The following is a 288,358-nucleotide window of genomic DNA, read 5'->3' on the forward strand; positions in this document are numbered from 1 at the left end:
AGACATTGCTATCTTATATTGCAAATCAGATATGCAGAACATATGTCAAGTCCTGTACCTACAGCTGTCAGATGATTGCCTGTATTTTAACTTAATATGTGACCTTACAGATTGTTTAGAAATGGATGAGTAGAGTATGTAAATCTTTGCAGTGCAGGAAGTGACAAAAATATGTGTATTTGTTCTGTAATCTTCATGAAGGGTCATGATTAGAATTACATGATATACAAGAAATCAGCATCAAACTTCATCACATAAAGGCAGTTGTTTGTTAACTTTAAACTAATGCCTTTAGGTGTCTGCTAAACTACTGAGCTACATGCTAAAACATCCTACCTTTACTGGATTCATTAGCTAGGTAGATTTCCAGAAATTACAGATTAGTCAAATTGTGGCCATGTTGGAATCCCTGGAATGGCTCCTAATCATTGTAATTTTAATTGTTATAATGACTTTGTTAACTGCACAGACTGTTTTGTTGATAAAAATGAAATACTTACCAAAATGAGTAACAGTGATTGTGGAGTAATGGATAGGGTTAAAAATTAAAGGAAAATAAGAAGGAGACGCAGCTGCTGCTTCGTGGATGAAACATGGTCATGATGCCTCATAAAGGTTCCCTAAACACTGATTACACCTGTTATTGGAGGATGCACTGGAAAGAGGAATTATGTGAAAGCAATGTGTCCTCCCTCTGCAAACATCCTGCAGGAAGGGGAACATGGTGACGTTTTGGCCATACCTGTCCACATAGAAAGTTAGATGCCAAGGACAACTACCCAGGTACACGCTCATGACTAGAGTCAACAAACTCCACCTAAAGAAATCTAAAGAAATAGCATAAAAGGAAGTTGGAAATGGAGAAAAAAATCAGAGGAATCATAAAATCAACCGGTTGGAAATGATCTCTGAGATCATCAAGTCCAACCCTTGATCCCACACCACTGTGGTTACTAGACCATAGCACTAAGTGCCACATCCAGTCTCATCTTAAAAGCCTCCAGGGATGGTGAATCCATCACCTCCCTGGGCAGCCCATTCCAGTGTCTGATTACTCTCTCTGTAAAAAATTTCTTCCTAATATCCAACCTAAACCTCCCCTGGCACAGCTTAAGACCATGCCCTCTTGTCCTACTGCTGGTTGCCTGGGAGAAGAGACCAACCTCCACCTGGCTACAACCTCTTTTCAGGCAGTTGTAGAGAGTGATGAGGTCTCCCCTGAGCCTCCTCTTCTCCAGGCTAAACAAACCCAGCTCCCTCAGCCTCAAGATTTCCGCTGAAACTGCTGGATCAGCCAATGGGCTGAACCTGTTTTCCCTCCCTTTAGGGATGCCTGTTGGGTGAGAAACTTATGCTATGCATGCTGATTACTGCTTTAAGGACTAGAGCTTGTGTTTTCTCCACAATATATTTAGTAGATTGTTTTGTATTAGAGTTTATGCTTGTGTTTGCTTTATAGTATTATTAGATTGCTTTAAGTGTGTTTTTGCAGACAGACCTTCTCACCGACGACCACAAACCTTATTAACGTGTTACGATTTGTATTGATAAAAAGGGTTATTCCATGCTGACAGTTTACTGGCAATGGGATAACACATGGGAAGACCTGCTGAGGGATCTCCCTTAAGCTCTTACATGGCAGTCCCCATAAAGGGCAACTGAATTACCCTGATCTTGTGAATCTGTCTGGTGAAGAGTTCCCTATGGGATACTTGACAGACCATATCAGACTTATATGGTTTCATTTTCCCTGGGGCACTAACAGAAAAATACATCTCTGTGGGTCAAGAAAATCTCCCCTCTCTAAGGGTCGGGTGAATCACCCCTCTTTTCATGTCACAAGCTCTGAATTACAGGCCATTCACAGGTCTGTAACCATCATTATGAGTCAGGACCAGATAGGAAATAGCAGGTGACTCCTAAGAGTTCCTTTGCTTCGTCCTGTTTAGGAGGAGTTTTAGCTAGAAGGATGTTTGCAATATACTTTCTATTCTTGGGAGTGACATGTCTTACAGTTTGTAGACTACCAGAAGGGGAAGTTTTGGTTATCCTTAAAAACACCGTGTATGTAATGTTAGAAATAACACCTGCTATAGGATGGGGACAGTGAACCAGGTTTCATGGGCTCTCCCTGCAGTGGTTTCTCCTGGAGTCAGAGTACTAATCTGATCTGCCTTGCTTTTCAGAGCAGTAAGTTTGTGATGCAACAGGACAGATTTTGTAAAAATTTGCCTTCAAATGAAGAAAGATTATGGGGCCGAATTCCTGTGTACCAATATGGAAAGGCAGTGCTGGTAGGAAACAACACTACAAGGCATATAGTCAGAGAAATGGAAACAAAACTCCAGTGTCCCAGACCTCAGAACAGTCCAGATATCACCAGTGAAAGGACAAGATTGGCTCAGTGATGTGCATCCCAGAAAGATAGGACAAAAACCCTACTGTAGCTTATTTCTGTGAATACAGAGGACTAACACAGTAACAGCCTGTACCAGAAGGCAATAGTCATGTGTTAGTGGCTTACAGACAGTATTAAATCTTTCAGAACATAAATAAATACCCCTGAAAAGCAGGGTGATTTTGAAAAGTCTGCTAGTGAAGCATAAGGAAGCCTGACATGACAGTCTTCTCAGGAAGCTTGTTCAAAAACTATCTAGACAGTCCTCATCGTTATAAAGGTATGCAATACCTAAGACCAGTTTGTGGCAGCCACACAAGCCACCACAGACAGAAATGTTCATTTTTTGATGCAGGTCAACTGTCATGTGACTCTTCACTCAGTGCATCTATTACCCAGAATTATTCACACTATAGTTTCCAAGAGCCCAGTGTTCCCAAATTACCTTCAGCAGTCTTAGCATTTCTGTGTCAGGGCCTGACCTGTACTACAGGGCAAATAGTCTTCTCAATTGTAACAACATTTTAAAATTAATAAATTCTTCTGAATAATATGTTCATACATTTTAAATCTCCTGTACGCATTTTTCTTTCCTTGCCTTAACTTTCCATTTGTGGAGCTACAGTAATGTCAGCAGAGCTACAGCATTTATTATAGGATGAAGTGCAGAGTGTTTATAAGAAAAGACCAAATTGAATATATGGCAGTTCAGGCGAAACAGCAGCATTTTCAACGCTCCATACAGGGCTATAGTAAACTTACTCTCTTTTTCTGTGTTTGTTTGCAGGACATAACCATAGAGTCACAATATACTGCTTGTGCTTTATAATTGGATGTCTAGTTTTCCCAAAGCGTTGAGCAGATAATTTTGAAGTATTCATCAAACGTGCATTTTAAGCAAACAGAGCACCAAGCTGGATTTCAATTTTTGCTTAAATGTACAAGTCGAAAGAGCCAATGGTGAAACAGGGCTGCTTCTGACTTCCTTCTGTGCCTGGAGTAATCTTACACTAGAAGGATAAGCAGTTTATTTGATGATTCAATTTAAAGCCTTTTCTGAGCATAATGAAGTGACAGTATCCTTCTGTGGTAGGAGAGTTTGTTGTAGGAAATTTTAGTGAAAGGCTCTTTTGTTCTGCCTTTACTATTTTTAAAATCTGTCAATTTACTTCATGCACAGCCTGAGTTTTTTTACTAGAGATGAACCTAAGGTTCTGGTTTTTGAGTCTTTTTGAAGTATGATATGTTGGGTTTGTCCTTTTTACAGAGAAAATGATGAGTCAAGATAGCCAGTTCCAAAAGTGGATTTAGTCTTAAGGTCTAAATTCTATGACTTATCAAAAAACCTAGTGTTTTTGCCTTGGGTTTTAATAGTCTAATGTTTTTACTTCATTAATATTTGAGTATTTTTATTTTAGTGCCCTGATAATGTCATTTCGCTGTGTACATTCTGTCATTCTTTATATTCTAATATTTAATATGAAGACTTTCTACTTCCAATATCTTCTACTTTATGAAACTTAAGCTTAATATATTTAGACTTATTTCAGGCCTTACATAAGTGAATGTATCTCTCAGAAACTTGAAAGCTCTTATTTCTGTTTATGGAAACCTGAATTTGACCCACTGCTTGCTTTGTGAATAAGGAATAAATAATAACAGGGAGCTTAGGTTATTAGTAATGAACCATGTCATTAGTTATACAAAATTCATCGGACCCATTTCTTTGCTGACATTACATAAATACATCAAAGCCTTCACAACACCCCTTGTTTACTTAGCAATGCATCCTTTTTGTGTTGTGTTTTTTTTTTTTTTTAAGAAGACTCTCAAGTGCTTAGAGTTTTTACTGGATGAATGGTATTGAACCTCAGAGCCATAGATTGCCAGTCTGATTGTTGTCTCCAGTTTTATGGGTCTCCCATTAATCAGAACTGTGTATTCAAACTCCAGGTATGGATGAGAGCATAAAAAAGGTGAAAATAGTTGAACTTTGAAGGGTAGGAGAGATATGTTCACAGCATGCTCAAAAAATGCTCTGTGTATTCTCAGTGGGCCCTTCCAAGTCAAATTTTTTGATTCCTTCATTTTTGTTATAATTTATGCTTTTAAATGAATGTATCTGCTCTCCCCAGTTCATTTAGATAATTTTGGTACTTTCAAAGCTTCTTAGCACACTTCTTTTAAATATCATCCCCTGACTGTTTCCCTGCACTTTTATCTCTTTCTCAGGAGTAATCACAGTTGACTGAAGCTCCCAGCACACAGTGGTCATTCCCACCAAGTTAAGGAAATTGATTAATTAAAATATCAATGTCTTTTAATGTTACCCTTCTTTAATACCCAAACTATCTAACTTAAACATTTGACTGATGCTTCTTAGATTAGTCAAAGTAACACAAAAGAACTTATAAAAATTACTGAAAGAAAGATTTCTACCCAGTTTTTTAGATGTGGGGAGCAGGTTACTTAGTAAACACTGAAAAAGAAAGATCCTTGAGTATGTTTTTACTAGAAAAAAAGCTCACTAATTTTAAATCCTGAAAACTCCACAGCTAACAAACTTTGGAAAAGTGTGTATTCTGTGTAACGTTCAGTCTCATATAATGAAGGACATTTTTCTGTTTATACATCCTACTTGACTCTATGAGTGGATATTAAGATATGATGCTGAGATTATTATTGAATAAACAGTTTAAACAGGTTTTATAAGTGTTTTTGTAACTCTTAAGAATATTCTTATATGTAATGCTCACTTATACACTTATTTAATTATCTGTATAATTTTGTAATTGTTTTATATTTTATGAACAAATACTTTATGTATGTTAGAAATAAAAAGGTTTAACAAAAAGAGAATTGTGTGAGCAAAGAGAAGAAGACATCAGATTCATGAGAAATCATACATTGCAGTATATAAAAATATGCAACGCTTTTTAAAACATAATCTGTGGGATGATATGGAAAATAGTGTTGGCTATTAGGACATCAAGACAGTGTTCTGAAAAGTCCCACTACTTTTTTTTTTATTCTGAAAACCTGACATAGAGTAGAAATTTAGTTCTTATGCTTTCCTAATTTACTAAGTATTTGCTCAAGTAATAAAAACCACAAAGCATTTATTATGCCATATTGCACTGTCAGAGTCCCATTAGTGGGACAATAGCAGGTAAAATAGAAATGACAGAACTGAAAGTCACCAAAGACTTGAGAGATTTTAGCCACTGGTGACATGAAAGCACATTGATATCCAAGAGAAGAGAGGCAGCTGATTGATGAATGGTTAAAATGGCTTGGCTTGCTATGACCTAGACTGTTTCCTAAATAGTTCTGAGAAAAACTATAATTTTTTCCCCAGTGTTAATAAAAAGAAAGGAAAAAATGTCTGTGGCCTCAAAGAACAATCTGAAGAGTGCTCTTATCACCTGCTGGATACCTTGGGATGCTTCCTCATCAGACTGAGGTTACAGGGTGCAAGAAGAAAACATAGTTCTGGGTTTAATGTTGCAGGTTATGTCTCTGCCTCTACTGTGTGATGCCACATTGTTGAACTACTTACCAGCTGTGCTGTGTTTCTTTTTAGGGACCTAGACTGTCATGGAGAAGTCAACTTTTTTAAAGTCTCTAATAGTTACAGCAGCAGCTGAAGTCAGTGATGGTTTTCTTTTAAGTGTTAAGAAAGTGTTATAATACTAACTATCCTCAAAAATCAGTTTGCTGATATTTCAGATTGGCTCCTAAGACTGATGAAAACTTTTGATCCTATTTTTTTCTGTACACCACTGCCTCGTCTGTAAAATGAGGATAACATCAGGCTTCAGAGAGGCTTATGAATATATGCTAATGATTGCAAATTATTAATATTTCATTTTTATGAATGTGACAAATAAAGCATCCTGAGGAAATTGACAATTTAATCCTCCTAGTGGGGTTTGGGATGTCTTTTTGTACTTAAAAAAGTGGTTTATTGAAATGTACCGGTATCATGTAAATTAGATTGGTTTTAAAGTTTACCTTGAATACAAAATAAGAGGATTACATTTCCCTTGAAAGTAAATCAGCTGTAAATACAGATTATATACAAAGCTGGTCAGATGCTGATCTCCTTGTATAGATGAACATTAGTTGGACGGACTGGATATTGTTTGTTGGAGATGCCAGGAAAAGCAGGACAGAAGCTAACAGCAATGGAATTAATGCTAGTGTTGCTTGCAAAATGTAAGAAAAGAAAACTCTTCTCGTCTGACTCCTGCTGAGTTCAGCAAAATATCACTTCATGACTGTCCATCTTTATAAATGAAAGACATTACATTAGCAAAATGACTGGTTCCATCACAAGTCTCCACTTTTGAAAGGAAAACACACAAAATCTTGAATGTTGACTGATCTCACAAATCACCCTATTAACTCTGGTTTAATATAAAACAATGTAAACTCTACAGGAGACAGACATTTCCAGAACTGTAGAAGCCCTAACTATGAAAGCTCCCAAGCCTATTCCATCTCCTACGAGATAGCATGTGTCATCTCAATAAGATGTGTAACTGTGACTGAAATCAAGACGACTTTGGCATAAGTTTAAAGTTGTTGAACATATGATTGTTTACTGGCTCAGATAGATATTTACAGATAGATAAAGGCTGGACAACACATGGAGATCTTTTTTGTAATTCTAGAATCTAGACAAAAGTACCAAAACTTACCGAGAGCAATTAGGACAACACTGTCTGAAGAGGAAGAAATAAATTTTGGTCCTTTTATAAGGAATCATGTCCTAGATATAAACTTTTGCAAGGAATAATGTATTTTGTGGTTTTTTTTCCTCACATGCAGTGAGAAGAAATAATTCTTTGTTTAAAGAAAAAGAAAGAAGTCAGACAGTGAGCTAGTAAAGTGATCACCTATTTTAGTTACATTTAGATTACAAAGCAAAATTTAAAGGTCTCATCTCATGAAATCTGAATCTAAGGGAGCCAAGAAGAATAAAACCCCTGAGTTTACATTAATATGACTTACATCATAACATCAGAAGAAGATGTAAGTTTTGTCAGCTGAGGTTCTCCTTTAAGTTTAGTAGACTTTTTTAAATTATTGTAATTAAAATAAAAGCAAGAACTTCCTTCAGTTCACATAAGAACTGGCCAACATTCCAGTCCTGTAAAACGTCTGCCACAATGAATCTAAAATCTGTACTATAAATCTGTAAGCCAGCAATCACATTAGGCTTATATTATAATACATTTGTAATCATGGTAGTTACTTTGAAATAATACTAAATCTGGAGCATAATAGGCCTATGAATATTAGGACAAGATTAAATAATTTATGTTCAAAGAAGCCAAATATGGGACGTGTAAATGTTTGAATGATCAAATATCTATATCCATGGCAATCTATGGAAATTTTTGTAATGTACAATGGAATTTGAAGTATCAGCCCACAACAAGATAGTTTTAAGGACAAAATAATTCTCTGAACAGTTTAGTCATCAATCAGAATCTTTCATGAAGCTAGGCTTGCATGGGAGCAGTCATGCTAAAGGAAGGATTCAAAAAAATACTTGGCATATAATGAAAAGGACAGATTGAGGCTCCATAATCATCCATTAAAAACCCTGAAGGATGAACAATAACTAAAATTATGTGGAAAACAATCAACTACCGAAAAGGTTTTGTCAATCTTTGCAGTCCATGCAACATTCAGTCTTGTTCCCTGTTGTGGAGATTTGAATAGATGTCTTGAAATGAGGATATCCTTAAAGTAATCGTAATTTAGCGATTTCCTTTACCACGGGCTCTCTGGGGAATTAATGATTTTCTTGTGTATTTTCAGGCTTACTGTGTGTGAGAATGCCAAAAAGGATTATTAATGCAAATGAAATGAGGCTACTCTTTCTTAAACACCTGAAATCCTCATTCCCAGGGGAGAATTTTATATTATATTTACACAGTCATATATTAAGAAAATTAAAATGCAGACATTGGACCCTGTAAATTTTTCTCCTTCTGTAGCTGGTACAGGAAATTGTTCCAATCTGGGGCTTGCTTAGATGTCAGTTTGGTGCCTGATGACCATGCTTAAGCCTGCTGTAATATATGTTATTTTGAAACATCCATTCCAAGGATGTGCCAAGAATAATAAAGTGTCCCTTATCCTATACATCTTTTCTAAGTGTGGATTTGACAGGAAGAATTGCTGAGTGGTCACTTTTAGGGAAGCATTGTTGTAACAAAATGTTTATTCTTACATGACTTAGTTTAAGAACAAAGCATCCTAAAGGCAAGAATTCACTTAAAAGTCTTGTAAATAAGTAACGTCAAAAATTTAATTACATACAAATTTAATGGACCAGGACAGAATTAAAGCTTACCTGGTCTTTCTTACTTCATATCAAATCTTGACCACTTTTATAGTTTTCTAATAATTCTGTGAAAGATGAACTAGTGGGGAAAAATTCTCTGCTGTCAGCCAAACAACTTTTTTCATTCTAATTTTTAATTTGCTGATGAAGTTATGTGTGACCTTCAATAATCCACCTTCAAAGCCTGAGTATTGAAAGATTCTCTCTTTCCAGGTTGTGTCTTAGTAAGGGCTGCTCTTTAGCCAGCCTCCATAGCCACCATGGGAGCAGCTTTTCTTTGTGGACTTACAAGCATTTGTGAATAAAAGTTATTATTTCCAGTGCTCTTTTGTGCAGGCTGTCATGTTCATAAAATACTGACTGTATTGAGATTACCTTAATAAGCTTTCTGTCATGACAAGTTGCCTTGGAAGGCTTCTGTGACTGGAGGAACTATTCGTATATTATAATTTTCTCTACAGAGCAATCAACAGTATTAGAGTAAGGGTAGCAGAGGTTCCCATATTTGTAAGAGCATTTTCTTTCTCAAATTTCTGTCTAATTGACATTACAAGACTGTTTGACAAGCCCTAATTAATCTACAGTTAAATTCAGTGTTAATGAGTTCGTATCATTAGCACAGTAGGAGAGGTAAAAGGATTTCACATCCAGCCTATCTCTAAGGAACAAGCCATTGCCAGAAGTGAGGCACTGAACAATAGTCTCTCTCTTCTGAGCTCAGCTCATGCTTCCAAAGAAATTCTCTTTTGACCTGTGGTAACCCACACCTACCTCCTCCTAGCCAGCAGTTCACTCTCACTTCACTTTCACTCTCCATGGACTGTCTAGCTCTTCTGCTCCCCCAGCCAAGGCCAGTGCTTCTATGGGCTGGATCAGGGAGCCGAGCCAGGTGAAAATAAAGAGATTCTTTGGAGAGAGAGAGAGTGTGTGTGTGTGTGTGTATGTGTTTGGGATAGCTTCCAGATACACCAGTTCCTCTATTCAACTGCAAACAACTGACCACTGGCGAAAGGGAGGCAGGAAGGCTGGGTAAAGGGATGCCTCTCTCAGGGACAGCTCAGTTTTGGGTTGTTTTTAGCTGGCCACAAAACCATACCCATATCTTTGGAGAAAAGGAGCCTGCATGGATCCTATGGTTTAATAAATGACAGCCTAACCAGTACACAGCCAGTACAGATTAATCCAAGAAAAGACTTGCCAGCTGCTTTCAGTGAGGTCAAGCAAGTGGCATATTTGTTTATTGCACCACTAAACATTCATTTTTAAACTGCCAATCAGCAAATTCATAGCTATTGTATATCTAGAAAGCCCCCTTTTCTTTTCTTTCCCAAAAGAAAAAGGTTGGTTCAAAACATCACAATGTATACTTTTCACTGATAGGAGATTTCAGCACATACTGTTTACTGGGTTGTCTGTGAAGAGGCCCACTATGCATAAATCAGTCCAGAGAAATAGAGGATTGTTTTATTACACAATGAAGATTTCCAAAAAGGTCTTAATTCCTTGTTCAGGAAGTGGCACCACTGTTTACTTGAAACAGATACATTACGTGGCCTGGAGGAATTTTTTTTAAGGAGACAGACTTGCTGTCATTGTGAGTAAGAGTGTTGTATTGTTCTTGAAAATGACAATTAGGAATGTATTTTGATTTGAAGGTAATTAGCAAAAAGGGCAAAACGCTACTCCAAAGCTTGACAAATTTTCCAAATGAGGAAAACTAAAATGAGTCCAGCTCTTGGGATACATTTCAGATTATTCAAAAATATTGCTTAATATCAACAAGAAATCAGCTATGAAGAATTTCTGTAATTTCCATGGTATTAACTGCAATGCATTTCATATACAAATTAGCAGACCTGACAAGATGCTATGCCAACATCTTAAATCTCTCAAATTTTTTTACCCTGAGGTCAGATTATCAAGATGTTAATGTGTAGAAAGACTACTCTCTGTCCTTTTTCATATGAACTCCCCTGCTGAATCCTCTCAGTTGCTTTTTCTCAACCACAGTACCTATAGCCCTTCCACCTTCCAGCCTCCACTCACCTCCTCAAGACCTCTGTGGACACTTCTCACCTTCTTTCTTCCCGTTTACTTCCCTGAAATGCATCAGTCCACGGGCTGATGAACTTCCCATCAAACCTTCATGCCTTTCCCCGTTCTTAGTCCTGTGCTTTCACCTACTCGGGGACACATTATACTACAGGTGCAAAATGAAGTTCTGCCACTCCAAGGATAATTTCTTTTCCAATTACCTCTAATTCTGTGTAAACTGCTGAAAGGGCAAGTATAAGCCAATTTAAAAGGAGAAAGATAAAACCGAAAAAATTTACAATTATATTACAATACACAACACTCAAAACCTTTGTCTTGAAAGAGATCATGTTCTCATGCCTCAACCCCCCATGGAGCAGAACTGACCTGTTCTACCATAGCACATGTTGTCATATGGTAGCTCAGAATCTCTGCTGTATGCAGATTTTGCTGTTTGCAAGATGGGATGAGTGAGAGGCTTGTCAGACACGCAGTTGCTGTTCCAGAGTCCCCAGATAAATCAGTGTTTGTCTGGACAGCTCTAAACAATAGCAGCTGCTAACAGTCCCCCCGGGATCATCTTTTGATTTCAGATTACCAGACACAGCAGGGCATCCTTTCCTTCTTCTGGGATAGTCCTTGTGCTGGGATGGAGGGGAGAAGATTTATGAACCAAATATGCAAGCCTAAGCTGAGAATTGCCAGCGTGGTAGAGACAACTAATCTGTTGGTGAATGCTCGAGAGCTTTCTGGTGCTTTTGTGTTCTTTCTTGCAGGGAATCTACCTTTTGCCCTACTAATAGCAGCTCATTAATTGATCAGTGCAGGTATTATACACCAGAAAGGCTTCATTGCTGTTTATTCTGATGCTTCGTATAGTTGTTTATGCTTTCCAGGACTGTGTTGTCCTATTAGCTTCGTGTGTCTGTTGTAATTTGTACTGAATCCACTCCTCTGTTCCATCTCACTTGAGAAAGCCTTTATCTCATGTTTTTCCCACAGAGAAATCTGATTGTCAGATCCGTGATTGATTCTGTAACAATCTGATTGTTACATCCACTGATGTAAAAGAACAAGAAGCTGTTGTCTGCATACCTGGGACATGATTTCAGACAAGACAGCTTTAATAGCAGCAGTGATCCTTAAAAAACTTAATCCTTTTTGGTGATATCTTTGTATTTCTTGCCAAAAATATTCTGATGTTTCAGTTATAATGTAGTGCACTCATTTTTTTTTTACTAATCTTCAGAAAGTGCAGGAATCCTGTTTCAACAACGACAAAACAATTAAGATTTCAAATTCCATGACCGGCTCAGTGAATGGCTCTCCAAAGTCACAAAAGCTTCCACAAGATTCTTATGCTGCTGATACCTATTTCAAATGTGTCCGTAAAGTGTCAGTCTTACGGTGCTACCTAACTATTGCTTGAAGAATTGTTCGTACCTGTTGCTTGTGGTAGGAATTTCTGTACCTGTCACTAGAGGGCAACGCAGCTGCTCACATCATCACACCACTCGGATGAGTTCCCAAGAAGCTCCCTGCTGAGATCTGCCGGTGCGAAGTTCACGCAAAAATTTGCAATTTTTTCTCTACAAACCCCATGCTCGGGTGCTAACTTTGATAGTTACTTGTTGAATACTCTTGAATCGACGATCCAGAATGACACTGAGAGGAGACTGATGTTGCTTACAGCAAGAAACCTTGACTTCTCTGTTTATGCCACTTCCTCATAGGGATCATTGCCCGCTGCAGTGCTGAGAACAACTGCAATCAGTTTTTGACACGTAGTCCCTGATTTTGAACTTCTGATGCTAATGAAAGATTTATCACTGACTTGGTTTCAGGCAGGATTTGGTCTTTGGTACTGATTTTTACCCACAAATGCGTATACCAGGATATTATTGGTCCGTGTTTGCTTAAACTGACCTTCTGAAAAGTGATTCAAATGCAGTAGGTATCCGAGTTCCATATAGGCTGGGGAAAAAAAAAGAAAAAAAAAAAAGAAAAATTTTTATTCAGTCACATGTTACTCAAATATTGCCAAACAGGCGGACTTGCCTTAACTCGCATCACCTGAAATGGAAACAATCTATCATTTTGAACACTCCTAAATGCAATAATACTCTCATTTAACGATGACTATCCTGGCTACATTAAAGGGTGATGCAATTTCCAAATGAGATAACGCCGTGTGATTATATAGTATCAAAGGTGAATTTAGTCATTTCAGAGATAAAGATTTTACACTCCCTATGATTTTTGCTGTGTTGCCAACACCTACTCTGCCTTGGAGTCAGAGTTGTCTGATTTCATGTGATTATCTCGGGAAGGTTTCCAAGTACGTTTTTGTTGGATTACCACCTATTTTCTTCCCTGCTTATTCAAGTGGTGTCTCTCAGTCATCTTTCAAGGAGCATATAAATATGTATATTTAAGTCGAACAAATTCAAACATGAAGTTCACATATTGACTCCTTCCTCCTGCTTCTCAGCAGACACATTTGCAGTGTAACCCCACAGTTTTCCTCCCATTCCACATAGCAGGTAACTCTAACCAAAATAAACGATCAACATTTTTTTTTTTAATAAAGAAGGTAAAAGACATCCATATTTAGGTCTTTCAAGAATTTTCTTTAATGATAAGAGAGAGAAAGTCTTGTCAAATTATAAGAGTTAAAACATGGTGAAGTCAGTGCATGGGAGAAAGGCTCTAGATCTGTTCCCCTCCCCTAGAATACCATGCTAGAAGGCACATAGTTCAACAGAAATATAACATTATATATCTCTTTTAACCAAGTAGCCTTGTACTTTGCATACATCCCATGTCATATATGATATGTAAGTCCCTCCCATGAACTAAGAAGGGCCTGGATGTGGATATCTTCCATTTTCACATATGTTTCTCCTACATTGGGATACTACATATACTTGTATTAAAATATAGTTTCAAGATTTTTTTTCTTAAAGTTTTTGGGTAAAAAAAATGGTATTTTTTAATTTAATGGTAACTTTTTGTTTAATAAGAACTTTTATTAACACAGTGTCTTCTATTTGGAATGCAGGACTTGTTATTTGGGATTGGCTCATACCTTCCCTTCCTTCAACATCCTTTTCTGACATTGACCAGTATAGTAAACTTCAGAAGAAGGCAGATGAAATCCCACTGCTGGTTATAATTTTTTTTGTAATAAAAATTATACAGCATTTACAACAGTTACATTCTAACACTCAGCTATATCCACATTTATATTTTGAAATAAACATAAACACTGTCTTAGTTTTTGTTGCTGGAGGCCAGTTTCACTTTCTTTCTCTTAGCCCTTTTCAATCTTAAAGACAATAAAAGGTGATGAAAAAGTCTTTGTGGTGAATCCCAAGACTGAGATATCCCCAGGGCAATGTGGTTAGTGCAGAACGAAGAAAGGCATTTAATTCTGTAGATAGAATCCAGTCCTTTCAGTAAGTGAATACAACCCTATTAAAAACTCATCGTAAACCAAAACAATAACAAAACCCGCTAAGCACAGATTTTGTTGGATTTGCAGATAAATTCTCTCACGAGTCCCTATGCATGCAGAAGGTTTTGTCTGCTGCCGTCTGATCACACACCAGGAACATACAGGGGCTGAGGAGATTTATTTTAACAACCCTTCTTCTGAATCAAAACACGACCCAAAATCAGAATGTGAACTTTTGCGCCCCCGGACGGTTTTGAGTTTGGTTTGTTTACTTTTTTTTTTAGCCCTCTGGTAAGAAAAACGAGAAAAACCCATCAGGGATTGATCAATAGAGGACAACAGTGAGGGCTGCGCCGCCCGCCGCGGCGCTGGACGGAGTCGCTCCCCGCGCAGGTGAGAGCTTTTGGCGGGGCGGGAAGGAGGGAGGGGACAAGGAGAGGGATGTCTCCCTTCTCCCCGGCCCTGGGGCGGGTCGGGGGGACCTGAGTGGATGGGTCCCACGTCAGTCAGGGGCAGGGCGAGGCCGGCGGCGGGGGATGGCGTCCCCCGCCCGGTGCGGGGCTGCAGTCGTGGAGGAGCGGCGGCACCATGCGGGCGGCCGCCGGGGTAGGGCGGGAGGCACCTGCTCCCTGCGAGGGCAGGCGGGAGGGCTCCCTCCGCGGGACTGTCGCTATCTCGGCTTTGCTGCCGCTGCGACAGTCCCGCGGAGGGAGGCTCATCCAGCGCTGTTCGGTTCATCCCTTTCTTTCTAGGACGTGGTGGGCATCCTGTGCTTGGTTTCTGTGGCGGCCACGCTGGATTTCAAGTACCACCACGCCGAGGAGCTGGAGAAGTACCTGAAGGGGGTTCACGCCGAGTACCCCTCCCTCACCCACTTGCACAGCATCGGGCGATCGGTGGAAGGTAAGGCGGGGGGAGCGGAGAGGGGAGAGAAGGCTTTTTGTTTTAATTAAATTGGGACAGGTGAGGGTAAAGGTGGCTGCGGTGGCGTTTCGTGGGCGCTTGCTGGCGGCGGGGCTGCTCTAACAAATCTCTGTCAAGTTTCCTCTTCCTCTTCCTTAAGCGTGAATAACACACTCTGGCTGAAGAGTCTTCGTATGACGGGTATATCGGGGTAAAAGTTCTCCCAACACCTACATGTCTTTGAGAATTGGAAACCTCCTAAGTGGCAGTTTCAGAAAGAGGGCTGTCTTTAAGGAGTTTAAAATGTGTAGGACCCACTTGCCAAGTGCCTGTTCTACGTGGGACTGCAATGACACTGTGTTTTCTAACTTGTGGTTTTGTTAAAAATACCTTCTTTTTTGTTTGTTTGGATTTTAACTTTATCCATTATTCCAGTAAATCTGGACTGACTAGAAAAAGGATTTCAAATTCCGTACTGATACAAGGTTCTGTGCTTTAAATGAAGAATGGGACTTCAGTCTCAAACCCTACAGAAAAATGTACTGAAATCAATAATCACCTTTCTGGCCTTATATAAATATTTGATTTTGTCTCTCTATGACTGGTACTTTCTTACCATAAATTTATTGGAGGGGGAAGAATTTCTATTTTTTTTTAAAGATATTCGAAAGATTAGTGTTTTGTTAGCAAATAAAAACCACTTTAGTAGATTCCAGTTCAGGAAACTAAGTTACTTTGATAAGAGGTATAAAACTAGATAGAGAATTCCTTCTTTAGAAACATCATCTGTTCCTCTAATCCCATTTCATACCACTGGAAGGAGACAGTTGTAGCTTCTATTATCAAATCTGTGCTTGAGTTTAAAAAAAAATAAATCCGTATTCTACTTGGTAGATAATCATGATGAATGCTAGTATTTCCTTTTCCTGCTTACTTCTTTGTTTTACCATGTATATCATAGTAGACAAGGAATGTAAAGTTATTTAAACTGTGTTGGTATTGGTTTCATCAAAGGCAGAATTAGATTGGATTGTGTTATTCATGCACGCAAGAGAAGACTAGTTCCTGTGAGTATAGTTCCCTCCAGTACAAACTACCAATTACCCACATCCTCATTTTCCTACCTTAAGGGAACTTAGCTAACATTCTGATGATAGGAATAGATCCTGACTTTTCTGCCAGGAACTCTGCTGGCTTATCTTCATGCAGGTAGGAAAAAACCTTTCATCCAACCTGAGAAATTGAAACTCTGGCTTTTACATATCTAGATACGTTAAAGTTGATAACATGAAGTGTTCAACTTGTCTTTGTTCCATCAGGATGGAAACTGGAAATTCATCATCTCTTGCTTTTGACTGAGCAGTGCACTGAAACCTCATTCAGATTTTGATACATTGCCTTCTGCTTTGCCAAACTTAGTGAGAGGAGAATTGTGTGGGCTTTCCTTGTTCTGCCAACTACATGTCATGATTCATGACTCTGTGCCTGCAGTGTTTTCCTGAATGGAATAGGTGGGCAGTGGAAAGTTTTTCAGTGCCATGTAAAGCAGAATGGTAGTGAAAAATGTTCAGTGCTTCTCTTTTATCTCATTGTAAATGTTAAGAGATTTCTACCTGTGTTAAGAAATGTGCCTTCAGAGTCCCCTGGAATGTGGCAGAGGATGGTACTGAATTAGGGTCTAATTTCCTTTCATTTCTTTCAGTAAAAAAAAAAAAAAAAGTTTTATGACAACAGTGGTTATTTAATTTTGGTGAAAATGAAGTTTCTATTTTGGTCAATGGGCTGAAGTTCTATTCCTCTTTTCTCAGTTAAGCTGACACAAACAAGACTGTATGTGCATGCACTTACTTTACTAGTGTTGTCTCTGCCAATTAGCATTAAATCATGATAGCAAAATGTACTTATTTAAATTAATTTCCACTTCTCGTTATCAATAACATAAAACTGAGATCAATGCAATGTAGTAAATTGACATTCCTGATATGGAAATTCTTGATGATGAATACAAAATCCCATGGATCAAAGTAGTGTCTATAAAGCCAACAGACATAATTTTACTGTTATCATAAATGGCTACTGTTCCCATATTATTTGTTAATCTAGGGTTTACTACAATTTTATCTAATAATCTAGTATTTTATTCTACCATCTAGATTTGGATTATGAAGAATGTTTGACTACTCCGTGTGTAGACACAGAGCTCTGCCAGGGTGTAGAGTCTTCTTGCAGAATCCTACAGTTTAGGTCTGGGGCCCATCTAGTCTGAGCTCCTATTCAAAGCAAGGCCAATTTGAGAGTTAGATTATGATGCTCAGGGCCCTCTCCACTCAAGTTCTGAATATCTGCAAAGATGGAGATTCTAAAGGGTCTCTGAGTACCTGATCCAGTGGTCAACTACCTTTGTTGTGCAGATGTTTTCCTTTTTCTGATTAGGATTTCCCTTGCTATGAGTAATGTTAACTGTCCTTTTGCTGTGTGCCTCTAAAGGTTTGGCTCTGTCTCTCTGTAATGTCCCTTTATTTACTGGAAGATTGTAGTTGTATCCAGGCTAAATAAACTGACCTACCCCAGCCTCTCCTCAGACACAATGTGATCATCTCAGTGACACTCTGCTGGACTTCCTCTGATGTGATGTTGTCTCTCTTGTGTCCAAGAACTCATAGCAGGGCATGGTACTCCAGATGTAGCTTTAATAATGCTGAGTGGAGGGGAATATTAATTTCTCTCAAGATACTGGTTTCAGTTCTTGCTGATGCACCCACCCCAACACACAGACGTTTTTTTCTGCTGTGAGAACACATTAATGACTCACATTTATCTTGTCTACCTGGGCATTGATCCCACATCCTGCAGCCTCTAGGCTGCACAGCTGCCACCTAACCAATCTACAGCCTGTACAAGCATGGGGTTATTTTCTTGGGTTCATGATCCAAATGTGGTTCATTCCAGGTGCAGGGTTTTGCATTTACATTTGTCAGACTTAATGAACTTTCTTTTGAAAAGTTCCTACAACTTGCCAAGGCCCCTCTGAATGGTAGCCCTGGCCTTCCTGAAGATATTAAACAGTATCAGCTTTAGTATTGACTGTTGAGGAATGTTGCTAATGATTTGCTGTCTCTTGAACCACCAGCTGCTCAGTTCAGCCAGCCTGTGACCTTACTGTAGTCTACTCCTTTGTTCCGTATGTTCCCATCTTGTTTTCGAAGGTACTGTGAGGGTGACTAGGCACTGGAACAGGCTGCTCAGGGAAGTCATGAGGTCTCCATCCTTGGAGATATTCAGAAGCTGTCTAGACACAGTTCTGGGTGTAGCAGGCCCTGCTTGAGCAGGGGGGTTGGACCAGGTGACCTCTGAAGGTCCAATCCAACTGACCCTGTGATTCTGTTGAAAGCCTTGCTAAGGTCAAGACTAAAGAGATAGGGTGCTTTCCTCTTTCCCACTAAGTCAGTCATTTCTGCATAAAACCTAAGCAGTCAAGTATGATTTGTCATTGATAAATTTTAGGTGAAATTTACAAAGTGGATTTATTTGATGTATGTAGACAGCAATGTACGCAGAAAAAACAGTACCAAGATCCTCAATGGAACGCAAACTAAAAGAAGCTCAGTCTGTTTTGTGATGGTTTGCATCGCCATATAGAAATTCCCCTCTGACAGATTACTGGGAAGAATGTGTTTGAGACTGGCTATGGCCTGTTCAGTCTCCACGTTTGCACATTTGGAAGCTATGATATTTAATTATGCATCTTCTCTGCTAAGCTATTATCCTTAAGCAAGGGGGGAAAGGAGCTTAAAAAGATGTAGCCCATTGGCTGACAAAACTGAGTGTTATGTGTTTGATCTAATTTAGTGAGCATCCTCAAATCCTTCAAGACTCGTAGGCGATCTACATGTTTGTGAGGGACTTGATATGGTCTTAGCGGCCAGTAGGCAGAGATGTGTGATGGCCCAGAAAATATCTTAATTCTTTTATATTGTTTCAGGTGTGTTGTTGAATAAACTCATAAAAGATCTTTGGCAGGAGTTCTGTTTTCTAATACGTCCAACCTCAGAACGGCATGTGCTCTGTATAATAATAGAGGAAGCTGCAGAGCTACATCAATCTGGAGAATGTGACTTGATGTAATCATATTAACCTGTCCTGCCTAATGCCACGCCAGTGAAAAACAGACTGACTCTTCAGCAAGCAAATCTTAGAGTCCATTAGCAAAAAGAAAATATTTGATGTATGCATGTGATCTGTGGCTTTTCATTGTTCAAGATACAGTGCTCTTGTGATCCTTTGAAAAGAAAATGAAGGTGGTGGGAAGCAGACTTAAGGATTCTAACAGACCTGATGACCTTCTTAGGAGGACAAAGACAAGCAACTCTTGAAAGAGCCAAGTGACTTTCATAATAGATCCACACTCTTTAAAAACTCTTTTCAAATACTCTCTGGATTCAGATAAAGCCAATTATAGGTTGGTTTAGATCTAGATTTTCTGGAGGCCAGTCTGCATTTTTGGAATTCCAGTCAACTTGGAACAATTGTAAACATCCTTAGGCCAGATTCTCCTCACTGAGCAAAAAGTTATGTTTGGTTAAAGTACTTCTGTCTTTACCTAGTGAAGTTTCAAAGTTGGTTTCATAGATTGACATGTCTGGCAGATTCCATCATTGGAGAGTCAAAAACTAAAACAAACTGACCAGATTTAATTCTGGTTCCACCAGAAATTCTCAGAAATATCTTGCAAAAAACTGTCCTAAAGCTTATTTAGGTGAGAACTATGTGGTTTAGTCATCCTATTCTGATGCTTAGTATTCAATTGCTCTCTCTATTGCCCTTGGCCTGGCACATTCTGTCCATTAATCTTAAGCACTTTGCTAACTTTGATTTTTTTATTTTCTTTATTTTGTGAATTAGTGAATATTGCTTATTAGCATTCTGCTACCCCTGCTCTATAAGTGGAGAGGCTGAAACATGCAGGGGTGTGTGTGTATGGTTTGTGTGGGTTTTAAAGTTCCTGGAGGACTTGCCCATGGCTGAGTGCACAGATAATACTATGTACTACAGGGAGGGTGTTCTCAGTGGAGCTCCCAGCAGGCTAGATTTCCCAGTGACTCCAAAGAGGTGCCTTTGGAACTCATTATGTCTCCTTATGTCTCCTTCTTGCCTGCATTCATGGGTTTTCCTCTGTGGAAAACAGAAGGGAATGGCGCATGCCCTGGTTTCGATCTGATAAGCAGCTGTGACTTCAGCAAAAGGGCATGCTTGGGATTAGGACTCAGGCAGTGCTGGAGGAATCATGTGCCAGGTAATGCAGTTAGTAGAGAACCTAGGGAATTAACCTGTCCATGACATCATTCTGCACAAACATCAATGGAACGTGTCCCCAGGATGTGCCAGGGACCAATTTAAATCTCCTGACTCTTGTGTTACAGCATGATTGATACCTTTAGGGGTTTATGGGTGACTGTTGAACAGGGGAGTGCTAACTTCAGGTTCACTGCCCTCCAGGGAGAATATTTAATAATAGAAGACTAGGTATTGTATTTGTCTCATATATATATATTAATAGTCTGGGTATGTAGTGGAAAAATTATGTCTACCTGGGAAAAATTAGGAACTTATTTTACTTATTGTGACACAATATGGAAGAAGCCTGGGTTACTACCATCAGTAGTAAAGTGCATTGTAAATTTTATTGAATTTAAATTAAAGACACTTATATTCTGGATGTTTTTACTTTGTTTAAAATACTAGAAAACAAGTTTTATTGCTGGAGAAAACAAAGCTGAAATACGTATCCATAAAATGTTTGTATTCTATTGGAATTATTATCAGGTTAGTTTCAGGGATTCTGACACTCTGCAAAACAGAATGAGAAGGTTATATACATGCCAGTGTAGTTTGAGGTAAGTTTCTCAGCGTTACCTGTGATTAAATGTTTGTACAAACTAAATACTAGTACCAGTGTTTTTTAAAAGAATGAAATCAAATGCTATAGAGAGGATTCTTTTTGTCTGGAAAACAAACAAGTTGTTTAGAGAAAAATTCACAGGGAATGTGATGTCTTTAAAAACAATATTACAGTTATCTTTTTCCGTGGTTATGTGATGTGAGGTATATTTGTGTAGAAGTGTTACCTTCTTTTTGTTCCATTTGATTGCTGCAGATGGCTTTCCTCCTGTCTCCAATCCTTGATAATGTCTACTCTTCCCTTGCTTCCTCATCTCCCACCCCACAAATTTCCTTAGTACTGTGAATTAGGCTCATCATGCAAGCATGGTGTGTATAGATAATATAAGGTTTGAGGCTTTTCGATGCTTATTTTTAGAAACAAGAATGACTGAGACATTTTCCATTCCAAAGGCCTTGTGCAAATCATACTAAAGTCACTTGCCTCCAGTCCAGAGTTTCACGTAAAAATCATTTAAAACTTACCACGGTAGTTAAACTTTTACCCATGCTTGCCTGCTCCTCTTCTGAATTTTTTTTCCTCTAATGTACCACTTGCTCTTTTTGGTATCTTTCCTCACAACCATTTTTGTTAGTCTTTGGCAGTACTTGTGGCATATAAATGTATGTTAACAAGATTCTAGGTAGGTTTACATGTTCGTTTTATTATTGAAAAAGTTTGGCTTCGTGGATGGGCTTGATCTTAACAGCCTTGTAAACTCTATTTGCAGCATATTATGTGAGTCACTGTGATGGGAAGGGGAAAAAAAAAGAGGAGGAGTTCTGGCTCCTTCAGGGTTTGTCTAGTCAAAGCTAAATCATGACTTTAAAACCAAAAAGTATTAGCCTGGATTTTTAAAAGTTTTCAGCTATCAACTGAGCTTTGCTCTAAATCCTGTGTTTAAATAGAACTCACTGTTACTATATTAGCTTCAAATTCTAAGCTTATTTGTCCTAACTGAAGCTAAAAGTTCTTTAAAAGGTAAAATATTGTTTAATATATCATCTGACTGCATCCTCTAGCTCTTTGACTCAAGTAATGTGACACAGGTAGTTTGTGTGCAATCAGTCCTCCAATAGCCAAATACCAGTATTTTGTCTGATGATAACTAGATTAACATTGCTTTCCTGTCAGTATGACAATGCTTTTTACGCAAATAATTTATAAAAAATGTGTGGTTTGGTAAGCATCAGATGTTTAGAAAGTTGATAAGTTAAGATATTATTCTTGCAGGTGCAGTCACTGACTCTGAGCATATTTGTATTCTCTTGCAGTGGAAGCAGAATAATTTGCTTAAGTCTTCTTTATGCTTGCTGTGAATTGGTCAATCATTTTTTTCTCGCCTTCTATGTTCTCTGCTACTTAAATACACTTCTTGCAGAAAATTTTGTGGGAAAGATTTGATTTTGGTTGGTTGGGATTTTTTTAGTTTTGGTTTTTTTTCCTGGGAAATGTGGCATGTCAGACATTTCTGTCCCAGCCTAAATAAATAAATAAAGTCAAACAACTGCGTGAAGGGAACCTATCTGAGCAACATAGATCAAACATTTCTCATATATAAACTGTTATCTAGTAGTGAAATCTTTATGTTGCAACTTCAAAATGGAAAGATCTGATCTATTTAGAAATACTCCACTGTTTGTGTGAGCAGCATTTATTTAAAACCAGTCTTGCGAGGAAAAAAATCTGTCCTCCTCCTTATTTTCTACCCCTTTCTTTGTTGTTGTCTAGTTGCAGAATATATCTGTTAAGCTTTTCTTCAGAGATATAAAGATCTTAAGCCTGCAGCCATCCTGTTTCCCATCAGCAAGGCTTTACAGCTTTCCATGTTTGTTTAGAAGTAGAGAGAATTGACAACTGGATATTGTAATTCACACCAGTGAAGTTAGCAATGCTCTGGAGTTTGTGTGACAGAATCAGCGATTGCAGCTGGGGGATGCAGTTAGATTCTTGTCTGTTGCCATATCCTTTTCTGGTGTTGAGAAAGTAAGTATGTAAGAGATTCTGTGTTTGGGACATTTGATTGCTTGTTTTTAAACCAGCTAAAAGACAAATCTTAGGATACTAACAGTGATACACAATGGATGTAAATTAATGTTTTCCCCCCCTCACTCCTTGTAGGATTCTGTGTTTTGGAGCACAGTGCATAAATTTTTAGCCATGTAAATGAAGTATGATCGTGATCACAAACTTACTTATAGAAATTAAACTCTTATCCTATGCCTCGGTTTGACCCAGCTGGTGAATGTCTGCATTCTCCTTCTAGCTTGAGGAGAGTGCAGTAACACATCCCTCCTACCTCCCTTCAGAGGATGAGGCTTTCTAGTAGAATAGTGTTTCTAGTAGCTCTCTATTCACTTCCCACAAAAGGAGAAGAACATCCCTTCTGAATGGCGTTTCTGCCTAGGACCTCTGGCTCTAGATCCTTGGAGCTACCAGTGTTGCTTGTTCTCAGGGCTACCCAATTAATTTACTATGGTATGGCATATTGGGTTCAGCTAGTTCACATATGTACATGGAGACCTACTTATAATACATTAATTAGTTGATAGGCAAGATGTGCCTTCTTACCCTGAAGCGTTTGTTCATTAGACAATTGTTCTCTGCATGATTTTGCATGAGAGAGATTTTTCTTTGAATGAAATCTGGATGTGCATGTGACTTCTGAACTTTCCGAAAGTTCTGCTTCCTGAACTTTTTATTAATTAGAAGATTAATTTTATGAACTACAGAAGCAAATAATGCATAGGACTGGCTCTAGGTCTCTTCGCCTCCCAGCTGAGAGAATACCCTCCCTATAAACTGTTCCACTTCTGGTACAGTCACTCTTATAAGCTATGCACTGGCTCAGATGTGAGAAAGAGGTTAGAGGATGTTTCTAAGCAGATGATTCTGCAGTTTGAGATCTCGGACTTACTTGTTGTTATGGGAAAGGTCAGACCATGGCAGTTAGAGTTATTTAATTAAATGACTGTAGCTGCTATGTAGCATGCTGAGCTCACAGTGGATTTAGGACAGTTGAATTACATTTCCTCTTTGTCCCTAGTCAATGTTTTCTGCATCAATGGGTCTTGCAGTTACATGGGGCATTTAAACAGAGCTTGAGCACTTATCCTAAAGCTAAAATAAAAGTTTACTATGTTCTCAGTAAGAAATATAGTCCTACTGTATCAGTTTGAAAGTCTAGTCTGGTTCAGTATCCTTTTTTTCCAAAGAACAGCTAGAGAAAATTCTAGGAATAAGGCAGGCACTTCCCTGGTATGCACTTCTAGCAATGTGCAGCGTGGATGTTTCCAACAAAGCATATTTCCTGATTGAGGTACCTAAAATAGGTCAAAGTACAAAACGTACTTTGATACATAACTTCATTATACTGATCTCAAAATCCCAAGAAGAAATAAACACCATGAGAACATGCTTGTTCAAGAGACTAATGGTTGACTTCCTCTGTTTTTAGGTAGTAACACTACCTAAATTTAGTTGTTGCCTCGTGTCTTTGTTACTTTTTCTAAAAGCCAGTCACTAATATTTCTACAGAGACATTTTGCTATCTGTTTTGAGAGAGAAACGGAAAGCAACTGGTCAAGCTAATGTAGTTTGTTAGTTAACTAAGACAGAAATAGATGAATGTGACAGAGACTGGATAATTTTTAAAAAGTCTGTCCTCTGTTTTTTCCCCCTTCCAGCAGGTTGAAAAAAATTAGTGGGGAAGGGGGAAGCTACTCACTGTCTAAATATATAGGATTCTGCTTGCCAACGTTGAGATGCGCATTGTTTTGAGCTTCCTATTTGTGGGGCATAGCAAGTCTCTTAATGAGGCACTGCAATGCACTGAAACCCTCAAAGTGCTCTAGTAACTTCTCAACCATATATGAGCAACAACCTGTAGCTGGTTTTCTACTCCCTCTCTTGCCTTTACATGGCTGAAGTAGTTTTGACCTCCTCTGCCTCTGGTGGCAAAAGGGTAGACCAAAAAACCTCTTGAATTGGGATAAATCGCAATTGAAAACAAACGACCACCCTTCTTGTGCCTGGCTCGTGTTATAAGCAATCACTTTATTCATGATGGTCCAATGGTACAACTGTGAATGGGTAAGATTTATTTGTTTTATTATACAATAGCTTTCCTGAAAATTACTAGATGCCTACCAGTTTCACAGCTGTCTCAGAAAATAAAGTACACATTTTTAGAACTAGGTTTAAAAACCCTGTGGTAATGGAAACAAGAGCGAAAAGGAAAAATAATCTGTTTGGTTTCTGGGAGTAAATATGAAACCAGTCAGTGTAAACAGGGGGGAAAGCCTGTTCAGACTAATTCTATGTGTCTATTCTGTGTATCTGTGGTGTTCTCATCTTCTTTGTGAGCAATACTGGATAAGGTTAGTATATATTAATTTGAAAACAGTATTCCCTCTGTCTTGTTTTTGTTTGGCTTTTACAAATTTATTTTTATTTCTTCATTTTTGTTCAAATAATCTATAAGGTGCTATTGTAGAGACTGTTCTCTACATTAGCAATTTTTCATAGTTTTGTGTATAAAAATTTCATAATTTTGTGCTCAGCTTGATTATGAAAACTGGAAATGGTACAGTGATGAGTCATATGTACCTAGGACAGAAAGAGTTGCTGTTCTCATAAGATACAAGTCCTGTGAAAGTGTCCAAAGCAGCTATGGATGTCCTAATCAACAAAAGATTTGTAAACTTTTAGGAAGATAAGCAAGCATGTGAACCATGAACTCTTTTGACTCCCTTCCCTTCTCAAGTGCTTTGGATACAAATAAACAGTGTCTGGTGTTTTTTTAAAGAGTCCCTGGTTATTCCAACAGTTCTGCTTATAAGGAGCTGACTCTAAATTGGATTGGCTGGTATAATCTCTGGGAGTAGATAGGGGCTTATTGAACAGTGGGAAATTGTTACTTTTATTTACTTTTTGCCTTGGGAGAAAGAGCTTTATGTCTGTAATAATACTTCTGGTCTCTTCCCACGTATTCCTTAAGCAGTGGCTTAATGTTACCTTGAGTTCTTTTGGCTTTTTTCTGCTTATCTAAGCACCATGCTGAATATTGCCACATTTGCCTGGTTGACGTATGTGATGGATCTGTATCTTTTTAATCCTTTCAAATACCTTGAAAACTTTCTTATACTTAAAGTGTCCTAGCTCTTCTTGGGATATCAACTTTGTTCATTACTAATGTCAATGCTACTATAGGCCAAATCTTTAGATAATCCATTCTGTCTCAGTGGACCATGATAACATGGTACAGTGAAACTGAGGATAAATGCTCAAAAGAATCTGATGTACTACAGTTGTTCATATAGATGTTTGTCTGATCCCAGGTTCGAGTGTGTAGCTTATATTGAGAAGGCTTTGCTCAAAAATCTGGCTGGATTAAACTGACAAATAATGTACTGGTACCTCAAATTCTGTTCGAATCTGAAACAAACCATGTGTGCTGTTGGGCAGTCCCCTTGCAGAAAACAAGTTCCAAAATGGCTTTAGATTTTCTGTCCTGAATCGATGATGACAAATCAGTCTGCCTCAGGGCATGGATGCTGCTGGTACTTGCTTAGCAAAAGGGAATTACTCCTGAAGTCCTCCATTAGCTGTGCTAGCGTTTTGCTGGAAGACAGTGTTGCCCTGCTGTTATCAAGGAGAAGCAAACACTTTCTGTTGAAGCTTGGAAGTACAGGAGAATTTAATGTCTCTATTTCCATCTTCTTGCCTATGTGTGTGCACATAGGAAGCAATTGTATGCCTATGTTACATGTTGGCAGTACTGAGCTCTGCAGGGAACACAAGTACAGATCAGAAAAATTAAAAGGCAAATAATGGTTTTTGTTAGCAAGGGAAAAGATTTACTGTGATTGTGATTTAGAAGTTATAAGTGATAAAGCCGGGATTGATTTTTTTTTTTTTTCCCTCTTCCTGCAAGATAAGGAATTTTTGTTGTTTTAATGAACATAGTTTGACTTAATCTCAGAAAATAGATGTCAGATGCAACTGGGAAGATACTCTGATACAGTTCTGCAGCAAAAAGAAAACTGTAAAATGCCTTAGTATCTTGCATGGTAACAATGAACATAGATTTACACTAGTGTTACAGGTAGCAAGTGAGGGTGGAGTATCACAACACACAGCAGAATGTATTGCCAAATGCAGTTAGGGAAATGTTTTCAATATTAGTATGCATAGTTAAAGTGGATTAAAGAGTGTATGAGAGATTATGTGGGAATTGTGGTATATCTACAGAAGAATTTATCAAGGAGTGACTCTCATGCCATCCCATCTCCCCACGATATTTTTGCATAAGTAGTGCAGATTCTAGTTATTTGCATTGTTTCTCCTGTCAAACCATAATTATGTAGAGGTTGCTTTTGCAGTGGAAGCTGTTGTAAAAATCAGCTGGTGTGTTTTTATTTCACTGCTGTTACTTGGTGTTCTCATCATAGAATCTAGGCTGAAGCTCTTCTATTTATACTGGAATTGAGCAGGATTGACCCAAGCTATGCCTAAGGCATAGCCACCACCCTCTCATCTTCTCATTGAATAGAATCTTGTCTGTCTTATCCCCCCTTCTTATTTGCAGTGCTTTGGTGGTGTACTTTGGGGATCACAAACATTTTAAAAGTTTGTGTGAAGCACAATAGAATGAAGGCCTGATAGTGTGAGTTCTCAGGGCTGCTGAAATATCAATAGCCAGTGACAATCTGAAGAATAATGACAAAGCTTTTAAGTTCTTTGAACTTTTTATTTTACATCTTCTTTTCTTAATTCTAAAGTGACCTTCCCTACAGCTTAGGGTCCCGTCTTTCTGGATAGTATGCAGACCACCCTGATAATATGCCACTTGGCCTGTAGAGTTTGTTACCGAATGTGGCATAAGTAAGGGTAAAAATTAGTAAGTTTTAAGGAAGAGGATGTGAAATAGAAAGCAAAGTAAATTGTTGTGTCTTGTATGTAATCTGGAAAGTATGTTTTTTTGAGGTTGTTAGTTTGATTAGTTATAATGTCATGTTGTCTTTTTTTCATAATCTAGCTTTATGTACTTTTTGTAGGTAACACAGATGGATGCAAGTAGATTCATATCTGAGGCCTGGACCTAAACTCTAAACCCTCAATTTTCTAGCCACTATCAGAGCAATTTTTGTGTGAGCTATGTTCAGAACTATAGATCTAGAGCCAGAGTAAACTCTTTTTGACACTGTTTCGCACAGCCTTCTCCTGGACAAACTGGCAAGATTCAGGTTGGATAGGTGGCCTGTGAGATAGCTAGGAAACTGGTTAACAGACCAGAGTGATTGGTGGTTTTTACTCAGGCAGGTAGCCTGTCACAAATGGTGACTCACAGGGGTCATAGTGGACCCTACACTGTTTAATATCTTCATAAGTGATCTGGATGATGGAACTGAGCTGTCAACATGCTTGCTGATGACACCAATCTGGGTGGTGAGGTGGACAATTTAGAAGGGTAGAGAGACCTGGATAGGCTGGAAGGGTGGGCTATCAAGAACTTTATGAATATTAACAGTGACAAATGAAAAATCCTGCACCTGGGACAGAATACCAAAACATGCAGTACAAGTGAGATCTGCGTGGCCAGGGAGCAGCCTTGCTGGAAGGGACCTGGGGGCCTGATGAACAACAAGCTGAACATGAGTCAGCAGTGTGCTCCTGCAGTGATGAAGGTAAATCAGATACTGGGCTGCATCCACAGGGACATTACTAGCTGAGATGGAAATGTGATCATCCCACTCTGCTCAGTGCTTGTGAGGCTGCACTTGGAGTGCTGTGTCCAATTCTGGCCTCCACAATTCAAAAAAGATGTGGACAGACTGGAGAGGATCCAAAAGAAGACTACAAAGATGATCAAAGGGCTGGAGAATCTGCCCTGTGAGAAAGGATTGAAGGAGGCTCATCTTCCTGGAGAAGAAAATGCTTGGGGGGAACTTCATCATAGGATTCTAGTGTTTCAAGGGTGGTACAAAGAGGATGGAGCCTCTCTCTTCACAAGGAGCCATGTGGAAAAAAACGAGGGGCAACAGATACAAGTTGCACTGGAAGAGGTTTAATCTCAATATGAGAAAGAAATTTTTTAGAGCAAGAACAATCGTTCACTGGAACAACTTCCCCAGAGATGAGGTAGAGTCCTTATCACTGGAGGTTTTAAAGATGCAATTGAACAGTGCTCAATTGATTTTTATCTAGATTCCCTTTCCCATGTAAGGTTGGACCAGATGATCTTTTGAGGTCCCTTCCAACCTTGGCTGTTCAATAATTCTGAGATTGTTTCTACAAGTAAATTGTTTTGTGATCTTGCATTCTCATGAGTGTCAATCTCTCTTCCCCTCCTCTCTGTCCTGCTCCTTTCAAGGCAGGACTGCCTCAACATGGATCATCATTACTGCAGTTCCTTCCCATGAAGCCAGTGGCCAACACATGGCCAACCCAGGAGGACTGTAATGAGATTATTGTTTTTTCTTGGTCAAAGTGGTCCTCCCAGCAAACTTTTGAATCAGTAGCCTAGCCTGACTGGTACTGACAGTGGGTCGGGGGCACTTCATTTCCTACCCATGAATTTCTTTGAAATGACAAGTTTTTCATAAATGAAGCTGTAAAGAACCAAGTGAAGAAAAGTAGAAATAAAACTCAGAACACAATCCGAACTCCAACATCTACACGTTGATTTGGTTTCTTTTTCACTAGATCTGGAGATCAGTTTCACTTCCCCGTTTTAATTACTAGTTTTTGTAGGTCTCTTTAGAATACTGATACTATGCTGTGAACTGTGGCAATGCTAGGAAACATTTTGAAAAGTTAAAAAGACTGCTCATTCTACTAGAAACTGTGTGGTCTGGCTCTGTTCCAAAACAAATCTTGTTACTTGTCCTGAGACACACAGTTAGAAACATACGTTTGTCTTGATTACTCAAAATATAGTTTACTAATTAGTTGATGTCAGTTCTAGTTTGGCAATTTGGCAGTGAGGAATGGGTTTTTTTAATATGTTCAGTTGATTCAGAGCATGAGAGGAAGCTTAGTTGTTCACCTCAGGTACAAACCCAGAGTTATCTAGGCTTTACTGATTAAAGGAAACCATCCATATGCTGAATCTTTTTATATGTAGTTAATTACTACCATATGGAAAGAAATCTTACATCATTCCTCATAGGTACACTATCCAGTACTGCAGGCTGAGCAGACCTAGGAATTTATTTTAATTGTTAGTGGGAGGTTTAATACCTCTTACAAACTGGAAATGCCAGGAAATAATTGGTATCTCAGTTCATGGGAGTGTTTATCATTTAGATGGCCCTCACACACACTATAAACAGTCTAAATACTAATGCTGGAAAGACCAATTTACATTTAGTCTATACTTAGCTCTTCCTTGTGTTTCCCATGAGGGCAATTTCACAGTGAGAGCAGCAGGAATGAGCACTGCTCATGGCAAGCCATTAGAAGTACTTTTTTAAAATTTGAAAACAGAACAAAATATTATTTGTAAAAAGTCTCAAATGATGGAAACATCTAGAGCATTTTACTTGTACTTGGACTCTTATTGCTTGAGTGTGTACATAGTACTGAATTGGTGCTAGCACTGTTATGGGGAAGTGGCTATAAAATGTCACGCTGTCCTGCATTAGTTCACGAGCTACTCCAAGAAGTCTGTAGCAGTGGATGAGGATGTTGTCATTGCTGGTGGCTGGATTTGAAATAGCCTTTGTGATCTGCTTCCTTGCAAATAAAACCAGGGGCTAATCTTAACGTCTGGTTATTGGTGAGATAAGATGCTTTGTGTTCTAGAGACTACAACATTGCTGGGTTGCTGTGATCAATTGGTTATTTTATATATTATGATAATAATTATGTACAGAAAGGTAATATAAATGTAGTAAATATATTGGTTAATTTAGTGCAGGCTCAGGACATTAAATCATCTCACCTTCTAAGTCACTGCTTTTTGCTTGTGCAGGAAACTGTCAAGGATTTGAGGAAAGTAATGCTTTTAATTGGCACTTGCTCTGAAAAGTCTTTTTACGTGTAATTCACTAAACTTGTTGGCTCTGAGATATTTTGAAACCCTGTGTGCTTGATACTCATGCTGATAATGGGCAGTTTCAGACCTGAATGAATTTATAATCTTATTGAAGGCATAGGTTTCCTCTGTAGGAAACCTTGTGTGTTACAATTTAGCTGTAACACAATTTACAGTTTATCTGGGGGAGAACAGGGACCATCAGGTCTCCAATGTAAGTCCTTTGTTACATTAATCTGATAATTCCACTACTGACTTTTAGATGTTGGATGTGCTCTTGGGCACTGCAGCTCGGTCTGATGAACCCCTCACTAGGGAAGCTGCACATTTGGGTTCGCAGAAGTCAGCTCTAGGTTTGGAGTGTGGTGAGAAGGCTGCAGTCTCAACTGTAAGCAGGTTTGTTCTGCTTGGGGCAGCAGTCCACATGGCAACTGACATGCTGGAACCAAGGAGGGATGTCTGAAATTTCCTTCCAGTAGAGGGAATGGGAGCTGGGAGGAATGGCTTAGAGGGCATATGGACAAAGACTCATAGGAGCACTCTGGAAGGCCTTCCTTGGTAATTCTTTGCACGATACAACCATGGAGAGAAGGACACATTGCAGAGATGGAAATTAAATTGAGATTGTTGTCCATGCTTGATTATGACTAACAGTAGCATATGTTTTTCACAACTAGATTGTTTTCAGTTCCAAATATATACTACTGCAGCAAAACTTGTCATGTGTTTTCACAGAATTGCAGAATAGTTGAGGCTGGAGGGGACCTGTAGAGGTTTTGGAGGGGAGAAGGACTAGGGTGGTAGGGATTAGATGTTCTCTTGCTCTCCTTTTTGAAGCAGGATGTGCTTGAAAGATAGTATCTCTGGGTTCTCCACTCTGTAACTTGTCTAAGCTTACAGAAGTCAAGCTTTTGTCTTTTTTTTTTTTTTTTTTTTTTTTTTATGTAGCAGTGGCTCTGCATGCAACAAAGCCAAACAACTAGATTCCTTGCCAGATCACTTACCACAAAATTATTTTTAAAAATATGGATTGCTTTCTCACATTGTCCTTTAATGAAAGAGTCAGTAGCAGCACCTCACAGCTTCGTGCATAGCATATGGTTACAAGGGTTGAACACTAATGTCTTCTAGAGTAACCATAAAATCAGGGGATCCTGTGATCACTCCTTGTTGAATCTGTCAGCTCTCAGTGCTGTCTCCCAAGCTGAGACTGATTCAACCTGTTAAGTAAGAATTTAGTTTGGGAACCACTGTCTTCAGTTTTACCTCTTATAATTGTTTCTGTGCATCTTGCAGTGTTCTTTCAGTCCTCTGCAATTTTTTTCTCCCATTCCTGAAGCCATGACCCTTGTGGTATAACTGCTGTGAGTCACACAGCTGGAAAAGAAAACAAGAGTGCTGTGACATGTGCGTGACCATGGAGGTCGTGGGTTGAGGAATGGGAAATTTATATGCTCCAGAGCTTGTTTACTGCAGATTTGATGATCCACAAAGATTTACAAAGTAATGATTTTTATAGTACTGCCTATAGCAGCACCTATGTTCTTCTTTCTTGTAAGTAACAGTGATGGCTGGACTCAGACAGCTCACGGGTCCCAGCTAGCCCTGTGTGAGAGCTGGGGACAGGTAGCATGCATGAAAGCTCTGGGCATTAGCAATCTATAGGCTATGACTGCTATTATCAAAGAACTGGTCCAGTTTCATTGCTGCCATCTACTGCAACTTGAGTTTTCCACCTTAATGAACAGACCAGTGGGAAGCAGAGTTTTGCAGATGAGGTCTGAAATGCCACAGTATTGCTAAAAATAATAACAAAAATTGCCCCCCCCACTGAGGACTTCCAAAATGTATGTATGTTTGTTTATTTTTTTACTTAAAAGTTCAGCTTCCTGTGCAGCATTAGTGGTCTTAACTAATACTCTTTCTGTAGCTCTTAATTTCTTCCCTGCTGATATATTTGGAATATGTCTCTGATACAGCTCTTCCTGGTACCTCCTGTTTTCTGAGCAGTAATGCATGAATGTGTTTAGCTTTTTTGTGTTATCTTTAGTACAAAAACAGATATTCTTTCTTTGTGATAATGAAGACTGCTATATATACTTCAGAAAAGCCTTATAGTGTAATATTTTGGGGGGAAGAGTGATCTTGTTTGCTAAATTTGATTTGAAAAATGTTTATTACAAAAAAAAGCCTTCTTTTCTAGTACTGGCTAAATGCTGTAGAAATTGCAGTGTTCACTACATACTTGGTCAGAAGGCAAAGTGTATTTGTTCCTATAGCTAATATGGCATATATTCGTAGAATAAAAGCACTTCACAGTCTGCTTGGATATGTTATATGTAGGACTGACTGGGCACCAATGAAATATGAGAAATTGTATGGTGGCCTTAATGACCAATTCTTTTTATTCTTTTTCTTCTAAGGTTTGTATGATTTTATACTTGTTTAAAAAATGTCTTTTCCCCTTCCCCTCTTAAAGGTAGAGACCTGTGGGTTCTTGTTCTGGGAAGGTTTCCAACCCATCATAAGATTGGCATTCCAGAGTTCAAGTATGTTGCTAATATGCATGGGGATGAGGTACGTTTCCATTTTTGCAATGTCATTTATACCAAATACACTTATCAGGGGTTTAGAGTGAACTTTTCTCTGGCATGTGCTACTTATTATTGAGGTATGTCATAACTCAAAGAGGACATAATATGCGTGTATTTCTTGAGGAATTTTAGGAATAAAGTTCCCTTGTTTTGGTGGAAAGGCTTTAGCAGACCTGACATCATAGTGAAGAGTCCTACAATCCTACACCCAAGACATCTCTTAAGTAGAGAGCTTTGTCTTCTCCAAGTGATAAAACCCAGAGGCTTTAACTTTCCTGTCAGTGAGTCAGATTCAGTAGTTTGCTTGTACATTATTATTGCCTAGGCATGGAATAGGACTGATAGATCTCTTCAAATCCATCGTAAGATTAAATAATAATTACTGTGAAGCATCAAATTATTTATTTTAGGAAGAAAATTTATCTTGGAAACCTTAAGCTAGGAACACCTAAATTCACCTGAGCTAACACAGTGAATACAAAACAAAAAGCAATTCCAAAGCAAATAACTTGCTCTGGGAAGAATGCCCACTTAGTAATGATAAATAAGAGAATGGTGATTATCAGCATTCCTGTTGCAGTACATGAATCTGGATCAGAAAGAATCAAAGCTTCACTCTCCTCTATAGTACTTTCTTGCTTTCTACTTCCCTTATTCTTTAGCTTTACCTGCTTATATTAGTCATGTTCAGGATAAGTTTAAACTACTCAATATGTTTTTATGCAGTCTTCATGTGAGGGTTAAATAATTTAACAGGAGTGTGTGTGTATGTATGTGTATATGTATATATATATATATATACTAGTCTGTGAATTCCCAAAACTAGGAAAAATATGTGTAGTAGGAAGTGCATCCTGTGTAAAGGGCAATGTATTACAAGTTATTACTATTAACAATACTGTATGGGAGCACTCGCACGCCTACAGGCACTTATGATGTTTTGTGCCAAGAATTTTCCCCAAGTCAGACTAGTTTCACCTTGTTTGACAGTGGCTATGCTAAAAGTGCTGCTGGAAATTTGACTGATTTGGAATTTAACTCTGTGTGGGAAGAAGCTGATTCATGGTTTCAAACGTGTTGCTGGACAGGGTTTGCAGCTCCTGAAACCTGTTTTGTGTCAGCAGGGGAGTATATGGTGCCTAGGAACTGAGGGTCCATATGACAATCCCTGATGAAGGGAATGGCAAACCTATGGCTATAGATCACTTAGCTTTGATGGGAAGGAGGTGGAGAACAAGATATGATGTCATCCAGAACGGCATGACTGTCGTATCCAATGTTGCTGCACTGCAAAAGGCCACATATATTGAAGCCTCCACAGTGAAACACCCGTGCCATTATCACTGCCCAGCTGGATACACACAAGGAGCTCTGAACATAGGAACAAGCACCATTTGCGTGTGCATAGGGTTGAGAGTTGCTGCAGATTGGCAACTCAGATCACTGCCTAGGATCTAAGTGTTTTTATTGTCTTCATGAGGAAATGAGGCAAGATTTTGTTTTAAAGTCAGACACAGTGCCAGACAGTCTGAGCAGGGTTGATCCTTGAGATGCCTGGGTACCATATAGTATGTGGCATGCTACATTCTCTCTTGTTCACTAGACCAAGCATGTACCTAGGGAACATTCTGGAAATAGAGCTATTCTTCCTTTCAGGCCCTCATGACAATCTTTGCCTAATGGTTTTTTTTTTGTGTGTGTACATATAATGCACAGTTGGTGTTTGTTTTTTATCTGATTGTAAATGTATTTCAGATGTCAGGAAATGAATTCCTCATATAGAGAGGCATTGGAGAATTTGATTTTTTTTTTTCCCTAATCTAAGATTCTGCCGGATAGTCACTGAGGATAGATTCGACTACCCCCTCAATATACTAAGCAGATAAGTTTTGTATGACAATTGTATGACAAGCTTCAATTTGTGTGCCAGAGTCTTTCATAAATTCAAATTGTGGGATTGTGGCTTCATTGATCCAGTCAGATTTTTTTGTGCTTTAGTGACGCTTTCCAAAAATGATACAAAATGAGAAAAGTTCTGTTCTCGGGTGTTGTTTGGTCATGCTGCCCTTCTAACCTGTCATGGTCACACAAATGACACTTAACTTTGAGTTAGCTGGCCAGCTGCTCCTAAAACATAAAAGTTGGGAAGGATCCTGAATTGCATGTGTGTGGGCTGTTCACACATGCTTCTGAAAGAAAATCTAGGTTATTTGGAGAGCTGCCAAACAGGGAAGTTCTAATGAAATAATGTGAGTACACAATTCTAGGAAAAGAGTTGTTTTTTTCAGAACTGGCTGATTTTTTTCTTAATACTGTAGGGCATAACCAGACAAGATTTAAAAGAATTGCTTTTAGGTTCATCATTGCCAAATAGAGTGAACTTTTGCCCCAGATTGACAGAGAGACAACAAAAGACTTCTCCTGTTCTTTGTGTGACTGTATGAAGTTGGGCACCATCTTTAGTAGTACTTTTTGTTTAACCCAAGCCAGATTAAAACTAATTTAAAGTGATTCATCAAAATGACACCAATAGACTGCATAAGATGCATAAGCCTGTGAAATGTTAATAGAGTCTGCACTGGGGAAGGTGAGGGAGAGTTTGCCTCCTGCTCTGGGGTGGCTCCCATTCTGAATTAGGCAGCAGCTTCTCTTGTCCCAACCTCATACTCTTGCTTGAAAGATCTTCTCTTTCTCAGTCTGTACACTCACACATTCCTCCCTGGGGAAGAACTGATTCCACTTAACATTGACCACAACCAAACCCCTAAATACCCCGAAGTCATAAATGGAGTAGACCTATCACCTTTGGACCAACTGTGCCAGTGACTTGAGTCCATTCTATACAACTGAACCATAGGATCTAATTGGAAGGCTGTTCCTAAACCATGTATGTCACAGCAGGGAAATCCTTTAAGAAGCATGTCTGAACACCCGTGTGTTTCTGCTTGTTCCCTTTAATGTATATGGCTTTCTTAACCTTCTGCAGCTAGTGTTACTGGGCCATCACGAGATAACATCTTTCCCAGGATGGCAATGCTGATACCAATCCTTTTCTCCTAAAGCATCCGCTTCTGGTTGCTTTATTTTCTTGGTGTAATAGTATTTTGCCTCTTTCATTATGTGAAACTGAGCCTGGACTGATATGTCTGAGCTAACCTACATGAAATGATGTTTATTTTGCTGGCTTATCTTGTGAAATAAGTTAAAGCACCTGTATCCTATTTTCCTTGTCATCATAGACATATTCATATCCACAATAAGGTTTCCTGAGATATGGCATGACATAAGTTTTTTGAGATATTAGGGCTTAGGTGAGTAAGGACTGGAGTAGTTTTATTTGTAATCAGTATAACTGAGACTTAAAAAAACTTAAACAACAAACAAATGACAACACACTAGTTCTTGTATAGAATTTCTCACTCCTATTTCCAGGAAAATAAATGGAAGCTACATTTACACTATCAAGATACCACTATGGAAAAAAAGGCTGTTTTTTTATCACCCAGTTGCAAAAAACCAGTTGTGTCCACATACTACACAATCTGCTATTTTCAGCACATATTCCTATGTCCTTAGTACTCTGCAATATATTATGGAAGTGCTGTGCAGGGAAATAATATGTGCTCTAGAAAATAAAAATATATTTATTAAAAAAAATTGCACTGTGAACTATTTTCCACCTGGCTTCAGTATCAGCTGATGTAATGTTAAGAAGGTCAGAAGCACCAGAGGTTTCAAAATTCAAAGCAATCAAAAAAGCTGCGTGCTGCTGAGATCTGTTTCAACACAGTTCAACACTGCCTTGCCCCAGTTACCTTTTTCCTTATCTTTCTCACACTCTTCTGGGTGGGAAAAGAAAAAGCTATCCATTTGTCAGCCAGGTGAAGCCTTGTGCTGAGAAGTGTGTGGAATTTGTCCAGGCAGTAACAACTTACACCAGTTACTAGTTCAAAAGCAGGCTTTGTGTTGCCATTTCCTTCAGTGATAAACCAAGGAACTGCACTTCCCTGTCGTACATGTGCTATTCTCAGATTTTCATAGTGATTGCTGCTGTAGAAATAAATGTATGTGTGCCAAACTAATTGCATAAACAGTCACTTTAACACTGGTATATTTTAGTAAAGAAGGACAAATGCAGTGGAGTGTGTTGTAGCAGTGCATAATAATTATGTATATGTATAACACTGTACAAGTGTTAGAAATAACATCTTATAAGTGTGGCATTTAAGTGGGAAACCAAGATGGACTACTGGTTTCTCTGCTCTAACTCCACTTCCTTAGGTGAGGTTGTGCCTGGTATGCTGAACTAGGCCTATGGAGCAGCTGGAGCTCAAGCAAGGAAACTGGCAGGACTGTTGCCCTGAAACAGGTCCTACCTGATGGTTTGGATCTTTCTTTCGACATTGTTGAACTTAAAAATCAGGCCACATTTAAGGAAAGAATTTTAATAATAAAAATGGGCAGAGTCCATCCACCAGTAGTCCCCTGGTCTATAGTAGGTCTCTATCATGTGGTAACAACAATGTTCTAAAGCCAGGGGTGCTGCAGTAAAGTATTACAGTGCGGGTTCAATTGAAGCTAACCTTAATCTTCTAACTGGCTTCTTGAGTAAGCTCTCTGGTAGCTGAGCAGGGTGCTGACACAGCCATGCCAGAGGGGAGAGTCAGAAAGTTTAAGGGATATGTGTACAGAAACAGCAGTCACGCCCTTTTCTACAGTGCTGATCCGTGTCCTGACACACGCACACTTCTTCGTTCAAGAGTTCCCCTGAGGAACACTGATAGCCTTTCCTGCTGACTTTCTCCCTTTGGTGCACAGGAGGGAACTGACAGCTGAAAGTGCACAGAGAAACTTAATGTCTAATTGTATCTCTAGAGCTGGGAGAAAGGGCTTTCCTTTGCTTTTCTCTCAGCCTTCATGTGAACTGCAGCAGAACAAAACACCTGGGCATCACCCTTGGGATACTGCAATTGAAACCAAATGTTCATTATGTCTTCTCAAAGCTCCAGAGCTTATAAATGCTGTCCCCTGCTCTTCTCTCTAAGGTGTCTGTCCTTGACTTTACTGTCAGCAAACTACCTTCAGTGTATCCAGATCCATTATTTGAAGATCTAAAGTAAAACTAACTCATAACTTATCCACAGGTACAGCTGACCTCTGTAGTAACGGTAGAGATTGACTGAACAGCAGATGCTTTCCAAGGGCTTGATCAAAACTTGAGCTATAGGTTCCCAGAAACAAAGACTTTCTCTCTCCTTCAGACACCTCCAGATGTCCTTTCTCAAGAAATGCAGGGTACTCTGGACCCAAATGTCTCTGTTGCCCCACCCAAACAATGGTAATAAGTATATTCTTCCCTCAAGAGCAATGATAAAAGAACCAGTTCTCTTATGACAGAGATAATTTGAATTGTTTAATGTGCTGAGTACTTGGGTACAAAAATAGTTATACAAGGATTCCTATAAAATAGAGTCAGTTTTTAAAATACTGTATACATAACTAACTCTGGGGCTAACTTTTAAGGGCAAAGAATGTCATCTGTGAAAAACTGGTCACCTTTCATTCTTTGTAAATATTGTCCTTTTCTATCACCTTCTTTTTTTACTTTTCTTTATCTTTTTTCCCCTTTCTTTTCCTGCTTCTCTACCCTTTCTTTTGGTCAGACGCTGAAGAGAAGTACAGTAGGAGAAGAACCCTTTCCCATTTTCTCCAGACAACAGTGCAGTCTTGTCTGTAGTTTAGCTGTCTCTGCGGTAGGGCCATTCTTGCTGATTCTGAGTCTGTTAGCTTTATCTCTCATGCCCAGGGCCATGATTTGGCTGGTTTCTCTCCCTTCCTTTCTTCACCCACCCCTATATTCTTCCCAAGATGTCTATCACTCAGTTCAAGAGCTGCCTGTGCAAGACAGGTTCTATTGCATCTCTTCGTAAATGTCAGAGAGTATATTTATCAAACTTGCAGAGCAGTCTGTTTTCACCTACTGGGGTGCTGCTTTGAAAGCTACTGGAAATGGAGGAAATTAGGTACCTTCCCCCCCCTTTTTCAAAGCCCATTTTCTGTAGTGTCTACGAAAAGAACCACTTGGTTACTGGCATAGTATATGTGTTTAAGTTCCCCCAGCAAATTACTTGACGGTGGCTTGCAGGAGACCAGCAACAGGGGTAAAACCTAAGAACAAATCCCACCTGGGGGGCAAGGTGGGAAGAGAAGGGCTCTTCCTTTTTCCCTGTGCAAACAGCATGGCAGAATTGCTCGAGTACCAATTCAGAGACCACGGCTGCCTTCAGGTGTGACACTTAAAATGGTGTGATCTGCAACTTAGCCGAGTCAGGTTTGGCTCTGCCTTGTTTGTTTGTTTGTTTCTTCTGCAATAAGCAGCAATTGGCATCTAACTGGCAAGGCATGATTTGTTCCCAACCCGAACAGCAGCTACACCCAGTTCTCCTGCCCCATCATGTGTCCAGGCAGAGGTCCTACTGGATGGTGTCTGTGTTCCCATTTCCCTTAACACCAAAAGCAGAATTTGCCACTTAAAATGCACCAGTGTGAAAATTCAACAAGATAACGGGTGCAGCAAATAGCTGTGGAGAAATATTGCTTTCCCCTTGCTTGATTCTACCTACCTTTTACCTGAGATTAGCTCGGCTGGTTAGAACATGTTGCTAATAAACCAAGGTTGTGGGTTTGATCTGTGCAGGGGCCATTCACTTAAGAGTTGGACTCAATGATCCTTGCGGGTCCCTTCCAACTCAGAATGTTCTGTGCAATATCTGTGAAAAAATTATTAATGTAATCTTAAAGCAAGGAGATGTGTATCTGCAACATGAGGTTCATCTGGTAACGCCACTCCGTGTTCCTCACTTTGAAAAAAGAATTCTTTGCAATATTTCCACCTTAGTGGTGCAAGACTCATTCTAAAAGATACTGAGATGCTGTAGCTCTGAAATAGAGCCTGCAGTGATTTACTAAGCTTTGTTTTTGGAGATAAAGTAAAAATAAATTGTCTCTAGAGCACATCTAGTTACGCATCTTGGTTTATTCCCATTCCAGGCAGAGCCTAGGAACCTTATAGTGCCCTTGAAGCATGGGTCACAGTGCTATGGAAAGTGCCCCTGGAAAGCATAGTCCAGTAAACACTGCAACAGTGGTTCCTGGGGTAGAATAAGATTGATTGTTCATAACTCTGGGTCTAGAACTTGCCACTATTTTACCTGAAATCTGATAAAGGGAGATGTCCTGTCAGCTTTCACAACTTATACAAACTTATATGAACAAAAATATGTGTTAAGCTTTTTCTCTACCACTGCCTTTCCTTGATTAAAGTCTGCATCCAAATGTCCTTCCATGTCTTTTTCTAAGGTTTTATGTACACGTTTGGTTTCCCCAGTGCATGTGTTCACGCCGTTAAAATAAAGCAGTGTAGCAGGGAATGTAACAGAAGTGTCTATGGGGCCTCTTTGATCCTGTATTAAAGTTGACTTTCCATAAAAGAGGATCAATAAGAAAAGGCCTGCTCTGCAATTATGGTAGGCTTCTCCTTTCTTTCTTTTGAACTATCACTGCCAAGTGGTGATGTACAGCACTGACACTCCTACACAGGACGCAGGGTTCCTTGGGCATCAGAACAGACCTGTGACTGTAGTGGGGCTGAGAAAACAGAGTGGGGTGTTCCCAAGCCCACATGATCTTTATCAGGCAGTTTTAGTTTTTGATAAGGCTGTGCCTTATCCATGCAGATTTAAGCAGTCTAGCTGATACAGTCAGTTTCCCATTATACAAAAAGCTCTGGTTGATCTGGGTTTAAAACCTTTGTGAAAACCCTCCAGTGATTCCTTTCATCTATGAAATTGCTTAAAATGTATTTAGGGGAGAGCATAAAACAAACCAGTGTTGATTAGAATGCTCTTGTATGCCTTGTATGTCTGTGTAATCCAGTAAGAAAAACCTGGAAGTGCAAGGTGGTGGGTCTTTTTTTTTAGTTATTTTCTTCTTCTTTATCTTCCATAGCAGACTTAAAATAAAATCTTATGTTTTTTTATACAGACCGTTGGGAGAGAAATCCTGCTCCATTTGATAGACTTCCTGGTGACCAGCTATAGACATGACCCAGTTATTACCCGGTTACTCAATAATACCCGGATTCATATCATGCCAACAATGAATCCTGATGGATTTGAAGCTACAGAAGTGCCTGATTGTTATTACACACGAGGAAGGTAAAAGTGGCTTATGAGGGTGGAAGAAGCAAAGGAAATGGGTGGGGAGCAATAATCGCAGATAGCCAAGAGTCTGAATCATACTTGGTGGAGAGGATAGTCTAGGAAGATATGTTAGGGCTAATTTTTTCCAGTGCTGTTCTGAAGACGCACTTTAACAACATGGAGTTTGTGAAGACTGAGTCAGACTGGTGTTTATATGTGGTGCAGCCAGAGAAAATCGGTCAGAATGGCGTAATGACCTCACCTTTTAGGCAGGAGACCCAGATTGTTAATACAAGCACAATTCCCTATTTTGTAGCACCTTTAGGGTGCTACAAGAAAAGAAGGAAAACTCCACCCACAGGGATCTATTTTGGTTGGAGAACTTTGTAACCCTTCTTAATGAGAAAAGGTGTGTCTAAGCTTGTTGAGTGGACTTCTAGCAGTGTGTTTGAAGATTACGTTGAATGCAGATAAAGTAAGAGGGAGGAGTTACGCAGTGACAGCTGGCTATAATAGGTAATAGTTGTACCTATAGTAGCACTAATAGTAGTACTAGGAAAAAAAACTAACCCAAAAGAAAATGCAACCAACTTAGCATTGCATCCTGTGCTACTTTTGTTTTCTTTAATGTAACCATTGCAGAGACCAAAAGGGAATGAAAAGCTTAACAAGCTAGAATAGGGAAAGAGTGAGAGAATGGGAAGAATTGCCAAAGGGACAAAGTTGGAATGTGCAGGAAAACCAAACTCATGAGCTAGAATTTCTCTTGGATCACTGGCCATGGCAACATCAGAAACAAGTGAAAAGGTAGTTTAGGTAGTGTAGTTCTTTGGGTGACCAGTGTAGGCCATCCTTTTATCAGGAAAGAAGTTTATTTCTCAGCAAATAGATGGGACTTGTATGGAGGGGGGTATATTTAATCCCCTCACTGTCAAATAGAGTTTAACTAACGACTTTAAAAATTAACACAATTGACAGCAGATACCCTCTTTACTCCTGTCTGAGTGAAAAAGCAAGTAAGCTTTTGCACAGGCTGGACCGTCGGGTTCAGGGAGAAGAGAATACATTCTGTGTTTGACTCAAATTTTTCTCTCTGACCGGAGATATGGCAGTACAAGGGACACAGCCATTCAGTAGTTACCTTGGTCCTCTATGCAAGTGGGAAAAACACATACCGAAGGACAACGTCCTCCTGATCTGGCTCTGGTTTTTTTAATTCACATATATGTAGCTGTGTGCATGCTATATGCATGTTAAATATGCACTGTTTTCACTTGAGATACAACAGAAGAATTATTTTATTGTGTCCTATGAAAATTCCAGTGCTGCTAGAAATCAAACTGAAATCCATCATCTTAATGCTTCAGAAATAAGAAATGATCATCTTGTTTGTTTCCTGAAGACACTACCATGCCACAGATCTGGAGTACTTGGGAGGCTGGTGATGTGGAGGTGTCTATAGGCAAAACAGTAATGTGAATATCTTCTCTCCTCTCTAAGGTACAACAAGAATGGAGAAGATCTGAACAGAAATTTTCCTGATGCCTTTGAAAATAACAATGCTAGCATTCAGCCAGAGACTCAAGCAGTAATGAACTGGATAAAAAATGAAACGTTTGTTCTTTCAGCAAACTTGCATGGGGGTGCCCTGGTTGCCAGTTACACCTTTGATAATGGTAACTCAGGTAAGCTAATAACAAATTCTCTTCTTCACAGCTGATTTGGTTTAGGAACATTGGCTGTATCAAAGCAAAATTTATAAGGATTCCTACAAGGTTATTCTAGCTTTTGAGCTGGGATGGGCAGAATTTGGTAAACCCCATAAAAATTCACTGCCTAATGTAGCTATTTGGGAGACGTTTATCCTGTGTGTAAGCCAGCACTGTATGCTTTATCAGTAATGAGAGTTAAACAATTGTTGTCTTCATTCTGTAGTTACTGGCTCTTCGAAAGGCTATAGCAGATCTCCAGATGATGATGTCTTTATTCACCTGGCAAAAACCTATTCTTCCCACCATGCCAGCATGTACAAAGGAATTGGGTGTGACAAGAGACAAACCTTTCCAGAAGGCATTACCAATGGATACTCTTGGTACCAGTTGGAAGGTAAGAATCTCAGTGATATTTTATTCAGCTGCTTCTGATATGTCTCACTTTCTCCTGCCATCTTTGATGATGAAAGGACAGTGATTTTACCCAGAGTAGAGGGCTGATGAGGGGAGTAAACCAACTCATTTCATGCAGATTCTCTGAGCAGGACCTGGGTGTTTGCAGTCTCTCCCAGCTAGCAATTACAAGTGAATGAGGCAGTCACTGCTGTTTGGCTGCCTCCGTGCTCTTGCTTAAGGCCTGCAATAGCTATATAGATTATACACACGTGCACACACTCCTTGGCACCAAGATCTTGTCCTCTGAGAAAGAAAACCAATCTTCTGTTCATATATCATCCTTTTGAATTGTTTGATCACTGAAATAAATGTTTTCATTACTGTTTATGTGTAGCCAAATAGAATATGGGCCCTGTGTGCTGTGGCATTGTGTATTGCTTTCACCATCTGAATTCAAAGACATATAAAAGGCTCTTGGAATGGCTTTGGCAAACCGATGAATTTATCTGCCACAATTTAGTTGGAAATGCTTGAATGAATTGTAGTCAAAGATCCATCCTTTCTCAGCCAGAATTGTCATCATTCCCAAAATGCTACTGTGCTTTAGAAAACACCACTCTATGTGTAACTAGAGTAATAAAGTCTGTTTTCCACAGGAGGCAGTAAATACAAGTGTGGCATTGAGGAATAATTTACCTGATTTACTTATTTTACTGGTAGGATGCAAGGATCAACATTTTAATTCTTCTATTTGTCTTTTACTTGGAACTTAGTGCTTCTTTGTAGCTGAACACTCTCTTATTTCACTTTTAAGGTGGAATGCAAGATTACAACTATGTCTGGGGACAGTGTTTTGAAATTACATTGGAGCTGTCATGCTGTAAATATCCTCCAGCAGACCAGCTGGAAAAGTTCTGGAGAGACAACAAAGTTGCTCTGATTGAATATATAAAACAAGTACACCTAGGTGGGTATGTGAATGGGGATGGGAGGTGAAGCTGAGGCTGGGTTAGCAGGAACTCTTCAGCAGCCTGGGTCAGTGTCACAGCTCACAGCAGGAGGAGCTCTGGTGTGAACTTGGGAGCTTCTGAACATGAAGTGCTACAAGGCCAGGGATGGGTAAAGGAGGAGAACTCAGGCCTGTCAGGTGAGGGGCAATGGGTGCTACTACAGTAGTGCAAGGGGCTTAAAATGTGCTGGGGCAGGAGCAAGGGACAGGCCCCAGGCGCTGTCTGACCATACATCTCCTCACAGACTCTGCTTTCCTGAGCAGCCTTGGGGCAGTCATTTATTTTAGAGGTGTATGTGTGCCTGCGCACAAGTTTTGTGGGTCTTTTGCTACTTGGATTTTGTATTTTTAAAAGACTTTTCTAGGTGTGACCTGACTTCACAGTTGAAAGAGAGCTGCTGCTTAGTGAAGCAGTGCTGCTTTATAATGAGTTGAAGGCTTGCACAAATCTGTTGCCTATCTTGCATTTTATTGCCCAAAATATTTGTTTTATCTCTGCCTAATGCCAGTGCTGCCTTAAAGACGGTGTGTAAGAATTAAGGGAAAGTACTTCATAATCAGACATTGTTGCTATTCTGCCTTTGGGAAGTACTAGAGAACAAGCTGACTTATTTTAAATTACAAAAAGAGAAGGAAGGGGTGTGTACAAAAAAATGCCAAAGCAGTACTGAAGATTTAAGCCCTTCAGTAAAATACACATACAGTAAGTGTATATGATGCCTTCAGCAAATGAGATTTAGGAGATTATATTGCTGCTTTCTAACTTAACATGAGGGTAAACTATTAAAAACAACAACCAGGCACATTCTGTTTTAATTCCTTTCAGTGAGACAGAAGTGACTACTGATACTATTAGATGTGCTCAAACTCAGTGAAACAGCCTTTGAGTGCACCCAGCAAGAGAACAGTCTTTCTTGGAGGAGGCAGCTCACTACAGTTACAGATCGTGATCTCTCTCCTCTCTCTTTTTCATAGGTGTCAAGGGTCAAGTTACTGATAAGAATGGGAATCCTATTCCCAATGCCATTGTGGAAGCCAAGGGAAGGCCTCATATCTGCCCCTACAGAACAAATGAACAAGGGGAGTACTATCTTCTCCTTTTGCCTGGGACGTATGTGATCAATGTAAGTGTGCAGCCTTACTAAATTATTGTTTCTAATTGCCTTGAATTCCTGAGCACAGTGAGAAGGCATCCTTAGACAGGAGTGAGCTGAACTGCTCGAGTCACATATAGGATCTGTAAAGACCCTTTAGCAGATTTAAAAGAAAATGGTACCTTTAAATGTGAGTCAGCAGAAAGGAAATTTTTTGATATAGTAACATCTCAAGTCCTCAATGTCCAGAAATAAGCACCCATCTGACCTTGATGGTGGAGCCAGTGGGGATGAGCGTCTGGAGCACAACAACTTGAGCTTGAGGTGTTTGAAACAAAGCACAGAGCTCTCAGGGTGAGGAGGTGGATCAGGGCAGCACCGGGCTGACACCACCACTGGTGACAGTTATTTCCTTGTGTCAAAAGGGTTTCTCCACAGAAGTGTTAGAGAACATCCATGCAGTGTAGGCTCTGCCTGCTGTCATCTGAGGGCTTACACTGAGCATCACTGCAGGATGCCCTCTCCTGTACAAAAGGTCTTATTGCTATAACGTGGAAACTTTACCCTTTTTTCATCCCATGTTTCCAAACGTGTATTTAGAACATTTTTTCTTGTACATTTAAAGTGTAAACAAGCACATTAGACTCTGGTTGTTTCACAGCTGAACTCAGATGTTTCAAAACCAAGTAAGAACACTTTTGTGTTTGCTCCTAGGCTACTGTACCAGGATTTAAATCGATGCTGAAGACAGTGGAAATACCTGACAACACTGGTAACTTCAGTGCTTTAAAACAGGACTTCTCTTTCTCAGAGGTCTCTATCAGACCAAGAGTTGCTTCATGTCCCAAAATTCCCCTGTACCAAGAGCTCACACGGGCTTCAGCTGCAGTAAAACCAACCCTACATGTCTTGGTTTTAATGACTGCTCTGCTTGTGATTTTAAAATAAAGTCAGGAATGAGATGTTATGGCCAGGCAAAATCCACCTGCACAAATGTGGCTTTGTATATGCAAAAGAATGTCTGTTTTTATAAACCAAATTCTCAGATTCACAATCACGTTCACTGTATTTTGTAAAATACTGGGTTGACAATCAAATGTTTGACTATATTTTTAATTGTAATAGACTATCATATTTTTCTATGTAAGTATTTTACTCTGAAGAAATTTTGTACAGCTGATGGAGATAACTGTAGAATTTCAATGCAGAAAGTACAAATACATTCTCAAGACTTTGCCTGAATTCAAAAAAAAGTTGAGGATTGTACTGCAAATGTTTTATGCAAGCTCAGGTTCCTCTCTGAACCAACAGCTAAGGTGCCACACAACTGTAAGTGAACAGATCAATCCTATTTTCTCATAATAAAGCCATTGCTATAAATGAGGAATGGCATTTTAAAATATGTTTTTTCTTACCTGGACAGATGAGACTGCTTAGGGCTCAAATGAGGTAAGACCAGTAACACAGACAGGTTTTAAGACAAAAAGATGGAAATGAAGTGTAAGTATGTGCTGAAGGGCCACGCTCCTGGAAACTGGATTATAATCTGCACCATCAGGGAAAAGGGAGGAATTTGTGTCTCTGAAAACTGTGTTCTCCTACAGCAGAGTTGCTGAAAACAATGTGGAAACAGTCACTGACAGCTTTATACCTTGTCCATTTTTAACTGAATTTCGTGTGGAACAATCACAGATAATTCAGATTCTTTGAATAGCTTTAGCAGCACCTTTATATTGCTTAAGTAGTTTCAGAGCCCTGCTGCTACACATGCTGGCAGGCATACTCAGCAAGGCACAAACCAGATCCAGTTACAAAGGCTGGTTTCAGCACTCCCCTGGCTGGGCTGAGATGTTGCAGGCAGGATTAGCAGATTCCTTTTGCCTGGCCAGTTTCGAATCATCCTCCGGGCCCTTTGAAGCTGTCCAATAAACACAAAATTTATCAAGAAAAGCCAGTTAGTACCATCTCCTGTGTTTATTTTAAAACTTTATCTGCCAGTAATTTTCTTACGCAATTTCAAAAGCAAAGCAGAAGAGATTATCTTTGGAAACATCAATCTTTACCTGTATACAGTAAATAAAAAATGCAGGAATGCAGTTAATCCTTTTTAAATCTTTCCTGAGGCACTGCTGTCTGTCACACCAGGACCCACCAGCTGGGCTGTGGAGCTTGGGCATCAGCCACTTACCTGTCTGCCAGCCAGCTGCATTCAGTGTGTGAATGCACTTCAGAACATGAAACAGCATTGCTTATTGGGAATGAGGGCTGCATGTGCAAGATACTATTTTTTAATGTCTTCATCATATCCATTTCAATTTTCTATATTTTCTCACTCTGATCTGCTGTGGGTTGTTTATCGGTCAGAGAAGTGATTAATTATCCACTAAGTCCCACCACTGATAGTTGTTTCTGATCCTGTCACTTATAGCAGAAAGAACTAGAGATGCCTTGAGTGTAAAACCCCCAAAACCCAAGAAATCTGAGAGAAGTCAACAGTTCAGCAGGTGAGTGAGGGCAGAAAGAGTCTGCATGCTGGCTTACAGGGACAAGAATCGGTATGAAAACCAAGTACCAGAACTTCCAGCAATCAAGTCATTGACATGAAAAAAGAAAGAGCACCAAAGAGTATATAAAGAAATCTTTATTTAAAGCTTTTATATGGAACACAGTACTCAGTTTCCCTAGAAAAGGAACAACTGAAAACCAAAAGATAAATGCAACACACTGAAAGTTTTTATAAAGGGATCTATGCACTGTGCAAGTGGAGTGGATACTTGTATTTTAATGGTTACTGACTGTGGTTGTACTTGCACTGGGTAGCCAAAAGGTACACACCATTACAAGCTCTTGAAAGCACGTTCATCTAGGAGTAGTGGCAAAATTGCATAGTTATTTCAATTCACTATGAACTACTCTGTTTAACAGTCATTCCAGCTATGTGTAGTCAGACAACAAAGATTCCGGTTTTAGAAAAGCTATTGGTATTTTAGGTGTTAAGTAATCATCATGTAGACAGCCAATAATTTGGCTCACAACCAAGAACTGTCCTTTAAAATCAGGCTGTTAAGCTAAAGCAACATTTACTCAAAAGGTGAGACAACACCTTTTTAAGAATCACTGACAAATTTTACATGTAGAATATAGATACAGATACACTAGAGAGGCATTCACTTGAAGCTTTCAGTGCATCTGTGCTAAAAATAAAAAAAAAAGCACACACTTTAGTTAAAAGCAACAATTTTTCACGTTCATTAAGTGCAAGTTTTTAAAAGACACCTTAGGCCTCAGTTTTGTTTTGCTTGTGCAACCTTTAAACAACAAGTAACTCAAGATAAGCCTTTGACTCAGGTATGGAGTGCCACATTGTTAGAACAGATGTAATGCTTTTCACCAATTAACAGTTTGAAGCACTTTTATCCTTTCTAGATCAACCTGCTCCTGGGAGTGGCACAGCACAGCACAGCACACGTGGCACACATTTCTGCCATGTGCTCCTTAGGAACACCAACACAAGACTCAAGGGGTGCTGCTCAACAAAGAGCATCACCTTGCAGTGTGAATGTTCAGTACAATCACCTACCCAACTACTTCGGTTTCAGCCTTAAGTACCTCACTTTGCACTTCACTTCCTTGGGTCAAGAGTTGAATTTCAATACTAACAAATAAGTACATACAATAAGTAGGTTTATCATACTTTATTAAAAAGAATAAATGAGAGTTCTTGCACCGTTTACACATTACTGTTGTCTATCTGAAGGAAGATAGACAATGGGCAAGAAGTAAGAGACTAAGACAATTAATTACTGAAAATTGTGTAGTTGCATCCTGTCAGCATCCGGCCTTCCCTGCAACCTTCCTGGTCAAATGTCAAAAAGCAAAAGCCATTACCACCCGTTGCAAATTAACCTTGAAATCTCTCATCGCTGTCCTGCATCTTCCAGACCATCACCCCTGATGTTACCAGCACCAGAAGCAGCCAGTCAGCTCCTTGGCTGTACTCAGGGATACAAAAGCATTCCAAAGGAAAACGAACACCACCAAAATATTCTCACTGTGCTCATGTTGCACCAGCTCCATCTCTAATAAATGTTCAAGTGCAACGCAGAAGTTGTTTTAAGGGACGGAAAAAAGGAAACAAAGCCATAAATCTTTCTGTGCCTTTCTTAAATCTGAATATAATCCGAATATTTCTCTGTATTTTAATGCTACATTTCTTAAATATTTTTTCTTGTTATCTACTTAAGTAAGCACACTTATATGACTACACATATGCCAGTAGGCTAATTCAATAAATTAGAGCTCAAAACATTAACTGTGAGCACAAGAATATTTACAAATGGCAATAAATTAAAGATTAAAATGTGTGTGATATTAAATAAGGATCTCAAACACCAAGTAACAACAACTGTCAACAACAACTTTTGTACCAAAATTTTACTGACTTTTGTGCCTCTGCCCAAGGCCAGCAATGTGCTTACAGGCCAGAATGAACAAGGGGGTCGCTGCTCGTGCCCACGCGATGAGGGGGAGGCAGAGCCAAAGGCTCCAGCCTGGGGTCAGGGCCACAGCACTGGGGTCCGTGTGTCACGTACACACCCCTGGGCCCCAGGCACGCGCCTGCCTGCTCCGTCCCTGGTTGGAACTGGAACAGACACCAATACTCATCACTCCCCGATTTGTAGGGCATACACCCAAACCAAGCAAATTCTAGTTGCACTAGAGGTCATTAAGAATAATATTAAGCCAGAAAAATCTTAACTCGAAGTAAAAAGATTTGACACAGTGATTTGCAGATGCAGAAATCAAAATTCCACATTTCCTCACCATTGTATGGATTGGAGGGTATTTCCAGGGCTATTCTCAACAACAGAAGACATGTAAGGGAAGTAAAATTTTAAAGCATAAAAGGGAAAATTCATTATGCTGTATGGTCTCAGTCTATCTTTTGCCAAAACAGAAAGTGTTACTGGGAAATTGCTTTAGAAGAATAAACCTAAAGGTGAGTGATTGTGAACAGCAAGGATCACCACTCTGGCCATACCTCCCTTTCTGAGAGATGAAATATTTTTTTTTAAGTATGGAGATCACTTAAAGGGATTGACTGTAATAGAATAACAAGAGTGGGATGGTACAATTTGTCCCAGTAGGAACGGGGTAAGGGCAGCTGCTCCCCCTGCATGGCAGTTACACAGCCATGGTAGTGACTGCAGAGAAGGGATCACGCTGAAAAACCTTAGACATGGGAGACAGTGTAATGGACAAAGCTTTTTATAGATGAGGCTTTTTAAGTACAGTCCCCATGTTATTGAGCCTTCTGCATATACATGCCTACAGTTTTCTCTCAGCTGCAGATCCCTGACCACAACAAGACCACTGTTTGGTCTCACCTGCAGATGCAACGAAGAGCCTCTGAAAGCCTCAATGCAGCTAAATAAATAAAATCAAAAATTAAGAAAAATTAATAGGAAGTGTAAATTAAGGCCCTCTATTAGCACCCCTACTTGAAAAAATTAAATATCTACCCAAAAGCCTTCTCCATCTCAGGCTGAAGGATTATCAAATCCCATAAAACCCATGAAGGGTTTCTGCTGACCAAAAATCTTCCAAGAACTTCCAGATACCTGCTGTTGCTTTACAAATTGCAAGGGGCAAGAAACTTGCAATTAAGAATTTGACAAAATGTATACACCTGGGGGTTGTATTTGTTTAGTTAAAATGAACTGCTAGAACTTCAGACACACCAGGATCTTTTAGTGGTATTTAAAAAAAAAAAAAGCTCAAATGTACGAACAAAATGTGACTGATCCCAATAATTCAGACTTTACCTATGAAGGTATTTCTCTGCAGGCAAGTCACAACCAAGGATTTACCAAGTCTCTCCTGGACATCTTTATGTCCTTTTCCTAGGCACTTCAGGCATTACCTGGAGGCAATGATAGCAGTAAAAGTCTTTGCGCCAGCACACAGGCATCAGCAATTCTATACTGGTGGCATTGGAAAGCTGTTGAACCTTGGCCTGCAGGATAGTAACACAATGCAATTTCTTCATTTAGGCTACATCTCCATTCTTGGAACTCCCCTGACTGCTTATTTGCCATTCCTGTTGGGCAGATGATTAGCAACTACCTGTAAAAATAAAAGGTGCTAAAATCATACAGTTCCTCTTGTAATCTAGTTTTCCAAAGGAATAAACATCACTCACTGGTACAGAAACTCTCCATGTGAAATAGAGCCGAATGATTTTTACCGTATCCCACAGGAAGATACCAGAGCTTACACACGCTCCAGAGAACTATCTTGGACACCCCCCAGAACCCAGTCAGTCAGCAGACCCCTTGAGAACAGAACTGGTAAGTTTCACCAAGTTTTTGACAAAGTACAGTGAAGGGACAAGAACTACAAGCAGTAAAGGACAGATCCAATGAGACCAATTTTGAGTTCACCTAACACCCCACAATGGATTTTCAGAATTCTTGTGATACAGAAAAGAACAGTTTGACTTGGAAAGACTACTGAATTTAAAGAATGTCTGTGTGAACTAGAACTGCACAGCTTATTTGTTTCTGCAGATGAAGATGGAATTTTTTCTATTTTTATTCCAGTCAATGTTCTGCTGAAGCCAAAAACAACTGCAGAAAATTATTCCCCTAATATTGCCTGATGAGACTCCTCCTTCATTTATCTTGCCTGTTCAAGTCTTCTCTCATGCTCCTAAATTAATAATAAGCATACCTGGGATAGTACAGACCTCCAAACTCACAAAGCATTTAAAATGTCAGTTTCTTAAGACATTTAAGAGAGAACTGTGTGACTGAACTTGGAACAATGACTTCTTAGGGGGACACACAGCCCTGAAGTTTACAATGCACACTAAAAATAAAAGACATACAATACCCTTCTCTTTTTCCAAAGCCTTAAATTATCTTCTATTACATTTTTCTCCACTTCCTGGTAAGATCTCCCCCATAATTTGCCTACTTGGAGGAATTTAAGACAAGACTATTTATTTTATTGACTTATTCAGTATGGTCTGATTGAGCCTGTTGTCTTCACCAGGCAACAAATACTGGAACCTGGAGAATCTTCTACTTTTTTAAGATGAGGAACTCACATAAGTGAATGCTTCAACATGTGTCTCCTCTCACAATCATTGAACTGAGGTTTTTAATGTGTGTATTTAATACAGTAAAAGAAACGTCACTAACTTGCATGGAACATTAAACACCTGGAGAGGGAGGTGATTTACAGAACTTGGTTATTTCTACTGACAAGGATTGAAAATCTCCAAGTTTGAAAATCCAAGTTGATTTATGACTATTGGGCAAACCTCTGAACAACGCCAGTGCATTTATGTCAGCAATTGTTTTTCATACCAAATGTAAAGAGACCCAAAATACTAATTTTCCAATAAGCATACAAAAATAGTTTCTCTTGCAGCTTTCCAGTCAACATCCACCTAACTAAAATAAGTTAGTACAATCATTTGTATGGGTTGCCTGCACACTGGGCAGGGCTTGTTCCTCTTCTTAAGCTTTTTTGCACACGTGAAACATGACATGAGGTGTCCCGTTTTGCCGTGTACTATGCAGCCATTTTTAGGTCTGCTCTGACATATGACACAGGGCTCTATGCTGGTAACAGGCAGACTGGATTCCAGGTTTTCCTCTTTGTCTTGCATTTCTCTCTTCTCAGGTTCCTTATAGTCCTCCTGACTGCTACAGAACATGCTGCTTGATGTTGATGGCTGGGAATAATCTTCACTTTCCTGGGACTCGGAAATTTGTACTACTTTCTCCTCATTCTCATCCACAGCTGGTTCTTTATCTTCAGTCATTTTTGTTTTCTTGCAGTCAGGAACATCAAAACCTTCTTCAGACTCTGCAGGGAAGGAACCTTCTGATTTGCTCTTTTCCAATTTCTCACTCTTTTCATCTGGAAGCCAATCCTCGCGTAGGGCCCAGCATCTGTGGCAATGTCGTGGGAGCGGAGGATTCATTTCGCTACATTCAGGACACTTCCAATAATCCTTTAGTGAATTAAAGGTTGGAACAGCTTAAGCTACTTGGAACACTTACAACTGAAGTATTCAGAGACTGTAAACAATTTACTACTGTCAAAATAATAATTACGTTGAGCTATTGACTTGTTTATAATTTTAAAATGCCATTCAGTGTTTGGCCCCATTTTACAGTTCTAGATTACAATAGTTATTTTAAAACAACTCTTGATTTTCTTTCTTTTTGCAGTAGGTTTGTGACTAGAACAATAACAATTTATTATTTCTTATGTAAAACTGCAGAAGCCAGACCACAAAAATCTTCAGAGAACCTCACAAAAAACTTCTAATAAAATGGTCACCGTTCCTCTTCTTTTTGAGAATGGACTTCTGAAATGGGAACTACTCAGGACTGAAGGGACCTTTCTTTCCCCTGTAGGATGTTAAGCTGTTGGTGTGCAAAATGGCCATGTGAGGGCACTCTGACACAGAGGTACAAGAGAAAACACCAGCCAATAAAAAAACAGAAGTGAAAAAAGCGGGGGGAAAAAAAAAATCTTGCATCACCATCTCAGCGGATACTCTATAGACTACACTGAAAATAAGCCACTATATCTTGTTAAAAATACATTTAATTCTTGGAAGTAATGCAAGCCTAGGGGGAATCAAAACATAAAAATCACCCAAAAATTATTTAGATGAGTCCTGAATAACATCAGTAACATCAAAAGCTTAAAAGACCTATTCTAAATCCTAAAAATAACATACAGGCCTCTTTTACCACACACAAGTACTGCTATGTTTTCAGAAGGTGGCCAGCCCTGTCTTTCACAAACAGAATAACGTCCCTCAGTCCTACACAACATCAAGGGACTGGAACACTTCAGACAGTTCTGGAAAACAACTTTATTTAAGGTTCAACTGTGAAAAGCAAATATAAATGAGGTACCCTGCATTTTAATTCTACTGTGTGCTTCAAGACCCTAAGTTTCTTCCCAAACTTCAAAAATGGTCTCACAGAATATAGAAAAAGCCTCTCTTAATTTTATATTACTGTTCTGAAAAAAGGTTTGCCTTCACATCTGTATGTCAGAGATACCTTCATTCAGGATGGACAGTAAAACTAGGTATTCTGATTTATAGGAAAAGTTTTTAAATGTACATGACCAAGATTTTTTCATTTTGTGCAGAAAGTCAGATTTAGGCTTCAAATAATTTCCTTTGGAAATTATTTCCTTTAGGAAGCTTTCTAGTTATAAAAAAATCAAGGTTAATAATTACATGTTCGATAATTAAAATATTGCATTGGAACCTTCAAGCATATAAGAAAAAGTTAATTTGATTCTTAAAAAAAAATTCACTGGTAGCAATAGAATTCATCTATACTTGATCTCTATTCTGTCAGTTCATCCAATTTATGATGTTTTACTTGACAAGTTTTTACTCACAGCTAGAGAAATCTCTGGATCTTCATCAAATGAATCACCATCACTATCTTCATCCTGGTAAATAGTCAGCTGATAAACCTGGTTTAAATGGAAAAAAAATAATGATGTAACTGTTTTCTGGCATTCAATAAAAACCCAAAATATTTTTAACCTTATAGATTTTCAGACAGGGAGCTACTGGAGAGTCTCCAGTGATGGGCCACTAAGATTATTAAACAGATTAGAGGAGCTCCAGAGGAGCCTGGAGAAGGCTCAGGGTAGATGGTGTCTTATCAACGTAAATAAATAGCTGAAAGGAGGGTATACGAAGAGGGAGACAGGCTCTTTTCAGTGGTGGCCAGTGACAGGAATAAGAGGCAACTGGCACAAATTAAAACACAGGAGGTTCCCTCTGAGTGTCAGCAGACACTTTTTACTTGTGGGTGACCGAGCACTGGCACAGTTGCCCTGATCATCTCTGAAAGACTCTATCCTTGGAGATATTCAAAACACATCTGGACATGCACCTGGGCAATCAGCTCTGCCTTAGCCGGGGCTGGGGGATAAGATGATCTTCAGAGGCCCCTTCCAATCTCAGTCATTCTGCAATTCTCAAAACTACTGCTGGGAGCAGCAGCACACCCCAATCCTTTCTTTCTCCAAATTACTGTCTTATCTCGGGGTGCAGCTCTGCAGCGCTACACTACAAGTCGGTGTACATCAGTACAGTCAGTCCATTCAGCCTCTCAAGTACCACAGTCATGTATGTCCCTGGTGAATTCTGCCTCTGGTACTTACCCAATCGTGCCATGAGCTGATGAACCTCTCTAAAGTAACAGAAAACTAACCCAGAAAAAAAACTCCACATAAATTCTCACTTAATTCCTGACGTTCCATGTATCTAGATCTCTTGAAAATTATGGTAATCACAGTTTTACTGTCTTCTTCCTACTAATGAAAATTTCTAAAACTGTGGCTCAGCATCAATATGAAACATTTGTATTCACAGACGCAGATGACTTGGAAGCATCCCTTTGCAAAGAGTTACTAGGTAAGTTTTCATTCAATATCAAGTAATGTCAAAGTCAACACATACTTCTATAACTAAAAATAAAGAAAGACTCAAGTATGCATACTGCCTTTGACTCTAACAGCTAGTGAGTGAAGTTAAACACAGACTTTTCCTACATAGCCTGTTTCAGAGCCTGCAGAAAGCCTCAGCACCGTCTCAGTTACTTCCTGGTGTGTGTATAATGGTGACCCAACTGCACTGACATGTAGTTGGATTTAAGGAACAACTGGGTGCAAATTTTCCCTCTCACCAACCCCCCAAGGTCGAAAAAACCCCCAAGCAAAATAAATACGTACCTCATCATCTTCATCTGTGAGCTCCTGCCCTTCTTCATTATGGCTATAATCTTCTGAATAAATGGACTCAACTTCAAACTCTACACTGAACTGGTCTGAAACAGACCTGTGGTCAAACCAATCAGAGTTTTCGCTTAATGAACTAGCATCAAGATCCTGGGAAAAAAGAGAAAGTACATATTCAACCTCACCAGTCCATATACATAACCATTACTGTTAAAGCAGCTCTTAAGATAAAACTGTGCTACTCAGTTTAGTTAGCTATGGAAGAAATAAGACCAGTGGCTGTTAGACAGTACATCTTCTATGAGATAAATTATAGGTAGGTAAAAATAAAGCTAGATCTGAAAGCCTTTTGTTGACTCTGTAATAAGAGGCTGCAGTCAGCCTATAGTCAGCTTGAAGACTGCAGTTACTGTTTCACATAGGCTCTCCTAAAAAGTGAAAGAACAGATACAGGAAGATGCTGTCTTTTGGCTGCATGTCATTAAATTCTCTGTTCTCATCAACTCTGCTAATCTTTTAATTTGAGACTGTGGCTAAACAGTCTTCCTATAAAATAGGAAGACTGAAGATACGGTATTAGTTCTGTCAATTCAGAATACAGTATGTGACCGGGAATACTGTTAGTTTAGCTCTTCACAGCTTAATCTCATCACAGGTAACTTGCCTTGGTGTTTGTTGAAAACAACAATATGAAACAGTAGAGGCTTGAAAAATGAATACAGTGTATCATCAACATACATGCTACTGAGTACAGTTACCCAGGCTGTACCAGAACTACCAACTAATTCTGAATTATGGAACATCTGTGACTGCTTTTCTTCTCTTAACACTTACTTTAAAACACAAAATATATCTGACAGTTTTTTCAACGCTGTGCCAAGCAGTAAGGGTCTTGGTTTTAAAGAAAACTCAAAGTTAATATTTAAAAAAATTTCCCTTCAGCTTTGTCAGCAGATCTATGAAAGACCCCACCCACCCACTATATTTTCTTTCATCCTCTTTTCCTTCCTCTCACAGCACTGGAGGCACTGCTGCTTTTAATTAAGATCATGATGTTTTCAGATGCATATTTGCACTTGTGGCATTTGCAAAATTTGTACCATAAAGATATGTTATATTTATACTTTGACTTACGGGAATGGAAAGAGAATCTGTTGAATCACTGCTATTGCTTCTTTCATGGCACAGACCACTGACTACACACCATGAGAGACTTTCATCAAACGTCAACGAAATGCTGTCTGACTTGTGTCGCTTTCTTCTGTCACTATGCAGATCATCTGAAGAATTTTCTTCTGGGCATATTCAAGAATTTTTATTACTCAAAAAACATCTATGCAATGTGCAGTTTTGAATATTCTTAACAGCAGTTTAAAATATAATTTACTTATAAAGAAATCTAATAAGATAACTCAGTATTATTTCTTGAGGAAAAAAGTAAAGGCACCAAAACTTATTCAAAAAGACACAATAACACTGATAAACATGTAAAGTGTGAAACATTCCTGAAGCCAGTATTTCAGGGGCTGGGTTTCCCCACTTGTCCCATCAGTACAGCTTGAGAATAGCAGTATCCACATGCAGGAAATAAAATGATCACAAATTTGGAAGAATTTTTACTCCACACATGACACATTATACCCCTCCTACTTTTATGAAATAGATCTTAATTGTCCTTGCTCCCTCTACAGTCAGTAGACAGAAGGGCACTTTCAGAGAGCTGCTGAGTCCATCCCAGAATTTGTAGGGAGACAGAGCAACTAGCTCCCAGGTCACAGGCATATGGAATTCCTTGTGCTAAGCAAGGTAAGTTCAGGTTCAAGTTTCAGACATCTGAACAAATTTACCAGTGATTAGTTCCACTATATGTAATTGTATTCACTCAACAAGATTTTTGCAATAATCTGTTATAACTTTCAACTCACACTAGCAAAAAAATCTTCAAGATATACTACGTAAAAATTGAACTCTGAGAGCATTGCTTTATGCTGTGCCTATTAAGTATGCTTGGTTTGAAGGCAAAAAGACAATGCTTTTTAAATACATCACATTTTGAAACAACCACCAGAAGCAGCATATAAGGAGTTGGAGTGCAGTATTTTAGGGATAGGTAAGTCAAAATTCAGTTCCACTGACTTTTAGAGTGTTTGGTAAGAAACAACTTTATTAAAAAATGTGCTGTAAACTCAGTATTTAAGTGCAGTGGAGTGAAAACCCCCCAAGATGCCTGAAAACTTGGTTTAACAGACCTCAGTATGAGGCTGCTGCCCCGCCACAGGTGCCTTTTGCACCCACCCTCTATTGCCCAGCCTCTCCCTTGCCTTGCAGAACACACTGTGACAATCCATGAGTCTTCAAGTCTTGAATCTTTCATTGTAAAAGAAAAGAGAACAAAACACTTGTACATACTTTGAGACTTCTCTTACTTTCCCTTGGTGCTTCTTGGCTCAGCCCCTCTCTTTTCTTTTTTCCGCCCTGAGAGCCCCACCAAACTTGGAGCCCCCAGGCCCAAGGGTTGCTCCTGTCCATCGTTGTCCTCATTTAGTTGTCATGGCTCCATGCCGTACTGATACTGTATCACCACAAGGTTTCTATACACTATATAAGGGGCTCCAAAGGAGCCGCTACTATCCCAATTTAACAAGAATAGTGGTTTAAAAGGAAGATTTCCTATAAATTAGAAAAAAAGTGTATAAAAACACTATATTAAAAGAAGTTTTAAAGTTGTAACAAACTAATAAATGGATGTAAAGACAAGAGTTAATAAACAGACCTACAATAAGTAAGCACAACACAGCACCTCATGTGCTCTGGGTCATGCCTAAATATTACAGGTTGTGCTATTTAACCGAGGCTTTCCATCCTTTCACTAGTTTTAGTTACAACATTAAAACGATCTTTTAATTTAGTGCAAACCGCTCAGCAACGCAGCACAGTTTTTGACTGACTGACATAACACTGGCCTACAAGGAACACAAAAAATACTACTCAAAAGCTGAGGAACTGAAAAATGTTCCCAAGCAACTGAAGATGTTCTATGCAGCGACAGGTTATCACTGCCCAGATAATTACTACCACCAAGTCGTGAGGTAAGACAAGTGATGGAACAAACTAATGTAAGAAATTCCACAAAATAGTATTTAAGTAGAACTGTAGAGAACACTTCCACTGAGAAACTTATTCAGGTTTATGCTGACTGGTTTGTTATTGCTAATTATAAAAAGAAACATTTCATATTTTGAAAATGTATTTGCCAGTGATTATTGAATAACCACAGCAAAGACAAAAAGGAGACAAATATGATGTTTAAGTTACCAGATGTTTTAATAAGTGCTTAATGAACAATCAGTTACCTAAACATATCCAAAGTCACTGTAACATGACACTGGAGCGATGCAAGGAATCGTGTTTTTCTTTTGAGGCTGAACATTTTGTTTTAGATAAGCAGAGAAACATGAATACTACTGTCTGTCAGCATCTTTCCAGTCATCAAGGCAACAGAATGTACTTTTTCCCCCAAGTGTTCATGCTACTGAAAGCTCTGCACCATAAATCTGCACATACCAGATTCACTGTGTGTCCTCCTCCTAGAAGATGTAGTTGGTCGGGAAGTCACGTTCGATGAAGTCTGCTTCTCTTCTAACTCTTGCATAGACTCCTGATTAACAGAAATAATGAGTAAGCCTGAGCAAACTAAACAGAATTTACAACTCAGAACATTTATTAAAATAAAATTAAAGTATCACCTTAAGAACATTTTCTTCTTCAAGCTGAGATCCGGCATCATCCTCAGGTGTGCCACCAAGTGTAGAGTCTGAAACCAAACCAAACCAAAACCCGTAAAACAACATAGCAGAAAAAATTAATTTCAGGTTCAAAAAGTAAATTCTATATAGAACTTAACCCCCAGACATTTTGGAACAATGGAAAAAACCACACTGCTCCTTTGCTTTTCAGGTGTGTGCAGCACCTTCCCTGTAACATTACTGAAGTGGGAACGTGGAGAGAAAGAAGAAATGTCAACCGAAAAGCAGCTCAGAATTTCATTATAAACGGCTTCAAATGAAGGCTGTGCATGAGCTGTGATTCTGCAGATATGAAAGAATACAGGCAGGAAATGCAATACACTTCTTCCTCTACAAAGTGCTTTCTCCTAGCTATCATGTTGTGGGAACACTGAATTAAGAAGACAATTAACAGAAGAAAAAATAGCTGTTGTTGATGGTATATGCTTACTACCAGACAGACCCTGAATTAATAAAGACTCTTAAAAAGAAATCTGAGAGATAAATTTTAGTCTGCAAGCATAACAATAAGGATAATAAAGAGAGCATGTTTCCCATCTTCAGTATTTGAACTTGCCTTTAGGAAGAATCAGAAACAAAGGGTGTCTTAATACAGATTTAGAAGCCAATTTACAAAATGGTTTCCATTGTTTAACTTCTGGTTCACACCCTGTCTGAGGCAAAAATTACAGCTATATTGAGCATTTTTATACTGCAGGACAGATGACTGTATATAACAATTCTTCATTCAAAGAGTGTCTATGCACAGTTATCACAAAGCTCTTTTAAAGTATACAGATCTTTTAAAACAAGACTCAGTGTAGCTGAGGATGACCAGTTCTAAATACATTCCACATTCAGTTTTGAAAATTAAAACAGAACTTTAACAGAAAAAAATGAACAGCACTGGCCCTGACTTTATTGCTGGCACAAGTTCAAGAAGCTAGTTTTTCGTATTAAAATTTTTTATGTTGTTGAGGACTTTAGCTGTAACAAACACAAGCAAATGACTAAGTTTTCAATTTAGTACTCTTTTTGTTCAGCTCTGATTGTGTTTGTTCTGGTTTTAGTCAACAAAATTACCCAAATTTCTCCCACAGAAGAAACAGTGTTTGCTTTGAGTCACTATTTATGACTGCTCTGGACAGCAGTGGGTAAAGCCAAATATCTAATAATGGACAGATCACCGTTATCTGATCACTACCTGCAAGATGCATTATATATTTTCCCTACTGCTGTTTCTCAAAACAAAATGGCCTCCTAAACTAGCTTACCTTGTTGATTGATTGCTATCAGATTTCTGGAAATCATCGAATATAGTCTCCTTAAATGGGAATAAAGAAAGAATCGTTGCAAGTTAGCTACATGGAACCATAGAAGAGAGCTTACCATCTTCAAAGATGCAAAGAGTTTAAAAAGGCCATACGCATTGTGTTCTTCATTATTTCCCAACCAGACTCTCAGAAAATAATCTCATTTTACCTGTGTTCTTTTACTGAAAAGCTTGTTACTCCAAATAAATCCCCCAGGAGATCATTTGCACAGTGTACAATATGCTGCTGTTTTTCATCATATAATTGTTTAGACATAATATATTGTCCAATATAGAATATTACCTGTAAAATAAATGAAATATACAGACATTAAACACCCAGGTTGTTGTTTCAAGATTAAGAGAACAAGCACATTAAATACACTGAAATTTGCTCTTCAAACTCTGAATGCCTAGAACTCCCTTTGAGCTGACAGATTTTCATCTATCATTCCCCAAGAACACTGCTATTCTAATCACCAGAAATTTTTGTTCACGTTTTTGAGAAACTAGCTAAATAACTAGTTACAGCAGGAGAATAAACACATCTTGTCTCAATAATTTCTAGATAAGCTATGAACTACACTGCCCCCCAGTCACCCAAAACAAAACTATGTATCTGTACTCACTGTAGTCTACCTTTAGTGATTAAAAGTTCTCACCTCCTTCATAGTAAAAGTATCCTTTTCTGCACCAGCTAACTTTAACAACTTCAACAATAGTGGCTTTGGTTTAACCTGTGTGGGCAAGTAGAAAAACAGCACCAATTATCCACCAAGAAAACATAACTTATACAGGTTACGTTCCTCCTTCTGTATTAATCTGACATGCAAACACACAACTACATGAAAACAAATTCACAATCAAATTTTTCACTTTGCAAAGTTAAAAAGCAAATAAGATGAACAAAATGATACTCAACTTTTCATACACCTTAGCTCAAACGTACATCTTATCTCAAACCCGTGTTTTGTTGTCTCCTAGTTTCAGCTGGGATAGTTAATTTTCCTCCTAGTAGCTGGTACAGTGCTGTGTTTTTTGATTTAGCAGGAGAATAATGTTGACTACACACTGATGTTTCTGTAGTTGCTAAGTAGCTACACTAAATCAGGGATTTTTCAGTGTCCCGTGCTCTACTAGTGAGAAGGTGCACAAGACACTGTGTGGGAGCATGGCCAGGAGAGCTGACCTGAACTGGCCAAAGTATGTTCAGCTGATCTGAACATACCACAAAATGTCATGGGGTGAGTTGGTCGTGAGGGACTGATTGATGCTTGGGGATTGGCTGGGCATCAGTAAGCAGGTGATGAGCAACTGTATTGTGCTTCACTTGTTTTTCTCGGATTTTACTACTCTCCCTTTTCTTTATTATTAATATACTTTATTTCAATTATTAAGCTGTTCATATCTTAACCCACAGGTTTTACCTTTTCTTCTGATTCTCTCCCCCATCCCACTGCATCCCAAGGTGGGGTGGGGAACAAGTAGCTCTGTGCTACTGAGTTGCTGGCTGCACTTAAACCTCAACATGTTGGTAAGTAGAGATTCCTTAATTTGAGCTACTGGATTTGTTTATTAGTTCCAAGTACAGGGCTGGGTCCTGGGGAATTCAGCTTCACTTCTTTAACCATTATATGACTCCCAAAGGGGAGGGAGGAAGGCAAAGCACCTTCATGACTGTCAGGTCCAGAGTGCAAGTCATAAAGCAATATACTGGTCCAGCTCTTTCTGTCTCTTTCTGTGACAGTTTCTGGGGTTTTGGTTTTACATTTGCCAACTGGGCTGCTTTATCTCCGAAGACCTCTCGTAGCTGGGACAAGCACACCCTGTCCTCCCCATCATACTTGACTCATGCCTACCTCCACAATGGCCTCCCACCCATCTGCTGTGCCAGCAGTTTTATCTGCAGCCAGGCTGTGACAATTTCTGAGGCAGAGGATGGAAAAGTTCAACGACAACAACAAAAAAATCACTTCCCCATACATACACCTTTTTTTTTTTCCTTCTGGCCAGAGCAGTGTCCTGATCCAGTTCACTGCACTGTTCCACACAGCTGTGCCAGCACCAGTGCAGCCCATGAGAACCAGATGCAGGGCTGCCATAACTTCAAAGTAAGTGCCTGTGGAACCACTGTGGAACCAGTGCAGTATATTGCAGGGTTGCCCCTTTAACAATGGCATAACCATTCTAGGAACAGGCTAATATTTAGCTATCCTGATATAGTCCATAAAATAAAATATACAAAAAAAAATACTGAATGTAAAAAAAAGAAAATACAGGGAAGTGTGAACAAAATATCACAAGACAAGGAATAAATGCTTAAGGGAAGGGCGGAGGAGGGGAACTTCCCTGCATTTCATTTTAAAGATCTGCTAAAACCAACATTAAGTGTTAGTGTATTAACAAGAGATTAGTTGCAAGAACTACACATAATAAAAACAATAATCAAGCTTATGGACAACATTAGATGTCTATTCACCCCTTCCTAAGGGTGGAATTATTTAGAACATGCGGAACATATTACAGTTTCATAAAGGAAGCAAACAGAAACTTATTAAAGCACTACTGACAGCTAAGCATAGGAAGACAGTTTCAGATCTCTGAATCCACAACTAAGCCCATTTCTACTCCCCAGCCTTCTCTTCCTGACTCCTCCAAGTATGAATTCTTTGGCCTCTCAGATATGACAGTGGACAGTAGCATCACGATATGATGATTTAACAAAAAAAAGGAAAAAAAGAACAAACAAAAAAAACCAACGGTTTTTGCTGTTCTGCTGTTTTGCTTTTTTGAAATTCTACTGTAAGTCTACCCTTTTAAGCTTTACCCTTCTACACAGGGCAGCCCCGTCCAAACATCATTGCACATGTGCTGTTTTTAACTCGTCTTTCAGGTATAACAGCCTTCCATTCTCAGGAAAACTTATGCACAAAATCAGGGCAGCAGAACTGCCACTGTATCATGGAAACTCTGGATATGTAAAGCCATAAAAACAAATAAAGACTCTTCTTACAACTTGCTTATGAATTCCAATAGAGGAGAAAGTAGAAAACCTTCAGATTATTTCACAAATAGTACAGTTCGCACAACGGAGATCTTCCACAACTCTTCAGTTATGATCTGTTAACAACTCCCACCATGAAATACTTACCACGATCAAATCGGATGATAAGATCCTTTTTATTAAAAGAAAGCAAAACCCATGGTAGATCTCCAGGAAACAGAGTCTAGACCTAAACCATCACCCTCAACTCTCAACCATGAATAACATTTGCTTCACAATTACAGGATCAGAGACATCACCTTCACCGGATTTCCTGGTTTTTCTGCAACCGGCGCTCGCTGCAAAAAGTGGTCCTTCTAAATTAGCTGCTAAAACTCTGTAAAAAGCATGAAAAAACTCACGCATCCAACAGAGCTACTGACCAGCGCCTCTTGCTCCGAACCGGTGACAGCGGAGGCATCCGTAAGGGAGGACATCTTGGTATTGCACATTTGCCTGCAATTGAGGGGAGAACCAGCTCAGAACGTGGCACACAGCGACACAACCCGGGCTGGCGGCAGCCGCCACACCGGCAGAGCCCACTCACCTCGGTATCCCGTACAGCCCGCGCTGGGCTCCAGCGGCGGTGTCTGGGTCGAGTCGGGCTGGGCCGGGCCTTATATAGCGCTGCCAGCAGGAGGCAAGTCAGGGCTTAGCTCCGCGCCGGCCCGGCCCGACATGCCTGAGCATGACCCGGAGCGCCGTCGCCGAGTCACCGCGGGGGGCGAACGGGCGGGACGGGCCCGGCGCTGACTCACCGCGGCCGCCGAACGCGGGGGGGCCGGCAGAGCACAGGGACAGCGGCGCGCGGAAACAGCGCCGGCCCCGCGCCCCTCGCCCGCCCCGCCCGGCGCCCCCCGCCGCAGCCCCTCCCCCAGCGCCGAGGCCGCACGAGCGACAAGCGAGAGCCCCCGGCCCCCCCCGGCCCCCGATCGAGCCGCGATCGATCCCCACGCACCGCCAGCCGCGCCCGCTCCGCAGCCTGGCCCGCGGCGGGCGGAGCGCCAGGACCCCGCAGGATCCTGCCCGCAGCCTCTACCGCGGCCCCGCCGCGCCGTGCGCGCCCCGCGCCGCCATGTTGGCCTCGCGGCCCGCGGGTGTCCCAGCGCCCCCTGACGGCGGCGCCCGCGCGGAGGGAGAACCGCGCTCGGGCCTGGCAGCGGCTGCGCGGCGGCCCCTTTGTTCCCGGGGCAGGAAAGGCAAAGGCTCCTGCGGTCGCTCTTAAATTCAGGGACACACGAGTACAAGTGCTGGTTGCCTGGCCAATAGGTAACCACGCCTTTGGATACCGTTTTGATTTGCAGTGGTCGTTTGTGTCTTCTAAGTTGTTTTGTCACTGATATTTAAGAGATGAAATGAGGAGAAAACTTTACACACAAAGAAAATTGGATGCTGTTGTCCTATATTCTTGTCATCTCTCATTCTATAATTTTGTGCATCTTTTAAATGTAGGGTATTTGGAAGTATGTTACTTTCATAGGGACTTAGTAGTTGCTACACTTCAAGCAGAACTAGTTAGTTTTTAATCTGGCTGCCTTTTCTAATTCTCAGGTTTTTTCTTTGTCCATAGTGAAATTTTAAAATTATTTTTGAAAAGTGAAAAGACTTGTTAGAGAACATAAGAGCTGTAGACAGTGTTTAAAGATACGCTAGAGCAGAGGGAGCGTAATGCTAGTTTTCCATGACAACTAACTTGTCCAAACAAGTAGTGGATAACTGCCTGGACTTGTCTGCTGGCCAAATACAGATTCTCAGCAACCATAGCACCTTGTAAAAATTCCAGCAACGGTTTAAATCTAGATATTTGTGTGATGATGGATTTTCAGGATGACTTTGTTATCGTTCTAGAGCATAAAGCTCAAGGTCTAGTGAGGGACAGCTGAGAAGCTGCCAGAATTTTGCAAAGCATGCTCACCTCCTGTTAGTACCGGGATTTCAAGGCAAACTTCTATTTGAAGTGGAATGTCCTTCATCAGGCAAAGTCAGATATCTTCTCCTTTCCACCCAGCATCCCATTTCCTGAGATCCTTAGCTAGCTAACTTCATCGGTAGGAGAAAATTCTGTCTACACAAAAATACAAGAGGATGGAATCAAATGGCTACATTCAATTGATATAATACTGAACAGCTGTATTACCAATGCTCAATCTTGTTCTCATGTAGCATGAGAACTATTTAATTCTTATGCAAAATGCATTTTACTGAACGGAAGCCAGAGAACAAATCCAGAGTGTTTACATAGTTATCACATTATTGTTCCTTGTCTTCAGCACATTGCAATTTTGCTAAGGCTGTGTGGAAAATTAAGGAGCTTTTTAAAATTAGGAATAAATTTTCTACAGTCCAAGACTTATCAAACTAGTATCTATGACTTTATTTTTCCACTTCTCTACCAGTGGGCATCTTGTGACCAATGACTTCAGATTAAATTGGAATTATTTAAATAATAACTTCCCTTACTGATTCATTAACTGCTAACTATAAGAAAATCCAACAATTTCTGCCTAGAATTTTTATCAGTCTTCAAGGACAATATTCTCTCTTTTCTCCAACAGATTAATCTCAAGTAAGGGGAGGCTGCAGGTAGGTAAAATATGCTGTCTGTGCTTGCTTGGGAAGAGAGGGGGATATTTTCTGACATGCAGTGCTGCAACACTTCTGTTTGCTACTCGTACAGCACATGCTGTGTCATCAACATGCATAATTATTTTCTTGTGCTTGATAATTCAGGACAAGTACTCGAAGGGCGAGTAATAAACGTGTATAGTTATGAGAGCTGACTTCCCCAATATTTGAAGTTGTAAAAAGAAAAGGAGAAATCACTACAGCAAGGCCCACCTGTGTATTTTACTTACAATGCCACAGAAAATATCTGGAGCAGATGCAGCCCAGCTGCCTTAACCGGAGATAATCACTTTACATTGTGGTTAACTAATGTGACACCCTTTTTAATATAAATTCAGATTCTAACTGTAGACATTTCACTGTTAAATGTTTGCAAGCTAAATTACTTTCTGAGATGGATCTGGTCTACCTATAGGGTCATATGCCAGAGGAAAGACCCACCCAAGAAGGGTCTCTGTGCTGCAGGGGTGCCCAACTCAGGTGAGTGGATGGACTGTTAAATATTTGATTTCAGATTCTTGTTCCTCACTGTAATTCTTTTTTTTTTTCCCCAACATGTCCTACTTACCCTTTACTGGCAGCTGTCTCTTAAGCATCCAGCACATACATGAAATGGTCCTTGCCAGATGCTGATCAGAGGCATACGTGGCCAGGGTTTGTCAGGTCTCATCTCCAAGCAGTTTGCTGCTCCTTGGCTATCAGATAGGTTAATCTCATGTGCTGTCTATGAACTGCTCCCAAACACATACACACAAAAAAAAAAAAAAAAAAATTCAAAGCAAGCCTCTGGGGCCTTACACTGTGTTGATGTATCCTTTCTGAAGCCTTAGACACAATCTCTATTAGTATGACATAAAGCTGTGATCAGTTATGTGCCACAGATTGTCAGGCACCTCAACATGAAAGGATGTAGGAACGAGGATGCTGAAACACAGCTGGGGCACGTGTGGCTTAATGGGACTTTCTGCCAGGCCTGCCTGCTGCAGCTGTGACCCCATGTGCCAGACAGTGGGCCAATACAATTCTGTCCAAATACAGGAGAGAGAATTTTGTTGTTTGCTTTCTGCTTTGTTGTGTAAGAAAAAGCACATTGATAAGAAATCCTCAGGACAGTAATCACAAATTCGATGCAGGGAAATTATAAGCTAATACCTATCCCAGTGGAGAGGTCTGTCAGTACCAGAAACTTCTTACTACAAATGCTACCCAAAATCTACTCAATGAAAAGGAATGCAGCCTTCCTGGGGGCAAATCTGAAGAGAGAGTAATGACAGGAATCAAGAGCAAAGCTCACAGCAGCAGTGGGAACCCAAAGACCACATGCGATGCTATTGCAGCTGTTTAACAGGGAACACCAAGCTCTACTTTGCTGTTCAACTTGTGTTTTTCTGCTGTGCAGGAGCCGTGTATTTGAGCTGCCCCTGGCTGCACTGCCCTTCCCAACAACCCCAGCGACTCTTCAGACTGGGTGGCACAGCAGGCGTTCTGCAGCTTCACCTGTGTGCACACCCTGGGCTCAACTACCTGCAGTGTTTCATCAAAGAATCACAGAATATTCTGAGTTGGAAGGGACCCAAAAGGATCATCAATGTCCAACTCCTGTCCCTGCACAGAACAGCCCCAAGAATCACACCATGTACCATGTGGGAGCTTTGCATATGAGATCGGCAGTTTCCTACATTTCCATAACTTCAGAGCAACCTTTTATTTTGAAAAATGTAAAATTACTTCAGGTGGACTGGAAAAGATGGTCTGAAACAAAATGTTTTTCTAGCAGCTGCTCATGAGCTCTTTCTTACCCTCCTCCCACAGGCACTCAGTTCAGGTGTGTCTACTCTTGAGCATGTTAACTACAGCTGCTTCAAAACCATCTGGAGCTAGAACAATCCCACATCAGAAGACAGCAGCTCTTCTGCCTTTGTTTAGTTGCCGTACTTATTCCTTCATCCACCTGGGAGACACTGGTAGTCTGCCCAAATCTGATTCCTATTTAGTAGCAGCTCAGTCAGCCACAAGCACAATTAAACAAAACAATAGCCTTCTGAAGGGAGGCCAACTAGCAAGAACATAAACCAATTATTTTGAATTTCTGCTTATTATCTAAAACAGAATGAAGTTTAGGTGTTTTTCCCCTCCTCTAGTTTTCTGTTTAGTCCTCACTTTTAAAGAAGCTTATGGAATGATTCTGAAGAACTGAAAGGGAAAAATCTCAGGAAAATACTTCTAACTCTCAAACAGGTTTTGTCAGGCATATCACTGAATGAAAAAGCATGCTTTTCTTGTTAGGCAGGGGTGAAATATGTCATTAGATTGTGACCATCTCCTGCTTTACTAAACTGTAGCTGTGAAAGTTAAATAATCCAGTGATATCTCCTTCCCTAGTACTTGATTGCATGTAACTAGATCAGAGAAAGACTCAGTATAACCATGCTCATCTGCCTTATTTAGCCAGACTACGATGATGCCAGTTCAGTTTAGAATTGTTCTTTTAATCCAGTGCTCATTTGTCATACAAATGTGCCGTTCAGTCCAGCACAAAACACATTTCTGTTTAAGGGAGTGGCCCAGAAGGGTGTGTGGGGTGTGCACAGGCTAACAGGACTCATGTGAAAGACTGAGGTATCTTTCAGTCTAAAACTGAAATGTATTCAGGGACAACCTAAATCTAGGAGAAGCTGAGAGCAAACATAGCATGCAGTTCAAATCCAGTCTGTTTGGAGTGCCATGTATGGACAGAACTGCAGCTGATGATGAGGTCAGGCCTGAGGAACTATTCAAGTCAGGCTGCAGTCTGGGTTAAAGCAAGGGAAGACAAAAAATTATTTTAACTGTCTGGCTGTTACTTGAACTGTTTGTTTCTAACAACAAAACCCAGAAGGGCATTTTATTGCACAAACAGCTTCTTAATTCAGTCCCATTCTGTGTACCTGATCATGTATCTCCCAGAATTGTCCCACCCTTGCTAGCCCATTTGCCCACATCTCCCCCACGTTTCCATAGTTGCTTTCTAGCTGCCTGTTATACAAGGAATATATGCTTTAGTTTGGATCACGAAGTCTCTACAACATCCTCCTTTGCACACCTTCTTGTTGCCTGCTCCACAATGTAAAGTTTGGTTGATGCAGCCTTAGTGACTGGTGTATGATTTTACTTGACACAGAATGAACCATCCATTCCTCAGAAAAGCCTCAGCACTCTCCTTTTGCTAATACAATTGATTTTACTGACGAATTATAAGTCACCTTTCTGCTGGCTCTTTTCTGTTTGAGAGCATAGCTTTGTCAGTAAAACTTTTAGCATACAACTTTAGCAGAACATGCAGTTAGACAACAATGCTAGTAGCTAGACAAATAGTTTGGAACATTTATTAGAGGCATTACTAGTGTCTGGGGTAGCCTGGACTTGAAACCATCAAGGTTGATTTGAGTAGTTTCCCTCCAAGAGTTCATTGCCATCACAAACACGGCTAAGTTATCAAAGTTGGGTGTATATTCTGAAGCCCACTTGGGAAGTGGGTTTGCTGAGAAGGGTCTCCTTGAGATTAAATCTCTCCCTAAAATCAGGCATGGATCCATATACTTCCTGAAATAAACTGATATACCTTGCTAAGTCATCCTGCTGAAGACCCTCACTGTCTTTTTTCCTTTATCCATATACCCTCCCTTGATTCAGATGGACCTTGATCATATGTCACCTCAGCACCCAACGGCTGACATGCAACTACTTGTTGCCAAGCAAGAGAAGTTTCTTACAGTGCCCAGTTGCCTGCCTGTAAATTAGTGCTTGTTTAAACACAAACATGAAACGTCATGTAAATAAGGAACACATTAGAGACACTAAAACAGAAACAGTTCTCTCTGTGGAGTGAGCGAATATTAACATCAGCACAATGTACAAGAGGGATGTTGGCGTAGAACTGGGTATTCTTGGGAGGAGTTTTGTGACCCACAGAGATACAGCATGCAGTTCTGCTGCAACAGAAGTGATGGTTAGTCTGCTTGTGCCAAGCTGGGTGCTAAGACCCTGGAACATGACAGGCACAGAAACCAAGGGAAAACGTCATGTTTTCCCCCGAGTCAAGGAAAAAGCTCTCACACATTTTCTGTTCTCACACCTGCAATAAGAAACACTAAGAAAGTGGAATTTTAGCATCCTGCAGTTCAGGTGCCAGACACTGGTTGGGATGACCAGCATTGTCTTGAGCTTCTTTTTTATATTCACCTCTGAATTTCTCCCCTTTGCCCCCTACAATGTTTTTTTCGCAGTACTTGCATATTCCTTGTTTTCTTCTCTCTTCCATGTCATTTCTGCTTTTCAGATGTTAATATTTCCACAGTATATTTTAATATATGTATATATATATACACTCTCTAGACATATAAAAAGTAGTTTTATACAAAGAGCCTGCAAACTATTCTGAAAATACTCTTCTGTGTCCTGATTTTTGGTAATTACATGTGAAAATGTTTGTAGAATTAGATCAATAAAGAAGTATATAGCACTTTTTTAAAGTGTTCTAATATTCATAAATTTCCCACTTTGCTTTTCTTTTTTAATTGTAGAGTTTTAGTTCTTCATAGTTTTCACCTGAAAGCGAGCTGTTAGTGTTTCTCCAGTATGTGGCATGTTTTAGCCTGAGGACTCTGATGGAGCCAGCTGAATTGGAGAGACTTGAACAAGTAACAGGTAGTTGTTGTCCAAGTCCACGGCTTGGTTTTGTTACCAGAATAACTTTTTTTTTTTTTTTTAACTAAATATGAAACGGGAACATTAAGGGAAATCCCCCACCCCAGCTGCTCTACAAATTGAAACCTCTTTCTAAGTACTGGCAGGCAATACCGATCAGGACAACATTCACAGTCTTTATTAGGAAGGCAATATTTGAAAAGAGGGAGAGGAAGTATTAAGCCAAATGCTCTAGGAATTTTTGAAGGCTGTCTGTGCCACTAAGCTTGTTTTTCTGCCACCTGCCCTGATTCCATTAGCTGATCTGACAGACATCACTGCAGTTTCCGAGCCTTGGAACTCAGACCCTGCTGGCCTCGGCAGGAGGTTTGTCAGGGGAGGTTCGCTGGTGGTTGCGCCATCTGGTGCAGAAAAGGGGGGTTTACATCTACAACACACAAAGAAAGGCGTTTGGAATTAATGCATAAAACTTGCACAAACCCATCGATGACACTGGAAAAGCAAGACAAACTAAGCTCTGACTGCCGATGACAAACCCATGCAAAATAGTGTTCTGTGCTTTGTTTGGTTCCATTGCGGTATTAATAGCTCAATCATCTCTTGCCTCCAGAAAAAGCATATACCTGGACTTTTTGGTATTCCTTGATTCAGCTGGGTTTGCAGGATCCATCTTAGCATCTTAGCTTAGATCACCCCGGTTGTTTCAAAAGAATTTTTTAGCTGTGGTAGCTTTGAGTCTGTGCATCTCTCTTGGAAATTTCTTCTGCATTTGTTTGTGTACCTGGAGAGATATGCAGGCACTGGGCTTTGACTTCTGACCCACCTTATTTATCTTAACAACATGTTGTTCAGGTATGAGCCAAGGCCAGAGGGAACACAGCATGGTAGAACACCTTGAGAGAAACACACCATGCAGTGCTACTCACAAGGGAAAAATCCCAAATCCACTGTTGTGGGACTGTAAGATATTGCTGCATTATGACTTGGCTGTCAGGAGACAGGCTGCAGTTTCCTCACATAAGCAAAATAAGCCTCACACAAACATACCCAGATATGCACTGCAGTGAGACATTTGAGAGTACAGATCTTCTGTCTTTACATGCCAAAATACAGTTTCAAGAAGATTCTCAAAACCACTTGTTTTCCCCCATATTTACTGAAGAGGGTCTGGTAGAATACAGACCATCGTTTTTGGCAGACAATTGCCAATCCTGATCTTTAACTCGTTCAATGCAGGGGATGCCACTGCATTGAATGAGTTAATTTCCTCTTTCTTACCAGATGGGATATAGGTAGAGTTGGGATATAGGTAGGACTTGGGCCTGTCTTACCCTCTCCCTGATCCTTAATCAGCCACATTACCTGCACTGCTCTAAGAAGCCTACCAGCTGTGGGGCTTACACAGCTGTACAGCCCCACTAAAATGGTTGTGTTTAATGGCAAGATAATGAAGACTCAGCATGCATTTCTTTGGTTGTTGGCATGTTACTTCAGAGAGATCCCATCCACCTCTTCAATCCTCTTGCTGCCTGTTCTGATACACTGGCACAGACAATTGTGCATCTATGGTAAAAAGTGGATAAAGTGATCTGGCACACCTGAGAAATAAGGCATTTTTTTTTTGCAGATCAGTTCCCTGAGGTAGTCTTGAGTAGCTACATAGCAGCTGGCCCAGGACATCACCAGAATGGCAGCAGACAGGTAGGCAGGGGAAATGTGTGGGATCTGCTTCAGCATTACTGAAGGTGAAGCTTGTATTTGGTTGATTTCAGAGCACATCACTGCAAGAGAGGTATTCAATTCTCCTCCTTGTCTCCTCACTGATGGCTGCAAGCTGATGGTGAGATAGACCTTTTTTGGAAGAACTGTGGTGCTGGATTGCCTCAGCCACCTTGCATGGTTTGGTGATGCAGCTGAGCTCATCAAATATCTCATGTAAAGAATGTACTGAGCCCATCTAATGCCCTATTCAAACAATGGCCTTGACAGGAGCTGTGCATTCCCAACCAAGTATTTCTTTGAACTGGCTTTGGCTCCTTTGACCACAGATTTAGCTGATTCAAGAGCAGGATATTTACTTGTATTTGCTGCTAGTATGTCACCTTGCTTTATCATGAACATGTGAGATGTAACAAAAAAGCAGCAGGAACACACAGCTGGAAGCAGAGAATTGGAGATGGCAATGGGGAAATAACTCCTGAAGGCAGAGAGCCATTCAGTGATCTTTTCCTTATCATCTAACCACACCTTGAATGTTACCTCTGGTATCAGTCACCTGGGTTGATAAGCCCCTGCAGTATCTCCTGTGATAAAACTGGGTCCAAATTCCCAGAAGTATCCCTCAGGTGTTACTTAGGGAGAAGTAGAGTGCATGTTAGCACTGATAATTAGTTTAGCTGGCCCAACCCAGCTTTTCCTGTGTTGCAAAGGAGCTGAAAGGTTTGCCAGAGGAGTTGTGTTGATTGTACCTATGAAGACACTCCTCATGGTAATTTGCAGGCCGCTGTGTTTTTATTGCACTGTACTTCAAGCTGAACACATTCTCTTCTGTGAAAGCTGATTTGGAAATGTACGTCTTGAAATCTGTAGAAAGCATGTGTCATCTGTGTATTGTGCATTCCACTTGTGCAGATATCAAGCACCTCTATCTAGCAAGCTGCTCCAGCTCAAAACATCACTCCCTTCTGCTGTTGATAGGACTTTCTTAGCAAAAGTTACTGCCTTTGCAACACAAGTTGGAGGGATCACAAAAAAAAAAATCAACCCACATCTCAGTTCTCAGTCTGTCATGTTAAACTGTTACTCCAAGGATTGTATCCAAGGGACACCACAGCATGGGCGTGCAATCCTCTGTGGTGACACAGACAGGAAAGGACAACTGTCTCTGGAAAAGCAGAAGCCTCAAATAGCTGGGGAGCAGTACTGTCATACATACTGGAAACGTGCACACAGACCAAGAGTCTTTCAGGTCCATGCAGCCATACAATTATTTTATGCAAGACCAAAATGATGACTGCAGTGAACTAAGGAAACTTTATAGTTTTATCTGTGTTTTATGTATGCATATCAATTTTCCATTTTTACTAGGTTTTGGTTCCAGTTTTCAATGCTAGCAATGCATCTCTAGAGCTCCGTGTCTCTGGGTTCTACTAAAATCCCATCCTGCCAAGCCATTTTTGCAGCAAAGCCTTTGCAGAGGTTTGATTCATTTCAATCATTCCTAGCCTGCAAATGTGAAATCCCATTAGACAATAAGGACATCACATCACAAAATAATTTCCTTAGACATCTTTGCATGCACTGATTTACATCCATTTTTAAAAGGAAACTGCAAACACGGGGGACTTGCATATCTTACTTTTACACTCAATAAAAACACTGAGAATACTCAACTACAAGATATTTAAATCCTGGCTTGCTTAGGAACAACTAAGTGATTAGAAAATTAACCAGCCTTTAAAAATAATTTCCCAATGATATGACACCCAGTGAATTACTATAGGCTATCAAACGAGTAAAGCTTCTTCATAGAAACAAAACCACCTGATGTAGCACAGACTGGTTCAGCTAAATACAGCACACTGAAAAATAGGACAAACACACAATATACTTTCCAAAGATCTTCCCTTAATACAGGGGACAAGGGAAATAGAGTTGCTAGTCCACAGGAGGCTGCAGAGGCAGGAAACAAGCTGCTGCAGCTCAGAGCAAGCCAGTCTCCCAGAGAATTCAAGACCACTTATAGGCACATAAATATGTTGTGGAGTGCTTGAGAAACTCCTTGAAGGCTTATGTCTGAGATGCTTTCTCACCATTTCGTTTGTGTGAAACCTTCTTCTTCAAAACCTGCCTTCTGACGCTGGGTGTGTGGACGTCACATGGGGACTATTGAAAGAGGCGCCTCCCGCCCTGCTCTGCTTCCCTCAGTCCCGTTCCGTGCGGTGTCACTATTCTCCGTTGTCCCAGCTCGAAAACTTGCCTGTTTTCGTCAACAGGAAGGCATCGACTTGCTCTATAGCCAGTTGTGGCTATTCTGTCCAGCAGAGGGTCATATGACTCTCACAGTTCAGACAGATCAGAGGCAGGAATGTGACATTCCACTGACACTGTCATCTCATATAATATGTGCTAAGAGCATGTCTTTCACTAAATCTGCTAGTTTCCCAAAGTTTCTGAATTTTAATTTCTGTCTTTGGCATCCAAGATGAGGTTTGAATGACACCCAAGTACAGCTGGTTCTGTAACATTGCATGTAGTTCTAGAAAACCAGCTTGGTGGGGGTGCTCAGTAATCCCAGCTCAGTGCCAGCCTCCCATGTGTCCATTCCCACTGCTGTCAGCTGGACCTCATGAGATTGTAGGTTTAGGGGTACAGAATAAAGGTTTACATGTGTCGTCCCCCCCCCCGATAGAGACACAGCTATCCATGAATTCAAACAGCCTTTTTGGGAAACCTTCGCTTGGGCTTTGTTTGGGAAACAAACCTACTACATCTCTATCCCTCTGTTTTTTCTACCTATACAACAAAGTCTGATGCAAACTGCACTGGTTATTGTCAGTCCTGATCAGAAGAACCACTTCACCACTCAGAAAAGTGAGATCATGTGTTTTCAGAAAGGTATCATAATTGCCTGAAGGGTGTATGACCACCACTATCAGTTTCTTCTCTCAACTGGATTAACAAGTAGGAATACAGTTTCTGACTAACCAGCACAAGAAATGCATTTAATAAGTAAACCATTTTTGATCCCAGAAGACCCTAACATTGCTTTCAACTCCTTGGAGAAAAGCACTCAATTTCACAACAGTTAATATAATAGGAGCTGGAGAGGCTTTTTCCACTCAGCTCGAAGACAGAAACCTGAATGGAATCAACATGCACACATGTAGATAAATTACATGATCTTAATCAAAGTATTTAATATGCAACTTTGGTGTATTGTAAAACAAAACCCCTTCAGTCACTCTTTAGTTCTGTAACAGAAAATAAAAGCGTGCAAATGTTTTCTTTTCCCCCAGAAAGTAAGGAGAATCAAAAACATTCTGGGCAGAGTAAGGAAGCAGAACAAGGACTGTTTCTTTGTTGAATAGCATACCAAATTTAGTTGAAGAAAAAAAAAAAGTCAAACTTGTCAACTATGCAGCTTCATTTCTGGAGATGCTGAGCCAATGCCATTCTCTATTAAGTACTATTGAAAGGGAAGAAGTTCACACTGACAAATCTGGCCCTGCTATATTCAGCTGCCTTATCGTGCAGTTAAGCATCTAAACTTATACATCTAGGGAAGTTTTAAAATATAAGGTCTGTGTGCTGTATACTCTTCTCAGTTGTTTCTTAACTCATTGTCTCACTTTTTTCTTTAATCACAACCACCTCTATCCCAATATCCATGATTACTCCATGTGCTTCACCCAATCACAACACATCTCCTTTAAACAAGTTTGCTTTTCAGCCTCTGCTTTGTAAGAAAGTAAAAAAATGCAACAGTTTTCTGTGCCAAGGTCATTAAAAATTACATTCTTATGCTGTGTTTCAACCAGAGATCTCCTCCCTGCACTTCCTGGATGAGACACAGCCGCCTGTGGTTCTAAAAATAATCCTGCTCTTTTCTGACACACTACTAGCCTGCATATGCATCCTGTATGTGCTAGTTACCCACACAGCCGTGCTAGACTTCTTGGAGCTCCTTAAATATAATCATGTGTCTTCAAATGTATGGTTTGTATTAATGTTCCAGTGAAGCCACAAACAGATTAGAAAATTATCTTTGCAATGTCAATCCTTAAGCAACCTTTGGATCGTTCCCAGTACTTGCTTCTAAATACATAATTTACTTCCATTATATTATGTTTAATCTACCCATGTCTGTTCCTGCCTTTCCATTATAAAGGCAGCATATTGTGCCTGCTAGGTACTGAGCTAGTGCAGCTGCGAAGGCAAATGCAACTCCTGATCTGGCAAATTACCTCTTAATCCACGTTAACCTGATTCCTGTATTTTAAGCAATTAATTTTTTCTGGAGTGGAAGGTAGGCAAGGCTCCCTAGGTAAAAACCAGCAACACTGGTTAGGTCAACATATTTATATAAGCACTAATACAATTTCTGTCTCAATTCTAGAATTCCCTAATTATAAAGGGCAGACTGAAACAGGAAAGGGAGATTTCTTATGCACTAACTAAAGGAAATGACAAAAACTAAAATGGGAAAGTATTAGAAACTGCCTTGCAACTAAAACAACAAAAAGGGATCACATTTCCCCTTTCTTTAGTCCTTGTTGTGCTGCAGGTTGTAACTATGCCCCTTTGGGCTGGACTGGATCCCTCACACCAGGGCTGACTGTTACATGAGGCGATGGAGTACATTGTACTCCCCAGGGTCATAGAATAGAATCATTAGGTCCATTGGAACTCTCAGGTCTTCTTACTCAAGGAAGACAGGAGAACGATCTAAGTCAGTCAGATGAAAGCAGGAACATTAACTTTAGCCAGACAAGCTCCATAGGGAGAGATGATATGTTTTCATTGGACCAACTGATACAGCTGAAGAAAAGCAAACCAGCTTTCAGGAACACAAGCCCTCCTTTACTAAGCCCAGCATCACTGGGCCAGGGGAGGTGGAACAATAGCTCCCTTCTCTCAGGAAGGTTAACCATAGCTGTGGGACAAGCCTGGCAAAGACTGTCTGAATCCAACTATTTTTTTTTGCATGGCATTTATATTTTCAATTTTTATATTATTAAAATCTATTTTATACTAAATGTGTCAACTACTACAGCACAACAAGAATTCAAACAACTCAGCTTTGCATTCTTTTGCAATACCTGCCTGGACACAAACACACACCCGTCCCCAGTGCTTAACACAGATTTATTTGGTTTATCTTGTTTATCCAAGATTATATCAGCTCCTGCTGATAGATTTTTTTCCTTCATGTTCTTAACCCTATGCAGCTGACATCCCAATCACCTTTGCAGCAACTGCGCTGTCAAATGGAAATCCGAGACTGCGATCAGAGAGAGCACACACAGAAATAGGGGGAATTTGTACGGAGCAGAAAGATGGTGCTTCTTTGCATCTGCCTGATTGTAATAGTAGAAAAACAAAGAGCTGCATCTTTAAAGTTAGAAGAATGAAATTCTTTTGCAAAACAAATCTTCACTCTATATAGTTGCCTTTAATTTATTAAAAATTATTTTTTTCTTATTAAATGAGGAAGTTGGGTTTTGAAGGCTAAAATAAAATTTTAAGAGGAAAAAACCGCAATAACACAAGCAAACACCTACAAGTCTTTAATCCAAACTCTTCTTCTTTTAAAAACTAGTTAAGACATAACTGGGAGCAAAACAGACATCTTGGGAGAAAAATCTTAATATGAAAGGTGAATTGAGGGACACTAAGATCTGCTCTCCAAATTCCCTTAACCTGCAGTCTGTTATTAAAAGCAGGAACATAAAATCCAGGAAGACAGAAAGCTCTCTCACCTATCAGAGTGAGCCTTCTTATTACTTTCTGAAGTAGGTTGGTGAATTTCAGGCCAGCTTTTAAGTCACTACTAAATACCTTAGCAGTGTGCAAGTGTTCACTAGCACAATATTGCTCAAGAGCAGGCCCTCCTAAGCAGCCCAACTATATAAATATATACAGCCAATTACAAAAGCCATCATTATCTTTTGACAGATTTTGCAGAAGATGTGACAAACTAGACATGGGTTAGCTGTACTCCAAAATGTTATAGAACACTCTTCGGAAACTCTTATATAATAAAACATTATAAAAAGGAGACTTTTACCTTACTATTTGACCAGCATTCACTACGACTAACATTTTAAAAAGAGTTTAATAAAAAACTCTGCATAGTCCAAACAAGGCTTTAATGTTGCTTTAGCCCTAGGCCATCGCTGGGCATTCATTTCATGAAATGAGACAGAGAGAGGATACAGTCCTGCTGAATTGCAGTTCTGTCTCGAAGGTAGACTTCCTGCAAGACAAACCTCCTTTTCATACGTGTAACAGCAGCAAACCACTTTACTTCAGACTCAAGCCTGAGAGAGTGACTGTTCACGCATCGACAGGAAAACTTCCCTGGCACAGTGCCCTGCACGGACACAGAACCTGCAAGAACTTAGCAAGTCATACAGAAACAGATGAAAAATCTGTCAAACACGTGCTGAGTTACCAAAGTTAAAGGTAACACAAAGCTTTGAACTGAGTATCTTTTAAGTGAAGGCATACTTCCTATTCCTTTGAGAAAAATGGGAAAACCTTGTGTATGTTGTTTTAAAGAGTTTTTGGGGACAAGGCTAGCAAAGATAACTTACCACCAGCTGCTCAGATTTTAAACAGAATCATCTACATATGCTCTCAGTTTTAAATGCCACCTTGGTATCTACACCAGCATTTCCACTGGAACATCATCAGTGGTAGCTTTTTAAAATAAAGAATGATAATATAAACAACAAAGCACTGGATGGCAAAGGAGCAAGGCCCATCCTGCTACCACAGTTTAGTGACATAGAGTATGAAAAATGAAAATCAGAAAGCAAACAAGAGGGTTTGTATGGTATGGCTCCAATTATAACAGCATACACAGGGTGATGACTACATATTGCTAAAGATTACAAGCCTCTGATTTCTCTTTCAGGAAAGTCAAAACTGATTGAAATACATATAATTAACAGGAAAACACATTCAATTGATGTAGTAAAAACTAGAAAAAGCAAGTTTCCCACCGTGTAAGTATCAGTGATTTTTATAAGATTCCAGTTTTTACCTCAGGATTTAAAATTTCCCTCATTTGTGCCACGAACTTCATGAAATATTCATACAGATGGAAATCCATGTGGCACCATTTTGTCTTAGACACCTAGACCTCCACAGTGTATGCAATTTGAAGATGAAAAAAGACAAGAACAACTTCTTTCTCCTGCAATAAGCAGGTATCAGTAAACTGATCAAAATTTATTCCCACCCCACATATATCCAAAGAAACAATACATACAAAGATCCATTTATCTCACAATTACACAAGCCTCCTGGATTTAATATTTCGAACCATATGACAAAGTTCAAGATACTTTATTTATTAGATACAACAGGGAAATCTCAAAGGAGAGATCTTGAAGGTATGAAAAAAATCACGTCACTTAAGCCCCACCCCCCCACACATTCCAACATCAGATTCTATTTATAATGTACTTTTTTAATGATACTGTTAATTTTCTCTTGCAGATCTGCTCCTCTTCTTAAGGAGTCTTTTGTATTTCCAGGCATGGCTGTTTTGTTCATTCTACCATTTTACATCAGTCTGATCTCAAATATTTGTCAAACAGGCATCTAATTCAGTTGTTTTCTAACTGTGTTTTGGCAGTCTATCTACATCTCAGAAGAACTTGTGCACAGCACAAATTAATGCAAATAGCTTTCTCAGTGTACATACTGAAGGATATGCATCCAGAGCTTGACTGCCTGAATACATCTTTCAGTAGTCCAGGCTGTATTTTTAAACTAATTATACAAATTTATAAAAATGTATAAAAAAATTATCCTTGGACCAGTACAATGTCCAAGAAACAGTTGGTAAAGATGTAAAATTATTCAGGTATTTCTAACTCTGAAATGATATAGAGTATTATGGTGTAAACTTAGGTTACACAGAGAAATAGCTTTTTCTTAAATCAAGAACAGAATAAATAATTTACAAGCTTGAGAAAAGCTGAATTATTTCCTACATAAAGACTTCTGATCTCTATTGTATAAAACTTAGAGGAACTAAATATTATTTCTGCTGGTGGCTGCAAAACTTAAATACTTGGTTTTGTTCACATAATTCCCCTCTTTAAATCTCCTAGAGGTAGATGAAGATAAAACAAACTCCAACAAGTAAGGATTAAGATACTGCAATTACATTCTAACCCTGCAAATCTAGCAAACATATGTTCTCACCAGATTTACTGAAAGCAGTTATTTTTTCTTTCCTTTTTCTAACTAGAACAGCGCTCCGGTTCTTCCGTCCACATTGTCAAAATCAGTGCCTGATACTGTCAGAAAATAATTTTCAAAGCATTTCTGAATTAGAGCAGAAGTAGGTCCCACCTCGCGCTCTTCAGTCACTGTGATACGTTTCCCAGGACTGTCTGTTGAGGAAACGCTGCCTTAACCAGCTCTGCCCAGACAGCCCTCCTGTGCCTCTCCCCTAAAACAGTGGCAGCAGACAAACCTGCAGATCCTACCCAAGGTAACTCTTGGGGAAAGATGTGGGAGTGAAGGAGGTGGGGCTGAAGGCAGGACAGAGAAATGGGCAATCTTCACGCCCATTAAAGACAATGACCTTTCTGAAGATTTCTCCAAAGTATTTTTTAGCATGGGTGTCTGTGTGCAAGGGCTGCAAAATAATTGGTTATTACCACAAAACCAGAGATTTTATTAGGATCACAATTATTTACAAGATCTCATGTAAAGTCTTGGTTTTGGCACAGAGAAAATTATAATGCAGTAACAAAATTTTCCAAAACATTAATTACTTCATGAATGTCCTGATAGACTAAAAGAAAAAATTAAGATGAACTGTTTAGATCTGATTTCCTATTTTTCTATAGCTTGGCCTATGGCTTCAAGTTTTCCACTCTCACCTCTAGTCTCCTTCCACCTGTAATTTTATCTACTTTTTTCAGCCAAAAAATCTATCCCTGTGTTGAAGCCAAACATAGATAAGAAAGCACACAAGAAATAGGAATGACTCTGGTGGCCTTTTTTAAAACAACTGGACAAAGTATGTTTTCCTCCTCATTGTTTACCAGACAAAAAGGAGAAAGCATTACTACATACCAGAACATCTGCATAAAAGTGCCTCCAAGTTTTTCTTCATGACAGCAATAATGGCATGATCACAGAGACAGGATTCCTTTTCTTTCTCTCTTTCTGTATTATAACAGTAGCCATCATGATCTCATTTGGTATGCAAAAAATATAATTACTTCAGTACAATTTCCACAGCAATTTGAAGTATGCCTTTTTCTCTTTTAAGTTACTGTTTTAATTTAATGAAAATGATAGGATGGACTGAGATGGCAAACCCCCAGCATTCTACATAATTCAGTTCTTTTGGTTTAGTTACAGAATAACAATCCTGGTAATTAAACTAAAACCATAGATCTAAATAATTGAGGCAATTTCGTGCATTCTAGAATCAATGCATATTTAAATCCTTGTTTTCCTTCACAACAGTATTCAGAAACTCTTGCTTTATGGACGCTGGACCAATTTACTCTTACTGCTTTCCTGCTCACTAAGCTTGAAATGTGTGTAGGCTAAAATGCCGAACAATGTGCACAGAATCCCAAGGCCTTGGTTAACAGATAGTGGATCCTTAAATAAGAGGCACCCTCCCAGAAGGGTGATGCAGAACTTGAAGTGTCCAAACATGTTATACCTAGACATCCATTAAGGATAACAGCAAATACCAGTATTATTTTTTGTAAAAAGAAACACTTGGAAATTTCATTAGTTACACCCAAAGCACACAATGGTATGGCCACGCTGACTCCAACTCATGCAATTTTCTTGCATCTCTGCAGCCTGTGAGTATTAACCTCCACCTAAAGCCTTTCACCCATCGTACACTTCAAACTGATTTGCATGCCAACACTTCCTCAAAGTAGCCAAAGTGTGGATTAATATTCTTTGCAGGTATGAAGGTCAGCAAGAGAACCACCATTACCTATACAAATCCCGAACAAAGAAACAAAATACACTAAAACATGAGCATGCTTTTCCAGCTTCATCATTTAAGATAAAGCAGGCAGGTTACAAACAATTTTGCCACAATAAATCAGCCCAAATGAATTCCAACACAATTCATCTGGAAACAGGAGAAATGACTAATGTTACAAAGGATACGTGACTGGTGACGTATTTCCAATGATCCAGTAAATGGACAAGTTTACCATAAAGGCTATTATTCCAGACAGCAGTACCATTATCTGTGGATTAATGGACACAGTCAGTAATCTGACCCGCTTTTGTAGATATATCTCAGGTTATTTATTTAGTTTCATTTACTTTCAAATGCAAAGTATCAGGCAAGAAAAACATACGAAGAACAAAAATAGAAACGGCTTCAAATCAGTACATACACTGGTGATCTGTATAAGCAGCTCAGGGTATGATCTCCATAAATATACACTGAGAGACCTACAAGTCCTTTTCTCCTTTACCCTTGGTGAACATTTAAGAGTGATTTGGAAAATCTAGCTGCTCATGCACACTGAGGCTGCGTTCTTTACCTTTGAGACAAAGTCTTATTTATGGTGACAATGAAAACTATTTAAGGAAAATGTCTGGTTTTATTATTGTGAATACTTGCTAACCCATTCATAAGCTGCAATGCTACAAGAAATGACCCACCACTGAGAAGCATGATCAGCATTGGTAAGAATATGCCACTGCCTCTTTTTTGGACAGGATACAGAGAGAAATTATAGTCTTCTTGGTGAAAATAAACTATTAATTCTAGCGAACAACCAATATTGACATCCTTCCGCAGAAGAAGAGTTGAGAATGTCAAAAGCGAGCACGCTTATCTCTTTCTCTGAGTGGACAGTAAGAGCTGGAACTAGAGCACTTACATTATTTTTAATTTAATACATTAGGGGAAGCTTGTGGATTTTCACAGATTTTCCTGTTGTTCAGATGCCCTCTAAACAGAAACAAGAATTAAGGACATAAATAAATTGACAGACTCGCTCCTCTCAGAGGAAGTGGGGCAGACTCAACAAAGGGCTTTTCTCCTGCACATGCCCCTCTCATCTCACCATAGCCAATGGCTGTACAAAAATCTGTTTCACATAGAAATATATCTTACTATCAAGTTTTACTACATCAGTGATAATTATTTAAATGAAGTCAATAAAAGCCTTACCACAGCAGAAAGCGTCCAGGGCCCAAATATTCCCCCTTCTCCGAAGACTGGTTCAAAGAAGGGTATGATGAACAACAACATAGCTGAGGACATTGGTGCCTGATAGTACAGCAACTGCATAGAGTTTACCTGCAACTCGTGCTGCTTAGCACCTACCCACTAAAACCAAAAGAGAAAACTGTTAAACATGAGAAAAAAACCCCACAAACTGAAAACCTGAGCAAAAGGAAACTGGCTACTAACACAGAGGGAATCTCACGTGGACAATATTACATAAACAGATTGTTGAGCACTACCTTCACCTAACTGGGGGCCCTGTGTGTTTGTCTCTTGCAAGCACAAAAGAGGAGAAAATAGTATGCAGGGACAGTGAAAAAGTCCTGAGTGCCTAAACCTCCCTTTTCCCATTGCCTGGGGGTAAAGTATTGCACCTGAGGAAGAACAAAAAAGTAGCAGAACTAGAAAGAAAATGCCGGCTCCCTTTTATGTTCAACACAAATTCCAGATCCTGTCTGTGATGGAGCTGAGTACCTTTGCCAAGGCAGAGATCTGCTTGTGCATCTTTCTGCTTATTTTCTTCCACATACAAGCTAACAAAATCAGTAAACATTCGTCTTTCTTTTGCCAGTTTATTCCAAATTTAATGGATTTCATTTCAATATTGATTATAATTGACTCTAACTTGTAACTTCAATTTTCAAGGTAGCATGCTTTAAGAAGTATTATTTATCTATGGCTATGAAGATAGATGTTACAGCCAAAAAGATGCGACTTTATATCATGCTTAAGAATGATGTTTAATACTTCATAAATCACATTAACTGGTAACATGAATTCCAGCATATGAATTTGCTAAGGTTTTTTTTTTAACATTACAGAATAATTTCACCCAAGTACTATCATTTCTCCAGTACACACACCATCACTTAAAATTATTATATAGCATGTCTCTCCTCCTCCTGCCCCAAAACAGGACAAGAGACCAGACCATTATTTATCATCTTACACACTACAGATCAAAGAGCCTCGCTTCTTTAGGAGGTACAGTATACCTGTTGCAAAGAAATTCACACTTAAATGGATGACTATCACATCAACGTAACAGAGGATGCTCATTTGGGAGACTTTTACAGTCGTGGCCAGTAATGAGCTGGTTGAGATATTAGTAAATGTTAAAGCAGAAAGGGCTAAGACAGTCCTTGGACATATCTATTTTTTCAACCATAATCATCCAGAAAGGTTGTATTGTGTGTATATCGTGCATATGTATTAATTCACCCTCTACAAAAACACCTGAGATTATGTATAGTCGAAATTGAAAAAGGATGCTGACAAAATGTAAATAGCTCAAGTAAACCACGGGATTAACTGAAGGACTGGAAAACGTCCTTTCTAGGGAAAGGCTCAAATGCAAGACACTTACTTCAGCAAGAACATCAGTTCTCTAGAAAAAAAGGAGTTTTACCGCTTTTCACCCCTTGAAAATACACTCACGTTAAAGATGACCCCAATTTTTAGCAGCAAGGATGATCAATTCGTCAATTTATCAGGGGTTATGATGGACTATCAAAATTTGGTGGGTTTTTTAAAAACAAAACACGGAGCACGGAGGGTTTCTTGGAAGGCTGGATGCTACTGAATGGCGATCAAAACAAGGGGCCGTGTCGTGAAGACCAACCACCACAACGCTCCCCACCCCCGCCAATACCCACCACTTGGTAGAGGGAGGTCACCAGGACGCCCAAGGTGGCGAATGCTATCCCCAGGACATTGAACTTCACGTCGTAGTAGGAGTTGAGAAAGACGCCCAGCGTGATGGGGACCTGCGGAGGTGGAGAGGGGGGCTTTAGGCGGGGTTGTTGCCCTCGGCGTCGCCCTTCCCCGCTCCCCTCAGCCCCGCCGCCTCCTCACCAGGGTCAGCTTGATCCGCAGGGGGAAGGTCTTGCCGTAAGCCACGCTCTGGATGACCACGATGACCGGCGTGGTCATGGCCTTGGCCAGCTGGTAGGTGCCGATGGTGTTGCTCTGCAGGGAGAGGTTGGTGAAGACGACGAAGCCGCAGAAGCTGAGGGCCAGCGGCATCACCTGCGCGGGCTGGAGGCTCTTGGGGGAGAAGGCGCCGAGCGCCTGGCACAGGTAGAGGCCGAGCCAGGTAATGGCGAAGTGGACCAGGGTGAGGCTGAGGTTGGGGAAGCCCAGCCGCACGTACAGCCACTTGTTCAGGAAGACGATGCAGATGGAGGCGGCCAGGTTCACCAGCAGCCCCGCCGCCAGCCGGCCCTGCGCCGGCAGCCAACCCATGGCTGAGGGTGCCCGGCGGCCGCCAGCGAACCGGCCGGGCCCGCCGCCCCCGCCCCGCGGGACACGTGGGCTCGCGCCTTCCGGTGGCCCCGCCCTCCCCGCGCGGCTCCGCCCGCCCTGCGCGGGGCCAGCGCCGGCACCGCCCCCGGAACGCAGCGGGGACGGTGTGGGTGGGTGGGTGGCCGTCCGTCTGTGCGGCTGTGTCCGTCTGTTCGGCTGTGGGTACGGCCACTCCCTCCCCCAGTACACCACCCAGCTCTGCCCAGCAGCCCAGCGATGGGCAGAAACGCTCCGCCCCTCCAAGGTACCTCTCCACAACCGGACTGGGTACTTCCGGCAATACACACACGAAAATGCAGGTAGACAGGTACAGGTACAGGTACAGCACAAACGAAGTTCTTTGTCAGGTGTCAGAAGACACCGACTGGGTGAAGGAGCCAGAGCCCTTGCCTAACTCCACTACAGTCGTGTCCTCTGCACTCTCGCGTTAAGGGAAAGGCAGCTATATCATATGAGTTTCAACATATGATCATCCTTGCTTTGGTTCAGCAGCATTTTAGCAATTCCACGACGTACAGTAGAACAGCACAAGCTCTGAAGCAAGGCTGCCTTCTCTTCTGAAGGGCTGGATGTAGCCCCTCACTTTTGCTTTTTGGTGTTCCCTTCCTCCAGCCTCAAGTGTTTGCTTTCTTCTCCCCTACTTTCCATGTACACGTTCCTGCAGTCTCACTTTTCTCCTCACTGTACCCATGCACATTCTTTTCCTGCCGAGTAATGTTTCCGGTCTACGGGCGGCTCTTTTTGGCACATAGCAAAGAGGTTCATACAATCACCGTATTTATATAATGACATTTTAGATTAGAACAAACAAACATTTTCTCTTTTTGAAGCACTTTTATTAGGAAAAAAAATTATGAAAAAGGTTGTTTAACAAATAACATCTCTGAAGTTGGTCAGAATTTTTCAAGTTTACAGTGAAATCTGAGAGTTGGAGGTTCCCCCCAAAAAAATCAGAACAATTTGTCCAAGTAATGGTTTTGTTGGTTTGTTTTTTTAATGTAACCAGAATGTCCGTGCTCACAAGTTTTTGTAGGTATCTGACGAAAACCTATGACTGAATTTCATATCCCAAAGGATCAAGATCCTGGTCCAGAAGTATCAGAGAAGATTCCCTCAGCTTCTGCAGAAGCTTTCTGAGTTCTTCTTTTGAAAATACCTAAGAATAAATAATAAAACCCCAAACATAATACAGTTATATTTATTTGCCATGAATATAACTGATATTAAAGCAATGGTGGTTAATTAAGTTACTATTTTTTTCCCTTTTATTTCTTTCTATTCAAGATAGTGTGAGCATCAGGCACTTCCGAATGACCTTTAGTAAGGCACAGGAAGCTAGTAGCAGCATCCAAAACCTGAAGGTAGGCTCAAGATAGCTCTGTCTCATTTTGAGGTTTTTTCCAGGCTTTAGGAGGGAAAGAAGGTTAGGGGCAAACAAGTGCAAACCTGCTTATACATTTCTGAAATGAAATGTAATTGCAAAATCAATTACAATTCCGCAGCTCAACTCAGAATCATAGATTTGTTTAGGTTGGTAAAGACCTTTAAGATCACAGAGTCCAACCTTTAAACTCCCATCCAAAAATTAGTAACTGCAGTATTCAGAAGAACTGCTTGTCAAAACACTGGCCATCATCCTCAGTGTTCCTTAAGTCAGAATACAAGGAAACCCTTTACTACTTGCCGTTGATAGGAAGCAATAAAGAAACTTATGATGTTAAGGAACATATGGCATCTTCCTCTCTATATAGAAGCTTCTTACACAGCCAACCCACGGAGCCTTTAAATGAAAGCTGAGCTGCCTGCAGCCCTCACTAACTCACCGTGTAAAGCTTGTGCCGCTCAGAAGCGACCATGTCCGCCAGGCGCAGGCACTCCTGGTACTGCCCTGTGCTGTGCAGCACTGTGTGCAGTAAGAAGCACATCATCGGCAGGCACAGCTTACGCAGCAAAATCATCTGCTGAGTTCGTTCGGGGTCGTCCTCGGCATCCTTACCAGAGTAATACAGCATATTAGTATTATGAAAACCTACTTTTAAAAGGCAACTCAGCATAACCACATAATCAGTAGTATCAGAGGCAGAAAACTGGACTAACCAGCCTAGACTGGACTGTCAGATATGATTTGTATGGTAACTGAAGGGGAAGCAAGCTGTAACTGGTCACAGCAGGGCCAGAGCAAATTAAACAGGAACACATCAAACTAAAGGTGACAAGGGTACAACTGGGTACAATCTGTGCTTTGTGGTCTGTGTTGTGATATAAAAATTTATTTTACCTCTCTAACATCAACCATCCATCCTCCATCAACAAACAGCAACACATTATACATTTTCTCCTTAACATCAGCTGTAAGAGCATCCAAGAGGCCTTTCCAAATGCCATAATCCATCTGGCAAAGAAACAAAAAATAAACTGCTGCAGAACAGGATGATTTCCAAGGCTATTTTAAAACAGACTCTTCACCAGCATGCAACAGTCAGCGCAGCTCCAATTCAAATTAGAATCTTCAGCCAGTGGCTAAAACTTAAAACCTGCTGCTAACAGCTATTTCCATCCTTGCTTAGTTCCCTATCCAGAGAGTCAGACAAGTTGTTCAGAAGTAAAGCCTCTCAAGGCACATAATTTTAAACAACTTATTCTGCCATGCTTATAAAACAAACATTTGTATTAACTGAAAACAGTACATTCATACTGGTCAGGCATGCAAAAGAACTTTTGGCAAAACAAAACTGCTGCATCTTTTAGAAAACAAAAGGTGATAAATACAAGAATAAAGAGTTAATAGCAAAATCAAGTGCTCAGATTTATTAATAACACTGACAAACAACAGATTATAATGAATATTTACTACTACATTACAGTATCTTATGTAAAGCTAAGTCATATTAAAAAAGCAGAATTTATTGTGCAGTGCCATTATTATTCTATTGTCTTATACTACTCCCTTCAACCTAAAAATAGAATCATTTATAATAGAGTTCTTAAGCAATATGACATAGCAGTCTTCTACTCTGTTTCACTGAACTAAGACTAAACCATAAAAGTTTGCAGTAAATAACTTGGACTTCTACTTACCTCATACTTCTTTTCTTTATGTTCATGGGCCACTTTTTCAGTGAAACTTGCTTGTGGTAACAAAGATGGCTTCTGTGGAGCTGAGTTCATGTGTTTAAACCATTCGTTAAAGGTTTCATGGGCTTCCTGGATTGCATTGGAAACAGTGTTTGGACATTTTTGTCTCATATAATAACCAGAATGTCATTACATGCACAGCTATAATGCATCCAAAAATCAGAAGTTAAGTTAAATGGACAAAGCTAGTCTTTAACCACCAAGGTAAACCCACGGTTATTTCTAAGTAATAACTTGGAATACTGTATATTTGAAACTCACCAAATAGGCACGAATACATAAATGTTCCCGTATAGCATTGTCATCTTCAGCTGGAAGTGGAGTATCCATTCCCTGTTCTTCCCATTGGTTATATATTTCTGCTATAGAATCTTGGGGAATCTTCACAAACACATCTTTTGCAGCTTCATGTTTCTTGGATGCTATGAGAATGTGAACTGGGTATCAACAGCTTTGCAATTTCCATGCCTTATTTTCAGAAGCTGGCAAAGCCATGCTTTTAATAGACTACATTCAAAATTACGTCAAATGTAGTGCCAAGAGCCAAAGAGAACAAAACCAACATTCAAAAAGTCTACAATATTTGTGAAGCTTAGTACCCAAGAACTTCCTCATGATTGCATTGCTTTGCTTAAGTGCTTCTGCCCTCTGTGCAGGATCAAATACGAGCCAGTCAATCACATCTATTTTCAGCTGATCTGCCTGTAAAAACCAATATAGAGATTCACTACCATCTCAAAAATACAGCTGATGTTACACACATTAAATCTGGTCAATGAAATACACAAGTTTGGAAAGCATTACGACATGGTAAGAAGGATCGCTCTATTCAAAAGCTTAGAAAACAATATCTGCAATATGGAATAATAAAAAAATTAATTTCTAAGTGTTCCCAAGATACTGAGCATCATCTCTCAAAATTTTTTATGGATTACAATGCATTTTCATCAAAATTTAATATGAATACACTGTACAAATATGGTTTATGGAGCCCTTGCTATAATCTTCAGAGGTGCCATCAGCTTGCACCTCCTGTGTTAGATAAACTACCTTTTTGGCTTAGACAGCTTAAACTTTGTACTGAACAGCAAAAAAATTGCCAAAAATTTGCAAACAATCAGTGGCTTTCTAAGCAGCACTTTGAATACAGGCTATTAACAGTACCTCACTGTCCCTAAAGTACTGAGTTGGATCCAGCCAACGCTCAATAGTGGTGAAAGGAAACTGTCAGTAAAGGCAGCATCTGCTGTATCTAGAAATATCACTTGAGCATGTTAAAAGGTACATCTGAGATCCACAGTATTAATCCTCGCAATTCATAGAAGCTACAAGAACATCCTACTCTCAGCTATGAGGTAGTTTGCTGCAGTCATTTCATGGGCTTTATCTTCACTTGATGTCTGCATACAGACACGGCTGCTGACCGACACACACACAAGGATCAAGGAGAAGCAGAAACAGAAGTTACGGATTTGTGCAATATCCTCACTCGGTCACATGGAAAGTACATTTCCCCAACAGGCTTTTTCAAGGCAATTTTCACCATTGTTGAAAGACAGATATGGATCATACATCGTCGAAGACTCCACAGTTGATTGCAAACTGGAATATCTGCTCTGCGAAGTGTACTCACCTCTGTTGTGCCTGTATCTAGCATTTGGTCATGGTGGCTGAATTCACCAGCATCCTTCTTGCGGATGTTTTCAACAACAGTTTTTGTTATGGTTGCAACATCCAGACCTGGGTTAAGAAAGAACTGTGTAAGAACTACCATGAACTCAAACTTGACAAAAAATGAATTTCAGACTCCAACTGCTGATCTTATTCCTTACTACTGGTAATTCTTATCAGTCTGTTCACACACATATTGTCAGAAAAAATTTTAAGCCTTTCAGCTGTGTAATTTATTGCAGATATTTTACAAGAATGATATTTGATATGAGAGAATATAAAATATGAGAAAAATAACAAGACAACTAACAAGTTTTTCAGTCTGTGCTGAGGACCAGCATATAGATATATTTGCTAAGACCACTGATTCCTACAGTTCTGAAGCAAGACCATGATTTGACAGGAATGTACCAGAAGAAGCTCAGAATAGCTCTTTTACAGATGCTTAAGCAGGATGTTTTATTTTTGTAAGCCTTAGCCCAGTTTAAAGGAAAATGACTGAAAAATGATTGAATAGAAGTTACAACACTGAAATCTCCAGTAAATCTATTTCTTTGTGAATTTTGAGTGGCACAGAGGAATTGTCAAGCAATGGACAGTATCCTCCTTTGTTGTAGTCCCTTTTGGTTTGATGTATAGGCCTGGTAGGAAGATCACCATTAATGCAAGCAACCCACCATAGCTAAGAAAATGCACTATAAACAGAACAGAAGAATTAAGATACTCATAACCTTCCTAAATCCACAAACAGGTATATATTTTTAAAAATATTTCTCTGAAATAATATGATCACATCAACCTTCAGGACCTGTATTTGAAACAGGCAGCTGGCATTTAGTTCTTGTTGTGTTTGGACATAATCCAGCAGCCATTGATATTTAGTTTAATTCAGAAAATAACTTCAATTCCAACTTAGTTAAAACACATTATATACCTACTTGAAGAAGTGATCAGTAAATTAATTTTATTTAATTGAAAAACAGAGAGACACAGAAAGGAAAAAGCATCATTATTCGTAGCTAGGTCTTGGAGCAAAAACACAAAAGAACCTAGGATATAAAATGATAATAGGAATTTCAGGATCTTTCACCTGCATCTTTTGCCAACTCAAGGCAGTGGTGGCGTTGATCGCTTTCAGTAACATCTTCAAGGAATAAAGCATACTGAGCAACGGCGAGCTCTGGGGGCAGGTGGCTCACATAAAATGCTATTAAGTCTGTGTGCTTCTCAGATACCATCCGCTGCAGAATAAAAAGCAAATATACAGAACAAGAAGCAAATATACATGAAGCAAATATATAGAAGATATCCATTACTGTATAAATGTATATATAATATATAAACATACTATATTCCTCTGTGTAAATGCGTGTGTTTACACTCAAGTAAAAACATGTATTAGGTAAAAATGTAAGTGTATAACAAACTTCTGATTATTTTATCCTGATATAGGAAAATTCCACTCAGCTTCTAAACAAGGCTCAATAAAACGGTCTCTTATCTAAGAACTGCTGACAGAAACTCTGTGTATTAGGCAAGCTTCCATGTATCTCTCCAGAAGAGAGCATTAGCTGCATCATATCTCTTTTCATCCTGTAACCTTAAGTTTCCTTTTCTTCCTCGCTTATGTCTAAATTACATTAGAGAAAGCAAACTGTATTTCTGAAAGCTTACCTCAATGTAGGTCTTTAGGACTTCAACAGAAACTTCCTCCTTATTGCAAACAAATATAAATTCAATTTTAAATCAGATAATGTGGAAAATAAAGTAAAAGATACTTTACAGGCTAACACTATTAAAACAGACACAAGGTTATTTCCTTATTCCTGCTTCAGTCATCTATACAAACAGGTTCAACTGGAAGAACTATTTCTCTTGGAGTGTAATTAAAAAGAAATAGATCTTCTAATTCAAAGATTTAGTCAAGGATTTTCTTTTTCAGCAACTGGATAATACAGTCTTTAGTCTAATTGGGACGTTACTTTTTAAATATTTTTTATTTCTTTCCATTTTACTGTATTTTTAAAATTAATAAGCAAAATGTCAGGCATACAGATTACTATTGCAGTGTACTACAGGCACTGTTTTATTATAGAAATTTATAATGTAATAGGGTATAAATATCACCTTCCTCATCTGTAATAGCCTATACTAAACAACCAAAGTATAGTCTGAGCACCTGGAACAGCTTTAGCCAAGACTCAAGTGTTTGCTGCTGTCAAGAATTATCATTTTATTTTTATATATGTAAATTAAAGACCTTCATCTAAACATATACTGATATGAATTGTATACAAACAACAAATAATGAACACTGTAAAAGTCTGCACATCTGCCTCTTCTCCCTGAAGTCTACTGAGGGTTGATCGAGTTGTCCAGTAAATTCACCTACTCAAAATTCTGGAGGCAGAATCAACAGTTATTCACAATCTCACAAGGAAATTGCCCCTTTTTTGTCCCCTCTGTTAAACACATGCTAATGGCTAGTTGTACTACACTTTAGCCTAAAGACCTGCTCTATCAAATTTTAAGTCTGGCTAAAAAATTAGTACGTATACATACATACATACATGCACATTCCTCTTATTTAGCTAAATGTTAACTGATTTCAAAATAAATTTCAACATGGGAATAAAACAATGATTGGAGGCATGAATAAACATAATAACTCAGAGCTGTGTTTAAATTGTCTAATGAAAAGACACATTTGCCATTTGTCAAAAGACGTTACATTCAGAAACTTATTTGTTACATAAGGGCTTCTAAATTTTAAAATAGTAGAAAAGGAGAGCTTGTAATTACTTGTGATTTCCTCAGAAAAGAGTAATTACAGATATGTGACCCATCTGCATATTTAGCATAAATAGGCTAGGTAGCTAGTAAGCTATACTTAGTTCATATTTTGAGATAATATGAAAGTTTCAGCTAGTACTAACTACCTCAAACAAAAACATATATAAGCTTACAGCAGCAATACATACAGTTCCAACAACTGTCTACAAGAACAGGCTATATTCAAAACATCTTGGCTGCTATGAATAAGCCTAACATTGAAGTCTGAGTCAGGACCTTCTCAATAAAGGGCTTATGAGTAAAATCCACCATCCTCAAAAAACAATTTTTAAGCTGAACTGGAGGAGAGGAGGATGCTCTTTTCTCATTTTGGCTGTTGTATTTGGGAGCCAAGATCAACAAATACACTATTTAAGCATACAGCTCCTCATCAGCCTGGAAGTAATTTACCATCCCTCTATGTTGTTTTGTCATTTGCACACAAGCACTTCTACTTCAAAGACTAGCTATTGCTGTGACAAAAATCAAATACAAGAGAACTGACCTTAGTCTGCATACCCAGAGTGCGGAAAAACAGAATAAGATGCGTCATGAAACGAAGGAGGTGTCCTGGGAGCACACTTCTGTCTTTGGAAAGCCACCTGCTGAATTCTTCCATCAAACCTATAGACACCAAGGAAATGTCTGTATTAGCCCTATCATGGGGAAAAAAAACAACCTTTAAAAATATTTCAAAATTACGCATTTATTCAATGCAATTTAGCCTCAAATGCAATTTAGCCTCAAAATTGCAATTTAGCAAAATGCAATTTAGCCTCAAAAGTCCAACAAAACAGAACAGCAATAATTTTGGAAAGACCTGGCTTAAATATCTACTGTATGTATTTTATCATTTCTCAGGAAAAGGCTTGCTATATCCTAACACATTTACATGGTTTCACAACTTCTTTGAAAACTACCTTATATGTCAAACTGCAGAAAGTCAAACTACACAAAGTCCCTACTGTTTTAGAGCTCAGCTTTAAGGCAGAGTTTGCCTACTGCATGCTTCTAATCCATTCACATTAAAGTTTCTGGAAAGGTCACTCAAAATAATGTAGTCAGTTGACAATTAAAAATCACTTAGAGAAAAGCTCACCATCCACATCTCCCAATATAATGAATTTCTGAATCACATGATAGTGTTCTTGATTCTCCTCTATAACCCTCTGGAGATAGAAAAAGAAATTTCAAACTTTGAATAAAATCTTATAGCCTAATGTATGAAGAAAACAAACTTATAAATAAAGCAAAAGTTCCTTGGGGGAAAAAAAAGCTATCCTATTTCAAAGGGTATTCTTCATAAAGACCAAGAGAAAAGGCACTTGCTATCTCCATGTCAAATTACAAGAATATCGACAAACTGAAAGAAAGAACCCGAATATAGATCTGTACAGTTAATACTTTCATGGAAGACATCCAAGACTAAGGGCTTTTTGCTCTGAAGAGGAGAATAAACAATGACATTACAGATAATAGATTCTACAAAGTCACATAAGAAGCAACAATGTGAATAAATCCCTAAGGAAAGGCCTGTGAAAGCTACTTGAGGAAGAAGATATTTTTTTCCCCCGCTATAGAGGAATTAATGCAAGAAATGCGATCCAAACACACCTGTAAATTTGCTATATGGTGAGGACTGCACTGTGTTGCAATGGCAAATGCGGCTGGGTGTATCTGTAGCTGACTGCATGTCTTTGTCTTAGCAATATGTGTCCATGCCATCAAATAAAAGTAAGTGTAGTTTCAATTTAATCATTGCAAAAGCAAACATGCTTTTGAATTTTGAGAGGTCTGTTCTGAAATATGCACACAAACCTCCTATAAAGAAAACGCAATGTAATCAATCTTCGAACATTCTGTCAGAGTTAAATAGTTGATTTACTCTTGTCTGCTTTGTATGTCCAAAACCACTTGACAGTCAGCTGTTTCTTTAGCACAAGCAGCTGGTTTGGCAGATACAGGGCAAGACAAAATCTGTATAATTTTCATCATTAAAAGGTGGCAATATACTTGAATTGAGAAATAACACATTATAGAGGTAGAAAATATAAAACGACTCATTGTGCATATTTGAGCATTTCATCAAATAGTACAGTAAAAACAGAACCCCGTGATTAGTTAAAAATGGTAAACAGGGAGGAGAAACACTACAATTATTACATACCTTTTTGTCTGTTGCCTGAAGTTCTTCAAAAACCTTTTCAGAAGTCCAGCTTCAAAGTAGGAGAGAAAAGACAAAAAACATTACCTTGAATATTCCAAACAGATCATACAGGATGCTTTGTTGAGTGTAGGAGCATAATTTTACTTGAAACTTACTTTGTTTCTAAATAGTCTCTAGGGAGTTCTTCCATCTCCTCTGCAGTTACCACGGAGGTTCGTATTTCCTGTTCAACTAGGGTGTCCACCATGACCCTGAAATATGCCCAAACAGTATCTTCCCAGGTATCACAAACTGGAAGAAGCTACAGATTAAAAAAACAGAGCAAAAATTATCAAGAGAGGGAGAACTATCTCCCAAACATAGCAACTATAATTTAGGATCAGATTTTTGGGCACCAAAGCAGACTAGTAACCATCACGAACAGCAGCCTTTCCTTCATCAAAGCAGGATGACTGAAAAGTCGGCAGGAATAATACTAAGAAAAGACTATCATATATTTAGTTAAGACACAGTCCTGCAAGGAGCAGCACTGTTCGCCATTGTCCTGTTTACTACATCTTTAAAAGTACAATAACCAGTAATTGCAATATTTCTGATGAAATTCTGATGATATCACTGTCATATATGAAAAAGAAAATGCACAAGTACCAAACAATCTAGGAGGCTTGACATACCTGTTTGAGGTTTCCACTCAGGGCTGCATAGATTGCTCTTTCATACCTATTAAACTGCTCCTGAAATAAACAGTAAAAATACCCAAACTTTTAATTACAAAGCATTTAAGTTTTCTAGTCACTTTACATTAGATTAATCCATTGGAAAATGTTCCATTTAACAGATAGAAAACCACAGGGGACACAAGGAGCCAAAACAAGAATAGCAAGTGACTTTCCCTTCACTAGTATCCCCTTGTAACTTATCTGAAAAATTTATATTGACCTGGAAAGAAAGTAATGTTTTTCCTTTCCCATTTAATTAAGTGTGGTGGTTGACCTTGGCCCCCCTTGCTGCTGCTAGGGAACTCATTTCCTGAAAAACTGCTGCTGATTATGTAGATTTCTCACTACAGTACAAAAATATGTTATTTCAGAAGTCCTCTTAGAAGCGTTAATTGTAAATCCTATAAGCAGCAAACACAGGGGGGGCAGGTTTACTTAAAATCATGTTTCAGAGTTCAGGAAAGTTCAAATGTATGTGTTAATATTAAGCAAATCAGCATTATCTTACCTCTTCAGCCATACGCCAACAACAAATTTTCCAAATGCACCTGTATGGATTGCCTTGAACAGGCTCCAGCTCTTTTCCTACATGCAAAGAATAATTAAAAAAAAAAGGGAGAGGGTGCGAGGAACAAAAGAAAAAAATGCTATTAAAAAAAGAGAACCCAGTAACAGGTAAAGCCTATTTTCTGTTATTAACCCAATTTCAATCGCTTTGAAACTCTTCCCAAAGCATTTTGATGCTTTTGACTGGGCCACAAGGTGGCCGTTCTGGGAAGTTTGGTAAATTTGTATCTATAAGTTACAGTATTTTTAAAGCTTGGTTGCTATCTAGCTTTGAAGAAAATTATTGTTTTGGCTATAGTGTATCTACAATGTCAACATTTGGAAAAACAACAAAGTTAAGGAAAAAAAAGGAATTTTTATATCTTAAGGAATCAAAACTTTTAAAAAATGTCACTGTTTCAGTGCTGCTATTTTGCATGCACCTGCATGAGGGCATTCAAACCCATATAACAGCAAGTTAGGTAGGTAGATTCAAAACAAGCCCAGGACACTGGTGTAGCATGCAGATAACAGTGACAGGTTATTGGAATTTGAAAAGTAGGAAAGCATTATGCCTTCCACTCCCACCTATAACCAACACTTAGACTTGTTCTTAAATTCCTTGCTAAATCCTGCAATGTCCTGAGCATAGAGAGAAGCAAGGCACTGTGTTATAAATGGGACCGTGTGCAAGGAACCTTAGTACCAAGGGAAAAGGTAGTTTAATAATTTTCAAGTATTTTAAAAGCCTCTCTATTTCCTGCACTTGCATTTGCTGAACTCTAGCCCTACTACACCTTTCTGAAGATATAGAGTCCAATTTGAGTTTGTAAGCAAAAAATGTGTACTAGATAGCACAAGTCAGATGTTAAGAAAATACAGACTGAAGTATTATATGGAGGTGGAGAAGATCTGTCTGGAACTCTGAGACGTCTGTTTCCTAGTGATTATGCCTGATTTTAAAAAAGAAAGTGACTTTAACATATTTAGATGAATTCAGTGAACTCATACTTTCAACTAAAGTGATTTCATATTAGTTTTTACACGTTAACAGACATGGGAAAATATTTTAGATACAAAAAGGCTCTCAAGAAACAGCTATTTCTCTTTGCCATCTGTCTCAAATGCACTTTGGAGCAGATACCTCCATTTATGTTTGGATCATGATACAATTTCCAGCCTTCCAAAGTTGCAGCTCTCCAGGCCTGACCACATCGTTTGCATAAGCGCTGTGCCTGAAAAATAATGGATTTTCTCAGCAACACACTTTAAGGTAGGAAAATCTCTAGCTTCTTTAAAAATGTGAACATTATTAAAATAGTTAATTTGTGTAGACTCTACTATGTGAGAAATAAGCACAGAGGATCTTAAACTCAAAACAACGGAAAGATTTCAAAGTAAATGTCATTCTTTTTTTTTTTACCAAACTTTTTAGTTTTTCAGTCAGTATTTATAGCAATGCGAGAAATGTGCTACAGCTTCATCTTTGTTAGCTTAAACAGCTACTACACATCCTTCTGATAAGTTTAAAGTGTTGTCCTCTTGCTTATATGTATAATCCATCTCTTCAGGCAGTCATCTACTTTTCCATTTGACTTAGAACCCCAAGTGAAGCTGTGAATTTATATTCATGTCCGTAATGCCCTGCAGCAATATGCTCACATTCCCATAACATCAGACAATGAATAGATGTGTGCTGTATTGGAACAGAATATGAGCAAATAACCATATTCCTAAGACTAAGGTCTTTGCAACAAGACTCTCAAGTCCTCTTTCTCTCCCTTTACTCAACTGCCATTATATACACATGCATGGTAATCCGCTGATGATTATAAACACAGTTAGGAAGTTCTTTGAAACATTCTGTGTGTTTTCTGGCAGTATTTAGTATCAAGCCACAAGAGTGAAAAAATATTGTTAAACAACCAAAAAACCCCAAAGTACATTTTTTCCGTAACATCTACTCTATTCCCAAAATTACTTAACTAAAAGCAAGATTTCATTAAAATGCTAATTTAGCACTCAATATTGACAACAAATTGAAAATCATCACAAGCCAAACTTAAACAGACATTTTAGTATACAGCTTTTCATTGGCTTTAACAGTAAGATATTTTAAATCTTACTTAATTAAAAGTTATGCTACCTCATCTGTCATTCCTGCTCTGATGAGAGTGAAGAGATACTTCAATAACCTTGCATCATCTTCTCGGTCCAAATCATCAAGTGGCAGTTTCTGTCGTATAGGAGCATCTGGATCCTGGGAGAAAAGAAGTCACCACTCATCCACACAATGTCTATATGTCTCTTCCATTAAATTCCTGCCCTGTTTTATAATTTGGAGTCATTTTTTCATGTTAGCACAACAATCTGTACAATGCATGTAATATCGAGCATGATATTTTTCAGTTTTTCCCCTCTCATTTCTTTTATTCCTCTTCTGTCACTGTTCCTATTGAAAGAAGCCAATGCAATTTATCTATTCCACTGCTTTGTTATTTGCCCTATACTTCTCATCTTCCAGGTCTCTTCTCACCTTCAAACATCCCCTTCCGTCTATCCATCTACCACTGTTTCTCCTCCTCCACCTTCTATCTGAGAAGGCTTTTTACAACAGCGGCACTCGATTCTATTGAATCCAAACAGATTTTCTTAAGCCACTCAATACCTCAGATCACTCCCCAATTTAATCAATCTTCTACGACTGCTTTGCTGTCACTGGGGCAGTTCATTACCTTGTTCTGCTGGACAGTACTTTCTTTTCTTGCCTTCTCTCCTATTAGCTCTTACTATAGTAGCTCTCAAAGAATTGCTTCAGGACTTGGTTTCATTGTACTAGTCACTACATAAAGACAGAATTCCCTTATTTGTAATGGCTCCAATGGCTCCCAAACATTTTTCTAAGCTTTTCTGGTTAGGAACATGAGTATCTTTCAGACATAAAAAGTCATAATAAAGCCCTTTACTTCACCAAATAGGCCACAAGTACTTGTGATGGGGGGTGGGGATATGGAAGTGACTCCTGAAAGAAAACAGAAAACCACAGTGATCCCAAAAAGAGCTTTTGAGGTGCCCTGCCTCACAATTTCTGTACTGATTTTTAGATAGCACAACTATCTAAGAATTGATGGAAAGCTGTGAAAATAGCTCTAACATATTTTGAAATCAAGCCTTATTTTTATCTAATACTTACCAACTCTGTCACCAGAGCTCGAGAACTTCCAATGTATGTACTTGACTGTCGCTGCTTCAGGGTATGCAGTGTGTTATCCCTGAAAGCAGTGGAATGTTTTACAGAATAATGTTTTTTTAGCAAGCATCTTTTAATAAGACACAAATATTGAAAGATATTTTTTCTTACATGGAATATGTTTACAGAACAGACACTTGGTTTGGTTGACTTACTATGGACTGTGCTACTGTTGTGAAAATGCAACATTTCACAAGAGGTACAACATTGGAATCAATACACATTTCTCTGATTCCTTTCAAAAGCATTGGAATCAATACACATATCTCTACTTCCTTTCAAAAGCATCCATTATTTCAATCATTCATGTATTTAACTATTAATTGATTTCTGCATAAGAAAAATTTCCCATTAGCATTCACTATAAATTCAGTCAAGGACAGAAATTCAGCTCAGGATAAACATGATTCCAAAAGCCTACATTCACTGGCCATTAAAAGCAGGTTTATAAAGGAAGTCTTTGGTCTTTTCCGCCAAATCCATCAGTGATAATAAAGATGACAATAATGGCTTCTAGTGAAGGGTCATAAAGGGACAACAAGTACTTAAACAAGCAAAAATTAAAGCCAGACAAAGAAGTGACCACCTGAGAAAGACATAAAAGTAATCCTCATCTATGTTAAGATTAATTTAAATTGGTTTGATGGTTTTTCCTTCCATCCTTGCCTCCCAAAATGCAGTAACTGACTTCTGAGAAGATATACTTCAGCAGACAGGTAAGAAATCTCAATTTTTACATCTCTGACTTTGAAGAAAAGAAGTGAATGCAATGAACAACTTAAAAAATCCACTTCTTTCCAAGAGTAATTCTGTGAATGTGAATCTTACACTTGATGGGAGCATGTATATAATTAAAGAAAGTCTGAACTCACCAATATACTGTTTTTGCATAAAACTCAATATTATCGGAGAAGTCCCCAATTTCATCCTTAGCAATGCTCTCTAGCCAATCTACCACCAGCTGGAATAAAATTAAATTGCATTTTTAAAGCAAATATGTAACAAATAATACTTTTATTGTCTTCCTCTCATTTCCGTATCTATTTGTTATCTACTCGGCAATCAAAAGGCATACAAATCCAGAAGACTATTTCACTTGCATTTTAAGTATCCAGTATGAAGTTTGTTGGCATTTAATCTCTATTTCTCATTGGATGCTGCAGTTTACTACAGTGCTATTGAACTGTTTATTAATCACAATCAACAGTAACAGATGCTGCAACTGGGAACAGCTCTCAGCCTTTCACTGTCCCCAAGCCAGACTGAAAAAACATCCTGACTGTTAGAAACTAGAGAGCATTATTTTCATGCATACAAGGAATACTGCACTTGAGTGAATATGAAAAAAAAGTATTAGAAACAACTTCAAAAAGTGCATAGAACATTAGTATTATAAACATTTAATCTATTTTCATTCTCATATTAAAAACTTTCCATCATACCTGACTTTGTCGAACAAGTGAATCTTTCTGAAACAAGTTGTCTACGTTTGTTTTTTCACTAGCAGTTAAAACCTGTTTAAGAAAAAGCTGATTATTACTTCATGGAAAAGAAAACTACTGCAAAAAAGGAATATCAAACTGAACACATAGTAATTCATAAACTTTCTACAAGTTCAGTATGCTATCTCTCCCCTCCCCCTTTTTAAAAAATAGATGACACTATCACTTGTTTTATTTGGATGATCTTTTACATCCAGTTACACTAAAAACTGTAATAATGAGATTCAGCATATAATTCACAAATTTATGACCACAGAAAGATTCTACACAGTAGATCCATGGATTCCACTGGCTGCACTCATATCATCCTAAATCCCATTTGTTACTATACATTAAAAAGATAAGATTTTCCAAGATCATGTGCACATTTAACATAAACAAGTGTGAAAAAAAACCAAAAAAATAAAACCAGAGCCCTGATCCTTCTATCTGATCTCCTGCACTAATTTAGCTTCCATTAGACTTGCAATAAAAAGAGAACAGGAGATGCATTTTTCTAAATTACACAGATAAGAGGAGACTGTTTTTTTTGGCACATCAGTGTTTAACAGTGACAACTTAGCACTGGGAATTCTAGAGTAAGCTATTTTATTTTCAAGAAGAAAGCAACTGTGATCACAAATTTTACAAAGGCAGAGTCTTTTTACTTATTGTTTTGTCTTCCTAAGCAATTCTGGCAGCAAAGACTGGAAGCACTGTATTGACATAGACAAGACGACTACAGTTGAAACAAGAACGCTAAAAAACCTGAATTTCTCTTGAAATAAATTGTAGTCAGAATTGCAAAGGCTAGACAGTTTGAGACCATATGTCCTTCTTTTAACCAAAGCAAAATTATCTCTGACCTATGGGAACATTACAGCTACTGATGCAGCTTTTAAAAATAAATAAATAGTTATTTCTAGTGAATTTAGGTTTGTCTTGTGCAGAGCCAGGGGTTGGATTCAATGATCCTCGTGGGTCCCTTCCAACTCATGATATTTTATGATTTTCCAAGTGTATGTGGAATATTTAGGGAAATAAAACAAACAATAGTTTAGAATATTTTTTTCACTAGCATTCTCTCTTTAGAACTGAATATTTAGATTTACTCTTCACAATATACGAAATAATTTAATATTTGTCTTGAAAAAAAATCAGTCTCATTTTTCACCTTTGAATTTTGAGATTCTAAAAGTACAATAAAAGCATTTAGCCTGTATTTTGCTTACTTAGCTTCTTATGACACTTAAAAAAAAACCAAAAAAAGTCCACACTCACTGTGATATCAAATGCAGTTTCATCTTCCAGTGCAGACTGTATTCTGTCTCTAGAAATAAAAGTGCAAAACGTTAATGATTAAAATAAAGTTGAGGAAATTTAACAGAATGCATGAGTAAAAATACTTAAAAAAATTTACAAAAATGTTTAAAAAAATACTAGAAGTTGCAAAGGTAATAAGAACAGTCCTCTTTAAAACTTTCATTTCTGTAAATAGATAATCAATAGACACATATATCAGAACCTAGTTCCATAAACAGCTTGCTAATAGGTACTTAATTGCTTCACTCCCTATGTATAAACTCATACAAAACATATCCAAGAAAGTCATCTCTGTACAAAAACATAACACACTTTTCAAAGGAATTACCTATAAAGTGAGGACAAGAGTCTCCAAGTTACCATCTCTTGCTTAAGAAGCCACAAGACACTGGCAGTTTTGGAAAACTTTTGCTGTCCAGGAGTTGCCCGATAAACTATTTTCCCCAGTATATTCACCTGAGGTAGATAAATTTATACATAGTTAACATTGCCCATCAGCGTATTTTTTTTCTAAATGCTTACAACAACTGAGTTTCATTACCATCTCTTCAAAATAGGTAGACAATACATTGTAAATTCTCTTAATTAGTAATAAAAAAACCCCATTAACACAGACTAGAGGATATAAACCAAGAGAGTGGTTGCAGCCACCAAAATCCCCAGCTTTTTTCCCATATACGTCAATATCAAACATTAAGTTAGCCCTAATGGTATTTGTGAGAACATTTATGCATTTATCCATGCCTGAAAGATACTTTTTCCTTTCTAGCTCTGCTAAATGAGGGAACCCAATCTGCTGGTTACCACATAATTTATAGTATCACCACAAAAAAATTCTACTATTTTTTCCTTTATTTACTATGAAGAAAACTACACAATGAAGTCTTTTCCATTGGTAGCTAGTTCCAGAGCTCCTACTACTTCCAAGAAGAGTCCCAGTCTCTTATATTTTAAGGGTATCCAATTCCTTGGGCATCAATATAGTCATTGGTTTTCAAGTGGGAGGTGAACAACAGATTTGGAGAAAAGGAATACGTGTACCAGTAAGATGTAAGAGGGGAGCACAGTCTTCTGTTCTCTTTTATTACCACCCTCCCTGAAAATATGAAGAGCTTATGGCTGCTGGGAACCACTGGGCTAATCTCAGGGTACAGCTGAGAAGCAGCACGATAGCTTAGGGCTGTCCCTCCACTCCCATGCCAAGCCCCACCAGCAACATCCAAGCTACACCTTAGAGCAGCATCTTTCACTGTACCCTTGTACATCCTTGGCAACATACAGTCAACTCCCCTCAGTTCCACATGGCTTAAAACACCCACTCTATTATTCCCTGACCTTGTAGATGTTATCCATATTCTCCAACAGGAGTTCCACTATCTCACAAAATAATCAAGTTCACATTTATTTTCCTCTTGTCTGCTTCCTACCTGAGCACTTGTACAATTGTGGTACATGCCTCATTAAAGACCTCAGCATTCTCTATCTCAGCCCCAGTAATAAATTTGCACAAAAGATGGCTAGCAACCCTCCATTAAGAACAAATTTTCTTAACACAGACATAGGTATGAAGTCTCCTAAAAAAGCTTAATCTGCACACCTCTCTTGTGATCAACACTTACTGACAGAAGCATCATAATTTCTTCCTTTCAGATTGTCAATCCCTGCTGATTCTGAACTGACAATCAAAGGACCAGTCAAATGAAGAACTGTGTCTAAAATCAGAGACACCTTAGAGCCAGTGCTGAGTCCTCTATGGCCAGCTTGTTAGTAACGCAGCAGAAAACTTAAAGCATCATAATACAATGATTTTATTTATTTATACCTGAGAAAAATAAGTACATTTTAATCCAGCTTATTGACATTAAGAAAAACATCTATTCATCTGCTACCGTGAGTTGCCACTTGACACTTGCAGTGGAGTGGCAGCCAGATGACATTTTTTAGTATTCAGCAAGCTACACCACGGGTATTTCTGTGCCAAAGTAGTGTATGAAGAAAGAGTGATGTTCATCATTGAGTGATACTCAATGCTAGCATGACTCGTAACACTGCAACCAGCTGGAAGATTTAAAGTATGTTAAGCACTGTGACTTCTCAGCAAAACTGCTTTGAGAAGGGCAAGTAAACTACTTACCTGACTGTTACAAATATTTTCATACTCATCCACAAGATCAAAAATGGTAGTTGATGTATGCTTCAGGAAGGAATGCAGAAAATCTGAGTACATGCTCATAGTAGCTAGGAGAGATTTCATAAGAAAGCCATATTAGTCAGATGCAACTTCATAAAAAAACTCCAACAGACTACAAAAAAATTCTTCTGATGACAAGGCATCTCATCTTTCGCAAATTTAAATGAGAACAATGATGATATCAACTATTTAGATCCGATAAAGTCATAAGAACTTATCAGCTAAGACAGCAAGACAGACAGAAGCTATGAACTAAGTAAAATAATTATAAAACTTTTGCTGTAGATATGTGATCTGCAAAAGTTTTAAAAGCAAACTCATTTGAGTATCTCCCCAGTCCACTAATCCAGTTGTGTCTGACAATACCAGAGCATCCCATTTTTTCCATCAGGTTCCCCAGAAGACACAAATTCGCAAAACTCCAATAAACTGGAACAGCTTAATTTTCTGAACTTTTTCAACTAGACTGTTTTTGACTAAGAAATAGCAGCAAAATAATAGAGAAAAAACCCCAAACATATAAATTTATATCCCACAAATAAGATTATTATGAAAACTCCAGATTGTCTCACCAGCTTCCCCAGGATCATCCTCACGCAACAGTACAGCACTCATAGTGACATCTTCTGTCATATTGGACAGGTCTGGATTTACAAACATTCCTGTCTGCTGAGGCGAGAGTGCCATTGTCCAGCTACTTTCATCCAACTAAAACCACAAGAACATAAAGAAAATAAATCCCAATCTCAGATATTACAAGCCTAGCTCCATGTTTTTTCTTCTATATGAACGGTATATAAACAGAGAATCCTAAAAAACTAATGTGAAATAACTGCATTTAGATAAGGTGCAACTATGCCTTTAACAAACAGCTCTGAAAAGATAAATTTTAATCTGGAAAAAGAAAAATCCCTTTTTCCCCCTGAAAATAACTAAAATGGAAAAGTTAATCTAGTAAACCTACCTACTTTAGAACATCAGGTATCACTTTTCATCATAAAACAAATAAATCACTCTAAACTTTCATATTCTATTATGCTAAATGCTTAGCTAGTCTTTCAAAGTAAAAAGAACACAATATTGATCAGGTTCTAAAGCAGCTGTGAAAAGTTAAGCAAAATAGCTAAAATTTGAATCAATCATTAACCTGTCTTTCAACCTTCTTGGTGAATTGCTCAAAACCATTTGATCAATCGCAGCAATATGTTTAAAATAATAGCAAGTATCAGAATATTAAAGGAGGAAATAAAGACATACCTATACTTTGGGGGGAGTATTTCAGGTGAGGTATTTCATAACATATCTGACACCAGAGCAGCAAAATGACCAAAACAGAAGACTGACTGTACATACACTGCACTGACAGGACAGCTTCCTAGAGGTGTTTCCATGCCAGCAATTGCCTTCTCAGCAGCAATTAATACTATACAAAGACTTAGAGATGTGCTGCTGGCTGATTCTTTTTCTGGACTCTTATTTCTACCCACAGTATTCCTCTTGCCTGATCTCTCTCTGCCATTAATCCCCTCTAGCCAACCAGAACAGAATGCTATAGTCCTCCCTCCACAGAGTAAAAATAACAAACACAGTTCCAGCAAGATCATATCAGGTCTCTGTGGGAAATACAAAAAGGGCTGATGAGTGTTCTTATCTACCAGCAAGTAAATTTCCACAAGTAAAAGTCCTTTTTCCTGTCACCCTCCTCTGAAATTTCCCCTACTAATCTAAACTGGATTCAAGTCAGAGCACTAAACATTAACCTAAAAACGCATTCCACTCACCAAACATTAGCTAAAAGAGGCTCTGAATCAGAGGAAAAGTACCAGTACTAAGAGCTGTATACATGTTGATCAACTAGGCCCTAGAAGGTGACAACTTATAAAGAAACAACTAAAAGGGAGAATTAATTAAAATGCATATACAGAAAGACATCTAAACTTCTTTTAAGTTAATTTAAAAATAAACAGATAAAATACTTCAGACATCCCTACTGATAACTTTTCCAATCAATGTTTTTCCAAAAACATTGAAGTAGAAGATAATCAATGTCCTCTAAAAAGTCATCAGAAGAGCTTGTTCTTTGAAGTCCAAACTTTAACACCTAAATGAAGCCTAATACTGGAGAGTGCTAAAATAAGAAAAATTCTCAAGTTTTAACTTGCTGACATAGAACAATTATCTTTGAAGAATTTGTAAACAAGCAATATTGGGATTTTTGTAGTCACAAGCTGATGTTATAAGGACCAGTTTAACACACATGGTGCGTTGGGAAAGTCCTTAAAACCTCCTATTATTCCTCACTGCATCTTCTCAAAGAACAATGCAGTAATAAATAACACCAGCAGCAAGCAGCAACAGTAGTACTAGGAAGCTTATACCACCCACAGTTTGTCCTTGGTGCAAACAACACAAACGCTGTAAACTTGTAGTTTCTCATGTTTCACAGGAACGAAAGAGAAAAAGATGCTCTAACCATCTTACCATGGACAGATTGCCGAAAAGCCCAGAAGTTGGTAGAATCAGAGGAGATTTCCCTCCTGTTCCCAGGATGGCAGACATATCTGATGGCTTCATGGAGCTCCGATGTAGTGCAGTACCTGAAAGAGAGAGGCTTATATGTGACACACCTTCAGTTACTAGAGTTCATTGGTAAACACATATGAACACAAAGAGCAGTGCATCTCCAGTCACTCTTTCTTGGAAATTAGTTTCCAAATCCTTAAAGCAAAAGGCAACCACAAATCTGCTCTACCAAGCATTACATCTGCTCCAGATACTTCTGCACATCAATCCAGTGCCTAGTGTTCCCAGGAATATCTAACTCATGTAAACACTGCTTTGCAAGATAATAAATACCACATCCTATGACAACAGGGATATCCAACACAACAGACCCTTCTACAAACCAAACATCACAGAATTTCCATCAAGACAACAGCTACTTTGGTCCCCTTATCAATCACAAACAGCTTCGAAAGCCATCTAAAAATACTGATTGCATCAAGACAGTGACAGACAGGAGCTGTGTCAATAGTGGCAGAGGGAATGACATTTTGGTAGTCAATTTGGGGAGAAGAGTGCTTGTACAACTTTCAGCAGCAGTTCCTGGTAATAAGACAGCTTCAGTCAGCATTGAGATCACTAATATTTCCTTTTGGCCTCCTGAAATCCAAGGCATCGAAAAATGCCCACAACAGCACATACAACCCCAAAATAAAGGGCATGTCCTGGGTCTCCATCAGACTCCATCCAGTTTAGATGCAAAAGATCAAATGTCTATGGCACTTTTCTTGGTTTTTTCCTCCAGTGCCTAAGGTAAACAGAACAGCAGAAGGTGCAGCCATCCTCTTGGAGCTTGATGGAAAACATACTGGCTAGATGATGACAAAAAAGAGGAATTCCCAATATGAATGCCTGAATGATAACAAAATAAAGAGACTGTGACAGGGAAAGGGGAGGTAAGCCCTGGTGATGACATGGAAATGTAAGGAAGGGGCACGTTTCTTTATTTCAGCCACAACTAGTGAGGGAGGCTCTAAGATTACAGACCTTTTCACAGTATGTTTAGCATCAAGTCAACACTAAGAACAACAATGCTGACACATAAGTAGCTTCTGCTCAAGAAGAAGGCTGATGCTAACAGTATTTATCTTTGCTGCTGGCTGCCAAAATAGAAGCCAATCGATGTTACAGTAAACAAGAACAAGCAGGGGCTACACAGAACTTTGCAGGAACCTTGTGAAATGAAGAATCAGTCTCTCTGGAGCTTCATATCTTTGCACAAGTGCCAGTTACGGAAGAATCCCCAAACATGCTCTTAATATGGGTCCACTGATGCAGGACTTGGGATGAGACTGGGAGGTTTCAGGGCAACCTGACCCTAGCCACCATGTGTGGTTCCACAGCCTTTCTGTAAGGTGTGTTAATTTCTTCTTCTGCTAGAGGAGAGGGAATAATTAACTGATCCAACCAATAAATAAATATGCAGAAAGTCAGCAACAAAATTAACCTGTCAGAAAAAGAACGATGGAAAAATATCTGAAGACACACTACAAAACAGACAATCTCGAAGAATCAGAAGCTACTGCAAAATCAAAAGAAGGTTGCAAAAAGAAGGAAACAACAAACTGCTCACTAAAGCAGACACTGAAATGATACCAGACACATTCTTGTGCCAAACAATGAAAATGAAGCTCAAACCCACTCTAAAAACTAAAGGGCAAAAATTCATTGTTAATCAGGAATAGCATAAGCGAATAACTTATGAACATAAATGCTGCCTGCTACTAGGTGTTTTTGTCCAATTTCAGAAATTTTGTCCATTTTTGTCCATTTGCAGTTTTGTTTAACTGTAAAATCACAGAATCCCCTTGTAGCTGAGTGTATTAGGTTTGCAAAGCTAGGTTTTGGTAGTGAGGGTGACTTCTGTCAGAAGCTGCCAGAAGCTTCCCCCATGTCCAGCAGAGCCAATGCCAGCCAGCCCCAAGATGGACCCGCCGCTGGCTAAGGCTGAGCACCTCAGCAGTAGTGGTAGCACCTCTGGGATAACAGATTTAAGAGGGGAAAAAACTGCTGAGGGAACAGCAGCAGCAGAAGGAGGAGTGAGAAAATGTGAGAGCAACAACTCTGTAGAAACCAGGTGAGCGCAGAAGGAGGGACGAGAGGTGCTTCAGGTGCTGGAGCAGAGATTCCCCTGCAGCCCATGGTGCAGCCCATGGTGAAACAGCTGCTGTCCCCCTGCAGCCTGTGGAGGTCAGCAGTGGAGGATTCACCTGCAGCCCGTGGAGGACCCCACACCAAAGCAGGTGGATGCCCAAAGGAGGCTGTGACCCCGTGGGAAACCTATGCTGAAACAGGGTCCTGTCAGGACCTGTAGCCTTGAGGAGAAAGGAGCCCATGCGGGACCAGGTTTGCTGGCAGGACTTGTGACCCTGCAGGGGACCCATGCTGGAGTGGAAGGGACCCACACTGGAGTACTTTGTAAAGAACTACAGCCCATGGGAAGGACTCACATTGGAGAAGTTCATGGAGGACTGTCTCCCGTGGGAGAAATCCCACAATGGAGCAGGAGAAGAGTGTGAGGAGTCCTCCTCCAGAGGAAGAAGGAGCAGCAGAGAGGATTTGTGATGAACCGATCACAACTCCCTTTCCCCAATCCTCTGCACCACGGGCAGGGGAGGAGGTATAAAACATGTGAGTAAAGTTAGGCCTCAGAAGAGGAAAGGTGTTTTTAAGTTTGGGGTTTATTTCTCATTATTCTACTCTGATATGTTTGTTAATCAACTAATTTCCCCAAGTTGAGTCTGTTTTGCCTGTGACAGTAATGGGTGAATGATCTCTCCCTGTCCTTATCTCTACCTGTGACTCTTTAATTACATTTTCTCCCCACCTTGTCCTGCCTGACATGGGGAATCATAGAGCAGTTTGGTGAGCAGCTGGCATCCAGCCAGGATCGACCCACTACACTGAGTTTGGAAGGGACCTCTGGAGATCATCTGCTCCAAGTCCCCTGCCCAAGGGTGTGTCAACTAGAAAAGGTTGCTCAGGACCTTGTCCAGTCAGCTTGGGTTATCTCCAAGGACAGAGACTCCACAGACCATCTGGGTAACCAGTTCTAGCATTCAACACCCATTACAGAAAAAAGGTTTTCTTATGTTTAAACAGAATTCCCTGTATATGCTCTTGTACCTATTGCCTCTTGTTTTTTCACTGGGCACAACCAAGAAGAGCCTGGCTCTCTTTTTACTCCCTGCCATCATTTATATACATTGACAAGATCCCCCAATCTCTTTCCCATAAACAATCCCAGCTCTTCTCAGTCTCTCCTGATATTTCAGATACTTCAATCCACTAATCAACTTCGTGGGCCTTCACTGGACCCATTACAGCATGTCCATGTCCTTCTTCTTATGAATTGCTCTTAATTATGAAGTACAAGTGCATAAGTACTTTAACTAAACAGTAAGAGAGCAAGCAGTCTTACCTGGCTGGTGAAGCAATGAATTAGGAGTTCGGGAAAGAAACTGGCTTCTGGGTGTCATGTTTCCAATAGTGTCATCCAGGGATGTGAGAACTGATTAACAAACAAGTTAAGAAACACTCTCCTAAACATGCTTTTGGCTCTATTCTAAATGATTGTGACTACTTGGAAAGGAAAAATGTTACAGAAATTACACCTCTTTCGGAGTAAATCAGAAAGTCCCATTCATAAACCTGAGCTAGGTCACAAAATGTTTCACCAGAACCTTAAGGCTGGAGGGCTAAAAGGGACACCACAAAGCAAAATTCAGAAATATGAACAGAACAGGTCTGGGACTCCTCACAACTGCTCAGAATAAAGAGAATCCTTATGCCCCATAAAGAGCTGCCTTATGCTATACATCAACCACAACACGAAAATCTGAGTTTAAATGAATTGTTTAAAAAAGTTCTCTCTTAGGTCAAGGTGCTCTGTTGCACTACTTTTCTTCTTCCTGTCAGCAACTAGGTTCAGTGCTCTAGGTATGATTTACTAAGAAGTAGTTGTACAAATGTTTCAGCAGCCTACATTATTAGTGTCCAGGAACATCTGGATTCCTAGGCACAATGTAATCAGGGCGAATATCTCACTAGCTTTATTTTACATGCAAAAACTAGAAAAAGCAGCAAATGTACTAGATTCTTTTGCTATTATAACCATAAAAATACCCTTATCTTAGTTGTCCAATTACATGGGGGGGGTTTCCTTATTGTAAAAAAGTATGGGGGGAAATTCTGTGGAAATTTAAATCTGTCTGTGCACTACTCTTGCTACAATGGATGGAAAGTTAAGATACGCTGAATCATCACTGGTAACACAATATCTGCAAAAGAGCATAGAGCCATAAAATTAAGCTATAAGGAAGAAAACTCCTTTTTCTTTTCCAAAAGCTCAGACATGGAATCAGCTATGGCTCACATAGTTCTCTGGGTGGACATCAACCTGAGTTCATATGCCCAAGAAAAACTATAAAACACCACACTATATAAACATTATGGCACAAGTTTAGCAGACAGGCAATGCAATATCCGTGCAATCACATTTAACCCACAGTCAAAATAATCCGTCTACATATAGGCAAGAACAATCTCTTACTTTCCCCAAAATCTTTTGAATAATCTGTTCTGAGCCATCACTACAACAGTTTTGACATGGTTTGAGACTACAATGTAAGAAAGAGAAGAGAGAGAGAAAATTCCATTCAGAGGAAATACTTTTGAGAAAAGGCAAAGAATTACATCTTTTGGCTTACTTCTAAGTTCTTCTGTAAAGGACAAGTAATGTATTATGTTGCTGAAAATGAAGTACTTTTCTAAATGAAACTCATCTAGATTTCCTAAGTCACAGTCATTAACATCCCTCCCTGCTAGTTTTTACATATTGCAATTACAGTTTTGTTTTTTAACTTTTCTCCTTCTTAATGCATGAAAATACCACACAGAAAACTGACTAGAATAGGGGAAAATATGAGATAGCTCAATAGCAGAATACCTCAAAAGTCAGGTAACAATTTCACATTACATTCTTCATTTTAAAGAGTTTACAGTAAGAGTTACTTACTGTATATTCGAAAACTATTCTCAACATGCTTAAAATCATAGCAGTAGTAAAAATATATACATCTGGTGAACACAGCAAGCAGCAGTTAAAGAGAAGACAAAAATTCTTTACAGAAAAAGGATACTAGAAACTCTTTTCTGAGAGCCTTGCTTACGTCCTGGTCTGACCATCTCCGCCTCGAGTGGTGATAACATGTCTTCAAAACCATTTCTAGAAAACAGCAACATAGACAGAAAGCAAGCAAGTGAATTCAAGCAGAAAATACAAGACGTTTTTGTTGCATCAAATTAACTCCACAACTAGGAAACTTAAAGTGTTAAGTTATCTCCAACTCTACTACTGATGTCCAGTTTCGTCTGCAGAACATCTAGCACTGCTTATCAGGTCAGGGAAACTACCTTTCCTGAAAACCCACACTTTGTTCCTTCTACACGACAAGAAACCTTTTTTATCACTATTAAAAAGGAAAAAAAAGAAGAAAAAGGCTAGTAAGAGATACAAGGTATGAAATTCAATTTGGAACTGAAAAATTAATTTGAAAGAACAGCATGATTTCACTGTTTGATTTTTTCTTCGGATACACGCAATCACTACAGATTGGAAATATTCACGTGTCTTGCAGAAGAGAAGGAATCCGCTCCCAGTTACTCAGACGCGGAGGAGCCACTCCCGGTGCGCTGTGAAGGCACCGCGGTGATGCCTCAGCAGGCCTGGCAAAGGCCTGGCCCTCCGATCCCCGAGCAATTCACGGCTCCTGGTTAATCCATAGATATACTCAAGAAGCAGCAACCACGCTCCAAGCTCCCGGGTGACACAAAAGCCCCCCGTCCCCTCAGCAGCTGCCCCCGCCCCGCTGCGTCTCGCAGCCCGCGCTGTGCGCTCCCGCTCCGCTGGGCCCGTGTCGCACACGGCACAGCCCCGGGACGGGGCACCGCCCGCCCCGCGCCCCTCACCTCTCCATGGCAGCGGCAGCGGCCCCGGCCCGGCTCAGCCCCGGCTCGGCTCAGCCCCGGCTCCAGCCTTCCGGGCTCCAGCCTTCCCGCCTCCGCCAGCGCGGCCCGCGCCCCGGAAGGACACGGCCGCCTTCCGCCCGCGCTGCCCGCGAGTCCCGCCGGCGTCGGGGACCGGGCACTGCCGACACCGAGCACCGCCGGCCCGGAGCCAGACAGGCCGTGGCGGGGGTGAGCAGTAGCGGCGAGACCTGCCCGCCCACCACTGCCCGGCCTAAGGCTGCTCTCCTCTGTCAGTCCCCGGCATCCCGTGTTAAGGGACAGAGCGTAAGAAAAACCCCGTATTTTAAGTGTCTGGTGCTATTTGCACCAGGGAAGGGCTCATCAGACGGGCAGAGTGTTTCATACATACGGCTAAAGCAGTCTGCGTCCCAGCCTTTGCAAAGACGAGTTTGTTTTCACCTACTTACAAACCCGTGTCCGTTTCTCTGCCGTTTCTCCCAGTGTAACTCAGACTGCTGGCACCAACTTTAAGGGGTGAAGTAACTACCACGCAGGACCACTCACACCCCACCTGCACGGACAAACTTACGAAACAAAGTTATGAAACTACCTCTCCCCTTCCTTCCCAAAATGAAGTTTGCCTACTTTTTAACTAGAGAAAAGCACTGTTACTACTCTATCAGTACAAACGACCGTGCTACTGACTGCAGTTCAGGAAAACCATCCAAACACACTTGGAAGTGCTTGGGTAAATTTAGGGCTACAGCTACAGTGGGGTACTTTAAGCAAATTATATGTTAACATTCCTCAGAAGGATACATCTGACAATGGCTGCAAAAGACAGCAGAACTGCAAGACGTGAAGTCCCACATCTTGCTTAAGATGCTGATAAAATGCCGTGGCACCCAAGCCTGGGGTCTCACTGAAGCTGGCAGAGAGCCTAACTTCAGGCAGTTTCACAAGAAGAAAGCTGATGAAGATATGCAGAAACACAAGCAAGCAGAAGACCTATAGAGTGGATTAGTCACTCAGGAAATGTGATTTTGGATTTAAAGAAAATAAATATATGAAGATGCCCTTCTATCTTGTAGACTACCATGAGAGCACAAGCGAAGGCAACAACCTTCATTATAACAGAAAACTAAAAGAGCATTAAAAGAACTATTCTAGCCTAATTCAGTACTACATATTTAATAGAATTTATCTCTCAACACATCCTCCTGAAACAGTGTAGCCTTATTGTCTCTGTAGTGCAGTGGCTAATTCAGAGTAATGCACAAATTACTATCTGGTTCAATTGTTTGCCAACAACTCACACTCTCAGGGTAGCCCTGCCTCAGGGCAGAGAAGCATAAACAAATGAGAAATGTAACCATGAAAGAGAAGATGCTTCCTTTGTGTGCTCTCTCAGGCTTACCCAAAGCAATGAGAGAATAAAGCAAAATATATATGGGTGAAGGGAAATTAAGAGGGCAGCATGCATGCTTTTAAAAAAACCCAAACCAAACAAACCTGTTAAAAGTATATAAAAGATTGGGGGCCTTGAGAGAACTTCTCTTAGTATGTACAGCCTCTCTAAGTACAGAATAGGGAAGCATCTTAGAGGCTCCAGTAAGGGGGCAATGGGGGGGGGAAAAACACCTGAAGGTGTGTTTTCAGGCAGTACTTTTTGACTGCCATCCTACTTCATATTTATCTACTGAAAGGGAAAGGAAAAAGGAGAAAAAAAAATAACTGACAGTTTCATGTAAGCATCTTATGCTTCCAAGAAGCAGAAGGGAATGCAAAATTTTTGGTCAGTGATATAAAGGACTCTGAATTCAAATTTATAATTAAAAATTACATCTCCATCTTAAGTTTCACATATTTGCATCAACGCTGATCTTAACTGCAGTTTTGTTACCAGAATATCAGGGGAGGTAGCAATGTTCCCTGCTTAGAGGCAGGACAACCAAAGCAAGCCCAGCAGCTAGCATCACTAACACAGGCACCTCGCACGTGTATCGTCAATCCCTAAGGTTCCTCTGCTCTCTACCAGTTTTCTATGAAGTTAACAGAGTCTACAGGATGTACTAGGTTAATTTTGACATAATATATCCTGAACTTTAAACAAGTAAAGTCAAAACTCCAGTTAACTTTCAACAAGATATGTTTTAAGACAGCTCATGAATCAAATAAATTGCTCCAATATATATGACATCTGCATGTATAAAATTGTAATCTTAACTCAGAACTACCAAAAGCAAGAGCTCAAAGTTCATGTGCAATGTGGGACAGCAGCACAACTGCATTCAGTACAAAGAAAACTATGGAACCTATGCAATACCCTGCCTTTTTGTAAGAGAAGGAAAAGAGTTCATGGTTTAGCCCATCTTTCCTTAGTTGAAACATGTTCCTGGAAGTGTGTAATTCTTCACTGTTTTTATTTAAAAGCAAGGAAGCCTTTTTTAAAACCAATCTCAAGCATTTAACTAAAGTGTTCATGTAATTGCTTAGTATTTAAATACCTGTGTTGAGACTCAAAATGTTCTCTCAGGGTCTTACCTAAACAAATTGATTCCCATGCCTGCTTCTATTGAGGCAGTTCAGCCAAACCCCCTTTTTATTGAAAAGGAAAGAGACAAATTTTTAACTTTCATTTTATTTGTGCCTGAAAATCATGACAGTACTGCCAAGGGTCTTTGTTGCTACTGGGTGTGTTACAAGCAGTAAACCCAGTTTATGAGAGCTGGGACTTCACATGTAGATTTTGTACTTCGTATGGGAGTGAAGCTACTGACTTCACCCTGCTAGATTTGGAAGTACTAGGTAAAAATGCCACATAGTATAAAAAGGTAAAGTATACTGATGAAAGAAGGAACTAACTTCCACTATAGTTTCACTCACTAACCAAGACTGCAGAAATGTCCCATCGCTTCCAGTTTATGGTAGTCAAAAGACATTTTGTGAATTAATTAGAAATGACAGTGTCTTTCAAAAGAAGTAGTTCACCCCAGCCACAACCTCAAAGAAAAAAAGCCATGGTAGTAGTGACCTTTCTTAAAACAATGAAGCTGTTGAGCTTGTTGTACAGCAGAATTAGTATCTCTTGAGACTGAAGTGAGGCCAGTGCAATTACAAAGACATTCTCCATTTGAAAATCTCTCCCTAAAGAGCAAATCTCTCCCTAAAGAACAACTCCTTGAAAACAGGAAGCCACGCTCTCCTTGATGATTCAAACTTCTGAAAATAAAAGGCTTTGGAAGGTATTTAAAAAAAAGCAAACAAACAACCCCCCAAAAAACACAAACACATAAAAAAAGCAGCAAAATCCACATTCATCTGTTGTTTGAAGCCCAGATATTGCAACACTGAGAACAAAATCAAGACTACAAAACAACTTTGTTTACGGTTCCACACTAAGAATGTAAAGTTTTCCACAAATATAAGCATCTTTCCAGAGTTTACTTCATAGAACAGAGAATGTAAATTAGGTTTTAGGAATCCTCAACTTGTTCATAAACTTTTCAAAGAAAAGCATAAGGTGCTTGAGATTCAAAGAAAGAACCTAATTTGATTAAGAGCTCTGCTACTCTAATGCTACCTTAGCAAACAGCTTACAACTGCATTTTGTTACATATTTGATCAACTTGTTATTTGCTTTCATTCTCCTTCCCATACACAGGCAAAATAAAAGCTATAAATTGAAGTATAGCCTGATGCCATTGGGACAGCAGCTTCAAATCGAACAAAAAGCTTTCTGTCTACACTGATGCTTGGCTGCATCATCAGATTACAATTCAAAAAGTGCTGCAGATGGCGGTACATTGACTATTTTTGACCATTCACATTTCTATTGTTTATATGTCTAAACTGAAGTCTACCTAGAACTAGTATAGTACTGTGGCCAAATCTCTCCCCCTTTAAGTTATTTCCAAAACTGGCAAAGATAAGAAAACTTCGGAAAAAACCCAAGCAGTTTGATTCCAAACTCCTCCCATCTCTCATTTCTGGCATCACAGTATCAGTACATCTTATGAACAAATGTAATATTTAACTCTACAATACTTCCCCAGAAGTTAAGTTCTCTTATGCAGGAGAGCAGTAGTAGTTTGAGCTTACAGGTAGTTCATTTGGACATGTGAAAGCATCTTCCAATGTCTCAAAATAGTCTTCTATTAGGCAAGTAACATTCACTTCACAGAATAATTTGAGAATGAAAAAGGGCACTAGGAACAAGGTGAGGTATAAGAGGAAATTTATACTGCAAGGAAAGAGTCCTAACATGAAGAGTGCAATTCCATTAATTCTTTTGTATTTCAAGACGTAAACATTACTTTTTCCATAAAAGGGTCAGACTTTAAATATTGACATATACCAGTTTCAGATTAGGGAGGAAATAAAGCAGTCACAACCTTTGTGTGCACTGTAAGTATAAGCTAACTTTACAAGCAGTAACACGTGTATTAACACCGAATTTTTTAAAAAATTACTGCGTTAGTTCTCTAAATGTGAATTATGCATATTTTCATCCAAAGCTTTATGAGAAGTGTTCTGTTTCTGTACAGGTAGTTCAAGCGTGAGCTTCTTAAGCATTGGTACACAAAACAATTAGCTTGAAGACATGTTAAAGTTCATTCAAGAATTTCAGCAGACAGGATTCTTTTCTAGAATTGGTAACTGCTTACATAGTTCCAATTCCTGTGGGGAACTGGATGTTCACTTCCTCAGTGGGAACAGCTTCTTATGCCGCACTTATTTAGATATGAAGAGAATTTCCATGTTTTACTTTACGCTTCATGTCCATCATTTCCTTAGCATCATTCTGTCATGTATCTTCCCTTTAACAACCAGGACACTGCTCCCTTGAAGCTTGCCTATGTTTTCAAGGAGAAAAATACTGGGGTTTAGGTATTACCTGTGTTATGATGTCCCAGCTTTCTAAATCTGACCTAAGTTCTAAATACAGGGGTTGTGAAGTAAGGGGGGGAACACATTTCACTTTTTTGAGCACAATCTTTAGATGTTAAAGCCCAGAGATTCTGAAAATTTTACTTCCTCAGGATTTGATCCAACTGAATACCTCTAATGCTGAGGAACAGAACAGCCAAGAATGTTTTGGTAAGAGCCTTTCAGGACAAAGCCTGATGTTCCCTGTAAATGGTGCTCTTTGGTCAGACACTTGAGACCAGACCAGGGCTCCCTCTCGGATATTCTCAAAGAATTTTCTCTCACTCCCGCTCAGTGCCATCTGTACAGCTTACTGGAAAAGAAACACATTAAAAAGACTGATAAAAAGACAACTGAGACATAAAAGTGTTACAAGACACGAATAAACAGAGGATGAAAATGAAGGGAGGAGAAACATTGATTAGCTCATCAAGGAAGAAGGTAGGTACCTAGTGAAAAAAGAACTAGAGCATCCAGTGCTCCGGTCTCATCTACTCTGGGGACCATGCAGGATGCCGAGTGCAACAGCGATATTTATGGGGATCATCACATCTTCTGGTTTCTAATGATAAGTGAAAAGGAATTTCAGTCTTAACTCTGGTTCTGCACAGGTGGAAGTGTGTTACCTCCATTAAACAATGGTGATAGACTGATGAAACTACTAGCCAAAAGGATCAGCTGGGCTCCTTAATTCACTTTAGGCAACGTAAACTATCTCAAAGCTTATTGGTATTAGCTAACCTAATCTGATTGAATTTGCAGGAATGGATTAGAACAAGCTCTGATAATTCTGTGCCAGAGTAACAGGAGGCACCAAGTATTTGGGTGTGACATAAATTTTCAGCAGCACAGTCAAAAATCAGGAAATCATCTACAGTCCCCACATTCCAGTTCTCAGTCCAACAATGTCAACAGATATTTCCAGTCTGCAAAATTCTACACTCAATACTGCAAGAATGCTCTTCTGCAGATTTCCTTGAAACCAAACAAATATGGTTTAATCATGCAGAAAAATCATATTGTCTCCCAAGATAATTTTTTTTTTGAGCTACACTAAGTAAGTTTTAACAATTCTGACAATTCTTCCTGGAAAGGAGAAAAATAGCAGGCAACATATTTTTAAGTTTCCAAAATAGCCACTGGTAGTCTAACCTCTAAAGACACGTATTTTTCTTTGTTACACCTTGGAATATTCCAAGTCAAGAACTAAGTAGGATTTAATTCAGTCAGAAATTCATCCACCCTGACATATGGGATACAAGAAATATCTATGGCAAGTATTTGTCAGAAGACAAAGTCATAAGGGTTCCTTTTCATTCTAAGATGTATGACTGCACTGTGTAAGAGATTTAAAAATCAGTATTTACTAGTTCTACTAAACCACAAAACATTCAAGTAGTATAACTGTAATGCAAGCCCTTGCATGGCAATCCAAATTTATTGAACTACTGATGCTAAGTCATACAAAATTGCACCACTTTTAATTAAGGCTTTTAGTTTACATTTGGCCACCTCAAAGCAGTTGTAACATTAGGTTGGTCAATTTAAATACTGTGGCTCCCTGTTGGATATACACACAATCTTTACACCCAAACGTTAATGCATACAAAGCAACAAGGCATTGTTAAATAAATCAGCAAAAGTTAATTACTGCAACTTAGGCCCTGTGACCAATTACACATGATTAAAATTACTTCCCACATTCACATCCACAGTACTCTTCCACCATTTAACATCTCAACCAAAACGTTACACATGTAAAACAATCACTAACAGGCAAAAGTACTAAACCTGTATATTTGGTATTGCAAATACACTTATGCATGAGCAAGCAAGGGAATCACAGTGAGAATCTACAGCTGCAGAAGCCCAAAAATGATTTACAAAAAATTGTTAAATCATTAAAAAATTGTTTTAAAATATACACTTCTTGTTGTAGACCCCCACTGTACACACAACTATAAACATTGTTCCCTATGTAAACAAGGAAAAGGAAACATACAATAAAAGGTTGAAAAGTCTGGACATTTCCTTCCCAACAGATATTAAAGGCCATGTCTTTAGTCAGACGCTATACTGAAAGGACTCTTAAAGACTAGGTCACTGTCTCCACAGGTTTTTCCTAAAATTAAAAAACTATATAGCTGTTGTGTTAATCAAAGCGCTTTTGTACAATACGATGATGATGATGATCCTGTATTTCTTTAAAAAAGTTACAATAAGCTACAAATACCGATGAAGCAAAGTTATCTGGAGTAGTCTATATAGGAGCTCTTTGGACTTTCTTTTATTATGCTAAAATAGTGGTGCTTTTAGGATTTACATTATTGTACTCTCCAATAGAAAGTGGGGATTGTTGAAGTATACAGTACACAGTTTTCATACATGTACAACATTGGTGGATGAACAATGTCTCTTATCAGTAATACTGGATGTAGGCTCTGGTTTTACCAGTTGCATACATAGAATATTTAGAAGTAAAAATCTCTCATGACACTGGAAAGTGATTAGAATGTGCAAACTGATGTAGCTTTCATCCATTTCTTAAAGGGTACCACCACAGGAAAGTCCATTTAAGATGTTGGTAGGTTTAATAAAGTTGGAATGCTGGCACTGTTGAATTGGGCAACAGTTCTTCAGACCTGTAACAACAAAACAAGGGGTTAGTATTAAGAACAACTATCCATCCTTGCTCCTTACAACCACAGCAGGAACTAGCAAAGTTCATAGCAAACACAGAAAACAACCTTATCACTTCTCCTCAACTAATGTAATTTCTACTGTACATATACAAATAACATACTATCTCAATTATTATCCTAACTGGATTAGGATACATGTAGTAATCCAAGCTGAATTGTGGAAGTAATATTTGACTGGGGACCCTAGTGTTGCTTCCTGTATGACAGTTCCCGTGGCTTTATAAACAGAAACACAACTGAAGGATCAAAGCCCCTGAATCAAAAGTCCTGTTACGTAAATGAAGCAACCATTTCTGCCACTCTCAGCTAATGTTTGGAACCCTCTCAGTTTTACATTGATCAAAGCTGTTCAAATTAAGGAATTTTTAATTTATCAAAAGGAATTAAACACAGCACTACCTGATAAGTAATAAAAGCCTGCAATTTCTGACAGTCAGATGTCCTACCAGGGTCCTCCAGTATCTCAAATAGCTCTATCAGATAACAAAATAATAGATCATAGTACTGAAGCAACTGAACCACCACATGTTCAATAAAACTGAAGGGAAGGGAGATAACAGGCAACTTGCACAATGTCAGGTCAATCAAGACAGACCATCAATCTGCCCATACAAAGGCTTGGAGATGAAAAGAGGAAAACAACCTGCCCAAGAACAAGTTGCAGAAAAAAATTCATGCCTGCTGACTAACTTCTGAAAAGGCTTGCTTAAAGAACAGGCTGGAGTTTCCTTGATCCTTCAGCAGCCTTCTTTGAGTACAGATTAAGTCATGTAGAACTTTAGCTAACTGAAAATGAGTACAAAGTTGATCTCGTAACCAATAGCGCCAGGTCAAATATTTGGAGTGTTACAATGCTCACTTCACCTCTCTCTTCCAAATGTACTAATTACAATGCACCCTCCAAAATACCCATACAGTCTCAAGAAAGGAAGCTAAATTCCTATGACACCACAGAAGCATATGCATGCAGGAGTTAAAAGCAGGAAGTGACACTTAAGCGTGCAAACTGCAATACTGAACCATGTGCATTCCTGATAATTGAGCTCTTGCAGCATATTCTACCAGGTTTCAAAAAATAAAACTGTTTCCAAAAGCTAAAACTTGAAAGTATCAAAACACTGTTAATTTGAGCTCTCCCAACACCTTAAAGTTTGAAAAAAATCTTGATACTAATGTGAACAGTGTATCTTGCACATATTTGTAGTTCTGACTTTGAAATGGCAAAATAAAGACCATAAACATTTCTGTGATAATGTAAATCAATAATTTTCAATGCTGTTCTGCATCAGCAGCTACCCCAGCTGTTTAGGGTTTTTTGTTTGTTGTTTTGTTTTTAATAGCCAACAGAAAATTTAAAATGTTTACCTGGCTCAGAGCTACAGTACAGTTATGTATTAAAGTAGCTGACATGATGACTTTTTGCGTGCTTTTCCAGGCACTGGAGTTTTTCTGTTAATTTGTCGCACAAGGTCATAAAAGATCTGAAAAGATAAAAATCAGTTTGGTTATTAAAATTAAAGAGGTTTCTCTTACAACCTTAAGCCTTGAATCTTCACACATAATGTACTCACATGCTCAAGAACCCCTCTAAATATTTAGTTATCACAAAGTTAGAAAGTTAAATTGTATACTTAATTAATAACTGTTTGGGGTTTTTTCTTGTTTAAGATAATTGTCTGCCAAGGGTTTTCCACTTTCAGTGAAGCAAATTGGAAAGGCATCTATAATCTGCAGCCATTTAATCTCTGGGTCACATTAATCTGAATTCACATGAAAAATGCCACAGTGATCAACTACTATATGGCATTATTTTGCAGTTCAGCACTAAGGTCAAGAAACAGATCACAGTTCTCTCCTAACTCAAATCACTCTAAGGATATTATTCCAGATACTTTAAAATACTGGTATCTAAGGAATCAATTCAGCATCCCTAGAACTACAGCATGACATAAAGCATAACATTTCTCAGAAAAGTAACTCATGTATGGGACTCTCACACTTGGGAGTTTCCTAGAATTCTAATGAGAACATCATTTTTTTGAAACATTATTTTAAGAAAAGTCAACATACTACAATTCAACAGCATCTGTTTCATCCATACTTGACGTTGTTCCAATTATTTCCATATTTCCTAAACTAAGAAAGTCCTTTTACTAATGCCATCCTAGTAGTTTCTTAAGCACTGCTGTAAAGCAGCAAAACGTTCCAACAAGGGCTTATAGTATTTGATGGAAGTTCTAGTATATTAAACATATGACTTTTATACAGTTAGGGTGATTAATTTATATTTAAGAAAGAGTGAATAGTTTCCAGAAGTTCCCAACTAATTAAACACACATTACTTATTTTAAAAATGGGCTGCACTGAAAACCGCCATACTCTTTTGATTACTTGCAAGTCTTGCACAGAGGCCCTTTCAACTCGACTGATGCTGCCAACGTTTTCCACACGACCTAATGAACTGTGGGGTGTATCATAAAATTCAAGCTATTCCAGAAATGTAAATACTAACACAGAAGTTTTAGAAAAAGAAGCTGTATCCCATTCTTTATGCTGGCACTTCCCCCAGATAAAAAGGCATGCGTTATGGCAAGTCCCCAAAATGCATGCATTTGATCAATCATCTAGCTCCTCTTAACAAGTAGGTACATTGTAGAGAGGCTTTTGCCTCCCTTTTTCTATAGAGCAGCTAATTTTAACAAAACCTTTAAGAGTTTTTGTTCTTGCCATCTCAAATAATTTAACACCAAATAACTTAAATCAAACTACTTTTAATGACTTAACTGTCTTAAAGGTCTTTAAAAAAATAGTTTAGCAATACAGTCTCAGTTGATAAAAATTATATCAACTAGGGAATAGATCATGAAAAAATTATTTATTCTAAATTCATATGAATATAATTTGAGAACTAATTATACTAAAATTAATATATTTGAAAAAATCCCAAGTCAAATCGTAACATAAACATATCCCTTAACATAAACATCTCACAATAGCAGGGTACAGTTTTGTCCATTATAGTGGATGTTATTCATGGTTTTTTTACTTTTTTCCTTGACAATGTAAATGTTTGGTTACCACAGTGTCCCATCCTTGCCTCCCTGCTACCCCTGTCTGACATAGGTAATGTGCCTTACCTCATTAACATTTATCTTTGATTTTGCAGAAGACTCTAAGAACGCACAGTTATTCCATTGCCTTGCTAGGTTCTGACCTTGTTCCTTTCCCACAACTCTTTCATCTTCCAAGTCACACTTATTGCCAACCAGAATCATAGGCACCTAAAAAACAATTTAATGCCAGCAAAGAAATAATTAAAATTTTAGGAAGGCATCATGTAAATGCACACCCAAACCCCTATCTGAATCCGTAGAGGATCCTGACTTTCAGACTAATCAAGCTCTGGTCTAACTGCAACTTAAGTTTACAGTTGTGTGACACTTTAATCCTCAAATGACTGTACTTTTTGCCTGCTTTTGACAGGGCAGTGGAGGGGAATGATTTGAGGATTCAGAATACAGCCAACTGAGCAAATTTCACGTTTTCTAGATGACTTGCTGAGATTTCACTTCTAGATGTTTAAGGCATCAAGAAGTCTACTGAAGAATTTGCTACAAAATTCTTACACGTTTAGAAATTCTGGAAACAGTGTACTGGAAACGCGCTACTGTACTGGCAGCGTGATGATGGATGCTAAAGCTCCTTTCACCATTCCTCTACTTTCAGCATATCAGCACACCTTTCCAGAGCAGTTTGTGCACACAGTTCTTATTAGCAAGGTAATGCATACAGAGAAGAAAAAACATGCTACCTTATCAAAATCACCAACTACAGAAAACACTGATTTGACCTTTGTGGCAAGAAAAGGCAATCATCCAAATTTTTTTTTCTTTTACTATTTTAAGGACATAGCTAAGTTCCTCACAGATTCAAGTGTCAAAAAAAGGTTTATAAAATTACAACTATTTTTTTTTAATTTTCCCCCACCAAGAAAGCAAGTCATGCCTAAGCTTTGGCACCCCAAAAAACTTTTTCTGTGAATTTTGATGAAAACTGAAGTTGCAACTTGAAGCTCATTATCCTTCTGCTTATACTAAGGAATGCCTTTTGAGACTGAGGGAGTGTTCTGAAATGAAATACAATTCCAAGGAAATACTACCAAAATACTACCAAAGAAAGCTATTATGCTAATCAGCATAAATATACTACGTAAAGTAAGATTTTAAATACAATCCCATTTATCTTGATTTTAGTGTACAAAACTAATTTCATGCTAAACAAGGCTATAACTTGGTAGGCTGTGGATGGGAAAGGCACATTCAACTTAAATACTAGCCTTTTGAGATACATTTGTGATAATGGGTAATAAGTGACTTCTAGAAGAAATCTGCTGAACATAGACAAGACCTGCAAACACTTATTGTCAAGAAAGTGCAGGGTTGTTTGTATTGCAGAAGTCATAATTCACTTCCCTGAAGCTGAAATGTTTAATACATTCTGTGTCTGCTGTCAGCAGACACATATGCAGATACATGCAGTAAGGAAAGCATCAAAGTTTGCATAAACAGTTTAAATGAGATGAGCACACTTAAAAACTGTTCATTGCTTAAATTCTTCTTCAAGAAGGAAGTTATTCTGCCTGAAAGCTATTAGCTACAAGGTGTTTCTGTTACGAATGCATTCTTACTGCTGTTTCACATTTGAAATACCTCTTTATTAGGGGACTGAGTATTCACTTCCTTCAACTGTTGTAAGGGATTTTTAATAATTTATAAAATGTAAGGTTTTAGCCTCACTTTATAGCTTTAATAATGCTAAGAGATGCATATAGAAATTGCATGGAAATAGGATGACCAAACAACTGCAAGCAGACAAAACATAAAAGCTGCATAACCTGTAAATTTAAAGCTTACAATACTGTCTTCTGTGAGAACTTAAAATTTTGTGCTTTTAGAATACCATAAACAGTAGGGATATTGAAGAGAAAAACTCTAGGTGTTTTTAAACCTTCATTGATAGGAATTAAGAGAACAATAGAGTTGCTTTAGAAATGCTTGCTGCAGTACTGGTGAATAAGGTTATATACAGTTTCAAATAAAGTATTTTAAAGGAAGAGATGAAGCAATTCTCTATATAACACATAACACATGATGAATTACAGTTTCTCTGGTTTACCTTACAAGTTGCATTTCTGCACTACACATCTATGGGTTGATCTTAATTTAAAGCTTGGAAGCCATCTGACCACAGTGTGTATACACTGCAACATCTATAATGAAAACTCTAAGTATTAAGAATTTTTAGAGATGCTTACATCATCAGTGTCTTTGACTCGAAGAATCTGTTCTCTTAGATCCTGTAAATCATTAAATGTGGACTGTGCTGTGATGGAATATACTAATGCAAAACCTTGTCCATTTTTCATGTATAGATCTCTCATTGCTGTAAACTGTTCCTGTAATTAAAAAAGATACAGATGTTGCATTCAATTTGTACTTTCCTTGCACAGACTGCTACAAACTTAATGTCACAAATGGATCACAAGTACAATGCATTTGTGCCCCTTCCCTTCCCTGTTAAACTGATCAATGTTTCACTGTTTGACTATAAAGCACTATAGTAAACAGAACTGCTTTTAAAGAAATCTGAAGTTTGGAACACTATCTGGGGTGGCTGAGCAACATCTATATATTGCCAACAACCATAACCTGGGAAGAAAAATCACAGAAACTAGAGTAATTTCATGGGAGAAAAGTACAGTAGAAGGTACAGTGTAATCTGTAGATTACAGACGTTACATTCCTCCCAAATATCTCCTTACATACCAAATTTTTCTCCATCTCCCAATAGTTCCTTAAAATGGATCTTAAAGTATATGCATCCCTTTTCAGTCTCCATTTTTTAGTCTAGGCACTTTTCTATTTTAAATTGCACTGTAATTTCCAAGGAGATGGACTAGAGGATGGAGACACTCAACAGAATTGTCACATTTTCTTAACTTCAGTGACAACTATGATTTTGCATATAAAGACTCACTGGTGCACTGCAGAGGAGCACCAGGACTTCTCCCTGTTTGAAAACTCTTACCAGTATGACTGTGGAATAGCATTTGCCTTTCTTGCTTTTGTGACTTGGCTATCTGGTGCCTGATCAGTCACTCTCTGTCCCTCCCTGTATGTCAGATAAAAAGTGTGATTTATTTCTAGAAAACAGCCACTCCATCCATCTGTATTTTTGCAGAGTATTCATCTAATATGGAATTTAAATAAGCCATTATTCAACCAGATTACTATTACAGTTCAGAGAACATATGTTAAACTCCAAGGGTTTTGAGCTTAAGCTCACTGGAATCAATGAAGGAAACAACTGGTTTCAAAAGTTCTGGAACTAGTCAGAGAAAAACCTGAGCAGTATGCAAAGGGTCAGCATAAACCTGGTGCTTTGAGCTCCTATAAGCTGACTAAAGCAATACTATTTTTATCTCAATGTCACAGTACATCTCACACACAAAACAAAAAGGAGATGAGAAAGACTGTATTCTCTACAGCAACAGAAATCAAACCTGAGTAGCCAGTGGGCCTAAATTTTCTCTGGGCAATATAAACTTAAAACAGGAGCAAAATCTCTTTCAAAATACTCAATCTCATGTTTCCCCTATTACAGAACATAAGTTCAAAGGAAATGCAATTTATTTTCTGCTACAATACTCAAGTATTTTTAAAATACTAATATGTTAAAGGACACCTTCTAATCCAGTGAATGCACTGACCACAGTTACTCTTTAGAAAATGGGGAAAGAAACTCATCACCATTTATATCCCTATAGGTTTTGATAGTTTTAACGCTGTACGTCAGTATTTAGGAAAGTTCCTTTTTACATACCGTTCCTGCAGTATCTAAGATTTCAAGCATACACTGTTGTGCATCTACTTCAACTTGCTGTTGAGAGAAAAAGATCAGTTGGTTAGAATTTTTCCTCTTGCAACTCTCCTCTCCAAAGACATCAGAAATTGCGTGATTTTTATAAGCAAATTCATAATGCATAAAGCAACATAATGGCTTAAGAAGTTTGAAAACAGCAGGAAGAAGCCTTTCAAAGAACCCCAGTGACATTTTCAAATGCAGCATCAGCAGCCAAGTGCCACTTTGCAAAGTGATTAGGGATTTTTGATTATTTAAAAGGAGGCTGCTAAATTTGTAATGATGGTTATCAGCAACCAGCACAACTAATTTCCACTTGTTTCTGCGATCATCACAGATTGAAAGAGAAGTACAACTGAAAGCTAGAAAGTTGAATTGTCATCTAATGCTCCAATAGTAATTTACATCAACAAGAGTACAAGTAGTTCATGGCAAACGGTTAAACAAGAACCACTAAGAGTGGTGTCACCAAAACAAGCCTTCAGGAACACTAATTAGAAAATTGACCCATCTTAGAAAAGTTTGCAATAAATAGGTTTAAGAAGGTGGATCAGTTTCTATACCAATTCCAGAGTTTCTTTATCTAGCTTTTACATCAAAGAAATGGCTGTGAGGCTAGCAAGGGACATGAAAGTGTCCTCAAGCTGTTTCAAGCAGGCTACCCACTTTTTTTTCTTCAAGCTGTTGGTACACTTTCCTTGTTTCCATTTACATGTCAAATTCCCGGTTGACAGATCAGCACTCAAAAGAACTTTGTGTCACCTATTCTCCATATATGCATTGTAACTTTTCTTCTGTAAATAGATTTGAGTTTAGGGGGTGGAAAAAAGGAGTATTTCCACTCCTCTTACACCTCCCAAATGTCCCCTATGGATGGCGATTCCTTAAAAATAACCACGATTTTAACATGTATTGCTGACACAGTTATCCAGCTAATTAAGAAGCATTTATTCACTTTATGAAGAAATATTTGGGGAGTAAACCAAAGCATCAAGTTTCAAGACTTCATGCTCAATTATTTAGTTCCAGACAAACAAGTCACATCCTCTCAACTTCAAATACTATAAAATTAGATTTAACATTAATAGCATAGAATTGCAGCTGCCGAATCAACACATTCAATTTTGAATTTACTCAAGTGAGAAGCAAGTTAGAATTGTAACTAACAGTGAGGGGGTAAAAATGACTGCATAAAGTGTTGTCCAGACTTCAACAATCTGGTTGACTTGAAATGAGCACCCAGAGGTATTACTAGTCATTTTAGGAACAAACCTGAAAAGAACATAATAAGATATTTACTAGCAACAGCAACAAAAAATGTAGTTAGCAAAAGGCAAAATTTCTTAAGATGGTTTTATTTTCCTAGGCTCTGTGGAAATAGTCTTTGGAAAAATTAACCCAGCAAACATCATGAATCTAGTAGGACCTGAAGGATGTAAATATATAAAAAAGGAAATATTTTGCTTTAGATCAGCCTGTGAATATTTTTTGAGTCATTTACTAGGCCTGACCCAGCAAAGGCCTGCACCAACCATTGGGATAGGATCCAAAATTCCTGCTTCTCTAATACAGAAAAACTGTATAGAATTTGGTTTTGCTGTTATCTCTTTAATAAGAGTTCTAGCTTTGGCTGGAAGCCCACATACTTAAGATAGACTAGGATTTTTCCAACATACAGTTTACATGAAGCCAAAGAAAAGAGGTGTGAATTCATCATTTTGCTCTCACTAGTTCCTCTTCTGTTCAGAAGAGATTCTGGTGACTATATGCTGCAACAGTTGTTAATACATCGTTTTTATTTCAATATAAATGTAGTCCAGTGCTGAAAGAGGAGGTCTTGCAATTTTTGCCCATTCCTATCTAGGGTTTGTGGATCTTGCCTCCCTTGTATAGACACTGGCATTTTTGTGGCCACATGATGAGCTACATCAGAATATCAATGCAACTGAAAAGTAACTCAGCTAGGAAAAAAACCAGACAGATAGATTAACCAACACAGCCAAAAACTTATCTACCAAATGGTTAATGGTAGCAGTTCAGATACAAACTATCTTAGTCTGGAATCTTAATCATGGTCTCAGGTGATACTGAACAGTGAGCAATATGGAGATTCAAGATGATGCAAGCAGAATCAAACCTTTCAGCCTGTCATGCTTGAAGATGGGAAGACAGAAACTAACAGGTCACTTGCTGTAAATGCTTGTTCATTTATGATAGGTTTGTGTTAACTTATTAATAAAACAACAACCCATCTAATGGAAGCATATTTATCTACCATTTAAATCATTATGAATACAGTATGATAGATGCCTCCAGTGTTCTAAAGGTTAGTGTGAAGTCGCTTGTAGCAATTTTCTTAATAACAAAGCAGCTTAGCACCTCCGAGTCCAAATCTACCTGCAGATACCAACACACAAACAAACTAATAATAAATATGATAAAACCAGGAAATGGTAGTGTATTTTGCTTTTTTTTAACTGATGTTCCCAATTCTGACAATGAAATTACCATTTCTTATTGACTAGCAGTAAGATATTATACTTAAACATCAAAAAGCCAGTCTTGAATTATTCCTCTTAAACAGACTTTAAGAGCACCTTTATATTTCAAACTTGCTAAGTTACCTGGTATTACCAGGCATACCCTTTTTCAAGCAATGACTCATATTTGACAATAGGTACTGCAGCTTTAAGTTTCTGTAACACTAGAGAGATCTTTTGCATATACCTTTCTGTAGGAGTCTTCTATCGTAGGATCGTATTTTTCAACAAATATTCCTTGAACAAATTGTACAGTCTGCAACACAAAAGTTCTTGTAAGATTCTCTTGCATAGTGACATTTTGTAAACATCATACACAAATTACTGTTCTAGGTGTATATTCAGTTATCCATTAAATTTTTAAGGCAAATTAAGTGATTGACATAACTATAAAATTATAAGAAACAACAGAAAGTTAGATGTGTATGCCTATTTAACTATTTAACTGTTAGATGAAGCAAGCTATGTTTTCTGTTTTCTTTATCTATCGTCACTTGGAGTGTAAGAATTAAAGCATGCATTTATTTAATGTTTGCCTAACTCTTAGAATCAGCATTAGTTTCTAGTTGACCAGGATACTATACAGCTGCATAGCTTTTACATTTGCATTGAGAACTACTGCATCTTCTGTCACTTATTGGTCAGCACAGGAATTAGTCAAAAAAGAACTGACAGCTTTTACTAGTCTTAACTAGACTCAGTAGGCTGTTCCTGTGTACCTAGCATGAAGGACGTTTTTAGCACAAGTCAGATGGAACTTTAAGACTCAATGGTCAAGTCAGAGCAGACAGATTCAAATTCAGAAATGCTGCAGTAAGATAAAGAACTCAGAGGTGAAGGAAGATGTTCTTTCACAATCTAGCATGATTTGTCATATAAGTTTTTCTTTAGGAACTGCTTTGTAAGAGAATATTTCTTACCCAAGAGTGGACCTCTGGATCTTATATTATGATAAGGTGCCCAATTAAACTGAAAGATTTTAAGTTTTTAGGTGGACTGCGAACATCATATTTTGTGAACTTTTTCAGTTCTAGTCTAGGTCAGACTAAACTGTTCTGTAATCATGTAATTAAAATGCACGAGCTCTTGGATTTACAATCTGCCACAGCTATGCACCTACTTGCATGGAAAGATGTAGAAAACATGCTAAACTTCCTACAAATATGCAAATATGTATTTCTATTTGCATTAAAAAATATTAGTGCTTTAGAGACAGCTATCAAACATTAAGCACCCTGATGACCTGTCCAGAGACAGGACTTACAAAGGCCAGACACAGGCAAGATATTTCATTGTGTGAGATTCACAAAGCACCTTGATCTCCCACAGACTGGTGGCTGGGCTACCTACTGAAGCCAGAGAATCTCACAATGCTGTGGCTCTGCACCTCACTGTCTCAGACTGATCAACCACCATCAACCAACCACATATAAAAACAGAAGCATGTGAGAATGCACCAATGGATGGAGATGCACCTACTAAAGGATCTACCTATTCTAACCATGAAGCCTCAGCAGTCATTACTAACATTTATATTTATTTGTCCACAATTAGAGAAATACACTTTAGTAGAGAGTATATTAGAGAAAAACTAGAATAAGTTTTCCCTCGAAAAAAACCCCATACTTAAACTGCCTCATAGAGTACTTACCAGAGCAGACTTTCCAACACCTCCAGAACCAAGAACCACTAGCTTGTATTCACGCATGATGCAAGAGATAAATCACCCTCAATACCTAAAACACAAAAAGCCACCAGTCTGATTAAAGTTTGATCTATAACAGAGAGTACAAACATGACACCACAATCTAGTTCATTAAGCAGGGTTCAATAAAAACTCCTTTTAACTTTTTTTTAATACAACAGATGTTTTCAAACTAACAACTCTTAATGCAGCTACAATAAAATGCTGCAAACCATCAGATACAGTATTTCCTCTACCTCATTACTGTTCTCCCATAAAGAATGTCAAATAAACTCTACTATACTGAAGCTAACAGTTACTATTAATAAGAAACAATTATCCAAGAGGAGGTAGCATGCATTTTTTCACTTTGAAACACTTAAATGCTAAACGAAGAATCACACAGAGAGAGATTTGTATAAGAAAATTAAAATCTCCTCTTCCCAGCAAACAAGCATTTCTTAAAAAGAACAGCAGGATCCCAGAAATAATTAAAAAAAAAAAAATAAAACAATCCTTCCTAAGACTGGAAGTTGATTAATGTTTTGCTAGATATCTAACTGCAGTTATAATGACTGATGTTTCATGAGTAAGTGGAGGCAACTAAAATATTCTTTTGAGACTATTCCCCTTCTACAAGCTAGATCTGTTCCCCTGTTCCACACTAGCTAGTGTGACTGCCTACAGCAATCTGACAGATCTGCTCGCTCATCTTTGTTGAAAACTGACCCAGCAAAACCAAAACAAGGTCACAGATTTTGGGACATGTCTTTGGGTCATACTGCTCAAAAACCCACACCTGTTACAGTTCCACTACCAACTGAGCTACTAACAGGACTCTTACTGTTGCCCTGAGAGGAAGGTCTCATTTCTTTTCCTGTGGGGAGTCTAGCACTTACCAGATTGAATTACCCGTTTCTCCCCTCTCCACCCCTGCAGAAAGATGAAACCCTCCCCAACTAATGAATAATCTGGGGGCTGGGGAAAAGTGGAAGTGCAGGGATCCAACACAGGTGCTTGTAAAAGGTAAGCAGCAAGGAAAGTAAAGTAAGAAAGACCTTTCTCATCAGCAGTAATCTCACAGCATCTCTGAAATCACACCATCTGTTAGGTGCTTAGCACAAAATGCTAAGATGACTTACACAGAAATTAAACCACCCCCACGATAGCGTCCTGTCTTTGCCATCACTGATCAACTCCACATCGTCAGAAGACTGAGAAATTGAGAGGCTGGGTCCTATTTCTTCTTGGAAACGCATAATCTTTCAACTTATCTAAACTGTTTCTTACAAAAGAAATGCAAAGAGAAAGCCTTAAGGAAATAATTGACCTAATGTCCAGCAAAGCAGGTGTCTCCACAGGCTTCTGTTACCAATAAATTTTGAGACTCTTCAGTGATTTTCACATCTAATAGGACATCGTTTCACTCCTGACTTTAAAAACTGTTTCCTTCCCTACACAATTCTTTGCAAATGAAGACCATGAGAATCATTCACACCACAGGTTTTTATCTGTTTGGATCCACAAATCTGTAAATTGTTCAGCCTTTCTAGAAACAGCATTGTCTCTAACTGTAAAGAAAAGCACCTTTCAAACTCATGACAAGTTAAGCCTTTAACTACATTACCCTTCACTTGTTTAAAACAAACATGCAGTTACTCCTTTATTTTTAGAAAGGTGTCCCTAGAATGATATAAATGTAGCGGGTGTAGGGGAAATCCCAATACAGTAATCTTGGTGAACTGCAGCAATTTCAGTGTCTTTTAAAGGACAGTTTAAACTGAATTTTTCAGTCTTCAGTCTGAAGTTAGCAACTAAGTAAGGAGAGGTCAATAATGAAAGCTTACACTAGTTTAAAAGTAACAGAACTTAAACAGCAGCTACAATATATCTGTTTTAAGTAATTTGTGACTTTTCTTTTACCTAATGATCTACAATTCCATGGAAAATTCCAAATCCTGAAATAAACTAACAACTTTATTTTAGTGAGAGACTGGCAATTTCATTTTTGGCTCTCAAACAGCAATTCAGGAATTTAACACAAACCAAAGCCTCTTTCAGCATCCAGATTTGGAAGTTCAACCCTAAATATCCAACTGCTGTACAACGCTCTGGAGTCGATTTCCCTACTTTAAGTGGTGGTACATAATTAAAGCATATATATACAGCTTGGTTAGCCAGTCTTCTTAATCACTGAACACCTAAGCAAAAAGCTTTTTAAGATCTTGAAGACATGACAAAGCCAGACTGCAGCACACTCTAAGCATTTCTCTGACCTTCCCTCCAAGCTCGGGAAAGGACCAATGTAATTAGTACTAACTTCTTCCTCCATGACAATGCTTTTGTCATTTGTACAGTTAGTCTTTAACTCAGGAGAGCACACAGTAATCCTTTATATATGCACACACCCACACAGCACAGAGGTAGCTTGGCATCTCTGCACTGGTGTACTGTCAGGTAATCTGGCCATCATTATCTTGGAATGACACACGACCCAATGTATTCTCTAAAACTCTTTAAGAAAGCTAACTTGGACATCTGTAACACAGCATGCCACAAAAGCACCATCTATAGTCCACTGCCACTTAGATCTACCACCTCACTGGCTTTGGGCAACAGTACTGATGTCACTTCACTGCTCACTGTTTTCTAAATGAAAAGAAAAACCTCAATTCCTAGCTAAAAGAACTTTCCTAATAAAATTTTCCTGTTTACAGGTCTTTGCCTCCTTCTCAACTAAGAAGCCACTGGCTCATGAAGCTAGGAATTTCTTTAGGACACTACAGTCTGCCACACTAGTTGATGTAATTAAAACCTAGCACACACTTTTTCACTGACCCATATGCCTGATGGCTGCAAGCATGCCCCAGCTTGAGCTAGGGCTCTGATCCTGCCTGAACTTTTCAGCAATTCTCAGGTACCCTGACCCAGCTCTGCTCCAGCTCAAACCCATTTTTCCATATCAGATGTTATACAAACCGCTTGCATCCGAAATCTTGATCATGCTCTTACTTTATTTTTCAGCTGACACAATGCTTGACTCTGGAACTAGAATTGTATTTAGATTCATCCAATGCCAAAACTATTTCCTTTTGACTCATTAATGACAAATGAGCGGGGGCGAAAGAGGAAGACAACAAAGTATAAAAGAGGAGGTTTAAGCCATAAAGCACCACATCTAGCCAGCATTTCTAGAATAGGATATGGTTCAGTCCAACAACAATATCTGTCTGTAGTCCCCAGATCACCTCTGGGATGTAAAATGAACGTACTCAAAGAGGCACAACAGAAATGAAGAGACTAAGATATGTAAGCAACAGATAAACAAACGCCCCAGACTTATAAGACATTTGAGAAGTATTCACCTTATCGCCCAACAGTCAGATACAAATAAGTTTAAACTTATTCTTAGCAAAAAACCAAGTAACCTGTTTGAATCCCCCTCCTCATTTAGGGGAGTCTATTTTAAGAGAAAGGCTTTAAGAGAATTGCTTTAAAGGCTGTCTACCTTTAAGGTGACTGACCTGCAAGGAGTGAGAGCAATGCCAACTTCCTTTGCTTTTTCATTTTCCCGTTCCTCCATCTTTAGGCAGGAAAATACTGTCAACTACGGTCTTTATGCAGGCTCTAAAGAGCAAGAAGATAGGAAGCATGCAAAAAGTAAGACCTTTTTTTTCTCTTAACTGGAGCAGGTACTGGCTTTGAATAGCTGAGTCAAGTATTTATATGCACAAGTATTTGACATAACTGAACAGTAGAGATGTCTAATGCAAGATTTAGCTAGAAAAAACAAGGGAAGCTACTCTTTAAGAAACAGCATTATCACATAAACTGGATTCTAATGCTGTCTCAAGTATAGAATCTCTCAAAAGTACAGATTCAGACTGCCTCCATTTTAACTGCCAGTGATGCTTCAGTAACTGCCTTGCACGCTTCCCGAGACACAACCGTTCATAAAACCACCATGTCTGTGCAGCCTCTCTCACGAGTCCGTCCATATTACTTTTTGTCATTAATGTATTAGTGTGGCGTATTATTTTAACTGCTTGATTCTACTTCTTCACGGCACACTTAAAAATTAAAGTACTTGATAAACTAGAAGAGCAAGTGAGCACACTTTATAAGCACACAGACACTTTCCCAGTAAGGATTCTCTTTGAAGGATGAGCAGATTTTTGAATAAACCCATTTGAACAGAAGGAGGAAAGGTTAACCAGGACAAGTCACTGAAAACAAAGTATTTTAAAAGCTTCACATCTGACAAGGACTGTGAACATGGGACTTGCTTTCTGACTCTGTTCTTATCAGATAAACCACCGAAAATGTGCCTCCTGGATGTTTTCTTGAATAGTTTGTTGAAGCAGTCTCGAGCAAAACGCAAACCAAAGTGATGACACTACGAAAGTTGAGGAATAAGTTATACCTTAGTTTAGAGGTGAATGAAAAAATTGTACACTTATTGCTGGTAAAGCTTTCCTAAAAAGCAACCACACAATGAAGAATTCAAGGAAGTTCAAATACCATTGGTAATTTGCCTTAATGTGATAGTTATGAAAGTGGGGTGTGTGTGGGGGGGTTGGTGGGTTTTTTGGTGGTTTTGTTTTGTTTTATATTTAGTTTTCTTTCAATTCCTTCAGCTTCAAATTTTGGGTTCTGATTGAACTTTGTTATCTGTCTGAGGAATGGGAAAGCTAATAATCCAATATTTTCAAGTGATATTAAACCATATGAAGCTGTAACTGGAGCTCAGCCCCAGGCCAAAGACATGAACTAATACAGTCACTTACTTGAAGATATCCCCAAGGCTTGCTTATATGAACTAGTTGTTCAAGTACAAAATTAAACAAATTGTCCCTCCCAGAAGCCTTATCATTTTCAGAAGGGAAAATTATTCAGCACTTCACAGACACCACAATTCTTGTTCAGACACTGACATTCTGGTTGCATTGGGAAGTTGCAGTGTACTCAGTAAAATTTTCATAACACTTCTGCCCCAGCACATTTACCTCTCTGGAAAAGAGGCTTTGTTAGAACCACCTCGGGAATAGCACTCCTAAATTAATCTCAACTATTTGCATGAGAAAAAAAAACTTTCAAATACGAGATTGAGAGATGAAACAAATTAACTGACTGGTTCACCTGTTTACAAGCAGCAATGGAGGGGAGAAAAAGCCAAGGGAAAAACCCCATCCCTGCTCTCAGAAAGGGGATACCAGCCCTGAGATGGAACAAGATGATAATGGTCAGACAACATTTGGAAAAATAGCACTAGTTCAGTCACGGGACCAACCCAGGTCAGAGGATTATGCCTTTGCAGAAAAGGTTTTTCCCATTTCTGATACTGGAGCAGTCTCAGATGGGCAAACTTAAATCTTTCTCATTGTCTGTACCATCCAGATTCCACTAAGTTTTGAATCTCTTGGTTAAGAATCTCTTCTTCAGGTAAATGATTAATTAAGAGAAGATGTGTGCTGTTCTTAATATTGCCCAAATACTTGCATGTGGAGAAGTCTTAAATTCTTATCTCTCAACTCCAAGGAGGGTTTTTTCCAGAATAATTTCAGTGCATAAGTAGAACCTTGAAAACATAACCAGAAGTGGAAGTCTGTTCATTTTCACCAGCTTTTAGACGCTTTAGGAATAAATGCAATTGAGATAACCCTTTCTCAAGAGGGTAAGTGTACCTCTTATAAAAGAGAAATTAAAATACTCCAGAGCTGACTTTCATACATTTATAGAAAACATTACTCAGAAATCAATTCTGAAGACTAGATAGACCCGATCAGTTTTTCAGTGTAACTAAAGACTTTTACATTCAAGATTCCTGGAAGTAAAGTTATTTCATTACTAGTGCAGACTCTTTGGAGGAGAATCAACTGTTCAGTAAACAAAGCTAGCAGCAACTTTTATTTCTAATTTTCACCTGGTTTTGACAGCTTCTGGGTTGGACATATATGTACTTTGTCAGTTGAACAGCTAGTTCTTCTGGGCACTAATACAGTAATTTTTCTTGCACAAAAATATTTTTTCAATTATGTTCAAATATTTTAACTGATGTTAGAGAATCTACAGAGGATTTTTAAATAGCTGGGTGGTTAAGCTTATTCAGTGACATGAAGTCATACTAACCATCTGAGAAACAGCCAGAGAGATCTGAGAACAAGCTACTGCAGCACAAACATGGCACCAAGGTTTAAGCTGCTCCTTGAACTGCCCACAGGCACATTTGCACAACGACAGCTTAACCGAGTTTTCCTCCTTTCACTGAAAGGAGTTACCTTGATTAATACTGCACACAGGGACCATTTCCGCAAAGCACGTAACAGAAGCTGACCTTGTGAGACTAGTTCCACTGTCTATAATTAGTATAGCTGAATAAAATTGGTTTTAGTTTTTTTTCTTAAGTCAAAGTTAACTCTCAGTTAGATCTGCAATCTGAACACAAATCTGATGCATGTTGCCTGCTTGAAGCCACTGATATCTCAAGATGAAAGCTTCCTGATGTGAGAGACTAACAACCATGTGCAACTTGTAGTAGATTCATACAAAGTATAAAAAGGCTTCTCAAAGCAAGTGATGTAATGAACATTCTTATGCTACTAAGAATATGCTATCCTTCAACACTTACTGAGTTCAAGTTTCAACTTTGTACAAAAATTCCAATATGTCAATTCAAATTTGGAGTATGTTATAAAACCTATACTATAGAATCTACTTAAGCTTCAAATGGAATTTGCAACATTTATCAGATATATTCTTATTTTTGGTGACTATTTGCCATGGTTTTGCATTTTCTCCCTATTTCTGTAAAATAGTCACGATCCTCCAGAAAAGTTGTTTGTGAAGGTTCTACCAGTCAGACTTACAATGAAAATTATGACCTTGGAATTCCTGGAGAAGCTGAATTGCAAAGAAAATCCAGGCAGGTAATAAACAGAAATAAACTCAAATTTTTAAAAATACTACAAGTATATTAAATTCCGATAATGCATAATTACCGCTTGCTACGCATGAGCTAAGTATTCAACCATACAGCAAGTTCTGAGAACTGGGCCAGCAATTCACTGCCATGAATTTGGTTATCATTGCAGAGAAGGATCAGTATTTAGCTGTAAAACTTGTACAAGTCAATGGATTGCCTCTTCATAGTATACACAACATGCTTTCCCTGATATGCATACTTCTGATTAAAGGCAGATATAAGCATTTGTTTGTCCCCATAATTGTTACAGTAAATTTTATCTTTCAAGCTACAAAAAGAGGTCAAATCAGCAGGACTACAACTAAGACATGCAAGTTTTCAGAGTCAAGATACTTCTCCTGTAAAATGCACTTGTGTAATTTGGAAGTTAGTTCGAGAACAAGCTTGCCAGTTGGCTTAAGATACTCTTCTTTGGAAAAAGGGATCTTAATTTCTCTTGCAGAAGCAAGACCTGGACTCAAATTCCATGTGGTATCTGCTTAACATCTGGCAATCCTAGCTCTACCTTGATTGTGACACTGGCTGCTGAACCAGTAAAGCCTTGTATTGGGTTTCTTTCTACACACATAAGCCAATGCTCAGATCAACTAAAATTCCAGGATTACCTGAATTTTTGTGACTCCTGTTTATTTTTCTCCATAACCTACACAGCATATACACCCCTGGCAATGCCAGATCTTGCACGTCTTCACTATAAAAGGTTTGGTTTCAATTCAGGTTTGTTTAGATTACTAAGGTGGATATATATAGAAATTTCCATCATTATATGATCTTTTGTTACTGGCCATTTAAAACCAGCTAGTGTAGGCCCTTTACATACCAACCATCCTCCCACAGTACAATTTAGAGTATTCTATTACAAATCAGGTTGGTAGCCTGAGAGCAGTCTTACAAATTCCCATATGTCATTTTAATTAAGATTAGGAGTTTTATCTGTTGAAAAGACACTGATTCTATGCAAATTGAGAATACTCGTTACTAGCATTCATTAACAGGAATAAAATTAGCTCTTCCATGACAAATGAACCATACCAGCAATGTCCCAAGTAATTTTAACTCATGTCTTTTTTGACCTCTCAATCGATACTTCCCTAATAGAAACATGGTATTTGAACATGAGCAGCAAACGTCAAAGTCACCCAAAGTATATCTAACTTCACAAACAGTTCTTTTGTTAGAGCCTCAGACATCTGTCCCGAGGGTAAGCTGAAAAAGGCACACACCAATACCCAGCAACAACCATCATCTTCTGCCACACAGTTTTGCAAACTCTGCAGTAGAGAAGGTGCAACCTTAACTGCCTCTTTTCACAGTTACCTTCGTTAGCTGAATCCACTGACGGACAAGAGTTTGTAAAAGGTCTGAAGTGCCTAACTGAAGTGGGTGAAACTTGGGCAGAACATCCTGTTGTTTCTGGCAGTGAGGCAGTAGCATCTTGTACCTAGGGATGTTTGCTCCTCAGACAATGTCCAATTCACAAGCATACCTTAACTAGGAGATGACAACTGCAGTTGACCTTCACACCTCTGCCCACATGGAGATGCACAGACAACTTGGTTGTTCCTGAGGCAATTGCTAAATTGTCACAAGTTTCAGAAGAGCATATTTTAAAAAAAACCAAACCAAACCAAACACAAACCAACCAACCAAAAAACCTAAACCCCACAAAAAGCCCATCCACTAAAAATATCCCCCACCCCGGAGCCCCTGCCCCCCCACCAAAAAAAACCCAACCCAAAACCCAAACTAACAATCCACACTAAAACAAATGCCTGCTAATCTTAGTATGCAAAGCTGTGAACTGCCATAGCTCCACATCTGCTTTGTGAGCAGCTGATGCATCTTAGCCCTCCAGAAGCCTCATTTAATGGGTCAGGAATTTCCAAGAGAGGGGAAAAATCTGACAGTTAGGAGCATAAACTCAAAGGTAAAAAATTCACACTTGCAAGCCTGAGCTCATAGACATGAGGACACCTACACAAAAAAATGAATAATTTTAACCAAATGAATTTGAATCACAGTCATCCCCACACCCCTTTCTACTACATGGACTAGATCTTTAGTAGAGAGTTACTAAATTAATGAGAGTTAAACTTGTTTAATCAGGTCTCCACAAGATTCTATTTGAATCTTCTTAAGATCACTCTATTTCATGTTTAGACCATACTTTTTGATTCCTCTGCATCTTCAAAGCTTGCCATTTTCTGAAGAAACCTGTCATACCTTAAGACTCACTTTGTTTTAAGTCAAATTGTATTGGGCTTGCATGGCAAGGTTTGGGTAGCAGCATTGCTAATGGGTGGCTTCTGTGAGAAGCTACCAGAAGCATTCCCCATGTCTGGCAGCCAATGCCAGATGTCTCCAAGATGCACCTACTGCAGGTCCACAGTAAGGTCCCAGTGGTAGCACCTCTGGGATAACAGATTTAAGAGGGGAAAAAAACTGCTGGGGGAAGAGCAACAGCAGAGAGAGGAGCAAGAATATGCAAGAGCATATGTCTGCACTCTGCGGACACCAAGGTCAGTGAAGAAGGAGCAGGAGGAGGTGTTCCAGGTGCCAGAGCAGATTCCCCTGAAGCCCATGATGCAGACCATGGTGAGACACCTGTCTCCCTGCAGCCCATGGAGGTCCACGGTGAAGCAGAGATCCACCTGCAGCCAGGAGCGCTCCAGGCCAGAGTAGGCAGATACTCAAAGGAGGCTGTGACATTATGGAAATCAGGTGCTAGAGCACTCCGTTCCAGAAAGACTGCACCTCCAGAAGGGACTCACGTTGAAGAAGTTTGTGAAGGTCTGTCTCCCAGGGGAGGGACCCCATGCTGGAGCAGGGCAAGAGTGTGAGGAGTCCTCCCTCTGAAGAAGCAGCAGCAGCAGAGACAACAAGTGATGAACTGACCGTAGTCCTGATTCCCCATCCCCCTGCACCACTGGGGGAGAGGTGGTAGAAAATGTAGGAGTGAAGTTAAGCCTCAGAAGAGGGAGGAGTGAGTGGAAGGTGTTTTTAAGATTTGGTCTTATTTCTCATTATCCTACTCTGATATGATTGGCAATAAATTACATTGATTTCCCAAAGCTAAATCTGTTTTATCCTTTGACAATAACTGGCAAGTGATCCCTCCCTGTCCTTAACTTGATGCACAGGTCTTGCACTATATTAGAAAGCATCCAAAGGAGGGCAACAAGGATGGTTTCCCCTCGAGGGCCTTGAGAGGAAGCTGTGTGAGGAGCAGCTGAGGTCACTTGGTCTGTTCAGCCTGGAGGAGACTGAGGGGAGACCTCATTGCAGTCTACAACTTCGTTGTGAGGGGAAGAGGAGGGGCAGACACTGCTCTCTTCACTGTGGTGAACAATGACAGGACCCGAGGGAATGGCCTGAAGTTGCGTCAGAGGAAGTTCAGGTTGGATATCAGAAAAAGGTTCTTCACCCAGAGGGTGGCTGGGTGCTGGAACAGGCTCCCCAAGGAAGTGGTCAGAGCACCAAGCCTGGCAGAGTTAAAGAAGCATTTGGATGATTCTCTTGGGCAAATGGTGTGACTCTTGGGAATGGTCCTGTGCAGGGCTAAGAGCTGGATTCTAAGATCCTTGAGGATCCCTTCCAACTCAGCATATTCTGTGATATTTTTTTCTCCCTTGTCTAGTTGAGGAGGGGAGTGATAGAGCAGCTTTGGTGGGCACCTGCTGTCCAGTCAGGGTCAACCCACAACACAAATCAAACACACTGATAAGGTAACAGAAGATGTCCAAAGTATACTGAAATTTAAAATTGGCTCTAGAGGTTTGGATGGGAAGAACTTTCTAAATACAAATCAGCATGTCCGGTCTTTTAAGAATCACCAACTATTCAGGCTACGACAATCACCACAGCCTTTGAAAAAGCATTACCACTATATCCTTCAGCAAGTTAAATACATACATCTCAAAACAATCTATATTTTGGGCAAAGCCCAAGTAGAGGAATAACCTTTTAGTCTACATTGACTGTTCCAGTGAAGCAAGTTTATCCTTCAGGAAACCAGTCTTTTATTTTCACATTGCTTAGGGTGCTTGCAGTTTACCCAATGCACACTCTGTTTAGGTTCTTGTGATCTGTGACTTCAGCCTTCTGTTGGCAAGTCTGGGAACATTCCTTATTTTCACTTTTACTGTCACAGCAGATTCAGCATTTAGCTTGGAAAAGAGGCTTCAGTTTTCCTCTGTGAAACTTATAGCACCAAATTTCATTTAAAAAGTATCCTCACAATAAGATTAAGTAATGGAAGAATTGCATTACTTGTAAATACAAATATTTTCAAGCTGTCATATTTGCCTTTGAAAAACATTTTTGGAAACTGCATCTTAAGATTGTGCCTCTGGCTAGAACCAGGACTAGTTAGCAAGACTGCATATTGTTCAAAATATTGGTTACTGCAGTTAAACTAAGTTCAAACTAACATGCACTTAATGTTGCTTCCTCACTGTTTTCCTGGCTAAACAGGATTCAGATTTCTAGCAGAAAAGGAAGAGGTAGCATCAGTACTCTTTGTTCTTCAGGAATAAAACTGTACAACCTATTTGATCTTTTCATTCCAGGATTCATGTGAAATATTCTTATTTCTCACTCTAATTCCTACTCACATTGATACAGCACTTTTCTTCTGAGATTACTCTTCAGAGTCTGATGAAAAGCAACACACAGATCAAAAGGATGCCAAACACAAGCACACACAGTGGCCTAAAGCACTTAATCGTAAAACCTCCTTTTCAGCTACTCCGTCTTTGCAGAACTTCAGCTACCACACTTAAGTTTTCTATGCGAGATCTCTGGCTGAACCTCAACTTAGCTTTGGGCATTTCCTGAAATAAATGGTTTAGGGAGATCAGAAAAAACCCAAACCAAAACAAAAGAGGATCATTAAAAATATAAGCCATGGACTTGCTTAAATATAAAGAAAGGTGAAAAGGTAACAATAAAATAAGAACATACAATGAGCACAGGTATAACACAGCTATAATTCAGAAATGCTTGTTTCCCTTTCTAGTATTCAGATATAAAAAGCAAGTAGAAAATTGTACACTAAATGTAAGAATGTTTCAAGACCAAGCATCCAGTTAAAAAATTAGTTATGAATACCTGTTTATTATAGTATCACAGACTTCTCTAATGGCCTCCAAACTTACTCAATGCCCATGATGATTAAGTGCGAGTGTGTCTCATCTCTCATGAGATCTCATCTAATCTGCTACTAAGTGAAAAAAGATATATCAGAAAAATGGAAAAGTGATATCCTCCAGCATGATGGTCAGTTATTCTTGCCTCTTCCAGTGTTCCATCCTGATGCCAAAGGACTACTACAGTCTCTTAGATTCCACCAAGTCCTAAGATGACAATTTGGCACTTTCTAGAAGCATGGCACATTCTCAAATAACTAATGTCAGTTGAGGTTGGATTTTTGAACACAACATTTCACAGCCCACAAAGAGCACAAGTCCAAGGCATCTCAAACTATATATTTGTTATATATATAGTTTATATATATATAAAACTACCTTAGAAATTCATCTCTGGATTGGTATTATATTTGTGAGAATTCTGAAGGTGAGTTCACACTTGCTATGAACTCATTTCTGATGCTGTTCACCATAAAACCCATGAAAGGATATTGCATTTTCTGTACGCTTCTAACAACAAAAACAACAGACAGCAAACAACAAAAGGACCATTCCCTGAATGGCAGTAAAATCACCACACTGAAAGAATGTCTACTGCCCACCAAATCTCCATTTTAAACAAGTCAGAAGAATCACAGAAAGACAGTATGATACATATTTATATAGTCAGTACAAATAAGGATAACTCTAGAATTTAGAGTTAAGTGTAAGAGTCAGATTTTGCATGACATATTAATTTATACACTCGCCCTACCCAAAGAAAATCCTTCAGCAATATTAGATGCAAAAGTAAATCACATGAAGCCAAGTAGGCTATGTTTATGGGTCATCTTGTACATCAAGTTTTCAGAATGTTACCTTGTAAGTAGCTTCAGAGTGAAAGACCACAGGAGGGTTACTGACTGCATCTTACAACCCCTAACAATCTAACAAATTGCAAGACTAATAAAAGAGGTTCGTGCACACTATGCTGTTGGGCTGCCCCCAGGCAAGCCTGGACACACAGCCATACACACTGAAAGGCTTAGATTGGAAGGGACCTAAAAGATGATGTAGTTCCACTGGCCATGGGAAGGGCTACCACCCACTAGATCAGGTTGCTCAGGGCCCCATCTAGCCTGGCATTCACAACTCAGTCTCAACTGTAAATGTCACCTTATAAATAAATAAATAATTCTAGTCCTAAATACTGTATTGCAGAAAGTAAGATTTTTAGGTAACTTCCATTTAAGATATTACTTCCTTTCCACATTCCAGTTTACCCTTCTCCACATTCAGAAAAAATAAAATACTTTGCGACTTTCCTCTAGTCTTCTAACAAATCACTTTTTGGGGAAGTATTAGACCAGGTGTTCTAGAAGCTTGATTAACTGCAAGCACGGACTGTACAATTGCACAACTTACCTATCACTATCGTCTGGGTTCTGATGTAGTCCAGCTACTGTTCAGCTTCCTAGATTTATCTCCAAAAATACTGACCATACATGAAACCTCTAGAAAAATCCAAGTAGCTGGTGTGCAACTACCAAAACCACTTGTTTTTCAGTAGTGTTGAAGTGTCACTCACACACGGATCCTCCTTCTGTCTCCTGTACCTCTCCCCTCTGGAACTCCACACAGGTAACTCAGAAGTATCTGAAGTTCACTTTTAACACAGATGTGGTCATACTTTTTTTTTTTTCTTCTTCCTGATATACAAAGCATGTTTTTAAGAAACTTTACTTCAGACTCCACTGCAAACATAGAAAAAAAGTGAAGCACAACTGGTTAGGTTGCAGAAACAGAGACTGCGAGTGGAAAAAAATAGCAGAAGACCTCAAAAGCTAAGACAACTAATGCAGAGAAACAAAAACAGTTGCAGGGACTATCTGTGTTCACAAATTATTTCAGATTAACTGAAGACAAGGCTAGACAACATACATTATTTGGGCAATAAATAGTAAATTCATTTGAGAAAAAGTTTTCACCATCTAATGTCTCAAAAAGTTATGGAGTAAGCCACACTAATGGAAATATTGTTGAAATGCATCCTTTCCTTTAATCTGGATTACCTACCAAAATCAGGTACTAACTGACTTAATAATAAGTGCTATAATTAAAGCAAGTAAGAGTAACATTCACTTTGATGTCAACAAATCTTGATGCGAAGAGCACATTCTCTTTCTATGAAAAAGAATTTTAACTATGGATCCCTGCTTAAAGTTTGTCCTCAGTTATGAAAATAAACTGTTCTCCCGTTCCAGTTCAATGCTGTCTGAAAATTTAATGACATAAAGTTTCTCACAGCTCTACAATTAGAGTTACATTGAAAATTATTTCATGAGTGAGTAACAGTGGCATACAATATCCTTTTTACAGAAGACCCGGTCAAGTCATTCAGATTTAGCACATCTTCCTGTGTTGCAACAGCTGCAGGAATCATACCAAGTGATCTAAGAAAGTACAGATTTCCTGAAGAGAATCTCAAACTGGAGAGAAACATGAGATGCTGCTTGTCTGCCACAGGATGCAAACACCGATCCATTAGAAGGGCTAGGCTGTCCTACTCCTGCACTATGGTCTGGCCTTCCTCCCTTGGCCAGGAATGAACTAACCATGTGGGCTGAATTGGCAGTCTCTTTTTGTAGCTGCATAGCAGGGATTTACTTCAAATAACGTCAATTCCTTAGATTAATAACTGGGGAGCTGACTGGGACAGTGTACGAGATATTGCCAAATGTCTCTTCTTCTTCCTGGTTCACCTCTACAAAGTTCCTTTAACTCTGCAACACATGGTCCTCTAGGGTCTTATAGTGACTTTCACTCTACTGCTTCAGTAGTAAAAATCACTGTTAAAACACTATTCTTGAAAAAAGAGCATCCTGAATAGCTAGAGGGCCCCCAAATCATTTTATATTTCAAAAGTTGCTTCACAGGCAGATTTCTAACCTGGTGTTTACAGTCTTCCTCCCTTTCCTTGCTGCTAGAAGAGAGAACATGCAGTTGTCAGGAGTTCACAACAGCATGCATAGGCAGACACATAAAAATAAAAAAACCTTTATCACTTTTAGTTGTCCAGTGTTTCTTTAGGCATTCTAAAGTTTCACAGATGAGTTTCAAGAAAGAACCTACTGCTGCTTTTGAAGGTAACCTCATTCGACTGCTCCATGAAGAAACAGTTTGTACCAGCTGACAAGTCTTTGACTTTCTCCATATAGTGTTTGCCTACTACAAGCAAACTGCCATAGCTTCATCAAAGTATGGCTTCTACTACGCCTGTCTCACTCAGTTGACAGGCCCTAAGGAGAAAGCCATACATTAGATGCTCTGAGATACTAAAGCTCTACTACAGTCACCTGTTAAACAACTTTGAAAACTCAAGTCAACTTGAAAACAAATCTCCTATTAATGGCATTCGAGTACAAAAATACTTTTTTTCCCTGGTCTATGCAAGAAGAATGGAAACAGACCGTCTTAATGATATCTGAGCAGGAAAACAAAGTTTGCCTTCAAATATAAAGTTGTAGTTACTGCAGATACTGCTTTAATCTCTCTGAACAAGAAGGCTGTCTAAAATATCCCTCTACCTGACCTAGATGCTACAGAACACAGCAGAAGCCTGCCCCAACTCAGCAGGGATTCAGCACACTGACACCACACAGTGCACTTCGGTCTGCTTTTGGATTTGTTCTGAGGTAAAGGAATGGCAGCATTTGCAACCACAAGCTAAACATGAACTTCTGTTGCACAAGGTATGCTTAGTGATCTGTTTACTAAGAGAGCAATTTTGATTAAAACTCACAACAACTTGAGCCTAACCAGAAGAACACACAAATGCCAGTAAAGTATCTGAAAGTCATCTAAGCATTACTTAGACCAACCAATTCATAAAGGATCCACCTACCCTCTTAGCACACACCCAAGGTCAAGAGAGTGCCTGTTTTTATCTCTAAGATATTCTTATCCTTAAAAGCACCTCTCTATACCTAACCCCGAGCAGCCAGCAGAGCTCTGCAGATGACAGGATTGGCACTACAGCAGTAAGCATCAAGTACTCAAGTACTTCTGTGACTCTTGCACTTCCCACATCCCAGATGATAGGTGGACAACTGTTTATTTTAGTTCCCTGTCACATTTACTAACTGTTAGATCACAAGCTACAGTGGAGTCTTCAGCACACTTCATTCCTCACCATACGAGCAATTTCTTTCTCCTTTTGTAGGCCCTCACCTAGATTCCCATCTGTTTGCCTCTGCTCCAGAAAGGCTCTCAATTAAAAAGACAGTCAGTTTTACTGTGCAAAACTGGCACAGCACAAAAAGAACTGTCATGGCTCACTTCAGATTTATTTTTGATGAACTGTCCTACAGCAGAGCTTTGGAACAAAATAGCACAATTTTAATTCCACTCAGAAAGCTTATCTGGTGCAAGCATATAGTAATAGAAGCATGACGCACAGGTACAGAGAGTTAAAAAAAAAAAGACTACCGGGGTTTCTTGTCCCCCTATATACAAGTTCTGGTTTTACACTTATAGTCTTTCAACTCTGTTTTGCAGATTATTTCACCCCCAGGCAGACAGGTGCTCCAAGTATGATCATCTTTGCTGCAGAAAAGATACATGGCACTTACACTGCACAGTGCAACTCAAAACTCAGTTACATGGGTACAGATAGTAACAGAATTTTGCACTACAGTTCTAAGTTAAAACTGAAGCAGTTCACACCGCTACAAGAAGCATGCCTGAAAACATAAAGGTACCAAGGAAATAAAACACTGCATCTAATTAGTTAGAAAGTTTATTTTTGCAAAGCCTTCATTGTGAACAGACAAGGTAACCCCCACTACTCACTTAGCTCATTTTTATCTGGAATGAAGTCTACAGGATACACTTTCAGTGAGAGTAAAAAAAGGTGCAATGAATAAAGAAAGTGAAAATACTCGACTGCAGCAAGTTTGGTTGGTTTTTTCCTCACAAAAGCTTGTAACTTTAATACAGAGGAAAGTCATCCAAAAGGTAATAATTTGACTAATGTTTAAAGTTTTCCATAGAGGTGAAAAGAAACTCTTTCCAAAGGGAAATACATTTATTTTTGAATGGCTGCTCTTTAAGGCAATGCAATTGCTTTTTTCCTTTTAATTATAATTAATGAAAAAGAAGAGTGTTTCTTGTCTCCTTTTTTATAACAGTAATTTCAATGTACACTTTACGGTCAAACACTGTCTACACATCTCACACTTGGGTAAGATGTAGCTGTTATGTGCTGAAAATTACAAATTACACTAATCAAAACATGTAAATGCAAAAACCACACACGCGACCTGTGTGTTTTTCAAGCTGGGCATCTCTGACACACCCCTCTCTTGGAACTGTTTCACCGTACTACCATACCCCGAAACAGTACAGAAAAAGACTTTCTTTTTTTTGTTTCCTTTACCCTGAGCAGCACAACCCATCCCTTTAAGATGGAAATGGGAGTAAGAGCACACTGTTGTTTTTTCGCAGAAAACCTTGGTTTCTTATCCTCTTTTATAATCTGGGGCCAGTGCGAAAACAGTTGGATTTGATTTTATTTTCCTCTCCGCAAACTTTGGTTTCCTTCCACCGCTCCTTCACAAACGCGAACAGAAGGGTACAAGGATCTCAGGTCCATCTGACGGGTTTGGCGCAGGAAGTGTCAGTCAAATTCTTCCATTTGCTTTGACACGAGTGGTGGTGGGGTGCTTAGACGAGACAAACATCCCTGTCATCCCCTTTTCATTTTGTGATAAGCCAGAGGGAAGCTCGCTGGCCAGGGCGCTGCCCGCTTGTCCCGCTCCATGGCCACCCCCGGCACAATCCCTGCGGGCTGCCCGCCCGGCCCGACCCCCCCGCCCCGCCCGCACACACCGGCCGGAAAGAGCGAGCGGCTTCTCCCGGCGGCCGGACTAGGTGGGGCTCGGCTCGGACTTCCCGCTGACAACGCCGGCGGCCGCCGGGGACCGTCCCCTTCCCCGCCCGCGGCAGGGCCGAGCCGGGCGTCACCCGCCCCTCCCCGCGGCCGCCCGGGCCCCACGTCGCGGCCCCGACCCGCGGGGTTACAACTTTCCGCTTCCGCTCCAACTTCTGCTCTGGGGACCGGCGGGCGGGGGGCGGCGGCGAACGGCAGGGCCGGGCCCCGGGCCGGGCCGCGGCAGCTGCCCCTCGCCGCCCCGCAACCCCCACCCCCGCCGGGTCCCCCCGTGCCCGAGGCCGGACGCAGCGGCGGCTCCCGGTTCCTCCTCCGCCATGTTCCAGGCTGGTGCCCCTTCCCTCATAGCGCCGCTCCCCGCCGCCCCCCTCCCAGCGCCACCGCCGCCGCCCCCACCCCATCTAAACCCTCCCTTCCTCTCCCCTCCCCTCCCCGCCACCTGTACCAGAGGCGCGGCGCCGCTCCCCGCCACGGCGGCCCGGCCCGGCCCACCCGCGCTGCCCTCCGCGACCCACCGGACAGCGCCTCCGCTCCCCGCCGCCTCGCCGGCCGATGCCGCTGCGCCGCGCCCGCCGCGCCGCGCTGCGCTGAGCTCCGCTCGCCGCCTGTGCCGGGGCGCGGCTCGGGGCCGTCGCCGTGACGCCGCACGCCCAGCCTCGCTCTGGCGCGGCGGGGGCGGAGGGAGGGGCGGGCGGAGGGAGCGAGGGAGGGGTGACCCCGCCGCACCGCCCCCTGCGCAGGCGCGCGGCCGCCCCGCCCCCGGCCCTGTGGCGGCGCAGGAGGGGGCGAGGGGCGAGGCCCCGGGGCGTGAGGGGGGCGAGTGGAGTTGTGGTGACATCGCCCGTGTCCCCGCGTTCTTCGTCCTGGAGCTGTGGGTTAGTTACAGCTCAGAGGTGCGTCTAAAGCACGTTATGGTTGCTCTACGTTAATTAAGAACATAAAGAGCTGCGAGCGCAAATGCCAGTGCAGTTTTTCTCGCGTTTGTAAAAGGGTGCTGAGATCCACTGGTGAAGGGTGTTTCCGAAATGCCACATACTGCTGGATTTATGTGGATCATTACGCCTCTGGATGTGAACAGCCTATCATTAGCCTTGCTGATACAAAGCAGGATGCCCATTGCCTGCAAATAATTATGGTATTTCCTAGCCTTTCTCTTATTTCAGTCCTAAATAATGCAAGTCGCTCTTTTTTTCCCCCCGGAGTGTCACTAATATTTTCCAGTTACATAGAGTTAAGCCGATAAAGGTTAAAAATAAATGACCGCTTAAGTTTCTAGGAAACAGTAAGCAAATAGTTAACGTGGTACGTTCAGATAAAACTTGTGCTCAGAGGAAGTCCGCGGCAGAGTGTGTAAAACTGACAGGAAGTTGCAGTGAGGCTTCTGGCAAGGAGAGTGGGTGTAGAGGAAGCACACGCTCTCTGTAGGGCAGAGATAGGAAAGAGAGACCATGCAGCTTCCAGTGACTGTGTGGGAGACGCTGGAGCTCAGAGCACAGTCAAAGAATGACCGAAATGAGCTGAAACGCTGAAATGAGCTGCCCTTGGTAGGGGTAGCTTCATCCAGATTCAAGGCATCCAGAAAGTGACGCATTTAAAAAATATTTTTCTTTTACAGTGTTGCTCCCAAATCTCGAACGTCATAAAATCTCTTCCAAAGTCCAGACAAATCTCTTGGTGTTTTACGGCTTAAACCCTTGTGCAGTACTTCGATAATGAATCCCTGTAAATGACGGATAATGCAAGAGCGCTCTGGTTGTGAGAAATAAAGTCCATAGAAACCAGTCCTTTCTCAGCGGAGGATCCTATGCAGGGCAAAAATCATTAATGAGAGATGTCAAAATAGATAAAATACAGCTTCTCAAGTAAAAATTGTAAAATCGTCTCATGCTATTATTAGCTGGGTAGCATGTTTACTCACCAGATAAAAAAACCTTTGTGTCCTTAGTCTTTTCTGTCAGTAGATATTATTATCAGCACCCAGAAATATTCAGGGGAAAAGAACAAAGAAAAATATATCCTCTGCTCTCACAACTTTCTTCAGTGAACTAGGTTAGTCACAAATAACTAGCAGTGTTCCGGGAACAGATGTATGTCGTTGACGTAATAATATTTTACAGTGTGCCTTTAATTGTTCTGTTTTATAGGCACTGGGGCAAATCCTCTTCTTTGCTATACAGTGAGAAAACAGGAAGGGGCCTTTGGGAGTCTGAGTAAATCTCCCGTGAGCAGATCTTGGCATTCTGAGTTTCATACAGGGGTATCTGGAATGTAGTATTTTCAATGAAGTGTGTATCCATGTGTATACACATATGTTTTGCTTAATATAGACATGCTTGGAGATTGCTTACTGTAACTAGAAGAAATAGGCAATTAGGATCCATTCTAAGCAAGAGGCCGAGTGTTGCCTTTTCCCAACTCTCTCAGCCACATACGTTGAATGTAAATTGGGCCCTTAATTTTGGATTTTCCTGTGAATCATCTAGCTAATCCTCAGCACAATTCTTAAACCAGCTTTACTCATATCAGTGTGACTGGCAAATAGCAATTGGTGTGCTTGTTAAGCATACTCATCCAGTACTTTACAGGGCTTGTTCTGCTCAGCTTGCTAAGAGTTTCTGATGTGCCTAATCAGTGACGGTCACTCGAGCAGCTGAGCAAGTGTGGAGGTGCCTCTATGACAGAGCAACTCTGCAGAGAACCAGGGATACGGGTGAAATGGGGGAGATACGGCCACGGTGCTGTTGTGTTGAGTAGCAACAACACAGATGCACCAGCCTGTCTTAGTGGGCCTGCCTGTGCCCAGCATTGAGCTGGAATTTTTAAAAGAAGGACATCAAATACTCAACCACCTGCTTACTGAACAAAAACCAGAAAAGACCTTCTTATGCCCATAAACTTTTACATCAGAGACTTTCAAAGCACTGTAGCCCTTGTCCTTTGCGCTGTAACTTCTGTCTCCCAATTTACCAGTTGTCCGCCTGTACTTTAAAAACCTCTTATTTCAATGACCAGTGTTTAGCTGGAGGTAATTCAGCCTGCTCATCATTAACACAGTGAGTTGTCTGATAATATCGTGGCTCTTGTGAGGAACAAGGGAACAGAGAAGATTCCCTCTGATGGAAGATGAGGAGGAAAATACTGACAAAACTTGTTAAAAAGTTCTGTGGAATTAGTGGGGGAGTAAGGTGGGGGTTGATAGATTATTTGGGGAAAACAAAGTAATATTTTTTTAAAATGATTCTTTAATAAAAACTTGGCAGGGCTGCTTTTGGTCACCTTCATGTAATTTTTCTAACTTTACCTGCATTGTTTTCACTGGGGCTGCATGGGTGTCAGAGTGAATAATGTGGCACTATATGTATTGCAGTTTCATTACTGCTGAAATACAGCCACCTCTGGGACAGAATGCAGAGCTGGCTTGTGCCAGAAGACTCTGAAGTTAAATGGGTATGAGGTGCCAGGGAATATTGTGCTGACTGCATGCCAACTAGCTGTGAATTTTTCTAGAAATTTGTCCCAAAGGGAGCCACATGTCATTTGGTCAGCCTAGGAGGATGATTTGGTTTCAGAGAAGCAGCAAAGTTCTTGTCTTTTAAGGTGAGTGGGTTGAAAGGGGTTGATTTTTAGCTCGGAGACTTGGTTGTTCCAGCAAGAGAATGCTTACTAGATCAGAATGTGCTTTGGATCATGAAGCACAAAAGAAAACTTCAACACTAAAGAAAAACATCTGTTATTTTTGAGACATAGGTGTGTGAGATATTTTTATCATTCTTTGTGCTTCAACATGATTTTTATTTGGTATTTCTCCATACTCAGAAGAATTAGTCACACAGAGTGGGAATACCTGTCTATCTGAATAGTACCTTGAGATATTTCAGGGATGTGAAACTACAAACTCGATGCAATTTCTCTGTGTCTTCATATCTGTTGATACAGCTTCAGCCTGAGGTTTTTCAACAGATAATTATCAGTTCTACTAGTTCATCATCTTCGCTTCTAACATAGCTTCCATTATGCAGTTCTGTTTTTTAACCTCTCTTCATTGCATCTTCTTGATGTAGTGCCATTTGCTAATCAAAATTGTTTAAACAGTGAGTTAATCACAAGCTTGACTGAAACTTAACTTCAAGACTTTTTTCCCAACTCTTTCACTTTCCATTGTTGAGGAAAATTCTCAGTCACTCTGCTGTCTTCTTCCTCCAAACTATCTTGAATTAATTCTTTTTCTTATCTCTTGGGGATGTTCTATGACTCTTGAAATTCATCTGCCAAAATCTCTTACTGAGCTAACCCTTTTCCTTATCCTTGGCCAAAATCCCATTATTTGTTCATATAATATAGTCCTCCCTTTATATTGTGATTTGTCTCTCTCCCTACCCTGTGATAACTACTTTGAGGAGCAAAATTTGCCTTTGTTTTTCTAAGCTGGGGAAGAACAGGCAATGGACACTACTGCAATTTAAATTGTAAATGTCAGCATTTATTTACAGGGGTCTCATTTTTTAATCTATTTTCTTCTGTCTTTAAGAGATTATTATATTACTGCAGTTGCTTCAGATAAAGCAAGGAATAGCTGTTTCACAACATAGCTTTTGTGAAAGCACAGTACTCTGAATTGCTTATCAGATTAAGGAACAAGATTGTCACAGCAACATAAGTGTTTTAAAAGTGTAAATGAAGAATAGTGTATCCTCTTGGAACTAGTGAAGCAATGTAATTACCTGGAGAAGAATCTGTCTTGGGATATGGGTGAACACCTCTCTCAAAAAACCCCGAAAGTCACACACACATGTGTTTTCATGGTTTCAAAGCTTCAGAAGTTTTACTTCCCTACTTTTCCAGGAGAACACTTTTAGCACCACATGATGCAGAAAGATTACTACTTTCTGAATCACCAGCTCCTGCGATACCTGGATAGTTCTTCAGACTCTTCCTTAAAAGGACTGGGTGAAATGGCAGTTAACTGATGATGATGACTGATACATTCACAATTTATGTAATGTCAGTATAAAGTTGTAAACAAATAGTTTCTTCATTTATAATTCCGCACTATTCCTGAGAATGTCCTTCTTTACCCCACTGCCAGATATTTTAGAATAATGCATTGAGCAGAACAGAACAGCCTGAGCAAAGACAGCACTGAGTCCATAGTAGTAATGCCTACCAAGTACAGAGAAAGTGGGTACTTTTGACTCTGCTTTACAAGAACATGAAAGTACAGAATTTTTTGGGTAAAAGAGTGTTTTTACTTGGTAAAAGAGTGTTTATAATTATAATTGAATGTCAGTACCAACATTTTAACCGTTGTACCTTTCTTTTGTTATTTGATTTTTTTTCCTTTTTCATTGTTATTTTTTTTTAGAATACTCATTTATATTCAGATTCTGACTCTCTGCTGGAGAAGAAAGGTTCCTGTTGGTTTTAATGAGCTTTATACCAGGACTTAAATTCAGCCCTTGAGGGATGTGCAACATTTAGCAATACTTGCATTTAAAATATATATTCACTTCTGGTTCATGTCAATATTAAGACAGGAGCAAGTATATTTAACGATGATACGTCTAAAAATACTCAGTGTTTTTGTCCTGCTTCCCCTAGCAGCAGATTTATATCCCAACTAACATAGCAATTTACACTGACATAGTAGATGTGACTTTTCCTTTTTGTTTCTGTCCACTTCAGAATCAAGCCTTAATTAACACAATGGGCCAAAAGCATTCACAGGGGAAAAATTGTTTACATTAGCAGTTCATTAGTTTTGGTACTCAGTTTGGTTAGCACAAAATGTACAGCACAGAAAAGAGAATTTGTTTCGTAACTTTGTGAGATCATTTTCTTCTTAGCTTTCTTTGTAGATGTGGCCTTGTTCTGCTGTGTCTTTCCTCTGGTGATGGATGCTGTTGCTGAAGCTACAATCAAGAGAGAGGTCTTAATGAGGATGGTTAAAATCTACATCAAGGAATAAACATAGTCCTTGCCTTTTTAAGCTAGCCAAAAAGCAGGTTATTTTTTTTTTCCATTAATCTTTTTTTTCCCCAAAGGAATGCATTATGGGATTTTTTAGCTGATAAAAATTTCTTTGTTTTACTTCTTTCTTAAGAAGTCCATAAATGGCAAACCCCTCAAACAGTCATTTCATTACAGTGTTCACCAGTAATCCAACTGTACCTATTATAGTTAGAAGGTAATATTTTAGTGAAATTTTGTATCCTCTAAATAACCAATGTAAAACCAAAAAAATGTTGACAAGCAGGCTGATTTTGGATAAGTGCATATCTTCCAACCATCTCCCAGTGAGTTGTTACATCTGCCACAGGCTATGGCTCACAATCTGATCTGAAAAGGTTTTGATGTTTCTTCATGTCCAACGGGTGCAATGATAATCAGTGGCATTGGACCTGTGCAGAAACCAAGGCTGCCTCCTCTTGCTCCCTCTCATCACACTCTGCAGCTTTTTTGCCTCACTTTAGTCCATCTTTCAGGGTGCTTTATGAGCTAGTGGGCCTGCAACCTATTTACCCCTTTCTGCTGTCACCTTCAGAAGGACTCGGGTCAATTCCCTTCTTGCTCCTTAACTGTCCTGAGGGTCTGAATAGATTATTTGGGCAACAGATTTATTTTATGAATATTTCCATTCTACTACGCTGTACTATCCAGTTCTGAACTTCAAATTGAAGATTTCATAATATCCTATTCCCATGAGAGATCTGTGTTGTTATATTCAACTTTTGTCAATAAAAATACACATTTGAAATGAAAATGCTGTCCTTTCCAAACCTTTCCTAGAAACGTTTCAAGGTCCCAGGTCTTTTAACTGCCTCTGCACTACACAGAATCTTCTGTTAAAACCTCGAGCGGCATAAAATTTATTATAATTCGAACTTTAGACAGGATTTTAACATTCAGAGGAGGCTGGGTGAAGAGAAGCTCTGTGAATCACTACCAAAGACAGGGACAGAATGGAAGCTGTTGCCCTAGTATTGCATTTCCTTCCGTGAAGATGATACTCCTGTTGCCCTGGTGTTGTGTTTCACATGCTAAGGTGATACTTCACGGACTATGCTGTTTGTTCAGCCTGTTTGTGTGCACCCTGTGGCATTTCCAAATTCGAGTCAAATGAGAGAAGACATGGGGCCATGATTTTAATGATGTAACATAAAAACTCTGATTTATTTTAATGGTGTTGCTACTTGTTTTCCTTTATGCTTTTCCTAAATTTTAGGGTTTTTTCTACATTTTTCCTTTTCATTCCATTCTTCCTTAAAAAGTCATCAGATCATGTGAGTTTCAGACTCCAGTGAGGACACAGTGAATTGAAGTAATGGATTTCATGCTGTCTTTCTCTAACTCCTATAATTTTGTCCAAGATTTATTATATATAATCCCATTATTTTATAAAATAGCAACTTTCCCCTTTCCCCCTTCTCTTTATCTTTTATCTTCTCTCCCACTTTGCTTTAACAGGGTAGTTTAAAGATTGCAAGTTAGTTCTAGGGTGGAGTTGTGTGATATAATCAACTTCAAAATAGTATTTAAATTTCCTCTCATCCACTACTATGCTGAAATTTATGCTGAGAGATCAGCATTTACTTTTTATTTTATTTCTTTATGCTTCTGCAATGTTATAAAAAGAGAGGACTGTAGCTTTTTTCCCTCAAAACACTCCTAGATTAGCACTGTGTTATTTAACAATTCTGGTACATAACCATGGATTCAGAGAAAAAGCAGTGCCTTGGAGATAAGAGTCATTTTATAGCCAGTTCTTTTGAATAGCTTTTTATCATTTAAGTGATTTTTTTGTCTGTGTTTTGGCATTAAGTAATGGAGGAAAAGTCCTCAGGGGGTAATCCTTCCTTTTATAGAAGTTCTGAGGCACTTCAGGCTTTCCCAGGTTAGCCCATTTCCTGCTCTCCCTGTATCTGCCCTGTTCTAGGCATAATATTTTATTTTAGTTCCCAGAAACATTCTGTGCACAGTTCAGGCTTTTTGTGAAGGCTGGAAGTGCAGCACTTGAGCATATGGACTCCAGAAAGTGAACAGAACTGCCCACAGTATTTAATGTATGTAGAACACTGAGAGTCAACAAGTCACTGGGCCAGTAATTCGCAGCATTTTCCATACACAGAATTTCTGTACATCCAGCCAGAATGTGATTAGATGGCTCACTCAGATTAGAATGTAGGGAGGACAGTCAGTCATGACTCCTTTCCACATACATGACACCTGTGCTGAAAAGGTGAGCACGTACTTGTCCAAATTACACTGTGGAGATATATTTTTTAAATGGTCCGTAATGAGCTACCTATGCACAACAGAGTCATGAACCATTCTGTCATATAGATGCCTCTTAGCTTGTTACAGCTCATATCAGGATTGTTAGAATATGTCTGAGGCAGCTTGGTCCATAATTAGGACCCCTAAGTGCCACTAATAAATCTCAGCCCTATTTTCTTTCAGAGTATATCAGTGGCAAAAAGCTTGCCAGCTGAACCTCTTACGGAAACTGTAATTTCTCTAAAAGACAACTAAAACCATATATCCAGTGTCCTGTGATTTGGTACCGGTATCACATAAAACAGGTTCCATGTAGTTACGTGGAATTTGTAAGAAGGACAGATGGACCTTAGTTCTGCCCTTCTATATAAGCAATCGCATAATATATAAACAAACTACAAAATCAGTCAAAGAATATTGTTAAATACATCTCCAAAGTGAAATTGATTTGGTTATTTTCTTACCCACACACTGCATAAACATTTACATGTAGGCAAAAAACCAAATAGGCATTTTTGATACACCAGTTTCCTAATAATTTGTCCACAGTCTCATAGATTATAAGTGACAGCATTAATATTTGGAAAAATGCACTATACCTATATACAGGTAAACACACAGTTAGAATTACTCTGGCAATCCTATATTTGAATTTCTACACTTCTTTGCAATGAAATGTTTGACCTTCATGATGTTTTTTTAATTTAATATACTGATGAAATTGGGGCAGAGAATACAGATGACTGCCTCTGAGCCCTCAGGCTCCTGATTATCTCAGGATAACTGTGCCTTCCTGGAGTTGCTCAACTGCTGCATTAACAGTCTTTACTGTGAAGAAAGCAGCATTAGATAAACATCATTCAGAAGGGTATCTCTGATTGTTTGAACCTATAGAAATAATTTGCCCCAAGCATCAGCAGTAGATAGGTGTGGTTTTCAGATCATCAAGAAATATCTCTGGCTGGTATCAGTGCTGTGTCATCCTCTTGTTTTAAATGACACTGAGTGTATCACTAATGTATTTACAAATTTGATTAAGTCACAATAGTCAAATCTTAGTATATTCATAACAGCTTGATAGACTAGGGAGTTACCTGCCCTTTTTTTTGTGTTTGAACACCTCATGCAGAGCCAGTAAAAGACATTTATTCCTGAGTATTGGCTAGTGCCAGCAACAGCTGCCAGCAGCTGAGGGTGGCACTGTGAAGATGCAACACTCAACAGAGGCATCCCAGCAGATATCTTCACTCCGCAGTTAAGCAGCTTTTCAAAACAGGCCACCATCCTTGTGGTTGCAGTCATTACAGCCAACAGCTCCAGGGACTGAGGAGCTTCTAAGCCATACAGGGCCACCATGTGGATTCAAACTGGATGATAACTCCACTGGAGCAGGAGACTTCGTGGTTGTTGTCTCTGGGTGTTGTTGACAAGGAGTGTTTTGAAGACGACCTCCTTTACCTTTCAGCTTCACATCTTCAGTATGTGTTTGTTCCTGTTAGCACATCCACCAATTTTGTCCTTCTGCATATTTCATCCCAATCTTCATATAAATGTCCTGCAATTCCCCCTGCTCAAGTGCAGAGGCTGTGCACTCTTGTGTTGCTACACCTGAAGTTCATAGCTCATGTAACTGCCAGCACAGAAAATGATATAGATATACCCTATAGGAAGTTTGGTGCAGTAGAAGTGTTGGCACGCTTGGAAACTCCAACTGGAAGGTCTGTCCCACATAAATGAGGCCACTATTCCAGCAAATTACGTCTATTTCTGCTGTGTAAAACTAGGGAAAGTTTGGTTTCCTGGGACCTTGCTATCCTTCCAGATTAATTGCATCCAAATTAAATAGAAGGAACTGATATTATACTGGCAGTATCAGATGTTCCTGATTAATTTATTGATATACAAGTTCTGTTATATTTCCCCATGAATGACAAGGGGCCTGATGGTAGTTCCTGGATATGTTTGGATCTATTTGAATACAGTAAAAATCAAAGTCATTTTAAGGAGGAAAGAAAAGAAGGAAAGAAAAGAAAATATAGCTAGATTGTTGATTACTTTGGGGGGGGCAGTTTTACGTTAATCTGTTCTCAAATATAGTTTATTACTAACAATTTGGATATTGATAGAATATCTATGGCACTGGCTTGCCATCAGAATCTATGTTGAGGCTACTTTTTATACACTACTTTTGTTTAAAACTTCTCTCGTCTCCAGGGAATTTAGTTTGAACTACCACAGCTCCTTTTTTTATTTCTTAAATTTTTATTCATATGTGCCTCAAATTATTATACTCTATGTTAAAGTATCCATCACTGCCTTGGGCATATATGTATCAAATCACATAGATATACACTAATATTTGCCATTTTTTCATACAACACACATTGTTGTAACAACATCATACATACACTTACACATACCTATAACATATGCAATTATATAGAGATATGTTATAATAATAATTACAGTCATGTATAAATGTATGTGGCGAGAAAGATCATAAGAGGATTGTAACAACATGCTTGCTATTACTAGTGGTACTTATTTGCGAGGAGAAAATTAACCAAAATAACTTTAGTGGATTACGTGTGCCTGAAACAGTAGGTGCCCTGGAATTGGCATTGTAATTAAAATTCATACCTTACTTTAATCCAGAAAAATGTTATGAGGTACAGAAACCTCCTCTTTATTACTAAAAAGTTCCCTACAAGTTGCAAGATGCATGTCGTGAGCATGTATCTGCAGGCAGAAGTTACTGTACTTTTTACAAAGACAGAGCAGTGCCACAGAAAGGTGTTAACACTTCTGCTTTCTAAGACTGTGGTTTGTGAACACTGATGGCTTCTGAAGCCTCTCCTCTTTCCAGAGCAAACTCTCACAAATCTGCCACAGGAAGAGATAAATGGCTAGACTTCAATCCCAGCCTGCTTCCACTCCTCTGAACGGCTTATTCAGAAGCACTCGGCTTTACAGACATTTTATCCTGAGGCTTTTATCGCTGAAAGGAAGGGGGCACATGATTTCCTTGTTCCCACTGCCGGCTCCCCAGGTTGTGCATAGATCTCTTGCCACAATAGGCTGTAGTTTCAGCAGCAAGCACCAAACAGGCCATGGCTACAACCTCAGCTGTTCTCAAACTGAGATTCATGAAGTGCCACTGATATTTTGGTTGCAAGATGATATGAAAACTTCTTTGAATGATACAAAGTAATCCCTTATAATTATACTGATTAAAATGGAGGGGATGGCAGACCATGCACTTTTGCATCAAAGATACTGGCTGTGAAGTTTTAAGGTCTGAAAATCATTTGTTCTGTCTTAAAGAAAATGTTTCTGTCAGTGCAAAGTTTGCCAGTTTAATGATACCTGCATTCTGTGCAACACATAGTCCTCTGTTTAATCAATTCGAGGGTCTGATCACATATTTACAACTAAGCTATAACTTTCAGAGCTTAAAGTGCACAATTAGATTTTGGGAGGCTCAAATGTACAGCTCACAGCTGCCTTGAGTATCCCTTAACAACATATATTCCTAAGACTTCCTCCCAGCTCAGGTGGAGAGGAAAAGATATTAATTAATTGTGCTATGCGACTTCATACCAGCCAGAGATCCAACCCAATAGTTATAGTCCACAATAGAAAGAAGAATCTTGATGGTGTTCTCCAGGATACATATCCTAATTATCCTGAAGATAATTACTAGGTGCAATGGTAGGAGATGATGAGTACTCTTTACTCACACTGGAACCTGCGGGCCAAATATAAAATGGTGCCAGCTCTGTTCCTACTGTTGATAAAGTATGAACATGAGTCTCACAGATACCCAGCAATGCTAAGGAAAAAGCCCTATATGAAAATTGCATATATTAACCAGCAGCTATTTTGAGCAGAGCAGGAATTTTCATCTTTATATTGATAGCCAAAAGGGGTGCAAGAAACTGGCTGCTGGATTTTAAGTAATGAAAACTTTATCCCTTTCTTCTGCCCTGTCATAGTAATCTAGTAGCTATTTCTGTGTTTCTCCAGTCCATGTGTTCTATATTGTTCCCACAAGGTTTTTCCATGCAGTCAGTCTGAGATGTCGATCTGCTGAAAGGATTTCTGTGGACTGGAAGACAACTTGGCAATATGGCCCATTGTGGTCATCCTGCAAATCTTTTGCCTAAGTGTGACAGAAGCCCTCAGTACATTTTAGCATTAGTGCTACATGTTCATCATGCCTTGCTTGTAGAAAAGTAGTGCTCACTGGGAGATCAGGCTGTTGGGAGCCTTGCCCCTGCTGTTCTGATAGAGATCTGTCCCGGGTTGCACAAAAATTCTGGTATCCACCTTTTCTTTTCTCTTTTCTCCAAATATGCCTTTTGGCTGACTCTCCAACCATTCCTGACAGCTTTTCCAGGAGTGGGGAAGGTGAACCACGTGGAAGGGTGGCCATCTTGTCTCTGTGGCCATGTGTGTGTTTTTAACAGGTGGCAGAGGCTGGCCACCATCGGGTCTGGTGGGTGGGGCTTGGGAAGTTTCTCCTCATCGATTGGTTTAACCTAGTTTTATTAGTATTGTTTTTAGCATTTCTTCTTGGAAAAGAGTTATTTTTTCACTTATATCTGGGTGTATTTGGTCTCTCTCTCTCTCTGTATTGGAGAAACCAGGGATATTGAATCCAAGGGAGGAGACTTCTATCCGAGGTCTCTGCCCCTCCAAATTGTCTCAAACTGAGACAAGATCATACCAGGACCTCTTCAGGGAGGACCAGGGCAATGTGTGAGCTATGTGTCCAAAGACATTGCTGTGAGGTCCATCTGATTGCCTTCCTCAGTGCCCAGGGAAGCAAAAAGCATAGCGGAGAGTTTCCCAGGCTGGGACCCCAAAGCCAGACAAAAGGGTGCGAGCCAGCTCAGGTAGCCCAACTGGATCAGAGCCAGAAGCTACACTGTGCTGTGCCTGGCCTTCTGGTTGTGCTGCTCTGCTGCTGGGATATAGTCAGTAGTTTTAAAATTGCTTTAAAGCTCACTGTTAATGATCAGGAGAAGGGGGGGCACAGAGTTCTAACTTCAGTCCCCATCAGGTTTGCCGCTTAAGTAGAGTCTGGCCATATCTACGGGTTAATAGTCCTTCATAATGAATGTTCATGTAAATCAGAACCTTAATGTATTAACTGAGCTGCAGAAAACATATCTCCTTCTCTATCAAGCACATTTAAAGAGTTCTGGCAACAAATTAAATATCACCTCCAAAATAATTTCCATTCCACAGGGATCATACAGCACCTCCGAAGTCTGTCTTACTGTCATTCTCCCAGTCTGCTGTTGGACGGAGTTCATACCTAGGAACAGTTCTTCCAGAGTGCTACGTGTCACCTATAGGTCCTCCTGTTGTTCTGTTTGTCTTGAACTTAGTCCTCCAGGAACCTAAGCAGATTTGCCATAAAGAAGTAAAGAGTATAAGGTAGTATCAGTACAACTGGAGAAAAATTTTAAAATAAATAAATCTGCATTGTAAGAGAAATGAAGCTCTTAATTATTTAGAATTCATCACCTGCTTGGAACAGTAGACCTTTGTGGTTTATTAAAAGCTTAATTTTTATTTTGAAATTTGTTTCCAACTTTTACAGTTATATCAAGCTTCTCTATAGGCCTTTCAGCCCCAGAGTCTTCAAGCAACTCTGCCCTGCAGATGCAGTTTAGGGAAAGCCACAATCCTAGCTTATAAATAAGTTAGATGTTATTGAAAGATAAGGCTATAACTTGGGCAGTATTCTTCCCTAGCTTTGCTATGTGGAAAAAAATATGCAAATGGTCTCAACTTTTCAGTATTTCCTCCATGGCAGAGGGAAGTTAGACCTGAGTCCCTGTTTCCTTCCTAGTGAGGGAGCAGACCTTCATGCAGTAAAAAGAAATACTCCTTGTACAAGACCTTCCTTTAATTTTTTACTAGGGTATCATGGGAAGGTCAGATGAGATCTGGCCCTACAGCATTTAATCTGCCTTTTTTTTTTTAATGGTTTCTTTCATGTAAACAGTGCAGTAAAGCACTTTTCAGAACAAAGGAGTATTTGAGAGACCTGCTAAAGATGTTGAGTTCATTAGATTCACATAGGGCCAAATTCTGTCCATCAGGACACACCTTTTATTAGGAGCTAGATCATGCATCTGGGGAATGGAAATTATCCTTTAATGCAGTTATATCAAAGAGACTTCATTTGACAGTTTTCTCATTTCTTTCCACAATTAGAAATGCTAGCAAAAGCCCTAGAACAAGTTCATTTTTCCTTTGATTTATTCCATGTCTCAAGCTTGTTGCTTAATTTTTTAAAAATTCTGTATGACCATAGGAGAACCCTGTTTCTGTTGGCAAATTGCAAATGGCTAATTTTCCTCCCCTGCCTTTGCTCTTCCACATAAACCAGTGCTTCAGTTTCAAACTATTTCTTGGAAGAAGAAACATTGCAGAATGAGAAGAGAGATATTGTTTCAGGAAGGGACCCATAAGCTGGTGTTCACGGCCCAAGGTCAGTCTCTGAGCCAGCTGGGCCTTCCTTGCAAAGACACGGATGGAAAGTGGGAAGGCTTTATCACCTGTGTCACACAGGTGATATGGGAGGTTGGGAAGGTGGATGGTATCAGCAGGACAAAAGAGATGAGGCAAATTTGCAGATAAAATGTCAGTAAATGTGCTAACAGAACTAGGCAGCAACGTACCACAACAACAGTTCTGCTCACTGGGAGATGTAGAAGAATGGAATGCAGAAAATGTCTAGAGTCCCATGCTCTCCATGAACAACATCTTCCACTGAAGACATCTTCCACTGGAGACAGAATACTGAATGGGATGGATCGTTAATTTGATTTAGTGGGACATTTCTGCTGCTTTCAATTAGGACCTGATATTTGAAATTAATATTGTTTTTCAGTGAAATTTTCATAACATTTGGATTGTAATAACAATCAGGAATCAAATTAAATAACCAAAAGTCATGTTTGTCCTAGTTTTTATTGCCAGAGGATTTATTTCTGTCTTAGGTGTTCTTCTTTATTGTTCATTTGCAGCATGTCTTTTAACTATAGGAGCCCCAGTCTGTATTTCTGGGGGGAGGGTGCCTTTAAAAGCCACTGCCTGAAGGAGGAGGAGAAGGGAGAGTGAGAGAGCTGGAAACACATAGCGTACCAGATGTGGTGTTTTTGTAAAATCCAAAATTTCTTTTCCAATTTCTAAAAAAATCTATGGTTTTTTCCAGGTAGAAGATGATTGAGTCTGATTCAGTGTTTTTTCAGACTCATATTCTGTTATCAATTTGATTTACCTCACTTAATCCCTTTGGAAACTGTATCTGACCTAATTTTTTCAGCAGTGACTCTTACAGCAAGAAGAAATAATAGGGGTGACCCTGTGCATTCCTGCCATATCTCTTTCTCTGTAATGTGGATCATTCTAGTTTCAATTCACATTCATCTGTGAAAAGACAAAGTCAAAGATCAGTTCAAAACAGCTGATACATTCCTGCAAATTCACATTTGGCAGTACTATAAGGGGGTAAATATTGCCAACATGTATTGATTGCTTTTCTGCTTCAGCCAACACTCCCAAAGTTATCTGCCAAATATATTTTTTTATGTAAATAACACCTCATATTGCTTGATGTTACGTGAGCTGTATCAATTTAATGTGAACCTCACCTGCTCTGAGAGTGTTATTGACTCCGTGGGGTATTCTGGTCTTTTCAACAACAGATTTTGCGATTTCCCCTTTAATCCAGACTTAGCAGAGAAACAGACCACTAATGGTGAGACTTCCAGTTTTGTCTGTTTGCCACATTATAGGGAGCTGTCTGTCTCTGAATTTGCTGAGACACTGCAAGGTGGCAACATTATAAATTGCTTTTATCTCTCTTGGGCCACCAGTATTTCTCTGTGTGCGTGTGTGTGTACTTGTGTGTGTGTTTGTGCGAGTACTTGTGTGTGAGTGTGTAACCTGATAAGATGCCTTAAAGTCTATTCTGTTAATAGGCCTTCTGTGTTGCTCCTGCAGCCAGCAGCCAAGCTGCCCTCACTGCCTCTGGTGGGTGATGGAGAATGCTCAGAATTCAACAAGCTGGCTCAGCTGCTTTTTTTATCCCCTACAAAGGCAGTCCTGCAGTGGGGAGGAAAGTGTTCTGTGCTCCAAGCAGCAATATTCTAGGCTGTGGCTGGTGTTGAGGGAGAGGTTCTTTCTGATTCAATGACAGATGGAAAAAAAAAAGAAATGTTCTTCCAAAGTTCTTTCCCTTTGCCAGAAACAGATCTGTTTTATTAAAGAACTGTGGAGCTGGATGCTGTTGCATCATCTAGATATGGAAACTGAGACAAGAAAATATTTTTATATAGTTATATTGTATTTATAAGGATTATAAAATAATTGCTCCTTCTACTATGATGAGGTCTAATAGGTCCAATATCAAAGTCTTAGACATTACAGAAACATGGCAGAGACATACCCTGCTTTAAGAAGGACACAGGCTATTTCAAGAAGATGTGGAAATCCATTATTGCTGCTTTTGACATGACATTAGTGGTTATTGTGAAGATCTGTATGAATAAACAAAGTCACTAATGCAGCATGAATGCCTCCCTTTAGCAGCAACTGCTGTATGAAGTAGTTTGTTTCAGAAACCTTTGCCAGACTGGAAGGTATACAGTGACTTATAAATGCTTTCACTACTGTTCTTTTTCTGCCATGATCATTAATCACCTCAAACTCTCATTTAGCTTACTGTTATGAGGCAAATCATGCCTCTTATATTGCAGAGCTGCAATATGATGGGGAAACTTCAGACCCTTCTGCTTCTAACCAAACTCTTCCTCAGTGCCTCTGTGTAGTGGCAGCAAAGGAAATGAGCTTAAAAGCTCCTGGCCTAGAGAGTATTACCTCCATTAGTTGTTGGTACTGAGAATTGCCCATCTGGGATAGCAGCTGGAAAAGGCCCGAACACCATCCCTTCACCTCGTCTCACACTTTTTCTGTTCCCCATTCCCAAAATGTGTTGTTGAACTAGGAGCAATTGCACTCCATAATGACATTTCTATTGATTGGATCAGTCCCTCAAATACAAGCAGTATCATCTTAAATTTTGAAATATTTGTGGTGCTAAAACCCTGTTTTTAAATTTTTATTTTATTTTTAAATGAAGGGAAACTGAGACAGAAAGGAACAGTAGCGTGAGGGACAGAAGTTCAAGGCTTCAATAGAGTGGTCTTCCTCCCTTTTTATGCAGGGGGATATGGAGGTCCTCATATAGGGTCCTTGTCATAGGATGGATGGTGCAAGCTGCTGATTGACTGTTTTGAGCAGTCTTACAGCTCTGCAGTTGGAGGACTAATGGGTAAGGAATTATTACCTGCTCTTGGATCTCAATTATGCAATCTTTGGTCATCTGTGAAGCAAGAAAATTGAAGCAGAAATGAAATTTATTAGCTACATTATGAATGTGGTAAATGCTGATGTCTTAGTGCAAATGAGGTATTTGCTAAATAGAAATGCTTTTAAAACAGTATAATCCTTCACTGTCCCTTCAGGACAAACAACTGGAGAGCAGTGATTGCAGAAATCATTTAGGTCATGCAAATCAAGCTCTAGCAGCATTGTTTCATGCAGTGAGAAAGGAAAGCTAGACTGTCCTATTAAGAAGCCTTGTAATGATAAAATACGATTAAAATGACTTAGAAGAAATTACCAAGTGGGGGTCAAGAAGGGCTAAGAAGGGCAAGCTCATCATCGAAATGTGTTTTAAGATGGACTAATGACAAGGAAGTATGTTTATCATAGTCACACATAAATGGCTGAACAATAATCACATCAAAAAGATGCAAAAATCATAGCCCTTATAAGGTCTGAGGGTAGTTTAGTAGCTTTTTATATACAGAGCTGATTTACATCAAGTGACATAGGGGCCTAAAAGTCTCACGTAATGTTTTCACAAAAGATGACAATCGGCTTTCTTCTGGACTTAAATTTAAATGTCACTTGGAGGAATATCAAGTGACCCAATATTGTACAGTGCAAGCAGAATGTAACGAAAGGTACTGCAGCTAATGCTGCTGCAGTAGGCTGAATTGTGCAGGGGAGCCAGCTCTGTCATTTGCAGATCCTGCAGATGAATGTCCCTTACAGTGGTGCTGGCCTGCCAGTGCAGCTGAGTGAAGACCAGTGTAACTGTTTTCTTTAATGGGTCTAAATAACCTGGGATATTTTTAATGTGCGGCAGTACCTGGAGGAAATGTATCATCAACCAGACACACTGTTTGGTTTCAATAGGCTGTGCACAGATTCTTCGCAACTTGGAGAGCACTGACTCCTTGGTGTCACTGCACAACAGAGCTGAGAAGTACTTCTTTATAAGCTAATGGTTATAAACCAGGTTGAACAGCAAGATATCTCTTGGCAAACACTGAGGAGCATGTCTGTTCCTCCTCCTGCCTCCTTCCCAGCCGCCCCTTATTTCACTTCTCAGAATTATTTCTACTTCTATCTTTCAGAGGTTTTGGTGCTGAGGGCCCAAGGGCAGTTCTGGCACATGCAGCTCCCCAAAATCAGAGACACCACCCTGAAATCACATGCTCACACAAGTGGTGAAGCTTGGCTTCGGACTTTCCAGCTCCAAAATGAGTTTTGAGCAATGCAAATTCTTGATGAGCTACCGAAGCAGGAAGCCAGCTGGCTCTGAGGCTGCATCAGCTGCTTTCCAATCCTCCTCACCAAAGACGTGGATGATAAGGGAGAAGGGTTCAGGAGGACAGTAGTGACTGCTACCACGAAGGAGAAGGGACAACCAAGATTTTGTCTTTGGCCTGGCCATGGAGTTGTAGCAAGGAAACTGAGAGGCTAATTAGATCTCTACCCGACAGAATGATGAGAAGCATAGGAGCTAATTTCGTATGAGGTGTTACTGTGACAGCCCACAAGGCAGCAGCACACTGAAAACAAAGTACGGAAATGTAAAGCTGAAACCAGAGGAGGGAAAAAAGAGAAGATAAAAAACATGAAAGTAAGGGGAAAACAAATACAACAGAAGCAAGAGCAAATGAAAAGGTCAAAATACAATTTAAAAGGATGGGGACAAAAAAAATGTAGGTAGTGAGGGGACACCAAGAGAGATGCACGATCAGAAATGCAGTGTTTGATAGCCTGGTTAGCAAACAAGATACCAGGATGTGGTGTCTTCACACCAAAGACCCAGAGATGTTTTGGGTTGGGTTTTTTAGTCTGATTTTAACTGCTCAAAGTTAGATGTTCAGCCTGAGGAGGTTTCCTAGGCTCTGTCAGTAGTTGGCAGAGAGAAACAAGTACCAGGGGAGGTTCAGTCGTTCTGCAGTCAGTGTGGACATGGTGGCTCCACAGATGTTTCCTTTGCTGTCAGCTATGGCTTTAATTAAATTGCAGCTCCTTTTGTCTCCTTGCCTTCTCACTCCTTTGCACTGTTGTATGACTCGTGCTGGTGAAATTGTTTTTGAGAGATGCAGTGAATTGTGCTGGGAAATCAAAGAGAACTGTTCTTAGTCTATGTTGCTTGTTCAATCTGGTGGTTACAGAGAGGCCACACAGAGTTTCTCTGAACTGCTGAGAGAGTCTTGTGGAGCCACAAATGAGTGGTTAGCAGAAACTGTCATACCTGGTTAAGCCCTCACTGCCAGTGGAAAAGCTGCCCACTTGCTATAGCAGTGATGGTGAGTGATTGTTCATTGGAGGTGTCTCAGTAGGGAGAGCTCTGATGGCTAGCCTGGCCTGGCATTCTCACTCCTCCATGGCCTAGCTCTTTGCAACTAGCACTTCAGGTCAATTACTCATTGCAATAATGGAATATCTAGGCCGCTATATACATGGAGCAGAGTTAGCTTCATGGCAGAGGGGTCCAGGAGAGTGTGTAGGAGCTGATCCCAAGGAGTGTTGGTTTGTGGTGGACCATGGCTTTACGCGCCTGGGGGGTGTTGCACGCTGCATGATTGCCGTGTGGCTCTGAGGCTCTTTGCTACCTTGAATTGCATTTCACATTGCAGGAGTTCACTTCTGTGAGTCTTCCGTAGTCTTCATTTTCCTGCTGGGCTAATCACTTTGGCAGCACCAGTGCGAACAGCACCAGTGCCGGCTACCTTTCATATTTAAAAACTGCTCATATATACAATGCAGTAACTAATTACACAAAGGAAACTCTGGTGCAGCAGCTGTCAGAGGGCAATGAAAATTAATGGAAACCAGTTCAATAAAAGCCTTCATTTGGAACAGCTAAAATGCATGGTTGATTTAAGTATCTGACCAGGCTGGATTAAGTAATCTACGCTGGGCACAGACCTTCAGCAGTCACTGCACTGCTAATGAGTGAAACAATTCTCTTATTATAAAATCATTATCAGTCAATAAAATGAGCTCAAACCACAAAATGGGAGCAAAGTTCAGGGATCTGAGAATTCATAGTTTAGCCCCATCACTGAAAATGTCAGGAAATTAAAAGAAGCTCTATGTACGTCACCACACAGTGGAACCCAACACAAAAACAATCCCCAAGTGCCATGGCAACATTTATGGATTCTTGTGAAACAAACTGCTGTTTCTAAGGTGAAAGAATGGGACCTTAATCTTTGCTCCCAGTTCTCCATGCCCACCTTCATCCCATCAGTATGGTTCATGCAGCTGCTAACTATCTAGCAAAATGCAGGCAGGAAAGACAGAGGTGAACACTTGGCTTGAAAGAAAAAAAAAAAGAGCAGTACGGTTAAGTATCTAAATTATTGTTTAAAGACATAACATAAGAAAAAACTCTGAGCTAATATTATGCCTACATGTGGGCACAGTTCTCCCTGAAGGTCCCACGCTGCCTCTAGACCTAACCTGGGCTTGCACAGAGCTGCCTTAGGAGTTATCAAGAGCAGGATAGATAATGATAATTAGTGATGGCCAACTGACTCTTGCTGAAGTTGACAGTGAAAGTAACTTTTTCTCAACAAAGATTTTTCTCAACAGAGGTTATATCAGAGGAAGAGTTTATTACATATACCTCTCATTTAGTTAGGATCTGCTCCTCAGGACTTGGTTTGACTGATGTTTATTCAGCACATTCTTTCCCTTCAATTTTTTCAAAGGAAAGATGTCACTTTTGGGCAGCTTCAGCAGCTCTACACTCAGACTGGGCTAGTCCCAGCTTGCCAGCTAGTCCTTGGGCTGCCTGGTTCTTCCTCCTGCACACATGGCTGAGGAGCTGCAGACAGGATCTCTGACGTGCTACTTCCTTTCATGGGGATTGAAGGAGGAGTTGCTTTGTCCAATTAATTTACTCCTAGAGGGTCGATAACAGGACAGATTCAGAGAGGTCATGGCAGGGCAGAAAAAGAGAAGATGGAGAGCAGATGCTGGAGAAGGTGAAATATTTTATGTAAAAAGGCAGTGCATGTTTTTTCTTAAACAGATTTTATACCCTAGCCACTGAATCAGGGCATATGTGTGGTCACCTGGAATATGAACAGGCAGTTCATTGTGCTAAATTCAGACTATTTGCAGCCTCAGGAAGACATTACTGCACCAGTTGCTGATGCTGTCAAGTTTCAAGGTTACCTTTCTGACCATACAGGCGAGGAGCAGATATCAGGGCAATTCATGTTCTAAACCAGAGTCTCAAGAATGTGAATCCTTGCAAATTCTGGAGCATGATATAAGAAAATATTGAAAATACTTTCAAAAAGCACAAACCCTGTGAAAACTACTAAGAAAAAGATAAAACAAAATCTATGAATTATAGAATATATGTATATTGATTTAAGATACACCGGTACAGTGACTTAGGACAATAATACTTAGCTTTGTTTTACAACTTTTTTATTTATAGATCTTAAAATTCTTTATAGAAATGAAGGAAATATACTTTTGTTTTGCATATTGCAGCTATCAATGGGATTGAATCACAAAGGAGCCTAATGACTAACTCATGGAGAAACACTGGGTCTTTGTCTGTCTGGGTCTAGACCTTTTTGTATGCCTAAATTTATCTTAATCTGCAGGTTTTGTTGGAAACTGATGCATATCAGTCTCGTATAAGAAACCTTTGGGTCTCTGCTACATTGCCAAGGCTATAGTTTCAGACATACCATATTTAGGATACCTTATGAGTGGGCTAACCTTGTAATAGATACTTCCAAACTCTGTAACTAGGCAACTAAAAAAGAAAAAAAAACCTCTAAGGTGGTTATCAAATTTGTTTTAGGAAACCCTTGTCCTGCTGTGCAACTTAAACCAAGAGATGATGTTGCAACATAATTACATTTTATCTTAAATTATATTGTCTCATAATTCATGCAACTGTATTATCCGTGTTTTACTCAAAACCATCAATCTGCATCATATCTACCACATCAGAGAGGCAAAATGCTAATTTTTATAGGATTTTACCTCTTGTTATTAAATAACTCTGTTATCTAAGTAGTAAAGCATTCTAGTCTAAGTACACACATTTTATTTCATTGCACCTGACTTCTCTATTGTTAATGAATAAAAACTAAAAGAGGAAGTATAGCTCTGGGCTTTTTCTGTTTCTCTTTATGTATTGCAGTTTGTAGATCCCAGGAGTCATTTGGATTTAGTGTTTTGAATATCCATGGAAATACACAGATCACTTGTAGTGACTGCAGTCCTTGTCAGAAAGGTTCTGCAGATGAATCTTCGCTTGTCTCCACCTGCCAAGCTAACCCCTAGTTATTACTTGCTATGCTGAGTCCCAGTGAACTTCAAGAAGTTCACATGAAGCAGATGTTGTGATGCAATGCAGTGGATGAGCTCTCACAGAAAATTCAAGAAATCCGAAGCCAGATTTCTTACAGATCTTTGTAAACAAGCCCCAGCAAGACGCAAAGTATTAAGGTATCCCAATTAACACTATATATCCCAATATTAAGAAAGAATAACTATGTTGCTATCAGAATGATGACTTTGAAGACTGTACAAAAAAGTTATATCCAAAGTATAATTAAATACTCTGAACTGAGTTGAAGGTGATAAAGGCCATAAATACCACAGTTATCTGACACAGTAGATTATCAATTTTGATGATACCTATAAAGCTTTAAAAAAGAAGAGAATTCTTAATATAGGGTAAAAAACCCCTTCCCAAATATTGTAAAGAAATGCAGTAGCATTTACATAGACTCATCTGTTTCTGCAGAGGGTTGAATTGCCTCCTTGGGGAACAGCAATTCCTAGGCAGAAGTGCCAGTGTGAAACCCTCTGTCCGACTGGAGCCAGGAAGAAAAATCGGGCGTTTCATTCTGGATGTATATGAAGTAATCCATGAACAGTTCAGGAATCTATATGTCTTTTCAGAAGGAGATTAATGATGGCCTGTTTTCCAATCATTTGTTTGTAGCAGCCAGGCTGTGTGGAACAACTCTTGTGACTTGCATCCTGAAAAGTTTGCTATTTGCAAAACATTTTGCCATTTTCCACTTCAGAAGCATCTAAATTTAGTAATAGTGCATAGCTCTGTCTCCCTGGGGGCCTCCAGTTCAAAAGTCCAGCTCTGTTTTGAATGTAAGTTTAGAGCAAACAGCACAGCATGACATAGTAGTGGCTAAGGAACAACCTGTGTCTGTTCCTCAGTGCAAAATCTTTGTCCATGCAATCTGAGGGTGCAGGAGCCCAGGTGGGATACTTGGGGGTGAGGTAATTCAAGGTATTTTCTCTCCTTCTTTCAGTGTGGACTTCAGAGAGACATGGGTTGTTCTAGTTCTTCTCTGGATGTCTGTGAACCCGTGTCTGCTTGCACCTCCCACCTCATGTTGTCTTGCTGAGAAGCAGTCAGTCATCTGAACGACAGCCCTATGGTCTAGTCGGCCACTCTTCCTCTGCCAAATCCTGCTTGCTGGGTCACAGTAATGTATGGAGCCATTCTGTCTCCCTCCTGCTTATACCCATGCTGTTCACCGTCCCACTGCTTCTGGGGCCTTGGTGTTCCCAGAAGGAAACAGAAAGCAGATCTGAGCTCCCTTGAACTGCAAAATCAGAATCTATTAATCACTGCAGCAAACAGCAGTACACTGGAAAGATGGACTTTTGTAGAGGGGAAGATATTTGCACATATTAGTGCAAAGTCAAAAGTATGAGTCTTTGACCCTTTCATTTATTTTGGTTCTTGACCCAGATCTTCAGAGAAGCCATTTTGGAGTTTAAAAAGGATTTTGAATTGCTTCAAACCACTTTCTGTTCCTAGTTAGTCCCATTCTGGGTCATGTCCTACTGAATGTCTCCCATAATACTAATTTCTCGTTCTACTCCTCCCAGCTCCTCTTCTAACATTTTTTTGTTGAAGATCTTCGTTTCCCTCTTCCAGGTTTCTTTACAGATTCTATGGGAAAATTCTTCCCGGTCTTCCCTCCTTTCTGTCCACCTTTGACCCAACATAATCTCATCTACCTACACAAAAGCAGGTGACATCCCTGTGGATATCTTGGACTTCCACCTCTCTGCCAGAGCTTTCTGTCTAAATCTCAGCACCTCACTCTGTAGGAATTCCCAGATGATGTCAGGTCAAACTGGATACACCAGCAGAGTGCAGTGGCTATTGTTGGCTAGGCTGTCCAAAGTCATCTCAGTGCTTTAGGCTCTCTGTGTTAATATAGTACAGGACCCTAAATACTTTAGTAAAACATTTTTTCTTTTCGTCTTCTCAGTAGCATTAGTAACAACAGTAGAAAAATTTCCCTAGGAACAGATTCTTAAGTTATGAACTCTAGATTTAAACAAGGAGCATTTATATTGAGTGGAAAAGAGAAGGCCTTTGTTTGAACACAACAATCAGGCATGAAGAAAACACAGAAGTATGCTTGGCCAAATTTTTCAGCTTCATTTTCTGTCAAAAAGCTTGTGGTAACAGAATTTTTCTTGCTGAGCTTAAAGCTTGTGCTGTATTATTTTAGATATGCTCCATTACCTTATGGCACAAAGGATTTGTTTTTCTCAGTATACAATAGAATTCATGTTTCTGTTGTGAAATCATTTGAACATTATGAGAAATTGCACAGGGAACTATGTCCTTTGGCAAGAAGGAATGGTGGAAAGCAGAAGGTGCTGCTTATGAAACTCCATGGGAGTGAGTCTGTCTAGCCACACAGCAGCATAAATTCAGCTCAGTATTTATCGAAAAAGAATTAATCTGCACAGTCCCCCTATGCAGCCAAGTTCAGATTACTTCTTGATAACTTTTCTAATGGATTCAACTGTGCATGACGAAAAACTTGCACCTGAAATCAGACACAAGTACTTTCACTGTTTAAAAACACGTGCTACTGTTGTGCTTCGTTGTGGGTTTTTTTGTTAGAGGTACATTTGTCTCATCTTCTGAAGGGGAATCACACCTGTCTGCATCTCAAGGTCAGAGATCAACCTTCACTTGTCAATTCTTGAAATATTTCCTGAAATATCTTTTTCATATATTAAAGCTAGGAACCTTAAGAAAGAACACGGAGGAGAGAATGTTGAAGATGTTACCCCCCTCACCGCAAAATGCTGTAAATGAGTAAAATTAGTGTGGGTTCCAGAGTGACTAGACAACTTAATGAAAGATGAATCTGTTGGGGGCTATTAAATGCAAAATCACTGTGTCTGGTTCAGGAATCCTCTGAACCAAAAATTGCTGTGTGCTGGATAGATATTCTGGGAACAACATGATGCACTTGCTCTGTTCCTAATTCTTTTCTAGGCATTTACTGCTACCCACTGTTAGAGACTGGGCTGTGCTGATGTTCCTTGACTTGTGTCCCTGTTTCTATGTTTTGAAAGATTTCTGTGGATTATTTCACATTTCTTCATAGGAAAGGTGGGAAGAAGAGAGGAATCAAATGATAACGAAGAGAGGAAGGTGAATAGAGGTCACTGAGAGGGAAATTGAAAGAGAAGAAAGTTGTAAATATTGTCATATTTTCCCACTGTCCTATCATTACAAATTTATGATGTGGAGAGAGACTAAGCCCCCTTTGGATACATTATGTGTAACTTGATGAATTCTAGAAGAATGAAAAGCTTGGTGCAAGTTCTGATCTTCTTCCAGTCCAAACAGTCTGCCTCAGAGTCAAAAGAAAACAATGTGGTCAGTCTCTCTTGCTCTCTTCACATTCCCTACTGCTGCTAAATGGGTAATTTAAAAAGGCACATGTAATTCTAGCCTGCCATGCCTTACCTAATCAATTTAGGAATAGAGTACCTGTCCTCTGCTTTCCAACTTTCAAATAGCTTTCTTTTCTTGATCATTTTTGTGGTATGCCTGTGTGGTCATGAAAGCTGAATATTTTAGTCCCTGTTAACTCAGACCTGTTCTTTCTCCTCTTCGTCTGCTGAACAATAATTTTTGCAGTTTCTATTTCACAAGTTAAGAGTTCCTCACTCTGCTGTTCCTTGCAGTTGGGGAAAATAAGGACAGAAGCTCTAGCCTTGTTTTCACATAGTAGCCTGGACTAAGACCTAAAGTTTGGGAAACAGTTGAGCTATTTGGCAGCTGTTGACTACTTATTGACATGCAATGAGACTTTGATGTCTTATCTTTTTCTGTGTCTCAGATCTGTCTTTAAGGCAGCCCATTCTCAGTGATCTGTGGTTTCAGGCTAAATCATCAGATTACAGAGGCAGTTTGGATCTGGCCAGGCTCAGTAGTTCAGACAGTGTTACATAGATAGCTATAGCATATCTAAAGTAAGTTTGTCATTGAAGAAGCTCAGCCAATTTTGTACATTCTGTACACTGAACTGCTTAATCCCACCAGACTGAAGCTTGCTCTGAACAGGGCCAACTTAGGTGTCCAAACACCCCATGGCTCAAGGTGGCTTCACACAAAGCCGCTTCAGTTTAGCAAGTCTGGCTAACTCCTGCAGAGCCCTGGCTAACAACTGCACTGTGCTCCTCAGCCAGCTCTGGAGGTTCCTGCCATGTGGAGCATGAACAAAAGGCCGCAGCTGTGTGGTCCTGAAGGAATCATCATGCTCCAGAAGGGCGTATTAGCACTAATGTGGCACCAGCCATCCTGGCTGACTTCACAGCAAACCGTTCAAATGCCTTGGCACCAAGTTGCTCTGAACCATATTGCCTGCAATTTTCATTAGCTAGGTTATTTCAGACTTTTATTCCTGTTCTTCTCTCCCGTAGCTCTGGATAATGGCAAGTTGGCCACAGCATGAAAGCAATGATTTTGCCATAACTGTGTGTATTATAAGACCCTGTAACATTTATGGCTATTTAATGCAGTCTTTCAATTTTTGTCCACCCTTTTTTGGCTTGGCAGCCTGCATTTTGGGATCCTAGCCACAGAGCACAAAGAAATTACTGGTTAACTCATCCCTGTAATAAGCTGTACTTATGAGTCCTGTCTGTGGGATGGGCCAGAGAGCTGGAAATAGGTCTTCATTGCATACAAAGAACCACAACAACTAGCACAATGTTGCTGCTTAGACAGTTAAATTCTGTAGCATGCACAAAAAATAAAAAACAGAAGTCACCTGTCTTGATAAAGCTGGTTCCCACCAAAATATGCAGTGATTATCCATGTGGGTTTTTTTCAAAAAGGAATACTGAGGCCGAACATGTTCTTCAGATAAAAAAGGTAATTGTAAAGTATTACATTAAAAATAAAATCAGTGAAATGAGTAAAGAGGACTTTAAAAATTTGTCTTCCTTTGTCTACTCTCAATCAGATTTGAAAACTTTCTGGCACTATGTTCCTCCTTTTAGATGGTGCAGTACCTTGGCAGAATTTCCTGAAGGCTTTTCATGACCTCCTACTGTAATTGCTTTGAAACCTACAGCAATCTCTATAGAGTCTTCTTAAAAGAATATTACAAAAGTTAGTAATACAACTATTTTTCCGTAGACTTAAAAATAGAAGGATCGCATTTTCTGGTGTTTATAAGTGTCAGATATCTGCTTTGTAGATTTACCATAATTTTCCTCTTCTCTTTTTCTTTTTTTAAATTCTTTCTTAAAAATATAATTGCACCAAATTGCACAACTATATCAATATTTCAAAAGCTACCAAATCTTACACATGCAAAAAGGAAGCTTAACAATCTTTGCTAATCTCTAATGCAAGATGCATCCATTATTTATGAATATGGCAGACAAAGGGGAACTGCTCTTGAATGGAATCTTAAATACTACACAAGGGAAGCCCTGGGCAGCTACACAACACAAGATCCCTTGCTATAAAGCTACTGACCAGTGTCTCTGGAGATTAACTCTGAAAGTTAGTCTTCAGAAAACTTATACTAATTGTGTGTGAACTGGATTGATATTTATAAAAGATGGAAAGAATGGAGATAGGATCCTGCTATCCAAGCATCATTTTGTACCAACACTGATTGAGTTACAGCAGGTCAGCACTTTCTCCCTCTCATCTCAGATTTTCTGTGTCTCTTTTTTTCGTGTGTGAGGAAGGCAAATGACTTTTAGTAGTGGAACACTGGAGTGGAGGCCCTTACATGGCAGTTGGGGGAACATGTCTGGATCCAACAGCACCTATAACTTTTCTTCCCTCTATATGGGGGTCACTTATACTAGTGTATGTGGTACTAGCCTTAGTGCCTATTAATGCTTGAAAATGACACAGAGAGGCCAAATTGCAATTTCCTGAAAGCTGAGCTTAATAGACCTTTAAATACTGTTTATTTCTGCTGTGGCTGATGAAGATTTTCCATATTGCTATTCCATACTGAGTTGAAGAGGAAGGGTCTGATAAGGGTGGGATCTTCTCATCCATACAGAATCCATTTTTGGATATCCCACTTCAGAAAAGGAGAAACTAATGGCAGAGTTTCATGAGTCAAGCATGATCAGAGCTCAAGGAATAATCATGAGGGCACAGACTCTGAGGAAAGGCAGGAGGAACTGAGGTTATTTTCTGTGGAGAAATGAAGAGATAGGAGTGACATGATGTCAGCTCTCAAAAGTGTTTTATCAGACACATCGAGGCCTGCCAGGGAGAGGGCAGGAAATTGTCTGACCTCTGTGTTCATGTCGGATAAGACCAGAAAAAAAGTGCTAAGGGCGCAATGCAAGTGCAGCACAGAGTTTGGACATTAGTGAAGATTTTTAATGGTAAGGATAGTAAAGTACTGGAGTATATGTCCTGGTGAAGCATCTGTGAGAAGTGGCATAGGTATGGTCCATACTACTGTGGGTAATGGCATGAATTAGAGGACCTCCCAGGCTCCCTTCCTGCCTGCTATTTGTGAGTCTATTGCTATATACAAACACTTGCAGGATATTTCAGATGGAAATATATTAAAAAAAATTTGGGACATAACCGAAACTACTCTTCTTAGCTCTTGTTTGTGCTGAATCTTCTTCCATAATCCACACACAAGGTACAAAACACCTACAAAGCCCTGAAACACCTGAATGAGGGCCCAGTGTGAGGGCAGTATGAGGTATTGTGCCATACCACTGAAAATGGTGGGAAATCTTTCAAAACATTGTGAGAGGAGACTGGTGTCAGCCAACTCAAGAGCTCATTTATGGATCTGAATTAGCTCTTCCATTCCTTCCTGTGGTGCTACGTTCTGTAAAAACAATAAAAATTCAAAAATAACAAGAAGAAAAGCACAAATGTAATAGAAAATGCTTTCATCTCCCTAAGATTTCAAAATGTTCATATTTTTTAAGAACTGGGGAATAGTTTTCCTCAGGGACACTGTTTTTACCATTTCCCCCTTGTCTCATTTACTAAAAAAACCCAGTGCTTTGAACTTAAAAGGAATCACACAGAAATGACGGATTTATGAACATGACAAGGAGAACGGTGTCCGACATATTTTCTCTTTTAGAAGTATGTTCAGGTTTTCTCTTTGTGAATTTAGGCATGCTGAATTTTCCATTCTTTGTTTTAACCACATACAAAAACACCGCCTTTATAGTTTACATCAACATTAAGTATAAGCCTGTTCCTTGTAATCTGAGTGGAATGATTCTGTGTGTCAGTCTTACAAGGAGTTTGACTTCAGGGGAACAAGGTCTTAAAGGAGAACTATAAAGCACAGAGTGCTTTTGTGCCATGTAGTGAACTAAAGGGGGAAAGGTGGGATGTACTCTATATTCTGGGGGACACCTAAGAAGTCATGGGATAAATCTGTAAGACTTTGTTTCTTCCTTCCACATCCTCTACTCTTTTCTTCTCTTCCCCTCTATGCTTTTTCCTCATTTTGTGACACCCTGTGAAGAGTGTAACACTTGCTCTGTACAAGTGCTCTATAGTTGGGCTGAGATTCACCTTCAAACAATTCTTGAAAGTGAGTTTCAAATGGCCTTGAGCATTTTGGCTTGAAATTTAGAATGTATTTTGAAAAAATATGAGTATATTAGCTTTACTGCTAAACCCAATTATGTTTGCAAATACACTGGACTTTCCTTCAGGGTTATTTTTGTTGTTGTTTGTAATTTGCATATCTTTATCCTTACCTTTAGATTAGAAGACCAAAAATGCCACAGAGAGTTGTAACCATAAAGCAACTGAAGATGTTGGTTCGTATCTTTCCTTTTTTCTTTTCACCTTAAATTGACAGTACTACATCGACTTCATGTCTTACTTATTATTGTGTGAAAAATTCAAATTAAAGAAACCAGACACTTGTAAATTGCTGGCATATGTAGTAGTAAATTAAAGAGCAGTCATCAACAGAAATAAAAGCTTGAAATGAATTGGAGTTCTGAGGATGCACTGAGAAACTGAAGAAAGACATCAAAGCCAGCAGAAAAAAAAATTAACAACTTAGCAAGGAAAACTGGCTTTTAAGAAAAGACCTTGGATTCAGCAAAGTGATACTTGCCCATAGAGTATAAAAATAATGAAGAAGAACAACAGGGACTGCAATAAAAATGGTTGGAAATGAATACACCCTGGAAAGTAGTTGGTACAGTTTTTGCCAACAAAACTCATAGCAATTAAGCAATTATAAATGCTCAGGAAGTGTCTGAGGGTGAGATGATTTGCTATTTAATGTTGTTGTAATGTTGCTTACATGTCAGGGAACAACTGGCCTTTTAAGTTAGTCAGATCAGAAGATTCATGAACCAGCTTTAGAGCTAAATCACAAGGAATCCCCCAGTAGTTTTTAGTAGTTATATGGCAGCCTAGAGGGTCAGAAAAAAAGAGTGTAAGGCATTAGTAAAATTATGTCTTGGATTATCTTGTAACCGTTTACTTATGCTTTTAGTCTCATTACCATTATGGGTTGCAAGTATCAAGTGTGTGTTTGAGAGATCCTCGTACATTCTGTGCTAGGGCAAAACCTGTTTCCCAGGCTGTAGATAATTTTGCTGTATACACTTCCATGTGGATTTGGGCTTCTGTTCAATTCTGAGAATTGTTATTGTCACCATGATGGTGATGAGTTAGATGAGAGTTAACTCCAGAATACATGTATCACCAGCAGCACCTGTAACACCCTTGCACAAGTTTGCGAGCCCAATTCTGATCCCACTTAGCCTAGTTTTATGCCAGGGAACTTCAGCAAAGTGACTACTGCTTTGCTGCCATATAAGGGAGATCGAACCCAATATGACTCAGCTTGTCACTTGCCAGTCTATTCTAAGTAGAACTATAATAAGAACTTCCACAAAGGAAGCTAATATGCAAAAAAAATAAAAAAGAGTAGCAAAGTTGTGCCTTTATAGACATTCGTTCTACTTTTTTTGGGCTTTTGAACTGGATATGTCTACACAGACTATAAATATTTGCTCAAGGCAGATCTGGCATACTTATGAGCTACCTGTGTTAATTTTAATATACTTCCTGCAGTGGTAAAGATATGACAGCACAGGCTGGCAACTGGAGTACAAGCAGCCTGAGCACACATAATAGTCGCTTGCCCATGCCACCACTTTTTGTTACACTTGCTAACTAGCTTAGCACTAGTCTGGATGTCATAAAATCATTTTGCCTGAAGAGTAATATGGCACATAGAAACACTCCTGAAGAGAATGTCTAGTAGGAGGGATGCAATTGTCTGGTGCTTTGAGTCACTGAAAGCCAGTTGTTTCCTAATGGACCCCTAATCAGGAGAAAGAATGACTTTGTGCTTGAGGAAAGCACTACCAATGCATGATTAACCTCACATTATGCCTCAGAGAAACATTATTTTGTTACTCCAAATTTTATAGCAAAGACATAGTGTTTGTAGTATTTTATTCATAGAAAAGCTTAATAGTTCCATTGGAAAGACAGGTTATAAAACAACTTCCACGGTGGCTGCAGCTATGGGGCTCTATCCAGCAAATGCCTTAGGCATGCAGCTTTACCCACACGGGACAGGTTTGCTCATGTGACTGCTGATACTGCTTGCGTTTCACAGCAGTACACCCTGTTACCTCTACAAGGTCATGCTATTTGCATTGCATGCTGCTTTTAACACAAAAACACTTTTAATGTTAGAGGTGCTCAGCTATTCACGTAAGAAGTCATTCTGAAAGCAAGAGATTATCCTGTAGAATATAGATCTAGTTATATGTATGTATAGTTTCCTCATCTGAGAAGATTATTGCAGCTATTGCTGTAAGGAGTCACTAAGGCCACTGTTCCCTTTGCTCAAATTCCTCATTGAAATAAATGTATGTCTTTTAGGAGGCCAGTAAGAAGCCAGACTATGCATAATAGGCAAGTAAAAGAGATTTGGGGAATGCGTAGAGGACCAGCCATCAACATAAATCATAAGCTTATACTTTTCTTCCTCTATCGCTTCCCTTTTTGAGCTATGGGACTATGAGTAAAACATTGGTTTCCCTGAATAAAGAATTAAAAACAATTTTAAAACGATCTGGACAGTTTTAACTGGATCTTTGTGGTCAGCCATAGGAAAAATGGCAAATGCACCATGATAATTAGTTAAAACTTGGAGAAGAATGCCATGCACTTCTAGCCCCAGGCTGCCTAAACTCTAAGCCTTGGGTCAGACAAAGCGATGTGATGGATGGGAGATCTTCTGGAGAGCTGCTAAAGTGTGAGGAGTTCGTGAGGAAAGAGGAGTGACCCTGGAGGTTGGCAGTGAGTCTTTACTTGAAATCACCTCCCCCAGCTGATGGTGAAGCTCTTGGTGACCTTGAATGTGATATATGACATGATTAGCCAAGTTTATTGTCTAGCCATGTCTGGAAAGTGGTAATTGATATTTCACCAGTAGACTGGACAGAGGGATGCAGCAGAGTTGGACAAGGCCTCTCTGGGTCTGGCACTATTCAGTGTGTCGTTATCCACTGAGATAATGAAAGGGCTTAGACTTAAAAATAATTTTGAGATATTGGAGATACAGGAGAGGAATAAAAAATCCTTGTAAGAGTGTAAGTGTAAAGTATGTCAGTTTTACAAGAATAAATGGGCTTTGCAGCAAGAAGGATTTTTTTTTTAGCTATTTGAAAACATTCCTAATGGTGACACCCCTTCACATATGGCATAAAGAAGTTTTGCGGGCCAAAGGCCTAAAGAAACAGAGAGGAAGATTTGAGGAGCAGCATTGAAGCTACTGGCTTAGCCCTTTCATTTCTCAGGCCCTTCCTCTTTCCTCTGCACTCTTTTTGAGGATGCAGCCAGTGTCACAGCTGGTGTTAGTCACCAGCACCCCAGAGAGCCCTGCCCTGAGCCACATAGCCTTACTACATCCTAGAGAAAGGCTCAAAGAGGGAGAGAAACTCTCCTCTGTAATTACTGGTTTGAATTTGCCAAGCACAAAGGGTTTGACATCTAAGCAAATTCTAGGGACTATGCTTTAGGATTTTGTCCCTTCTTCCTGTCCTTGAGTTTAGCGGGTTTGGGAGTGACTGAGCTGTAGCTGACTATGCTCTACACAAACACCCCTGTAAGGAAGGTTTTGTAGATTTTGGGCTGTCTCCAAGGCCAGATGACAGTTTCTTTTCCCTCAAGCTTTCCCATTAAAAGATGGATTGCCGTGTATTATACTTACCAAGTGTGCTGTTTGAATAGTGTAAGCAAGTAGCTCTACATCTTGATTTGGGGGCTTATGTGCCAAGGTGTGGGGATGATATCTTACATGATGAGGCTGAAAAGTTTTAGGGTCTAATGCTCTTGGCACGGTGGCTAAAAAAAGGAAATAATTCTTTATATATCCAGGTCTGAGTGAAGACAGAAAAATAGAAACAATGTTTTTGGACTCTTCATGGCTACCACGAGTCATTTAATGACGCAGTAAAATCTTGCTCCCAGGTTCCTCTTCTGGGACATTACCACACATGTATACACACACACACATGCACACAGAGTGCACAGTGCAAGAAAGGTCTCTCTCATCCTGTCTGGCTTTTGCCATGTCCTTGGATGGCCTGATCCTGTTGTTCCTGGTTTAGCCTTAGGCACACACAGGATGGGAAGATGGAGGGGAGTCTAAAGGCCTTGCCAAAGTGCGCTGGCCCCTGGTAGACTGTAGGGAGGAGAAGCATTGCATTTATCTCCAGCTATTCCCAAACTAAATAAAAATAGCATTTGTGCCATCTAACACCCTGGTATTTATATTTCAGGAGACAGAGCTTAATTTCTTAATTAACCTGAGTAAATAATTAAAATAGTCCCAAACACTTCAAGGGAAAAAGCATTAAAAAATTATCTTAGCGTATGGGAATAAGATAATGCTAAAAAAAGAGGAAGCTACTCATGTACATTGCCATTTGTCTCTGTTGCTGCCTTGTCTGTCCCTTTGTAAGTGAAAGGAACATTTTCTGTTCTTCTATCTCATTTTATGTTTATTATATCTTGTCACCTTGTGGCACATCCAGCTAGATTTGCTAGAATTGGATGTTGATATTAATAATTACTTGTCTGAGCTAAATGAAAGTGCTAATGAAGTCAAGGCCCCTCTGGGGTTAAGGTCTGGGCTTCCATTTCTACGAAGGTATAGCTGGATTTTTGTGAAGAAAGCTAACATTATTTCCCCAAAAACACTTCTCTTGAGTGATAATACACCCTATCATCTCCCTTAGCAAATAGTAACAAGTGCTACACAGCAGCAAGCAATTTGTGAAATGTTGAGGAGGAAAAATAAAATTGCTGCAAACTACCCAAAGGCTACAGAGCTTAACTCAGCATGTGGCTGAACTGAAGACAGAGCTATTTTAAATAATTGATAGTGTTGTAAATGTACATGATGTGGTACGGGAAGAGGTCAGTGCCTAACACGTAATAAGCCCTTGCCCTGAAGGGTTTATGACCTGACAGTGCAAGTGGAGGAAAGCCTCATCAGAGGAAGGGGCTGCAGATGGTTGCATGGCCTTTGGAACATAGATGTCTGAAGGAGCCTGGGGGTGCAAATTCAGAGTTGAGGCCAGTAGCTAGAAATGAGCAAGGGGGACCAGCAGAAAGCCAGATGCAGCTTGGAGGAGGCAACCAGACAATTCAGAGCTGTGCCATTTTAAGCAGGCTGATTAAAACACATTGGTGATTCAGGAGCAATGCTGGTGTGCCAGCAGAGCTTTGGGAGCTTGTGTGAAACAAGATCACATACTCTGAACTCAAGGTCTGGTGTGATTGGTGCAAATAGGGAATCCTGTGACTAAGACCTCCTCAGCTCAGATGTAGGGTGGTTAAGGCAGTGGGTGGAGGCCTCTGAAGACGACACTAGTTATCTGAAGTATTAGAATGTAGGGAGGATTACACCACAGGTGTCAAAAAATTTGTTGATATTTCCTACCACATTACCCCTGGATGCAGTACAGTTTTACCTGTGTGACTTAGTTCAGAGGGAAATGGCCATGCCCAGAAAGCTTCTATAAAATAGTCTTGTGCTTCTAGAGCTATGTAGATGTGCTCCCCCACCCTCCCTGATCTCTCTTCTGTTGGCTCACACAGTGTGGGACACCTACTGAGTGTATCGAAGCCTCAGGGGGCAGGGAGAGCAGTGCCGGTGAGACAGCCGGTTGCCAGAACATTATTTACTCCTTACCCTGGAACATAAAAATAATAATGAAATGAATGTTACTTGAAACAGGGAGAAAACAGCAAGCAAACAAGATTTTTTTAGATCTGACAGGTTCAGCTCTAACACATTTGCATCTTAAACATCTGTCTATGTGTAAAGAATTTTCATGCATTTGGATGCACAGAATCAAATCCACTTTGGTGCCACAGTCAACAGCTGCCATAAGCATTTTCTGATACAACCAACTCAGTAGTATGTTAAGTAATTTACCAATATTTTAAGAAGAGGTACTTTTGATAAAAAAAACCTAAAACAACACCTTCTCCTTTTCCTCATTTAGCAGGGATTTTTTGAGGACAGCTTTTAACACCAGTTTTTAAACAGAATTCCCCGTTCCTCTCCATAGAATCCCAGTTCTGAAAAGTGTTGTGGTACTACCATATGTCCGCTTCTCAAAAATGGTGTATTTAACCAAGCAATGAAAAGCCAATTTTGTGACACAGAACAAATATAGAGACATATGGTGAGTAGACCTGCTGGGGGAACACCAAACTTTTTGGTTTACTGAACAAAAATGTCTCAGTATTTTTACTGTCTATTGCCTAGTCTGCTTGCAAGAGAGCCCGTAAAATCAAGACATTTGGGGCAGAATACATCTCACTTAACTTGAGTCATCTACAATTCAAACATCTGCATCAGAACTAGGCACCTTAGGCTATCTTTACTGTTATCAGATAGACAGGTACTTTAAAAAGTGCTTGATGTATCTCTATTTGAGATATCTGGTTTGGGATAAAATTAACCACTTTATTTTTAGAAGGGTTTTTTTCTCCCATTGGGATCGACTCTGCAGAAAGCTTAGGTCACTAATCCAGATGAAAACATCCCCAATGTCAACATGAATGTTCAGAAGAATCGCATCTATAGGTGAGATTTTTGGACCTAGAGGATGCTGAAAATGTCCAAAAGTGCAAATGAATGGTATGATTTTTCACGGAAGTTGGAAGATTTATTCTTGTGGGAAAAAAATGCCCAGCTCATCCAAAATATTTTCTGAAAAACTAATTTTGATTGAATCTTTGTTTTATCACACTTTTCTCTCTCTCTTAAAAAAACCACAAACAACCAACAACCAAGAACTAGGTGAAGTTGATGCATCTTTGCAGTGCTTGGTAGAATTTGGTCCTCTGATTGAATATAGGCCTCTGCATGTTTCTCTAACACACTGTGCTTTGCAATGTGAGGCCTCACTGCTTCAGAAACATTCATATTACTTCTCGAACTTTGCAAGATATCCTAATGACAATATGAAATATGTGGAGCACAAGCTGTCTTTGGGAAAGCTTGGAAAATGTATTTGCAAAGTATGTCTTTGCCAGTATAAGATTTTATGGCAGTTGCTACATTAGAAACCCTCTTTATTCTGTTAAAATGTCATAACAATTTCTATCCTTGAGCTTCATTCTTTGGAGCACACCCAGACATGCACATTGTTTTGCTGCTGTTCTTCTTATGATTGTGACCGAAGTCTAGCATTCTTGGTAAAGAGGAATGAAGGACTTGTCTGGAGCCAAAAATAACTAATGAGGAAGCAAGGGGGAGACTGATAATATCTTCCCCCTGTGGGGAACCCATACAGGCACTACAGTGGCTTAAGCTGGTGTCTTTTGCTTTATAAAACTGCTTAGCTCTACCAGCTCCCCTTGGCCTCTCTTCTTTAGGTCCACCAACATAGATTTTAGTTTTTTCAGACAGTGAGGGAACATTAGGTACTCTGTGCCTCCCTCCCCATGAGTGACCATGTGCTCTGCATTTCTGAAATTGTATTTCAGCAGATCAGGGAGGAAGAGGCCACAATATTGATTTGGAAAACTGCATTACATTAATGGCAGCTCCTCTCTTTTTGGTTTAATTATAAAAAGCAGCCATGAATACAGATCTGTTCTTGTGTCTGTGGAAAACTGAAACTTCACTGAAAGCAAAATTAAAGCCCTAATTGCTTAGGTGGTCAATGGAATATCCATTTACAACTACATTTCTTGTAGCAAGAGCAAGGAATTCTATAAAATAAATGCAAATACAAAACATTACACTTTCAAATAGGGTATGTATCAACAAATATTAATAGTCGAATGCAAAAGTTTCAAGGAAGGCAAAAGCATCTGCAGCTGGGAAAACAGAGCTGATGTGCTGAAGGCACAAAGATAAGGCCAACACCTGCTAGACTTCTTTGCACAGGAGTTTCCTGATGCCTCAGCAGGGTTTCAGCATGAGAACTGTGGGTGAGATGTCTAGACTGTGTGTGTTCCCTGGACTGCACTTTGTTGTAGGTAACTATATAAATGGATTATGCAGTTTAGTTTTCTGCTTTTGTGGGATCCCTGTGAGCATTGAGAAACTCACAACATCAAGAGTGTGTTGTATAATCATCTTACTTGGAGTCAGAAGTGTGAAATATCAGTAGAGTAGCCTATTTACAGTAACTTTAATATTCCCTTTTAAATTCTAGGTGAAACTTCAGAGTTTTGAAGTCAGGAAAAGAAGCCACAATCTATCTATGCATTGCATATACTACCACATAAACTAAACAAACATAAGGAAATGACAAAGGAGCAGCTCTTCAACGTATGGGCAGAATGATTAGTGAAGAGGTTATTTTTAAGTATAAACCCCCTTTATCTGTCCTTAAAGTTACCACTTGTTTAGAGGAACATTTTCTGATGCTGCTAACTTCCTTCTAAAGCTGTCTGTGCACTCTTCTGGATGATCCGTGTAACATTCAGAAATGTATACTCATGACTAATTAAGTTGCCTGCAAACTACTTCTGACACACACAATTGTTCAACATAATGAATTCAGCAATAAAAATATAGCAAAGCAAGTAAAAATCGCACAATGAACTCTTTAGCCCCAAATATGCATCTTTCAGATTTAGTTGGGAAAAGAGCGTGTTTGTTTCCCATGGGACCAACCACAAATAAAGCACAAATGTAAATAGTTGTCTGAAAAATGCTACCTCTGCTAGCAGCTAAGTCAAGGCACTGCCAAATGCAGGACAGATTTTTATCTCAATTTGCAACAAGACTATTGCTGAAGTCAGAAGGAATACTGCAGGGGGGAAAAAGGCCTTTCATTCTATTAAACAAATATTGTGTGTAAGGCTGCATCCCACTGAAGCTGGAGGGTGCAAAAGAGAACTTAAAAAATAGGAGCTTAGGCAAATTAAAAAAAATGTGAGGAGATCATCACCTACAAGAGAGGCCTAGATAAAGTCAGTGAGAGCCTACAGGATAACACTTTTGGGAGTGAAATATATTTTACAATTGGAAGTTATGATAACCCTCTCCAGACTGCCAACAGAGGAAAACTAGAAAACAAATGAAAGGACAATACTTGAACAAGCCCGGAGAAGAGCCTTGCACAAAGAGCTGTTCTTTGACCCACAGACAGTAGAATGGTGGCTTGTTTGGTGAATGCCTAGGTATAACAATCTGTCTTTTTAGGTGTTTGGAATTAAAGAGAGACTTAGCCTTTCCAAGGCTTCTTGTCAAATCAGCAAAGAAGACATCTAGCTCCAGGTAATGGCTCAGTTCAAGAAGTCATAAGAAGAATCAATCAGATCATTGCTTAATATTTCAGCGAAGATCGCCTCAGACCACATGGGCCAGCAATAATCCAATGCGTGATCAGAGCTCCTGTCATCCAGGTATCTAAACGACTTTCTTAGAAATGACATAAGCTTCTCAGCAGATGAGCACTATAATTTAAAGTCAGACATGCCTATGCGCATGTATGTTAAGAGAATTATACAATTAAACAGACACTTAAAGACAGAACCAGGTGTTTTTATGAAAACACTGGATGTGGCACTCAGTGCCATGGTCTAATTGACAAGGTGGTGTTAGGTCATAGGTTGGACTCGGTGATCTCAGAGGTCTTTTCCAACCTAGCTAATACTATGCTTCTGTGATTCTGTGACATAACCCAGCCTTCCTGACTCCCAGTCCCCTGTTGATATCAGTTGGATCATTTTCTTCCTTATCCTTGAAAAACAGATTATTCAGCTGTACATCAAAATTGTATAGCAGTGTTTTCCAAAATTTGCAGGTAAAATTCTGTGCTGGATCCCCAGGAGATGTGATACACAGGCCTGGGGGTACTCACCTTTTTGTACACCTTCAGTGGCATGTACAGGACTTTTCAAAGGTAATGCAACTTACAACCAAAACCCACCCTTGCTTTTCATTTTCTCCTGAGTCCTCTTCTAGCATTCCTTTAGGGCAGTATTGGCACAAGTGTCCAGGTTTTACTACTATCTTCAGCAGTACTTTAACCAAAGGAGTATTTGCTGCTCCCAGTTTTGTGGATTTCTCTTGTTGTGCTGTCAGTACTGCATAAAGGGACTGAAACGTGCTGAAGGATCTTGCCATCGCTTACTTTTGACTTTTTTTCTCCTTTCACAAATTTGTAGGTTATACATAAAGTATAGTTAATAGGTAAAAAAACTTGAAGTGACCAAGCTATTTTTAAATACTACCCTTTGAAATGTTCTTTCTCCTGTAGTTAAAACAATGTTAGCTAAATATAAGTACCTAGACATAGAATGATGAGAGTGGGCTTCTTTTTTAGCCCTTTTATGTACACTTCCCAGAAAGTTCATACAACCCACTAATGGTGAACTAATGGGATAGAGCTTGTAGCTTGTAGCTTGTAGCAAGCTAACCTCTTGACCTACTACACTGCCCTGCCTTCTGATGGCCACGTCACCACAATTATAGAACAGGAAATTATAGAACAGAAAAAAGGAACTGTGGTACTTTAATCTACATAATACAGTTTTTAGTAGAGGACAAATACACTGTTGATGTAGGTGACTTATTACAAATACTCACACTGCATGTGGTTGACCGAAATGGCACAGATTCAGATTCTGACTGAAATGTATTAAGCTGCATGTTTCTGGCCCATCATTATAGTTTACAATTGCTAAAAATATCCATGCACTGCACAGATTGTAGAGATCATTTAGTCCAAAAGAGTCGCAAAGAAACAGGTTTTAATGATAATTTGGGATTTCTTTGCCTGTATAGTCTTTAAGGCGATTATAACAAAGAGAAGAATTAAGAGAAAAAAAGGCTGGCAGTCTTTGTGTGGAAGGTAATGCTGTAGTCAGGACAGGTGTCAATTTTTTTTAGATCCATCTGTGCCTGAACTTCAAGAGAACTCTTTTCTTGACAGCATCGTGATTGAATCTCAGCCCTACACAGCACCACCTCAGAGTGAACAGACTTTGGCCGTGTCATGTAGAAGATTGCTTCTGTTTCTGGGAGAGAGGTGAAAATACTTATTGAGCGTGGTGTCCCTAGTATGACAAGGTAAGGTTGTCTCTTCCTTGCAACTCTAGTTCCTTCCTACTTGCACTTTCAGTGGCCTGGGCTGTGCTTTAACCTGGACATCTGGCAAAGACATGGATAACCAGGCTAGCAGGGTCAAATCCAGGTATCTACCTGGCCTGATTTTAGGGTTGTTTCTGGAGCTGGAAGAATTTGGAATAGTGATGACTATCCGAATAGGGCACAAGTTTTCCCCCATAAAGGACAATAGAGATAATAATCAGAACAATTATGCAAAACTCACCAAAACTTCCAGGAATTTACAAGTAGGTACTGATAAATATTCAAGTAGCAATTGGTGGGATTGCAAGTGCAAGTCCTTCTTTTCTAATCCAAACAAAGCAGAGAACAAACACCAAGAGACCATGAGAAAAGTAGCTACAGTGATATAAAAAAGTGCAACTGAAGTAAGAAGTGGTTGCTAAACGTTAGCAAATACAGTGTGGTAAGGAAAATCTATAAAAATAAGTACAAACAAACCAAAAGACAAGAGAGGGAACATAATTCTTAAATTGTAGATAACTCTACAAACATCAGAAGGTACCTCCGTTATCATCTTATTGAACTGTAAGCAGAGAAAAAGTTGCTTGAAAAACATTGAAAGACACTGTGTTTATACTGCTTTTATGAAATCCTTTTCCTCAGCACTTATCTGTCCATATGTTTCCATTTCAACTTTGAAAGTTACTTTTGACTCATGGCAGGTAAAAAAGAACAGGAGCTTTTTGGTTGTTGACACTGTTTATAATGCTTTGAGAGAGTGTCTCTGTGGGTACCTTCCCTCTGTGCCTGACTGGGGGTGGAGAGAGAAGCATGGCTTGTGCTCTTCCTACCTACCACCTCCTTCAGAGCTGAGAAGCCAATTTCTGTCTTTGACCAGCCCACTGTATCCAATGCCCATGGCCTCCTGCTAGCTTTTCAAACACATGCCTCCATGCTCTCATGCCACCCCAAACACTCAAGAGAATCTCTCCCAGAAACATCTGCATAGCTGCCTTGTAATTCCTCTTCAGTTCTCCCTTAAAACTCTGCTTTTGCCATATTGTCTTTGTGAGTTTGCATGAGACCTACTAGATTGACGAATATTTGTTTCATCACTTCCTTAGGCTTGTTCCCTTGTCTGCTTTTCTGTCTATCTGCTGCATCTTTTCCTAGCTTTAAACTGTAGGTTTTTGGGGGCCCAAACTGCCTTCTCATGTGCTACTTAAACCACGTCCTGTACAAAGACTGTCATTCCTGGCACAAACACCTCTTGTCTCTCTAGCACACCACAGATCAGCCGTGGTAGTTGTCAATATATTAAATTAATTTTTCTTCTGGATTTAGGTTTCTCCCTAGAAACATCCTTACAATCAATACCAAAGTCTTCAAAAGGGCTGCTGAGGCCTGAGAGAAGAGATGAACCATGGTTTGATGTGCTTGTAACAGACTGGATGATGCAGGAGGCATATCTGTCCTGCACAGAATCCTGCCCTTCACCTTCAAACCCAGTTTCAGGATTAATGAATTTACTGGCAAACCCATGCCATATGTCCCTGTGGGCAGGCCATCATCTGAGAAGTGTCTAAGGACTAGACCCTAAAGGGCATTTAGGCTCCTATTTAAGTGACCAATACACGCCAATTCCAATAGGAAGGGAGGTTTCCAAATATGAGTTATTTTTTAAAAACTGGTACTCCTTCATCACTCAGACATCATACAGTCAGATGGTAACTTGAGAACTTGTATAACTTTGATTTTCCTAAAAGACCAAGAAACTTCCTAGTTACATTACAGCCCTTGTGCTGAAAGGGCACACTTCCCTTTCTTCTCAGGGGTGCATTAAAAGATATCTGTGGAGGAAACCAAAATGATGACACTGTCATTGTCTTATCAGTTCTTCTGCAACCCAGTTTTGCATTCAGAAATAGATTTGAGTCAGAGAAAATCAATTGTTACAGAAACTGTGGTGCCTTGTGGGAAGGAGACAACACCGAAACAGAACTGTGGGTGAGGGTGGGTGGTAGATAGAAGCAGGATATGATCAGTGGAGAATGGACTCTCTGGGTCCTTACTAAGCACTGTGCAGGTTTTGGTGGATGGACCAGGTTACTTTCAACACCACAGGCCCTAATCTTATTGTCCACCCTGTTTATCAGATGCTGCGCACTAATACAGTATAACTGTCCTTAGATCAGACACAGATGAGCAGCTTTGCTAAAAAAAGAAAGGTCCAGCTGGAGCAGTTTCTTTCTGAGTTATGGCATAGTGGTGGTGAACAGCTTCAAACACTTTTAATAGGAAAAGTTGTGAATCTCTACCCTAGCAATCCATCTACGAACAAGGATATAATGGGTCCGTGAAACTACCCAATTAAAATACATCAGCTATATTTATTGATCTGCCTGATCAGGTCACTGGGATTTGCTTGAAAGGCACTGCACACACTGCTGCAGCTGTCAGCAGCACCTGCCACCCAGCCCTGCGGAGTATGAACCTGGGGATCAGATTTCCCAGGTAAAAACAAAGACATTCTGGATTACCAAACCCCCTGCAAAGCTGATATACTTTCTTTTTACGTGCACAAATTCACTGCTGAAACCTGATCCTTGAAATGTTATTATTTATTAGAACCTGAAGGGCTTGGTGCTAAGCAATGCAACTAAGACATATGTACCCAAGACTGCCTGGTCCCTGTTAATATTTTTCTGGATTGGGTTAAACTTTCTGAGCATATCAGCTGCTTTTCCTTCATGATAAACATAAAGAAAGCCACCAGATCATCTGGAAAGGGAGGGACTTCCACCCCTACTGAAGTCACAGTGGAACTGGAGTGGGAATGCCCAAGGGGATGCTGATGCAAGAGGACAGTTCAGGAGATAACCTTGGTTGTGCCTGTGTGCCTACGAGGAAAGCAATGCAGAGCACATGGCTCTGGTTTCACCAAGGTTCTGTGTGTGCGTGTGGAAAAGCATGCAAGAGGTACCTGTTTTGATGGGAGTCCTTATTCTTTGTCTCAAAATGTTCTGCCTTTGTACAGGCTCTCCCCTCAAAGGGATTTTCTCTTTTGCAATCTAATCCTTAGCTAGCAGCTTGGCATTGAAACCTCTCCAACCACACAACACAGGACTGCCGGGTGCAATGAATCTTTGTTATCAGTCTGTCCTTGCTGGAGAAGTAGAGACCCCCATCTCTTCAGCCTAATATGGCTTATCGTTGATTAACAGCTCCTGTTAATGAAGTATGGTCTTACATAGTATGAAACACAAATAGAGACCAATCTTGAGGCTGATCCCTCGCTGTCCCCCTTTCACAATTTGGTTAAATTAGCAAGAAGTCCTACCTCCTTTTCTTCACATTTTTTCTTTTTGAAGTTCATGGCACTTTGCAAAATGTTGGTAATTTTTTGTGTTATTTTGTAGAAAAAGGTAAGTTGTTTGTTTGTTTGTTTGTTTACAAATTGTCTCCTCTTTTTCTTTTTTTTTCCCCAGTTGGAAGGGACCTTTAAATTTTCATTACAAACTCCCACAGAGTCTTCACAGAGGGATTTCTTCGTGCTGGTAGTTACTGGTGCAAATTGCATTGGTTTCTTGATGTCTTCCCCTTACTATTTCATGTTTACTAAATGAACTTTTTAAAAATCATGTTATGGGTGTTTTAAAAAGCTGCTTAGAGCCAGGAAAAAAGAGTGGGTCAGCACTAAGGAGAAGTGGTGGAAATGACAATGCTTGTCCGTTGTATTGCCAGGCAATTCTCAGATACAACTGAGAGGATGTTAACAGCTGTTCCCAGGACACTTGGAGCCAAAGAAATTGAGAGGTGGAGGGACAGAGAGGTAGATGGTGAAAGAGATGCTTAGAGCTGTTCAGTCAATCCATAATAGAAGAGCAAAAGGAGGATGTTACCACTTCATTGCTGGTGTCTACAGCATTTCATATCCCCTAACATGGTGAATATAAGCACGAGGGAGCCTGCTGGACTCTGAGCTGCTGCTGAGCAGTTCATGAAAATTCTTTGGTGCACAATGTGTTGCCCTTAGCTGAATTAAGGCATTTAGACAAAGATCAGCATGGTGCAATTTTTGTCAGGGCAAATGGCCATAATTCTAAGTGAGAATTTTGTTTACTGCCTTAGGCTGGGCTTTGAAAGGTATTTAGGTGCTGAAAGATAGAGTTAGACTTCTGCTAAGACTTTCGGAAATATTGTCTGCTTCATAAAATCTTACTTACGTCTGATTTGTTTGCACTTAAATATCTCAGAAATCTGGCTCTGTGTGGCTAATAAATACAGAAAAATAATGGGAGTTCAGATTAAAAAATAGCAATGTTTTTTACAATATCAGGATTGGCATGCTGTTAAACTGTTAATACAACAGAGTAAGGATCTCTCACAAGCTGCATGGAACTAAAAAGTAAAAATAAAAAATGGCCACCCAAAAAAAAAGAGAATGAAGAGAGTGAAGAAAATGCAAAAAGTCTACTTTATAAAGACCCTGCCATGCCGATTCAGATTATTTACTTTTGGCTTTTTTTTTTTTAACACTTTCTCTAGGGAATCATTAGATGAATGTAGAATTGTAAATTGAGTATATAGATCTTTCTACACATTTGCAGAAAGAGAGATCTGAAATACCATAACCAACATTCTTAAAACTGGTAAGGACAGTTACTTGTTCAAGAAAGTTAAATATGTATTCTGTGATTCTGTAATATCCTGCAACACTGAGCTAATCAAACTGAGGTGTTCTAATCATGAGTATGAGCCTCCAGTTTGTTTTTTTTTTCTTTTTTTCTTTCTAAGGGTGAGAAATAGAATGGTTCTTGAATATGTAGATCAGTATAATTTAATTAGCTTTTATGACCAGCACTCCTCAGAGATAACCATAAAAGTCAATTAGACTGTATTAAAATGCAGCCATTTCCCTGAAGCTTCTGTGAAACAGCCCTTACTTATGCAGGAAAATGGTAAAAGTCTAGATATCTTATTATAATAAAGATATGCTATTTCTATGTCTATAGCCACATAGAAAGACATGACTGTTGTTGTTTTCAATATAACTGATTTCTTTCTTCACTTTCCCAGTGCCTGAAATGCATTGTAAGGTACAGGTTGGACCTTGAATTTATGCATTTACATGCAGTCCTGGTCAGGCAGTGTTACAGCATGATCTTGCAGTCTGTTTAAAACTGGATTTGAAGAAGATGGTTAGCAAAGTGTAGTGCCTCAGGGCAAAAGCTGATTATCTGCAGGAATCAGGAAAAGACTGTGTCCCAGCTGTACTCCCCCTCCCATTTCCAGATGTTACACACACACAGCTGGCTGAGCACACAGGAAGATGTGCAAATACCTAACCACACAGTCAGATGATCACATCTTAATTGATGCCTTCTTTCCTCACCCTTGCCCCTCTGCAATGTAATCAGATCTTCATCTACGCTATGTTTAAAAGCAGCTCTGAGGTAGCACTTGGTGGCCACCCAGCATTTACCTGCTTGGTCTGTCTCCACCTACCCTACCACACGGCCACAGTTAGTCTGCATAATGGCTCTCTGCCTTGAGATAAGGTTGCCCCCAATGGTCTTGGTCTTCAGCACACCTTGAACTTCAGGTTCCTGCTGAAGTGGACAGTTTTGAAAGCAGGAATCACAAATACATTTTTGGTATCTCTAATGAGCATTACAGACATATATGACTACATTACAGAATATTCAAGATTTAATTTTTAGGTTTGCTTATTTTCCTTGAAACAACATATTCTGGCCATTACAAAGAGCGTGATCCTACTTTTAATTGTCTTGATCAAGTACACACTCTCTTAAATATTAGTAAGCCTATTAGTGCTGGGAATGGATCATATTATTCCTTCAGGTATGGATTACCCAGAGCAGAGGTGGGGAGGGGGGGTCTATAGTATCTTGCCCACCAGCAGTTTGGTCTTGAGAGAAGGAGTGGCAAAGCAGCTCAGCAGCTTCCCCATCACCACCACATGCATCTGACCCTGAATTCCAGCACAGCCTTATTTATTTCAATTAGCTCATTAGACCTTTCAGGCCTCCATGCTTATCTCAAAAATAAATATTTGCTGTACAGCACGTCACACTACCCGGTATTATGTTCTCTGCGTAAAGAAAGTCCTTGCAAAACATACCACAAGGAGCTTGTAAATCTATTGTGAGAATCTTCACTCTGGCTTTGCCTGATTTTATAGGATTAAAGTCTCAGAGTTGATGCTGCATTAGTGTGGTGTTTCTGTGGAAATTATTGTATTTCATAATAAAGTGTGAAGCAAACAGAACTCATATCAAACTTGCAGCAGATAAGAACAAGCATTGTCTCAGAATCTCAAGTTTTTCTCCTCTTTTTTAAGGCATAAGGAGAAATATTTGAGAGTTAGCAACCATGACACTAAGGTGACATCCCTTGCATCGATGTAGTTAATCTGTCAGCAATTCCATCAGCAAACCTATTTTTCAGACCTGTTAACTGTGGTCTGAAAATCAATTTCAGACTTAATCATGGACAAAGGGGTGCATTCTGCTGTTCTGCATGCCAGTGATACACATATATCACTTGGAGAATAGACTCCAAAGGTCTCAGACCATGAGAAATTTAATGCTTACAATATTTATGACAGAATATCACCATCATGCTAAAGACCGCAGAAAACTGGACAGAATAGTTGATTCAAATGCAAAATAGTTTGAGCCTCTGTTGAAAATTCCTTGGCCTTTGGCCTTATTGTACAATCCAAGGCATGTAAAAATTGTGCTGGAATTTGCCTCTTGTCATATCTCATTGCTTAATTATTAAACATGTTTGGTATGGTACGGTTGCTCTATAATAAAAGTATGTCATTACCTGAGCAAACAAAATTCCTTGTGCTATTGTCCTCCTAGATAGTCAATACCTGATAAGGGCCAGGGCTGCAGCTCCTGGCTGAAGCAGGGCCACACAGCTCTCCACTGTGAAACGGTATCATCTTGGGGCAATGCTGGCACTCAGAGAGCAACCAGGCACTGCATTTTCAACTATTTATTGTTTTCTTTGTGAAGGAACAAATCCTGCACCCTTCTGTCCAGCTGGACAGACCAAGGGGAGAAGACATGATGGTGATCCTTTTGGCACTGGCAAATGCCAAAGCCTTTGGAGCAAGGGGCTGGAGATAAAACTGGCAGTGATATCACGTTAGGGCACCAAAATTACAAAGGTTGCTGCACTTCTCAGTACACAGAGGAGAGAGAGATGGGAGGCAGCATCTCTGTTTAGCACCTAAAAACTGAGACATGATACATCCAAGTTAATGCCTTTTCACTTCATTGGTTTTATGATTTCCTGTGCAAGTGCAAAACAGCCCCTTGAATTAGAAAGGGAGCGAAAGAGGTGTGAGGCTCAAATCATGGCTGGGCTTCACGAACGAAGATTTGAGAAGGACTTTACCCACGTTTGTTACAAGCACGTTGGTGGCTAAAAAGGCAAATAGAAGATAGACATGTCTGGTTGCAAAAGGCACAGCAAAAAGACTCCTTAGATGGTAAATTCTGCAAGGCACGATTCTTTCTGCGTTGTCTTTTCTCCTCAAGGGTGATCCTGCGTGCTTTCTCAAAAGCATCAGCAGCGTTATAGATGGTGTGTCTTCAGACCTCCCGACTGGAGGCCAGAGTAGACCAGTTATGTTGATCAATATGGCCAAGGCTGAGATGTTGTTTCAGGGAGTCCTTGTATCTTCTCTTCGGGGCTCCTCTCTTGCGGCAGCCAGTGGCAAGTTCGCCATAAAGCAAGATCTTAGGGAGGCGGTGGTCCTTCATCCTTGAGACGTGCCCTGCCCAGCACAGATGTGTTCTCAGCAACATGGCCTCAATACTTGTGACTGCTGCTTGTTCTAGAACAGATGTATTGGTCACATAATCTGACCAGTGGATGTTTAGGATTGTACGGGGGCAGCATTGATGGAAGCGTTCTAGGAGTCACAGGTGGTGGCAGTAGATGACCCATGATTCAGATCCGTATAAGAGAGTAGACAGCACTATGGCTCTGTAAACACTGATCTTGGTACTCTTCTTCAAGTGTTTATTTCTCCAAACTCTTTTCTGAAGCTTTCGCCTGACCCCCCCTCATCTGAGTGTGCAGCCCAGCACTGGGCCAGGCAGTGACTGAAGCAGCAAAAGGAAACACCACGAATACGTAGTGACCTCAGGTCCCTGCAGCATCTTTGCCAAGGTGCCTTTAGCTGCAGGGATAATGAACCCGTATGAGCTGTGCTATTGTGCAGCAAAGGACTTGACTCAGGGAGATGCTGAGCTCTGGCAGCACAACTGAGCTATTTATGAATTGCAGGGTTTCCCTAAACAGAAAATTGTAGTTGAGGGCTGCCTGGGAATGTCTGTAGCGTGCTTAGTTTTGGGTTTGTTCCTGAGTGAGTCTGGGGAACCAGGTAGACAGCATCCTGGAAAGGGCAGCAAAGTGTGCTGTGGGTACTGCTGTGGATGTGATGCTCCTAATTTATCTTCATCTGTGGTTCATGTTACATGCCAGCCTGCAAACTGGGGCAGGTGAGGTGCACGCAGACCCTTGCAGCCATGTGAGCAGTTCCCTACAGTACAGAACCGATGCTGGCAGCTGGGAGTGGTGACTGTGCCGGTGCCCCACCAGCCCTGCCATGCAGTGGGAGTCCTGCTCCTGGCTCAGTCCCCTTGATGCTTCTCCCACTCCCCGCAGCCACTGTGGGCACCAGGGTTGCTGTCAGCTGCAGTCATCATAGAGCGAGTGTCCCTCCCCGCCGTCTCAGCTCTGAGCACCACAGCGCAGGTATGGGTCTGTTCATCTGCTGCAGACATGGCAAATTTTGGCAGAGGGCAAGGCAGAAAGCTGGAGGGAGCTCTTAGGTTGGGTTCTTATTCATGGAGATACAGTTTTTCCAAGGCAGTCAAAAACCTTATACAGGAATTCTACAGTTCATATGTCATCTCTAGTGCAAGCTGTGCACAGCAATGCTATAGTTTTATAGCCATATAATCTAGCTGTATTTTCTAAAATAAAAGACCGAGGCTATTTTAAAAAAAATCTGGAAGTTAATTTCTTTTGAGGCCAAGTAACTCAGCACTTGCAAACCTAATAACTTTATAAAAAAAGAGCTCTATGCTGAACCATGGGCCATCCCACCTTATAAAGCTTTTCAATGAACTGGAAATGATTTCTCTTCAGTGTCTTTACCTCAGGGCTCAAAGGGGGATCTGGCAGCAGCCCCATACAAAAGCCCACATGGGAAACATTTCATTTCCTGAGATGCTACGCCCATGGTATACATGAAGAGGAATTGCTCCAGAGACTGCAAGGTAAGTTTTATGAATCATGAAACTCTGTAACAGTAGGGTGAAATACAAACAACCAAGCAATTAAATACATACATCTTCTCTCTCCTTTATCATGCACAGGTTGGAGGATAGAATGGACAAAAATAAAGGACCTATAGAAAGAAGCTGATATAAAAGCCTAGTTGAGAAAGTCCTTTAGTTTTATTGAAGAATCTCTTGTCCAAACAGTAAAGGTCTGTGTAAGGCCTGGCTGTGTTTGCTGTATACAGGAGTCCTCTGTTTGCAGGGGGAGAGGCTCTAATTTGATTCGCCTGGAGTGGGAGCACATACGCTGCTGCAGTCCACAGCCTGAGACACTCTCCTGCCTCCTGTGCAAATACATTACCTCTTGGATTCATCTGTGATGTTCTGTCTTTACCACTCAGGCTTTGCTTGTCCCTGTCCCAGGAGGAAACCTGGAGTTTTTCCCATTGTGAATTAAATTAATGAGAAAAGAATCTAGGGAAAATTGGCTATTCTTTGGCTGATTACCTTTAGTTATCCTACTAGCCGTGTTGGGGTTCAGCATTACTGAAAGAATGAACAATAATCTAATTAATATGCTTACTGTACTAGAAGAGAATATAAAGATGTATTCAGCTTGTCGCAGCATGCACTTTTGAATTTTTTACTCAGCAGTAACATTAAAACAGCCAGATTTTCAGCCCTGCAAACTGTGGATAATGAATTTCTTTCATCCCAAACAATTTACTCCCCTGTGTATTTAAACACTTAACCAGATCAGTTGTATTTGTACCGATGCATGCTCTGACGTGCAGAGCAATGGAAAAAATGTGCAATCAGTGTGCGGTAATGATTATTTTCTTGGTAAATGTTTTTTTTCTTAAAATGATAGAAAAAAAGTCACATATTTTTCAGTCACAAGTGAGCACTGTTTACACAACCAACATGAATAATGATAACAAGTATATTCCCTCCTGCCCTCACTCTCTTTGGATGCTATCCAGTGTTGACTGAAGTCAGGGAGAGCTCACTGTTGACTTCTCTGGAGCAAGACTGGATTTTCTGCCTGCAGTCGCATTCCCCTCAAATGAGCATAGCTCTGGAAATGCAGTGTGGATGGAAAAGTCCCATGGAGAAGGCAGAGTTCACTGTACTCAGGGTTAGTAGGGTTACCCTCCAGGGCCCAAAACAAGGTCAAAGATGGGAGGGAGGGGAAAAAAGAAGAGTTTTAAAATAAAGATTTGCATGCTTTTCCCCCGCCATTCTAGTTTCTGAGGCATTTAGCTATATTTGGTTGTATTTTTAGGCTCTGTTCCAGAGGCAGATTGAAGAACAAAAAACTTTGTGAAATGAAAGTTAGGATTTCCGCATGATCACTTCACTTGAAAAACTAATGTTCAGAAAGAAATACTCCACCCTGCCACACTTCTTAAAATACAAATATTTTGTACAAATGCAATATTAAGCTAGCCACATGAATCAGGTCTCAAGAATATAATTCTCTACTTTTTAAATTTGATATGTCAGCACAGAAATGATGCCATAAGGAGCCCATCCTTTAATCAGGGGTTGATTTCCATGTTCTTTTACAAACTTGTGTGGGACGAGACTTTTCACTTACAATGCACATAAACAATTTTTCAAAGCAACTCCCAGAAATGCAGTTAATGATTCCAGCAAAATGGAGTTTAGGGGAAAGCCTTCTGCCCTTCAGAGAACCAAAAAGGAGTCGGGCTTGGTCTGTGGGGATGGGATTCACCCTGGGTGAGGGGTGGTGTGGACTTGAAACAGGCCCAGGTCATCAGCATTTGACTGTAGTGGCAACTCTGCCTGAGCAAATAAGAGCTCACATGAACTTTTAATTTGTGCACCCGTAAGGGAAGAGATTTGGCTTTGACTGCCAGCTTCTTCAGTCCTTCTGGCTCTCTGGGGTGGTTCCTCTTGACTTCAAAGCGTATCAGCTGGGGCTATTCACGCAGTTGTAAAAACAATGTGGGTTGATGAGAGTCACTCCCACTAGGTGACCCCTGGAAAACCTGCTCAGTCAAGGGCAAGAATTTCTATCCCATTTTGGCTGGAGAGAGATTAAATCGTTAGACTTTTTCCCATCATCAGCATCCTCGCTGTGGAAACACGGCGGTCAATTTTTATTGTGGTTCGGCAAGGCTGCCCTCAGCACTGTGTATTTCCTGCTTGGCATCCACCTTCCTTGCTTTTAAAATTCATTGCGGGTAATTTGTTGTGAAAGAGACTATTGAGTCTGTATGTCTTGACCACCCAGGTCTATACATTCCTATTGTCAGATCTATATACTTCTGCCATAACAAAAGCACTGGAGAGCAGAGCATATGATAAAGTGCTCCTAAGGAGATCACTGAATCTTAATCTTTGCCTTACACCCTGTTTAGCACCATTTCTTCTGAAGCTGTGCAGATATCAGTGCAGCTGTATATTTTCAGCATATGCCACTGCAAAATAAATTATTCAGGATTGTTAGATTACTTATAAATGACACCAATCAATTAACACTACAGCTGGCAGTCTTTGGGGCTTTTGTCACAGGACAGTATGGTACAGCTCTTGACTCCACGTTTCCCAGTCTGAAGGATTATGGTAATGACATCTTATTTTTATTGAATTTTTAATTGATGAGTAAAATCACTGGACTTGCTGTGCTAACATTAGGTCTAGGGAGAATTAATCTCTTGAAGGAGAACATGATACAAGTAGAGCTGCCCTTCTGCAAACAAAACCCCCATCTACATGTGGTACCAGGCAACCACGTGAGTTTGCTGCTGCCAGTTGTCAGAGTCTTTCACAATCCCTTGCACTGAAGATTTGTCCTTTTTCTTTACATGGGCTGCACAGGCCTTTGTGGAGGCCACACATTGACATGCGCGCCAGTGCTGCCCTGTAACATGGTGAAAAAAGTAGGGTGGTTCCAGGTCATGCGAAACAAAGTGGGCAGCAGCCTGTATTGATCCCTGGGCCGAAGATCCCACGTTTCTGTTTGCAGGTTGGAAAAGCCTCAGGTCTCCCTTTTCTGCATCACTGATATCTCCAGTGTTTCCACTGGTGCTACCAGCAAGGCCACAGGATAGCAAAGTCTGCAACCCTCTTAGAAAGGAACAAACCCTACTGGTGGCTACCAAGCCACAGAGCCATGAAATCAAATACTTGTTTCCCTTTGTTGAAGCAAAAAAAGTAGGATCCCTTCTTCCTTCCAAAATACCCAGACCTTGAGCAGACTGTGCTGGTGCGTGCTCTTGGTGTGGATATAGGATAACCCACACAGAGAGCTGTGCCTAAATACTGGCAAAGAATAACGCAGCTGATCAATGTTTTCCATGTTGCTTTTAGGAGCAATAAAGTTACATGATGAGGGATAAATACTATTATCATGCATTAAATGTGTGGTTTAAGGACAGAGAGTAGTCTAATTCTAAGTTTTTCAATACAGGTCGAACATGTCATTGAACTGCTTGAGTGTTTTATATTTACATCTTCCTTGTAGCCCCATGAGCTAAAATCAGGCTGTTCAGAGTCCAGCTGAATTAACTTCATAAAGTCCCTGAGAATAGTTTAAAAACATATATATTGTGTGCTGACATGAATTGATTCATTAAAGGTGATGGTAGAATCTGAATTGGAAGGTGCAGTGAATACGATGATGAATTTTAATGTGGCCAGTGGCTACTGTTCAGCAGATATGAAATTGGAAATCAATGCTAGCTATTAAATACAAATGGATGCCTTACATCTGAAGCAGTCTTCCATTCCCAATCTTTCATCGTGCCAGGGGATGCTGAAATGAAGGAAGAAAGCCCAGCCTTGCAAGGAAGGGTCTGCCAGTGCTGCTGTCTGTACTTTCTGTTCATAGCTGGGGTACATCTCACCCTCTGTGAAATGGATCCACAGCAAATGCTCTCAACTCCCACATGCTTGATGTGGTGGCTCTGTTAGGTCTAAGCTCTGTCTGAGAGCTGCATGATTGCATCTGAACAGAAACTCATACATATTTCTAGACCTCATGGTCAGAAAGTCTTTGAAGGGTAATGAGTGTGTAACAGATGCAATGATGCCTGAGCTCACTGGCACCTGAAGATTAGCCCAAAGCAAATTAGAGTGCAAATCCTAAAAGGCATGAGTGACTGCACCACAGCTGGAAAGGGTTGCTGAAGGAGTATGGTATCTCAGGTTGCCCTATCCTGGCCCATGAAAATACTGTTGGATGGTCCTCTAGCTTCTAGTATGGTGCCAGGAATGGCTGGTAGGTAAGTCTCTGCCTGCCAGAGACGAAAACTCCCCTGTCAATGCACCATCATGTAGCAGTGGAGACACCATGTATTCTTGGGGGAGCAGAGAAAGCCTTGGGGAACTCTGTGTTGTATTTTGCCTAGGGCATCAATTTGCTATAATCCAGTTGTGCTCCCATATAATGCAGAGACAAGGTGTTTAAGCCTCCTAAGTAGTGTCTGTTGCTTTGCTTTCTACTGTCCCTCTTTTCAACACACGTGGATGACAGAAATCACTTCACTTTGTTTCTTTGTAATAAAATATTGAATGAAAAGATAGAGACCAAAATGTCTCCTTCACCAACAGCAAAGCAATGAGGAAATAAGCATCTCAATCTTATTTAAATATTTGCTGGCTCTGTTGACACTGGAATATAGAACTAAGTCCCTAATAAAATGAGAAAACAAAACAGAGCTAGTAAACAATTGGTTTTCAAACAGTGTATAACAAAATAAGTACCATACTCTAAATGTTCACCTTCTAGATCTCTTAAGCTGTAATAAGTGAAGTTTAACACATTATTTATGAAAAAAGGAGACAAGCCTTTCCTAGGATGTGGACAAGACGGATTTGTTGCACCTGTGCACTGGACACAAACACGAATTCTCCTGTGTGAGCATGATAGTCGTATTGGTGTAATTAGCCCATCTTAATTTCACAGACAAGTCTCAGTCAGCACAGCTGGTCCACAGACCTCGAATGGAGCAGTCCACAAAACATGAGCCCGAGTAAGGAGGGACAGAAACACATCAGCTGTGCTACTTTATTTTTTTCTCTGTTTCAGAACTTGTCTGACTCCTGAGAAGCATCTCCCGTTATGTATTTTAATTTTACCTAGCAATGGTTCCCATATGATAACATTATTTTTCTCATTTCCATGTTGTCCTTGACCTGCGTTGGCACCATGTACCTATCTCTCCTTGGCTAATGTGTATAAATTTAGCCAGTAAGGTTGAAGTATTAGTGATTTTCAGCCATTTTGGCTGACATTTTTATAATATTAAAGGAAAATTTCTGTTTGAAGTTTATTGGAGCTGGTGATCAAAAGGTGGGGGAGGGCAGAAGTGTTGCTAAAGCATCTCCAGGAAGCATCCATTTTATAAATGTCTGAGATTTTGGTTTAATTGATATTTGACATTTCAGCCAAGTCTGAAACCTCCAGGATTTAATTGCAGTAAAATCAATGGTACACCAGGAGTAATGAGGTGTGCCTGAATCATCCTGAAATGGATATAATTGCTGTATAACTCACCCAGCAGGTCCGAGTTTCCCCAGCCGCAGTCAGTATCTCATTGTTTTCCAAGAGAAAAGATGTCAGGAGCCAGTGGGATAGAGCTTCATCAGTCAGGTGCTCTTGTTGCCTGTTTCACTTTTGAATGCCATGTAGCAAACACTATTTGAGAAGAGGAAAGGGTGCTGGAAGAAGTGATGGCTTGCTGGCACCCTCAGGGCACTTCACACATGAATGGTGGGGAAGATGAGTGTGGAAGTATGATGCCAGGCTGGAGCAAGGAGTGGTGCAGAGGACTTTGTTCAGCTGGGAGGTCTGGGTAAATATTAATGGTGTTCTCATTAGAAATGAGTTTTGATTTTCACTGCTGTACTAAAAAATCCCTGCTACAGGCCAAGATAAAATGCTTCGTGAATTATCAGCTATCATCTACTGGAGTCACAGCTCTGAGCCATGGCACTTCATGGATATAAGGGACAACAAGGTACTTGGCCAGCAGAGCTATGAAAGCTACTGGGACTAAGGAGTCTGTCCTCCTGAGGGACTCTGTAGTACGTACATCCCTGCTCGGGATTTCTTGCTGTCTGATCTCTTCTTCCTTTCTTTCTCCTGAAGAGAAACATTCCTAAGATGTGATGAATCCAGGCTGGATGTCTTCTGCTGCCTGAGGATGCTTGACTCCACACATCCTCTGCTGGAGACCAGCAAGACACCAGATTTCAACTTATTTTATTGCACTGCCTCCTCTGCTGCAGGGGTTTCCTTATATGCAGAGTAACTGTGCCTTAATTAAGGGCACTCAGCTGGGAAGGCAGGATATGCAGCCTGAAGGTAGGATTTGATGTGGGTCTTGCTACTGCAGCCACCTTGGCCCCTCAGTGTTGTGTTAGATTGTGGATGAAACTTGTTTTTGAAAGAAAGACAATTTGATAATTTAAACTTTTTATTTATTTATTTATTTATTTTAAACAAATAGACCATTTACAAGCCCAGGGAGATGTAATGAGGATACACAGTCATCTGGACTTCTACTAAAAATAGTACAAGATAAATTTAGCTAATGAGTTCAGCGTATATATGTCTTAATAGCCTTCCCCTGCTAGTCTTATACTGGCTCCTATCGTACATCAATGCTTCTTTCAACACATGTAAATAATACAGAGTACAATTCAAATTCCCATAGAAAGCAACTTACATTTAGTTACAAACAGAAATAAGTGCAGCAGCAATAGCATAGATCCATTCAGGTAGTATATCAAAAGCTGGGCCAAATTCTGCACCTTTTGCTCACAAAAATAATCCCTACTGACTTCCTAATGTCACTGTGATAAACAGGGTTAGATTTTCTGAAAGATCTTTATGTTGCAATATATTTCATATTAGCTCCCAATGCCAAAGGCACTTTGTAAACCTTCCATATGTCTAGCTAAAGCATGGTGGATGGGTTCCTACATTAATAGAGAACATAACCAAACAATTAATATAAAGACTCTCTCTCTCCATAATCACCCATCTTAGTCATATATCATCTAACTCTAGTGCTAGAAATGCAAAACTTTTTAAATAGCCTATTTTGTCAACGAGGCAAAGATTTTAATGCAAGTACTCTGTATCTATCAGTATAGCTTACATGAACAGCTTGTCTAAAGTTCTCAACACTGGATAAAAATTTGAGATGCAAGTTTAACTATACAGTATGCCTCTGTGTGGTGAGCTGGGCCCCCTCTTTGGACTTGATTTAGTCTGGCCATTCCTATGTTGCTCAAAGAAGCAGAGCGCAGTGTGCTGCACAAGGCCATGTGCAATGTCTGCTCCTTGCAGTGGCCGTCTTGATTCACAAGTGTCATTGAGCACCAGCACGTAACAACAGTCCCCACTCCACAACAGTTACTGCTAATTTAAACCTAAGCTTATACTGTGGCCATGTTTGCAAGTTGCACTTGTAAAAATGTGTGAAGAAAATAATTTTCAGGTAGGCCTTCTTGAATATTGGTGTCCAAAATGACAAGAGTACCAATAATAGCATAAACCTTTGTTTCTGCCTTGAGATCTAAGTGATTGGACTGTGAGGTGTTTCCTTTCTTGACACAGGACCATTATTTTGTTTCACTCTGTTCTCTATTTCTATGATGATACCCCACTTCCTCATCAGAGAATCAATTAGGAATGAGCTCGTACGAGTAATGTGTGAAGGACAGGTGTTTGCTCTCTGATTCTTTGCAAGAGCATGGCTTCTTCTGAAGTATTTTTATCTGGACAAAGCACTATATGCAATTACACTACATAAAATACACTGGGGGAAAGGGTCTTTCAGTATGAAAGCATGAAGCAGAAGTGGTGTATGCCTCTCTCCTCCACTTTGGTCTTAATCTACATCTTCAAGGTTTGATCTTGTCCACATGAAGATGGTTCTGTTCACTTCAGTAGGATTAAGTATTAGAAATGTGCAGAGGGAATGATATAAGAAAGTACTTTATAGCTAGTCTGCATGGAATGAATTGGAAATACCAGGTGCAAGTTCAGAGAGAAGAAAGATGCAAATGTTGCATTTTCTTCATTTAGAAACAGGCTTCCAAAAATCAATATGCTTTATACATAGTCCTGAAATATGCTGCCTAAGGTGACTTGGACACCACAGTGATGTGTGTCCTCGAAATCAGATCAATACAAACACCTGCTCCAAAGGTCTACCTTAGCCATAACAAGTATAACACCTGACTCCTCAGGACGTGGGCAGCTCCTGCAGAAAGTAAGCACGGACATATCCTCCAATCAAGTGTGCTTATAGAGAGTAACATTTCAGGTACAGTTTGCCTGCTGACCCACTCATTGTAGGAAGTTCTGTGAAGATCAGACTTGCTTGTAAGAAGTAGAAAATATTTGCTTAATGCAGCGAACTTTGATGACAAACATATGCTATATTGCTTCATTCAAATGCGTATGCTTGTTCTTTTTCTCCTCAAAACCTAAATTTGTTGTTTGGGCATATATAATAAATATAAAAAAATAATAGAGTGTCTTTTCTAGTACCTCTTGTTTTCTAATATGACCTCACAAAATTTTCAAATTGAAAAATGAGGGGAAGCAGTGAGGCAGAGTTTTCAGATTAACTGTTATAAGAGCAATGGAAAATTTCTAAGGCATTCCCAAAAATGTTTCCATGTTCAAGTGGATGTTGCACCAGAACATTTACCATTTTATGACATTCTTACTTGTGTTCATCCAATCACCACTTTTCCTAGGAAACCCACTTAGGGCTAGATTTGCTATACCTGCAGAAATCATGGAGACTGAACCTATAGGAGGACACTCATGTGTTAAGCTTTTCTGGCCTCTTGTGTTTTGGGTGAGGTGGACTAATATAGATTCTCATCTTCCTTTGCCAAAGAAAGAAAAATATGCTAGAAATTCACATATGTGACACAATCATCAGAGAGAAGTAGAAAAAGAATTTCAAAATTCACCCCCAATCCCAACTGGAAGCACACAAATCCAAATTACTTCTATAGTACTGCATCCTTTTTAAAAACTATTTACATCTGAACTCAATTAAAACCAAATCTGATCAGAGCAATCAGTTCAAAGGCAAGATTACTTTACCATCAGTTATATTTATGGACACTGATTAGAAACGTACTGTGCATGCTAGGGATCTCTTTTCAGATAAATATTTGCTTTCTTTAATTCAGACATTTAATTCAAGGTATTTGCACTACCAACATGCTGTGCAGTGACATTCCTGCACCAGCAAACTCCAGGCCTCATTACTGGAGGGAATATCTGTTTAAAAGGAGACCATATCTGTTAAAAAGTATGTTTTTAGATGCTTGGGGTTTTTTGAGGGGGTGGTGAAACTGCATGTCCAAAAGCACCATTCAAATGCAGCGTGATGCATCAAAAAGATGGTATAGTTTGAAAGGAGTATCTGTTACCTTGAAGTGATTTTGCTCTCAGGAACTAAGGCAAATGCATTTGTTTTTCTAAAACAATCACCCTTAATAATCCTGCAAAGAAGCTATTTCTGAGAGGGGCATATTTGAGTGCAGCACTATTATTCCTAACAAACTGGTCATATTGCATCATCAACACAAAACAATGAAACTAAAGAGCCAGGACCATAATTTGCTCTCTTGCATACTGGTGTAACTCCACTGAGTCTGATCTTTGGGCACACCCGAGCTGAGCAGAGATGTCTTGGAAAAACCAGTTACACCCTGAAGGCTGCTCTGCTCTCCTGAGGAGTGGGTGTCCCACTGGACTGCACGACAGATGGATGGAGCACCACTGGCTTGGCCACCTCCCTCCCTGCCTTTCCTCTTCCGATGTGCCAAGGGGTACATGGCAGCTTGGTGCTGGACGGGAGCTCCCCAGGGAGAGGGCAACCAGCTCAGGAGACTGGCCGTTTCCCACCTCCCTCTGTATTGTGGGGCTGAGGCAATGCAGGGAAGCAAATATTGAATCAGATGGAATCACTCCCCTTTCCTGGCATAGAACAGTTGCCAAAGCCCATCGTTTCTTATGCCTGTTGAAAAATAAGAAAGAAATCAGTATAATTTGGTAGAGTTTGGAGAAAGATGCCTTTCTTCTCTGTTCAAATACTACAGTCTGTGTCCTCATTGACCTCTGCAGTATTAACATTTTTAAAACATATTTTTTAATTAAAATGGGCTGGAACAAATTTCCATTCTTGGTCCTGGATTGAGCACTCGGATTCAAACTGTGCACTCAGTGAGGTTTCCAGCAAAACATTTGACAAAGTGTGGAGATACTTCAGATTTCCATGCAGAGAATTAAGATCAAGATCTGCCCTTGACATTTGAGCCTTCCTCCAGTATAGATCAGGGGTTTTGACACTAAACCATCTTTAAGACTAGAATCTCATTCTATTTTTGCTATCAAAAATCCTCTCCTGTGCTCTCTTTAGCAACTCTGCAACTTTATGCTTGTGAATAAACTGTAGAGTAAAAAAGTAAAACTAGTAACTAAAATAGCAGGAATATGATTTACTAAGCATCATCATCATCTGAGCAGTTCCTTCCCTCATGTGCCACCTTGTTCTCAAGTATTAAATCACATCCTGAACTCTGCCCTAAAAGGAGCACCTGAGGAAAGCAGCTGTAGTACACTAGGGCCAGTCACATCCCTATGTGTGCATTCACAACCATGACAGATGAGAGTGAGAAAGCTACGGGGGCAGGGAAGTAATTGGAAGTAATCACAAAACAGGCTTGCATAAGTGAAATGATGCATACAAGTAGTCTTTGGAGATTAAAGATATTTGGGTTGGGAGAGGAGCTTTAATTGGAATTGACCTTGTAAAACATGTTCCCTTATGTTCAGGCTTATAATCGTGGGTGGGCCAGCTGATCTATTTAAAAATGCCTGGTTCACATTAACCACCCAGGTTTTAGAGACGGTTTTTAGATGCTTGGTAGTATCACAGAGAACAAATGACCATGTCTGAATATTGATCCAGCTTACTCGCAGTTAATGGAAACAAGTGCAGATGTTTGGTGTAGCACCTCAGCACTGTCATGCAATATTTTGACATAAGAAAACACTGGATAATATAAATAATATATATATATATAATATATATACTATATAAAATAGTAATAATCCAATTGCGTCTTCTAGTACTACAGATTTCCAGTTGCTGATCTCTAGACAGATTTTTAGCTGGAACAGATGTTAGAGAAAAAGACCTAGTAAGTCCAGAGATTGTCCCTGGAAGATTTGGTCAAAATGAGTTCCTTTGTAACACAGATCTAAATGTAATGGGACCAACACTAAGAAACAGACTATTTTGCTCAGGAAAGCTGTGCATAAAAGAAATGCTGTATCTTTTTGCATTCTGGGTGGGGGCATGTGAAGGATGGTGCTGGAAAGGGGCAAAGCTGATTTTTATGAGGAAGTCCTGGGCTGTACTTTGCAGGATCTAGCCACAACGAGTGCCCCTCTCTGACTTTCTTTTGACCTCTAAAATAGCACACAACAATTGTCTGTGAAACAGCCCAAATTTCCGCCTCTCTTAAAGGAAGAGTGTGAATACTGGATATTTTGAATTTGCAGAATTTTAATTATGCATCCCTGATGCAAGCTGGTAGGCTCTTTTTTTTAAAATTAATTTCTTTGGTAAATACTGAGTCCTAGTAATTCACTGTCTGCCGGTACTGTTTAAAGGTTTGCTCCCTGGGCTGTTCCCTCCCTCTGTTGTGCCCCTGTCACTACTGTGGGGTCCTGGGAGCCTGGTGCCTCACAAGGGGTAAGCACTGCCTATGGGAAATAGGGTGAGACCAAGCTCTGGCTCCACAGACAGGGAAATAGGATGGTGAAACACCACTGTCTGACCTGAAAGCTTGCTCCAAGCAAAGACCCTTGAGCAAAATCCTGCCCCTGTGCAAGCTTCAGGGCTTCTGTGGTTATTATCATGTGTTTTTAAATGTCCACATTAAATCTGTAGCTAAATTGCATAGAATTTGCAAGTGTAAAGAAACTGTAGTCCTTCTCAGGCAGGGTCCTTCTAGTGTGAGAATACATGAAATGCCTTAAACATGTTTGAGAATTGATGACTGAAACTTGTACTGATGAAAACTCAGGTTTTAGCAAAATGAAATTTTTCTCAGAAATAGTTTGCTTTCCTCTACGTTATATATGAAAAGGTATTCCCCCTGTTCTTATCTCATTGGCCAAAATTGAGAACTTACTTTGTTTTCTGCCAAAAACCAAGTTTCCTGTAAGGAAACTTTTTCTTACCCCGGCACACAGTTTCTGACTGGCTTTATGTGTATAACATTCGTCACTGTAGAGTCTGGGTGTAGCATCACACTTCCAGGAAACCAAACCAAATTCACATTTGACACAAATGACTCAGAAACTTATATCAAAGTAATATATTAAAGCATGCCGTCTGTGTAAGAAATGAGAATTGTTAAAAATATTTTTAAAGAAATAGTCTCTGATCTTTTTCTTCCTGCAGCCTCAGACTCCCTTAAAATCTTTTGACATGCCTCAATTTTTTTCCAAACAATCTTCTATTGCTAAGTTCTGCACAGGCTTTCAGAGTGGATGCTGTCCAGAAATCCTATTACAATAAATTTACTGTATTAAAAAATCTGAGGAGGAAATAAGATATGGTCATATTATTAAGTCTGACTGCTCACCACTGCCAGTTTTCATCCAGCCCTTTGTTTATTGTCATCTTATCTTGCACTTAATCTCATTTAAAGCATAGGTGCTTTAGTACAAAGACCTTCCCTTTTCTTTATTTTGAGTGCCTCTTGCATATATGATACCACATTTAAAGCACATATTCTATGTATTTAAAGTGCTTTCCACATCTGTGATGCTGTAGAAATAAATTGTTACAAAAGCTTAAGAGTTGTAAGCCTAACCAAAATGTATTTCTGTGGCTCTCAGTCTCCTTTGTCATAAATAGCAAGGCCAGACTTCCTGTATTTTAGGAGAGATCAAATACCATATTTGTCTAGAAATCCTGCTTAAAGGAATGGATTAGATACTAGCAAATCTGAATAAGAAATCAGCGGTATACTAGAGTACCTATCCCAAAAGAAATTTTAAGGATCACTTGTTTTAACTGGAATTATCTTGAGATCTCTAATATCTACTTGGAGGGCCCATCATTTGGAGTCTTCCAGGTTGACAGTCCACTCAGAGGACACACCATGAGAGGAGCTCTCCCCAGATCTGCAGTGCAGGGTCAGCGCTGACTTGGAGGCAAAGTGCTGCTGGGATACTTCAATTTACAGCCTTGAGGCCTAAACACAGGGTTGCACTGAGTGAGCTGTGCAGCCACAGCCAAAGGGAATGTGATCACCATGGCAGCCAGCTGGTCTCAATTTTTTGAGACAGTCCTAGCTGTCCACATCATTGCAGCTCCAAGGTGGGAAAAAAATGTGTGATTTAAATACCTGGCTGCAGAAATACAGAAAAAACATATTATTAGCAATGGATTTTCATTTTGCCTTTGGGGAAGGAGGCAACACAGAAGTTCTGTTCCAAACACATCCTCCTTTCCCTATTATCTAGAAGACTGTTGGGCAAACCAGAATGAAGTAGACTCTTCAAACGAGTCCTGTGCTGATGGCTAGTGTGGTGGTGGTGGTAGTAGTCTTTTCACTTACTGGATGGCAGCTATTCAGCAAACCATTAAGTGCTCCAGCATTTTTTGAGACGTGTTTTCTGCTGCATCAGGTTCGTGCCACCTAGTGGTGATAGTCCCACCGTGCCGAGTCCCATCAGCACACTATAAAGCAGTTTTCACATCTCTTCATGAAAAACAAAAATAACGAAAGTATACTTTCAAATAAAAAAGCACAAGGTCCTAAGTTATTAAGCAGTACGCTGGATGCTCTGTAAGTTTTGTTTTTCATCTCCAAACTGAACACTGGCCCTTAGAAGACTGCAGATGATATCCTGGACTTTGGTGAAAGAAAATGCCAAAAGCATGTGTTAACATCTGGAAATTTGCCTGCCCACTCTGGCTCTGACAGGGTCTTGAAGCCAGAGGCAATGCAGTAATAAAACAGAAGAATGGAGAAGTGCTTCACTCTGGCAGTTCTCACCATTGCCACTTCTTCAGCTGCCCAAGTCATCACGCAGTTGTCAACAGTCTGTGCATTGCCTAGAAGCCCTGAAAGGTATATCTGAGAAAATAAATGTTTCTAAGTAGCTTTATTTAACTGATCTTGTCTTTCACTTTGATTTATGATTATTGTCTAAACTTAACGTGGAATAGATTGGCTTAACAACCAGTTGTCAGCAAACCTGCAGTAAATTTTAAATTAATCCACATTGCCGAATTGGAGTTGTACCAGGAACGAATCTGGACCAGTAGATTTATTGACCAAAACACAACAGAAGAAACTTTTTACTTCAGTCTTTCTGCTGATCAAGTGACAGAACAGACTGCAGTTTTAATGAATAGGCTGCAGTGGAACATTTCTAGTATTGTGCATTCATGTATGGTTTAATGGATTTAGGCCAATACTGAAAAGAAAGTCAGCACTCAAGTCTTCAGAGAAACTGTCATGTCATAAAATCTGCATTGTTTCCACTCAGAGATCAAAGATTTGACTTGCCCTGGTGAGGAGGTAGGAAGAATTCTGAAATCCTAAGTTGCTTTACTTCCCAGGAACACAGGAAAATGTGGTGCTTCTGCCACTCTTTTCTGGAAACTGTTAGATTTAGCTTTAAATTAATAGTGAGAGCCTCAATGAATTCTAATGTTAGAAACTGTTGATAAAAGCTCCTGTTAATATGTAACTTTTACTCTGGTTCCTCAGTAGTTGTCTGTGTCCTCCTGCTGTCTGTGTGATGTGTGGTCCCTGGTCTTGTTCCCTGCCATACATCCTTCTTCCAACAAGTCTTTCTGCTATTGAAATTACCCAAAGTGCCCAGGAAGAAAATAAAACTTCTGAGTATAACAGAAACGCTACTATGCCAATAAAGGCTTTTAGGGATTTAATTGCTGTTCCTTAAATAACCCAGTTCAAAACACAATGAGAACTATGTCTGAGAGATGAGACATGGATCTCAATGAATGTAAAAAATGGATTAGAGAAGTGTCATTTGTTGAGGAATAAATATTTTATAGACAGTAGAATTGTGAGAAATATGGCTCCTTTAAGCTGTCTTAATACCATGCTATCAGTGTTTAATGAGCATCAGAGGTGGATGGAGCAAATGCAGATGTAAATTTGGAGGAAAATAATCTGGAAGAGCTGCTGCATTAGAGTTACATTTAAAATTTAAAATCAGGACAGATGCAGCGTGCTATGACAGAAACCAACAGAAGATCTTTAACAACAAATTGTTTATTTGAGGATGACTATGTCTGGGCGGGAGCAGAAAAAAAATTAAACATTAAATCTCAAATAATTTTTTAAGTTTGAAAAGGCAACAGACTTCACAGAGGCTGCCAGCATGGCCCACACTTAAAGGAGAGACCCAAAATGGAGAGAAAACAAAAAAATACCCATTTTATAAAGTAGAGAACAACATATTAGCTGTCACAATGCAATCAAACTGGATTAACTTCTTGGATCCTGTTGCTAGCGTTCAATTAACATGTCAAGTTAATTCTTCAATTAACAAGTCAAGATTTTCAAACTTCTTTCTGGTATTATTTTTATAAAGTCTAATTTCTGATAAGACCAGAGTAGACCTGTCTTTCAGCTGGAAAATTTAGGTGGGTTTATTTCATCAGGTGATCGCCTATGGAACATTAAATTTTCAAATATTTCCACATTATATTGTATTTACCACAGAAAATATTCTGTGGGAAGTTAATGCCCCACTGCAGACAATGTTTTGCCCTGGACCCTTTCTTCCAAATATAAGTTTTCTGCTGCAAATGGGTGTTAATTAGCCCATTTACTATGCTGCTACACTGGACACTGTGCAGTGTCAGGGAGGTATTTACCCATAAAAAAAAATTATGACCACTGGCATATTCTGAAAATGTTAACTTTTCTTTTTTGTATGTGCAAATCCAAATTCAAATGGAAACTTCCAGCATAAGTAAGCCACAAGAATGAGAGCTTTTCTACATACTTCCATTTTAAAATATATATTTTAAAATCTATGTACTACTCACATGGCTTCTTTCCTGAAACTTTACATCCTGGTGGGGATGAAGAACTGCTTTGTTCTGCTGAGAGCATTTTAACTTGGCTGTGCAAGTAGAAGTGGTGGAACACCTGCCTGAACTAACCTTTAAAAACAATTAAGAACTACCACTGTTGATTTTAATTCACCATGACATTGCTCTTTAGGTTAATGCTTTCACCATCCTTCTCTTCAGAACAGGATGTTCTTCCTTCTCTTGAGGTCATCAGGAATGTTCTTCCTTACATTAGCAGGACTTTCAGGACATGATAGTTACAACTTTCTCTCTTCACCCAATATTGTAATTAAGGGATGGATTTTGACAGCTCATGTCAACGAATGATGGTGAGACCTAGCACATCTGCAGGTGGGGGAGGTATATATTTCAATCACAAAACCTTTTGCTGCCATTCCAGATTAAAAAACAATGAAGTTTATTTAAATTTTATCTGGGACAGTCTATCTACTTGAGAAGAAGCTTCGCTAGAATTCATGACTACAGAATGAAGGAGTCCCATGAATGACATCAAACCACTGCTCTCATGGGCCAGGTTCAAGCCACTGGCTAGAACATAAAAGGTTATAATGCATACTCCTTTTTAGATCTCTGAGCAGAGATGATCAGCCAATGGCCCTATGTCTAGATTTGGCCTGCAAAGCAGTTAATCTAGTCTGTGGAAGAAAAAGAGCTACCTTTGGCAGACTGTACCTTTGAGGTTGCGCCCTTGATTTCAGTGGGAGACACTCATGAGAAGTACATTGTAGGATTTTGTTCCAAGTAGTGTCACAGAAAGAAAAACCCTAATGAAATTATCTTTGGAAGTGCACCACAGCAAGTCAGGTATTTTGAAATGGATCCAAAGTATCATATTTAATTGCATATATTTTCGAAAAGCTGCTAAGTACTGAAAGCTTTGGTTTATCTGAAGTTGAAAAGGCATCCAAGAGTTAATTAATTTGAAACTTGACTTTTTGGTACTGAGATTCAGCAGGTGTGATAAGGACCAGACTGCTGGTTAGGTGGCATTTTCATTTCCAACAGTATTTGTAACTTTAGATTTTGATACAGATTGAAAGAAAATACTAGAAAGCACCATGCACCATGTTTGTGCAGAGCAGCTGTAAAACCTGTGCCCATGTTATAAAGGTCCTGAGAGCCCCCCACAGCAGGAGGTCTGGCTGCCAGGGCTTAGGGACAATGCAGAGTCAGTGCAGCCAAGGCAGAGGTCCCCAGGCAGTGCCACAGGGAGGTTACAGCTGGGACCCAGCCCTGTCCTGGGGGAGCTGCTTCCAGTCCAGTCTTCACCTGAGAGACAGTGCCATGCCTGGCCTCAGCCCATCCCCATATGGTCATTTTCTTTTAGCTGGTAAAGTGTGGAGTCAGGAACAACTGCATGGGTCTTGCATTCAGCAAATCCCATTAGCAAGTCCACAAAGAGCAACAGGGACCACTGGGCCTCTCCCTGGAACCACCAGGGGTAGAGCCAGGCTCAGCCTGTAACTCCACACTTGCGTTCCCTGCAGCCAACACAAAGACTGATGCTGTCTTCAGACAGAGATGAATAAGGCACTCCAGGAACACCCTCAGCTTGTTCAGTTTCCCCGGTGGGCATTATGGAGGAGATAATTTTTTTAAGAAACTTGAGATATGTGTGTCACAGTGATGTCATATCTGCCATAGAAGGGACTTCCAGATTTTTGCCAACTGCTGTTTACACAAGATGCTATTAGAATGGTGTCCTGGAGGGCTGCAGATGGGGAAGGAGGTAGAAAACAGCTGTGCTGGTAAATATTGAGATTTCTTTGTGCTTGTATATATGTCAGATGCCGGTGAAGCTCAGACAATTATGAAATTTCAGCTTTAGTAAGGACATGCTGACAAGATTATTAAGATTTGATTTGTGCAGCACTGGATCATCTACCAGTCCAAATGAATGGGGCAGGAGCACATGATGGCACTTCTGGTGAATTATGCAGAGTACAGAGATCGTTATTTATACCGGCTTTATATTGTCTGCGGGAAACTGGCAATACCTAGTCAGGCATAAAACTGGCGTGGTATGGATAGAATATACTCAAACCAATAAAAACCGGAACACTTTTTTAGCACATTCAAATCACGTGCCTGCAGCACTTTGCACCATAAGGCTGCAGTGTTTTGGTGCACCATTTAGGGTCCTAAAATATTCTTGTGTATTGCCTAACATGATTCCAACTGTAGAGCTGAGCTGTGGTAACCAAAGGCTTATACAGGATGTTGAGAAGTTCTCATCCTCAGGAACAGCCAGAACCATGTGTCAGAACCAGGTACACACTCAGATTCCTTGCAACCTAAATACAGTTAAGAAATGTGTACACCAGCTGATGTGTGTGGACCTAGTGCAGACAAAGTCCAGGAGAACAAGGAGCTCATTCGGCAGGTGGCAGTCCAGGACTACAAGATCCTGCCTTCTTGCAGATTTGTATTTGGCTATCAACTAAGGGCAGCTAGAGCAGGGTGCACTCAGATGTCTTGCTTATCTATATTTACTGGCACTCTTTGAGGGGAGACAACTTTCTAAATTTGGCTTTCATAAACTTTTAAAGTCAGATACTGGCAGGGACACCAGTGGCAGCAGTGCTGGTGACAACAGGTCACATACCTGTCTGCAAATTATACATACTTGAGGGGAATGCAAGAACACAATTTGGGAACATCTGCTATGGTACTTCAATCAATGCCTTCAAGTCACCTTATTAGAAGGCATTGGATCTAGTCAAGTAATTGTGTACATCACATCTAGTTTTCCTATATATGATGTAGCTGGCACGGTAATATCTAACAGCTTTTGTAGTTTGTGGATAAAGGTAGGTTTGCATATGTAACTGCTGGAGCATTATTAATCCTATGGGCTGGTAGGATTCAGGAGGGAAGAGGCAAACATTGAAAAAGAAGAATCAAAGTCTGATCTGTGTTTAGTGCAGCTATATGAGCAAGCAGTACCACTAATGCTTGCCCTCCGCTGACACTTTACTTAACAAAAAAGGAAAACAAGAACAAGGAGACTTGCATCACAGTTAGTAGAGGATTAATGGATAAAATGACAGATAAAAAAGTTGATATGGTTCAGGATCTTGAGAACTACTGCCCCTTCATAAAAATAATTATGTGTCTCTGTGATAGAAAACCCTCACCATAAGCTGCTGCAGTGACCCAAGAAATGCATCCTACAGTGGAATATGTAACTTCTCCAGATGCCACCAGTAAGGTAAAGGGTGTAACAAGCTATCTGTGAGGAGCTAGCTACCCCTGCTATATACAGTGAATGAGTTCCTGATAAGGAGGGAGAATATATGATCTATGAAAATGCCACTGGCTTTTCCTGCAGCTGGGTGCCGAAGTTCTTTCTTCTTTGGTTATCTCCTTACCAGTCTGTCCTCAAGACTGTTATAGCTACTGGTACAGTGTATTTCAAGCTATGAATAATGTGTCTTTCAATTTTCTGTACTATAAACCACAGCAGTACATAATGTTACTCTATTGTATTACCATCTTTTTTGTAGAGAATAGATACAGATATCAGCACAAATGACAGACACTGTGGCAAATTGCACTGACAGACACTATTACCAAAGCAAGAACAATTTTTAGATGTTCCTTTACCACGGTGCTGCCAGATGAACTCTGTTGACCTAGACATACAAAACCTGAACTTGTTTGAACATTTTCATTCTGTCCTACAGGGCTGTGGAAATAGACTTCTGTCTGTCTACCTCCTGAAGGAGGCTGCCCAGAGCAGCAGGGAAGACGGAGAGCTGCTCACATCTGAATTCCAAAATGGAAAGGATAATCTCCTTCGGATAGTGTGGCTAATTCCCACTCCCTTAATACGTCTTCCCTTCTAAATGGCTATGAGTCAGCATCACGGAAGTGTAATTTCTTACTGATGTATGCATGTGTGATGACAGGTTACTGTTACAAATGGCATGTAGAGCAAAGTAAGAAATGAAAAGAGAAATGACACAAGTTTCATTCAACAGGAAGTTCAGCACATCTCTTACAAAATGTTTTCTTAATACATCATAGAGAGTTTTGGCTGTCTAGCAGATGGCTCTCTGCAGCGACTTCTAGCTTCTTTGCTTTCCCTTTTGAAGTTGAGCTGCATTACCTCACCAATCCAGCTGAGCCTGCCCACCAAATCCATGAGGTACTTGAGGCCCAGCTCCTGTTTCCATTGTTACGGTGCAGTTACCAGGGCATCAGACCATCCTGGGATTACACACACACATCTTGCCAACAGGAGTTACTCCCTGAGGGGTTGTCAGAACAGATTATTTATGCCAGCACTGCACAATTTTGCTATTGCACTGTGCAAATCTTATGCACCTTTAAAAACAGAAGGGAGATTATTTCTACAGTATGAACAGCCACTTGGACTGGTAATGACTGAGTGCATAGAACTGCACAGACATCACGAAGTAATGCCCTATGCTTCCTACAGAAACAGAGAGCACTGATTATATCTACGAGCTGGGTGCAAGCTTCTTTGCTAAAGAATGAGCAGCTGTGGTTTCACTGTGTTCTTCAGGCAAACGTTAGACCAGAATTACATCAAAATGACACATCCTCTCCTACTTTCCTTTTTCTTCTAATATAAAAAATGAAGTTAGCAACTGTTGCCCTTGCATCAGCTACACATATCTGACGTAGCAGAACACACACTGTTCTGCTTTTGAACCTGAACCACTTTTTAAAAATTACCTTGTGCTTTTATATAAAAAATAAGCTCATTATGAGGAGATACCAAACTATGGTTAGGAATCTCATTCTCACTTTAAAGAGGAAGGAATCACAGTCTAAGGATGCTGGTTTCAAAAGTGGTCTGATTTGAGACATTTTAGAGTTGCAAGATCACTCTGGGTTGCCATAGAGGTTGGCAGCCCTTGGTTATGGAAAGCCCTGCTGTATGTGTCTGGCCCTGAGGGTTAAAAATTAAGTTCTCAAAGGCAGCCATCACTTTTGGCAGTGTTTTGCCCTAAGAGATAGCATACTATGCACAAATAAGTAGATGCTGGATTGAGAGTTGGACCTGTCTATCCATATTTCATGTTCATTTTATGAGTTCTTTTACAGTTATAAAGAACAACTACATGGGCTTCTCTACAATTCAGAATGAAATTGTACCAGAGAGACAGACTAGTTTAGGATGATAAGAGTTTATACTTTTGCCAAGCTCGAGGACGTGAAGCCAAGATATCTTCAAATCCAGACCTCTGTAGGCAACAAAACACTGCCCTTTAATGACTGCTGCATCAGCTCAGTCACTTGAAAAAGGGATTAAAATGAGTTCTAAAATTAAAGTAGTTTTAACACTGCAGTTTCTAAATGAGTTGTAAAATAAGCTAGGACAAGTTTGCACAAGAAACATTTGCTATTAAGCGTAAAACCGTGGGACCTGTGCCAGGCCAGCTGTGCTACTGCTCCTCCTACTAGTGGGTGCCAGAGGCTACAGACTCTGGTGGTAGAAAACAAGTTTCATTGCTCTCATTTGCTTCCCTCAGGCTGACACATGGAGTGGAGTTGTCAGGCTTCACAGCAAGCTGCATCAAGTCTTCTTTGGCTGGAGGGAGAGTTGCTGATACATCATGCTCTGAGTTTTGGCAGGAGAGACCACCAATGTTAAATGAAAAGAAAAGAAAGAGACTTCAGGTTATCAACTCTTTAAGGCAGGGTTGCCTGTGGTATACGAGTTTATGAGCAGCAACACAAACAGGTCACAGGAAGGTCTCTCTCTAGTTAGATACACTAATTAGCTATCCACAAGCTGAAGTTCAGGTGAAAGCTGCTCAAGCACTTGAAGTCAGGACTCAAGAATGCTGGGGTCAAGAGCCAGAAAGGGTCAAAGATAAAGGTCTGGAAATGCAGCAAGATGTAGTGAAGCTAATGGGCAAACAAACAACATGAAAAGAAAAATTTATAGCTCACAAATTACTCATTTGAAATTATACATATAAAAAATCAAAAGAATTTTCATATGTGGTTTACCAAAAGAAACCACATCTCTTGATTCATTTGAAGAATAGCAACAGGAAGATCTAAATCTGGAGTAAGTATCAGCAAGGCAAATTAAAATACTTATATTTGCTTTATAGGAAATAAAGGAGGAAGATGGTCAACCTCTCAAGTGTTACAGAAATGTGAAGTGACTTGAACTCAAAACTACTTAGATGTGTTATGTAGCAACATAAGCTTTAAATGCTTGGTTTTTTTTAAAACAATGGGATCCAATAAATGATACAGACCAGTTACTCAGGGAGGCACATTTACATCAGTTGTAGCTAGTTCATTTTCCAGAAAGCTGGAAACAATCTTTTCTTTCTTTTCCAGACTGTGAGTTTGTGAATGCAATGTAACGTCTTCTACACATGGGTCCATTCTTATGCTTTCATTATTTATTCAACACTCATATGAAAATACTGTAACTGGCCTAAGCATCTTAGCATTCTTACATCATATTACCTTGAATAACTGAATATTCAGCAATGTATATACATTGAACCTGAAGTGGCTGGTGTATCAGCAGTGAGAAAGAACATGAGGTAAAGATGCAGATAGTTCAGTGGTTGACATATTTACCCGCATAAGCTGTTCCTATCTATTAGCTATAAGGAGAAGATTTAACATACAATTTAAATCAGTCGCTGCACAGAGAGGAATGTGAATTCCATTGTTTCAGGATAGCTTATTGTGTTTCATCTTGAAAAAAGAGAAAGATATTGTTAATACATATAATAATCCGCATTTCGGGATGTGTCCTACTATTATGTTTCTGCACTAAAGAATCAAATTAATCTCCAAATTCAGACAACCCCAAACCATCTATAAAAGCATTATTATAGCTTGGTAATTGAAAAACACCCTAAAACCATACTGAAATTATGTTTGGTCTGATTTCCATACATATCAAAGAGGAGAGATGATTTCTGGCAAACCTGGAATCTGTATTTTGAACAAGGTGTTTGCCAGCTGGCTCTTCACATTCTGTAGCAAGTCTGTGCATTACTTTAGCAAACGTACTGAACTAGACCCCCTTGAACATTACAAAATCCATCACTGTAATAACAAAACAAACTACTTTATTTGGTGGACCTAGCAGTTTCAAGTGTAATCAGGAAGTAAATTATAAAAAAAATATTGCCTTGATCTTGAAATTCATAAATAAAGATGTGTGAAACTTGGAAACACTATCAACACAACAAATTTCTTCCGTTCCTCCCCTACCGTTCACATCGCAGAAAAACATTCTACTTTGCTCGCAAGCGTTTCGTTACAGATTGGTGCTTTCTCCTGTCTCACATTGACAGTAAAAAATTGTTGCTCACCAGTTACAGAGAGTCCCACCGGACCTAAACTCTGCTTGAGTCAGTGGGACTGGCACTGTCTGGCAGGGTGCTTTGCAGAGATAGAAGTGACAAAGCCCTTGCTCAAAGAGCTTACGCAGCTCCAGAGGCATCAGCGACCAGCAGAGGCTCTGCTAACAGGGAGCGTAGGGGAGGGTCAGCAGCCAGGGGCAACGGGATATAAACAGACTGCCTGGACCGGTTTGGGTCAGTACGTCCATCCGAGCACTGTTTTACCGCCCTCTCACTTCTTTTTATTTTGATACAGTAAAGCCAGTCAGGATGGAGATTAGAAGGAGGAAGGCAGTCAAAAAAGGGACCCCTAAGGGAAGATCTGAACAAGAAGGTGGATTAGGATCTCCTGACCGGGTGGCGGGTCGGGTGAGGTGGCGAAGGCGGACGAGCCGCCGGCACGGCATCGCATAGGCTCCAGAAGGGTAAGAAGTCTTGTTTTATTCTTTCTCCAAAAGCTATTTTTGTACCAAAATACAGCTGCGTGCGTGGACACGTGATTTTCTTGTAACCAGCCGCTCAACATCCCCCCGGCCTTGCGCTGCGTTAGCACCAGGTGCCTCCCCGTCGCGCATCCCCACACACACGGCGCTGGCCGTACAGCGCCATTATCCTGCCACAGGCGGGGATCAGGCTTTTAATAAGGATACCACGGCCCCGAGGACTGCGGGGAGGGGAAGCGGCGGTGGCCGCCGGCCAACATGGCCTTGAGGGCAGGGCCGGGAAGGGAAGCGGCGCGGTCGCTGCTGCGCAGGCGCCCGGCGAGGGGAGGCGAAGAGACGCGAGGGGAGCCGGGCCCGGTGGGGCCGGGGCCGCGAACGGCGGGGCTGCGGGCGCGGCTTCGCCATGCCCGTGCGGTTCGGGGTGAGGCGGGAGGGGACACCGGGCCCAGGGGGCGGCAGGAATGGGAGTGCGGCCGATTCTGTGGGAAAGGGGAGACCCCTGCGCCGCGGGCACTGGCCAATAAAGATATAAACAGTTCGGTCGTGCAGGTGATAGCGGGTTCAGGCTGTGCTCGTTCCTGGAACTGTTCCCTTAAAGATATAAATAAGGGTTGAGGTTTTGTTCCTTTGTTCGTTTGTTTTGGTTTTGTGGTTTTGTTTTTATGTTTTATATTTTGGTGCGTGAAATGCAGTAGTTTTTGTTCTCCGATGGGGGTGGGTTTGGAAGCCGCCGAGCAGCCTGCCAGCTTAGCTCATCCCGCAGCAGCGTGTTGGTGTTTCTTCCACTCGGGGATCTGTGACTAACAGGAGCAGTGGAGCAGGATATGCACCGGTGGCTTGACAGACTCCTTTCTGTTTGCTGCAGGGACTGAGTGAATATAAGAGAAACTTCAAATGGAGAAGCCCAGAATTTTGTAGCCCAGAGAAATCCTTGTGGGCAGGACTTCGGTCGGACCAGTTTGGTAAGCGCCTCTGGAAGCTGTCCACCTTGACTGCAGCCAAAACCCAGAAAGGTTTGCCATGATGAGTGCATGGCCACAGTAACTGGTGGTATTTGCAGTTTATGCATTTTGTACAGTTAAAAGTATATTCTTGGGTCATCATTTAGTGTATGTTTTTGAACTCCATATTTTTTCTGGCTTCACTGAAACTTTCTTTTTTTTTAATTAGTGCTATTTTTATATACCCTGAAAAAAAGTAATTTCTGACTTTTAGTGGCATAAGCCAAGGCCCAAACAGATGCAGTGTAAACTCATACAGGGTGTGCAGAGAATGATAGTGGATTACCTGTGGTCTATGGAAACAGTAAGTAGAATTCCATATTTCAGATGAGACTAACTTGGGGCAAGGTTTGATACAACATAAAATTGCTCCAAAGACTAACAGGTACAGCTAACTGAAAGAAAAGGACAATCATTAAGTCTGGGATTTAAGGATTGCAGACATTGTCGTGGCAGGGAAATGTGGAGATAGACGGAGGAAATAGCATCTGGATTGAGAGGCCTGTAGGGAGTTGAGGAGTAGGAGTAAGCTGGACAGTGATGACAGCTGTGATGCTTTGAAAAGTAGTAGTAAAAGATAGTAATTATTCTAGTGGCACAAGGCAGATTAAAAAAAATAAATTGTGCAGTTCAGTGCAACTGCACTATGCAGTCTATGTAATTAAGAGTACAATGTATGGATTCCTACAATATGATAAGTACTATAAATTATTGCTTAGTAATTAAGAACCAAATACTGGGAGTAGGGTTTTTTTTAGTCAAGATGGTAGACATTTTAATAAATAATTTAATCTTGTTAAAGATTATTTATATTACTGCTTTCTTCCATTACTGCAAAATGTATCTTTCTTTAACCTTGCTTTCCCTAGCACACGAGTCTGTGTGTGGGTACCTGTATTGAGAACTGTAATTTTCATGAATTCTGAAATGCTTAAGCATACAAACACATTAACATCTTTTTAAAATTGCAATCTATGCCTATTTTCCAGTCAAACTAAACTGCAAATTTTACAAGACTTGCAATAAACCCATGAGTTAGCAATACAGCAGTTTCTCCTCTTTCTGATGTTGTAGTGGTGGTTTTGTGCATGCTTGGTTAGTTTTTCTATGTATTTATGTTAATTTTCTTTTCCCACCATTTAACCACCATATCTTTAAATGGCACTGTTGGCACCTCATAGGACTTGCAGATTGTTATTGATAATTTACTTATGGTTCTTCTTGGTGAAACACATAGTTGGCAGTTTTAGGAGTCACTTGGAACATCACTGCAGAAAGTTTACAGCTGCAGGTGCTCAGAGGTCCTTTCTGCTACTTTTCCAGTGTTTTGCCACTGGTATTATTTCCTATTCCCTGTATGTATAGTCAGACATCCAGACATTCTGTATATCTTTCACCATAGGTTGCTTCTTCGTGAGATAGGAGTGTCTCTCTCTCTCCTAGAAAGTATTTCTTTAAGGCGTAAGTGACTTTCACTTACTTTTCCATCACAGTTGAGCACTTTGAAGTGGATTCCTGCTTTGAATATGTTCAGTCATTCAATACTCTTCTTAAAATGGTGGGGTAACTTTATTTTCACCTGCCTGTGTAAAGGCCAGCAATTCTTAAAAATAACTTGATACCTGGTTTCCTTACAAAGTGTTTTTCTATTTTTGTAAATGTTTTTGTGTTCATACTGTAAAAAGGCACCAGGTATCTGAGATGGTGCTAAACTGCAAGGTGGGTGGGGATCTGTCACAGTCATTGAGAACCTGTTCAGCAAGGTATGTTGTGCACAAGTAATGAGAAGTGCTTCTAGCATAATTTATGGCTGCAGGTTGTTTGTTCTGTATCTGTGTTAGCCACATTCTTTTTGCTGGTTGTGTTAGTTTTCTTTTTGTTCAACTCCCAGAATCAACTCACACAAGATTGTCCTGTGGACAGTTTTACTTTATAGGGTTTTATCCAATATTGTCCTGAAGCACCATGTTCCTGTCTTTTTAGTGGAAAGTCATTTTCAGATAGGAAAGAACACAGAACTTCACAGCCATGCCCATAGTTCGTAATCTGTCATTGCTCAAAGATACTAAAACAGTGCTTTCTAATAATCAGTTATATGATAAACTTTCAGTTTATTATTGTAATAGCATGATATTATGTCTTCAGTAGAATGTTTTTGTTAAACCTAATGTGTTTTTTTTCAGGAATCACTAGAGAACCAAAATTCATTTCCAAGAGAAGGGTACCTTACTATGATCCACAGATTTCGAAGTCCTTTGAATGGACAGCAGATTGTGATTTGAATGACCCACTTGAACCTGAAGCTGCAGAGTTGCACACAGACCACAACAACGATGTGAATCAGGAAGAAATTGAAACAATAGAAGGACCCAGACTCCCCCCAAAAGTTCGGTCACATTTGGTAGATTCTAGCGGTGAAACAGCTCTTGCCCTTGCAGAGAACAACATGAAGAAATCACCCTATGAAGCTCCACCAAATCAAAATGAAGCATTTTCATCTCCGAAAAAGGAATTAGAAAAAATGGGTAATGGGGTAAGGGAATATTTTTTTTTAATTGACCAGTATAAAAATTGCTAACAGTGTTTTCATGCACATGCTCAGACTCTCTTGTCTAACTCTTTCTTTACTTGTGTATTTTGGTGCTCTGTGTTGTAGCTTTTCTGTTGGGAGGGCAGTACTTTTGAGATCAGATTTTGGTGCTACTTAATTCAAGAGGAATTTGCTCTTCTTTGTCATCACTGTTATTTTAAATTAAACTAACCAATAATATGTAAACATTTGGGCTTGGTGACTGTAATGAGAAAATGTACTTTGCATTAATTTTGTTCATAAAACTGAAACACCAACGACTGGTTTGAAAGTGTGTGTTGAAAGATGTCTGACTTGTAAAACATTGTAGGAAAGGAAACAATCATTGTTATTTTTTTTCTTGCTTTATGTTACCAGCTTCACAGAGCCCTTCAGAGGAAAGCAGACTTGAATATTTCACGTTTAAATACTTTCCCTAGAAATTCTGAATATCAAAGCCAATTTGTCTGGAAGAGTCCTCATGAAAAGTCACCAATACTTGCAGCTGAACAGGTAACTTTAAGGAATCCAAAAAGTAAATTAATACTTCCTTTTATGTATCAGCAGAGTTGCTTACCTTCCAAGATTTGGGTTTTTCCTTTTTTGGTGGGGGAACAACAAACTTTAATGTTGTTACGTGATTTCTTTTTTTTTCTCTCACTGTATGAAAGTGCATTATAATGGAATTTATTTCCATGTGATTCTTTACTGTGATCAGGTCTACTTATTTGTTCTCCTTACGCCTGATTGTATTTTATTCTGTTTGCATTAATTTACCTGTGTTGTCACAGTTTCTTATTGTCAGTCTCCATCTCTGTGCACATGTACTTCTAAGCCCTAAAGTGCGTCTCTGCAGTGTTTTTTTCTTTTATGAGAACATCTTATATTTAAAAGTGGAGTCTTCCAATTTAAAGACACTCTTCTGGCATTTTACTACATCTCATGAGCTTTGGGGTTTTTTAGGGTTGAAAATGCTATTTCTAGTCAGACCACAAAGAGTAACTGATTGTGAGACTACTTTGTGTTTTCAGTTAATTGTTACTGGGATTGGGACTTGAGAGTCTGTTTTTACAGTATAAAATAGGCACTTTTGCTTTTATTTTGTCTTCTGTTAGTAAGATTACTAGAGGTGGTGCGCTCTCTCTTTTTATCCACAGGCAGCAGATTTGTTCAGTAACAGCTTTCAGGGGAAGTAAATGTTGATACCTAAGATCAGTCACTGTCCTGTCTTTTTCCGTTGAAGTGCCAAGCAGGTGGATTTACTATAAGATATGCTTCCCAGCAGTCCCTTATCCAAGGAAAACTCTTTGAAATGCGTGACGGTAGTATAGAAGTAAAAGAATCCTTTGAGAAAGAGGCAGGTCCCAGAAAGTCACCTTATGGAAAATTTCAAAGAGAATTCTGATTGGTTCTGTGTGAAATCAGTTTGATAATGTCATTATTGATGCTTGTTTATCTGCCTTTTTCAGAGGATACACTTTGAAATCTAAAACAGCAAACGTTTTTTTCATAGCTTATACAGAATAAGAAGCAGTGAGAATAAGTCTGTAGGCACTATACATCTGTGGATAAATGGAACTTAGAGAAAATTTCATTATAAAAATGACACATATTAACAAATTGATATTTTTGATGTTGATATGACAGAGAATATACCTGAAAACTGAATAATGACAATACCTTTCCCTTGAAGAGATTCAGTGAAAATCTCAAAGTTATCAAGTCAGACCCAAATTCTCATAGCAAAGCTGAGGAAAATGTATGCTTGTCACATATGGCATAGTGTGTAAATTCAGCACTCCATGAAGGGATGATACATGACCACATAGCAAATTCTCTACCTTGGTTTATAGTACTATATTGATTGGAAAATAATGGATTTTTAATTTACCCAGCTCTAAGCATCCAGCTCTAGAACTCAGAGCAGTTGTCTGTTACTTACAGACTGGACATGTACTGAGGAGGCATAGGGAAGTTTTATGGCGTGCCTTTCAAAAAGCATGATTCTGCATAAAACTCTGAAGGTGAACTGTCTTCCCAAATAAACAAAACCTCTGATAGTAAACTTTAATAAGAACAGCATTTGATCACAGATTTAACTGTGTCTGACTTGATCACTTTTAAATTTATTTTCCTCAGTTAAAATTTTTCCTGGATTTGTCCTAAGAGTTCATTAGTCTGCACATGCTGTATTGTACCCACAACTATCTCTCTGCTCATACGTGAGTGTACTGGCGTGAATCAGTTAACAGATTTTGAAAATTTACTCTCAAGGTAAACAAATCTCACTTTTTTCTTTGTTTTATTTTCTTTCTCTCCCCAAGGTTATTTACAACACAAGGAAATCCACACCTGTGGTTAAATCTCCTGAAATTACTTCTGAAACTGCATATGAGAGAAATTTCAAAGGGTCTCCTCCTGTTAAGGATCCACAAGAGAGAGGTGTTTCAGAAGAGAAAGAATTTCCGGTTTGTGAACAAGTAAATCTTTCCCTGAATGAAAGGCTTTAGTAGTACTTATATAGTTTTGATCTATTTTATAATGGGGTGGGTTTATTTTGAAATTTTTTAGTTACATTGTAGAGCCTTTGCTAATGACACTGGACTCAATAGTGGTTTTGCTATAAAGGACTGAAAATAACACTGTACAGCTCTGCTCTTTGGGGTTTCTGTAGTGGGTTTTGTAGTTTCTTTTGTAGTTAATTTTTTTCAGTTTACAATGAAATTTTAAGTGTGTATTTCTGAGTTTTCAGGTGGTTTCATTTATTTTTTTAAATATTTAATTCTTTTGTTCCCAATTGAAACTTTGTTTTTAGTTATTAGGACAGTTTCTGAAGTTTAAATCTCTGATTTATACTCTCATTGCTACCAGTGTTGTCTCTTGGTGTGCAGGAGGGCTAAATGGGAGGTCTGGTACTTTTTGAATGTCATAAATTAGAGATAGTGTAAATAAAAAATAATGTCGATGTATGAAAATTGTTACAATTGGAACTGATTTTCAGCCAATAGTTGTAATTTGAAGAAACGTGGAGGAAGGGTTAGAGTTAATAAGTTGAAAGGGTAAGTAATTGTATGGGGCTATAACAGGACATTATGTAGCCTATGTAGATTCTGTTACTCAGTTCAAAATATTATCACCTTTTGTGAGAGTAAAAGACATTTTTAAATTTCTATTTTTAAAAGACATTAAAACAACAATTTTAAATGACATTTTAAAGTAAATTTTAAATATTAAAATGTCTTTTATGAAAATTTGGCTGTCTTGCATTTCCTTGTCTTGCTGTTGACTTGTACAAACTTAAGTGGACATTTAGGAAACATGCCTATGTCATTTTTACAAGATACATGAAATGAAATGGAATTGTTTCAGACTGGGACCTTCTAAAAATAGGTGAGAGCAATTTAGAGTGCATGACTGAACCTGTTTTGCAAAGGGGATGTACGAATGTTTATTTTTGTAGCAAGCTGCCAAGTATAGTGTTGTCTAAACTCCTGCAGGTTAGCTAGCCATCCTTCAGGTACAAGGACCACAAATGAGTCTCCTCACTACTCATCTCTGTTCCTGAGAAAACAGAAAGGGCCACTGTCAGACAACATGTTCCCTAGGATGACTACTGAGGAAAATGTGTACTTCATATGCAGGGCCTGTGGCTTAGTTTAAAGCCATTGGTACTTCTGAGGTGATTGTTGGCTTGGAGGTTTTGTCATATAAAACTCAGACCTGCCCAGTGCTTTAAATCCCATTTGGGAATGAGGAATTTTATGTCCCTTTTTGCCTCTTTTAGCAGATACAAAGAAAGCTTGAAAAGCCTGAGACTTTCAGGAAACATTTGTCTGGTTTTAATATTGGAATTTCAGGTTGTTTTTTGAGAACAGCTAATACAGTGAAGTAAGAGAAGTCATGAGAAGGGAATTTTGTTCAAAGTGTCTAAAAACCTGGTTGTTTATACCAGTATCTCTTCTCTGATTAGTATCTTGAAAGAGTTTTGGGGGATTTTGGTGGATTTTTTTTCCCTTGAATTTGAACAGTATCTGTGAGGATCTCTAGCAGAATCAGAAGAATCTGAATTCTGCTAGCAGAATCTAGCAGAAATCTCATGCATGAGATTTCCAAGAGAATAAAATAATTCAGGAAAAAAGAATCTTTTGTGTAAAAACCAAACAAATCAATCTAATAATTTGTAAAACATAATGGCAGGAAATAAAAAAAATTTGCCTTTTGGACTCAGGTTAGAATGTGCAGGTACTGTATTATTTTATTTCTGTATTTCACGTTAATTTTGTAAAATGTACAAAACGGATCATCTAACTAACTGAATGTTGTACTCAGAGACTTAGCTTTGGCATTTCGTTAGTTTATTTTTGTATTAACAAAAGAACGTGATATTTTTGTTTGTATTAAATATGCAAAAGAGCTAACACTAAAATAAAATTAACTATTTGCAAGAGCTTGATGTCAAAAAGAAATACGAGGGTTTTCAGATTGTTAGCTAATGTGGTATTTTTAAAATTATCTTTGCCTTAGAGTAAAAGGGAAGAACCGTTTCAAAAACCAGCAGAAGATGCAGCAAAACAAGGGAAATCAGAACAGAAACATCCTAAACAAAAAAATAAGCAACATATCAGTCCAAAGCCCCTCTCTTTACATACAAGTCATGGGTATGTATAAAATAGGAAAACCTAGACTAGTGAGTAGGTGTAGAGCAGCCTAATATTTAGAATGATGGACAGTGGACCTTTAACCACACCATGCTACAGTTGCAGGGGCAAATGCCCCCCTGCAGCTCTGGGATTGAGTGTCCTGTGGCTACATCTAAACCTGGTGTTAATTTCCAGCCTCTTCCCTGGTCAACAGAAGTGGAAACTTTGTAGCCACTCCTGTTCAGTTGAACCTTGTGATGCAATAATAGTATTACTAATAAATTTAACGTGAATGAAATTAAATTGGTGCAGTGCTGCTACTAAACTTTTAGCAAGTCCTTCAGAAGTCATAGTCACCTCTCAAACTGCTCTCCTGTGCTTGCTCCACACCTTAAACTGTGGTAATTGTACTTGATCTCTGCTTTTTCTGGTCCCTACTGCCTTCTGTCCCTGAGTAACAAAAGCAGACACATGAGGTAAAGAGGAGTAGAGAGATCTGTCCCATTTAGGGTAATCTGACAAGCATGGAAATGAAATGAAATTGTATGTTACTGAGCGCTATCAAAGTATCTTTTTTTTCTGCCACATGCCTACATTGCAGGAATTGAACTCATATTTCCATTTTATACACATCTGAGATATGTCAAAAGAAATAAAGGGCAAGAATAGACGTGGGCTTTAAAATGCAAAAATGAACCATCTCTCTTGTCTTTGTGCTTAATATATGTTCCAGCGATTGCTTTCATTCTTTCTGGCAGGGTTAAGGCATTAAATTAAAAATGGGAGAGGAGACTTACCTGAGTCTTAATGCTGTTGGATATTGGGAGTTGATTACAAAATTCTGTGAAATAAAATTGCTTTATGAAAAAGTAAGCGGATATAGTGTAGCTAAAATCTTTAACTCTTTGGTTTTCTTAGCACTCTGATGTGATGGATTGTAGTCAATTTTGCAGAGTACTGTGTAAAATTCTTGATCAGATGGTGTGGCTCTTTTCATTTAAGGGTAAATTTCTTCCTCTTATACCTTCAGTGTGGTAGCATAAGACAGATTTTTCTTAAAAAATCACTGGGCAAATAGCTGTCAAAATGTGCAAGTTTTCAACATGCAGACAGAATGCCAGCTGTGTTGCATGGCCTGCTATTGCAGAGTGACTGCAATCAAGGCATAGCAGTGATGTGTTTTTTGAGCTAATCCATTAGTTTTGCAACCAAAACTGAAAAAATTCAATCGGTTTTAAAGAAAGAGACATATTGAAAGAAATTTTGAGTAGAAAGGGTTTGTGACCTTGGTATTTTTCTTTTGAAAAGGTGCTTTTTATTCTGTGACTTCAGGCTTTTATGACCTATTTCTGAAGAAGGATTTAAAAAGAGGGCTTTTTCACCCAATGCTGAATATATTAAAATAAAGTTAGTAATGTTCTGAAGCAAGATTAAAACCAAAAATGTCTTTAGATTTAAGCTGATACATCCACAGTTCAGTGCTTAAGGACTTGAAGTACTACTTGTTGCTTGCTATAGGTTAGATGATGTTAATTTTTCTGTGTATGTATGTGTGTGGCAGAAGAGAAAATGAACCCATCTTTTCAAGTAATGAGGCCTTTTGAAGATCAAAGCCAGTAGGACATAGTTAACTGAATTATACTGACCAGTGTTCTGGAAGTCAGATGTTTCTAGCCCCAGCAGTTCACCCCACCCATATGCAGACTGCCTTTAAAGTGGAGTTCATAGAAGGAAATTCTGACACATTAATGCCAAACCAGCATTTTTACTTAAATATACCTTTATTAGCGATTTGAGTCAAGATGCTGCACTTTGCATTGAAGTGATTGAGGCTTATGTGTGTATCACGTTCTCCTGAATTGGCTGTCAGAGCAAAAGCTTCAGGTAGAAGTGTTGTGAGGAAAAAGCAATATGAATATGTACTTAAAGGGCCACCAACTGAATGAGGGTTTTTTCACAGCTTTCCTAGTTGTGTTGGTTTGAGTTGTTTGTGCATGTGTTTTTCACATCTCACTGGCATTTAAGTGCAAGCACATGTGTGTTTATTGATGTAACTTTAGAAGTGCTCTTAAAGAGTATTCTGGATATCAGCTTTACCCTTTCTGTCTTTTTTTTTCCTCTCCTCATTCTTGATTTCTTAGGAAGATGAACACTGAATATAGGTCAAAATTTTTGTCCCCCACCCAATATTTCTACAAAGATGGAACTTGGTCTCGTATTAGGAGTAAAGTTCACAACCAGGTGAGTACTCTTAGAAAACCTGAAGCCTAAGTATGCTTTGTATTTTGATTTTTAGATGCAAAAACTTCGAATTGTGGTATTTATAAGATAGAGTTTTGAGATTGTAATGCTAATGACTCAAGCTCCCTAAGGTGAGTATACAAAGACAGTTAGGTTCTGACAAGTCAGTATAATACATAACAAGAAAAAAAAGAGATGGTGAGACTTAAAAAATATATTTTCTATATAGAGTTCTTTAAATTTGGTATTATCTTATTATTTCCATATGTATCATTGAGGGTTGTAATTCTTAATAAAGCTTTTTGTGGGTAGAGGGAAAGCAAAGAAGAAGGTTAATGCTTGTAATTTTCTGGTCTTCAGGATTGGTTGTAAGAAAAACAAGCTTAAATCTTAAAACTTCTGTTAACATGAGAATAAAAATCCTGATAGACCTGATTCTTGGCCAGGCTTTTTTTTTTCCTCCTCTCTGTAGGATCCATCAATATTTGTGTTCTAAGAATGATAAAATGGGATCCAGCATGGCAATTCCAAAATGTTGGAAGTCAAGCAGATGAGGCAGAAGCCTGTCTTGGCCGAGCTGGGATCTTCTTTTGGAGCTAAGGCAAAAATAGAAATTGTATGCCCAGTGGAAGCAAGGTTATGTGACACGGGAGGACTCCAGAGATGCTGCTCACCGCTGTAGGGAGAAAATCTGTGTGGCTGAAGCTCAGTTGAAGTTGAAGATGAACAGAACTGTGTTGGATAATAAAAAGAGGTTTTTTAAATATGTTAATAGCAAAAGGCAGTGCAGCAACAACACTGACCTGTTACAGAATGAGGATGGTCACCTCACAAAAAGGCATAGACAAGGCAGAGATCTTTAATGCTTTCTTTTCCTCTGCTTTCAACACTGGTGATGGGCTAAAGGGTCCCAGTGCCCTGAGCTAAAGGACCATGTCTGTGAGAATGATAAACTGCCAGTTGACCCTGAACTTGTGTGGGATCTGCTGCTTGAACTGGATCCCTGGAAGTTTAGGGGACCTGATGAGGTTCCTCCGAGAATACTCAGCTCAAGGGTGATTGTCATTGCAAAGCCTCTCTTAATGACTTTTTCAAATGGTCTTGAGAATCTGGAGAGTTGACTGCAATTGACTTGGAGCTGGCTAATGTCCCAGTTTTCAAGAAGGTCAAGTCAGATGACCCTGGAAACCATAGGCCTTTCAGTCTCACTTCAGTTACTGGTAAAATTATATAGAAGATTATCCTGGGAGGTACTGAGAAACACCTGAAGTCATTAGTCACAGCCAGCATGGCTTCATGAAGGGAAAGTCCTGCTTGTCAAACTTAATTTCCTTTTATGACAAGGTAACCCATCTGATTGATCAAGGGAAGCCAGTTGAACTAATCTTTTTGGATTTCAGTAAAGCTTTCAATACTGTCTCTCACAGGATCCTTCTGGACAAAATGTCCAGCACACAGCTGGATAAACACATCATGTGGTGAGCGAGCAATTGGCTCATGGGTCAAGCACAGAGAGTAATAGTGAATGGGTAACATCAGACTGGTGAGCTCTCCCTAGTGGTTCCACAGGGCCTGTACTCTTCAACATCTTCATAAATGACTTGGATGCAGGACTAGAAGGGATACTGAGTAAGTTTGGTGATGATACTAAATTGGGAGGAGCTGTTGACTCCCTCAAAGGCAGGGAGGCCCTGCAGAGAGACCTCGACGAATGACAGGACTGGGCAATCATTAGCTATATAAAGCTGAACAAAGACAAATGCCAGGTTCTGCACCTGGGATGGGGCAACCCCAGATGTTCGTACAGACTGGGAAACGAGATGCTGGAAAGCAGTGCCGCAAAAAGGGTCCTGGGGGTCCTGGTCGGTGGCAAGTTGAATCTGAGTCAGCAGTGCCCTGGCAGCCAGGAGGGCCAACCGTGTCCTGGGGGCATCAGGCACAGCATTGCCAGCTGGTCGAGGGAGGAGATTGTCCTGCTCTGCTCTGCACTGGGGCAGCCTCACCTGGAGTGCTGAGTGCAGTTTTGGTTGCCACAGCATAAGAAAGATATTAAGCTATTAGAGAGTGTCCCAAGGAGGAAAAGCCGTATGAGGAGCAGCTGAAGTCACTGCTGAGGAAGAGACTGAGGGAAGACGTTACAATCTACCACTTCCTCACGGGGGGAAGCAGAGTGGGGGGCACTGATCTTTCTGGTGGCCAGTGACAGGACCTGAGGGAATGGTATGAAGCTGTGTCAGGAGAGGTTTAGGTTAGATGTTAGGAAAAGGTTCTTTACCCAGAGGGTGGTTGGGCACTGGAACAGGCTCCCCAGAGAAGTGGTCAGAGTACCAAGCCTGACAGAGATCAAGAAGCATTTGGACAATGCTCTCAGGCATGTGGTGTGGCTCTTGGGGGTGTCCTGTGCAGGGCCAGGAGTTGGACTTCGATGATCCCTGTGGGTCCCTTCCAACTCAGGATATTCTATGATTCTGTAAGATAAGAGGACTGAATAAAATATTCATTCATGGTCGAGACGTAAGAAAGAATCCAACCATATTAGAAATATATTAACAGCAGATTAATGAAAGTCTGCATAACTTGAAAAACAGTGCCAAGTCCATTGATTTTGTTGTAAAGCAACAAAGGTACTTTGGCCGTTTACAGTACAGGTTGTCCAACAGTTCTTTTGGTTTCTGCATGATTCCACACCTTTTCCCATACTAATGAAGAGAAATGTTCTTCAAAACTGTATCTAAACTCTACCTCTGGTGAGTTGTTGACACTCACCCTTACCAAGGGTGCCTACAGAATATCTCTAGCTTAGCATAAGTGCTTAGATGATAGGCTCCGACTGATCCAGTCTTGTTTCTGCCTTAGTTGGGACCGCACATGAGTAACTTTGGGTCCAAAGCAGAGTTTCTGAAGTTCTGAGTCCAAACAGGCAAATGCTGTAGTAGAATCCTGGTGTGACCTTAGCCATAGTGATTACTGCTAGACTGCTTCTCTGCAATTTATTATTAAGCATTTCTTTTCAGCAGTCATATGAAAAAAAAAGTCACTTTGAATTATGCTTTTGAAAAATTAATGTGGGCAATTAATGATTACAGTAGGGCTCTCTGGGGCCTGTGTCCTGCTGAGTTAATGCTGCCTCCTGAGTCACTGAAGGAGATGGTTGTCCTTTGTACTTCTTCACAATTCACTAGAGACATAGTATTCTTCCTCCCCCTGCAGTACCCTGTTGCTCTGGATTTATATTCCTTCTGTTGTGGCTATCATAATTAATTTTTCATTCTTCTACTTAAGATGAGTAATCCAATAAATCACTTGCACATCAAACTTTAAATTCCCCTCTGAAAATGACAGGCATATATTTTTAATGAGCTATTCTTTGCAAGTTTAGTGGGTCAAATTGTGGATGTTAGCTGGATATCCATCTGCTGCATCCAGTTACTTTCAGTGGGATTAGCAGAATTTAACCCACTAAGGAGGAATGATGTGAAATCTATCATGAAAGAAGAATAAAAAAGAAAAGCTAGGAAAATGGGCCAGTGAAAGTGTCAGTATTACTTTCCTGCTATTTTACAAAATGCTTATTTCCTGTGTACCATTTTTAGTAAGCCAGAATTCACACGATATCACAAAGTTATTTTTAATAAGTTAAATATAAACATTTTGTTTTTCCTTTTTCTTCTTGCACTTTAATTGTGTTTGGGTGAAGGACACAAGATAGCATGTGTGTTTAAATAGTCTTAACCATAAAAATTATAGTGTATGATGTCTGAAGAGAGGGGTTATCACTTTTTTATTTAAACTAAAATTGAACAGTTTTGTATCTCATTCTTACAGTTACTGATAGCCTAGAATGAATAATTTTGATATTATGTCTTACATACAGTAGCTCCAACAGTTATCAGCTTCTCACTAAGATGAATGTAGCTAGAGACAGTTGCAGTGTTTGCAGCATACAAACTCAGTATTGTACATGCACATAGATCTGTTAACTTGAAATAATTATAAATTAGTGGTGAATGTATTTTTTAGTATTTTACTGATGCTTAGGAATCTAAATTGATTTCCTCAAGCTTGGCAGAAAACTGGTGAAATGCCAGTGCTGATGTATTTGCTTTAGAGCTTTTTATTGAATCTCAGGGAGGCAGCATAGAGCTATGTTGGCAGGGTTTTCGTATTTAATTTCTTAGACTGAAGTAAAGTTACAAGGGTGATAGTAACAATACAATGTGGAGAGAAAAATAAGAAACTTAAAAATAATTCTGTATTCTTCTCCTTAGGCATCTCAAAACACTCTAAATTCCATGTGGTATATGGAGGTTGGTTGCATAGAAATTCCTCTTTCAGTGTTTAGAGCACCGTGTCTGAGCGCTGATGGAAAGACTAGAATCCAGCATTAAACTTATTCATAGTTACTGCATAAATTTTTGTGCTTATGGAATGAATAATTAACAATTTTGCTTTGGCTTCATGGCTCAAACATGCTTACTGAATATATGCTTTTGTTATTTTTGCTTTCCTTTTGTTACCTTTTTTGCAGCATGCAGTGTTTGTGCTGTGGCTGGCCCTGTATTATGAGTAACTTGCCTTTCTCTTCTAGCTGCCAATAGCTAATGCAAATACTTTGTAGTAGGCTAATAGTGAACTTTAAACAGACATGCAACTTATGAAACTTTGATGTATAGGTGAGAGAACTTCGAGAAAGAGCAAAGACTTACAGGCAACGAGTAGAGGGAACACACTTCTCCCGATACCATTTCAATCAGATCCTGTCTGATAATAACAGTCTTTGGGATGTGTCCTCAACTTCCAGTTCAGAAGAAGGGATCAGCAACAACATCAGAGCACTAGATCTTGCTGGGTAAGGTCATCATTCCTGCCTGTTATTCTGCAGCTTTGAAACAGAGCAAAATGCTGGATATAGGCTCATCAGATATGTGCGATCTTGGATGTTTGACTGCATTCAAGATGCAATTGGACAGCGTGTCCAGTAATCATCTAGGCTCTCTTTCCCCATGGAGGGTTGGACTAGTTGGTCTTTTGGGGACCCTTCCCACCTGGGCTGTTCTGCAATTCTGTGATATGCAAAGTCTCTGGAAGAGATGAGGGCATTTATCAGTTGCTGTGTGCTCAAATGGAATCATCAGGATTGGTTAATTTTGTGGTTGAGTCTTAGACACTGTTTAGTTTGGAGCTGAAAACCTAGGAACTGGAATGGTGTACATCCATTTTCTCCTTTCTTTGAAGGCTATCAGAATTGACAGATATTAAATCCCTTGCTAGGAAAATTCAGAATTAGTATGTTAGTAAAATGTACAGACAGCTATAGCTGAAACAGGGAGGGGAAAAAAAAAGTAATTTGTGTCTTCTCTGAGATTTGATATTTAAGAACAAAGCCTTGGATGCCTCTGTAGTCCACTGTAGACTGCTGTACACACACTACTTGTGTGTCAGAGATCTACCCATTTGCATGACTGTAGCTCTAATAAGGGTTGTGGGATGACATGTAAAATAATATTTATTACAATGTAATTTGTTAAATGTGGTGTAAATGTTTTGGTCTACTGGTTTGTTTTCTTTTCCTGTGAAATACAGATCCTTTTGCTGATCTCATTTCTCTGCACTGGGCTAATTTGCACTGATTTCTGTCAGCAGTTGAGAGTTTAATTCTTTGAAAAGTTGGGCCTCAAGGGGAGTCTTCTAAACTTCTTGGCTTTTAAAATTATGCCATCAGAGTGTCCCTCTGTGCGGAAATAATTATTTTTTAAGCACTTATGATAATCTAACTTGTTGTTTAAATTGAAAATAGAGCACTAATTTACATTGCATTTTTGGAACTGGTAATCCAGAAAGAGTCTTCATAGACTCTAGTTTGAAAACGAGTTGTTCTTAAACATCAGTTGAAACTTCAGTGGCAATTTAACCATTCATTATGTCAACTGTACTACCTTTTAATATCTGAGCTGTACTTTTTTCGAAGGACTGAACTGGATGAATGTGTTCTACATAGAACACATATATTGTGCAAATCAGTGATATGAGATGCTGTGTTCTTTGTTACCTAGGGTTTCTGAAAAAGAGGCTGTACCAAACCCTCAAGGGCTACAGCAGCCTGACTCCAGAGAACAACCACACCAGAACAGCACTGGAAAGAAAGACATGTCAGATGCTTTAACTGTTCCAGTCAAAAGACGTTTAGTTTGGGATGAACAAGAAGATACTGAAGAAAGAGAAAAATGTCAATCGACAGAAGAGGAAGAAAAACAAGATGAACAGGGTGCAGTTGTGGCTCAGCAGTTAGAAGAAAACAATAAGGATGCCAAAGAAGATATGAAAATTGAAGGGTAAAATGGAACATTTTAGTGATGTATATATGTATGTGTGTGTATATATATATATATATATTTTTCCTTTAACAACTCAGAAATTTGTAGGTTAACTAATTTATGTTTTAAAACTGGATTTAATTAAGAGCAGAAGTTGATGTGAGTTGGTGTGACACTACTTTTGTTTTTAACAGTATCATAAGTAATGAGAAAGTTTAAGACGTTGAGCTGGTTGATGGAAATGGATCCATCATTAGGAATACTGGATTTCTAACTTACAGGACAGGTGTTTGTAGATGCATGAGCAATTCTAATGTTTTTCTCCAAGACTATAAAATTTGCAGTACGAGCCTCTTGGAAGTGAGTATTCATTACACAGCAACCAAGTTCAAGTTTAGTGAAAGTTAAAACTCACAATTTGCTTCAAGTTGACAACGTAGGATTGATAGGAGTGAAAGGATAGGATACATGCTAATCTTCACAGAATAAGCAGAGTTGGAAGGGACCCACAAGGATCATCAAGTCCAACACCTGGCCCTGCACAGGACCATCCCCAAGAGTCACACCATGTGCCTGAGCGTATCATCCAATCTTGTGCTTAAGCATCTATTTAAAAAAAAAAATCATGAACAAAGATGAAGGACTTGGGAGAAAAAAATAATTAGCATCCATTAATCACTGATCATTATGTTACTGAGCACAGGTTGGAAAAAGGTGGAGGGGTGTTGGAGGGGTATTTATAAATGATGAGAGATCAATTCAGCATGTGTGTAGTACTGTATTTGACAGTTCAAAGATCCAAATTGTATTTAGTTACAGAAGTCTCTGGCTTTTTGCTGTGCAGGTTTTGCATACCTTTTTTTTTTTTATACCATATTTTAGTTTAATAGATATTTAAATCTCAATAACTTTGACTCTCGTTACCATGCAATCTAAGCATTTTATATTCCTCATTTGGTTTTATTTTTGGTGTTGCAGCACTAATCAAAGGTAAGGAGCTGTGATAATCTCCTTTGGGAGTAAAACCCGGTATGCAAAACCCAGACAAAGAAAAATTGAGATGCTAGACCCAAGTAGAAATTAAGTGCAGACTTTCAAAACTATCATCTGGAAAACCCCTCTAAGTTTCTCTGCCTCACTTATGCCTCTGATTGACATTGAAGGTTTTCTCTCATCCTGAAATATGGTTCTATGTGTGCTGTGATGTGTGCTAGACTTGGCCATGCAGAGCAGCTTAACACTTGCATGTTATCTAAGCCTTCTTGAGAGCTAGAAATGAGGATTTCTTTGCCTAGATGCACCTAGCATGCACTGAGAGGATCAGGTTCCTTGCCCAGTGTGGGTGTGCTGCCCACCTCCTTTTGAATTGCACCTGGAGGAAGAAGACTGAAGTGGTAGTGCTGATTTATTTAATAACCTGGGGGCTATAGCGATTACATACATGGGGGATATTTGATTTCAGTTCAACCGCATTGACTGAAGAGTGTCAAACCCACACTTCCATCTCAAAGGTGGCAACCAGATTCAGGGTTTTTCTGGGTGAATAACTTTTCCAGCCCTCCTGCTGAGACTCTGTATTGTGTAGCAATACATTCAGGGTTTACTGGGACAGAGGGAGCCTGCATTTGCAGCTTGAGACCATTTATGTATTTTATCCATTTACACAAAAAAATTAAAATACACAAAAAAATTAAAATACACAAACTGAGGCTCAAGGGCTGGAATCCAGGACTCCCCTTTTCAAGCAGATGTTTTAGCTGTAGGCTGTTGGGGTTTTATGGCCTTAACTGTCTTGCCTTAGGCTTCCTTGTAGGAGTTGATTAGAAACAAAAAGCTTGATTGCAAGACTCCTGAGTCCTTAGCTAGTCCTTTAATAATTTCTCTTTTTTTTTTTTTCAGTGAAAATTTAGAATTGAATACTTCTGCAACTGTGTCAAATTCTTCTATATCCTCAAGGATTGGTGGCAGGCTTCCTACTCCAAAGCTGAGAGCTCTTGGTGGAACTCAGAGGACTCATCATGATCGCACTACCCCAACTGTTGGTAAAAAGACTTTTAAATGCAAAGCAGTATTTCAAGAACTGAAGAATAAAAAACATATATGAATCAGTTTATTAGGTTATTTAATGTAATAAAGTATTTTTCATCTTCTCCAATAGGAGGTACAGTTTTAGTGTCTCCTCCTAAATTCAAGTCTTCATCTTCACCACAGAGAAAACGAGACTTAGGAACAGACCCTTCGAAAAGAAGGTCCTTCCGGGTGAGCCAGAAAAGACACTTAACCATTATGAATTTTAGGAATGTGCTGTTTAAGTAATAGTGAATAATTTGTTTAATACATCTTTCTCTTGAGTTGTCATTTGCTATCCTAAAATTCTCAGTATCTGTGACTGAAAAAGGCCCATGTCTGAATAAATAATTTTTTGGGGGTATCAAGCAAAGGGGTTGAGACTACTGGAGCTGTTGATTTCCCCATTAATATTATTGTAGCCACTGACATAGGGCACGGCTCCAGATTGCTTGACTTGAAAGAAATTCTTGTCAAGAGAGAGAGGTTGGGTGCTTATATGCAAGATAGGTTAATGTGCCAGAGTAGTTTCACTCTTCCTTTCCTTTACTTTCATGCTGCTTTTACTTAGCAGCTTGCATAGTTACTAAAAGAAAAATAGAAACATTTAGTTGTCATTTTCAAAATTGGGATACTTTTTGTCAAGTTGTGCTTGGTCTGGGTTCTACAGAGACAGCTGCCTTTCAACTGCATACATCCTCTGTAGTAAGTTCTGTAATAGAAACAGATACAATCACATGAGAAGTTGGTTATGTTGTTTCAAAATCTAAAAACACAGTTTTTTGTTGTGAGGAAAAAAAGCTCTTGGTTTGACCTGATTAGATTACTTTCAGACCATGTTAAACACTTATTATTAGCAACAGATTCTCTTTAGGCTGTCTCACAAGTTTGGAATACTTATTGTTTTATTACTCTTATAGGAAGTGTAACTGTAAAGCCAACATTTGCTGCATATGTGAAGATCTGTACTGTAAGGCTGTGTATGAGATGCTGGGATTTTGTGTTTTTTTTGATCCTTTTTTTTCTTCTTTCTGTAGCCTGACGTGAAAATGAAAGCTGTTTCACTGTTTAACTCTCCACCTGCTGGGCTGAGAACTGTGGATCCTCTGCCACTTAGGCAGGATCCGTGGCCTCCTAACAGGGTTGCTGATGAGCAAGTTCCTCTTGCTTCAGCCCATCAAGAACATTCTTCTGCAACTTCCGTGCTCAAGTCAGCAAAAAGCTCCTCTGTGCCTTGGTGGAGTCCCTCTCATCGCATTCAAGGGACTCTCAAGGATCCAGAATTCCAGCATAATGGTGGGTTTTGTGTATTAACCATCTGTGTTAGAGTGCTGCAGGATGGAAATGACCACACTGCAGTATTCAGACCAAGAGAATGCTGAACTTGCTGCATTACACTTTCTACAAAGAATGTGTTGTTTGTAAACGAAAGCTTTTCTACTGTATGGTTAGTCTTGCTGAGGAAATGTGCACAACACTCCACCTTAGTTTCAGATTCCACTAATATCATTACATTCTAGTAGTCTGTCTAATTTTGCCTTATGAGTTTCAATAAGTACTTACCATGAGAATAATTTGGTTTAGCATAAGCACCTCTAATTTTTAGTATCTAAGCTACAACTGGATGCTGTAACACTTCTCCAGCTGCAATTGCCAACATCAATGTGTAACTGAGACCTTTATGGTGCAGTATTACTTTGCAAGAGTTTTCGATTTCTGAGAGATAAGCTCCTTAAATATTTCTGCAGGATATGGAAATAAAAAAGTCACCTATAGAAGATTTATTGGATATTGAGAAAAGCCTTTTCTTGGCTGAGGAGGAATTTGTGCTGGAGCATTTCAAAGATTGTTAATGATGTTTAAGAGTACTGAGGATGTAAACTAGATTAAGAAAAGAATTCTCCCCCCCTTAGTCTTCATTCCAGAAAGACTTTGTATAGCTGCTTACGGTCCCACAATTCTTGCTCTCTTGATTATAGAGATTAGCTCAAAAGTAGTATTTCCATTCTAGAATGGAACAAGTAGTTGTCCAGTTAAGTGGGAACATGAAATCCAGAGAATTTCCTCAGAAAGAGGTTCGAATCAGTGCTGGATTCTAGCTCTGCACATTGAGTGCAGTTCCTTAAGTAACTTGTAGCATGTACTAAAGAGGTGTCTTGAGAAGAATACAATGGAGTAAATTTATTTTAGCTTAGAGTCTGGTGGATTTTTGGGTATTTTTGCTATTAATAAGACTCTTGTTTCAGAAATAACATTGCAACATTTTTAAATATTCTAAAATTAATTACTATCCTGTATCTGTTTTGAAATTATTCAAAATTGTGCCTTTGACTTTTTGTCTTAGGGAATCTTGGCAATCCAAAAATGAGAACTTTCCAATTGCCCCTTCGGGAAAGAAACTGTAATGATGAAGGTATTTCTTGTCCCAAAGTATTATTGTATATCATGTGTATATAATCTAGATTAATTTTAACTTTTGCATGAGTGTGAGAGATTTTTTGAAGCAGTAAGTAATACTGGTTTATGTGTTTGCTTGAATAACTACTGCATTTTTTCATCAAAATAATTTAAAAATGTTCATCCTAGTAATCTGAAGTTTGAACATGATGATATAGTGTAGCATGAATAAACCATTAAATGTGACTGAGCATTAAATAGACCATTGTGGCTCAATATGTGGCTTACTGTAGGTTGCTTAGTTCCATACCTAAAATTGTTTCCTCCCCACACATTTTAAGCCTCTGTGTTGATAGCAACAGAAGCAAACTGCAAAATGATCACAGTCCAGATTGCAGCTTCAGTAACTTTGGATGCAACTTAAAACATACCACAAACCTTCAGATAAAGGTTTTGCTTGTGAGACTTTAGCACCAGATGTGCAGCATAAAATGATCCCCCTGACTTTAATTTTCACACCTGTTCTCTGCTCAGTGTATTAGGGATACTTAAGGCATCCTGCTATTCTGATTGCTGTTTTGGCCTTTTTTCTATTTTGTGTAAAGTTAGTCTGGGAGAGCAGCCAATGCACAGCCCACCAGTGCATCTGCTTGGCCCTTTTGTGGGCAGACACAAATAAACTCTTTCAGTAGCATGAGTCAACCAAGGGCACTGTAGCCTCATTAGCTTGAGCTGCCATATACTTTTTCTTAGTGTGATGTCTGAGGTTGAGCTTGGTGCTGTGCTATTGCCAGTCGTGCTTGTTTGGTTCAGATGAGATTATGGACAGACCAAGCTTATATCTGATTACAGTTTATTTATAGCTATACCCCAGAACGACCAAAAGCTTTTTTCTGTACCCCTTGTGCTTCCTTTGCTCCTTGGTTTTTACCAAGTTTCAGGCTGATTCTCTATCTTACTCATTGCAGTTGCCTGAAAAATATGTGGGTTGTGCAGATGGCTCAGACAAGAATCTGTGTAAATACATAAAACATGCAAAATCCTGTAGTACTCTGCAGCTTCCCACAAGCTTTGCCACACACAGATTAAATGTTGTAACTGCTGTGTTATTTTTTTTCCCCTATGAGCTGAGCAATGATGTATGAGCTTTCAGAAACAGATTAAATGTGCCAGCTCACAGATATTTTGTACGTTCATATCTGTTCATGTACATACAAACCTGGGAGTTATTCCAGTGACATGTGTGTTTGCAGAAGTGCAGTTAGCAGTTTTCTCATACATGAGAATATAGTTGTTATGCATAGTGTCTGAGCCTATTATGGGCTGTTTGGATCACTGTATTTTAAGAATTTAGAAATGCAGCTAAAAAGTTAATTCAAACACTGACAAAGTAGAGGTGCTGTTTGGATTTATTGAGGAATTTTTTCTTGGGTTATTTTGTTGGTGAGGGGGCTGGAAGGTAGTGATACAGTTCTTTTTAATCCATTTGAGGAAAATGAGTATAATTAAGGATATTTTTCATAGATAGCATCTTGACAGAGCTGTTGCAACATTTTAATAATGCTGTTAAAGAATTATAGTGTGCTTTATCAGACAAGCAATTGATTAATTTTAAGAGTTCTACTGTGTGTGAAGTAGACCTTGTATTCAAATGGAAGACTCTTCCAAAGTATATTTCTAAAGCCTACTTCTTGTTGTCTTTGTGATAAATTTTTTTCAGAATACACGTTTCTTTCAACAGCTTGTGACACAAGTTGCATTTGGCACAGAAGGACTCTTGGCAACAGGGGTTCTGATATTTTAGTCATGTTATTCTAAGGTTGTCTAAGAATATATTATTGTCTGAGTCTAGTCTATACAGATTTCAGTGGCAGAGGAACAATTCCTGAGCTCTTCTGACACAGGAGAGTAAATGTAAAAATTACTTGGAGGATTGGGTGACACTAGGGATCTCATTCTGAAGTTTGTCAAGAGTTGGGCTTGTAACTCTCTTAAACTTATCTAACATCCTAGAAGCTTTCTAGTGAGGTTCTTCTCCAGCACATCAGATGCCAACTAATTGCATTGAAGTGTATTGTGGTACTATTTTAACATTCATTGTGAAAGAGGGCATAAAAATATTTACACTCTCAAAGTCTGCCAAGAATGTCAGCTGTGTTTTGATATGTATATTTAATCTTCCTATTTTTCCCTTATTGCTTTCCCCACAGATGACAGGTTGTCTCAGATCTCTGCTCGCTCGGCAGCATCTAGCTCTCTTGCATCTCAGATACTGGAACGAGCTCAGAAGAGGAAGGATTTCTGGGGCAAGACATAGTCTCTTCCCACCTGTCGTGTAGAAACTGTTCTGTAAAATGATTTATCTTTTATAGTTTGTAGTGTACATTTAAAAAAAATGTGATTGTAGATCACGTTAATGCTGCGTTCTTTCACTTAACCACTGATATGGCCCAAGTTTTAGGGCTTACCATCCCAATTGAAAATTAAGTATTTAAACTGATGTTGAAAATGAACATCCTTTATATCTGAGAGTTCAGTCTTAATTCACTATGTCTCTACAGCCATATGAGGCTTTTTTTTTTTTTACTGAGGCACCTCTTGAAACTGAGATAATTATTTTTTTATGGAAACTGTGTGTTACTTTTCAAGGTATTCTGCTGCAGTCAGGCAAGTATGACCTGGAACAGTATTCAGGGGCAACACCATCATTTATCAAATACCTCAGCTGCATTATTTTAACTAGTTATCTTAAAGGCAACAATGGTATATTTGCTTATGTCACTGTATGAATTGTCAGCACAACACAGTACTGTGACAAAAAGTTACTTTTGCTACTTAACTGTCTTTAACCTGTTACAAAAGGATTCCTATTTCCTAATGATGCAAACATGGAATGTACAGGAGTTTGAGAAAAGGACATGAAGCATTAGAATTTGTTTGTTGTCCACAGATTTTTGACCAGGAAGACTATTAGAGTTCAGTGTGTACAGTACTGCAGTTTGTCAGATATACTGATTTAAATGCTTGTCTTGTGGACTGAGACCACAAGATGTTTACTGTTAATTTCAGCTTCTCTAGAAAAAGCAAACTCAGCCACCTTAACCAGTGATGTTCCCCAGCCCCTCTTCAGACTCAGATATTTAGGAGGAGTTGATTTCTTAAAGTAATTTCAAAAGAATGGTTTTTTCTTGACTTTGACATTTTAATTACCTCTCATCCTAGTTGCCTGTTGCAGAGAGATTGATACTGTTATGACTGTCACAGTGAAAAGTGTTTGTGATTTATGCTGACAGCTCATTTTATTTTTCCAAGTGATGCAGACAAGTTAATATGAAGTAGAAGAAATGGGTGGTTAACAAGCAGTTTGGTTCTTGTGTGGCTTCAAGTTTTAGTATTACTTCATTTGGAAATTTTATACAAGAACAATTTGAATTTTGTACACATTTGATTACATTTTGATTTTGTATGCAATTATGTATGCATATTGCTGAAAATAAAAAAGATGGTTTGATTTGTTTTTATGGAAGTTATGCTGGATAATTTGTCAGGGCTTATTACATTGGCACTTCTCTGTTTAGTTCTCTGTTTCACCTGTTCAGCTGGAATATCTGTGGACTTACGAAAGCCAAGATGTTACCTCAGAAATCTTCGGAAAGAGTAATTTATTAAAGCTAGATATGTTGATACCTGAAATCATGACTGACTGCAGACCCTTTAAATGGTGACCTGGAGCAGATCGGTGCTACACAGGCTGGATAGGCTGCAGTGCCCAAAGGGTCAGTCCCCAACAAATTATTTAAAGTGTTAATTTAAAGAGTGAATGAATGAGTGCTATCTAGCATTGATCATGTTAGAAAACAGCGTCCACTTCTTCCAGAAATGGTACATTGCAGTAGCTTCCTACCGGTGGAGTCGTTGGAAACAAATCAAGGTATTTTATTTTATCTCAAGAACTTCTGGGATTATTCTGTGGCGTGCACTTTCTGACCAATTATAACTTACACATTAAGTTTCTACTGAAAGGGAAACTCTACGCTTCAACCTTTATAAAAAAATTGCCAGTTTTTCTCTATAAATACAGTTTTATAGGGGAAAACTTAATGGCTGAAAGTGGAAGTACTTTTGTTTAAGAGGGAATGTTGCTGTGATGTTGTGGGTGGTTTAATTTTGGTGTCTTCTATCTACATTATTCATACTCAACATGTTCTCATTGTTTTCCAGGCCAAGAGCTTTCATCATCCACTACTTCTCTGTGATACCTGTACCCTGAATTTTATGAACTGTGCCCTCTTTTTTAGTGTTTTATTTTTGTTTTTCTATGTTTGCCTGGGTTTCCTGGCTATCTGACAGCTCTGTCAGGGTGTTTGTACAGGTCTGATTTTGAGGTCTTTAAGTTATAGATATTATAACACCATATGTTCCAGTTTTGCTTACAGTATTGCATGAAGAGTCTGATACATCTAGGTAGCTCTGAGTTTGTTAGATGTGTACAGTATGCTACTTATTTGATTTCTGCCAAGGAGAAAGTACACATGGTAAAGGAGGGAGACAGTTTTGTTGCATGGGGTTACACACCCAATTTAGATATGAGAATGGAAATTCCTGGTGTCTCACACACATCATTGAACAATATTTCCCATCTAAAAAACTTTTACCTTTTGCCTGAAATGTTCTAATTGAATTTACTTTTGGAAGAAGTATTTAAAGGTAAGTGTAGACAAAATACCAGTTACTGAGTAACGCTAGTGCAAAGCTGCTGAAGTGTGCTTTTCTGTAGTGTTCAAGGCAGATGTAAAATTCTTAATGCCTATTTTCTGCTATTGTTTATCTTATTCAAGAGAGATTTTGTTTTGTTGTTTTTCTAAATACTTCAGATCAACCTGCAAACATACTTCCTGTTGTGTTTTCCAGCAAGCTGAAAATAGAAAAAAAGGTTCAAAAGCGTACCCTTTATTAGTAATTACAAGTGCGTGCTGTACAGTGAATGCGTATTGTTTTCTGTCAAGAAAACTTTACAAGCCTTAAAGTGGAGAGACCAAGTAAGATAAACTGGGATGAAGGCAGTTGCCAATAGGAGATGTATCTAAGGAATAAACAGCTTTGGGAGCTTGTCAACTTAAGGTCAAGATTTACAAATCCAGCACATTAATAACTGATCCAGTCATAGTATAACCCAGTAAGTGTTGAATTGTCTTCAGCTGCTGTTCCCAAGTTGTAGATACCTGCGGGTGAATCTCGCTGAGGGGGGTTCACAGCTCTTGACCACCCGTACAAGTAAATAAGCCATCTCATCCTCACTGACTGCTGCCAACTGGGAAAAGGCCTTTCCTGCCAGTAAAGTGTTCCCTCAGCAAGCCCACAAAGAGCAGGCTGGATTCCAGTCTACACTTCTCAAAAATTTACTGTCTTGCCAAACAATAAGCCTGTTGCCTGTCTGTGAGAAAAGTGATCTCTCAATTTCTTCTACTGAATCAGGAGAGCAGTGGTTGGTGGCCTAGGGGTTGGAACTAAGACCTCCCTGTTCCCAAAGCTCTGCTCACTCTGGCATTCGCCTTCTCCTCCCTCTGGCCAAATCACTCAGGTTGGAATGACTTCAGCAGGAGGGATGAAGCACCTTTGTCAGTGCTTTCGCAATTCCTCCAGGGAGGTTTTGATGCTGCTGGGCATGAGGAGAGTTTTGAGAATTTAGCTAGTTGCTTACAGTAGCAGCAAGGTAGTATTTAGGCACTTGCATCCTTTTATGGCTCTGGGCTTTAATTTCTTTTACAGAGTCTCTGTTTTCAGTGCCTTTCATGAAGCGTCAGCCTTCTCAAAATCGTGAAAATACTTCCAAACCCCTGGATTGAACAGTTTAAGAAGAGTTGACTGGGGCTTTTTGGCTCTGCAGGCAAGTTTGGGAGAATGTTGGACTGTGGATAATCCCATCCAATTAAATAAATACTGCTAAAACACATAAGGTTTGCAATAATATTTTTTTGTTACTTTCCAATTTTAATGCCTTACTGAGGTGAGTTCTGAAACATAATGTGAAGTATATAAATGTTGTTAATCTGATAAATGTAAAAAGTCAAGTTTCTTTAGTCATCAGAGGTAGATTGCTTTTAAGGAAGGTGCAGGCTACAAGACTGTTTTTGGGACATACAGTCTGGATTAAGTCATAAGGGCACCCAGTAAGTTTTCCAGTGATACTTAAGTCTTTACGGGTATGTTGTATAGGGATTTTTCAGCATTTTTTGATGAATAGATCCACATGTCTTCTCTGTTGCTGATGGATCTCTATGTAGTGAGTAACAACATCCCGAAAACACATTTGACTTCACCGATGTCTTACAAGTAACCTGAGTTCCCTCTGCACCCAAGGGCCACAGCCCGAAACCCAATGTGTTGCAGTAAGGTGAAGGGAAGCTACCAGCCACCAGCTTTCTCCTTCGCTCACAGATTTTTGGAGTCCAGGTACTAATATGTTCTCCCTATCTGACTCTTGGTGTCAGTGCTTTCTGGCAGATAGCAGTGGAGGAAAAAGGGATTTCCAAATCGGTAATACTTGACGGGCAAATCTGTAGTACTAAAAGATGGGGCAGGAAGCACAGCTTGAACAATTTAATATGTGCTTATTTGCATGATGTCATATTGCTTCATTCCATCTTCCTGTTCTGCAAGGCTGAGCTGGCACCTAACATTCTGGTATCAGAGCAGTTCTTAGCATCTGGTAAAATTTGTCAGCAAAGAGCCCCATCACTATCTTATGCAAGTGGAAGTTTTGCTATGACCTTGTTGACCAATTTTTACTGTAGCCTGAAGTAAAATTGTTTCGTTATCTGGATGCACACAAATATGTGATAAAGAAAACAAGCTGAACAGTAATTTTAATGGAAAGTGACCAACAATTAATGTCCTAATTCTAGCAGTTATTCAAACCTTTTTAGACAGGAGCCTCGGGAAGAGAGGGTAGGATGGTGGAGCTGTGGTTAACTCTTTGGGATGCAGTCATTTCTTGGGTTATATCTGAAACCCAGTGGGAAAGTGTTGATCACATAGCAGTGATCACACCAAAAGCAAAACTTGTAGAGGGGCCAATGGATGGTAGCTAACAAGAAAACTCCAATTTCATAGAAATCCAAGTTTTGGATTGCTTTTTGATCCGAGTTTTCTATTGTGTTGAAGAAGGACATCTGGAGTTCTGTGTTGTAGTGGTTTGGACTTTGTTTTCCCCCAGAGGCTAAGAAAATTGGTAGACCCCAAGGGGTGGAAACCCCTGGAAGTTTTGGAGTTCTGTCCAGTGTGCGCTCCTGCAAAAATGTCAACATTCCACAAGCTCACCGGAAGAGAGGAGTTGTAGGTTTTGGTTGCAGGAGAGGTGGCCATGTTGTAGAGCCACGAGGAAGGGGCTCTGAGCCCCTTGGGCCCTCTGGGGCCCCCCAGCCCCTGGCTGGGGGGGGGACTGCAAAGACCTGGAACAGTGCTAGGCTGGACTAAGTGGTTTGTAGTAAGCTGGGAGATGTTTTCTCCATGGGCGCAGAGCAGCAGCCGGCGCTGACCAGAGAAATGGTGGCAGAGAGCCAGGAGAGATAAGGACCTGAACCGGAGAAGTAACAGAGACATGCAGCATCAGAGAAAGGACTCCTGGAAGGAGAGCTGAGGAAAAAAGAGAGCCAGCAGCCTGAGAGACAGAGTTCTGGGGGTAAGACTGTACCAGCCCCCCAAAACTCCTTTGAGATCCCTCTGAGAAAAGAGGGAGATGGACTCCTATTTAGGAGAAGAGTTTTAGACATGCAGCACCGGAGAGAGAGGAGCTGAGAAGCTCAAAAGATGTCCCGGAGCTGGACCGGGACGGCCAGAGGAATGCGGGGGGAGTTGACCTTGGCTCCCCCCCCTTGCACTGCTGCCACGGTGGCAGCCTGAGAGACAGGGCACAGAGGCCCTGCAAGGAGCTGAGTCTCCTGGAGATACCAGACCGTCACGAAGACCCCCCTGTGTCTTCGTGATATGACGTGGTGATACGACCTTGTCTGGGGTTACGAAGCCCACGGAAGACCCCTCGGTTGTGAGGTGATGGGGCCGAGAGAGGTTGGATACCTCCCTCATGAGTGCTGGCAGAAAGCCAGCTATCAGCTGCTGCATGCATGTGAAGAAGACAGATTGCTGCCTCAGAAGATGCTGCTGCTTAAGGACTGGAAGGGATCTGTCCTTCTTTCCCTCCTGGACTTTTATTTGGAGGGGAGAAGAGATCTGATCCACTGTAAATACATATGTCATGGTAGAGATAGTCTGTGATCGTGTGTATAATGTGATATGGTATTTATCTGTACAGTCATTGTAATATATTCCCTTTCCCCCACTTTGAGTCTGGTGTGTTTTGTCTGGAAAAACCCATCTCACATTAGGTTGAGATGTGGGAGGGGGAATGGAGCTAGGGAATTGGATTTTGTGGCTATCTCAAACCATGACATGTTAAAAATGTAAATGAGCTTCCTAAATATATTAGTATATATACAGTTCATCTGTGTCAGATATGAGCTGACCTTGTGAAGTTTCTGTTTCAGTCTGTGTTCTAGAGAAGCTCATGGAGTGACTGAACAAGCCTGAACTTTGCATGCTGGGAAACTGAAGGATGGTTCTTGGTGGTCTTGCAGTGTCATGTTAGGGTGGAGGACTGAGAACTACATAAGATTCACCTGGAGACTGATAGTCCTTTGAGAAGGCAAGCAAGGCCTGATAGTGCTTACAGCTTTCACCCCTCTGTTGGATCACTTATTCCGTTCATGGAGCTGGATTAAGAGTGTAAGAGCAAAAGCACTAACTTACAAAGAGATTGCTACTTGCAGGGAGGGTCTGTTGGTACAGTCAGGGCAGCAGATCCTCCTTAGCGCAGACAGTTCTTTGGTGGAGGGGGAAAAGGACAACTCAAGCTTTTTGCTCTCCATTTTCATCAGAGGTCTTGATCAAGTAAAATGTGTCAGCTTCCTATATGCATCTTATTTACATTTTTGCCAGTTTACCTTTCCTAAGGTAACTAAGGCAGTGTAAAGGTTTCAAGTGGGCCTCAAAACTTTTTAACCATGTTTAAATCTGATATGCACACATACTGTATGTGTTTCTGTGCATGTGCATGTATATATATATATGTGTGTGCTGGTTTTGGCTGGGATAGAGGGTTTCTTTTCATAGTAGCTAGTGTGGTGCTTTGTTTTGGATTTGTGCTGAAAAATAATGTTGATAATACAGAGATGTTTTCTTATTGCTGAGCAGTGCTTATACAGAGTCAAGACCTTTTCTGCTTCTCACCCCACTCCATCAGCATGTAGGCTGGGGGTGCACAAGTTGGGAGGGGACACAACCAAGACAGCTGACCCCAACTGACCCAAGGGATATCCCTTATCATGTGGTGCCATGCTTAGCATATAAAGCTGGGGGAAGAGGAAGGAAGTGTGGGGACATTCTGAGTGATGGCACTTATCTTCCCAAGTAGCCATTACACATGATGGAGGCCTGCTTTCCTGGGGATGACTGAACACTTGCCTGCCCATGGGAAATGGTAAATGAATTCCTTGTTTTGCTTTGCTTGCGTGCAGCTTTTCCTTCACCTGTTAAACTGCCTTTATCTCAACCCACAAGTTTTCTCACTTTTACTCTTCTAATTCTCTCCCATCCCTCCAGAGAGCAGTAAGTGAGTGGCTGCGTGGGGCTTAGTTGCTGTCTGGCGTTAAATCACGACAGTGTGGGTGTGCATATATATATATATATAGGTATATATATAGGTAGTATATATATATATGTATATATAGGTATATATATTTCTTTAAATTCATGGTGTCTTTGTTTAATACTATTGTGTGCTGGGCTGTCTCCAAAGCGCCTACTTTAAAATTTGAAGTAGAATAGGAATGGCTGGCAGGATCCAGAAAGCCTGTACTTCTGGATTTCTCTCTTCCTAGGTCCCTTTCTGGTCACTGGATTCTTGTAGCACATATATGCAGCCATCTGCAGATGTATCCTGTTCTGGAGAGCTGGATGTCCAGACCTCACTGCAAGTTTGCTCCTGTGGACTGGGGAAACCTGCTGAGACTCAGTGCACCCCCCAGCTAGAGTGGGACTGTGAGTTTCCAGAACAGTGCTCTTGTGAGGAGCACACATCTGTGTTTCCAGTGAGAAGCTGGCTCCAGCCTGTTTTTGTATTTTAGCTTACATGACGTGGCTAAAAACAGATAACCCCAGAAAACAGCATTATAATTCCTATGCTGTAGCTATTTTGTTTAGTCTCATTTTGGCCCCATGAATCTCACAATCTTGACAATAGTTCTGCTCCAAGAGGAAACTCGCTGGCTCAGAGGACTCTCTTGGGAGATGGGCAATAGCATAACCTGTCTGGGGAGGGGCTGGGGCATGGACTGTTGGCTTCCTAGAGATGGACACTATTTAGAAGACTACTGTTAGCAACATGGGAACCAGGAACCGTCACCTTCTCTAATGGCTCTGAAATACAGAATAACTGAGCAACCACGGGCTCACCCTCAGGCGATGATGATGAGCTCAGAGCCTCGGTGAAAGTGCTGGTGTATGGGCAATGTCAGGCACAAATATTTCACCTTAAATTACATTGCTTCTTTTCAAGATGGATTTATTTAATTACACAAGATGGTGTTGATTTATTACATGATAACTGATGGTACTTGGTAAACCAAGGTGCAGAATGCTGGGGCTATTTCTTAATCTGAGTAACTGTGTGTCACTTAATTTGGATTATAAACCAGCTTGCAAAATTCTGCTCCCAATTAGAGTGGTTTTCTCTGAGATAACGCTATGTCAGTAATTCCACTTTGCCACTGAGTCGCGGCTGTGCAACCACACCACATTAACAGGAAGCACAGAAGTTTCAGTTCACCTGATCTGACTATTTGCAAGACATAGCTGGATAGATGTAGGTCACTATATAAAGTGACAGAGTTTTATAGTATGTACGTGACTTTACACACTGAATGCAAAGAACTAGCCATCTGGTGGAAGGGTTAGTAGTGGTGCCTTTGGTGGCATGGCATGGTGTGTGCACTGACATGGGCTGCATTCCCTTTTCTCTCATCTGTGTCAACTAAGTGATGGCTCCTATTGATAAATTCTTCTCTTTATGCTTTACTGATATTGGCAGGAGTTGTCTGAAGAGGCAAGACCACCGGACTAACTTCTATTGCACTTTAATTGACACTATTCTTTGGGGTTTTGTTTTCATATTAATCACTGAATCCTTCTGGCACTGTAATAGAAATTATGACATCAGTGGTTCTGGTAATAATGTTGTATCAACACATTAATAGTGTTGTTTCTGGATGACTTTCTCTTGGATCTCCACTACATGAATGTTTCTGAGGTGAGAATAAAGTTATTTAAACCAAGGAGGTTTTGTTTGGTAGTGGTTTTTTTGGGGGGGTGGGGGTGATGGTGTGTTTTGTTTTTTTGTCCCAGGATGTAGCTTAAAACTGAAGCCACAATGAACTATTAGTTCCTTTCCTCTTGGATGTTTTATGGTATGAAATACCAGTTTTATGATATTTTCTATATAGTATTTTATACTTAGAAGACCTAAAAATTATATAATAAAACCAAGTGAAGGTCAAAGACAAAGATCTCTGATGAAATATCAAATATGTAAGCTGAACTGTTACTGTCAGAGGAAATGTATTACTCTGTGTTACAAAAATGTTACTATCAGGGCAGGTAGGAAGTTGTACATCCTCTCCAAAGTCCTGAGTCAGCAGTGCTTCTACTGAGAGCTGACACCAGAGTCTTTTCTGGTCACCTAATATTCCCAGGCTAAGCAATTTTAGTATTATTCCTCCTTCTTCCAAGAGGTTCACAATTTCTTAATATTAAACCTAGTATGAAAAAAAAGAAAAAAAACAAGCAAAAATATAATGATGAAATGCTACATGTCCTCTCCCAGTTTCTGTGTTGATATAATTTTCTCTACAGAAATTGAATTCCTTCTACCATTCCTAGTGATCATACACAGAAGACATTTGTCTGTGTACTAGGACATTTCCATAATGAATAGCTGGATTATGGAAAAGCTTATTTTCAAGTTTTATAAGGAAGAATCAAGTTCCATTACTGATGTTTTCATTGCTGGGCAGAGAGCTGACTAAAATACGACTTTACTGGAGCTTGAGCTGAAACATTTTTATAGTTGGCTTTAATCTTTGCAAGCTTGAAAGTCTGGGCAAAAGCTGAGGAGAACTAAAATAAAATGCAGCCAACTAGCTCACAAATGAGGTGGAGCAAAATAAGTGTATGAGTGTGACCTGAAACTTGAAATTGCATGTTCAGTTTTAGGTGTTAAGTGACCTGTGGTCCATTCACACAAATGTTTAAGGGGGGAGAATTGCATCACCAAATAGAAGATCCAACAGGATGATACACAGGCTCACTCTTTCACATGCCTACTCTTGGCAGTGTTTCTAGCCCAGTGGCCAATTCTGACTTTTCAAATAATGCAGTATAATCCTGGCTGATTCAAAGTGTACTAAAGCTCAAGGAAATTCCTGCGTGCCGGTGTGCTGCTGCTGATACTCAACATCTGAACATCAAAGTACAGTGTTGGTTATTCACCTGTGGCCTCATTCAAAGTCAGAAGGAAATGTCTGTGGCTTTTGAGGCAGATGTGATGTAGAGTTCCAGTCATCCTCAAAAAATCCTGTTTTCAATGTGGGTCAAGAAGTCATTGTCGAGAATATTCTACCACTGTAGTTTCTTAATGAATTTGGGAAACAAAATGTTTATAGGTGAGTTTACTGACAGGACATTTAACTCTTGGAACAGTACCAGGGAAAAAAAATGACCTGTGAACATTTTCAAAATTATTTTTTTATTAATTATACTTAAAAAAACAGCGCAAGAGGGTATTTTATAGAAGATGGGATGTCTTTGGTAGTTTTTAATTAAAATGAAAGCATAACAGGTATGTTTCCTTGTAGGAATTTTGTACTTTAAATGGTGCTACTAGCCTTAAACATTAAAAATATCATTAAACCTAGAAAAAAAATAATAAAATTAGAATGGGAAATTACTTCCCCCTTGTTCTTAAGATATATTTTGTCCGGTATATTCTTTCTCCCCAGAGTAAGACCCACCAGTGATGGTTTCAGCCAGAGTACCACATTTTAAATTAAAGGGAGATTTCCTTCCACTGGTCTCTCTCCTGCCAACTCTACAGTTCAGAGTAGCCTGTTCAGGAAGCAATTTCCCTGAAGTTCACATTCAGTACTGGCTTAGCACTTAGACCTTATTTTTCAGAAGTTGATTGTACTTCCTTCTCAAACAAGAAGAAAAAGAAATTATTCCTCAAATGTTAGCAGAAAATCTTTATATTCTTTCCTCTTTCTTAGGACTTCTGAGGACTGGAGTATGATCCAGTAGTAGTGCAGGTTTTTAGCTCCATCTTTACATAGGATGTAATGCTGGATTCATATCTCCCATGCAGGGTGTGGTGAGCTAGTCAAAAGAGGTGATAGCCATGACAAGTCACATTTTCTTTCTATGCAATCTCATAACAGAAGACCCCGGGAATGGGAGGCATATCCACACTTCCAAAGAAATTCTTTTGACATGTAGCAGGAAATAGCAGCAGCCATGACTGCGGCTATACCATAATTCTGTGGTACATCCAGGACCAATAGTCATTTGGTAGAAGATGGCTGAGAAGAGACCAGGAAAGGACTGATGAGCATGCTAAAATTAGTGTCCAGTAAGGTTTTGACTGTTTGTTTTTGCATTGGACCATACTCACAGTAAACTAGAGTAAGCACAGTAAGCACTAACAGAAAGTTAAATAATGCAAAGGCTTTAGAAATGTCATAAAAAAAAATTTCATGCAGAACACGAATTAATGAACTTACAATATGTACTTCAGCATCTCAGTGTGTGGAAAATAAAGGTGATAACAGAAGTAACAAGGTAAACTAAACAACTGAAACAAAGCTTTTCTAAAGTATCAGAAGGAAAACATCATGACACAACGAAAAAGTAGCGTGACAGAGAGATGGCTAACAATACAGATGGGAGAAAGAGAGCTTTATCAAGGCTAACAAGGTTTTCTATGAAAATAGGTGTGTCATAGTGTATGGTTTCAAATAATAGAGAAGACAGACAAAAGACATCCTGCATTGACTGCATAAAAAAGGGCAGAAGAAAGATTCAACGTCTAATTCCTCATTCATCTGCCTGATGTTGTTTATATGTCCATCAGGATGCATGGGAAGCTTGGGACCAGCAGGGCTCCTCACAGTGGTTTGAAGAGATGAGAGTGGCACAGCACCTACTTACCTAGGTCATGCACCCTTTCCGTGGGATTGGAGCCACAAGAAGACATAAGGCAAGCTAGATCTGTGTCTGACAAGAGTAAGTGGCCAAAGGGATGGAGAGGTGGCATGTGCCAGAAAGATGAGGAGAGGGAATCTGAACCAGGGAGGGTCTGAATGCCTGTTCACAGATTTTATTCTGGGTATGGCACTTCAGTTGTGATGGATGAGCTGATGGAGAAGTGTGAGAAACCTCAGTTAGAAACAGATTTTGGTTATCAGGCTGTATTTAAAACCTGGAGAGGAGTTTGTGGAAATGCGCTTCAGAGGAGGCCAATCCTTTGAAACAGCCTATCTGTCAGGATTTCTCACAATTTCGTCTTTAATGTCTGTCTTTTGGCTAAGTAAAGTACAACTCAGCATTTCATCTTCTCATTAACTTGCACCACCACTAGGACTATTAGCCTCCAAATGAAACATATGTGGAGTTTAGAAATATGTTCTTGAATAGCTTTGTGGTACATTTGGGTGTGAATGAGACTGTTGACATCCTGGGTCCAGACTTGCTTTCTGCTGCCTGCTGCAGTCAGGATGCTGTTGGAGGTTGGTCATGGGAATGGGAACCTGAGAGTGGCACAGAAAGGGAGGGGTTGATGGTGGCTCCAGGGTGAGAGGGTGCAGTTTCAAGGGCACAGATCTGTGCAGAGCTGATGTGGCAGGTGTCCGAGGGAAACTGAGGCGGGACTGAGACCTGGAAAGATGAATTTCTGCTGCAGATGTATCAGAGGAGGCTAAAGAATAAACCTAGTGCCACCTAGCCTTTAAGTGCTTCTTAAGGAAAAGAGCTGGGCATTTCAGACCATGGGGTAAAGTTGATTATGGCTTTTGTCCTGGGAACCTCAGCCGCAAAGGTTTGAGCCCAGCCACAGGGATGCCCACTCTCAGAGTTCTCAGATGTTCACTCTCAGAGGCAGAGCTGAAGCATTGGTTTTCCAAGTCTGATTTCTCCTCTTTGTCACCTATGTGCCTTGTGGGTATTATACAACCAGGAGCTGGCATTTGTACCAGTTCTGTGTTCTCATGCACTGCTGTCTACAGCTGGGTTGCAACTTACTCTCTAAAAAGAGCACTGTTTCTCTTTAACACTGTGCATAGTATTTCAAACTGAAGGTGCAGAACTACCTTAATATTACCAGAAGAGGCTTAGGAACATGGAAATCACCTGGATAAGAAAGGACATGACCACAGGTCTGGTCATTGCACATGATTACAGCCTGGAATATGGATAATTTTTTAAAAAAACACAGGAATTTGGAAATCAGGGATGTGAAAAATGCGGTGTTGGTCCTACACAGTTTCTGATCTCTCAGAGAGGATTTCACAGTGATGGGCAGATGGCTAGTGACCCAGTGGGCCACTGTGTGGGAAAGGGTATTTGCAGGGTAGGAACCATAGGTGGTCAGTGCTTTGGGTCTTTTGCAGTCTCTGACTACTTGTGTACACCAGTCAGCAGCAGAGAAACACCAGTCTTTTACCACAGAAGATGAACAAAAGTTTAGATAAGTTACATTATCTGCTATCAAATTGTCAATCAAATAAGTGCGTTACAATTGGGACAGGAGGCGCAAACTCATAAAGCTCTCAAATATTTTTATGCAAAAAGAATTCAGGATTCCTACCCTGGTAAAAGCCCCTGCTTTACCCCACGTTAATATTTGGTTTGTTTTATAGGAAACTAAGGATTATGATGCCCTTTGAAGTTGTATTTGTGGGTTTTGAGGTGGTTAGATAGTTCTCAGAAGAGGATACTGGAAAGTAAGAGACTTGCTGATGTCATTTTTATTTCACCACCAGTACCCAAAAAAGAAAAAAAGCTGAGAGAGATGTTGCTGGCCCTATATAAGGTGCAGTCACCTCCTGCAGAGTGCATCAAGAATCACAGCAAAGGTAAGGCTTGCAGCCTTCGTGCTGCTCTCACTTTGCCTTGCCCACTCTCCCTGATGCTAACGCTGCTCTCTCTCATCAGTGCTGAGTGCTGTAGCTGCAGCCTGCTGGAACGGACGATCTTGGACCGTGAGCCATGGCCTACCTGCAGACCTTGTCCAAGAGCTTCCCAGGATGGGTTTTCTTCTGTTGCTGTCTCCCTCTTCTTCTCACCAGCTCTCTGCCTCTGAAAGGGGCTTCTACTGCCCATCATGCCTGCAGGCTCAGGAAGATCAACTTCCAGCAGCCCTACATTAGGAATCGCACCTACACCTTGGCTAAAATGGTACAGTAACCCACATATTCTTCATAGTGGGATCTGAGGACTTACTCCTCTGTCCCGGCTTCTAGCCTTTGGCATTGCTCTCTATTTACCATGCCTTTCTCCAGAGGAAAAATGTACATTTGCAGTTAAGGCAGAGCTTGGGTGTGTGGAGTGGGTCTGTTACCTGCTGGTTGTGTAGGCAGGGGAAGCTGTTGCCTCTCCTCCTCCTGCTCCTGGTCCCCAAAGGAAAGGAAACCCCTGGAACAGCATGGCTCCTTCTCTTCAAGCAGCTGGTGCTAAAACGGGACAATTGTGAAACATGAGATTAAATTTCTCAATTTGCCCAGTCCATTTGGAGCTGGGCTTGTCCATGACTCCAGTCACAGCCAGGCAGATGCTCAGGCATCTTACAGTGCTCTGCTTGGGCGGGTTTCTTGGCTGCTCTTGCCATGGGTGGGTCTCCCACAGTGTACACCATCGAAGGCTGCAGCACCTCCCAGCAGCACTGTGGGCCACCGCGAGGTCGGCCACCTGCAGCATCTGGTTTAGTCATCGTAACCACTACGACATCGGATGTTTAAGAGGGGGACATGAATTCAGACTTTTGCTTATTTATTTTCCAGTGATACTGACTTTAAATCACATCCAATTGAGGGGAGAAACAGACACAATATCCAGGTTTATCTACCTGTAACAGACTGCCTGTGGCGTCCATTCCCTCATTTCACTTGCACTTTCATTACTGATGAAGACCTTAGGGTTTATTATTCAATTTTAGGCAAGGTTCCCATCCCCATCTGACGTTTCCTTTTTTTACTCTCAGGCCAGTGCCTCGGACAAGGACACAGATAACAGATTGATTGGGCAGCAGCTCTATGTTAACATCAAGGTAAGCCTTACTCAAGGAGTCTGCTCTTTACGTATCTCTGCAGCACTCATTGATCTCTTGCTTTGATTTAACATGATCTCTTGTTTTCACACATAGGAAAACAACCGCTGCTACCTGATGAAGAGGGTTGTGGAGATTGTGGTAAAAGATGTTCTCCTCACTGAGGTCAAGAATCAGTACCCATATGTTGAGGAGGTTGCACAGTTCTTGGCATCCCTGACCTCGGAGCTGAGCAGATGTGTGAGTAACACTGGGTTTCTTTCCCTGCGAGTGTTGACTCTTGTTGCTGCTCCTGAATCTCAGAATGTTACAAACAGTGGCAAAAGGCAGTGATACAAAAGGAAACCTCAGATCAAAGATATGAAACTCAGAGTTGATAGAAAGGTGTGAAAAAGAAAAAAAAAATCAAGCACATTGTTGCGTACAGCTGTCAATCTTATGTCTGGATGTTTCCTTTTTTTAGAAATTCTCAGGAAACAGAGAGCACATTGAAAAGAACCTGGAACAAATGAAGAACAAAATGGAACAGGTACATTTTTTTCCAAACATTTAAAAAGAGCTGTTTCAAACCCTAATCATTTAGTTGGATTAAGTCTGACCTGACTATGAAACAAACTCTGGAGATTATTTAGGAGGTGAAGCTTGCAGGGGAATTAAGGAGGGGATTAGTAACATTTCCCCTTCCAACCCTCCTTCACTTGTCCTGGTAACTCTGCACATGTTATGGTAATTTAAACCTTAAAAAGTTATGTTGCAGGAACTGTATATGCTAGTCTAGATTTGAACAAGCTAGTTTATATCTTATGGCATAATGACTAACAGAACTATGTGAGAGAATTAGGAAAGTTAAGTTCTTGATTCAGTTTCTGTGACAATCCTAATTTCAATTTTCTGAGAAATCGTGAGTTGCTAAGACTTGCATTCTGCTCTTTTCTAGTTGGGAGAAAATGGAAAGACTAAAGCCATTGGAGAATTGGATTTACTGTTTGACTACATGGAAAATGCCTGCACTGGTGTCACAAAGAAGGGAGGGAACAAGGAGAAAAACTGAGAAAATTTCAGATCAGGCTTGAAGAGATGTCTCTGAAAATCTCTTGTGATAACTCAAACTAATTAGCTGTTACAGCAACTACACCCATTCCCCCCAGATGCAATATGTTTTTCACTTGTGTCAAAACTAGCAAACTAAGTGGGCAGAGACAGGATGCATATTGCTGCCTTCTTTGAAAATGAAAACTCCAGGACACTGCAGCTCCATTTAAACACAGGCCATTAGTTATTTTCAAAGGCACGCTCCTGTCCTCCCCATCTCCATAGGAATGAGGCAACTGTTTCTGTCTTTTATATGCTGAAATTTGACACCTATGGATCAGCTTTGATCAAGGTAGGTAGTTAAAGGTAGTCAGGAAGTTTTGAGCCTCTTGCCTGGAAGTCTATCTTGAATATGTTGTCCTCTTCTGACCTTTGCCTGAAAAGCTGGTATTTCAGACTAATTCAGAAATATTTTTTTGTCATTTGTATTTAATGGTAACTTATTTTAAAGTAATAATTATACAATACTTTTATTTATATAGATTAGTTGAAAAATGTTCAAGGAAATATATTTATGAAACTGTACCAGAAAGTTTTAGGTGAACTATGAAAGTAACACTGCTGTGTGATATTTATATGCAAATTGAATATTTTATAAATGCTTGCACTTTAATTTATTATAATAAATATTTTAGTCCTCAAACATTGCCATTTGCAGAGCTTTTATCTTTTCTTTTCACAAGGGATATGATACACATTACACCTGTGGTGTTGCTGGACTAATGGCTGTACTTTTGTATCTACAAAGCATGCAACCTCAGTTTGGGAACATGCTTCCTTACCATAAGGCTGCAATTTCAACTTATCACAGGCCAGGGCTTAGTGAGGAGCATGTCAATCAGCCTTTCTTGTAGGGGGCAGTGGGAAAAACAACATCACTCCTGAGAGTCATTGGTTTGGTTCATTGTTCTGCCTGAGAATGCCCAGAGAAAAGATCCCATCTTGAATAGCTGCTGGTGAAAGGCCCCAGACTGTCCCTCTGGGTCAGATGAAATGGAGACAGTAAGGAAGCAGTTGCTAGTGAAAACTCTAGGATGCTGCATTCTCACTGATCTATCCATAGGCACGCTGAGCACAAACGGTGTTCTACAGCGTTAGGAATTTGAAAGTCCTTCAGAAGAGAATGTTTGGTACCTACTCATGACACAAGCTCCAAGATAGAAAGCAGCCCAAGTCACTGAAGAACAGTTTAATCTGTCATTATCATGTCCTTCAGCCATGTCTCCTGGGCAAAGACAGAAGAGTTGCTCTAGTGCAGCTGGAGAAATTGGTGACTGGACCAAGGTTAAAAAAGTCAGAAAGCCAGAGGAGATATGTAATAGCAGATTTTCAGCAACTGCTGAAGTGTTCTTGAGTAAGACCTTACTATTTATTCATCAGGGCAACAGATATTCTGTCCACATTTAAAAATTGCTGCTCCTGAGCCAGAGCAATTTAAAGATGCATTTAAAAGCATCCATCCATACCTATTTTGAACAAGGTTTATGTGAACTGAAATCGTAACACTTTCTTGTAGGAAATCACATATTAGACTGGCATATGATCCATTTGAGTGATGGATGCCTGTCAAATTAGATGCATTCAACGTGGTTTACTTTTCTCCATACACTCTCATTTGCATCTCACAATATATGATTTATGTGCCTGTTCACAGTCAAGGCAGAAGTGACCCAACAGAGACAGCCAGCCATGATTTGGTACGACATGACAGTGTCAGGGGTTTAACCTTTTGCTATATTCAGCAGAATACATCTTTCCTTTCTTGTGGAATATGCAGTGATGTTGTCAAGAGCTATTGGCCAACATCCTTTCTCTTATCACTCAAGCTTGTGTCAGCTGACAGCAAAGCGAGGGAATTCAGGCATCAAATGAGCAGTTCACTTCACTGACCTTTGAAATACACTGTCTTTCCCCAAACTATGCCTGTCCCTCTTTATAGTCAGTGGAAGGTAAGAGGAATTATTCAGGTGTCATTCCTCTGGTCTACATTAGAAGCTTATGAAGATTGTGATTTTTGACAGCATAACATGACTTTGCCCTAAAAGTACCTGTTTTCTTCCTTAATTATAAATAGAGACTAGATCATGAGCCACACATGGACTCTGTGATATAATTGCTTCACAGATGGATAAATAACTTATTTCCTTGTTCTACTTCCTCTAGGCCTCTTCTACATTTTCCTTGTTGAGCTGCCCTACCCAGAAATTCCAAATCAGTCTCTCAAGTTTTCCAATGCTTCATTTGGGCTAAACCCAAATGAAAACCCATTTGTCCACAAAAGTGTAAAAATGAAGTCAACTAATTATTAACTTCTCTAACCCTAAAAACCACCAGCTGGAAGACTCTACCACGGAAACCTCATGAGCTGGTGCCCTGGAAATGCCACAGAGCAAATTTTGCAGAATTTCCTTCATAGGTTTTCTTGCAGGGTACGTGTGACTTGTGGGTGTGTGAAGGGTGGTGGCGATGGTCAGTTTTGAACAGATGAAGGAAGTCGAAGTCGGAGGAGGTTTCCCTTACAACAGGGGGAAGTATCTGGGACAAACAATTACTGACTAAAAGAAAATAAAAATATAGTTTCAGGAAAGCTGGGTTTCAATTCAGTTGATAGTTACAGCTCAAAAAAGGAAAATCATGCTGAAATGTTTCGTTTTGACATTTTTCTAAATAAATAGTGTTTTGGTTTAGAATTTTATGTGCATTTCTTTCAAAGGTTGAAAAGAGATTTGAAAGCAAAATGAACTGTTTCATTTTGAGTTGAACAAGTGCTTTGGGCTGACCCAAAATGAATTTTCTTGGTTTAATTTTTCAGTTGGGTCACCAAAAAGAAACTCCATTATTCATGCAATTCTAATTTCCATTGCCCTATTTTCCTTTCCATTCTCTACCTCCCAGTCATGAACTATTTGTAATTCCAAGAGGTCCTCGACCTAGCGCTGGTGGGGAAAGCACCTGATCCACATCCTTCACCGAGGGCAACTCCACTGGAGAGGCTGGAGAACCTCTTCCCTAGCAAAAACTGACAGACCACCCTACTGTCAAATTTGCATTTTGTTGGCTCTTCCTCCCCTTTTTTACATTAGGTGACCAGAACAGGCACTTTTTTTGCTATACAGATAATCATAAAACATTTAAACTGCCTCTGAAACTTCATATCGTGAAGAGAGAGGAACCCAAAGCATGAACAGAAGTTGCCACATCCTGCTGAGTAAGTATTGGTGACAGTTTAAGAAACATCTCTTAAATATGTTGCATGGAGTGTTATTCAGTTATGAGATTTACATATTCAGTGTATGAATATATACTCCCCAAGTGACCTAGAATAATAAAGCGTTGATATTTCCAATTTGTCACTGGAGACGTACTCTAGGCAATGTAAAATGCTGAACCTATCCTGATCAGAAACCAATGGCGTGTGATTATGTCAGCTTTTGCTTTACAGCACAATTAGCTAAACAATTAGCTGCTCTGGAGAAGGTATGGATGGCACTGAACAGCAGTAAATACCTGACAACCTTCTCAATCGCAGCCATCATCACTATGGATGTTTGTAAAGTCAGTGTAATTGGGAGCAGAACTGGCCTGCTAAAGTGAAGTAAGATTGGCAGAGACATTAGAGTCAATTCCAGGCTCGTATCTGATGCTGCCAGAAAGAATGTAATGAGCATGGAAATAAAGAAAAACCTACAGTGCAGTTGTATGGAACCCAGGGTACTTTTGGCAGGCCACTACCCAACGATATATTTCATAAAATTGTATATTTAGGGCAGAAAATAATGCAGCCTCTCAGGGGATCCAGACCAGGATTCTGAGCCATTCAAGAATGTGTTAGGAAGTTGTAGTTGGATGAGGTAAATTACAAAATACAAACTATGCTAAGGTTGATGGCATTTCTGGGGCTAAACATGACTCAGCACAAATCCATTTGTAACACCTTTTTCTTGATTAACACACAGCTGCAGATATTATCAGATTAACTGTATGAACTTCACCACTAATAAAAGTGTTAAACAGCTACGTAAGTGAAAAGATTTCTTTTGAAGCCTGGGAAATCACTCTGTTAGCCTTTAAATTCCAAATCCCCAGCCAAATTCACAGATGTCAATTTCTATAATTTAATCTGGAACTTGCTGACGAATGGCTTAGAAAATATTTCTACGTATTTCCTTCTCTAAGGAAAGATTAAAATAAAAATTATTTTGAGAAGTACCATCCATTTAACTTCAGCAAATTAACCCATGAGACCCAAATATAAACATTTTTTCAGTATGAAAGATTAAGGCAGAGCATTAAATATTTCCAAGATCTGGCCATTTTTCTCCTTAAAATTTGAATTAAAAAAAGGGGCAAATCTAAACTAAAAACATTTTCTGTTTAGTGCAGGGCAGCATAGATCAAACTATTTTGAAAAAACCAGACCAATAAATATGTCTTTAACTATCTGTCTTGAAACTGTTGTACAGTTATTTTCTGCAAGAACCAGTAAGGTTTTTCAATGGAAATTGTGACTCTGGTTTCAAGTCACTGAAAGTGATATGCAAAGGGATATTGTTTTCCAAAAACTGCAAAATTGCACCGATTTGAAGTTCATTTTATTTTACAGTTTTCCAAAAGAGAATCACTTCTGACTCTTATAGCACATCTAAAGAATGGTGATGATGTTATTAAGAAGTGAAAAGAATGGGGTAATTGTATCTGTGGTAAAGTCTAAAAGCTGTGCAATCATGAAGATTGACTTTCTGATTTGTATTTTGCATTAGACCTTGGCATGTAAGAACACTCCACTGGACTAGCTTATCCTGTATCTGGTCCTGCTCCACAGAAGATAGAGAGAAAACTCTTATTGACTTCAAAGTGTATAAGGTCAGCCTTGTAGTTTATGTGCTTATCAAGTTAATTATATTACAAAGAAAAAATTGAAGATTTCAACACAGATGCTAAAATGGAAGTGATGAATTGCACTGCTCTGATGAAAGGCTTGTTCCATAAATTCTCTTGTACTGACACTTATTTGGGAAGTAGAGGTCCCAAAATAAAGTTTAGATGCTGCTTGTCATTGCAGTGATCTTTAACATTGTTGGTGTAAAACTATCCTGGCCTTGTCTTAGGTTGATAATTTTTATCAAACACATCTATAAAATTTCTGGTTTGGCCAACTTCTCCTTTAGTTATGCTTTATACTGTGACTCCTGGTAGTCTTGAATAGGAGAAGAAATTTCAGATTCTCTCTTTTTCATATTCTATCACCAAAGAAAATTGGATAGCTGAGGTTTTAGGTAGATGGTCCCAGATTTAGGGATTACCAACTTAGAAGCATTTTTTTACTTTGGTAACTCAAAAATGGAGAATGCCTCTTTGTCAAGCACATTTGGCAAAAAATATGACTGTGACTATATATAACTATTTTGTAGTTATGAACATGTTAACAGCAACGCAGTGATCATTTCTCCTGCATGTAACAGAGATACCATTAAGTTTAGGAAAGTATCTTGCTTGGTTTGACGGGCCCCATGAGTGGCTCAGAAAATGCAAGGCAGTTACTTGCACATGGAATAGCTGGTTTAACTTGACATTTTAGATTGAAGCTCCTAAACAGGGAGCTGCTCAAAATATTCATCATGCTCTCATTTTAGTATCTACCAATGCTTCAGTTGTTACATGACAGGGATTTCCGAGTAGATATTGGGAACAGAAGAGAAACCAGTGACCAGGACTCTGATCCTGCAAATTGCCAAAACACCACATATTTCCCTCATCTTGATGGTAACCTGTATCAGTCATCTGCCCCAGCTTTGATGCCAGAAAACCAGACAGCAAATGCTGAGGTGCTGCCCACGGGCTCTCATAGAGCCTGTCTCTTAGCCCTGCCACCAACAAGGAGGTTGGGCAGGTGAGGGGAGGTGTTCTCTGAGAGCCTGGTTCCCTCCATCGGCCCTGGGTAATCAGCACAGACTCAGACATCCAACTTCAAGTGGTCTATTGTTGGGTGTTACAAATTCCAGGCATAGACTTCAGGGTGTTTGTCATGTTGCTCATGGGTCAACCTACCAGCAAGTGAAAGAAGTAAAACCAAGCAGATTTGTGTCATTTTACTTCGGAAACCTTTTGCAGTAAGAATGTAACTGTGTTGGATTTCGATTTTAATTTCTTAGCTGTTTTCCACTGGTACTTGCAATTATGGGCTTCACTTTCTGTTGGTGACCCACTGATGCTGGAAATGAATAAATAATAGAGAATATTTTTTAGGTGAGGTGAACATGTGAGGTTTCTCTGAAAATAGGAAGACGGGAGCAACTCATTTTTTCTGCACTTCTGAAAAGTAAACTGGAGAATTTCTTAGACCTGCAGTATGAAGTTTTGACTGGCACGGTTAGGTTTATGCTGTAACCTCATTATCAGAACTGAGATAAGAGAGAGGTGGCAGATTGGTAAATTATCTCCTGTTCCTTGCTCTGTGGTTACAAGAGTATATGATAAGTAAAAAGTTTGCTTTTCCAAAGTGACAGATTAGTAAAAATAAACTTTAGTATATTCAGAGATTTGGGCAAACATTTCAGACCTGGGGTACTTTGCAGGGCTTGCCTGAGAGTTTTGGAACATGTTGGCTGAAGATCAAGGCAAAAAATGTGATTTTTATGGAGCTGCTAAGCTGAATGAAGGGCAATCTGCTACAAAAGTGCCTTTTCTCAAGAAAGAGTTCTCATGTGTAAAAATTTGCTTTCAAATAATCTAATCTAAACCTGGAAATCTGAGGAAACTTTTTACAACCCCTGAAGAGTGTACTTGGAGACTGATAAAAGCTTCTTCCAAAATGGGTACAAGTAATTGACAGTTTTTCTTAGAGATGGGAAAAAAGTAATTAAAATCAAGGCTGCCATGTGATTTTTCCAGCCCACACAGTGCCCTATGGAATGAGCCTATTTCTGGTGATCCAAGAATACAAATAATCAGAAAAATTATGGCAATGGTAGCTCTGAAACTTTAAATAAGACTGAAGGGTATTTTTTACTGGATTTTTTTTTAATGTTTTTGCTGCTTTTCTACGTAAGTATGATTTTCTCCTGGAAATTCAAAAAAATGAAAAGCCCAGTACTGCTATTAAATTGTAAAGAAAAAAAGGTTTCCATTGGTTGTTCACAGGAAACTATATTTAAAAAAAATTAAAAGTATCTATTTTCTTATGGAGAACATCAAGAACTTACTCATTAGTTTTGCTTCACTCCTACTAGCATATTAGATGATTTAAACTTCTATCACAGTTACAAAATTTATTGCATATATGGGAATTTGTAAACTCAATACTCAGGTCTCTATTTGTAGTTTTGCACATAAGAATTCCCTGAAAACCTTACTAAATCTACAAATATTAAGAGATGGAATATTTCTGTTTTGTTTAGGAAGCTCTAAAAGATGATGTTTTTTAAAACATTTACATAATTTCAAATGTGCATGTTTCTGCATATTGTGCTACAAATTAAGTGAAAAGTAAACCCTAAAAATAGGCTAAAGATAATAAGCAATGCTGCCTTTTAGATGGTAACCTAAAGTTTCCGCATTGTTCTAATTGTAGAAAAACCTCAAAATTTTCCTGATCTGAAGTGAGAATCTCAATGCATATTTTGACATCTCAGGTATCTGCTCTTTCTTTCTAGTTATATTTTGTGATATTTTATTTTTCTATTACTTTTATGAGTCTTTACAATATAATCTCTATTTTATAAATACTGCAAACATGAAACTCAGGTTTTAGAGCACCATCAGGTACTTCTCTAGTGGCTTGTGCCATAGCATTTAACATGCTTTGGAGTCTCGCATAAGTAAAACATTATTTGGCTCCCATATAATTTCTAGGAAAAAAGTGTGATGTGACCATATCTGATAACTAACTAAATAATTTTTCCCCCCAAAATGCCCCTACTGATGAGATTCATTGAAAGCCCCACTTTACAAAGAAGGAAGATACATAGTGGGAAGTGGAGAAATCTGGAGACATGAAGGCATTATTGAATGAAAGCTGGGGAGGTGGCCCCATGGCAGCAATCTTCAACTGAAGGCCACTGACTATTCAGAACTCAAGGACTGCTTATGAGGGAAAGATAACAGAGGGAAACACATTTATTGCCAAAGGGTTTAAGTTCATTGGAAGCAGAATGGCACTTCCAATGGAAAAATACTCTGGAAAATCGTTTTGTTGCCTACCGCACTCTTGTTTCTCTTGCTTTTGTTCTTGGTGCTACCACTGGAGAATCAAGGCTGCAACCATTCTGCAGCAGTCAGACCAACAGCATCCAGGATTTTGGTACAAATCTCACTTGTAAGAAAGCTGTCCTGAGAGATGACTTGGCAAGTATTTCACATTTTCCTGTGCAGGAGGTTTTTTTGGTGTTCAAAGTTGGAAGGCTAAAGCTAAGACTCAACTTTCACTGAACAGAAAAGCTTTAGCTTCCAACCAAATGGATGACTTCAATTCTTTACTGAAACTATGGAAATACACTGCAAGCAAACATTTTTCTGCATAGTTTTTGGTTTGGTTTGGGGTTTTTTTGAGGAAAGACTATTTTTTCCAATAAAGATCAACTATAATGATTTTCTTAATACGGTTCAATTTGTTACCTGTCATGTCATCTGAAAGATTCAGTGCCAGTATTGTTCACCAATGTCTGGTTAGGTTACTCTGTATGTCCTAACGTATCACTGTAGTTTCTGAACATTTTCCAGAAATTCTATTAAATTACTCTTTTAAATTACATTTCAAAATTTGTTTCTTACAGGAGACAATTGCCTCTGAACAGTCTGCTCAGTTAATGTCTTAAATAATGTTCTTTTCCAACAGCAAGAAATCTTTCCAGGATGTAGACTGTAGTTTCTGTAGCTTCACAGTCTCCCAGTTGATGTTGCTCATAGAGCTGCATGGACAGCCCGTGTTGGCATTGCCAAGATGCTCAGAGATGTCCTGGGTTAAAAGAACAGAGAGGGAAAAAAACCCTTTAAACAAAATTGAAAAGAGAAGCAAGAAAGGTTGAAAAAAATAATGAGGAGAGAGAAACCCAAAAAATGGTGCACAAAGGTAGAAGGAGAGAGAACTTTCCAGTATAGGAGTGGTGCCATGCAAACTGACATACTTCTACCAGCCTAGCAGATGTGGACATCCTCCTCCCCCAGAACTGAGCCCAGATTTTTGTGTGGTCGGCTTTTTCCTTTCCTAATTTTAGTACAACCCTTTTATAAATCCATGACGACATCACAAGAGAAAGCAGGTCACAGACTCTTGAACATCCTGTACATCACAAGAGATTGGAGTTTGGAATAACCACCTGCCTACACTGGGTAAGCTGAGCTGTCTGTTGCTGCTGAACACATCTGTACACTCTGTAGTAATACTGCTGTACAGGGAGTGAGTTTGGTGGTGGCAGATGAATGTTTTCTGAAGAATTTGGGGACTGAATCACTGTAGCTAAGTGAGATCACTTGACTGGTTAATAGGAACAATGTGAACATGCTCAAACACTTTCATATCTGTTTCTTTCATAATCTCTCTTCTCAAATATAAGTCTACAAGAATGTGAATAATAAAAGCTATATACAGAATGGTTTTATGTCAAATTCATCTCCTTGTCTAGCCATGAAGTGATGGCTAATTTTTAACTACATAACTGGACATTTGAAAAGTATCTTGAATTATACAGGTAGAGCTGCACATTCTTTCAAAGCCATTAATTGCTGGCCATAAAAAGTACTAATGCTTAGAGAACTTGAACTGTTGTCTATTTCTGTGCACAGAGGCAAAATTTTAGTATCTTGGTGTTTTCAAACTGGACTCTGAGTATATTCTGTCATCTGCCTCTGAAAAAACTGAATGTACTGAACCTTCCTATCAGATACCTGAAGTAAAAGTAGCTTGACAGACAATTTTTGGCCACCTATCATCAAACTGAAACAACACAGCAGGCCAGTAGCACTGGGAGTTCCACCACTTGAATCAGTCTGTGCTTCTTCTTGAGGATGAGAGCAGATAGACAGTATGTTTTACACCAACTCACATTTGAAGCTTACTCAAAAAGTTGTTATTAATAAAGTGCGAAGAAATGCAAATGCCCAGAAGAAATGCAATTGGCTTTGGTTTTTTTATTTGCTTTGGTATGGGTTGGTTTGGTTTGTCTTCTTCATCTGGGTTTGAATCTGATTTCTACTTTACTTAATACCTTAAAATTTTTATGAAGCTTGTCTAAGGCATAGAGTGAAAAAATTCCAAGTACCTTAGATATGTAATTAAATATTAGATGGTGAAGTAGCACAGAGATAAATAAGGGACTGGGCTATCTGTTATCTGAGGTGAGGCAGTGAGAAATTCCACTTGGGGTAGAGTCAGGGAGATCTTACCAATATGCATAAATGCCTGAGAATGGAAAGTAAAGAAGATAAACAATCTCCTCTCAGTGGTGCCCAGTGACAGGACAAGAGGCAATAGGCACAAATTAAAATCCATGAAAATCCATCTGAACATGGTAAGACAGTTTTTTGCTGTGAAGGTGACCAAAAATTGGCACAGGTTGACCAGAGAAGTTGTGGAATCTTATCTTTGGAGGTATTCAAACCCTGACTGGACATATTTCCAGGCAAACAACTGTAGATGACCCTTCTTGAGTAGGAGTGTTGGACAAGATGACCTCCAGAGGTCACTTCCGACCTAAACCTTTGTTGCTCCTCAGCAAAGGCAGTTGAGGAGCACCTAGACAGGCACAATGTAATGTAGGTGTGTCATGAGAACAAACCTAGGGATTTTGTGTTTGAGGATTGGAAAGGCACCAGACTGACATCCAGTCATAGGCATTCAAAGTTTTTAGTTTTCTTTGCAGTGTCCCAATTCCATATATATGGGGTTTTTTTCCTAACCAGAGCAGTGTATGTATAATATGTAAGCTGGAGCTGCTAATACCATCTGTTTGCGTTATTCTGTTGTTCCTCTGACTTTTATGACTATTGAAGCTGCTGGCAGTGAATTGTCAGGTGTCTATGTGCTGAGTTTGCATGGGTAATTTAGGAACCTTTGTCTGAAAAATTGGCTTATAATAGTTCGGTAATTGTACAAAGTCTATAGGAGCTCCAAAAGTTCCTGTTATACTAATAGAAGGTTACAAGAAACAGAGGTTAAACACTGGTGGGTGTGGAAGGCTTACCTCCATGCCTATATTCATTACAACCATATTCAGAAAATTGCAGAATCAGTTTTGAATGCTGGGAGCTTCTCTGATCCAAACTTCTCTCTCCAACGGAGGCACTATGGTATCTCAATTTTCTTATGTCCTAACAGTGGTGTTGTCATGCTCAGTTTTTGTAAAATCTCACAAAACTTATATTTTACTTATCAAATCACATTTCTGAAGACAAATACTGCAGCTCTTCATGTAGACCTCTTTTTTTCAGAAGACCAAAGTGAATCAAACAGAATGAGGGAACAATACAAATAGTAGAGAATAGTCTTAAGAGACAGCACAACATTAACAGCAACTAAGCAAATATGAGTAATATTTATAGGAAGTACACGACTAATTTAGTCCTAGTTATACTAACAGGAAATGAAATAAACATAAAATGTGAAAAATGAGAAGATTCGTAAGTAAGAAACTAGACTGGGCTTTTTATGTATGGAGATTAGAAAACCGTTTAAGTTGCAAAACAACCAGCAGATATGATTGTTACCTTAAATGGACTAATGGAACTTTGCAGCAGTGGTAGATGTATCTGTTCGTTCTACATAAATCAAGAGAATTTAATATTAATAACATCTACTGGAGTCATGTAGATCAAGACAATTCCATGGTTCACAATAAGACAGTGAAGAAAGGATCTTCAGCTGGTGGTCTCATGCAGTCATGTGGAGCATAGGTCATCATAGCCTTCTTTGAAACTTAGTCGTTACTCAGGGTAAATCAGACAAGATTTTCTTATTTAATAAGCTGGCTGCTCTGTTAATTTTTCTTATTCTTTTTCTTAGTTATTTTCTTTCTCTTTCATTCTCATCATTATAAGCTTTACAGATTTTGTATAAACATAACACATGAACTTTGCTTGTGTTATCAGTATTGAATTGTTCCTTAATTACTTGTTGATATTGTACATCTAAAATTTTCCATATGAGAGAGAGCCCATTTTCTCCGGGGCGGGCTCCTTGAACTCCTGTGGTTTCCAACCCAGGCCTGGAAGCCAACTTGCTTTGTGATGTGCTTTGCTGTTGTCTCAGACTATCTCTGGATACATCAGTTCCACTGCATATGCAAAACTTTGGAGGTATTTTCTGTCTTCATTGCTGAATTTGTTTCTTCTTCTGCTTCTTATAACTTTAAAATACTGAGTAATATGGGTTCTTTGGTATTCTATATAATTTATACCATAACTATGTCTGAGTGCCTACGTGGCAGTAAAACACAGTGTACAAAATGCTGCACGAGATCCAGAAAGACAAGACCATCTTTGTTCTGAACAAATAACATATGAAAAATTTGAAGAATATTGGCTATTTTTTGACTAGAAATTAAATCAGCATATCAAAAATTGTGGTTATTAAATACTAGCCACCATTCTTTTATGAAAGGAAAGATGGGAAAGCCCTATTTCCTTTTTATTTATTAATTTTTTTAAGTAAGGTCTCCATGCAATTGTATCCTTTTACACCACTCAGTTGAAAAGTTTACTAATTCAGCAATATATGTAGTGTTTCACATGCAGAGGTGTCTAGAGCCCAATGTAAGTGTCACTGCTCCAGCCACGTGAGCATGGTGATACAAGTTCAAAGAAGAGACAAAATGAAACTTGTGGGCTCAAGGGTTTTCAGCAACATCAGAAGTTTCAGAGATGTTTAAAATTATTGATTTTCTTATAAAAAGCTATTACAGACTGTTTACATGACCCATTTATTCCATTTAGATGAAAACTGTTGACTGAGGAGTACCACACCTTGGGAAACCCAAGACAGTTTTGCATTCTAACTCTACTGTTTTCACCCAAGATCCTCTTCTATGAACAAATTAGGAGTAAGTGGCTAATCTTCTGTCCATATACCATGTGTGCTGAGGTTTACTGCACCTCACCTGGCAAGCCTTACCGGCATTCAGAGAATTTAAATACAGACCACAGTTCACACAAGCACTAAAATGCACATAGAGCCTCAGATCTCCATCAACTTCACTTTCCAAAAGTCTAATCTCTCTTCCCCTTGTTGGTTCTTTTTGTCCATTGACCCCATCAGAACTTCAGTGCTGGTGAAGCTACTATGATGTGTAGATGGTTCTATGGAAAAATGCATTTCCCGGAGCTGTTACAGGTGGGATCCTTGAAGCTGAATGTGAGTCAAACTTGGCCTGGAGGATGCATGCATGCTTGTTTGTGTAAATGGTCAGTGGGATCAAGGCTGGGGTGAGTTCATTACCCAGCTTGTCTCACCCTTCTTCCTTTCAGAGCTGACAATGTCCCTGGCACACCGGTGGTGCCATAGAGGGACATACAGCTCTGCCACTGGATCTGGCAAATCATGGTCCCTTTGAGTCATTTCAGTTGCAGTTCAAACTATTTTCTCTGATCTCTTTAAGGCCTTCTGTGTTGCTCTTAAAACATTAAAGGTGTAAAAAACTCTGTCCTTGGTGAACATTTCAAGGGCTTGTTTTTGCTTCCAAAAAAATGGTATCAGGGAAGTATTGTTGTGCTAGACCAAAACCTGCTTTCTTCCTCTTCTTGTATAAACCTCAGCCATTTTTGGGGATCTTGACATTTGTCTTACAATCCTCCTTGGCTTTAAAAACCTCACATTGCTGATGTTACTTTGTGATTTCCAAGTCTATCCTTGAAGTGATGTTCTTGCATGTCTGGAGTGATATCTGAGAATCCCTCAGCATTTGGCTATCTTGGAAACAGACCAGAGACATAGACTGTCCAATCTCTGTTTAGCACCTCTGTAGAAGAATGATCATCTGATTCTATGGTTTTACTTTTACCACCTCTGTGATGGGTACGCTGGGATCTTGCACTGGGATTATTTCCCAGTGCCTATGTCTCTCAATGGGCTTTTAAAGTGACTTGATAGCCAGGGATGCTCTGGGCCTTGCACAGAGCCCTCCCTGGAGCCCTCACTTTCACATTAAACAGCCTACTGCTCCTACTGGACCAAATCCTACCCTGGCAAAAAGTTAATTACAGATGTTAAAACAGGCAGCAAACACCCTTGCTATTACCTGCAGTGCCTCTGAAAAAAATGCTTCTCAAAAACTGAACAATGAAGTTTTAAAGGCAGTGCAGTCCAGCTTCCTTATAGATAACAGATTTTCTAATGCTTTTCAGAGTAAATTAACAAAGATTTTTTTTTTCTCTTTGGACCATTACCGTTCAGAAAAGTGCTGCCATAATGTTTTGTGGGAAAATAAAAAAAAAACCTCAAAAACACGCATTTGGTATATTTTGTTATGAAACCAAACTAACACTCAACTACCTTTTCCTCACTTGACCACCACTTAAATGAAAGAAGGTTTATCACATGATAGGGAAGTTCTTCTTTCTTGGAAACCTTGACCCTGCTGCTGGTAAATATGGAGATACCGTTTAGAAAAACGTCATAGATGATTGTGGTCAAATTTATTGAAAGTGGAGCAAGATGTATAAAAAAGCACAGCAAGAGCACTGATCAGCCACCACATGAGCAATAGGTTATCTACGTGAGCATCTTGGTGCAGAAGCTGCTTTGAGGGTTAACAAAATTAGGTTAACCTCTGTCATCTAAGAGTTTGGCTGTGTCACATATGCTGCTGTGACTGTAGAGGCACGGAGATTTGGGAGCAAAGATGAAAATATGTTCTATTTTCAGATCTGGGCATTTTTTATTTCTGCTTTGTCTTTTCACTGTGGAAGGCAAAAAGTCACCTACAGGAAAGCATACCTGCCGAAAAGAACTCCTCTCCCAGGTGACAGAGAACCTGTATATCAAGGCAACTAGTTTAAAATCATCTGTTCCTGTAAGTTGATCCCATCAGTCAAAAAGTTTATTTTATTTATAGATGCTTCTTTACCAGTTTAATTACTGAACTCCTGGAAACTTTAAGAAGTTGAATGATCTCTACAGTCCTAAGAGACAGGGTAATGTAGCTACTTCTTTTGTAAAGCCGAGAAAAAATGATGCATAGAAGATGCATAGAGAGGCTGGATGAGTTTACCATGGAAGAAGTTTGTAGCTAGGCTAGGATTGGAACACAGATTTACTGAGTCCTCATCCTGATGAAGGATGATGAAGATTATTGTTATTACTACTAAGTTTTGTACAAACCAGACTTGAAATTCTGTCTCCCTTCTTCTGCTCAGGTTAATTAATATTAGCACATTATATTTTACAGAAGGATCTCATCAAGACCACAAGACTGCTTAAAAAGTCTACGAAAATGCTGTTTATGGTAAGATTTATACTGATTTTCCAGTTTCTTATTTTGATTTTCCTTTTATCAATAGAGACAGGAATATGTCATCAAAAGGAATATGTCATCAAAAGTGATGCAAAAATTGCTTGTGTGTAATTAGATGGACATTTATGAAAGCCATATGCTTAATGAAGTCCTCTGCTTAGAGGAAGAATGTTATTTCTATGCCACATATTTTCACATGAGGAGACAGTTGATCACAGTACAGGGAGAAAGAGGTGAATTTGGAAAACCTATCTGGAGGCACTTCTTTCTAGGTAGTTGCAGTGGTGCTCTGTCAAGGAAGTTGGGGTGAGAGTATTTGTCGTGTCAGGTAGGAGCGTGTGCTCATGGTAGCATTTGCTCCTCCTGTGAGACCCTGGCTGCACACCAACCTCCCCAGCAATGCTCTCCAGCACCAGCCCATTCACATGAGGGCCAGGGCCACAGCCACTGTCCTGGCAGCTGAAGTACTTTCTTTTGAGGGCATGCAGTACCATGGATAGCCCAGGGATGCTGCAGAGAGTCAGGGCACCCAAGGAGCTGCTTTGAGCTTAGATCTCTGCAGGTGCACTGGAAGAGAGAGATCAGAGTTCCCAGGAAGACTCAGCAAGGGAGTGAGAAACAAACTTTGCGGTGTCTAATTGTAGGTGACTACAAGTGTATGAGATATTTTAGTTTTCTTCATACAGAGATCTAGTCAGCAGGGCCAACTGATTCAGTTTATCCTTAAGTACAGCCCGACTGGTCTTCAGTGTCCCTTGGATTTCACTGATTACCTTGGGAGTGAAGGCTCCTCACCTGGCTGTGGGACCTACATGTGGGACATCTGCATTTGGGTGGTGTAATATGCAGTTGCATTACCCTTCTAATGGGAATTTCACACCTGATAATTGGTTCTATTGCCGAAAAAATAGGGCGTGTATCAATTTGAATTAACTTTGGGTGCCCAAGAGAACCGCTGGGCCAGGCAGGTGTGACACAGGGTTGACAGGATGACTGGTCTCTTCAAGAGGAGCCACAGACCAGGCAGATGTGACACGGGGTTGACAGAATGACTGGTCTCTTCTGGAGTAGCAGTTGGGGGTGGGCAGGATACCCTACAGCATATCAAATGGCGTTGGACATGATGCGGAGGAATGGAACGATGATACCCACAATGACTCCTACAATTTGAACAAGATGGTCTGACTTAACTTCTCAATTCATCTCCCATTTATTCTTTGTGTGTTAAGTACATTTGTTGCTGTCATTTCTGTTCATGGTTGGTCATACCAATACTTTTGTGCCTGCCAGCACAACACCCTCCTGTCTTTCTTTCAGAAACTACAACTAGATTGAGCTAGTTGTAGCTCAAAAAGGAAGCAGGACAAGGGGATACTACAGTACATAAAAATGGTTTTATTCATTGCACACTTTCCAAACATGCATATTTCTGTGAGGCTGAAATTTTCAGCTGAAGTTGACTTGTGAGGTTTTCATTTGGAAACTCATCACTTGATTTGTTTTCAGACAAACTGCAGTGTTCGAGATCAGCTCCTCTCCTTCTATGTGAAAAACGTTTTCAGTCGTCTTGAGGCAGGAAGAGACAAGTTGAACATTATTAGTGCCTTCCAGGTCCTGCAAGTGAACATGGATGCCTGTGTGAGTATATTCCAGAGATCTAAACTAACTTTGTCCATTTGAAAAGTTAGAGAAGGGCTCCCTCTCAGTTTTTCAGCAGATAGGTGATTCAGAGTCATGGTGTGTCCCACACCACAGAAGGCCCAAATTCACGAGGGCTTCCCCACTGGGACCAGGGAAGTTTAACACTGCTCATTTCTTCCCAGAGTGAGCCTGTGGGGAGGGGTCAAGGTGGTGGAGATCCCATGGAGGAAAACCATTTCCCTACTGATTATATCATCTTGTGCCCCCCTCTCATCACCAAAGCTGCAAAGAGGAAGGGTGATCACAGAGAGAGATGTGGCTCCTCAAGTTTCCGTGATGTAACACTGGTGATGTTTTCCTTCTTCAACAGCGTACTCACTGGAAGTGTGCAGCCTTTACTCATATGTCCTCTCTTCTCCTCCACACTGAATTTTGAAAGAACTGGTGAAAGAACTTACTCTCATGAGTAAGCAGGAACCGCAATTAGGAAGCACATTGGAGCAGTTCCCCTGTGCCCAGAGCAGGTTTTCAGGAAGTGATGCTGCCCACTGGCAAAATGTCCCCAGAGCGGACCAGGTGCAGTTAAAAGACACTTTTGCCTACACAAATACACATATTAGGTAGGATGCTAAGATGATGCCAATACCTGTCATTTCTCATCTTATTTTTAATGGTAGACCAATAACAACAGAGTGTGTCTTCAACTTACATATCCTATGGATGTTTTTTTAATTCGCTAAACCTGTAATCCTCACAAGTCACAGTGTCCCAAAAAGTGCAGCATGACTCAGGGTGAAATATAGCCATGGATATCCAGGCAAATGTCTATAGTGATTTTAAAAAGTGAGACCAGGATGAGAAGTCAATGAATTAGTGAAGTTTATGAATTAAAAGAATTTAAACTTTGTCTAATCTGGATTTTATGGTAGCATGAAAGAAAAGGACATTGATTCTATGCTCACACAAATATTTGCTATGCAAGAACAAACAGCTTCATAGATCTCTTTGCAGAGTTGTAGCTCAGAAGCCAACTGGGATATTTGTATAACGTAAAAAGATTCAAATCCCAATGGGAGAAAACTTTACCAGTTGTCAGGTTCTACGTTTAAAACCATGCTAAACAGTTACGATTTACAGCCATTATTCACAGCATTTATCATACTGCTGTGATTATCTGTGTCTGTCAGAATTCCAGATAATGTTGTACTATAACTCCAGAATACTATAATATAATATAATTCCAGATGCTATAATATACTTAAAGAGATTTCATTCTTGTCTGGAAAAGCAATTACACTCCATGCAAGTGCCAGTACACACTGAGGAATTTAGACTGTCAACTGTGACTGAATTCAGAATATCAGTTATTCTAAAATACCACCAATGACTGTAGCTTGCTGGACAGCTTAGTAATACGTTTGTTTCTGTGCTGTATGGAGACAAAATGATGCAGATTTCTCAGAGTTCTTGTGTTCTTTTTCATAATTAGTGCCAGTGTTTTACCCAACACAAGTCTAAACATAACAACTTATGTTTCTGAATCTTAGAAAGTGCTGGTAGGAGAGATAAGTCTTCCCCTGGTAGTAGAAAAGCAGTAGGTCTTTGAGAAATGACGGTTTGCCTTGATTTTCTAGGAGACATCTCATTTCTGGAAACTAACACTTGAATTCTTTGTATTAATTTATATTAATTTAAACCCAGCAATAAAAAAAACATGTGAAAGAATAATAGAAACTGTGAATGGAATTAAAGTACTAGATCCTTTGCTAATACCAAGCTTGAGATTTCTCCATCATATTATTCCTCAATAAATTAGCACTCATTCACTCACCTACATAAGCTTTTTAATGATTATCATGTAGTTGAGTTATAAGATTTTTATCTGAAGGGATTTCCACCATGACAACATACTTATGTAATGAATTTGTTACCTTTCAAGAATAAAGTTCTCTAAGTAATTAAGCATAACAGTGGTACCTTTGTGTATATATATCCACCCTATACTCTCACAAACTCAGGCTGTAATTCAGCCAGCTAGAGACATGCATGCTATTTAAATATCTTAACAATATTTGTCTCCAAACCACTTTCAAATACTTTATACTACAATGTTATGATTCTCACCCTGCTAGACATGTCCGGACAAAGAAGCTTTAGTATTTTCCAGTGATACAGAGGCCCTAGTTCAATACATAGACTTTAAAATCTCTGAACCCATTTTCTGCAGTGAAATCAGACTCTTTCATTTAGTGTAAGACTACATGGCAAAGGGAACAGGTATTTTTCCTTGGATACTGGGAGTATCCACCAGTAGCATCACTAACCTCTTGGCTCAAGTGCCCTACTCAGCATTGCTGAGAACAGTATGAAGTTGCTTTGGAGGTCAGACTTCTGTGACTACATCAGTAGTGGATTATGGAAGTGTTTTCTCATGTTTGGGTGGAGTGTAGAAAGACAATATGTTCCCTGCAGTATCTTAAATCATTTCTCTTTCATTGTTGTAGACCTTGAGCAGATATTGAGTATTGTTTGCAGTAGTTAAGCTAACTTGCTAGTTCACTTATTTACCTGTTTATGCAGGAAGAATAGAGTTTGTAATATGTATCACCACTAAAGCCAGCATAGTCATTTAAGGTCAGTTTTGCTACCAATCTTTTTTTTTTTTTTTTTTTGTGGAAATCTGCATCCTACAAGCAGACTTTAAAAAAAATAATCAAGGAAAAAAACAACCAAGTCAGAAAGAACTGTCCTGGTTAGAAGATTTTAAAAAATTTACTTCTATTTACATTTTTTAAAATGTTTGCTTTTATTTTCACTTTCATCATGTGACATGCCTTTAGGAAGCACAAAAGGTACCTTGAAAGTGTCTGTGCTCCTTTTTAAAGTACTGTGTGTGAGATAGAAAGGTCTGATCATCCATTTCAGTGGAGTCATCTCCTTCCATATGAGTTGAAGACCTTTGCCTTTTTCTTTTTCAAACATGTTGTCTTTGTTTGTAGATTGGAAAACACCTGTTTTTTCCCTGTTTTTCCCCCTGGAAGAATGTATCTTCCTCTTTCAAAACTCACGGAGCTCATATTACCAATTTTTTGTGTTGTGAACTCAACTTGGCAGGAAGCATGCAGTTAAAAGAATACATTTGAAGTAGAGGGAGAAGTGGAAATGATGCTGAGTTCACACATTTTACTGGTAGCCCTATAGTGCCACACTGTGGGTTCGATTCTTCTTCATCACTATTTCTTTACATCAGCATCTTTGGATTTCTTTTCATCCTTCAGCTTCCATGTGCTCCATCCACAAGGTTAACTTCTGCAGTCAAAAAATTAAGGAGAATGTTTTTTAAGGTAAGAAGAGGAGGCACTGGCTCCCCTCTGTGCTGTTCCAGGGCTGTAGGTAGTTTCTTTTCTAATGCCTTTATCTTCTCAACAGCTTGGAGATAAGGGAATCTACAAGGCCATACATGAGCTGGACATTCTCCTTCCCTGGATTCAGGCCTACATACAAACCATCGTATGAAGAATGAGGAGGTGACAGACAACATGCTGCTGCTGTGCTAAAAACAAATCCTTACCCAAAAGGCCTGAAAATGAATCAAGAGTCAGACGTGTAATGTGTCTGTCAGTAACTGTGTCCCATGGAAGGAGATTCTCTGTAACACAGCAGCATAAAGAGGGATTTTCATGAATTTTCACAGTTAGCCTGGCATAGCAGCTATGCCTGCTCTGCCTCTGGAGCAGCTACAGCATGCTGCTGTCCTTCTCATCCTGCCTGCCTGCCTACCAGCTGCCACACAGGCAGTGCCCGAACACATCACACCAGCTTAAGTTAGAATCTGCTACCCTAGGGGTCAGACACAATGTCCCATGTGCCATGGGCATGATCTAGACGTGCCATGGGCATGATCTAGGCATACCTTGTGTCACCCTGCGTGAATACAGTTCAAATAAATGAGGAACAGTTTTGAAAATCCCTCCCCTAAGCTATATTTCTTTTGGGTTTTTTTTGTTGTAGATATATAACAGTATACCCAAGCCATTCTATATAAAAATAAGAAAAATAATTACATACTGCTTATCTTTATTATTAATTTAAGATAACAATTGTTCCCTAATAAACATACACCAATTAATGTAAAAACTTTGGTTGAGGTTTCGTGCACGGCCTTCAGATGTCACATGATCTACATGAGATCAGACATGCAGAAAACACAATAAATGGATTGGTTTGACTAGGATTGTAAAAAGTTTTAAGAGAGATTTATGGAAGTTGATGGTAGTGGTTTCCAAAATGTCTCTCATATAGTACAGAATGAAGATGGATTTCTAATTTTCT

At 39.6% G+C, this 288,358-nt stretch overlaps 9 protein-coding genes across 20 annotated transcripts; 5 read left to right on the forward strand and 4 right to left on the reverse strand.

Annotated features, from left to right (window-relative positions):
* Nucleotides 1-14,771: 14,771 nt before the first annotated feature.
* CPM (carboxypeptidase M) lies at nt 14,772-48,750 on the forward strand. Its single transcript, XM_051795829.1, has 9 exons — nt 14,772-14,856; nt 15,003-15,153; nt 33,610-33,707; nt 41,768-41,940; nt 43,426-43,610; nt 43,861-44,031; nt 44,848-45,000; nt 46,018-46,166; nt 46,851-48,750. The coding sequence occupies exons 1-9, from the start codon at nt 14,839-14,841 to the stop codon at nt 47,082-47,084; spliced, it is 1,332 nt and encodes a 443-aa protein (XP_051651789.1). The 5' UTR covers nt 14,772-14,838; the 3' UTR covers nt 47,085-48,750.
* A 9-nt stretch (nt 48,751-48,759) lies between these two features.
* Nucleotides 48,760-66,147, reverse strand: MDM2 (MDM2 proto-oncogene). 6 transcript variants are annotated; one of them, XM_051795814.1, is made up of 12 exons: nt 66,032-66,147; nt 65,621-65,700; nt 65,457-65,529; nt 62,693-62,767; nt 62,201-62,334; nt 61,993-62,042; nt 60,680-60,747; nt 60,498-60,591; nt 58,068-58,228; nt 56,928-57,083; nt 55,581-55,658; nt 48,760-54,162 (listed from the first exon to the last, which is right to left on the reverse strand). In XM_051795814.1, the coding sequence occupies exons 3-12, from the start codon at nt 65,523-65,525 to the stop codon at nt 53,593-53,595; spliced, it is 1,455 nt and encodes a 484-aa protein (XP_051651774.1). In that variant the 5' UTR covers nt 65,526-65,529; nt 65,621-65,700; nt 66,032-66,147; the 3' UTR covers nt 48,760-53,592. The 6 variants fall into 6 exon arrangements, with proteins under 6 accessions (XP_051651774.1, XP_051651776.1, XP_051651775.1 ...); XM_051795816.1 differs by having other exon boundaries at nt 65,457-65,535; XM_051795815.1 differs by lacking the exon at nt 65,621-65,700 and having other exon boundaries at nt 66,032-66,118.
* Nucleotides 66,148-81,440: 15,293 nt separating this feature from the next.
* On the reverse strand, nt 81,441-87,680 carry SLC35E3 (solute carrier family 35 member E3). The gene is made up of 5 exons (XM_051795846.1): nt 87,212-87,680; nt 87,013-87,123; nt 85,301-85,459; nt 84,280-84,362; nt 81,441-83,812 (listed from the first exon to the last, which is right to left on the reverse strand). Exons 1-5 carry the CDS (start codon nt 87,599-87,601, stop codon nt 83,626-83,628), a joined length of 930 nt encoding a protein of 309 aa, XP_051651806.1. The 5' UTR covers nt 87,602-87,680; the 3' UTR covers nt 81,441-83,625.
* An 808-nt stretch (nt 87,681-88,488) lies between these two features.
* NUP107 (nucleoporin 107) lies at nt 88,489-115,631 on the reverse strand. Of its 3 annotated transcripts, XM_051795773.1 has the most exons (28): nt 115,509-115,631; nt 114,680-114,765; nt 112,960-113,049; nt 109,458-109,573; nt 107,549-107,684; nt 106,920-107,023; nt 105,114-105,241; nt 104,744-104,792; nt 103,424-103,495; nt 102,854-102,942; nt 101,925-102,003; nt 100,878-100,991; nt 99,876-99,966; nt 98,694-98,770; nt 98,141-98,200; nt 97,622-97,767; nt 97,467-97,515; nt 96,399-96,468; nt 95,805-95,923; nt 94,142-94,180; nt 93,558-93,708; nt 92,430-92,536; nt 91,396-91,498; nt 91,058-91,218; nt 90,740-90,865; nt 89,940-90,053; nt 89,485-89,652; nt 88,489-88,817 (listed from the first exon to the last, which is right to left on the reverse strand). In XM_051795773.1, exons 1-28 carry the CDS (start codon nt 115,514-115,516, stop codon nt 88,710-88,712), a joined length of 2,760 nt encoding a protein of 919 aa, XP_051651733.1. In that variant the 5' UTR covers nt 115,517-115,631; the 3' UTR covers nt 88,489-88,709. The 3 variants fall into 3 exon arrangements, with proteins under 3 accessions (XP_051651733.1, XP_051651734.1, XP_051651735.1); XM_051795774.1 differs by lacking the exon at nt 94,142-94,180; XM_051795775.1 differs by lacking the exons at nt 88,489-88,817; nt 89,485-89,652; nt 89,940-90,053 and having other exon boundaries at nt 90,794-90,937.
* Nucleotides 115,632-121,856: 6,225 nt separating this feature from the next.
* Nucleotides 121,857-153,006, reverse strand: RAP1B (RAP1B, member of RAS oncogene family). 3 transcript variants are annotated; one of them, XM_051795862.1, is made up of 9 exons: nt 152,858-152,995; nt 137,809-137,911; nt 134,252-134,336; nt 132,788-132,856; nt 130,022-130,078; nt 128,454-128,594; nt 126,277-126,420; nt 124,505-124,620; nt 121,857-123,079 (listed from the first exon to the last, which is right to left on the reverse strand). In XM_051795862.1, exons 3-8 carry the CDS (start codon nt 134,306-134,308, stop codon nt 124,534-124,536), a joined length of 555 nt encoding a protein of 184 aa, XP_051651822.1. In that variant the 5' UTR covers nt 134,309-134,336; nt 137,809-137,911; nt 152,858-152,995; the 3' UTR covers nt 121,857-123,079; nt 124,505-124,533. The 3 variants fall into 3 exon arrangements, with proteins under 3 accessions (XP_051651822.1, XP_051651821.1, XP_051651823.1); XM_051795861.1 differs by lacking the exon at nt 137,809-137,911 and having other exon boundaries at nt 152,858-153,006; XM_051795863.1 differs by lacking the exons at nt 132,788-132,856; nt 134,252-134,336; nt 137,809-137,911; nt 152,858-152,995 and adding an exon at nt 129,227-129,310.
* On the forward strand, nt 152,660-185,313 carry LOC127474753 (sterile alpha motif domain-containing protein 1-like). The gene is made up of 3 exons (XM_051795978.1): nt 152,660-153,235; nt 183,069-183,125; nt 185,224-185,313. Exons 1-3 carry the CDS (start codon nt 152,660-152,662, stop codon nt 185,251-185,253), a joined length of 663 nt encoding a protein of 220 aa, XP_051651938.1. The 3' UTR covers nt 185,254-185,313.
* A 40,277-nt stretch (nt 185,314-225,590) lies between these two features.
* Nucleotides 225,591-251,949, forward strand: MDM1 (Mdm1 nuclear protein). Its single transcript, XM_051795792.1, is given in 16 exon segments — nt 225,591-227,114; nt 227,117-227,181; nt 228,065-228,161; nt 230,384-230,733; nt 231,148-231,282; nt 233,094-233,249; nt 235,294-235,427; nt 237,551-237,650; nt 241,919-241,957; nt 242,324-242,499; nt 243,704-243,982; nt 245,864-246,006; nt 246,123-246,223; nt 247,069-247,327; nt 248,376-248,444; nt 250,639-251,949. Coding segments are annotated over 16 exon segments (2,298 nt in total). The 5' UTR covers nt 225,591-227,026; the 3' UTR covers nt 250,746-251,949.
* Nucleotides 251,950-262,397: 10,448 nt separating this feature from the next.
* Nucleotides 262,398-267,645, forward strand: IL22 (interleukin 22). Of its 2 annotated transcripts, XM_051795859.1 has the most exons (7): nt 262,398-262,816; nt 264,583-264,663; nt 264,743-264,985; nt 265,788-265,853; nt 265,950-266,093; nt 266,317-266,382; nt 266,791-267,645. In XM_051795859.1, exons 3-7 carry the CDS (start codon nt 264,797-264,799, stop codon nt 266,902-266,904), a joined length of 579 nt encoding a protein of 192 aa, XP_051651819.1. In that variant the 5' UTR covers nt 262,398-262,816; nt 264,583-264,663; nt 264,743-264,796; the 3' UTR covers nt 266,905-267,645. The 2 variants fall into 2 exon arrangements, with proteins under 2 accessions (XP_051651819.1, XP_051651820.1); XM_051795860.1 differs by lacking the exon at nt 262,398-262,816 and having other exon boundaries at nt 264,575-264,663.
* Nucleotides 267,646-279,868: 12,223 nt separating this feature from the next.
* Nucleotides 279,869-287,873, forward strand: IL26 (interleukin 26). 2 transcript variants are annotated; one of them, XR_007905949.1, is made up of 7 exons: nt 279,869-279,976; nt 281,987-282,065; nt 282,320-282,376; nt 283,892-284,023; nt 284,397-284,602; nt 287,305-287,370; nt 287,456-287,873. XR_007905949.1 is itself a non-coding variant. In XM_051795871.1 (5 exons), exons 1-5 carry the CDS (start codon nt 281,774-281,776, stop codon nt 287,540-287,542), a joined length of 513 nt encoding a protein of 170 aa, XP_051651831.1. In that variant the 3' UTR covers nt 287,543-287,873. The 2 variants fall into 2 exon arrangements, 1 of the variants encoding a protein (XP_051651831.1); XM_051795871.1 differs by lacking the exons at nt 279,869-279,976; nt 281,987-282,065; nt 284,397-284,602 and adding an exon at nt 281,774-281,944.
* The last annotated feature ends 485 nt before the right edge of the window (nt 287,874-288,358 follow it).

Source organism: Manacus candei, unplaced genomic scaffold, assembly GCF_025592945.1.
Source record: "Manacus candei isolate 608988 ecotype Guabito, Panama unplaced genomic scaffold, ASM2559294v1 h1tg000043l, whole genome shotgun sequence".
Taxonomy (NCBI): Eukaryota; Metazoa; Chordata; class Aves; order Passeriformes; family Pipridae; genus Manacus; species Manacus candei.

Coding starts and splice junctions, on each gene's coding strand:
- CPM (XM_051795829.1), top strand. Junction 43,611..43,860: donor CTTTGATAATGGTAACTCAG/GTAAGCTAATAA, acceptor TTCATTCTGTAG/TTACTGGCTCTTCGAAAGGC. Junction 45,001..46,017: donor TATAAAACAAGTACACCTAG/GTGGGTATGTGA, acceptor TCTTTTTCATAG/GTGTCAAGGGTCAAGTTACT.
- MDM2 (XM_051795814.1), bottom strand. CDS start 65,525: ATGTGCAATACCAAGATGTCCTCCCTTACGGATGCCTCCGCTGTCACC. Junction 62,768..65,456: donor GTTCGGAGCAAGAGGCGCTG/GTCAGTAGCTCT, acceptor TTGCCCACACAG/GTTAAACCAAAGCCACTATT. Junction 55,659..56,927: donor TCACAGATGAAGATGATGAG/GTACGTATTTAT, acceptor CATTTAAACCAG/GTTTATCAGCTGACTATTTA.
- SLC35E3 (XM_051795846.1), bottom strand. CDS start 87,601: ATGGGTTGGCTGCCGGCGCAGGGCCGGCTGGCGGCGGGGCTGCTGGTG. Junction 85,460..87,012: donor TGACCTCCCTCTACCAAGTG/GTGGGTATTGGC, acceptor TTTTGGTTTTAG/TGGGTAGGTGCTAAGCAGCA. Junction 83,813..84,279: donor GGAAATACGTCACCAGTCAC/GTATCCTTTGTA, acceptor ATGGATGTCTAG/GTATAACATGTTTGGACACT.
- NUP107 (XM_051795773.1), bottom strand. Junction 107,024..107,548: donor GGATGATCCTGGGGAAGCTG/GTGAGACAATCT, acceptor AATCTCTCCTAG/CTACTATGAGCATGTACTCA. Junction 103,496..104,743: donor AAACTGCATTTGATATCACA/GTGAGTGTGGAC, acceptor TTTCTTAAACAG/GTTTTAACTGCTAGTGAAAA.
- RAP1B (XM_051795861.1), bottom strand. CDS start 134,308: ATGCGTGAATACAAGCTAGTGGTTCTTGGTTCTGGAGGTGTTGGAAAG. Junction 132,857..134,251: donor GTGTTGGAAAGTCTGCTCTG/GTAAGTACTCTA, acceptor TTTGTGTTGCAG/ACTGTACAATTTGTTCAAGG. Junction 124,621..126,276: donor CAAAGATAAATGTTAATGAG/GTAAGGCACATT, acceptor TTATCTTTTCAG/ATCTTTTATGACCTTGTGCG.
- LOC127474753 (XM_051795978.1), top strand. CDS start 152,660: ATGTTCCAGGCTGGTGCCCCTTCCCTCATAGCGCCGCTCCCCGCCGCC. Junction 153,236..183,068: donor GGGTTAGTTACAGCTCAGAG/GTGCGTCTAAAG, acceptor CCTTACCTTTAG/ATTAGAAGACCAAAAATGCC. Junction 183,126..185,223: donor TAAAGCAACTGAAGATGTTG/GTTCGTATCTTT, acceptor TATGTCTTTTAG/GAGGCCAGTAAGAAGCCAGA.
- IL22 (XM_051795859.1), top strand. CDS start 264,797: ATGGCCTACCTGCAGACCTTGTCCAAGAGCTTCCCAGGATGGGTTTTC. Junction 264,986..265,787: donor CCTACACCTTGGCTAAAATG/GTACAGTAACCC, acceptor TTTTACTCTCAG/GCCAGTGCCTCGGACAAGGA. Junction 266,094..266,316: donor CCTCGGAGCTGAGCAGATGT/GTGAGTAACACT, acceptor TCCTTTTTTTAG/AAATTCTCAGGAAACAGAGA.
- IL26 (XM_051795871.1), top strand. CDS start 281,774: ATGAAAATATGTTCTATTTTCAGATCTGGGCATTTTTTATTTCTGCTT. Junction 281,945..282,319: donor GTTTAAAATCATCTGTTCCT/GTAAGTTGATCC, acceptor TATATTTTACAG/AAGGATCTCATCAAGACCAC. Junction 287,371..287,455: donor TAAGGAGAATGTTTTTTAAG/GTAAGAAGAGGA, acceptor TCTTCTCAACAG/CTTGGAGATAAGGGAATCTA.